The 288,358-nt window shown below is 45.7% G+C and overlaps 3 protein-coding genes across 3 annotated transcripts; 2 read left to right on the top strand and 1 right to left on the bottom strand.

Moving 5' to 3' along the window:
• The first annotated feature begins 87,890 nt into the window (after positions 1 to 87,890).
• MAT2A (methionine adenosyltransferase 2A) lies at positions 87,891 to 98,533 on the top strand. Its single transcript, XM_068274876.1, has 9 exons — positions 87,891 to 88,072; positions 93,955 to 94,032; positions 94,123 to 94,245; positions 94,331 to 94,443; positions 95,592 to 95,735; positions 95,822 to 96,040; positions 96,122 to 96,304; positions 96,625 to 96,758; positions 97,223 to 98,533. The coding sequence occupies exons 1-9, from the start codon at positions 87,979 to 87,981 to the stop codon at positions 97,323 to 97,325; spliced, it is 1,191 nt and encodes a 396-aa protein (XP_068130977.1). The 5' UTR covers positions 87,891 to 87,978; the 3' UTR covers positions 97,326 to 98,533.
• Positions 98,534 to 121,775: 23,242 nt separating this feature from the next.
• On the bottom strand, positions 121,776 to 197,161 carry GGCX (gamma-glutamyl carboxylase). Its single transcript, XM_068274874.1, has 15 exons — positions 197,056 to 197,161; positions 189,076 to 189,294; positions 175,179 to 175,337; positions 171,363 to 171,528; positions 162,999 to 163,077; positions 160,527 to 160,633; positions 156,912 to 157,075; positions 155,302 to 155,567; positions 145,160 to 145,291; positions 141,052 to 141,203; positions 134,869 to 135,038; positions 134,411 to 134,541; positions 128,680 to 128,827; positions 124,858 to 125,053; positions 121,776 to 122,055 (listed from the first exon to the last, which is right to left on the bottom strand). The coding sequence occupies exons 1-15, from the start codon at positions 197,075 to 197,077 to the stop codon at positions 121,887 to 121,889; spliced, it is 2,280 nt and encodes a 759-aa protein (XP_068130975.1). The 5' UTR covers positions 197,078 to 197,161; the 3' UTR covers positions 121,776 to 121,886.
• An 18,863-nt stretch (positions 197,162 to 216,024) lies between these two features.
• Positions 216,025 to 269,897, top strand: VAMP8 (vesicle associated membrane protein 8). The gene is made up of 3 exons (XM_068274873.1): positions 216,025 to 216,238; positions 258,291 to 258,455; positions 268,082 to 269,897. The coding sequence occupies exons 1-3, from the start codon at positions 216,224 to 216,226 to the stop codon at positions 268,223 to 268,225; spliced, it is 324 nt and encodes a 107-aa protein (XP_068130974.1). The 5' UTR covers positions 216,025 to 216,223; the 3' UTR covers positions 268,226 to 269,897.
• The last annotated feature ends 18,461 nt before the right edge of the window (positions 269,898 to 288,358 follow it).

Raw genomic sequence — 288,358 nt, 5'->3', positions numbered from 1 at the left:
CTATACATATACAGATCTCTCTATAACAGGCAGCAAAGCTGGCTATAAATATGTTCAGGCATCCTGTGTGGCAAAAGTTTAACAAAGAGAAACGCTCAGAACCTAAAGAGATAGGATGAGGGGAATCCAGAAAACTGTAACGGCACCAGAGATATACTGTAGGACCTTGCTCACTCACTTTGCGCTGGTATCTGTCCACCTTGCTTAACTACTTGCTGACCGCATCACGCCGATGGGCGTGGACGTGGCGGCAGCCCCAGGATCGCCTAACATCAATTTTCGTAAGGTCCTGCGCGACTGTTTTGAAGGAGATCGCACGCGATGATGCACGCGCATCTCCACTTGGTAGGCGGAGCTTCGCCCCGCCTTCAGTCTCCCAGCGGTGATCACCGCTCGGAGACTGTTAGACGGCGAAAAAAAATTGTATGTAAATTTAAAGCAATGAATGCAGCTAGCCACTAGTATACTTACGTTCAATTTGTACAGCAGGAGACATGGCAGCGCCCTCAAACAGAAGCTATACCTGAATGATCTATCTGCATGGATGTGCAGAGCTCCAGGAACTGGACCGTACTACACACCTAGCACTCAAAACTAGAGATGGCCCGAACCTCCGATTTGGTTCGCGAACTTCCGCAAAAGTTCGGTTCGCGCAAACTTTCGCAAACCGCATTATACTTCAATGGGGAGGCGAACTTGGAAAACTAGAAACACTTATGCTGGCCAGAAAAGTGATGGAAAAGATGTTTCAAGGGGTCTAATATCTGAGTTTTTGCATGGAGGAGTGGGATACATGCCAAAAGTCCTGGGGAAAAATCTGGATTTGACGCAAATCAGCGTTTTAAGGGCAGAAATCACATTGAATGCTAAATTGCAGGCCTAAAGTGCTTTCAAACATCTTGCATGTGTATACATCAATCAGGGAGTGTAAATAGAGTACTGGTTCACACTGACACACCAAACTCACTGTGTAACGCACCGCAAACAGCTGTTTGTGTAGTGATGGCCGTGCTGGACTGGTGCGCACCATGGCTAGAGTGCAGGCAACAGCCGTTTTCAAGCCCATATGGTCGCCAGGGTGAGGTAGCTCAATGACAGAACAACAGTGACTGTCCAGCTGAGCGAATTCGGTCTGTCCACAATGAAGCAACGACCTTATTATCTTTGGTGTGCCACCCCCCGAGACACTCATATAGCCTTCGGTCATTGCTTCATTGTTATACGCAAGCCCTTTCACCCCGGCAAGGTAACCATCATGAAGGGGAATTGACACATGTACATGCCTTTTGTTTTATTGTTGCAGCTGCAGTGCAGCCAGAAAAATTAGGCAGGCATGTACACGCACCAGAAAAATTATTATAGCGGCCGCTGCTAGCAGCGGCCTTAAAAATTCAGGAATCCGCCTGGAGTCCTGGACCCTGTTGGTGGTGGCGGAGAAGGCAGTCAAGCGGCCTGTGGGCAGTGGTGCTGTGTGGGGAGCGACTTAGTCTTGGGGCAGGCAGTCACACGGCGTGCAGTTAACAGGTATGCACGGAGTGGTATATCACACTGCGTGCACTCACGTAGGTAGGTGGGTGCACTGAACACAACAGGTAGGTATATGCAGTGATAGGTATTACAAATGTGCGCCTGTCGTACCGTGAACAGGTACAGTGACTGGTGGTATTAAATATCATACTGCGTGCGCTCACGTAGGTAGGTGGGTGCACTGAAGTGAACAACAGGTAGTAGGTATATGCAGTGATGAGTATTACAATGTGCACCTGTCACACACAGACAGGTACCGGACAGGCACAGTGACACTGCGTGCGCTCACGTAGGTAGGTGGGTGGGTGCACTGTGAACAATAGGTAGGTATATGCAGTGATGGGTATTACAATGTGCACCTGTCACACACACAGGTAGTCACTGAATGTGCTGGGCCTGGCACTGGCACACACAGTAGGAATTACCAAGGCTGTCTATGCAACACAAGTGTCTGTGGGACACACACACACACACACACACACACACAAAAAATAGATCACAAGAACAAGATTAGCTCCAAAAGAGCTGTTGAGGGGTGCTTTTTTAGCAATAAGAATCAGCAAGGAGCAAGCTAAGCAGCCTACAAGAGCCTAACTAAGGTTTCCCTATGAGAGTCTGCAGCAGCTTTCCCTTCTCTAATTATTGCAGGCACACGAGTGAGTGAAATGGGTGACGCTGCCTGTCATTTATAAGGGGGTTAGGGCTCCAGGAGGGAGTGTAGCCTGATTGGCTACAATGTGCCTGCTGACTGTGATGTAGAGGGTCAAAGATGACCCTAATGATGCACTATGGGGGCAAATCGAACTTCCGGAAAAGTTCCCGGTTCTTTGCGATTGCGAACCACTGAAGTTCGCTGGTTCCCATTCGCCAGCGAACAGGTTCGGGCCATCTCTACTCAAAACTAGCTGCATTCATTGCTTCAAATCTACATTCAAAATTTTAAATTAGAATTAATACATAATTTGCATCTGTTTTGAATTCAAGGCATGTATTTAGCCCCAGTGGGGCTCTGCATTGCCTCTGTTGGTTTACATAACAGGAGCAGCCTTGAGTGCTGTCATTTGTCTGTCTGCCTGCTTGATGAAATGTGTATACCCTTTATGATTAGCAGCACAAGGAATATTATGTTTTTATTGCTAGACTAGTGTTAGGCCTTCCCCGAGAGGGTCTGTCATCGCCGTGGGGAAGTCTATTAGGTAATAATCTGTGCACACATTGGCTTCAATTCATCAAAGGGTGTTCGATAACAAAACCCCAGTCCTTAAAATACCGCATTCGGTATTTTACACTTCACTGTGCTAATTCATCAATATTTTCCCATGTGTGGTAGAGGTTCGTTAAGTTACCGAACTACTAGGCTTCAATTCATCAAAGGCTGTTCGATAACAGCAGAGTGGTGCAGAGCAGCTTGGAATGTCCGTGTGTTGTTACAAGCTGATAACAATAGAAGGCATCCAGACATCCCTTTAGATGTAAAGGTGTTATAGTTACTGTTATTTATACTGCCTCTGCTGCTCTGAATCTGTCGATCAGTCTTTCTTAACATTTTATTTATTTGCCACAACGTAGATGAACTTCCTGGAGACATTACAAATGCCATGCTTGGTGATTTCACCACCAGCATCTTTGCATTATCAAACAGGGCCTGAAAGGGTTACACCACCGAAGGGAATCTGGGGATATATTTTGACCCGTTCTCTCTGCTCACTGCTTGGGGGGTCTGAAAGCTTGTGTGGAGAAGCCTGTGTGACCTATCAGCGGCACTTGCAGGAGAACAGGGGCTGTTTCTATTGGCTGCCTGCTCCTGCTAATCATGAAAACATTCACACAGAAGGCTTTCGAAGCCTGTAACGACAGGGGAGAGCTTGAGATAAACACCGAATGTGTTATCGAATGTGGGAACCTTGATGAATTAACATTTGTTGAGCACATGTCGGTAATTTATCTCATTGCTGTGTCATTTCAGCTTCTCATTCGGTAACAGCTTTGATGAATTAACATTTTCTAAAGTGCTTCGTTAAGTCAGCTGTTTTCAGCATTACCGAATGCGGTAATGCTTGATGAATTGAAGCCATTGTTTACTGAGGCTAACGCCCTCCTTTGCCTGTTTTGAGTGCTAGGTGTGTAGTATAGTCCAGTTCCTGCAGCACATCCATGCAGATAGATCATTCAGGTATAGTTTCTGTTTGAGGGCGCTGCCATGTCTCCCACTGTACAAAACATATTAATAACCAGGCTGTTTTACGTGTTTTATTTTGCTGCCTGAAAGAGTTAATTTCTAGGAATGAAAGTGACGGCTTTTATCTTGTCAGTACCTTGTCGGGAATATAGTAAACATCACTGATAAGTAAATTACAACCATAAAGATTTTCCTGGCAGAATACAACTTCTAAGGGCAGGAAAAGATAAAATACATGAACTACTGGCCTTTTTCTAGCTCTGGGATGCCACTGAGCAGAGACAACAAAACAATCAATCTACTTTGTAAATGTTTCAATATAAAATAAAACCATGGGATATGTAAAAAAAGGTCATATTTTGGAATAGGAGGATAAATACAAATGTTTATCTTATCAGTTTATATTCACCTCGGTTTACTTTAAAGAAAACCTGAACTGAAAATAAATAGTCAAAATAAACATACACAAGTCATACTTACCTCCCGTGTAGTCTACTCCTCAATCTCTTTCTCCTTCCCCGTGTCCTGTTTGTCCACTGTGATCAAGAAAATTCACCATCCTCCATTTTGAAAATGGCCATTACCCCATAACAGTTTCCAAGTCAGCACACTGTTAAACTGTAATATCGCCCACTTGAGCCATAGGGAAACATGGACATTACCTGGCACATCAGTTGTCCTCTCAGCTATAACTGACAGCAACTGATATATAACTGACAGCAACTGATATATTTCCGTTCTGACAAAATGTTGTCAGAACTGGAAGGGATCATTGTCAGAAGAAAATGGTAAGCTTCTGAGAGGAACTGATGGCAAGGTAACTATGTAATGTTCATTGGAAGTTACCTCATGTGTTTATTTTAAATAATTTTACTCAGTTCAGGTTCCCTTTAAAGAGAGTCTGAAGCGAGAATAAATCTCGCTTCAGACCTCATAGATAGCAGGGGCACGTGTGCCCCTGCTAAACCGCCGCTATCGCGCCGCTAAACGGGGGTCCCTTCACCCCCAAATCCCCCTCCGTGCAGCGCATCCCCTCTTCCTGGTTGGGGCAGGGCTAACCGCCGCAGCCCTGCCCCACGCGCGTCTGTCAGCGCGTATCTCCGCCTCTCCCCCGCCCCTCTCAGTCTTCCTTCACTGAGAGGGGCGGGGGAGAGGCGGCGATGCACCGCTGATAGACGCGACTGGAGGCAGGGCTGCAGCCGTTAGCCCTGCCTCCAGGAGCGACCAAGTCTGCGACCAAGTGTCGCAGTGGGGGGTTTGGGGGTGAAGGGACCCCAGTTTAGCGGCGGTTTAGCAGGGGCACACGTGCCCCTGCTAACTATGAGCTCTGAAGCGAGATTTATTCTCGCTTCAGAGTCTCTTTAAGTTTCCCCATTATACAATAAGAACAATGACTGGACCAGTTTAGCAATATTATTTGTCCATCCTAAATAATATATAATTTTCTGCTAAATGTACTACTAGGAAATAATTTGGCATAAATAAAATGGTATTGGGATCACATAGGTGACAGTGTTCCCAGCCCATAGTACGGCGTGTGTTACAGATGTATAGTGTGCTTCTTGTTTCTGCTGCAGTACTGGTAAGGAGTCGTGCATGAAATTGAATTCCTGTTTAATCCTGGGTTTTGGGGTTACTAGGCCTCTTTTGGCTCAGCAGTCAAGCTTCAGGATACAGGAATGAGAGAGGGAGGGCCTGTACACCACAGGAGAAGCCCCACATTTCCCGCTCTTCTGTGTCATTGGATCCCCTCTCCTCAGCAAGCTTGTAGCAAAGAACAGATTGCAACATAATCTCCCTTTCTGTGTCTAGGTGCTTTTCGATATGGTAGTGATAATGTGCAGCTCACCCTGTATGAACCTGTATAATGAACAGAGCTGTGTCCTCCACACTCTGTAGGCAGCACACTGCTGGGCACCCAGTCAAAGGGGTCTTATTTTGAGCATAATGCTTTGCAGGGCCAGGTCTATGTACTGTATAGAATTGAATGCTTTGTGCTAGCTTTCTTGTTCTCCATCTCCCCTCTTTCATATGCAGTAGCTCCTCGCCATCTCTCTCCTTCTTATATATATATAAAAAAAAATTCCCATGCCATGGCAGTTCTGCTTAAAGTGGTTTGAAACTCAGTATTTCCTCTTTGCTCTAGAAGATTATTTATAGCATAAAATCGACTACCACCAAAAATTGTAGCAGAGCAGCATTCAAACAGTTAAACATAGCACTTTGTACTTTAGTGGAAAGCTCCTTGCTTCAGTGGGCAGCTTCCGGCCGCATCCAAAGAGGTGATAACATTATCTTTTGTTTGCAATACTTTGTCAGATACATTTAGTAAACATTAGCAAACTGCCGAAACTGACCTGTACTGAGCTGAGAAGCAGAAAGAGCTGAGCAGTGATCACTAGATCGATTTTACTATATAAATGCAGCAGCTATGCAATAAAAAACAATAGCAGCTTTCAGAACTGATAAACTGTACTTTGGGAATTTGTAAACAGACACTATTACTTGCACATAAAAGCAAATATGATAACAGTATGGGTAATAAAATGTAGGAAAATAATATATTGAATGTTATGTCAGAGTTTTATCCCACTTTAATGAGATATTTTAGCATAAAGAATGCTTTTTAATAAGATCTGCTTCAGTGTGACCAATTTCTGAGGGGAGGGTACTTTTGCTGCCAGTATTTTGTTGCTGCAGCTCAAGCGTTTTGAGTCAATCAGGAGAAAAGTGCAACATAAATGTTATTTGACTTGTCTTTGACTTTTTGGCTTTTTTCCTATGTGCATGAGTGCATTGTTCTAATGAGCATGCGCAGATTTTACTCATGCATGCCCAGAACTGAGGAACTCCTACTCAGACAAGTCCCGGGCAGCAGTGGTGGGCTCAAGGAAGATCTGGGAAGCCTCTGGGCCATCCAGAAGCATCCTACTACTTAGGTAAGTATCTGTCTTTTAAACCTTTCTTCCTAACAGGTTCACTTTAAGAAATGCCAGCTCCGAATGCCAGAGTGAAAATAGGCCTTAAAATCGATCGATCGGACGCTAATCGGCTGAGTGTTTGGGCCCCTTAACTGCACAAGATTTATTTGCAAGCTTTTGGAACTTTAAGGTTCTTCTTCGGGCATGTTACAGAACTGGATCAGACCCAAATAGAAAGAGAATTCTGGATTCTTTAACATCAAGCGACACACGATCAAAGGAACATTAGGGGCCTTGCATTGTTTAAAAGGAAATAAATATGGCAGTCTCAATATACCTCTCACCTTGGGTATGTTATATAGATTTTTGAATGGAAATAGATTAACCCTTTCATTGTTCCTCATTGGATTAAATGATGATGTGTTAATGTTTATAATTGCCTGGAGATTTGCTTTAAGGCTGAACAAGGGTCCTTATCCAATCAATTATTTTCACCTAAGTTTTCACCTAGGGGATATTTTCACACCTTATCAATAAAATGCCTTTTAAGCAACCAGCAAGTGAGAAAATACACAACAGCTGCTCTGTTGACATTTCTTAATTTTGTATGCCCAGCCGTATATGGCCAATCACAATGAAAACAGATGAACGACTATAAAATATAATGAAAAAGTGATAGTGTCCCTTTTAGATCAGTTCCCGGCAGGTCATATTAAATCTGCTGTTATTTCTGATAGGGACTGACACATGGTGTCCTGTATACGGAACATTCCAGGTTTTCCTTCTGGCTCATGTCAGTCTGGCTTTCATCACTGTGTCCACTTTTCCATGGCATATAGATTTATGCCCCTTCGGCACTTCCATTTACTTAACAAAGAGTATCAAGGTACCCTGATCCTTATCTCCACAATGTTCTCGGTAAAGTGAATAATCCGCCTGCCTCCAGCATAAACAGAACCTCTTACTCACTCGTGATCATTTCTGCAGTCAGATCATGCGTTCATCTACAGATAAATGGCAGAGGAGCTGGGGGCACAGGATGGGAGGTACCATGCTGGGGTGGGTAGCACAGCATACCGCCTGATCCATGGATGGTCCATTCATCTTAAAGTGGACCTGAACTCTTGCACAGGACAAAAGGAAAACAGAGAAATGCACCATGTATGTATTTAGAGAATTTAGCCTGTCTAATTACCCCTCATTTGTGTCTAATCACAAGTTGTAAATTGATCTCTCCACTGTGTCAGAGATGGCAGATAAGCTCATTTGAAAGCACAGGATGTTAACAATATATCTGCTTCCATGAAAACAGGAAGTAGAAACACTGCAGATTTATTTTAGAATATGTATCAGCTGTAAAAAAAGAAATGTTTTTTGTTTAAAGGTTATTATGCTGTTGCATATCTTTTAGAGCAGAGAGGAAGTTCTGAGTTCAGGTCCGTTTTAAAGTTCTAAAACTCATTTTCTCCCAGCATCATATTCTTGGCCACATAAATGCAAGTAATGCTATCCTATCTATAAAATAAAGTCTATACGCTGGCAAACCTTCCAACCTTCTGAGATCAGAAAGGGGGGCATGTCTTAGGCAAGAACATTTTGGCAAAAGATATCCCCTAAAATCATCTTCCAAATGACAATGGTCATTTGATTCATCACTATTTCCCTTTATATCAGTTTTCATTAGGAACTAACTAATGTACAGCACTGCGTAATATGTTGGCGCTTTATAAATACAATAAAAAAAATAAGAATGCAATAATATAACATTTGGGCATAACATTTAGCTTAGTGTGGGGGTTGAAAAAAAAAATGTATGTGCCCAACAAGCAAAGACAGTAAAAATAAGGGGAGAAAGATAATACTGGGGATAAGTTACTTGGAAGCCATTTATTTTGAGGAATCATTCCATATAAGTAATGTAATTTGCTTGACAGATACATCTAGTTCAGTTAAATGTGATGGCTGCCGAGAAAACAGGAGTTGCTATAGCATCCAACCCTCAATCCATTTAAAAATCACATATCATGCAAAAAAGAAAGAGTTAATGGGCTTAATTGATTCTATTCCTTATCTAAGGAGCACTGAAAGCCTGCTCCAAATCAACCCATAGATTTTTTTGATGATATTCAAGTCAGGAGACTGTGACGGCCATTCCAGAACTTTGTACTTCTCTTTCAGCCAGACCGCCTTTGTAGATTTCAGTGAGTGTTTCGGGTCATTGTCTTGTTGGAATATCCAACCCCTGCATAACTTCAACTTTGTGACTGATGCTTGAATATTATCCTGCAGAATTTGTTGATATTGAGATGAGTCCATCAGACCCTTGACTTTAACAAGGGCCCCAGTCCTCAAGGGCTCATTTACATATGCGCACTTTCAGGCGCATTTATGGAAACGCGATCGCCGGGGACTTCAGAGAGTGCATAGACTGCACTCTCTGATGTTTCCAAATGTGCTGCGATTCACAGCTGAATCGCAGTGCATGGTTGCCTGCATCTATGGGGGCGATTGCAGTATAATGAATGGGTTTGCAAGGCCCGTCCCTCAGGGAGTCACGTGCAACACAGAGTCACGCTCATACCTCCCAACATTTTAAAGCTGGGAATCGGGACACTTAGGCCACACCCCTAACCACTCCCCCCCCAATCACACCTACCATAAAAAAAATTAGATTTTTTTTTCAATTAATAATATCCCCTAATATTTTTTAATACACATTTCCCCCATATATGATGGGGAGGGGGGTGTCTGTGGGTGGGTGGGTGAGGAGGAGGGTGTCGGTGGGTGGGTGGAGAGGAGGGTGAGGATGGCCATGAGAGTGGGGAGGAGGGTGCCAATGCAAGAACAAAATGATCAAGGCGCCAGCCGCGGGTAAGTGGGATGCGGGACGCGTGCATCCTATTACTACCTCCCTCCCTCCCTTGGAATCTGGCCTCCCCTGTGTCTCCCCCCTGCTTGCAGAGTGCGCAGCTAAGCGGAGCAGGCTGTGAGCTTACCGGTATCCATGGACGCGTACCACCATCTGGCTTCCTGCTTCCTGTGACGTCACAGGAAGCAGATTGAAGCCGGACATCGGTACGTGTCCATGGATACCGGTAAGCTCACAGCCCGCTCCGCTTAGCTGCGCACTCTGCAAGCAGGGGGGAGACACAGGGGGGGCCAGATTCCAAGGGAGGGAGGGAGGCAGTAATGGGATGCATGCGTCCCGCATCCCACTTACCCGCGGCTGGCGCCTCGATCATTTTTTTTTCCACCCTCACTGCCCACTGCTGCCCGGGACTTGGGGGGCTCATACCGTGACAGCGGGAGAGCCCCCAAAAATCGTGACAGTCCCGACGAAAACAGGATGGTTGGGCCCTATGGCCACGCTGAGCGCACGGCTCAGCATTGCATAAGTGGAAACGAGCCCTAAATTGTCCCACGGCATGATAGAACCTCCACCAAATTTGTCCGTATGTAGAATTTGTTTTTCTTGGAATGCAGGGTTCTTCTTCCGCCATGCAAATTGCTTTTTGCTATGATCAAATTTTTGTCTCCTGTTGTTCCAAAATAAATCTAGCTTGTCTAAATGAGCTTTTGCACATACAAAGTGACCATATTTGTGGCATGAGTGCAAAAGTGCTTCTATCTCATCATCACCCAGCCATGCAGATGAGCTTTTTGCAAATTGCGCTGAATTGTAGAACGATGTACAGATACAGCATTTGCAGCAAGATGTTCTTGCAGGTCATTGGAGGTAATCTCTGGGTTGTCTGTAACCATTCTCACAATCCTGTATTTTTCTTGGCCTGCCAGACCTGAGTTTAACAGCAACTGTGCTTGTGGCCTTCCATTTCCTGATTACATTCCTTACCCTTGACACTGACAGTTTAAACCTCTGAGACAGCTTTTTGTAGCCTAAACCGTGATAACGAACAATCTTTGTTTTCAGATCTTTGGAGAGTTGCTTTGAGGATCCCATGCTGTCACTCTTCAGAGGAGAGTCAAAGAGAAGAATAACTTGCAATTGGCCACCTTACACACCATGATACAGATTACACAGTTTAACCCGCACACCCTTTGTCTATGCCAATGGTCGGCATGCTCAAGCTAAATCTTCAGGGTGATTGACACCACACCCTTTGAGTAATCCACAAGATAATAGAAAGGCTGGTGCCTCCAAAAATTGCTACCCATGCAGACACAGAGCCAACATTTAGGTCCATTTTCCACTGAGCCATCGTGTGTCTGAATCCCTGTAGCCAGGCCATTCACGGCTATAGGCATTCAAATGTGTGCTACAGTAAACTGCAGCATGCCACCTGACTTACACCGGCATGCAATTCGGACTGCAAGCCTATTGATGGAATAGGCACCATTTCCCTGCTCAAATTGCATGGGGAATGCTGGAGATTCCGCACAAGTTAAAATAGGCTCTCACGGACAAGCAGGTCCTTTCATCAGAGCAAAACAAGTCTGTCAATTAACATCAGTGGGACTTCAGTCTGGGCAGCAAGCCTATACACTCGCTAGCAAGCCATGTGTCTGCTCCAGTGGCTACTGCATAGTCTTAACAAGCTAACCCAAACAACTAAGTGGCAAGTAATCAGTATTGAGCAGTTAGGCCTGGCATCCAACTTGCATTTGCAAATCATTTTCAAAAGGCTGAGAGCGATTTTGCAACATGATTTTACCGTGATTTCCAGAGGAATTTAGAGGAAAGCAATTTTGAGCCCTTTTTTCCCCTATAACATTGCTACGAAATGCTGCAGAACCTGCGATTGCAATTTAGGCAAGTTGCAATTGCTCCTGTGGGCTCATCTCTATTGACTTTCAATAGCTTAGCATTTCAGAATTGCCAGCGGTTCCAATTGCAGCTAAAAGTGCTTTAGTGCAGCGTTTTTCAACCGCTGTTCCGCGGCACACATCCCGCGACACACTAGTGTGCCGCGGAACAGCGGCACGCAGGACTGTCCTCTTTCCCCCCCCCCCCCTGTCCCCGCGGCCGCCGCTGTTATAACCTTAGCAGCGGCCGCTCTCCCCTCTCCGGCGCGTGTACTTTCCAGCAGCGTATCTCCCGGCTGCTGTGTGTGATGCGACAGGAAGCAGGGCTCGGTTCCCATAGTAACAGTGATACACATCGCCTCTACAGGAAGCCGATGCACTGCTTCCTGTCGCATCACACACAGAGCAGCCGGGAGATACGCTGCTTGAATAAATACACGCGCCGGAGAGGGGAGAGCGGCCACTGTTAAGGTAATAACAGCGGCGGGGACGGGCGGGGGGCACCACCTACCCATACTGGCTATCCTGGGACACTATACTAGCTATCCTGGGGCACTATACTGGGGCGCTATCCTGGGGCACTATTCTGGCTATACTGGGGCACTATACTGGCTATACTGGGGCACTATACTGGCTATACTGGGGCACTATACTGGGGAACTATACTGGCTATACTGGGGCACTTTACTGGCTATACTGGGGCACTATACTGGGGCACTATACTAGCTATACTGGGGCACTATACTGGCTATACTGGGGCACTATACTGGGGCACTATACTGGCTATACTGGGGCACTATACTGGCTATACTGGGGCACTATACTGGCTATACTGGGGCACTATTCTAGCTATACTGGGCACTATACTAGCTATACTGAGCACTATTCTAGCCATACTGGGCACTATTCTAGCCATATTGGGCAGTATACTAGCTACACTGGGCACTATACTGGCTATACTGGGGCACTATACTAGCTATACTGGGGCACTATACTGGGGTAACTATACTAGCCATACTGGGGCAACTAAACTCCCTATACTGGGGCAACTATGCTAGCTATGCAGCCGCACCCCAGCCCCCCCCCCCCCCCCCCCCATAGCCTGCTGCGCACGGCACTGTCCACTAGGTCGCGCAAGCGCCCGTGCCGCTCTATTCCCCCCCCCCCCCCCCCCTCCCCGCCGTTCCCCAGAGAAAATTTTGGTCAGCAAGTGTTCACCGGGCCGGAAAAGGTTGGGAACCACTGCTCTAGTGGGCCATAGCCGTTACATTTAAATCAGCAAAATTACAAGGGTAGCCAAATATTTGCACAGCCACTTTTTCACGTTTGATTCAATGCCATACAACTAAATAATGCTTCACTGAACATTTTTGGTCAGAAAACACCCCAGCAGACAGTTCCTAGGAAAAGAAAGACATACCACTGTTATCTTTTTTGTTGACAGTAGAGTGAATTATTATGCAGGCACAGAGGGGTTCCCATACCTTTTCACTGTATAGGGACGGTTATAAAATAGCTTTTGCAAGTTCTCTGGTATACAGTTGCACAACTGCTGTCGGAAAGCTGTCTTGCCTGTAGCAGCCGGAGGGTGTGAAGAATTGAATAATGAACACATATCATTTGATCTGATGATTTGATTTGCCCATTCGAGCTGACATAAAAGCTGGGATAAAGCACAGCAGTGACACCCTGATCAGGTCACATTTTAATTAAAAAATCTGGAAGGATTATCTTTTCTGGCAGGTTTGTTCTGTTCGTTGCTTCACCCTGACGGGCATTCCTTCCTTCTTGCTACTGGTGACATAACAGGAAACAAGTTCATTTCACTGATGGCATCACAGACAGCACTAAAAACCTTTTAGAAGCATGGAATAGACATTGCAGCCTTATCAGGTTTTAATTGCTGTCTGTGGACAGTAACATTCATATAAATAAAATGGGGAAGCAAAATGAAAGTAGCACAATAACGTGGCACTATAATGGACGAACAAAGAAAAAGAGGCAATGGGATAGTACAAAAAAAAGGATCTGCTATAATTGGGGGGAAAATACGGGACACTACAATGAGGTACAGTCAAAAATGACATTATATTGCCAGACATGGGGGCTTTGATAAAACAGTGGCTTAGGCAAAATAATACTAGAGAATGGAAGTGCCCAAGAATAATAAAACAATTAAAAACAGTTTAAAAAAAGGAGAAACAGTGGTTGGCATACTTTTCCTGTAGATAAAGGATCCAATAGCCAATATTCAATAGAGCACAGGTGCACAGGCTCAGGCTACAAGCTCACCGGAGTGCTCCAACCAAAATACTCACAGTCTGGATGTGCCCAACGCGATTTCTATTTATGGATGGACTGTGAGTATTTTGGTTGGAGCACTCCGGTGAATTTGTAGCCTGAGCCTGTGCAGCTGTGCTCTATTGAATATTGGCTATTGGATCCTGATATCTGTTCTCTTTGTGTCTTTTTGGTCCTTGGAATCTCCTCCTCCAAGTCCAGAAAAATAATCAACATACTGTATATCACTAGTCTTCTGACTTAAAGTGGATCCGAGATAAACTTTTACTCTTTGCATAATTGTGTTCCTTACATATAGTTTATATGGCATTCCTCAAGCCAAATACTTTTTTTTTAATACTCGAATTCCCTATAAACTAAACAAGCCTCGCCCACAGCTTTTCAGAGTGCCTTGGCATTTTCAGACAGTAGCAAGGGCTTATGGGAGCTCAGTCTGGGCAGGAGGAGGGGGAGGTGTTACTAGCCAGAGATTTCAAAGGCAGAGGGGAGGAGGGAGGAGGGGGGATTAGGTTTTCACAGGCTGAGGGCTGGAGATGCAGATCAGCTTGCCTGTGTGTAAAGTTTACAAACAGAACATGGCTGCTGTCATTGTATCACAGGAAGAAATAATCATATTCTGTTGAAGCTGTTCACAGCTAGATTTGCTGTGTAAACCATCTATACTTTAGATAAGATTTATAGACAAGTTGCTTGTTATAGTAAGTTTTTCATCTCGGGATTTCAAAGAAATGGGAAACATTTTCTAGGTTATACTCAGTGGGTTTGAGCATGTAGAATCTTCTTCAAATATTGAAAAGAAGATTGTCAGCATTGTGTTTTTTTGTGTTTGAAAGCTGTTGTAAGGATTTTGCTAAAGGTATTAGGATTGGCAGGCATTGAGAAGCCACAAGACAGCCTCCTGAGAGATGTTAAAGAAAACAGTTTGTCAGCTGCAGATGGTTTGCATTTGCAATTGAAGTTGTGTATGTTGGCATTTTCTTAGTTTGTTATGGGGCCCTTAAAATAGGAGAGGTGGTTAGTGAAAGCAAGCATTTAGGAGGTGGGGGTGAAATTAGGTAATAGGCATGTCATCAATGTCAACATTCAGGTTTTCAAAAACTGATCAGTTAGATTTGAGATTCCATTATTATTGTTATCTGTCTTTTTGCATCTTCTTTGATAATTTTTTTTGGAAAAGGGAAGGGTCATGGTGGCTGCACACTAATGAGAGGGGATCCTGTTGGACACCATTGTTATATGACTCCCAGCAGGTGGTCCTCAAGGCTGTGGGGGCCACAGAGGGAAGACGTTTAAATGTTAGGGAGCCCAATCAAAGTTGCCATGTCCCATGATTTGTAGTTCAGCACCTGAGTTGGACACTAAGATTGACTGGCTCCAGATAAAAGTAGGCCCCGCCACACCTACGTCAAGAAACTCAAGGCTTTAAAGTGGGATTGTCAGCATAAAAATCAAATTTCAACAGCAACTGGTCTGAATGTGTTAAGTGATAAAGATGCTAATCCTGCATTCAAAACTTTCAAAACCTTTTCTGCTGTTATGGTTTGGAGTTATCACATACCTTAGGAGCACTGGCCCTTTAACCTCTTGAGGACCACAGTGCTAAACCCCTCTAAAGACCATGCCATTTTTCCTAAAATGGACCACTGCAGCTTTAAGGCCAAGCTGCAGGGCCGCACAGCACAGCACACTAATGATTCCCCCCCACACCTTTTCTCCCCACCAACAGAGCTCTCTGTTGGTGGGGTCTGATCGCCCCCCAGTTGTTTATTTTTTTTAAATAAATAAATATTTATTTCTTTATTTTTTTATTTTTTACCATTTCTTTGTTTTTTTCTGGTTTTTTTTTTTACAAACCCCTCCCTCCCCCCAGCCGTCCAATCCTGGCGATCGGCGGTCATAGGCTTCTGCCTATGAGAGCCGATAGCTCTCTAGTGCCCCAGGGGGACAGCCGTGTCACACAGCTGTCCCCAGTACAGTGCTGCCGTGGATCGCATCGCTATACTTAGTTAACAGATGGCCGCTCGCAGACTGAAGGCGGGGCGGAGCTCCGCCCCTCAAGCAGGAGATGCGCGCACTGCCTGCGCGCGATCTCCTGCAGTAGCTGGCCCCAGGAATTGACGCCAATTGGCATTAGGCGGTCCTGGGGCTGCCGCTGCGGTCATGCCCATTAGCGTGACGCAGTCATTAGGTAGTTAAGTGCCATTGCCAAACAGATGCATGCTGGGGTTCTTTTTATCTATAATATATTCCTTCTCCTCCCTTTAGTTCCCCCAAGTTCTAATGACATAAGACAGTGCACTTCCTAGTATAGACTTCAGTGGGAGTATCTGAAGACTCTGGGAGGAGGGAGGGTAACGAATACACAATTAGCAAGATGGGGAAAAAAGAGTGAGGGAGGAAATGATGTCAGGAGGTCAAAGGTAACAAAGATGGAAACTGTCTAGAATAGGATTCTCTGCTTTTCCTTTATAATATTCACAGGAATTATAATGTGGACAGTGAAATACACCTGTTATGTAAGTAGAACTAGTATTTATCTACTTATATATGTGTTTTTTATTTCAAGGTTAACATGGGTGTCACTTGTTCTTTAACCTCCTTAGCGGTAACCCCGTGCTGGACACAGGGTAAGCCGCTGCGGAGGATTCCTCAGGCCCTGCTGGGCCGATTTGCATAATTTTTTTTTCAAACACGCAGCTAGCACTTTGCCGCCTCCTGCCGCTGATGCGCCGCTACCCACCACGATACAGGCCCCTCCCCGCGTACCCCTTGCGCAGCCTGGCCAATCGGCGCCAGGCTGCTCTATGGGGTGGATCGGGACTCCCTGTAATGTCACGGCGTCGGCTACGTCGATGACATCACTCCGTTCGTCGCCATGGCGACGGAGGAAGCCCTCAAGGAAATCCCGTTCAGAACGGGATTTCCTTATGGGCAAGCGGCGCCGGCGGTGATTGGTCAGTACGGGGGGACGCCGCAGGGAGGGGGGAAGCATGTAGCTAGCGCTAGGCTAGCTACATGCTAAAAAAAAAAAAAAGTGAAAAAAACCCTCCCGCGGCCGCGCAGCCGCACAAATCATACCGCCAGGGAGGTTAAGACATGTCCAACTGGAGTGAAAAATAGAAAATGTACTTGCAGCATGATGGGGTGCATTCGACCAATATTAGTGAGGATATGTTAAATATTTTTGCTAGAAGAAGGTACTAAGCTGACCATGGTGTTGGTAAAGAGAGGTCAGAAACAAGGAGTCACCTCATACCTGTTTGGTGGGATTCCTCTACTCAGTGAGGTTTCAGGCATCTGATAGAGGGGCTCAGTTTTTCATCTACAGAGGAAGAAAAATTTGGAGATCTTGGTTTTGTTTACGGTTGTAAAGAATTGTTGGCTTGAGTCAGGCAGCATGAAATCCTAGGAGTGCACCCGCGAATTTCCTGACTTTATGTAAGATCCAAGTTATGAAACCCCCAGTATTAAATGTTCCAACAAGAAGGGTGTACTGTGCTGAAAGTCTCACTGTTTAAGGCACTTACAATAATTGTTGTAGTAGAAGGTTGGCCACTAGCCAAGTCATTTTCTGTATAGAACATAAGAAGTGAGAAGACGTGTCCGCGCCTGCAACAAGAGGTTTTACCTCATACCTCAGCTGGCTGAGGCAATCTGCATTTATTCAAAAATGTACTTACAGCACATGCAGGTTAATTCACTCACTTTTCAGCCAGCCCCACCATGTCTGAATGTGTTGAAAAGGTTTGTCACATAATATGAGACCATGGCCCATATGGAATTAACTTTTTTTCCTTAGTTTTCTCCTAGGAGATACATTTTCATCTTCTCTTCAAAATAATTTTTAGTGGTTTTCAGTTCAAAAAAAAATTAGGTGAAAAAGTAAGATTATAATTATTTTGGGTATTTTCTTACTTGCTAGTGGTTTAAAGAGCATTTAAAGGGACCCTGAGCAGTGGGTAAAATTTAAAATTGGTACTTATCTGGGGCTTCCTCCAGCCCACTGTAGGCTGTAAGGTCCCCCGGCATCCTCCTGGCTTGGTTCCGTTATCGGCAACATTCCGGCTGAGTGTCGGCCCTACGCCTCCTGAACCGTAACGCTCTGCATCATCACGCCGGCCGCTACGCGTCATCATGGCAGCCGGTGTGACAGTCCTGCGCATGCGTGTTTTTCTAACTATGAACCGCGCATGCGCAGGGCTGTCACGCCAGCACTTTACAACGGAAAAAGTACCAAAAAGTAGGTGAGAAAAAATTATTTTAAGTATTTTCTTAATTGCATATTGGCCCTTATCTTCTAAGTTCTCTAAATCAAAAGAAGTTTAGTAAATCATCCATTGACGGTGAAGTAGTGGTTGTCTCTCCTTGCAGTGCTGGGTCCCTGGTTTAAATCCCAGCCAGGGCACTATCTACATGTAATTAGAAACCAAAACGCTTGATACCTAGCACAGGTCTATATTGTTTTAATGCATGTACTTTCTGCCCACAATAAGATAATTGAGCATAACACAGCCTCAATCAATTAATCCTATATACAAACATCAAGCAATAGGCTATAGAGTTAACAAAGAATGCATGCCTTTAATATTCCAACAACAGACCAATCCCATGTGAGAAATACACAATAATTATACCTAATTACGCACCAGAAATACAAACATTAAAATCAATTCAATGCAGATAGCTTCATATGTCAGCCTATGCTAATGATAAATTTGGCAAAACATATACATGAAAATTTGGGCAATTTTCCTCTTTCCTCTGGCCCGAGATGTTATCTAAAAGCACACATCATTCATCCGCGCATACATGCACTAAAGTGTACTGTGCAAAATACTGAAGTTGGGGGCCCCCCTTAAAGCAAACCATAGATGATTGCAACATTTTCGTCCCTCCGACTGAATAATCAGATCCCACAGGTATGCTGACAAAATTCAAACAGTTCCGCAATTGGCCGTGATAATGGGGCAATCTCACCCAACTTCACTACAGTCCTGGCCAAAAGTTTTGAGAAAAGTTGGTGCTTACATCTTCATAATAGCAATTTGCATATACTCCAGAATGTTATGAAGAGTGTTCAGATGAGTTGCATAGTCCTTCTTTGCCATGAAAATTAACTGAATCCCCAAAAATCCTTTCCACTGCATTTCTATTTCATTGCTGTCATTAAAGGACCTGCTGAGATCATTTCAGTAATCGTCTTGTTAACTCAGGTGAGAATGTTGATCAGCACAAGGCTGGAGATCATTATGTCAGGCTGATTGGGTTAGAATGGCAGACTTGACATGTTAAAAGGAGGGTGATGCTTGAAATCATTGATCTTCCATTGTTAACTATGGTGACCGGCAAAGAAACGCATGCAGATGCAGCCATCATTGCGTTGCATAAAAATGGCTTCACAGTCAAGAATATTGTGGCTACTAAGCTTGCACCTAAATCAACAATGTATAGGATCATCAAGAACTTCAAGGAAAGAGGTTAAATTCCTGTTAAGAAGGCTTCAGGGCATCAAAGAAAGTCCAGCAAGCGCCAGGATCCTAAAGAGGATTCAGCTGCGGGATCGGAGTGCAAACAGTGCAGAAGTTGTGCAGGAATGGCAGCAGGTAGGTGTGAGTGCATCTGCACGCACAATGAGGCGAAGACTTTTGGAAGATGGCCTGGTCTCCAGAAGGGCAGCAAAGTAGCCACTTCTCTCCCAAAAAAACATCAGGGACAGATTGATCTTCTGCAGAAAGTATGGTGAATGGACTGCTGAGGACTGGGGCAAAGTCATATTCTCCGATGAAGCCCCTTTCCGATTGTTTGGGGCATCTGGAAAAAGGCTTGTCAGGAGAAGAAAGGGAGAGCGCTACCATCAGTCCTGTGTCATGCCAACAGTAAAGCATCCTGAGACCATTCATGTGTGGGGTTGCTTCTCATCCAAGGGAGGGGGCTCACTCACAATTTTGCCAAAAACACAGCCATGAATAAAGAATGGTACCAAAACACCCTCCAACGGCAACTTCTTCCAACAATCCAACAACAGTTTGGTGAAGAACAATGCATTTCCCAGCATGATGGAGCACCGTGTCATAAGGCAAAAGTGATAACTAAGTGGCTCGGGGACCAAAATGTTCACATTTTGTGTCCAATGGCCTGGAAACTCCCCAGATCTTAATTCCATTAAGAACTTGTGGTAATTCCTCAAGAGGTGGGTGGACAAACAAAAACCAACTAATTCTGAGAAACTCAAAGAAGTGATTATGAAAGAATGGGTTGCTATCAGTAAGGATTTGGCCCAGAAGTTGATTGAGAGCATGCCCAGTCGAATTGCAGAGGTCCTGAAAAAGAAGGGCCAACACTGCAAATACTGACTCTTTGCATAAATCTCATGTAATTGTCAATAAAAGCCATTGAAACATAAGAAGTGCTTATAATTATATTTCAGTACATCACATAAACAACTAAAATATCTAAAAGCAGTGTGGCAGCAAACTTTGTGAAAACTAATATTTTTGACAGTCTCAAAACTTTTGGCCAGGACTGTATGCAGTCTTCCTGTAATGATCTGCTCAGCTGTCTGCACAGACAGACAGCTGTTTGACCATTCCTTAAAGAGACACTGAAGCGAAAAAAAAAATGATGATATTATGATTTGTATGTGTAGCACAGCTAAGAAATAAAACATTAAGATCAGATACATCAGTCTAATTGTTTCCAGTACAGGAAGAGTTGAGAAACTCCAGTTGTTATCTCTATGCAAACAAGCCATTAAGCTCTCCGACTAAGTTAGTCCTGGAGAGGGCTGTTATCTGACTTTTATTATCTCAACTGTTCCTGGACTATTTACTTTTCCTCTGCTAGAGGAGAGGTCATTACTTCACAGACTGCTCTGAAAGACTAATTTTGAATGCTGAGTGTTGTGTAATCTGCACATATTATAGAATGATGCAATGTTAGAAAAAACACTATATACCTGAAAATAAAAGTATGAGAATATTTTCTTTGCTGCTAATCTTCTAGTAATTATTCATAGTACACAACCAATTCACTATATCATATTTTTTTTTCCGCTTCAGTGTCTCTTTAAGTCTGAGGGCTGCAGGTCTCTGGAAAAGAGGCCTGTCTTTGCTTTGCAAGTTTCAGATCTGCTCTGCTGCTGAGGAATTTGCATATATTTGTTATGCAGATTGCCTAGCTGCCTCCTTTGAAGGCTGGCAGTATAAATACCATGTTCTCCCAGAATCCTTTGCTGGTCATCTTCATGGTTTGTTACTGATGAACTCTCCTAGAGTATCAGCTCTGTTTGTTTGTTAAAGTTTATCTTAGAGTAATTCCTTGGGACTGCACTAGGCAGCTCCTCTAGTGCAGTCAGGTTGCATTATCTGTTTTGCCTGTGTTGTCTCTCTGCTGCGATTGTCCTGCCACCGCCAGCGGCGGTCGACAGGAAATCGCTCTGTCTGTCTGGGGGTGCTTACCAGAGCAGCGGTTGCTACTGGTAGCCCCTTCTGTTCATCTGTCTGGATTGCATTAGCCCTAATGGTAGTGGCAGTGCTTCCTTCTGTGTCTCGATTGCCTTGTCGCCAGCGGCGGTCGACAGGGAATCGTTCTGTCTGTCTGGGAGTGTAGGCCAGAGCTGCGTTTGCTGCTCGCTGCTCCACCTGTCTGGATCGCATTTGCCCTAGTGGTAGTGGCAGTGCCTCCTTCTGTATCTCAGCCTTTGGGGTGTTAACCAGAGCAGCGGTTGCTACTGGTGGCCCCTTCTGTTTATCTGTCTAGATCCCACTTGCCCTAGTGGTAGTGGCAGTGCCTCCTTCTGTATCTCTGCCTTAGGGGTGCTAGCCAGAGCAGCGGTTGCTACTGGCAGCCCCACCTGTCTTGTCTGATACGAACGCTTGCTGTAGGCTCGGTGAGGTAACCGTTTAGCAAGCGTTCGCGTTCTCTATGTCGTGTTTGTCTGTCATTGGTCAGTTAGGGTGGCACGCTTATCACTGGGCGCCTAACGTGCGGTGATCGTGCAGAAACGCGTTCGCTGTTGTGAATGAGTGCAGTGTTCGTGTTTAGCTAGCGTTTGTTATTTTCCTTATCTTCTGATTGTTGTTTGCTGTGCCTTTGCTACTCTCATGCTCTGTCCTTCTCAGTCTGGTGTCTGTTGGCAATCACCATTCTTGCGATTGCATTCGCGCTTTCTTTCCGTTGATGTGTGTTCATCGTCGCTGGGGGGCGACTAGATTGGTGAACACACATTCTGTCTGTCCCTGTGCTATTTCTCTTGAGGGCTATTCAGCCCTGCTTGATCCTGCTCGTACAATTCCCAACTGGCACCTGTGGCCGTGCAGAGGCTGTGCTCGTCTGCACTCCACAGCTCCATCTGCTAGTGGGAATTACCCTCTACTGGTGCATAGCACCTAACCTGGGTTCTCCCAATTACACGTTTGTGGAGGATTTGCGCCGCGTCAGCACACGTCTGGTGCGCTGACCACGGAAACGATTCCGCAAACGTTACACTTCCGCTCTAGTCTTCCGCGGTGTAGCTCTTTCATAATGCTGCAACGGACATCATACAATCCAGTTGATCTCTCAGCGTGAGAGCTCCACCAACGCGTTTCGAACCACCCACTGGTTCTTTGTCAGGGTGTGTCACACTACACTATATATACATTGACATTTGACTATGGTAGGGATTAGATTGTGAGCCCCTCTGAGGGACAGTTAAGTGATAAGAAAATACACAATATACAGCGCTGCAGAAGATGTTGGCTCTGTATAAATACTAAATAATAATATGTTGTGTGACTGTCCTAGCAGCACTAACACCAGTAACCACTGATCACAAAATTAGTATAGCAACAGTCAGGATCCATCTCTGAGCTTGAACTAGGCTAGAAATGGATCTTCAGGTCACAAGGTTATATATTTAGAGTCTCATCCCAGGACAGCCCTTCTCATGTGTCACAAGTGAGCCTTTCTCTATCTACTGACAAGTAATATTTTGTAACGTTACGGATTACTGCTGCATCTGATTATGTAATATAAAGGCCATCAAGGACTAAGGTTTGGTTGTGGTATACAGGGAACTCGGTTCACAAAGAAAGTGAGGTATCTGTGAAGCATCTGGGCAGCACAATAGCATAGTGGTTAGCAATCTGGGTCCTTGGTTTGAATTTCAGCCAGGCCACTTTCTGCACGGAGTTTGTATGTTCTCTCCATGTCTGGGTGTGTTTCCTCTGGGCACTCCAGTTTCTTTCCACATCCCAAAAACATACAGATAAATTAATTGGCTTTCCTCTAAAATTGAAAGTTCAAACAAATTGAGAAAACACCCCTACACTTACTCTTTCCGTCTCAATGTGCTGGAATTAGGTAGCTAGTAGGTACTAGAAGGAGAAGGAACATCTGCACTCACTGACAGGTGGCATCCAAACGATTTTTATTGAGCAACCACAAGACAGAGATAAAAGGCTGACATGTTTCGGACTACGAAGTCTTGTGGTTGCTCAATAAAAATCGTTTGGATGCCACTTGTCAGTGAGTGTGGCTGTTCCTTCTCTTTCCCCTAAAACTGGCCCCAGATTACAATACATACACTACACGATACATACATAGACTTATGACTATGGTAGGGATTAGATTGTGAGCTCCTCTGAGGGACAGTTAAGTAACAAGACAATCTATACTCTGTGTATTGCTGTGGAAGATGTTGGTGCAATATAAATATGAAATAATAATAATATTAATCTGATATTATAACACCTTTCCTCCTTCTTCTGTATTTTAACTGCTTTATGCTTTAAACCCCAAGTCCACAAATCTGGTTTTCAAGCTAATCTCTACCACCAATGTCCCAGCTCACTGGGTGCTATGCTTGTCATCTCCCCAAAGATTGGATCATTAGTGGGCACCATAACCCTAGCCTAGTCTTACCCCCAACCTTATGGCTCAACCTGAACTGAAAATAAAAAGTCAAAATCACCATATACATGTCATACTTACCTCGTGTAGTCTAACCTCAACCTCTCTCTCCTCTCCTACGTCCCATTTGTCCACTGTGATCAATGGATTTCTCGATCCTCCATTTTAAAAATGGCCATTACCCCCTAACAGCTTCCTGGTCAGCACACTATTAAACTGCAATCATAGCCGGCCTTTGACCTGAGCGACTGGAGAGGTCGCTCAGGGCGCCGGCTTTCAAGGGGGCACCTATAGCTGGCTACCTATACTGAGGGCACCTACACCTGAACTCCTATACTGGGTGCACCTATAGCTGGCTACCTATACTGAGGGAGGGCACCTACTCCTGGCTTCCTATACTGAAAGCACCAACGCCTGGCTACCTATACTGGAGGCACCTACGCCTGGCTACCTATGGGAGGAGACCTACATCTGACTTCCCATACTGGGGGCACCTATGCTTGGCTACCTATACTGAGGGAGTGCACCTACTCCTGGCTACTTATACTGAAGGCACCAACACCTGGCTACCTATACTGGAGGCACCTGTAGTTGGCTACCTTTACTGAGGGCTCCAACACCTGGCTTCCTATACTGGAGGCACCTACGCCTGGCTACCTATGGGGGAGACCTACATCTGACTTCCAATACTGGGGGTACCTATGCTTGGCTACCTATATTAAGGGCACCTACACATGAGATCCTATACTGGGGGCAGCTATACCTGGCTACCTTCCTATACTGAGTCTGAGAGGAGGCGCACTGCGGCTATAACGCGTGGTGCAAATTGTCGGAGCTGTGCTATCATTCCAAATTGGGGGGGCGCTAACTGTCCCACTGATTGTTTTTATTACTATTCCTGAAAGGTTCTAGCCTTCATTTTTAAGTTTATTCAGGATAATGCACACTTTCCATCCATTTCGTGGTTATTAATAGTATATTTTCTATTATACATATGTGACGTGTCACGGAGATCTGAGCATTTGGCGTGATGTATCACGGAGATCTGAGCATTTGGCGTGATGCATCACAGAGATCTGAGCATTTGGCGTGATGTATCACGGAGATCTGAGCATTTGGCGTGATGTATCACGGAGACCTGAGCATTTGGCGTGATGTATCACGGAGATCTGAGCATTTGGCGTGATGTATCATGGAGATCTGAGCATTTGGCGTGATGTATCACGGAGATCTAAACATTTGGCGTGATGTATCACGGAGATCTGAGCATTTGGCGTGATGTATCACGGAGATCTGAGCATTTGGCGTGATGTATCACGGAGATCTGAGCATTTGGCGTGATGTATCACGGAGATCTGAGCATTTGGCGTGATGTATCACGGAGATCTGAGCATTTGGCGTGATGTATCACGGAGATCTGAGCATTTGGCGTGATGTATCACGGAGACCTGAGCATTTGGCGTGATGTATCACGGAGATCTGAGCATTTGGCGTGATGTATCACGGAGACCTGAGCATTTGGCGTGATGTATCATGGAGATCTGAGCATTTGGCGTGATGTATCACGGAGATCTGAGCATTTGGCGTGATGTATCACGGAGACCTGAGCATTTGGCGTGATGTATCACGGAGATCTGAGCATTTGGCGTGATGTATCACGGAGATCTGAGCATTTGACGTGATGTATCACGGAGATCTGAGCATTTGGCGTGATGTATCACGGAGATCTGAGCATTTGGCGTGATGTATCACGGAGATCTGAGCATTTGGCGTGATGTATCACGGAGATCTGAGCATTTGGCGTGATGTATCACGGAGATCTGAGCATTTGGCGTGATGTATCACGGAGATCTGAGCATTTGGCGTGATTTATCACGGAGATCTGAGCATTTGGCGTGATGTATCACGGAGATCTGAGCATTTGGCGTGATGTATCATGGAGATCTGAGCATTTGGCGTGATGTATCACGGAGATCTGAGCATTTGGCGTGATGTATCACGGAGATCTGAGCATTTGGCGTGATGTATCACGGAGACCTGAGCATTTGGCGTGATGTGTCACGGAGATCTGAGCATTTGGCGTGATGTATCACGGAGATCTGAGCATTTGGCGTGATGTATCACGGAGATCTGAGCATTTGGCGTGATGTATCATGGAGATCTGAGCATTTGGCGTGATGTATCATGGAGATCTGAGCATTTGGCGTGATGTATCACGGAGATCTGAGCATTTGGCGTGATGTATCACGGAGACCTGAGCATTTGGCGTGATGTGTCACGGAGATCTGAGCATTTGGCGTGATGTATCACGGAGATCTGAGCATTTGGCGTGATGTATCATGGAGATCTGAGCATTTGGCGTGATGTATCATGGAGATCTGAGCATTTGGCGTGATGTATCACGGAGATCTGAGCATTTGGTGTGATGCGTCATGACTTCAAAAAGGCTGGGAACCACTGTCCTAAGAGGTAACTCAGGAGAAAAGGTGAATTGCATATGGGCCTGTATGTGTGTGTGTGCGTGTGTGTGTGCATGTGCACGTGCAAAGAGGATGAAAGGGGGGGGGGGGAGGCAAAAAAAATCAAGTTTCGCTCAGGGCGCTGTGAAACCTAAGGCCGGCCCTGACTGCAATATCACCCACTTGAGCCATAGGGAAACATGGACATTACCTTGCACATTTAGTTGTAACTGACAGCTGCTGATATATAACTGACAGCAACTGGTATATTTCAGTTCTGACAAAATATTGTCAGAACTGGAAGGGGTCACTGTAAGAAGAAAATGGTGGGCTTCTGAGAGGAACTGACAGTGATGTTAGTATATAATATTTATTTACAGCTACGTCATGTGTTTAATTTAAATAATTTTCCTCGCTTCAGGTTCCCTTTAAGTCTGACCTCTTCCCGCCCCCATGCCCAACATTAACCCATTTGTAACTGCTACCCCATTTTACAGCAACACTAATCTTAACCTTGCTCCTTACCTTAAAGCATCCCTGTTGCTAAGTAAAAATACTTAGCCAAGTGGCATGGCTGGAATACAGCAAAATAAATTGCTTCATCTTTTTTTCCACTGCAATCAATATATGGACTGGATGGCTTGAGTTTTTTTAGTTCAGTGTTTCTGTTAATTCAGTTAACTGCTCCATTGAAGTCGATGGAACATGTTATACTAAGTGGCAGAGACACTGTCCTAATGCTTCTGTACAAAGTACAGTGTTTTAGAACATGCGTCAGCGGCCGGCAAAGGTGCTCTCCTTTCATGGCGTTCAGCCCTTTCCTAGGATAGGTATTAAGCCTGGTGAAATTTTCACTCAAATGCCTGAAAATAACTAAAGATATCAGTTAAAGAGACACTAAAGCAAGAAAAAATTATGATATAATGAATTGGTTGTGTAGTACGGATAATTACTAGAACATTAGTAGCAAAGAAAATATTCTTATATTTTTATTTTCAGTTATATAGTGTTTTTTGTAACATTGCATCATTCTCTAATATGTGCAGTTTACACACTACTCAGCATTCTGAATGATTTTACAGAGCAGGCCAGTGAATTATTGACCTGTCCTCTGCAGAGAAAAAGAAGATACAATGACTGACAGTTGCGATAACAAGCTTCAGAAGACAGATCTCTTTTCGACTTTGAAAGTCATCGAGCTCAATGGCTCTTTTGCATAGATAACAACTGGAGTTTCTTAAAGAGACTCTGAAGCCAAGAAAAAAACAGATTTTTACCTGTTTAACATAATTTCCCCACCTAAAACGCCACATCCCCGCAGCTGAAAACTCAATTAATCACCCCTAACTCCCTGGGCAAAATCAGTGTAGATTTTGCTGCCCTAAAAAGGCAGAGCTTTGGGTTGCAGCTCTGCCTCCATGCGCGTCAAATCAGCGCTGATCGCCGCCTCTCCCCGCCCCTCTCAGTGAAAGAAGACTGAGAGGGGCGGGGAGAGGCGACGATCCGCGCTGATGGACATGTGTAGAGGCAGAGCTGCAGCCAAAAGCTCTGCCTCTATGCGGAAGGAGCGATGCGATGTCCCCCAGTGTGTTTGGGGTGATTTATGAAGTTTTCAACCGCAGGGATGCGGCAATTATGTTAATTTTTTCTTGAGTTAAGACTGTCTTTAAAGATAGCAGGGGCACGTGTGCCCCTGCTAAACCGCCGCTATCCCGCGGCTTAACAGGGGTCCCTGATCCCCCAAATCCCCTTGTTTCAGCGGGGGAGCGCTTCCCGGTTGGGGCAGGGCTAACCGCCGCAGCCCTGCCCCATGCACGTCTGTCAGCGCGTATCTCCGCCTCTCCCCCGCCCCTCTCAGTCTTCCTTCACTGAGAGGGGCGGGGGAGAGGCGGCGATGCGCTGCTGATAGACGCGACTGGAGGCAGGGCTGCAGCCGTTAGCCCTGCCTCCAGGAGCGACCAAGTCTGCGACCAAGTGTCGCAGTGGGGGGTTTGGGGGTGAAGGGACCCCCGTTCAGCGGCGCTATAGCGGCGGTTTAGCAGGGGCACACGTGCCCCTGCTAACTATGAGCTCTGAAGCGAGATTTATTCTCGCTTCAGAGTCTCTTTAACTCTTCCTGTACTAGAAAAAATATTAGACTTATGTCTTTGCTCCTAATGTTTTATTTCTTAGCTGTACTACACATACAAATCATCATATTTTTTTTTCACTTCAATGCCTCTTTAAATGCTACTTTTTCAGGATTGATGCAAATATATTTACAGATTGCACACAGTTTGGAAATGGGCAAATCCAAGGCAATTGCCAGTGGCGTAGCAATAGGGGCTGCAGAGGTAGCGACCGCATCGGGGCCCTTGGGCTAGAGGGGCCCACCCCTCAAACACAGTATTAGCTTTTTATTGGTCCGGTGCTAATAATATTCACTTCTATAGTTGATTTGAATAGTAGTGATCATTAACACACAGTTTCCCATCCCCTTCTTGCACCTCTGACACTGTGGTTGTTCTTGATTGGTTTTGGTGTATTGTATCATTTGTTATGTATAGCATGCTTGGGGGGCCCCAATGCTAAACTTGCACCGGGGCCCACGACTTCTTAACTATGCCACTGGCAATTGCTGTGGACTTAGGTTGGTGAGAATCCAAGGAGCCTACAATCTGCATCAGCTTGCTAAGTTAGCATATTGCTGATCATGGTAAACCATAACCTAACCTATCCTTCCCCAAAAACATCAACATAACCTACTGTACATCCTTTACACAGCTCCTAACGCAAATCTCATTTCTAAATGAACCATTGAGTCTATAATGTACCAATACAGTTGCTTATTATTAAAGTTTTGTACACGCCCCATCACCATTTGCTTAAAAAAAAAATTGATCCTCGACAGGTGGCGATGAATGAACGATGTCAGAGCATGGCTGGATTAAACGACGGTATAACGACGGTCCGCCGATCAAGTAATTAGAAGAAGCATGAAAACAAGCACTTGGAAGTGCGTAATTAGCCAATCGCAAATAGTGTGAATGGAGTGATTAGTATCATTCTATGGGGTTGATTCACTATAACAAATACTGTGCCTTATCAGAGTTAACATGCCGTACCAGTGTTAACCGTTTTAAACAGTGTTAACTGTTTTAAAGGGGGCTTAGATGCTTTCCTTGCGTTGAAAGACATCCATGGCTACAATTACTAGGTTATGCCTAATAATGTTGATCCAGGGATTTTATCTGATTGCCATCTGGAGTCAGGAAGGAATTTTTCCCATTTGGGGCTAATTGGACCATGCCTGGTGGGGTTTTTTTCGCCTTCCTCTGGATCAACAGGGGTATGTGGGGGACGGGCTGGAGTTGTACTTTGTACTGGTTGAACTCGATGGACGTATGTCTTTTTTCAGCCAAAATAACTATGTAACTATGTAACTATGTAACTTGCTTTATCAGAGTTAATCTGCCTTATCAGAGTTAACGTGCCTTATCAGAGTAGCACAGCGAGCGCTACGAACTTATGTCTGCTAATTGGCAATGACGAGAGCTCCACTCGTCCTGCCCTGAGCCCCTGCGGGTCCAATCACTTTAAAGGACATTATCCCCACACTTTGATTGGCCCAATAGGCTGCCTGTCACTTGACAGGAAACTTGTCAGGCAGCCTATTGTGCCAATTAGCAAGAATAAGGTTGTAGCGCTCGCTATGCTACTCTGATAAGGCATGCTAACTCTGATCAGGCGTGTTAACTCTGATAAGGCACAATTTTTGTTATAGTGAATCAACCCCTATATAAATGACTACCACTGATTACCATCCAAACCAATCCACCAGGACGAATTGGTCTACATGGACGATAATCACCATCTTTAACCATCAGTGAAACTCTTTCTGCAGAATGATTCTTGGCCGACCCCGCATTCCTTGTTCTTTTAAGATGATGGTGGTCAAGCATGTGTATGGAGCTTAACCCCGTCCTAACCCATCCTCAAAATCAATTTTCAGAATCAGAATCAATTTATTTGGCCAAGTAAGTTTGCACTTACAAGGAATTTGGCTTGGCAGTTGCTTAACAGACTCAAACAGAACAATACAAGTGTAAGAATCCCTGCAGTGGAGCTGCAAACGGACAGTTCTGGCTTATCTGCTTGCATTCGGTTGTGCATTCGCAATAAAGCAGGCCATACACTGGCTCGATTCACGGCCGTTTCGACAGCAGATCCGATCCTGGGATCGGATCTGCTGCCAATCGGTTGCGCTAAACGCACCCGCCGATCCGATTCCCTCCCGAAATCGGATCGGACCGTCGATCGCGCCGTGCGGGAAATTACCCTCGATCGCCCGGCGGTAGGAGCGCGTCGCTTGCGGCGTACGATTCGGGCCCGATCCGAACATGTATACATTACCTGAAGCTGGCTCCGGGGTCCTCTTCTCCTCGCTGCACCGCATTTCCGCATGTCCCAGTGTACGCTTATACTTCCTGTGTCACTCCGGTGACCAGGAAGTTGAAATAGAGGGCGCTCTATTTGAACTTCCTGGTCACGGAGTAACACAGGAAGCGCCGGGATGGAGCAAGAACAGCGGTGCGGTGCAGTGCGGAGAAGACGCCCGGGAGCCAGCCTCAGGTAATGTATACGGGGGGGGGGACAGGCGGCAGGAGCAGCTGAACAGATTGTGATCGGTTTCAGGCTGAAATCGATTCACAATCTGTTTGCAGTAAAGGCAGCCATACGATCCCTATCTGATCAGATTCGATCAGATAGGGATCTGTCAGCTGGTCGATCTAATGGCACATCGACCAGTGTATGGCCACCTTTAGTCTCATTGTCATTTGCAATCGCTCTGCAGTTCTGGGCAGCTCAGGATGCTGTCATCATTCCACCAATTCCTTGTTGCAGCTGAGCTGCGGCCAGATAGCCCTGGATTTCCTGCATGCATGTGGTTACATAATACTGCATGTATTTCTTATGGGAGTCCTTTGCATTCACAGCCAGCTAGCAAATGGTAATCAAGCCAGCTCAGGATTGAGTGAGTACCATTCAGCTGTGTGGAAATTTGCATGCTTGCATTCATTGGCTGATGCCAGCATAAAAGTCTGCTTCCCATTTCTGACCCCGCCCGACATAGCGTTCAGCTCTCTGAGTTGTCGTTGGGTCTATGCTGTGAAAGTTGTTATTGTAAATGTATAATGCCTTGCTCTGTATTGTCATGTCTGCTGGACGTTTGCTGACCTGCGGGGGTCAGTGAAGTCCTTCTGATCCTGATAGTTAGATTCTGCCAGCACCACGTTGGTGACTGGTAGTATTCATTCTAGCCTTGTTCTTGAGGACGAAGTATAGCAGCGGTTGCCAGTAGTTTGCTCCTACCTGTTAGTCTTGTCTATCTCAGTGTGAATGTTGACGTCGCTGAAACAGAAACACATACAGGCAGGAGCAACCAAGTAGTGCTCCGTACTGGCACCACGCCAGTACGGACCACTACTTGGTTGCTCCTGCCTGTATGTGTTTTGCCTGAGGAAGCGGGCTTGTGTCCCGTGAAACGCGTTGAAAACTAATTGTTTATTTGGAGTACTAAATTGATTAAATTTATATTGTTAACCATACAAAGTGGTATTTTGCTTATTGTAGGGTAGGCAAGTCCACCATTGCCACCCACTATTTAATTGGTTTTAATTGGAATCATTTCTATTCTATTGGCGCCTCTGTTTTCTTCCATTATCTAGCTACTTAGACTTGTTGCGCTGGGTGGTCAGAAAGTATGACCCCCAGCATTACAACAAGGACAGACAATAGATATATATTACAAGTCAAGTACAGTATGTAAGTTCTAGTGGCAGTGAACAGGGTGAGAAGTGTTCATTTACAGTTCTGTGCTGAATGCTTTCCAGTCCTAGCAGCTCTAGCATGGTTCTGCATTAAGCATGGGGGGAAAAGCACTTTCTGTGCCTAGACGTTTTAGTTGCGATTGACCGGAATCTCACAACTGAAAGCATGAGCTAGAAGATGGAGAGAGCTGGGTGAGAGGGGTTAGAGGTAATCTTGGTCGCTCTCTTTCTGCACTTGCTAGTGTAAAGATCCTTCAGGGAAGGTAAGCTACAGCCAATTGTCCTTTCCGCTGTTCGGATGATGCGCTGTAGTCTCACCTTTTCTAGTACCGAGCAGGAGCCGAACCAAACAGTCATAGACGATGTCATGATTAATTCAATGATCGCAGTGTAGAACTGCACCATTCATTTTTGAGGTAGGCCAACTACTTACACTACAACTGATAAGGTTAAAAACTAGCAATAAGGATGGGTAATGCTAAGTATTACTGTGTGTGTGTGTGTGTTTGGGGGGGGGGGGGAGGGGGCACAAAACTCTTTTACCCAGATACATTTTGACAATTCTAAATGTTTTGAGTAAAACAGGACAATTTGCTTAAAAGAAAACAAACTCATGTTAAGATACAGAGCAATCAGAGGAGGAAAAATAACTATCTGAGACATTATTCTGGTGGTTGAACAGGTATAGTAGGTGAGGGCGGATATTGTATCGCCTGGAGGCAGGCTGGAGACTGAAAGGTTACTGCACAGATTATCTGTCAAACAGATTTCACTTTGATCAACAAAGAAATATGAAAACTATAAACTGCTCGGAAGCTTTGGAGAAATCGAGTTGCACAACGTTCAGTGTATCGTGGGTGATAATAATTTGATGATTTAAAGAAAACCTGAACTGAAAATTAAAAGTCAAAATAAGCATACACAAGTCATACTTACCTTCCATGTAGTCTACTCCTCAGTGTCATTCTCCTGTCCCACGTCCTGTTTGTTCACTGTGATCAGGAGAATCTTCCGTCCTCCATTTTGAAAATGGCCATTACCCATAACAGCTTTCTGGTCAGCACACTGTTAAACTGAAACATCGCCCACTTGAGCCATAGGGAAACATGGACATTACCTGGCACATCAGTTTTCCTCTCAGCTGTAACTGACAGCAACTGATATTTTACTGACAGCAACTGATATATTTCAGATCTGACAAAATATTGTCAGAACTGGAAGGGATTATTATCAGAAGAAAATGGTGAGCTTCTGAGAGGAACTGATGGCAAGATAACTATGCAATGTTCATTTGAAGTTACCTCATGTGTTTATTTTAAATATTTTTACTCAGTACAGGTTCTCTTTAAATAAAAAGGAGAGAAAAGAAACATGGGAATTTAGAACACGAAAAAAAACAACCTGAGATGCATAAGAATTGAAATAGGAAAGGGTTTGGCTGGAGGAATACCTGAATGAGGAAGGGAAGGGTGGGTGACACATACCAGAACAAGGGAGATACAGATCATCCATTCCACCCTCCTGCTGATCAACCAGCTACAAATGTCCACCTTCAATTTCTTCTAACACTATGCAGTAGAGATGCTGATGAGTATCTTTTTTTAATAAAGAACCAAAATACAGCATTGTGCAGATCCATACAATAAATTAATAAGTGGCACATATTTGCATATTCAGTAGTGGTGCATTGTGGGTAACCACAAATGTTCACTTATAGCTGAATTATTGCAAGTTTCCTTCTGTTTTAAGAAGGCAAATTTCACCAAGCATTGCTTATTAGTAGGAGGGCTTTTCGGTCTCTTTTATCCCCCTACAGCAGGGGTCTCCAAACTTTTTCGGTCAAGGGCTGGGTCAATTTACTTCAGACTGCTGGGGGGCCGGAGCATACATAAAATTATGTTGAAAAACATTACATTGAATCTACGTATTGATTCCCCCCAATCATGCCTGGAGGAGAACTCCCAGCAGCAGCCATTCAGTCACGCGGCACCTGAAGAACGTCTTTGTGCACCAGACAGTGAAGCATACTCAGGTGACAACCTGCCGACCAGTTGGACAGCAGTGTCACCTGATGCAGAATTGGATTGGAAGCCAGCAAATGACTGCTCGCTGGCTTCTACAGCATGTGGATGGGTGGTGCCAGCACTGCTATTTTATATGTGGGCCACCTGTATTTAAAGGTGCAGTGGGTCACATCTATAAGTTATACATTTTGTGTTTGGGGTCCAGTGAAAAAGCCTTGGTGGGGGCCGCATTTGGCCCGCGGGCCTTAGTTTGAGGACCACTGCCCTATACATTCCTAGTGGTTTGGGTCACCCCAAGCTGCTTGGTTACTCTGTTATATTACAAAGCAACAACCATGAAAACATGGTGCAAGAGGTGAAGGGGGCCTTATTCCATCAGGCTTACAATATAAAAGACATTTGGCCTCAATTCACGATCATGCTAGAGATAATAAAGCAAGAGAAAACTTACCTCTGCACGTGAGAGAGTTATCTTACCTCTTCATTCCTTAAGTTACCTCTCCTGTAGTTAATTTACCTCCTCTGTAGTTAATTTACCTCCTCTGTAGTTATTTTCACACGCAGTTAATTAACAGCCTGTCTTTAACTCTGGAGTTATTTTAAGGATTGGAGAGTTAATTTAAAGACAGAAGAGTTAACTTTAGGCTTGCCTGAGGTAAAATGTTTCCTGAATACTACATGCCTTATCACCATGGTGACCACTCTAGAAGAGTTATTAAAGACAAGGGATAAGCTTAGTGAATTGAGGCCTATGGGCCTTATCAGGGCTTGTCCTAGACTTTTTGCTGCCTGAGGCAAACTTGTGAGGATGCGCCCCTCCCCCCTCCCCCCCTGCCCCACTCCCAATTTAGAATGATTGCAGAGCACCCAACAATTTACTTAATTTAATGTTCAAAGAGAGCTTTATTGGCATGACCAAGATTCATTACAGGTATTGCCAAAGCATGGGGAAAAAGGGGGACATGGGAGGGGGAGGGGTAGGGTGGCAGTGGCTAAGCAGTCTGTGGACATTTTTTTTAGGTTTACAGTTCCGTTATGCTCCTCTCAGTCTGTGGCATGCTGTGACATAGTGTGCAGCGATCGTCACTGTGGATTCCTCTTCTCCCAGTAGGATATATGTTTTTCTCTCGTCTTCTAGTGTGAGAAAGTCTGGGAATAGTTCCAACAATTTCTTAAAGTAAGTGTTCTCATTCAGCAAGGGATCATTTGCAACAACTTGAGACGTGACATGCTGCATCTCAACATAATAACTGGCTGCGAGTCTGCGACAAACAAACTGCTCACCCTCAGCCAGTTGTCCGTCCTCCATTCCTCCTCAGTTACAAAACAGTGCCACCTCCTCCATTCTGCTGTTCAAGTCAAATGAAAGATTGCTTCTCTCCTGCCTCCCCTCTTCTCACTCACTGTCAGAGTCCTCACATAGCACAACAAGCTGCTTTTCCCCAATGATGACCTCTTTACCTCGCTCTCCTCTCGCTTCTCCTCCTACTCTGACTGCATGCTGTAAGAGTAAACGTACAGTAAAAACATGCTGCCTCTGTAATCTCTGCGCCTGATGCAAGTGTTTCACTTTGCTCCATGGAAGAACCCGGCCCTGGGCCTGATACATTAAACTCCGGGAAAAAGTTGCAGTGGGCTCGTGTCCCTAATGGTTTAATGCCTGGTACTCCCCCTGCAAGGTGGCGTAGTGGTTAGAACTCCTGCCTTACAGTACGGGTCCCCAGTTCTAATCCCAGCCAGAGCACTATCTGTCTGGAGTTTGTATATTCTCCTTGTGTCTGAACATACAGATAAGTGAATTGGCTCTCCCTAAATTGGCCCTAGACTACGAGCTGCATAAGATGTTGGTGCTATATAAAAACTAAATAATAATAGAATACCCAAGCAGCTCAGGGTGACCCAAAACTACTAGGAAAGAATAGGAACTAAAAGAAACCGGAAAGCCCTCCTACTAACTACACTAAATAATATTAATGAAAGTAACAGTAAAATTGCCGTGCACCCCCTGCACATTGCAACTTTACTGGAGTTTAGTGCATCAGGAACAAGGGGGTATAGTCACTAAATCATGGTAACTTTTACGTGTGCAAGCAGCACGTGTGCAGTTTACTAGACTCTGTGCAAAGTATGTAACACTTTACGTAATTTGCATAACTCATGTTGCAAGTTAAACACAAGTTACGCAAATTATGTAAATTGTTGCGTAATTTGCAAGTGCTGCCTTGACAAGTTGAGTTTAGTGAATATGATACTCTTGTGGCAACTTCCTAACATTGCAGGGTGGCCTCTTGAGTGCGTCCCAGTGGCTGCAGCTCTTGAGCGCTTTGAGTCTAACAGGAGAAAAGCTATATACAAATGTTTGGATTATTAACTATCTAAACTGTGCTTAGGCAAATGGAATACATTTTAATCCACACCACCAAAAGAGCGTATATTGTATAATCATATTTTTGTAACCACAAGAATTCTACTGGCAGAAAATTGGAAAACTAAGCATGTACCCGATATAGGAGAAATCATTAAGAGAGTGAATTTTAACCTATCTGCAGAAAAGAAGTGGGCAATGAATACAGGAGTTCTTGAATCCTTTATGAGAAAAATAGAATTTTGGCCTTTACTTTTCCCAGAGACTGAAATTTTTGATTTTTAATAATACAATGTGTGTTTATGTGAATATAATTGGTTGCATAGTTTCTATTTCCTTCCTCTCATGTTTTTGGAGGTAATAAGAAATAAATAAAAACTCTATTCTGGTTCTGGTTAACCCTTATAAAAAAATTAGTAATGATAATCTAGATTTAAGTTTTTCTTTCTGTTTGGATTATGCAGAAAACTAAAAAGAGAGAATTAAGATAATTTAATGTTTATGTTTATCCTCATTAACAAACTATAATAAGAACAAGTACCTAGATTTCGGTTAGACCGTTATTTTTTTTTGTGTGGCCTGGTTCACCTGTCTTACTGCTCATATCATTAAAACCTAGCTTGAAATCCCATCAGGATGATTGCTGGTCAATCATCCAGTTAGGGAAACGAGATTGACAGTAGGACATGTTGTTTACAGAAAAAGGGTTCGGTTCCCTGGGATCTCTGTAGGGTGGTTTCAATCCCCCATTTCCCATGTTGAGCTGAACCCATATGAACAACGTATCTACTGCCAACTTCTTGGTGTTCTGGACTGCATACAAATAGTGTTATAGATACATAGCCAAAACAGACATCTGTATTTCTACTGATTTGTATATATCAATGACAAGAAATGCTGTTGTTATATATGTAAGTATGTATGTAATGTATATAATTGTGTTCAAGAGATATAAGACTTATTTTATTAAGTCTGTTGTTGTAAAAATTTCAAAAACTGTTCAATAAAAAAACATTGAAACATAAATTTTAATCCACTTGCAGCATTTCAGTAAACTAACAATAGTTTACTGAAAGACTTATTGAAGGACTAGCTGGTGGCACGTGCTACGCTGTGCAGGGTGAACAGACACACATACACACAACGGGCGGCTTGGAAATAATTATTATAGATTAGCTTTAGGAAGTGATTCATTTCATTAGATCCTGATACGACTTAAACTTCAAAACCTTCGCATGATGTAAGAATGCATTCTGAATGTAGTAATAAAAATAGGTGGAACCAGAGATGGTTTAAGATGTAATTCAGCCTTTGGCAAGGTAGTAGATTTGGGCCCCCCTTGTGGTCTGTGTGGTAAACTGAAGTGGAGAGAGGTCAGAGAAGGTGGCTGGTGGGCCCCTTGAAACCCACTAGACCCCAGGCACCTGCCTAGGTTGCCTTGTAGATGATTCTGCTCTGGGTGGAACCCCTTCACATCCTTACCTTAGAGAGCATAAATATGGGCACTGTATTGATGATAACAATTACTATCCTCACATAGAGAATTTGGTAAATGAAGTTGAGGAGCTTCTGTAGGCGACATTTGGCATACCTAAGCCACTTTCTGACAGATTTCTATAATTTATTGTGTAATTTCCTGGCCTGCAATTTTCTTTGTGTCACAGAACAGTTATTTTGCTCTTTGTCACATATTCCCAGGCCTTCATCAGATAAGGAACAGACTTATCACTCGGGGTCATAATCTGAGCACACGTGGACTCTGTCTTCAAACACACTATCAATACCGCCCGGACAGATCAGCAGCTGCATGTCACCATGAGTGACATTTGTTCCCAGAAACGTGCTTCACATCACAGAGCCAGGGCGCATTCGCTGGAAGTGGAGAGGCCGCCTAAAGAAAACATTTCAAAGTTTTTTCTTTGGCACTGCCACTTGCCAATAATGCTGAAGCTGCCCCTAAAGCTTGCTGTGGTCATTGGTCAGATGTCCTCATATAAGGAGAACACACTACTGCTGAAAGTGCTGGGATATGTATGCTTATACAGTGAGGCCGGGTTCCCACTTGCATTCGCAAACTGATCTCATAAGGCGACTTTGCAACACGACTTTGTAGTGATTTCCTGGAGCAATTTGGAGAAAAGCGATTTTGAGCTCTGCTTTTCCGCATTAAATCGCCAATGATTCTGAAATGCGGCTAAAAACGATCTAGTTGGCTATAGCTCATAGCGTAATCATGGATATGTATTCAGTACACACTTTCAATAAATCCAACCGTCAATCAGCTTTTTACTGTAGAGAAGAAACTTAGAGCCCAAAATAGTGTGATATGTCAATTCAGTCAGGCCTAGACAGTGTAGTGGTATATGTAATTATACTCACAAAATTGGGTTATCACTGGAAACCACTAAGATGGCAGATGGGAAGATTAGACCCGACCCCACTCAGGTTAAAATTGTCGCTCTCCTTAAAAAAAGGGGTAGTACTCCTCCACCAGGGGTGGACCTGTAAACAGCATACAGAACAGAGGTGTCAGTTCATGCAATGCGTTTTGCAGGTGTCATCCCGCTTCCTCCGGCAACAATAGGAGCTTATATTGGTCAAAGTAAGCCAAAGTGCCTCCTTGATTCTGAAAATCTGATTCTGATTCAGTCCTGCCAAATTATTTGGGATCAGTTAACTATTGTTGAATATATGCAAATGGATTGGAGAAGATACGATTTGACAGGTGCTACCAGTGATGGTTGAATAATCAATGCAAAGCTTCTACTGTGTTTCTATAAAACATATAAATTTTTTTATTATAAACAAGCCCAATATAAACAATATAAACAATAAAAAACCCATGAGATGGCCATCTCCTCACATAGGCCCCCCAATCATACCACTAACACACACTGGCCAGGACTAACTATGAGCTCATGCGTGAGGCAGGAACTATCCAGAATGGAAACAGCAGATGACAGACCAGAGCAATGAACTGCCCGGAATGCAAACATAAGTGATGGAAAGATTCCACTGTAGACAGCAAAGATCAGGGTGTCCAGCCAAAGCAGTAGACTAACAAGCCAGCAGTGATGAGCACAGCAGCAGCAAAGCATGTGCCTATGGACGCAACAAAGCAGCCTTGATTGGCATATAAGCATCAAACCAGTGTCAATCTGACGGTATCTCACCCTCCTGTAGCTCAGCGGCAATGGGGAATGCGAAGAGTTCGTCTATGGTGATGTTAACCGGCTGTGTTGCGTGCTCTTGTCCACTGTATATGGGCTGCTACTGTCCGGTCCAACCTGTGGATGGAGATGTCAGCCGAGTGGCCACTGCGACCACATGGACAGAAGAGATGTGCGTGTCCCAATGGATGCAAAGTCCTGGTCTGGTGGTATCAGATGTCCCCCATGAGGGTGGGTGGCTGGTAGATGAGAAGGGAGCCCGCGGGAGGAGACGGCGTCTCATGCAGGCACGGCCCTTACATGTTTCGCCGTTCTCACGGCGTCATCAGAAGGCGTGCCAGAGTCTTCATCATGCGGATGTATATCCGCTCATGGGGCCAATCAGAGCTGGGCGGAAGTGCGTGTGCGGGCCGGAAGTGACGAGTGCGGGTCAACAGAGCTGGCAGATGGAAAGCAAGCTCTGGCCTCCGCGTCACAGGGCCCACGCAGCTCCGCCTCCAAGCTCAGGTACCCCTATTGCAGTGAATCTACGCTATATCATTCATTCATCTCAGACATACAGACAAGTCAACTTGTCCTTCCTATATATATCTCAGTGTCTAAATATAAACCTAATCTATTACATATATATAGAGAGAGATGGAGGGACAACTAGAAAAATGTAACTCAATGCATCTGAGTCACCCAGACGCTGTAGAGCAGTGCATGGCATAATTCACATACAGCCATGCACCAAAAAACGATAAGCCATAGAAATAGTCCCCTACAAGTTCAAAACATCGTGTCAGAGGCGGAGCAACCGCGGGCTGTGATACCACAAGAGAAGGGGGGGGGGGAAAGGGGGGGGGGAAGGGAGGAAAGGGGGAGGGAAGGGAGGGGAAGGGAAAACGGGGAAGGGAAAGGGAGGGAGGGGAGGGAAAAGAGAAGGAAGGGAAAAGGGGGAAGAGGGCAGGATGGAGAAAAAGGGGGGAGGAAAGGGAAGAGGGAAGGGACAGGAGGGTAGGGAAGAGGGGCAGGGAAAAGGGGCGGGGAAAAGGAAAGGGGAAAGTGCAGAGATGCCAAAAAATCACATAATGATTACTACAAGGGTAAGAACGAGGCATAACTAAATGCCTCGTTTAAGCCTGGGGGCTGGCATGCCTTCAGTTCAAAAATCCACCTGGTTTCCCTCTGGAGGAGGAGACGGTCAAAGTTGCCCCCCCGTATACTACTATGGATTCTATCAAGTCCTACAAAGCGCAATTTCTTGCCAGTACATGTGGGACACTCTCTCACATGTCTGGCAATGGGAGTACAGGATTCTTTATTACTAATATTTTGCATGTGTTCGGAAACCCGTCTCCATAAATTTCTCTTTGTCTTACCTATATAAAATGAGCCACAAGGGCAAAGTAATAGATAGACAACTAGTTCTGTCTGACAATTCACATAGTGTTTCAGGGTATAGGATTTCCCATTAGGCAACATGACCGTCCTCCCCACTTTTATAAATTGGCAATAAGGGCACCCCCCACATGTGTAGGTTCCTAACACAATACAGTGGCGTCTCGGGTTGACCCCCCCAAAATGACTTTGTACAAGTGTGTCACGGAGGGATGTAGCCCTCCTAAATGTGACAATAGGACGCTCGGGGAACACATGACCTATGACTGGGTCGTTCTGTAACAGGTACCAATGTTTTTGCAGAATTTGTCTTAATTTGATGTGCTGAACACAGTATTTGGTTACAAAACGTAACTCCGATTTGGATTGTTGGGTTTTAACATTGGGACGTTGAGCCAAAAGACCAGAACGATCCTTCCTCTTGACCTTATTAAATGCCCGTCGTAATAACACATCTGGATAGCCCCTACTGCGGAACCTGTCTCGCAAAAGGTTGGCCTGAGAATGGAATGCTTCATCAGAGGAACAATTCCGTCTCACTCTCATATATTGGCCAGTGGGAATCCCCCTGATCGTATGCGATGGGTGAAAACTAGAGGCGCGTAACAAAGCATTAGTCGCCGTTTCTTTTCTATAGAGGTCGGTTGTAATATGACCCCTTTCATCCTTTGATATACGTATGTCAAGAAAGGGGATCGTTCTGTGATCATTTGTCATAGTAAATGCCAGGTTGCGAGTGTTAACGTTCAATCTGGCGACAAAGTGGTTTAAATCAGAAACGGTCCCGGTCCAAAAGACGAGGATATCGTCGATGTACCTGTGCCAAGATAATATGTGGCACAGGTACATCTCCAAGTCCTCATCTGCAAAGATGGTACGTTCCCACTCCCCCAGGTACAGATTGGCGTAGGACGGGGCACATGTCGTGCCCATCGCTGCGCCTTGTACCTGGAGGTAGTGGGTCCCATCAAATACAAAAACATTGTTGGTAAGAAGCAATCTCAACAGACCCAGTAAGAAGTCATTGTGTCCCCTTTCGGTGCAAGCGCGTTCGCTAAGAAATGTAGCTACTGCCTCAACCCCTCGATCGTGCGGAATGCTTGTATAGAGGGCCTCCACATCCAGAGACACGAGAAGGGTCGCTGGTGGTACCACAAGTCCATCTAACACGCGCAAGAGCTGCGTAGTATCTTTGATATATGAAGGGAGACCCTGTACGTGAGACTGGAGATGCCTGTCGACATAGATGCTGACCTTCTCAGTAAACGCACCCCTACTCGACACAATGGGTCTTCCGGGGGGATTAATGAGGCGCTTATGCACCTTGGGTAAAGCATAGAAGGTGGGGGCAATGGGGTCCACCACCTTCAGAAAATCAGCAGTTCTGTCGTCTATGATGCCATCTCGTACAGCCATGTCGACAAGCACCCCCAACTCATCTATAGCTCGCGTCAATCTGGACGGGGAGACCCTCCGATAACACCCCGGGCGACCGAGGAGATCAAGGCACATCTTACGGTAATCGAAGGTGGTCATAAGGACCACATTCCCTCCCTTGTCCGATGGTTTTAGGGTCCAATCGGTGTGTCCCTGTAGCCAAATAAGGGCATCCCTTTCTTGTTGTGTCAAATTTGGGGTGGCCAACCCTGAGACATCCAAGCGTGTGACATCCCGTTCCACTGCTCTAATGAATGATCTAAGGCCTGCGTTCGTAGTCAGAGGTGGAAACCTCCTAGACCTGTTCCGAAATTGAGAGTTTAATTGAACATAAGAGGGGCCGATATTCACAGTGTTCTCTGGTCCTCTCCCACCCACTGTTTCTCGCGGTGTGTCCTCCGCCTCGACATCACCCTCAGGAAGATTAGACCCGACCCCACTCAGGTTAAAATTGTCGCTCTCCTTAAAAAAAGGGGTAGTACTCCTCCACCAGGGGTGGACCTGTAAACAGCATACAGAACAGAGGTGTCAGTTCATGCAATGCGTTTTGCAGGTGTCATCCCGCTTCCTCCGGCAACAATAGGAGCTTATATTGGTCAAAGTAAGCCAAAGTGCCTCCTTGATTCTGAAAATCTGATTCTGATTCAGTCCTGCCAAATTATTTGGGATCAGTTAACTATTGTTGAATGTCTATAGCCACTTAGGTCAGAAATCTGAAACAAAGTAATGATGAATATCCGAAACAATTACTTTTTACTAAGTACAGTGTGTGAAACACAGGAGGTCTTGTACGGTTACGTGTATATAGAAGCAAAAGCATAGTGTCTGTTTTATAAACAGTCAGTGTGCACATTAAATGTCAAAAATTGCAAGCATTCTATTTACAAACAAGCAGTGAGACACATTGCTTGCACTACATTGCATCATTTCACAAGAATAGCTATGCGTGTTTATGTGGTCCCAAAGTCGTTTCCCACAGCCATTGGATGGATGTCTCTCCTATTCACTTTCGGACAACACCTAGCCACCACAGTTGCAGACACTACTAATGGAAGTGTGGGATACTATCATCCGCTCCTATTGGTTGAATAAGCTACATGATGTTTCCAATGTCATCATCTGGATCCTGAAAAGCCAATGGTGATATGGAGGCTGTCATATTTATTTCCTTTTAAAGTGTACCAGAGCTGGAATAAAGTAAACGTTTTATACATATACGTTTTATACATCGCTCCCACGCCGCCATCCTCAGTCTTCTCCGTCTTCTGTACCGGGTCCCGTTACTTCCTCCAGTTCCTCCTGAGGGCGGCAGCATGGGAGTGATCCCCGTACATGGGGCTGGAGGAAGCCCCAGGTATGTATAAAACGTTTACTTTATTCCAGCTCTGGTACACTTTAAAAGGAAATAAATATGGCAGCCTCCATATCACTCTCACCTCAGGTTCACTTTAATCTGGGGATGCAGGCATTTGACTGACACATACTTGGTTCTCAGAATCAGAAATTATTCTCAGAATTTGTGGACTTCTGTCTGGTCTCCTCCTTCACTTGGAGCGGGGAAGAGGCAAACATGCTCTTACTACTGACAACCGATAATGCATTGATAAACAAAAATCTGCATGCAGAGTTCAGGCCTGTTTCAAACTCTATGTAGATGTCGTCATTGATAATCTATATGCAGCAGAGATCCCGGTTTCCAACACAGACGAGGCTGAAAAACCACTAACCTCCCACCTGTCCTACATAACAAATTCACCGAGTGTCCAGCAAGGGTCCAGCGCTGTCTTCTAACCTTCCTGTCACTTGTAGAGGCTTTCCAAGGTCCTCTGTGTATGGCTCCCGGCTTGTCATCTGACCCATTGGGAGCCGTGCATGGATGCCGGAAAGCCGCTAGGAGCGACAGGAAGGTTAGAAGACAGCGCTGGACACTAGGCAGATAGGTAAATGCACAGTTGAAATACAGGATATGTGACATATTTTACCCGTCAAAAGTCTAATATGCACACTGTTCTGATGGGGTGACAATGGTAAAAGCACTTCAGAGTCACAAACTCAGAATCCTATCATGCCAAAACTGGAGGTGCGTGCAACACTATGGCCCTTATCCCTTTATTCCCTTTTACTCGAGTTTTCTCCAAAGAGATCATTTTTCATCTTATATACAAAGTTACTTTTCAGCACTTAATTGTAAAAATACTAGAAAGTAGCTAAACTTTGTCTGCAGTAGTATCTGCATCACATTGGATTGGAAAATATACGATGGTTTCACATGGAACTGGATAATAATATATTGGGTTCAGTGCTATCTATACTAAATCATTGCTTGGACTAAAAATTGATATCTTAGCTAAGAAATAATCCTTGACTCCAAGCTATGATATTTATATGATGGAATTTAATAATCTATGTATAGGCTTTGGGATAATATTTGATGTCACCAGATAGGCTAATCTAATTAATGGACAGCAGGATATGTATTGGGTACAGTCATTGGCAACTCCACCTACATTGTTAGGTGTATTACTATTAATGATCACATTGGTTGTTTTTTTTACTTTTAACCTCTATGAGCGTAATATATCCAGGCATAAACACTTTAATTTAAAAAACAAAAACTTTTTTTGGTGCTAACATACTTGTTGCTATGTCAATTTCTGTAACTGGATTACCTCATATGTTGTTAATGGGGTTTGTGATAGACCAATGTCATTGTTATTTATGATTATGTAGACACTTACCTAGATAGATAGTGCTTTTTGTAAAAGGGGAATTCTTGGTGGTGAAATCTCGCAGTGAATCACTATTCAACTTAGGTTTGAATTTGTATGGTAATTTTGTAGCCCTTGTGTATTATGGGCCTATATACACATGATATGGTATCAAAATAGTCATGTGACCTGCTATGTATGAATACTTATGATCCGTAATTGATTGGTAAAAACTGCTTTACTAAATAACTACAGTTTGTGCAGCATATACTGGTTGGTGCTTGTTGGTTTTGTTTGGTTCAGCATCTGAATCACACACCTGACACAAGCATGAGGGCTCAAACCCACTAGCAGCCTTTTCTAAGTGCTAGTGATTTGAAAAAGCTCTTGCTAACGCAATGCTATGTGGGATTTTTATAAAATCGCATCGCTCAACTGGGATCACACCCATAGCATTACATTAGCAAGACCTTTTCAAATCACAAAGCACTCAGAAAAGCGCTCCTAGTGGGTTCTAGGCCTGAGGCTAATCCAGCAAGACTTCAGTCAGAGCACCTGATCTGCCTGCTTGTTCAGGGTCTATGGCTAAACATATTAGAGGCAGATGATCAGCAGGACAGCCAGGCAATCTGCATTGTTTAAAAGTAAATAAATATGACAGCCTTCATATCCCTCTCAGTTCAGATGTGCTTTAATCTTCATCAGTTTATTAGTTTTTATTTTTAGGCGTATTATTTTGCCTTTTTTTGCCTTGTTTTCCTGCGACGATGGTGTGTTAGTGGGCACTGCAGTCAGTGGTGGATGCCACAAGGATCAATGACAAGTGGAGGTTCGTGGGAATTTAACTGCAACCAAATTATTCTGACGACAAACAGTGTAGGTCATTTTTCTGTGATTGCAGACAGCCAAATATAAACACACTAATCCATCCGGCTACCTGCTGGTGGGCATCAAGCAATGATTTTATATATTTTTTTATGAGTGGCGTATAGTTATTTAAGTTGTATTGCTAGTGTTTTCTGCCATTTATTATCATCCTTTATACAGCTAACATACTTCCCGGTGTTGAAGTGCTGAGAGGTTGGAGGACACAGTGACACTGTCACACAGTGTCCTAAATCACTGTACAGAGTAGTAGGAATATGTCAGCGAGGATATCGATTATACAGACTATTATTAGCTATATCAGTGGAGCATATAGGGCAGCCTGACACGGTGGAAGGTAACGTTCTCATTGAGACCACACAGTGAATACAAAGTTCACAGCAGCACCTCTGGACAGAATTGATGGGTCTCAGGCTGCTGTGCAGGTTTCACAGGCTGATCATGGGTTTGGTGCAAAGGTTAGTTAGCACAAGGCGCCTCTGGTCTTTATTGCTGAGTATTCACCTTCCAATCAGCTCACCTCCCCTGCTCTGGGAAGTGAACTTTAGTGCCCCCTGTGTACTGCTCAAGTTACACTCGCATACCAGTCTATTTGCATTGGTCGCACTCATAAATTAGCTCAGTAGTGCTCTCTGTGATCTCAGGATAAGGCTGGTGTCATGTGCTGCCCAAGAAGTGTGTGGAAGGGTATCACAATTGTTATTTTTTACATTTATATTGCACTGACTGACTGTTTTCCAGAGAATATCACACTTCACGTCACTAAAGCAGGCTCTACACCATGCCATACTAACCCTACATCCTAAATGCGATCGATAAATCTGATCAAATCAGATGAGCAAAAAGAGAGGTATCAAAGGTTTCTAGTCAACGCTGCCCTCTCTAAACTTTGCAGGAAGGGAGGGGGAGGGGGGGCCGCGTACAATTTTCCCAGGCCTGCCCTATGCTATACTGATTTTCCCTGGGGATGGGGGGGTGACATCAGGGGGACCCCATGGATTGGACAATGGCTTAGGGTGAGAGCGGGAGGCTTGAGAGGCTTTGGGTAAGAGGGGGTGGCCTCCCCTTTTCTCTTGAGTCCCCCCATATTATGGCCCATGAGGGCTGGTATAGTCCAGGGTGCGTAGCACCATGCGGTCCTTCCACTGCATGCTATGCTACCACAGCCTGCTAGCAGACCAGGGGTCAAATGGGACATTTGTGTCCCCTTGGAACAGGAGGTGGTGTGACCCAAACCACGAGAGGTGGGGAAGATCCCCTTGTCCAGTGATTGGGCAATGGCTCAGAGGTGGGGGGGGGGCTGGACCATGCAGGCTGGTACAGCTCCGGATGCTCTTGCCCACAAGTCCGGAGTGTCATCATCTGGCTATCGCATCCTACTTGGGGAGAAGAGGTTAAAAAGCAATGGGAAGGTGAACCTCTTTGTTTATTTCCACACTTGGAGGAAGAACAGATAATGTTTCAAATTTTTCTGGGCATCAGGACATCTCCGCAGGCATAATTATGGTACCAAACAAACAAATTCATAATTTTTTTTACACGTGTAAACATTTTGTGTCTTTTTTGTGGGTTTGGAAGACTGCTGTTCATTATTATAAAAAAAGTAGCCGGGTTTTGGCACTATTGTTAACCTTTTAGGTAAAGGAACTGCGGCTATAACGATTCCCTGTCCTTTTAATTATAAGTTATAGCCTTTTAAGACCTCTTTTGTATGAGCAGCTGAAGGAGGTGAAGCCACCGCCTGTCAGCTGCTCTCATGCACTGGCTGGGTGCTTGTAAGGGTTCAGTACTAGTCCTAGACAGGCGGCCCCCAATGGAGTCACATCTTAGTGTGGCCACAGCCATGCTCAGATGCAACATGTCACGGTTCCCCACCACCTAGCAACACTGCTGCGTGTCAATCACTGACACTTGTGCTGTTACAACTGCTGCCATTCAGCTGTATTATAATTGCAACTGAATGGCGCCTGTGGACAACATCCAGGAAGCTGAACAATCAGATTCAGAATCGTTTATTCACCAAGTGCGACAGGTGTCACACCCGGAATTATTTGTGGACACATGGCAATTGGCATAGTGCAAATACAACGACATAAGCATAGTTTAGCAACATAACCATAGTAACAATAACAACAGTGAGAAGCAAAAGCACAAAAATTGTGCAAAAATTGTAGATCGCAGTAACCGTAACCGTCCCTCGGAGGGGCTGACAGTCTGATGTCACAGTCTGATTGGTCTAAGGCCAATTTTGAAAAGAAGACATCCTATCATTGTCAATGAAATAATGTTCTTTTATGCTCTCTGTGTTTATATTATTTGTAAATAAGCTGTAAAGGGGGCTAGCTCATTTTATGTATAAGCTACTAAACACATAGTTACATAGTTATTTGGGTTGAAAAAAGACATACGGCCATCGAGTTCAACCAGAGAACAAAGTACACCAGCCTGCTCCCTCACATATCCCTGTTGATCCAGAGGAAGGCGAAAAACCCTTACAAGGCATGGTCCAATTAGCCCCAAAAGGGAAAAAATTCCTTCCCAACTCCAGATGGCAATCAGATAAAATCCCTGGATCAACATCATTGGGCATTACCTAGTAATTGTAGCCATGGATGTCTTTCAACACAAGGAAAGCATCTAAGCTCCCTTTAAATGCAAGCACACATTAAAGTATTTTACAGAAATAATAAGATCAGTAATAGAAATAAAGGGGAATTACGCAAATATTAACAGAACAGTAGTTAAAGAGACACTGAAGCAAAAAAAAAAAATATGGTATAATGATTTGTACAGCTAAGAAATAAAACATTAGGAGCAGAGACATAAGTCTAATATTGTTTCCAGTACAGGAAGAGTTAAGAAACTCCAGTTGTTATCTATGCAAAAGAGCCATTGAGCTCCACGACTTTCAAGGTCGCAGAGAGATCTGTCTTCTGAAGCTTATTATCTCAATTGTCAGTCATTGTATTTTCTTTTTCTCTGCAGAGAAGGGTTCAAAAGTTCACTGGCCTGCTCTGTAAAATCATTTAGAATGCTGAGAAGTGTGTAAACTGCAAATATTAGAGAATGATGCAATGTTATAAAAAGAGTATATAACTGAAAATAAAAATATGAGAATATTTTCTTTGCTACTAATGTTCTAGTAATTATCCATACTACACAACCAATTCATTATATCATTTTTTTTTCCGCTTCGGTGTCTCTTTAACCAGATGATTGGTACACAATTTCTTCTTATTACATTTAGATTTTAGTGTGCAGTGGGAGGATGGTCTCCTGCCAAACTAACGCTATGGTATGTACATACTGGCTATTCCTTCTCTGATTGACGACTGGAATGATTGTTCATGGAAAAATCTTTCGGAAACCTAGAGTGACTGCTGGTGAAAACAATGCCAAAGATGACATCAGTTTTGCGTCATATTTTATAGCTAACAAGTGACTTATGTTTCTCTTCTATTCTAGTCCCAACAGGGGTGCCTCTCCCACTCATCCTGACCCCTCTCCATAGAACAGAACAGGCTGCCGAGCTGCATCTATCCAACAATCGTGCAGCATGGTGGCATAGTGGATAGCACTCTGGCCTTGCAAAACTGGTCCCTCGGTTTGAATCCGAGCTCAGAATCCCAGCCACGGAGTTTGTATGTTCTCCCTGTGTCTGTATGGGTTTCCTCCACATCCCAAAAACATTCAGATACGTCAGGCCCAGATCTAACTTACAGGAGCCTATAGGCACAGATGTCTTTGCACCTTAGATGTCGCCCTCAACTAACCTATAAACCTCCACCACACTGCACCGCAAGTGTGCTGGCTGGCCCAGCTGTCACTTCTCCCTTACTTCCCTTGAGCATCATAGGTAGGTACTACTTAATATTAAGTAGCTAGAGGTGCCCCCTAGTATTACGTAGCTAGAAGAACCTCAGTATAAAGAAGATAGATGTACCCCTGACTGAAGGGAGATTTAATCAGTGGAATGCAGAGAGCAAGATGAGTAATCTCTCATTAACACTCTCATCAGAACTCTGCATAGAGAAGGAGGGAGGGCGGCACTTGGGGAGGGGAGTGAGCCACCTTTCCATCATCAGGCGCCTGTAGGCACATGCCTACAGTGCCTTATGGTAAATATGGCCCTGAGATAAGTTAATTGGCTTTTCTAAATTAGCCCTAGACTATGACAGGCATGTAACTATGGTAGGAAATAAACTGAGCCCCTCTGGGACAGTTAGTTACAAGACTATACACTCTGTGCAGTGCTGTGGAAGATGTCGGTGCTGTATAAATACCAAATAATAATAATCATACCTCCCAACTTTTTGAGATGAGAAAAAGGAACAATTAAGCCACACCCCTGGCCACGCCCTCACCACGCCTCTAGTCACGCATACCATAAAGATTTCATAAGAAAAATATGTTGTTTTATAATTCAAACCACATTGGTCCTTTCTATCCTGGTTCACTTTCCCTCATAGTAACATTTTAAAATTAGTAAGATATCAATTTAAAGGTTAGCAATAAAGTTTAAAGTCAATCAAACACATTTTTAGTATAGAAATATATATATATTTACATAGAAAGAGGGACAAAGTCCTGAAAGAGGGACAAAGTCCTGAAAGAGGGACAAATGAAGGTGGAAGAGGGACAGAGGGACAGGGCTCCCAAAAAGGGACTGTCCCTCTGAAAAAGGGACAGTTGGGAGCTATGATAATAATAATAATCGTTCTCAGAACGTTCCACAAAAAAATTATAAATGACCTTTCTGTGTGGAAATGATATATGAGAAAACTGCTGTAATCCATTCATGTAGACGTCCAGAATAAAGAGATGATGAAATAAAGCTGTTCTGTATGGGAAGGTGACCGTTGCCTGACTTCACACAACTCACTCAACAGCATGTAAACAATATATCACTATGCACGGGTGTTTCAATAAAAAGACTCTATATAAAAACATGTCAAATTCTGATGACAGCAATGAAGCCAAACACAGAGAAGATAAAGGCTATTCAGCACAGAACTACAAGAGGGAGCCGTATCCTTATGTCCCAGGAATGGAGTGTGAAATTCACGTTTTGCTTAATATAAACCATGTACTGTTCACACAGAAAATAATGGAGATTGCTATAGCTCTTGTTTCACATGCAAACTCTTTATCCTGTTTTACACTATGCAGAGCCAAATGAAAGAACCTGAATACAGTGAATAATTTCAGCATGCGTATTATGACGAAGGATAGAGATAATATGCCAATAAAGGATTCACCTGCAGGTCAGGTGCTGAATGTTGTACAGTAGTTCATGCTTTAATGCACTGTAATACAATACAGACTGTGTATTAGCCTGTCGGCACACTCATTGTGCCTCTGCTTCAGTGTTGTCCAATATGAGTCTATGCGGTTGTGGCACAATGCCGAGGAACGGTGTCCCTTTACAGAGTGTGGTAACTGCTCTGTCGCTCAAGAACTCTTAAGGGGAGGAGGGACAAAGGGCTGTAAACAGTGTGTGGTAACTGCTCTGCCTCTCAAGAACACAGGTCTTGCCTTTACTGGGTCACCTTGAATCCATGTACCCCCAACCAAACCCGCAACACCTCATTGGGCTCTCACTGCCATGTACAACACCAATAGATGCTGGCAAATTGTGATAAAAATAACCAGCTGGGCAGGCTACCAGTTCTGGATGTAAGCCATTTAGACAAAATAAGACAAATAACACCTATATTGCATTTTTCTCCTGGAGGACTCAAAGCGTTAGAGCCGATCAGAGGAGGACTGGCCAAGAGGGAAGGGGGGAGATTTCCCCCCAGGGTGCCTCTCATTTAATGATTTAGGGCTGGTACAGTGCCTGGTGCATTCATGTTTTTATATAAGGCAATTTGAACCACTAGGCTGGCTGAGGGAAATAAACGCCCAATTACAGAGCAATTAGAGGGCGGGCAAGCTGGTATATATACACAGCATGATGCAGAGCAGAGGCTTGCCTGCAGGGTCCATTGGAAAGAATCTGTCTGGTCTCTCACCATTGATAAAATGACTGCATGTGCACAGCTCTATAAGGTATTGTCTAGGTTGAAAAGTTTTCGACAGTCCCTAGACTCCAGAAGGACTGCTTGCAGAAAGTCCCTAAACTCCAGGAGGGCTGCTGGCAGACAGTCCCTAGACTCCAGAAGGGCAGCTTGAAGGACTTGTATGAGAGATTGGCAGGGACAGGAGTCCTATTACAGGCAAGTAGCCTCTGTGTGATGTGGCTGCAATACAGATAAGCTCTCTGCTCCATTTTAGGCTATTCTTAGGCTTTCTCCCTCCTTCACCTTTGTTTTCCCCCCTTCCCCTAGTGCTGGCTGGCTGTGTCTTCTTGTTGTCATACAGGAAAGCTAAATAAGTGCAATCCAAGTGAGGCAAATATCTTATTTCCTCTTTTTCCTAGCTTTTCTCCCCTCTCTGCCTCTCCCCTTCTCTCTCCTCTGTCAGTCTCTACTTTGTCCCTGCATCTTACCCTCACAATTTATTCACCCCAATCTTGTTATTAGTAACCCTAATCTAAAGCTGTCCATACTTGCATCGATTTTTACTGACAGATTATTTCACTATGATCGAATCATATTGGCTTTTCCACCTGTCGGTACTGAGAATGTATGTGGCCTAAATAGTGTGTCATACTATAGTGAAGTGGGTAGACAGTGATGCCACTGACCACCGATAAAAAGCAGGTAAGCAGGTCATGGATGTTGGAAGGGAGGGGGGGGTACAGTTGATAACAGTGATGGGAGGAGGGGTGCTGAAACTTCAGGAATTAGCAGAGCAGAGTTCATGGTGCTAGGAGGGAGGTTAGTAAAGATGTGTTGCATGACTGAGGGAGATAGTGGTCTGATAAAGGAGGAGAAGGGTATCAAAGATGGAAGAGGAACATATTTGAGGGATTAGTAGAGATGGTGGTGAAGGGGAGGACATAAATGTGTGTGTGGGGAGGGGGGGAGCCTTGGGGAATAAAAGTGGCCATACATCTCTCAACTTGACGACCGATCCACCAACTGTTTTGATAATTATTATCGAATCGGATGAAAATCTATGCCACCACAAGTATGCCCAATCGAAGATTTTACTGATTTTGGGTGGAAATTGGATGAAGGTATAGATCTGAGATCCTGGGAAATCTCGGGCCGATGTGGTTGATCAAGTGCGATAATCACGAACGATGAACATGATGGAATCCCCGGCCGTTGTAACTCAAAATGTATTATGTGCCCCCCGGGGCCAGTGCATTTATACTTTACCTGTCACACTGTCCCTCGAGTGTCCTTGCTATATTTCCCACATGACTACTGGCATATAGCACATGGGGCACGTGTGTGATGTCATTTGGGCTTGGGCTGCTGTGAAAACGGGCCTCTAGTTTGGGTTTTCCCTCCAGGCCAAAAGGTCCCAGTCCTCCACTGGAGCTGATGCCACTAGGGCTCAATCTATAAGCAATATCAGTGTTAGGGAGTCTTGCCCAAGGACCCCTCACTGAATAGGTGCTGGCTTACTGAACAGGAAAAGCCAGAAGAATCGAACCTAGGTCTCCTGCGTCAGAGGCAGAGCTCTTATCCATCACACTATTCAACCACAAAGGTAAAGGAAATAACTATAAACTTTTCTATGCCATTGATAGCCCAAATCAAAGCAGCCCATGCAGATGTAGTGAATTCCTGCAGCACAGAAGCCTCAGTTTAGACTGAGAAGAAAGCTTGACTTCCACTGTTAGGCTGTGTAACAGCATGAACAGCAGTGAAATAATAGCAAGACACAACTGGGGTAATTATAAAGATATTGTATACTTGAATAAAGTCTGAGATTTGTTAAGCCAAAAATGGCCTCATATCTACAATGGGTTTAAATTCATAGGGAGGTTAGGGTTAGTCATACTCCACTAGGTAGGTTAGGGTTAGTGATAGTAGATAAGGCAGTTACGGTTAGTCACAGTGCATGGTAAGGTTAGGTTTATCCACAATCCACAGTAAAGGTTAAAGTTAATTAAAATGATACAGCGCTCACCACCCTGAAGGGTTTAACAAGTTCAAGTTCAGATTCGCTGCGTGCTGCTGAGGGATAAAAGTCACTGTAAAGTCCTTTTTCCAAAAACGTTCACACAATGCAGCTGCGCGATTCTTATGGATCCTTCTTAGTAATAGACCCTAAGAGGAAAACATACAAGACCATAGCGGGTAACTTCTGGGCACAGTACACCCTTGTGCAAACTAAAAACACACTGTGCTCAAATTTGCTACCACTGCATGCAGGACGGAGACAAATCCCCCCTTTGATTCCCTGCTCACCAAATAGTCTCTTGTACCAAAGCGTATCACTCCGCGGAGCCAAGACACGCACGCTACCAGGCAAACTATACACACGGACGGAACACAGGCGTGGAGGCGGAAAGGTCAGATCGCCGCTCATGGATAAGTGAGATATGCTGTTATTAATCATTTTATGGTACGCTGATTTTAACTGGGGCCGCTGAGCCATATTAAAAAACAGTTTTACGCTATGAGGAGGTCCTATTTTCTCTGTTTTTAGACTCTGGATGGTTACTGAGTCATAGGCTTTGGTACAAGAGACTATTTGGTGAGCAGGGAATCAAAGGGGGGAGTTGTCCCCGTCCTGCATGCAGTGGTAGCAAATTTGAGCACAGTGTGTTTTTAGTTTGCACAAGGGTGTACTGTGCCCAGAAGTTACCCGCTATGGTCTTGTATGTTTTCCTCCTAGGGTCTATTACTAAGAAGGATCCATAAGAATCGCGCAGCTGCATTGTGTGAAAGGTTAAAGTTAGTGACAGCGATAGCCCGGAACAGCAGCCTCGGCCTGGGTCCATCTCGACTGTGAACAAGGCTTTACATCCGATCAGGGCAGTTTTTAACCACAGACATTCCAGGCAGTCGTCTGGCGTGTCACTGATTGTAAGGGGCACCACTGAAGTGCTTGTCGATCATGATCAGGTGATTTCTGACTTATTCTGATTATCTGCATCATGCAGCTTTAAAGGGACTCAGAGCTCTTAAATTAAAAAGATTTTATACATACCTGGTGCTTCCTGCCCACGAAGTTACCAAACAATCCTCCGGTCCCCCGCCACAGCTCACTTTTGCTTCTGGCAGTCGCTGTCCACTGCACCTGCAAGGCCCTGGCCGCACACGTCCTCATTCGTGCTCCGGTCACTGGGAGCGCACTGCGCAGGCGCAGTAGAGATGTTCTCATACTGTGCCTGCGCAGGATGCTCCTGGCCACGGGTACGAGGATGCACTTGGCCAGGGCCACGCAAGCACAGTGGAGGTTGAACTAGAAGTCGCCCTGAACAAAAATGAGCTGTGGCGGGGGAACGGAGAATCATTTGGAAACTGCGTGGGCACAGGACTACTGCAGGGGGCTGGCCGAAGTCCCAGGTAAGTGAAACTTTTTTTTTTTCAATTATACTTTCAGGTCCACTTTAAGCAAAAGTAGCAGAACATTTACTACGTAAGGATAAGGCCATATTATACAGCATTGAGGTAGACCACTAAGAATTGAATCCATTACATGGGATACCTTACGGAATACAAAAAATACCAAACCAATCAAAGCAAATATTACCAAGCCAGTAAGGATTGATTTATCCTTGCATACAGGTAGCCTATCTGTATATTATGAATACATTGTACAACTCCAGGGATTTATTGCAGCGTCCACTGTACCTGGAAGTGCAACTGCTGTCCCAAAAAACCCATATGTGTCAGGTTTGTCCGCTGTAGTAAAGCATGGGCCATTTCAACATGTCTGCTAGTCTTTTAACTACTCAAAAACGCTAGTGTGATCCCAAGTCTAACACTAGCTGTTAGGTCTGTTTAGTTTTAAAATCTCATAATGTGAAAAAAGGAGTTGGCTAGAATCCTGGGTTTCTATTTGACAGGCTCTAACAGGCGATATGGTGCAAAAGAGAACAAGGAGATATGGACAGACCAGTCCAGATAATATCCAGTTGATGAGTAATGCCATATCTGAAAGATATCCTTTCAAGAACTTTGTTCTAGTCTTTAGGTAAGTCTGCCTGTAGTGCAGAAGAACACATTGAAAATGGAACCAATATTTGTTCTTGAGCACACAGAATATCCATCAGTCAGCAAGTCAAAAAGAGTTTTAGCAAACATTATTCCAAGCACATGTATGAATATATAAAATATGAATATATATAAAAAACTGATTTCAGCGCCTTTCCAAAAGGAAATGCTAAATGGAAGCTGGAAGATTCTGGAAGAAATGCAATGACTGGTCACTGGTGGAAATTATGGGTTGTATTTAGTTTTCACACATGGCTTCTCCATTTTGATTTTCCTCAGTCTTCTCCTGCGTCGGTACCGAGTGCCGTAACTTCCTCCAGTCGTGGTCAGCAGCTGCTGGAGAGACACATAAAGAGCGCACTTCTCTTGCGCAGACTAGCCACGACTGGAGGTTACGGGACCCGGCATTGGAGCAGGAGAAGGCTGAAGATGGTGGCGTGGGAGCGATCGGATGGGGCTGGAGGAAGCCCCAGGTATGTATAAAGATAAAACTTTTATTTTTACTCAGCTCTGGTTTCCTTTACATACACAGTGACTCAGTGGAAGTTGTTGTGTATGATTATACACCAGAAGATAGATTTAAAGCACACCTAACCTGAAGCAAAGCTATCTAAGGTAAGCAGAGAGGTGTATTCATGGTGGATCCACATACCTCTGTGCGTTGTCTGTTCTGTTCTGCCCCCCCCCCCTGATCATCCCTCCTCGAGAAATTTGACTTTTGGCCAAAGTCAAATATTCAGACAAGAAGAGGTGGGCTTGCTGCAATGTTCCCTACTATCACCCTCTAATTAACTCCTCTAACCTGCCATTTTGCACACCTGACCTGATATGAGAGAGATATGGTGGTTGCCATATTTATTTCCTTTAAAACAATACCATTTGCTTGGCATCCTGCTAATCTATTATGCATTAGTAGTGCAACAAACATGCTGCAAATCCAGTCAAACATCTACTCTGCATTCTTTGTTGGAGGCTATGGTCTGGGAGGCTGGGAAGTTGCGTTACGCAGGGGTGCCTTTCCTGCTAAGGATGCCCCTTACCCGTTACTCTACCAACAATTCGGGGGGCTAGCGCGGCACAGGGGGCACAGAGAGCGGCGCAGAGGGGACACAGAGGCATGTCCTTCAGATGGGAGTCCAATTTGTCATGTGCAGATCTGCTTCGCGTACACTTTAAAGTAAACCAGAGATGAAAAACTATAAAGAAAAGATACTTGCCCGCAGCATCCTCCAGCCCCATAAGCACGTGTGAGTCCCTCACCGTCCTCCCGCGGTCTGCCGTTAAGCCGCGATCAGCCCTGGTAACTGGCTGAGTCGCGTCAGTCCAGGTCTACTGCACATGCACGGGAGGTCGGCGCATGCGCAGAAGACCCAGACTGGACCCCGACTGAGCAAGTTACCGGTGCTAATCGCGGCTGAACGGGAGACCACGGGAGGATGGCGTGGGACTTACATGTGCTTATGGGGCTGGAGGAAGCCCTGGCTAAGTATTGAATCTTTATAGCGTTTGATCTCTAGTACACTTTAACCCTGTGGGCGATAATCCCGAGCTGAGCTCGGGGTAAGCCGCCGCGGAGGATTTCTTAGGCCCTGGTGGGCCGATTTGCATAATCTTTTTTTGTTACACGCAGCTAGCACTTTGCTAGCTGTGTGTATATACCGATCGCCGCCGCTCCGCGCCGATTCGCCGCTACCCGCCGTGCCGCCCCCTCCCCCAGACCCCGTGCGCAGCCTAGCCAATCAGTGCCAGGCAGTGCTGAGGGGTGGATCGGGACTCATCCCGATCGTCGACATAGCGACAGGGGAAGCCAAATAGGAAATCCCATTCTGAACGGGATTTCCTGTTTGCTCTGATCGCCGGAGGCGATCGGAAGGGGTGGGGGGATGCCTCTGCACAGCGGCTATCATGTAGCTAGCGCTAGGCTAGCTACATGATTAAAAAAAAAAAAAGGTTAAGAAGGAAAAGGGAGGGCGATAAGAAGGAACATCACAGCAAGCCTGCCTGTCTCAAAATTTGACTTAACGGACCACTCCAGCGAAAAAAAAGTGGGCAATCAAAATCTGAGAGAACTGATAGGTTTTGGATTAGTCCATCTCCTCATGGGGATTCTCATGGTTTTCTTTGTTTTTAAAAGCATTTCCTGAACAGCAGTTTAACTGCCAAAATAGTAAGATACCAGCCAGCCTCCCTACTCACATGTACGCTATTTTGTCAGCTAGACTTAGCAACTGCGGTTCAGGAAATGCATTTGACAGCAAAGAAAACTCTAAGAATCCCCCATGAGGACATGGACTAGTCCAAAACCTGTTGGTTCTTTCAATAAATGACTACAAAAACAGGAGAATGAGGAGAGGAACTGACAACACACAGAGATACTGTATGTAGATCCAATATAAATTACCTCTGTGCTGAACTTATTTGGCTTTGCCTCAGGCCGGGTGTGCTTTAAATGAATTCAGAATCTGCTAAGGACCAGCAGATTTCTTTTTTTGAATTGTGTCCCAATACTAAAATTCTTATAATTGACAGTGGATGTACTTTCTTTGTCTCATGACTGTATGCAATATTGTTGTGAACTCAAGTTAACCCTATTTTTTAATCCCAGGTTGTTTAAATAGGGAACAACATATAAAATAATCGTTTATCTGCCATCACTGATGTTCAGCTTTAACTAAAATGCAGAAGATCCAAGGAAATTAAATACATTTCTTTTATGTTTCTGTATCCTATAAGACTTTTCACCACTAAACTAAGTGGCTTCCCCAGTTTAAGAAAAAGAAGCTTGGAGAATGGGGTTTCTCTTGTCCGAATAACTTCACGCTTTCATTTATTGTGAGCATTTCCATACACTGTACATAAACATGGGCTACAATTATAATTTTGTTTTCTTCCAGCTTGTTTATCGCCCCACTGTATGCTTTGGTAGAGGAAGCAGGCATGAGTGACAATAGGTGCGGAGCATTCTGGCTGCAGTGTCACATGAACACAGTTAACATATTGCTGTGTAGCAGCCAGTGTGTGCGGTGCGTATTCAGTATGTACACAATCCTCTCTGTTTATGGGAAACAGTCTATGCATGTGCTGACCAGGCCTGACTGCAACAATTCTTTTGCTAGGGGGAGTCATTGGAAATGTAATGTTTATCTATCCCTGATTTATAGAGCTTCTCCAGGCGAGGAGAATGCTGTAACAGCCTCAAGAGAACCTGTTGTGACATTCAGGTCAAAAGTGAAATACTTACCTAAGGAAAGGGAAGTTTCTGCATCCCCCAGAGGCTTCCCATGTCATCCACTGGTGCTCCACCACTGCCCATGTCCCTCCTGCACCCCACGACTGCACTCCTCTTCACACATGTGCACTGCACACTGCGCCCACAGGAATACGGCCACGCCTGCACAGTAGTACAAGTGGCTCTGGCTTACTGCAGCACGGCCGCACTCTTGCTTGAAGAGGAGCACAGTCAAGATTGTGAAATCCCACAGCGCTCACGACTTAATTTGCTGGATTAAATCTGTCAGAGAGAAGAAGTATATTATGTGTCAGAGAGGAGATGTAAATCTGTGTCAGGCTTCTTTTACACAGGAGGCAATGAATTCACTGCCTGTCGCCTGCTCTCTTGCAGTAGCATACCTCCCAACTTTTAGAAATGAGAAAGAGGGATACTTAAGCCATGCCCATGCCACACCCCTGACCACGCCCCTGGCACACCCCTAATCACGCATACCATAAAGATTTCATAAGAAAAAAATGCTGTTTTATAATTCAAACCACACTGGTCCTCTCTATCCTGGTTCATTTTCCTTCATATTAACATTTAAAAATTAGTAATATATCAATTTAAAGGATGGGAATAAAGTTTAGAGTCACTCAAATACATTTTTTTGTAGACAAATATATATATTTAGTAGAGAAATATATATATTTACATAGAAAGAGGGACAAAGTCCTGAAAGAGGGACAAATAAGGAGGAAAGTGGGACAGGGCTCCCAAAGAGGGACTGTCCCTCCGAAAGAGGGACAGTTGGGAGCTATGCAGCAGCCAGGCACTTGCTAGCTCTCTGCATGGGTGCTGAAGAGGCATGGAGTCACATCTCAGACATCATTTTTAATTGTACTTGTAGTCTGCAGCCTGAACGGCTGAACTGCCCGACAAGCACGCAGTTCAGCCTACCATATGAAAGAGGCCTTAGTAAGCAGATTGTACGGCAGTGAAAAACATACATCACAGTGCAAACACGCTGGTCAGGTGACAGGCTGCAAGGGAAATGAATAAATCTACCTCAGTGACACAAGCATGTATATAGGTGGGTGACAATCTGCCAGCCTCCAGCAGAGCAAATCAACTTTTAAACATAATGATAAATGTGTGCGTCATTTAACCACTGGCGAGTCTGATAATCAGGCAACGATAACATCACCTGATCCAATTAGGCCCAGCATCACTTTACGGCAGCATGAAATTGGAAGAAGATAGGGTGAAGAGAACTGGCTGGGGGATAAAATCACTCAAGCGAGTTCTCTTCACTCTATCCCTTCCACTTTTCATGCTGCTGCAAAGTGATGCTTCCTGTCAGACATGAGCGTTAGCTTAGACCTGCAAATAGCAGGTCTAAAGACCCTAACACTCTTCTTCCACAGCTGCATCTGGAAATCTCCTTTACTTAATGATGGAGACCCCCATGGCTCCCACCCCCACTGCGCCAAACCCCCGCACAGTTCAGCCGTGTACCCCCTGGCCCCTTAAAACTCATTCGCCACCTACGATCCTCCGCACCTTCCTGGGGCATCCGTCCCTGTAAAATAATCTGAGCCTAAGTGGGAGCTTCAAAGATGATTTGCTGTATTTTACAGCGACAGTTGTCCTGGCAAGGAGTAACAGATCATAGGCAGTGCTGTGGTGCGATTAGCACAGGGCTAGGGGTGCCCAGCTGAGATGCAGGGGGGTTCGGTGCTGTGGGGGGTGAGGACCGATGGAGTATGGGGATTGGCAGCCGAGGACCATTCAATCAAAAATTAAAGAAGAAGAAAGAAGTAAAAAAAAATGTTATTCTATTTTAATAACGTAAATAGGTGTTTGGGTCAAAAGTGACTCCCTATACCTATTTACCTAGAAGGAGCAGGACATCTGGGGGTTCCAGATTGCACCCCACACCAGAGTTTGGGAAGAGCCCCTTGTTCAGGATGGTTCTCATTTGTCCACCTAGTGGACAAATGGGGAGCCCCAGCGGGACATTTGAAGATGTCTTTGCTGGGGCTCCGATGAAGAAAGAAGAGAATGGCAGCGGCAGAGTTCATGGCAGATCCTACGGGCAGCGCACATCGACCAGGAAGTGACGATGCCAGCAGTGTTTAAAGATAGCACCATAGCATAAAACCGCGCTCCCCATCACTCGGGATATGGAAACAGGATTTCACCTGAGTAATGCTCCCTGACGCTCGGTCATCAAGTGAAACCGGCAATTGGATTTGTCTGTAATCCTTATGCGGTGTCCATGTGCAAGCTACTTATCACCTGGAATAGGATCAGGCCCATTATCTTTACAAAAAACAAACAAACAGTAAACCATAAATTGCATTGCTCTATCATACAGCATGAACTATCTGCCTCAGCTGCCTGGCCAGTTGTATATTCCAGGCTGTCTAAAGGCGCGTACACACGCCGTATTTTTACAAACGAAGGCGGATCAGTCAACTACAGTCTTATCAGTCTGCCGACAGCTTGTAGACACATGCTACTGTCTGCAGAACGACTGCCCCACGGGAGGGTCTGACGGACCCGTCGCTTGTAAAAATATGCCGTGTGTATGCGCCTTATTGCTAAGAAACCTATTGCCATGCTAATTGGTAACTTCAAAGGAATTAGCAGGATATATTCAGGGCATTTACCACCTGGGGTGGGCTACCAGGAAGCCTTGCAAAAAGGGAGGCAATCTGTAGAATTCAGCAGTAAATATCCAGTAACTATGAAACTAATTAACTTTGGACTCTACCTAGAAAGGAATGGAGACGCCTGGTCTGGGTTTCGTAGGAAGACTATAGAGGGAATCCCATTTTAAGGGCATTATTTACCAAAAGGTAGCCCCTTAGAAGTTTTGCATATTAATAGTCTGTTCCATAGAGGCTTGTCTTCCAGTAACTCTGAGGCTAGGTTGCATTGAATTGCCTTCCAGTAACGCTGAGGCTAGTTTGCATTGGATTGTCTTCCAGTAACTCTGAGGCTAGTTTGCAATGGATTGTCTTCCAGCAACTCTTAAGCCCCATCTACACCATGGGACATTGAAACGATCCGGCGGCTCGATTAGCCGCTGGATCGCCTCTTCCGCGTGCCCGCCGCGTCCCCGCTCGCCGCGCGTGCGCCGCATTCGATTCTCCGCTCGTGCCCGCTCGTCCCCGCCGGCGCCGCTTATCTCCCGCACGATTCCCTGCCATTGTCCCCTCGCGGGGATTGAGCAGGGAATCGGCGGTGCGAAGATCCGTCCTGCCGGATCTTATCAATCGAGCCGCATCAGCGGCTCGATTGATAAGGAGCATCGCGGCCGCATCTACGCGTCTAGATGCGGCTTTATGGTGGAATTACACGATACTTTTTTTTGTAAGAATCGTTCCGATAGATGCCTTCAATGATAACATTCCGACATGTCCGATGTTCCGCTCGATTCGTTTCCGCTCCATTTCTTATAGAAGTCAATAAAAAAGATAAGAAAAATGAGTGGAAGATAAGAAAATCCAGCAGAAAATCGAATGGTTAATAGATTGCGCGCCGAATCGAACGCAAACAACGTATCGTGTAATCTCAAGATGAGGCTGGTTTGCATTGAATTGTCTTCCAGTAAATCTGAGGCTAGTTTGCATTGAATTGTCTTCCAGTAACTCTGAGGCTGGTTAGCATTGGATTGTCTTCCAGTAACTCTGAGGCTGGTTAGCATTGGATTGCTAATTGTTTTTCTACAATGCATGTGTCCTGTATGTATGTGAGTACAGAGGCTTATGCCAGGTACACACAAAGCAATTTCCTGTCAGAATGATGGGTCAAATTGATCATTTATGACATGCCTGATCTGCAGCTGATTGATAATGGGATCCATTTTCAGATCAGTACTTCACAAAATTGATCCTGTTCTCGATTGGACATGTCAGAAATTATAAATTTGACCCATCAATCTGACGGGAAATTGCTTTGTGTGTACCAGGCATTGAACACTGCCATTCCAGCGCAGGAGACTTGGGCGCAGCAGTGAGTAACTTCAGCGCTGTCAGAAGACGGAGCTGATGTTACTTATAAAACACAATAATTCAGCCTCCAGCAACTGCTGGAAGCCGAATTATTTCATTCCCCACCATCCATGGCGGTCCGGAGGGGGAATAGTATTTAAAATCAATGGGAATTTGTGCAGGAGCAGGATAAGCCATACAGGCTGCCCAAGTCTCCTGCGCCGATTCCTCTCGTACGCACCAGGCATTGCTAGAGATTTCCCACTCTCAATCATTAAAGAAAGATTTTCTGCATCTCAATCAGATTACGACCAACATAAATGGGACGGTGGTGACAGCCATACTCGCTCATCACTAGCTGTTAGTAGCACTGGGAGCAATATTTTGGCAATGAGAAGTGGTGAAGAATGTTGGGTCAGTTGTGTCATGGGAAAAAGCTCATAGTAGGTTACATTTTCTATATATTTGCATGGAGTTCTGTTTAACCAGACACCATGTGACCGTATACAACAAAGTAATGCTGTCATAGAATTATTGTAAAATATAAAAAGGGTGATGTTAGAAACACTAGATAGACAGAACATTTAGAGTGCACTTTTCTCCTGGCGGTCTCAAAGCACCAGATCTGCAGCCACTAGGGCGCGCTCTATAAGCGGTAGCAGTGTTAGGGAGTCTTGCCCAAAGTCTCCTTACTGAATAGGTGCTGGCTTACTGAACAGGTACACTATCCAGCCACTGCTAGATATACTAAATTTTTAAACAGAAATGTATCATCAAAATTGCATATATTGCCAAAATATCTATAGCAATACTATGATTCCTACTTTAAGTTCCCTTCACCAGGGTAAAATCTTTTAAATAAAGCCCATGGTGGGCTGGATTGTCTCAGAGCAAGTGTCCAGTTGCTGCTCATTGCTGTCGCATTGCATGGTCAGGCATGGCACAGGCGCAAGTTCCTAACCTCACGAGCACAGAGAAAGCAAGCAGTCGTTCACAAGCGCTTGCTTTCACTGCACAGGTGCAACTGGAAACACATGCCTCCGCACTTCACAGTAGCTCTGCGCCACTTGCAGCATCACCAGGTTTGATGGGATAAATAAGGAGGACCAGGGAATGGGGGGGGGACCCCAATGGCAACAAGCAGAACCAGAAACTCCTAAAGAGTTACTCTAGCCCGCCATGGGCTATATGCCATACACCTTACCACGGTTCAGGGGTACTTAAATGAAAGCATAAAAAAGTAAATTTCTGTTTTGCTTCATTTGTTTTGCTTTCTAAAAATGAACCAATGTGTCCTTCTTAGATACAGGCTGTAAATAGAGCGATCCCTGTGCATGTGTGAACAACCCCCGCACATCGATTTTTCCAGGAGGTCTTGTGATAACTGTAAATAGTTTCCAACTCTACTATCGAAAGAACAAGGACAGAAATGAAGGTCACAGCTTTCAAAATACTGCTGTACCTCTACTGCTCATAACAATAATAGTAGTAACAAGAATAATAATTCTGACATGGCTGCCCACCTACAGAAGGCCGCAGCGATTTGACTGTAGGAAGGCAAGTAATTGGGGGGGGGGGGGGGGGGGGCAAGATTAGAAAAATACTGTCCTTGCAACATAAATTCCCAATAATAACAGATCAGTGAAAGTGGGTTTGGTGTTTGTAATGCTGGGAATATGCAATGATTTTTTTTCGGCAGATAGATGGCTCGATAGATAATTTCTGACAGGTCCAATCTGAATTTCAATCGTATTTCTGATAGATTTGTATAGAAGTACTCAGAAAATCGATCAGAAAAACGATCAAAATCAGATCGGACCTGTTGGAAATTATCTTTTGAGCCATCTATCTGCCGAAAAAAAACCTCATCATGTATTCCCAGCATAAGGGTGACGTGTGATGTTGTGATGGATCGGACAACTATTAAATGAAGGTATGCTCTTTTCAGTTTGTAGCTGACCCTGAGGTAAAACAGAGCAGTAAATGATCACCACCTGGTACGCAATTAGGCTGGGTTCACAGTGGGACATTGCATTGCGTTCCCTGTGACAGCAAGAATGCATCTCAGCGGATTGGGACCGCAGCGCCGCACGTTATTCGCGCATTGTGTTGGGTACGGTAAAGCATACAGTCAATGAAAAGCAAGCTTCACTTGTACTGTAAATGTGCCTGTTTAGAGTGCCTTACCGCAACCTGTTACACCGCAATGCACCCACCGCAATGTGAGCATCACATAGATGGTGCATTACAAAGCGGCCGTCCCACCGCACCATAACACACCAATGTGAATGGGGCCTAACAGGTTTCAATCAGTGAAACCTGCACTAAAAAAAGTATATATATTTTTTTTTATTCACAAAGTTACATCCAGATGAATAATGTGTAAATTACTGCTGTTTCTAATAGTGTCAGGAGGAAGTCCCTCCATCCTCCTTGATGTTGCAAAACAATTTCCAGTTAACATGATCACTGTCCAACAGGGAAGCTGAGGGTCATCTGCCAGTTCCACTTTGCCTTACTACATTCATAGGCTATTATGTTGCTAATCTTTTATAGCAAAGAGGAAGTTCTGAGTTCAGGTCTGCTTTAACTAATACAAATATTGTGCTGTTTATCTGTCTCTTAAATGGAGACTGAATTGAGTTTTAAAATAAAAAACAGATACTTACCTAAGGAGGGAGAAGGCTCTGGGTCCTATAAAGCCTTCCTCCTGGTGTCCTCATTTCCCCGCAGGCGACCAATTGGTTGTGGACTGCTCTCTTCTGGGTTGGGGAGACTTTGGCAGTTTTCAGAAGCACTCGGGCTTCTGAAGACGGGCTGCTCAGTCAGTACTGTGCACTTGCGAGCGTTCTCTCATGTGCACTCGTGCGCGTGTAGTACAGAGCCGCTGGTCTTCAGAAGCCCGAATGCTTCTGAAGACTGCCGAAGTCTCCTGCGGAGGACGAGTCAAACAGAGGAACCTGTGAGGGAACGTGGAGACCGGCAGAACGAGAAGGCCCTTTAGGACCCAGAACCTTCCCTCTCCTTAGGTAAAGTATCTGTTATTTTTAACTCCCTCCCGACCTCCTAACGCCAATCGGCGTCAAGTCCTGGGGGCGGAGATTAGTGGGGAACGCGAGTGCATCCCCGCTGAGTAACGAAGTGGAGCTCCGAGATCAGCCTGCTAGCCCACGATCGTGGCTGGCAGGCTGTTAGAAATGAAAAAAAGTTTACTTTGGCTGTACAGCGCTGCGATCTAACTCAGCGCTGTACAGAGGACAGCTTTTAGGCTGATGCCTATGAGAGGGGACCAGTGATTGGATCTCGGCAGGGGGGTAAAATTAAAAAAAAAATAAGACATTTATTTAAAAAAAAAAAGAATAAAATTAATAATAATAATATAAAAAATAATCGCAGCAGCAATCAGATACCACCAACAGAAAGCTCTGTTGGTGGTAAGAAAAGGAGGCAAGACTCATTTGTAATTTGGGTTGTAAGTTTTATGGCTGTGCAGCACACTGTTAATGCTGCAGTGTGCTGAATTGTAAAAAAATGACCTGATCACTAGGGGGGTATAAGCCTGTGGTCCTTAAGTGGTTAAACTCACTTCAGATTCACTTTAAGTCTGTATTCAAAGTAGCCTTACCCGTTTGTTCCAGTGAACTTGTTCCCTCTAGAAAAACACAATAACAAGCCTGTTCTGCTATTAGCTCCAGTTACAAGAGAGATAAGATGAAATGGCCTGCGTGTTGTGCTGAACTGACATCTGACCCTCTTTAAATCTAATAAAACCACAGGACATTGATGATTACTAAGAAAGTGCAAGCCAATCAGTTATGTCGGTGTCAACTCTGTCCTAGAATGAGGTAGAATGTGATTTTCCTATCCAGGTAGTTAAAAAGGTCATGATTCAGCAAAGATATGGGACATACATTATACTACGTGGGAATAGCATACAATGATTAAAGACAACCAAGGCTGTAAAATACAAAACATTTAATGTATACCTGGAGGGGATTGGGAGGACTCCGTGGGACCTGATAGACAGCGGGAGGCTGGAAGAAGCCCCAGGTAAGTATAACTCCACTTTTCTCCCCCGCCTCAGGCTTTCTTAAAAAATAGACCTAATACAGTGCTATAAGCACATAACATACCCACACCATAAACCCTGTGTTATTGTTGAAATGCACAGTAATCAAAAACAAATTAAGACAGATAAAGACACACTTAAAGGGAATGTTAAAGGAATACTTAAGTCTAGAAAAAAAAATGACATTTACTCACCTGGGGCATCCCTCAGCCCCCCGAAGCTGGATGGTGCCCTCGCAGCCCCGCTCCGATCGTCCTGTCCCCGCCGGCGGCTACTTCCGGTTCGGTGACAGCCGCCGACAGGCTGGGAACGTGGCTGATTTTCCGCGTTCCCAGCCGCTGCTATCACTCTATACGCTGGCGGGGACAGGACGATCGGAGCGGGGCTGCGAGGGCACCATCCAGCTTCGGGGGGCTGAGGGATGCCCCAGGTGAGTAAATGTCATTTTTTTTTCTAGACTTAAGTATTCCTTTAAGTAAAAGTCGAAGTCACCAATTACTTACCTGGGGTTTCTGCCGGCCCCCTTTAGTCCTCCTGACCCCTCGCTGTCATTCCACGCTGCTCCGTTCCTCTGGTGTCTCCTTCTGTAAGCTGGACGAATCAGTAAGTCGCTGGCCATTGCGCATGCGTGGCGCTGGCCACGTGTCTTCTCAGTCATGCTCCCGTGGCTGTGAGTGTTCTGTGCATGCACAGTAGCAATGTTTACTTACTGCACAAGCGCAGAACTACAGGAGGCGCAGCATGGGGCCATGCAGGCAGCGTTCGGAGAGGGGCAGCGGAGGAACGGAGCAGTGCTGAATGATGATGAGGGACCAGGAGGACTTCAGGGGGCTGGAAGAAGCTGGAAGAAGAATTTTGATGGGGCCATCAGATCTAGGCACTCAAGAGCAATGCCACCTGCTCCTATCCTATAAGATATATAAGATATACATAGCAGTAGGTTATTGTACCGTGTTAGCCATCAGTAAAAGCAAGAAGTTTTAAATCAGGATGATACCATTTATTGGCTAACTAAAAAGAATAAGAATAAGCAAGCTTTCGGCCTTGCAGCCTTCGTCGGGCTTACAATCCTGTATGCTTGCAGGCTGATGGTACAGACAGCTTTATACATGCAACATAAAAAGGGAAAACATAGATTTTTTTCAAGCGTAAATACATGTCATTAAGATGCCTTAAAGAGAATCTGTATTGTTAAAATCGCACAAAAGTAAACATACCAGTGCATTAGGGGACATCTCCTATTACCCTCTGTCACAATTTTGCCACTCCTCGCCGCATTAAAAGTGGTTAAAAACAGTTTTAAAAAGTTTGTTTGTAAACAAACAAAATGGCCACCAAAACAGGAAGTAGGTTGATGTACAGTATGTCCACACATAGAAAAATACATCCATACACAAGCAGGCTGTATACAGCATTCCTTTTGAATCTCAAGAGATCATTTGTGTGTTTCTTTCCCCCTGTTCTCATGCACTGAAGTTTCAGGCTGCTCTTTTCTTCCTGCAAACAGCTTTGCCCTTGTCTGTAATTCTTCAGTATGTGAAAGCCCAGCCAGCTCAGAGGACGATGTATCCAGCTTGTAAAAGATAAGAGAGAAGAGAGAAGCTGCTCTAATCCTAAATAACACACAGGCAGTGTGCATAGAGGGGCCAGGAGGGGGAGTTCATAGCAGAACCACAACACTGAAGAACTTGGCAGCCTTCCAGACACAGGCCGACAAGTCTGACAGGGGAAAGATACATTGATTTATTACAGAGACTGTGATAGTAGAAAGTGCTGCAGTTAGCCAGAACACATTAGAATAGCTTTTGGAACTTGTAGGATGATAAAAAACAGGATGCAATTTTTGTTACGGAGTCTCTTTAAGTGAAACAGAACATCTAAATTGAGTGGAAAGTTGTTAGCTAAGATAAGACTCTTGTTTACACCATACTCACAGACCTGGGAGTTTGACTGACACAGAGGTATCGTAAATTCTGAGTTCACAAGTTTAGCTATATAGGCTGAGAAAGAGTTTAAATATCATCAGCCTCATACCAGTATAAAAAGTTTTTGTCCTTATTCAAGCCCTTGTCCACTGCTTTGAACCAATTTATAATTTTTTTTCTGCTATTAATCGATCATTTGATGTTTTGAAGCCACCCTTCAGGGCAGTGACACGAAGATCATAAATGCTGTGTCAGTTGGAACGAAAGTGTGTAGCAACTGGGAGTTCAGATTTGGTATCGTTAATAGTGTGCCTGTGTCCATTCATATGCTTGCGCAGAGTTTGTCCAGTTTCTCCCACGTACATAACATTGGGGCATTTAGCACACATGATCAGATATACCAAATTGGTGGAACCACAGGAAAATGTGCCTTGTACTCTGTACTCCTGTTGTGAACCTGGTATCGTTACCCTGTCAGTGGAGTAAATGTGTCTGCAGGTCCCACACCTTTTTTTTGGCAGGGTGATGTTCCGTTTTGTTGAGGCCTATTCAAAGAACTCCTGACAATCATCTGTTTAGATTGTGTGGTTGCCGATATGACAAGAGTGGAGGTTTAGGGAATATCGTTCTCAGTCTGTGATCCTTGTGTAAAATGGGATGAAGTTCCTTAGCAATCCTCCTTAAGATTTCCAGGTGTGGGTTGTAGGTGACAACCAAAGGGAAACGGTCCTCTTTCTGGTTTTGCTTATATTTCAGGAGTTCAGTCCTGGGGATGATGCTGGCTTTCCTGATTTGGGCCTCAGCCATAGGAGGACTGTAACCTTGTTTAATGAAAGTGTTCTTAAGGTGATCCAGGTGCTTGTCTCTGTCCATCCTTTCAGAACAAATCTGGTTGTACCTTATAGCTTGGCTGTAAATTATAGCGTTCTTAATGTGCTTGGGATGAAAACTGTCATATCTTAGGTATATGGTACGGTCTGTAGGTTTGCGATACACAGAGGTTTGTAGGTTGTTACCCCTGATGTATATGGTGGTGTCCAAGAAGTTAATCTACGTGTGAGAGTAGGTAAGTTTCAATTTGATTGTAGGATGGAAGGCATTGAAGTTCCTGTGGAACTGGAGAAGATCATCCTCACTAGCGGACCAGATGATTAAAATATCATCAATGAAGCGGAAGTAGGCCATGGGTTTTATGCGACCTGCATTGAGGTATTCCTCTTCGATTTTGGCCATTAGGGGTTTGCATACTGTGGTGCCAATTGTGAACCCATTGCCACGCCCATCTGCTGTAGATAGAGGTCCTGTCCAAAAGTGAAATATTTATGAGTGAGAATGAATTTGATCAGTCCAGCAATAGGCTTTACAGGTATGCCCTCACCCTGAAGATATTTACGGCAGGCCGCAATACCATCATCATGGGGAATGTTCGTGTACAGGGACTCCACGTCCATTGTGGCCAGCATGGTTCTCTCAGGTACTGGGCCAATGGCTGTCAGTGTGTTCAGGAGGTGGGTGGTATCCTGTATGTAGCTGGGTCTTTTACAGACAAGAGGTTTCAAGATGTTTTCCAGCCACCCTGAGATGTTCTCTGTAAGAGTTCCGCTCCCTTAGATTATGGGCCGGCCTGGGTTTTCCTCTTTGTGGATCTTGGGAAGCATGTAATAGCAGGCTGTTCTAGGCTCTTCAGGGATAAGGGTCCTTACATGTTGTCTGGTGTTTGCAGGCAATCTGTTAACCATCCTATTAAGTGCCATCCTGTAGCCTTTTGTGGGGTCCCCCTGTAGTTTGGCATAGTGAGTGGTGTTGGATAACTGTCTTTGTGCCTCCTGGATGTAGTCACTGGTGTTCATTATGACTATGGCACCACCTTTATCCGCTGGTTTAATAATAATGTCCTTATTCTCCTTAACCACTTAAGGACTGCAGTCATAAAACCCCTCAAGGACCAGAGCCTTTTTTTCCATTCGGACCACTGCAGCTTTCACGGTTTATTGCTCAGTCATACAACCTACCACCTAAATGAATTTTACCTCCTTTTCTTGTCACTAATACAGCTTTCTTTTGGTGCTATTTGATTGCTGCTGCGAGTTTTACTTTTTATTATATTCATCAAAAAAGACATGAATTTTGTCAAAAAAATGACTTTTTTAACTTTCTGTGCTGACATTTTTCAAATAAAGTAAAATTTCCTATACATTTGAGCGCGAAAGTTATTCTGCTACATGTCTTTGATAAAAAAAAAAACCATTCAGTGTATATTTATTGGATTGGGTAAAAGTTATAGCGTTTACAAACTATGGTGCAAAAAGTGAATTTTCCCATTTTCAAGCATCTCTGACTTTTCTGCGCACCTGTCAGGTTTCATGAGGGGCTAAAATTCCAGGATAGTACAAATACCCCCCAAATGACCCCATTTTGGAAAGAAGACATCCCAAAGTATTCAGTGAGAGGCATGGTGAGTTCATTGAAGATTTTATTTTTTGTCACAAGTTAGCGGAAAATGACAGTTTGTGACAGAAAAAAAAAAAAAAGTTTCCATTTCTTCTAACTTGCGACAAAAAAAAATGAAATCTGCCACGGACTCACTATGCTCCTCTCTGAATACCTTGAAGTGTCTACTTTCCAAAATGGGGTCATTTGTGGGGTGTGTTCACTGTCCTGGCATTTTGGGGGGTGCCTAATTGTAAGCACCCCTGTAAAGCCTAAAGATGCTCATTGGACTTTGGGCCCCTTAGCGCAGTGAGGCTGCAAAAAAGTGCCACACATGTGGTATTGCCGTACTCAGGAGAAGTAGTATAATGTGTTTTGGGGTGTATTTTTACACATACCCATGCTGGGTGGGAGAAATATCTCCGTAAATGACAATTGTTTTATTTTTTTTACACACAATTGTCAATTTATAGAGATATTTCTCCCACTCAGCATGGGTATGTGGAAAAATACACCCCAAAACACATTATACTACTTCTCCTGAGTACGGCGATACCACATGTGTGGCACTTTTTTGCACCCTAACTGCGCTAAGGGGCCCAAAGTCCAATGAGTACCTTTAGGATTTCACAGGTCATTTTGAGAAATTTCGTTTCAAGACTGCTCCTCACGGTTTAGGGCCCCTAAAATGCCAGGACAGTATAGGAACCCCACAAATGACCCCATTTTAGAAAGAAGACACCCCAAGGTATTCCATTAGGAGTATGGTGAGTTCATAGAAGATTTTTTTTTTGGTCACAAGTTATCGGAAATTGATTTTAATTGTTTTTTTTTCACAAAGTGTCATTTTCCGCTAACTTGTGACAAAAATAAAATCTTCTATGAACTCACCATACTCCTAACGGAATACCTTGGGGTATCTTCTTTCTAAAATGGGGTCATTTGTGGGGTTCCTATACTGCCCTGGCATTTTAGGGGCCCTAAACCGTGAGGAGTAGTCTTGAAACCAAATGTCGCAAAATGACCTGTGAAATCCTAAAGGTACTCATTGGACTTTGGGCCCCTTAGCGCACTTAGGGTGCAAAAAAGTGCCACACATGTGGTACCGCCGTACTCAGGAGAAGTAATATAATGTGTTTTGGGGTGTATTTTTACACATACAGATGCTAGGTGGGAGAAATATCTCTGTAAATGACAATTATTTGATTTTTTTTACACACAATTGTCCATTTACAGAGAGATTTCTCCCACCCAGCATGGGTATGTATAAAAATACACCCCAAAACACATTATACTATTTCTTCTGAGTACGGCGATACCACATGTGTGACACTTTTTTGCAACCTAGGTGCGCTAAGGGGCCTAACGTCTTATTCACAGGTCATTTTGAGGCATTTGGATTCTAGACTACTCCTCACGGTTTAGGGCCCCTAAAATGCCAGGGCAGTATAGGAACCCCACAAGTGACCCCATTTTAGAAAGAAGACACCCCAAGGTATTCCGTTAGGGGTATGGTGAGTTCATAGAAGATTTTATTTTTTGTCACAAGTTAGTGAAAAATGACACTTTGTGAAAAAAACAATAAAAATCCAATTTCTGCTAACTTTTGACAAAAAATAAAATCTTCTATGAACTCATCATACACCTAACAGAATACCTTGGGGTGTCTTCTTTCTAAAATGGGGTCACTTGTGGGGTTCCTATACTGCCCTGGCATTTTACGGGCCCAAAACTGTGAGTAGTCTGGAAACCAAATTTCTCAAAATGACTGTTCAGGGGTATAAGCATCTGCAAATTTTGATGACAGGTGGTCTATGAGGGGGCAAATTTTGTGGAAACGGTCATAAGCAGGGTGGCCTCTTAGATGACAGGATGTATTGGGCCTGATCTGATGGATAGGAGTGCTAGGGGGGGTGACAGGAGGTGATTGATGGGTGTCTCAGGGGGCGGTTAGAGGGGAAAATAGATGCAATCAATGCACTGGGGAGGTGATCGGAAGGGGGTCTGAGGGGGATCTGAGGGTTTGGCCGAGTGATCAGGAGCCCACACGGGGCAAATTAGGGCCTGATCTGATGGGTAGGTGTGCTAGGGGGTGACAGGAGGTGATTTATGGGTGTCTCAAGGTGTGATTAGAGGGGGGAAATAGATGCAAGCAATGCACTAGCGAGGTGATCAGGGCTGGGGTCTGAGGGCGTTCTGAGGTGTGGGCGGGTGATTGGGTGCCCGCAAGGGGCAGATTAGGGTCTAATCTGATGGGTAACAGTGACAGGTGGTGATAGGGGGTGATTGATGGGTAATTAGTGGGTGTTTAGAGGAGAGAAGAGATGTAAACACTGCACTTGGGAGGTGATCTGATGTCGGATCTGCGGGCGATCTATTGGTGTGGGTGGGTGATCAGATTGCCCGCAAGGGGCAGGTTAGGGGCTGATTGATGGGTGGCAGTGACAGGGGGTGATTGATGGGTGGCAGTGACAGGGGGTGATTGATGGGTGATTGACAGGTGATCAGTGGGTTATTACAGGGAATAACAGATGTAAATATTGCACTGGCGAATTGATAAGGCGGGGGTCTGAGGGCAATCTGAGCGTGTGGGCGGGTGATTGGGTGCCCGCAAGGGTCTAATCTGATGGGTAACAGTGACAGGTGGTGATAGGGGGTGATTGATGGGTGATTGATGGGTAATTAGTGGGTGTTTAGAGGAGAGAATAGATGTAAACAATGGATTTGGGAGGTGATCTGATGTCGGATCTGCGGGCGATCTATTGGTGTGGGTGGGTGATCAGATTGCCCGCAAGGGGCAGGTTAGGGGCTGATTGATGGGTGGCAGTGACAGGGGGTGATTGATGGGTGGCAGTGACAGGGGGTGATTGACAGGTGATCAGTGGGTTATTACAGGGAAGAAAGGATGTAAATAATGCACTGGCGAATCGATAAGGGGGGGTTTGAGGGCAATCGGAGCGTGTGGGCGGGTGATTGGGTGCCCGCAAGGGTCTAATCTGATGGGTAAAAGTGACAGGTGGTGATAGGGGGTGATTGATGGGTGATTGATGGGTAATTAGTGGGTGTTTAGAGGAGAGAATAGATGTAAACAATGGATTTGGGAGGTGATCTGATGTCGGATCTGCGGGCGATCTATTGGTGTGGGTGGGTGATCAGATTGCCCGCAAGGGGCAGGTTAGGGGCTGATTGATGGGTGGCAGTGACAGGGGGTGATTGATGGGTGGCAGTGACAGGGGGTGATTGACAGGTGATCAGTGGGTTATTACAGGGAAGAACGGATGTAAATAATGCACTGGCGAATCGATAAGGGGGGGTTTGAGGGCAATCTGAACGTGTGGGCGGGTGATTGGGTGCCCGCAAGGGTCTAATCTGATGGGTAAAAGTGACAGGTGGTGATAGGGGGTGATTGATGGGTGATTGATGGGTAATTAGTGGGTGTTTAGAGGAGAGAATAGATGTAAACAATGGATTTGGGAGGTGATCTGATGTCGGATCTGCGGGCGATCTATTGGTGTGGGTGGGTGATCAGATTGCCCGCAAGGGGCAGGTTAGGGGCTGATTGATGGGTGGCAGTGACAGGGGGTGATTGACGGGTGATTGACAGGTGATTGACATGTGATTGACAGGTGATCAGGGGGGATAGATGCATACAGTACACAGGGGGGGGGGAGGGTCTGGGGGGGTCTGGGGAGAATCTGAGGGGTGGGGGGGTGATCAGGAGGGAGCAGGGGGCAGTTTAGGGACTAAAAAAAAAATAGCGTTGACAGATAGTGACAGGGAGTGATTGATGGGTGATTAGGGGGGTGATTGTGTGCAAACGGTGGTCTGGGGGGTGGCCAGGGGGGGGGGTCTGAGGGGTACTGTGGGCGATCAGGGGGCAGGGGGGGGCAGATCAGTGTGTTTGGGTGCAGACTAGGGTGGCTGCAGCCTGCCCTGGTGGTCCCTCGGACACTGGGACCACCAGGGCAGGAGGCAGCCTGTATAATACACTTTGTAAACATTACAAAGCGTATTATACGCTTCCTATCCGGCGATCGTCGGGTTAACAACCCGCCGGCGCTTCCGATTGGCCGGCGGGTTGACGTCGCGGGTGGGCGGAGCCTAATGCCGGCGGATGCGCGCGCATCCCAGCACGCGATCCCCGGCCAGAGAGTGCCCCAGGACCTGACGCCAATCTGCGTTACGTGGTCCTGGGGCTGCCACTTTGCCGCCGCCAATATGAAGTAGGCGGTCGGCAAGTGGTTAAGGGATCTGATGGCCTGTCGCTCCTGTGGTGTTACGTTCTGGGCCAGTGCCTTTCTTTTATTCGGGATCCTGTCGGAGATTCTGCATCTGAATTTGTTGATGTATTTGTCCAGGGCCAGGTTTTTTCCTTCTTTGGGGGTCCATCTTTTTTTCTTCTTTTTAGATCTGATAAGATATAAGTTGACTGGCCAATGTACATTCCTATGAAATGTGCACTGCAAAGTCTATGGGCACTGAGATAAAGTCGGAGCGTGGAGAAAAACAGGAAAATAAATAGTGAAGGAAAATAAATAGTGAACACATTACCGATGGACCCCTTTGCTCCAGGGCCCCATAGAAGGTGCTATGGCTATTGCTATGCCCTGACTCACAGCATAAAAATGTATCTCAAAACAAGTGACGGAGGATGGTTTGTGCAGCAATTGCTCCGTGAGTATTCAGCGTGTGACAAAGACTGTCTGCAGACAAGTCCTAGCACAAGAGTTCAAACTGTCCAATCACTCACAACTTATGTTGTGCAAGCTGTCTCGCAATTTAAGGCCCATACACACGGCGTAAAAATGTCTGTACAGACACGTGTTGAGTGACGGTATGTTCGTGTGGGCACGGCAAGCGACAAAGACTGTCAGCAGACACAGCCATGTTTGAGAGATTCAACTGGTGAATCTCTCGTGACTTTTGTTTCACTAACCGTCGCTTAGTCTGTTGGTGTCCTGTCGTGTGTACGAAAGCCTTCTACAGACAGCAGAGTCCCTACCATAGTACTACTACTATACGTAGTCTGTGGCAGACAGCTTCCGTCTTGTCTTCATTCTTTCTGTTATCACGTGTGTACAACTGTCACAAACTCGAGTTGTCGCTGCCATAAATATGCTGTTGTCTCTTGTCTGTTTGTCACTGCCTCACAACTACAGACAAATGTATGCCGTGTGTAGGGGCCTTTAGAGTTGTTGTGCTGTGTGTACGAATTGTCGTAAAGATAGAGAGCTTGTGGACAGCTTGAAAGCAGACTACAATGATCACTTTACAAGTCGGTGGCAGACTGCTTTCGTTGTGAGATCACTCAGTATTTTGTTGTATGTGTACAATTGTTGCTGGTGCGAATTGTCGCTCAAAACCGCACGCTGCAATCGTCTGTCTTTAGTTAATGCCTCGCAGCTAAAGACATTTGGATGCCGTGTGTATGTACCCATACTCTATAAAACGTGCTATAGATATTGATGCAGAACTCTGTGTTGCGGTATGAATCCTGTGGTTTTCTTAGATACAGATATTACATTGCGCATATATGCTGTGATGGATATTGTGGTGGCACATCATGCTACACAGTATATGCCGTGTCACGGCTCGGTGCTCAGTCTGCAGCTCAGGTCCCACGTGCCAGCTCTTTGTTTCATCAGCACAGATTCTGCAGAAGGAAAGATCTGCAGAGGAAGGGGGAGGAGCAGTCACACACCTTTCATGAGGCAGCCCCATTCAGAGCGCTGCAGAGCATGGTGTAGCCCCCTCAGGGAAAGCTGAGCACAGCTATCCTCCTCTAGATTCTGCAGCCCATTAGTAGGAGCTCCTCTGGGACTTGTTCTGCATTGTGCTAGCCAATGTACACTCTATACAGACATCTATGAGAAGGGAAGCATGCTAATTCAACAACACAGTGTTCCATCAAAGCCATGCAGAATGACACAGCAGAACACAATGTCATGATGATTTTAGCATAATCCATGGTAATCCCAACAGTTAGAGTGTGTTCCTAGAATCCGGTACGCTGGGAAACCAGATAATACCACACGCCACAAGCAAAGAGAAAAAAATACATTACTGGAAGCAGAAACTATGTAAATATTTACCTTACCTCTGGCTGAGCTTGGAACCAACATGACCCACCTGTTTATTTTTTTTATTTTTTTTGGACCTATTGTCAGGTCTGGACATTTGGCTTATCCCTATTAAAATGCTTATATTTCAAGCCATGCTCAAAATTCCAGCTAGGGCTTATTATCAGGGTAGGTCTTATGTTCAGGGACAGAGGGTAGTATAGTGTTATCAGATACTAAGTGACAGCTGCTGCTGACATAGTGGTTGCTCCTGTTGGCACAGTGGCTACTGCTAGCATAAGTGGCTACCCTTCACTCATCAAGTCCAGGCCCATGTCTCTGTTCTTCCTCCCTCCCCACCAGGACTTCTGCAGCCATTTTCCAGTGATCACTATGGGACTACAAAAATAATGGCTGACATTTTCCAATGTATACTGGGTATACACTCCAGTGTCCATTTCTTTGTGGTTCTTTACTAACTCATATGGGACTTCAGAAGAGGGGAGGCGGAAAAAGAGCGATGACACAGGTTGGCCCTAAACACTAATGCACGTGGTGCCACAGCAATGGCCTGTGGGCCGTATGCAAATAAAATTACACAAGAGCTTTGAGCGACTCTGGAAAATGCTCAGTGGGCTGCGTTTGGCCCTTGGACCAGACTTTGGCCACCCCTGCATTAGGTCGATTACACAGGAATTGGCTACTATTCACCTATCATTCGACTGACTCTGAATCACTTATTTGCATTCAGAGCATGGAGGCACAACATCAGTCAGATCGATTGGTGATAAGATAGGATATTGCTTGTAGTGTGTATGTCAATAGTCAATTGACTTTCGATCAACCACTGAAGTTGATCGCCCAATAAACTTGATCATTTTGTTGATTGAATCAAAATTGCTAGATGTATGGATACTGTAAGTTACCACATCCCAACCAGTTGTCTGGAGACCGCAGTCAGTTTGGAGTTTTCTCACTGCAACTTCATACTTACTGAGAGAAAAGGATCAAGGTGGATATCATAAGGGCAATCTGTAGGTCTGGGTTCTACAGCTTCTGGCTCAACATGAATCCAACTCAAATGTGCCCGCTTTACTTGTGGCACTTGCAGAACTCTATGATGGTCAAGGCGGGATCGACTCATCCAAATTGCCTTTTTGTTCACTTCAAAAGGGAGAGCACCTATTGGAAGAGTATGAACTTAGTAAACCATTGCATTTTCAATCAGATGTTTCAGATTTTGTTGAATAAAGACAGGGGAACTGGTGGCCATAATTGATCCTAAATGATTGCAGCGGTTTCCTTAAAGAGAATCTGTATTGTTAAAATCGCTCAAAAGTAAACATACCAGTGCGTTAGGGGACATCTCCTATTACCCTCTGACACAATTTCGCCGCTCCTCGCCGCATTAAAAGTGGTTAAAAACAGTTTTAAAAAGTTTGTTTGTAAACAAACAAAATGGCCACCAAAACAGGAAGTAGGTTGATGTACAGTATGTCCACACATAGAAAAATACATCCATACACAAGAAGGCTGTATACAGCATTCCTTTTGAATCTCAAGAGATCATTTGTGTGTTTCTTTCCCCCATGCACTGAAGTTTCAGGCTGCTCTTTTCTTCCTGCAAACAGCTTTTCCCTTGTTTGTAATTCCTCAGTATGTGAAAGCCCAGCCAGCTCAGAGGACGATTTATCCAGCTTGTAAAAGATAAGAGAGAAGAGAGAAGCTGCTCTAATCTAAATAACACACAGGCAGTGTGCAGAGAGGGGCCTGGAAAGGTGAGTTCATAGCAGAACCACAACACTGAAGAACTTGGCAGCCTTCCAGACACAGGCCGACAAGTCTGACAGGGGAAAGATACATTGATTTATTACAGAGACAGTGATAGTATAAAGTGCTGCAGTTAGCCAGAACACATTAGAATAGCTTTTGGAACATGTAGGATGATAAAAAACAGGATGCAATTTTTGTTACGGAGTCTCTTTAAAAAATGACTGATTGGCATGGTCCATTTTTTCATAGATACAATCCCAAGTTGGAGTCTTTAATGCTTATGAACATGATCTTTTCTTTTGATCTGAATGATTGTACTGAATTAATGATAGTTTGCTAAATATCACACCAATAATGGGCACCTTAAGAAATTAGCTCTCGTATCTACCTAAACATCTTCAACAAAAAGGTGTTAGATAGATGTCCAACACACCATATCTAGACTTAAATAAATTGACCATCGAGAATGACTACCTTCTACCACCGATTCCTGATCTGTTTCCACAACTCATGGTAGCCAAGATTGTTACTATACTTGATTTAAAGTGTACCCAAGGCGACATGTGACATGATGGGATAAACAGGTATATGTAAAGGGCAAAACATTTTAATAACCAGGCTGTCTTACTTATTTTATTTTGTTGCCTGAATGAGTTTATTTTCTGGCATGGAAGTGACAGTTTGTATCTTGTTGGTACCTTGTCAGGAATATAGTAAACCTCACTGGTAAGCAAATTACAATCATTAAAGTTTTCCTTGTAGAATAAAAGTTCTGAGTGCAGGGAAAGATAGAAACAGGTCAATAGTTCATGTATTTTCACTCAGAAACACTTAATAGGCTGCCACTGAGCAGAGACAACAAAACATTCAATCTAATTTGTAAATCTTTAAATATAAAATAAAACCATGGGATAGCTAAAAAAAGTCATTTTTCAAGTAGGAGGATAAATACAATTGTTTATCTCATCAGTTTATTTTCACCTTGGGTTCACTTTAAGAGGCACCATACTATATCAGGGAGAGTGATGATTGGAGGAATGGTTTCTATTTTACCTTCAGATGCTTTCAGCTCACCATTATGATGATTGGTCTCTACAATGCTACTCTACAATATCTGGCGAACATTATTTTTAGAGACTTTATCAATGTGTTTATGACTGTCCATCTTGGCAAGCTCCGGAATTTCCCCAGTTTTTAGAGCACAGAATTCCCATCAGGAATTGTTTAGGGCATCAAGATCCCATGGGCCCTGTGCAAAGCCAAAGAAGTGCGAGTTAGGAAGCATCAGATTCCTGGGTCTTTAAATCTTAAATGAAGGAATCACCATGGATCGTCAATAAATCACTTGCATCCTGATAGGTCAACTCCATATAAAGAAAAAGGTTTAGAGAGTTATACAGTATGGTGCAAACATCTAGTGCAATTTCAACAAACAGTCCACTCCTATTATGCAGCTAACAACGTCAGTCTTTTCAGTGCATCCCAGAAGCCCAAGTGGCATAAAATGAAGACTTTATTTACTACAGTGCTTATCCACAAGCATTCTGACCCAGCACCCCTTTCATATGAGGTGCTTTACATACAGCAACTGGGAACATCATTTCTAAAAAATGTAGCTCTGTCGAAATAGATCATTATGTTGATGATAGAAAGCAACTTGCAATTAAAGCGGACCTGAACTCTTGCACAGGACAGATTGAAAATATAGAAAAATGCACCCTGTATGTATTTCAAGTTTAACCTAACTAGTTCCCCTCATCTGTGACTAAGCCCAAGTTGTAATTTGATCCCTCAGATGTGTCAGCTGATTGTGACGGCAGAGAGGTAATAGGTGAACACAGGATGTTAACACTATGGCCTCTATTCATAAAACATTTGGGGGGAAAAAATTTGTGGAGGGAAAATACCGCATTGGTATTTTAGACTTCTGGGTGGTCATTCATAAAAATGTTTCCAGCTGCGATAGCAGTGCGGAGATTTCCAGCTGTAGGCTGGCGGTAGGCTTGCGGAAACACAGAAGCTGGCCGAGTCCCTCCGTGCGCTGCTTTCTCTGCTGCTGCTTGGGAGGTCTGTCCCATTCACTTGCATGTATTCCGCACGCTTCTCGCTATATCCGAGGAAGCGGTATTTCCCGTCCGCATACCGCTTCCTCTAATCTTTATGAATGGACATTTTGTTACTTTTTCTAGATAAATCTAGAAAGTCAGCTGTTTTGAGCGGTAAACTTGCGGTAAAGTTTTATGAATAGAGGCCAATGACTATAACAATTTGGGATACTTGAGTACAGCAGAGCAAATACTCCCTTGTCAGACCAGGTGAGAAATGGTGTTCCTTTAAGCCCAATGCTCTATCCCTTGTGCACCCTACAGAATCCTTCATTGCTTCTTATGATACCATTCTGCCTAACCTTAAAGGACATCCAAGGCGAAAATAAACTAATGAAATAAACGATTGTATCAATCTTCCTTCTCCTAAAAATGACTTTTTAAGATATTCCACAGTATTATTTTATGTTTAAATCTACTTTTTAAGTTGTTACAGTTTTATTGTTTTTGCTCAATGACACATTCATTGAAGTATGCCAGAGCTAAAATCTATGAACTATTAATCCTTTATATCTCTCCTGCTCTCAGAAGCCATTTTCTGCTAGGAAAGTGTTTTATAGTTGGAATTTCTTATCAGTGAGGGTCACACTGTAGTCACTTTCTGTCTGAGTCAGGACTGAGTCAGCCACTTACATACCTGATATTCAACTCTTTCAGGCAGAGAAAGCAAAAAAGGAACACAGCATAATAATTTGTGTGCTTGGCACTATACATACCCATGTCTATCTTATCATGTACATGTCACATCGGGTATCCTTTAACTTCTTGTTCCCACAGCCTGACCTGTTAAACAACATCAAGCAAGCATCCGCTCCTTTTCACTTGCAATCTGTTCTTAGAATTATTCAATAAAGAAACCTGCATGAAAATAAGTCTGCAAAACCTTTAAAGAGACTCCGTAACAAAAATTGCATCCTGTTTTTTATCATCCTACAAGTTCCAAAAGCTATTCTAATGTGTTCTGGCTAACTGCAGCACTTTATACTATCCCTGTCTCTGTAATAAATCAATGTATCTTTCCCCTGTCAGACTTGTCGGCCTGTGTCTGGAAGGCTGCCAAGTTCTTCAGTGTTGTGGTTCTGCTATGAACTCCCCCTTCCAGGCCCCTCTCTGCACACAGCCTGTGTGTTATTTAGATTAGAGCAGCTTCTCTCTTCTCTCTTATCTTTTACAAGCTGGATAAATCGTCCTCTGAGCTGGCTGGGCTTTCACATACTGAGGAATTACAAACAAGGGCAAAGCTGTTTGCAGGAAGAAAAGAGCAGCCTGAAACTTCAGTGCATGGGGGAAAGAAACACACAAATGATCTCTTGAGATTCAAAAGGAAAGCTGTATACAGCCTGCTTGTGTATGGATGTATTTTCTATGTGTGGACATACTGTACATCAACCTACTTCCTGTTTTGGTGGCCATTTTGTTTGATTACAAACAAACTTTTTAAAACTGTTTTTAACCACTTTTAATGCGGCGAGGAGCGGCGAAATTGTGACAGAGGGTAATAGGAGATGTCCCCTAACGCACTGGTATGTTTACTTTTGTGCGATTTTAACAATACAGATTCTCTTTAAATGAATCTGCATTTGCAGCTTACAAAAAGACTTACGATAATTACCGTCTGTGCCAAAGCAGGATAATTCACTGGGCAGCACGGTGGCGTAGTGGTTAGCTCTCTCGCCTTGAAGCGCTGGGTCACTGGTTCAAATCCTAGCCAGGGCACTATCTGCAAAGAGTTTGTATGTTCTCTCTGTGTCTGTGTGGGTTTCCTCCGGGCACTCTGGTTTCCTCCCACATTCCAAAAACATACGGATAAGTTAATTGGCTCCCCCTAAAAAATTGGCCCTAGACTACAGTACTTACACTACATAATATAGACATATGGCAATGGTAGGGATTAGATTGTGAGCTCCTTTGAGGGACAGTTAGTGACAAGATATGTACAGTATGCACTGTACAGCGCTGCGTAATATGTCGGCGCTATATAAATACTAAATAATAATAATTCACAAGGCAACCTAGGCAGGTGCCTGGGGCCTAAGGTTACCAGAAATTCTATAATGGGGAGTCAAAGCTACCACCTTGCCTTGGGCCCCATTGTGTCTCAATCCTTCTTTGGCCTGTGGCGAGAAACTATCCTGTGCACAGCAGCCCCTGATGCTTTGCCCAGGGATCCGCCCGCAGGATCGTCTTGGGCAAAAGCATTGTTGTCCATACTCCAATTTGCGCGCAGCCTACCACCTCCAAACACCCCACCCACCAGGAGGCCAGCAATGCATCTACAGCCTAGGACCTGCAATGTCGCCAGAGGGATCGAGTTCCCATCTCTGGCAGACAACATGCCATAACAGGGCTTAAAGAGGAACTCCAGTGAAAATAATGTAATAAAAAAGTGCAATCATTATGTATAAATGATTTAGTCAGTGTTTACCCATTGTAAAATCTTTTACATCCCTGATTTACATTCTGACATTTATTACACGGTGACATTTTTACTGCTGGCAGGTGATGTAGCTGCTCCTTGCTTTTTTGCCAGTTGGAAACAGCTGTAAACAGCTATTTCCCACAATGCAACAAGGTTCACAGACAGGAAACTGCCAGAAGTACCACGGTACTCAGAGCTTCTAGTGGGAGGGGTTTCACCACAATATCAGTCATACGCCGCCCCCTGATGGTCGGTTTGTGTAAAGGAATAGATTTCTCATGTAAAAGGGGGTATCAGCTACTGATTGGGATAAAGTTCAATTCTTGGTCGGAGTTTCTCTTTAAAGGACAACTGAAGCGAGAGTAATATGGAGGCTGCCATATTTATTTGCTTTTACGCAATACCAGTTGCCTGCCTATCCTGATGATCCTCTACTTTTAATACTTTTATCCATAGACCCTGAACAAGCAAATGCAGATCAGGTGTTTTTGACATTATTGTCAGATCTGACAAGATTGGCTGCATGCTCGTTTCAGGTATTATTCAGACTAGACTGCACTGCACTGCCTGGTTAGTGTACTGGTTATGGGCTCTGCCTCTGACACAGGAGACCTGTGTTGGAATCTTGGCTCTTCCTGTTCAGTAAGCCAGCACCTATTCAGTAGGAGCCCTTGAGCAAGACTCCATAACATTGCTACTGCCTATAGAGCGCGCCCTAGTGGCTGCAGCTCTGGTGCTTTGAGTCCGCCAAAAGAGCGCAATATAAATGTTATTTGTCTTGTCTTGCTGCTGACAAATAGACCAGCAGGGCTGCCAGGAAATTGGTATTGTTTAAAGGGAATAAATATGGCAGCCTTCATATGCCTCTAACTTCAGTTGTCCTTTAATACACACACAGAAGTCTAGAAATAAAGGCTAAAGCAGCCCATACACTCAGCCGATTTTCTGGCCGACCGATCGATCCCGATCGATCGATCGATTGCAAATCGGTTGGCCAATCGACCGATCGATGGCCGATTTCGATCGATTTCGATGGATTTCCATCGAACTTGCAGGGTGGAAAATTTAGGTCGATCTGAAGAGATTGCTTATCAGTTTGCATTGGCCTTAATGGAAATCTGATGGCAAAAAAATGCCATCAGATCGAATTTCAATAGATTTCAAACTGAAATCTGTTGGAATTCTATCCTGGTAAAAAATGTTCTAAAAACGCATCAGATAGACCATCAGATGCATTTCTTATCTATCTGCTGCCAATCTGACGAGTGTATGGGCACCTTTAGGGTTAAGCTACACATGAAATATTACCTTCAGTGCCTCTGTCTATAGAACAATGGCACTGTAGAAGATCAGGAGCAGCACACCAGGTCAGCACTACATGACCAGAGACAATTACTCTTGGCTCATACCAGTATGATTAAAGGAGCTTTCACTAGTCACTCTACTGTAAGCCTAAGCTTGCATATCTATGGCAGTACATGATCAACTTCCATTTGTCGTTGTGTGTCAACATTACAATGAACATAGTAATACTGTGAACAATAAAACATTCCAAATGAGGTATTGAAGTTTTTGAGGAAATAAGATAAATTAAAAATATGAAACAGAGTGTAGTTTTACCATCTTCCTTAGCCAGAATTTCTCTGCACTCCCTCCCATCTTTTTCTTAGAGTCTGTTATTAACAAAGTTATTTAGTTATTTAGTAGCAACAAAGTTATTTATACGTAGCATTTAAAGTTATTTATAGGTAGCATTTAATTGACAAAACTGGAAAATGTAAAGCTGGAAACACACACAAGATAAGCAAGCATGATAAATAAACAAACTGGTTTGGCCTATTTCCACTATGCCTGAATCTGGGATGAATCTGCATACAAGTGGGGTGGGGACATGCTGCCTGTGACTTGCCATACAAATTGCACTGCGGAGCGTATCTGGATGGCCTGCAGCAGTTTTATGCAGCATGCAGCCTAGCTGTACATGGCAGACCATAGCAATTTGGGCTGCAGCTTCGCAGCAGATCGGCAGCTGTGAACAAATCAGAAAACATTTGCGGCTTCTAAGGAGTGTTTGGGCAAGGCTCGCTAATGCCCCTGGTCGTAAGTGGATGCAGCTCTAAAGAACTGAGTCTGCCAGGAGAAAAGCGCGGTATAAATGTTATGTGTCTTGTCACAACAATTTGGATGCGTCCATAATAAAATAACTTGTCTTTTGCGGACATTGGCTATCATTCATAAAAGTGTTGTCGGTAACTAAAATCTGTGCGGGAAAATACCGCTGTCGGTATTTCAGCCTTCTGGGTGGTCATTCATAAAAATGTTGCCTGTTGCGATAGGAGTGCAGAGATATCCCGCTGTAGGCTGTCGGTAGGCTGTCAGTAGGCATGCGGAAACAGGAGAAGCTGGCCGAGTCCCTCCATGCGGTGTTCTCTCTGCTGCTGCTTGGGAGGTCTGTCCCATTCACTTACATGTACTCCGCATGCCTATCGCTACATCCAGGGGAGCGGTAATCCCCGTCCGCATACCGCATGCGTTAGTTTTTATGAATTGACATTTTGTTACATTTCCGCATAGAATCACTGCACAATGCGGTAATTTATCGCTCTCCTCGGAAAAGTCAGCTTCGCATGCGGAAACAGCCTTTATGAATACACACTTTGCTCAGTGCTCGGTAAAGTTGGCTGTTTTTAGCATTTCCGCATGCGGGAATGCTTTATGAATGATAGCCATTGTGCGGACCTTTCCTTGTTGACAGTTTACTCTTGGATTGGCTATCCTGGTCCCGACACTGGGCTCTATTCATAAAACATTTGTGTCGGAATAAATCGTGGAGGTAAAATACCGCAGCGGTATTTTAGACTTCTGGGTGGTCATTCATAAAAATCTTGCCAGCTGCTATACAAGTGCGGAGATCTCCCGTTGAAGGCTGGCGGTAAGCTGTCGGAAGGCATGCGGAAACACTGAAGCCGGCAGAGTCCCTCCGTGCGCTACTCTCTCTGGGAGGTCTGTCCCATTCACTTGTATGTAATCCGCAGGCTTCTCGCTAAATCAGAGGAAGCGGTATTTCCGTCCACATACCGCTTCCTCTAATCTTTATGAATGGCCATTTTGTTACTTTTTTCTAGATAAATCTAGAAAAACACTGCAGAAGGCAGAAATTTCTCGCTCTGCTGGGGGATTGTAGATTTTCATGCGGGAACAGCTTTTATGAATGCCCAATTTGCTAAATGGTCAGGAAAGTCCGCTGTTTTGAGCGGAAAACTTGCGGTAACGTTTTATGAATAGAGCCCACTGTCCTGGAACAGAGTGAGCGATTTCCACCCACCTTTTTGTTTCACAACAAAGGGCTTGTCACAACAAAGGGCTCTATTGATAAAACGTAAGTACCATTTTTTTTTATTGGAGGGGCAAAAAAATTTAGACGGCAGCTTATTTCTCACACCATCCACAAATAAAGGACGGTCCGTACGTGTATATTACACATATATATCCCGTTTGTTTAGTAACCATTTCTTAGGTGTAAATATTTATATACACTCTAGGTTTTATTGCACAATCCGATACACGCATTTGTGGCCTGTCAGCATGGCTGTGACAGATACGACAGCTGCACGTCTCTTCCCGCATGTCTACCTTCCTCTCTCTCATGCGTTTCCCATCCCCATGAAAGAGGAATGATTTAGCTCCGCCTACTGCCGTCTACTCCTGCCCAAGTCGGGCTGTACCAAATCACACAAGTTGATTACATTCCACGCCTCTGTCTATTGTCGCTGGTGTGTGGCGTTCGATACAATTATAATTAATCTAGCCTTGCGTTATCTTCAGCCTTCACACGGCGAGCTCGTATCTCGCTGCCAACGCCCCACGACGGGAATGGTGGTACAGTCTTTTTTTCTTTGCTCCGCCCACTCTCCCCAGCGCTGACATCACGGTCGGCGGGTACTGAGGAATGGCCGAGCGGGGTCGCGCGGGACCCGTGACGTCAGCACAGACAGGGAATATAAGCAAGGCGACTGGCGCCATTTCTGCATTCCACCCGGTGAGAACTCAGGAGTACTAGCTGCCCTGTACTACTACAGCTAATTAACAAGCGTCGCCATGAACGGACAGATCCTGAACGGTTTCCATGACGCTCTCATCGATGAGGGCAGCTTTCTTTTTACCTCCGAGTCCGTTGGGGAGGGGCACCCTGGTGAGTACGTGAAATGGAGCATTGGGTGGTGAAGCTGGATGGCTCGTATAGAGCCATGTGGCGGGTGTATACGGCACGGGTAGAAGCCTGATGCTTTGTGGCTGCACTTCTGATCGCGTGACCGCGTTCTGTGCGCGTTGCCGCCGCAATGCAGGTCAGTAGCAGCACGTGGTATGGCGCGGCCCCGCCTGTCTGCTCGCCCCGTCTTCTCACCCGGTATGCTCGGTGACTAAGTTAACCTAGATGTGACCACAACTATATGATCCAATCTTACCATTTCTATGTAATATAAGGGATTGCTTTAGGCATCCAGTTAATATAATCGGTGAACTCCTCTACCACTATAATGTGTTCAGTTAGGCAGTGGCACCAATTAAATGGTAATTCCATTCCCGAGGGCTTTATATTTAAAGCTGTGGCTGCTGGTGATCTGTCGAGGTGCCCATACATGAGACTGATCTGATGGGAGAGAGATCTGTTGTCTGCCCTGACACTGCAGACTGATTCCTGGTTGAATTCAGCATATGAAATCTCTTGGTGATCGGTGTAATAAAACATCGGTCTTGTGATGCTGCATCCTCTGCCACCTGTGCTATGCACTGTAATGTAAAATGTAGTATATCTTACCTGTCTGTCATGTTGGATTGATACGTGGGATTAATTTTGGCCTGAAATTGGTTGCCTCATGGATTGGGCATGCTCTTGGCAGCACAGATTTCCATCTGATTATACTTGGATGGTTGGCTGCCGAGTTGTCTGTATGGACACCTTTACATTGATTAGCTTGGTGTCTGTTCTAATGAGCCTTTTTTCTGGTTAATAATGCAGATATGTATTGCAGGTTTAGTTATCTGAGCTGGAAGCCATCTGAGGTTATATACTTGCCTGGGGATTCTTTAAGACCTCTTTAGGCTGTTCAGTCCCTTGCTGTCTCCCTGGGTTGTTCCTATCACCTGCAATCTAGCTTGAAAGCCTGGCATAGGCAGCGAGGGACTGAGTGGCCTCATGGGGGCTTAAAGGAGTACTGTAGGGGTGAAAAGAGTTGAACTTACATGGGGCTTCTAATGGTCCCCCGTGGATGTCCTGTGCATGCACAGCCACTCACGATGCTCTGGACCCTGCCGGAGGTTCACTTCTGGAATTTCCAACTTAAACTTTGGAAAACCACTGCACGGCTGTGCCCTTGCTCCCACTGATGTCACCAGGAGTGTATTGCACAGGCCCAGTGCGGTCTGCGCAGTATGCTCTTGGTGACGCGAGGGAGCAGTAGTTTTCCGACTTTAAAGTCGGGCATTCCAGAATTGAAGCGGAGGCAGGGACTCAAGCATTGGTGAGTGGCTGTGTGGGCGCAGGATGTCTGTGTGGGGGGGGGGGACCATTAGAAGCCCTGGGTAAGTTCAGGTTTTTTTTTTTTTTTCCTACAGTAGTCCTTTAAGGAAGCCCCAGGTAGATATGGTACCTGAGAGGGCTTTAATCTCGACCACTTTAAATAGCAACACCTTTCTCTTGAGGACCAGCCTGTCTGTATCAATAGGCTTCTAAAGAATTTAAAAAGTGATGAGACTGAACAGTTATAGCTACTGCTGTAAGCCAGTGTTCTTTGATGGCAAGTGGGGGTGTCTGAGTTAGTAGCTCTTGTATTGAAATTTGAAGGTAACAGTGCTTTACAGAAAACCTAAATGCAGTGGGCAGGGATTGGTGTGGCACAGCATAATTCTGAGCAAGGTTGCTGTCTTTGTAAAGCAGTATTTTTCTATCTTACAAAGCGTGATGATTCTGATTCCTGTGTGCAATATGACTGGCAGCACAACGCTGTGTCATGTGTGTGTGTGTGTGTGTGTGTGTGTGTGAGGCCTTGGAGTCAGTCCTGTGACTTCTGTCCCCTCCTCTTTGGTGGGTGTAGGGGGGGATGGCCCAATGAGCGGGCTTGCTTGCTGAGGTGGTTCAGGTTTCATGTGGGATATGTGCTTTGGACAGCTGTACTGGAGTAACTGCATATTCCTGTATGTGCTGTGTTTAGCTATAGCTTTGGATTGGTGCCAGACTGAGCTTGTCATTTGTAATGGGAGGAGAGTCTTACATGGGTTGTAGCTAGTGAGGCCCTAATGTATCTTGGATCTATTCCCAGCATTGCCAGTGCTTTCCTTTCTAAATTTATTTCGGAGACTACTACTAGTACAAGAGCGGCATATGACGCATGTCCTAAAGATGCATTATGGCTTTGCTGCTGTGGATATTGGCTATCCAGCAGTGTTATCCGTGGTTACTAGGAGAGCTTGGTAACAAAGTAATGATTTGAAGATATCACATTAATTATGTCAGCGTTTCATGGTGTCACTATAGAATAGTAACCTGACTCTATGTGCCAGAAGAGGAACAGCTGTGGACCCATGTCTCCTTTTTATAGTGTTCTCTCAGCTTCCCAATTTAAGGGAAGCATCAGCCGAAATGTACTTCCCTCGCTCTACTTACTTGGGGCTTTCTCCAGCCCCTTGTGACCAATACATCTGTAGATCAGCGGTGCTGGACGTATCGGTGGCAAGGGTCTGGTGGAGGCCCCATGTAAGTAGATGGGGGGGGGGGGGGGGGGGGGGGGGAGAGAGCATGTTTTGGTTGGTTCTTCCTTGAAGTGTAGTCCTGTGCCCTCGGAGCCGCTCTGGAATCCTCCAGTCCCCCGCTGTCACTTAGTTTCGTTTTTGGCGACTCGCCGGCCGCCATGCTTATTATTGGACGCATTCTCTACTGCAATTAGCGCTGGCTGACCGCAATGCATACAAAAATACATGTTGCCGCATATCTACGCAAATGCAGCAACGCGTATTTTTGTACGCGTTGCGGTCCGCAACAGCGTTAATTGCATTAGGGAATGCGTCCAATAATACGCATGCTGGCCGACTGGAGACGTCAAAAGCGAAACTAAGTGACAGCGGGGGACCAGAGGATTCCAGAGCGGCTCCAAGGGCACAGGACTGCTGCAGGGGGCTGGTAATAGCCCCAGGTAAGTGAAACTCTTTACACCCCCCCCCCCCTGTTCAGTTAAGGTTCCCTTTAAGCGGTCTGTGGGTTTCATGTGGAATTTTCTTGGTGAGCTGCATGGTTGTTAGTATTGCTTTGTCTATGCATGCCTGGGAATGATTTGCTCGTATATGAAAGTGCAATTGTTAAATGATACCCGAGCTGAAAGATGTATCAAATTGGGGAGCAGGCATGTATTAGGTGCTGTCCTCTTGCCCTCATTTATACTGTAAATCCTCTGCCACAGCTCAGTCCAGGGTGTCTGAGTTGGGTGGCAGTGAACAGGTGCGCACGGCTAGGAGTACTCTGCTCATAACAGTAGAACATTGTGCGCAGGGCACTCATGCCTCTGCGCAGCTGTGGAGTATTTATGGTATAAAAAAATGGGGGACCGGTGGACATGAGGACTGCACTTAACACATGCCTGCTCCTGTTTTTGGTATCCATGAAAAAGGTAGTTTGTTAAAATAATGCATCATAGAAAAGTCTGATACTTTAGGCACTTATAGAAGTCTTTTTGTGTTAGGTCTGCTGATCCAGACCTGGAACTGAAAATTAGTCGTACGCTTTGCCTGTGATTTAACTGGTATTTGCTAATCTTGTACTTCATGTACCTGGAGTAAATGCTACAGTTGGCTACCTCAGTAGTGAGAAGCCTCCTGAATGCACCAGAGGCTTCCTAGATCCTCCTTACTGCCCACCAGTCCAGCCTAGGGTACCTCTCTACCTAGTCATTTTGGCATGATAAATTGGTGTCTTCTGGCCACAACCATGGCTATGGACAAGACACTTGACTGTAATTACTCGAGTAAGGTCCGAGTGCTTGTGTGCAGACAGCTAAAATTTCCACGGCATGCGCGGATCCTACTTGCTTATGCCCTGTTCAGTTATGCATGGCCAGAAGATTGGGGCCTGTGCAGGAATAGTGTCTCTACAAGGATCTGGGAAGCCTCTAGACCAGTGATGGCTAACCTTGGCACTCCAGCTGTGGTGGAACTACAAGTCCCAAGAGGCCTTGCAATGCTCTAAGCATAACTTGAGGAGGCAGAGGCATGATGGGATTGTAGTTTTGTCACAGCTGGAGTGCCAAGGTTGGTAATCACTGCTCTAGACCATCCAGAGGTTTTCGGCTACTGAGGCAAGGATCTAACATTTACACTCTCACCATTGCAGATTTTCTGTAACATACATTAAAGGGAACCAGAGATGAACGATTCACACAAAATAAACATATCAGTTGATAGCTTGTAAAGAATAAATGCTCTACCCGATAATTTCGCCACTCTGGTGTGCCTTTTTGAGTGCTTTTTATCCATTATTGCTCCAGGAAATATCCAATATGGCCGCCGGCTCATATTCCTTCTGTTTCCAGGTTATGAGGTGTTCTGGATGTGCTGTCTAGGCTATATGAGACTATAGACAAGCAGGGCTGCTGTAGGCTTTCATCTGTGTGCTTTCAACTTCATATTCTGGTATGCTGTGTGGCTGCCTGTAGGAAGTGTCTCTCATAGTAATGAAACTGCATACAGTAGATAATAATAATGACTGGCTGCACAGACAGAGCACACAGATCACACAGCCACACTTGTCTGTTATGGCCCGTACTCACGGGCTGCAAATGTTGCCTGTCGCCAGCACACGTGAGCGTGTGGGCGACAGGCCGGCGACAGCTCCTCGCCAGGTCCCTCCGCGTACACACGCGGAAGAGGGACCAGCGGCGAGACGGAAGCTGTCGCCGACGTTCCTCCTCCCCCCGCCGGAAGCTCCATTTACCACAATGGAGGTTGCTGTCGCTAGTCCGCGTACTCACGCGGACTAGCGACAGTTGCGGGGAGGTGCGGCGGCGACTGTCGCCATGCGATTGAAACTTTCAATCGCATGGCGACATGAGCGACGGGCGACAGTTCGGGGTGCGCGTGCGGCGGCCCATACTCACAGGCGACCTGTCGCCGCAACACGCGCGCCGCGTGTTGCGGCGACATTTGTCCCTCGTGAGTATGGGCCATTAGACAGATTTTTCCTGCAGCAAGCAGCCCCTGCCATGTCATCACAGCTCTCAGTATGTAAAGCATGAAATTTGAGCCAGGAGGGGGAAGGCTTGGGCTTGAAAAAACTCCACAGAAGAGTGACTCAGCTATGATTCCAGGTCAAACCTCGACTGAATAGTCGGTGGATTCTTATCACAGTTGATAACAGATAGATTAGACTGAGAACAATAAAACTAAAAGCAGGGTAGGTGTTTACTGTCATGTTCCCACTGATAAATGTAATAAAATACATGAGGGTGCTTCCTCTCTGGTTCTCTTTAAGAGAACTGTAAAACGTGTTGCAGTTTTACTTGCTTTCATTGGGTCTTTTTTTTTTTTTTTTTTTTTTTTTTTAAACTGCCCTGTAGCAGTAGTGTCAAAGGGTTAAACAGTCCTGTCCCTCTTAACTATTAGTGTCCATTTCTACAGCAACCGTTTTCCTTTCTTCTGGGGTTGATGGACAAGCATGTTGTAAGAAGTAAGAATGTATTCACATTGTGGGTGTGGATGGTATGTCAGACTAACTTGGAAGGAAAGTGAAGAATATTAGTATAGCTAAGGCAGTAAGTTTTGCCACCCTCTTGGCCCTTTGTGGGTTCAATGACAAGTAGGGCTGTTAATTTTGTTTTCAGTCATTACACTCACTGGAACAATTGGCTGTGGTTTCCTCTATTTGCATCCTTGGACTGTGGTTTCATTGTATGCTGCCTTGAGTCTTGTGTTAAGATGGTTCCATTCACTCCCTTAGTTTAGTTACTAGAACATGAACACTAATAGCATGCAGCATGTTTTTTGTATATATTGCAATATGGTGGTCAGTGTCTTATTTCTTCTCCTCAGATAAAATCTGTGACCAAATCAGTGATGCAGTCCTTGACGCCCACCTCAAGCAGGACCCAGATGCAAAGGTTGCATGTGGTAAGTGGTGGCTTTAGTTTTAACAAAGACTTGAAGCAAAAATCTGCTTTTTATAACGGTCACTAAACATGGTTTGTTTTTCCTCTCCAGAGACTGTGGCAAAGACTGGCATGATCCTCCTGGCTGGTGAGATCACTTCTCGGGCTGCAGTGGATTACCAAAAGATTGTGAGGGAAACCATTAAACACATTGGTTATGATGATTCATCCAAAGGTGGGTGATGCCCTAGATACTACACATGTGATCATGCATGGCCAGGTTTATATGCTGGGTAAATTAAACTAGATCTGTTCCTTAGGCTTTGACTACAAGACCTGCAATGTGTTGGTAGCCCTTGAACAGCAGTCTCCTGATATTGCCCAGGGTGTGCACTTGGACAGGAATGAGGAAGATGTGGGTGCTGGGGACCAGGTGAGAATGTTTGCACAATAATGGAATTAAAATGAGCCTTAAGGTGGCCATACATGGTACAATTTTTCAATTAGATAATTTAGTTCGATTATTCCATTAGATCGAATATAAAGATTTTTTCCAGCATGTCCGATCATTTTTCCCGAAAAAACGGGATAATTGTTCGAATTTCTTGATCGAAAATTTTTTTTTTTCAACTTTCATTCAATTCGATCATTTAGATCAAATGGGAGAATCGAACTTTTTATTGTACAGTGTATGGCCACCATAAGAATCACATGATGTATTTATGTAGTGCTGACCCCTTTGCCTTCCTCAGTGCTTTAGAGCAGGGCTTCCCAATCCTGTCCCCTAGTGCAGGGATGTCAAACTGGTCCTTTGAGGGCCAAGGTCCTAACACATTTTTGACACAGCTCAAATTAATTGATGGGTCTGAATCAGGAAAGGTGTGGTCCATCAGGTAGAACACATTCCCCCTTTCTCAGTCCACCCAAAACACTGGCATGGATTTAGGCCTGGAGTTCAACACCTGTGCTCGTACCACCAAAAGATTTAGCAGAAAACCACAAACATTCACAAGTGGGGCAATTCTCCTCCAACTGGCATGCAAGCAGAATTTTTAGCATCTAATAGATCTCATCACACAGAAGGCAACAAAAAGCTGATAGGGTTTGGGCTATCATATCTTACGGACCATAAGATACTTCCTGCATAATATACTTAGGTTTGGGGGGGGGGGGGGGAAGGAATATACTAAACCTGGGGTCTCGTGCAGAGCTGCTCGCCCTCAAACCCTCCCTAAGCTACCCTAACCTCATTAAAATATCCTTCCCTTCCCCCCCCCCCCCCCCCAAAAAAAAGGGTCAGTGCTGTTCTCTCCTATACATGGAGCAGAAGCCCCATCTGCACTGATTGGGCACACTCTACTCCATGAGTGCATTGAGCCCAATAGGGTTCAAGTTAGTTGCCTGCCTGGGACAGTGTCTGTTGCCATGGCAACCCATGTACACTACTGCCAAAGCACAGCCCACAGGTCTACATAATTTGGGTAACTAACACTGAGCTACATGCTCGGTTAAAACTTCAAGGCAATTATGCATTTTGCCCCATAAGACTTGCTGATTGCTCACATGAATTTACTTTTTCAGGGCTTGATGTTTGGTTATGCATCTGACGAAACTGAGGAATGTATGCCCCTGACAATAGTCCTGGCCCACAAGCTGAATGCAAAGATGGCCGAACTTCGCCGCAATGGGACACTGCCATGGCTCCGCCCTGACTCCAAGACTCAGGTGAGAAAATTAATGCTGCTTACAGTACTCTTAATTCTTTACATTTCAGTATAAGCAGTGTTTAATGGGTATTCTGGTATCTGCAGGTGACAGTCCAGTATATGCAGGACCGGGGTGCTGTGATCCCAATTAGAGTGCATACAGTTGTGGTTTCTGTTCAGCATGATGATGGCATATGCCTGGATGAAATGCGTGATGCACTGAAGGACAAGGTGGTTAAGGCTGTCATTCCTTCTAAGTACCTGGATGATGATACGATCTACCATCTGCAGCCAAGTGGGCGGTTTGTGATTGGTGGCCCCCAGGTAAGATCTTGTTAAAACTGTTTGTTTGTAACAGATGTTTATACTTGCTTAGTGGACCAATGCCATGCTGCTGTTTCTTAGGGTGACGCTGGTCTGACTGGACGTAAAATTATTGTGGATACCTATGGTGGATGGGGCGCACATGGTGGTGGAGCATTTTCTGGCAAGGACTACACCAAAGTGGATCGATCTGCTGCATATGCTGCCCGATGGGTTGCCAAATCTCTGGTTAAAGCTGGCTTGTGCCGCAGAGTGCTTGTCCAGGTACGTGTCTCTGCATGGGTAACCTTGGCTTAAGTCAGTGTAAAGTAGTGCTTCTCAAACCTGTCCTCATGACTCCCTTACTGCATGTTTTGCTGGCAACCTTACCTATGCACAGATGAGGTAATTGGTCTCTCAGCTACATGGAATTCTCCTAGCCAAGTCGCTAACTTCCCACCTGTACAGAAGTGAGGTTGCCTGTAAAACATGCACAGTTGGGAAGTCATGAGGAACAGTTTGAGAAACACTGGTGTAGAGGGCTAAATGTTAAAATGTGCCATTCATTGTTGCATTCACACTGGAGATGTCAATCTTTCATTCAGGTTGCTTATGCAATTGGTGTTGCACATCCCCTGTCTATCTCCATCTTCCACTATGGAACATCCCAGAAGAGTGAGAGGGAACTTCTGGCCATTGTGAAGAAGAACTTTGACCTCCGTCCTGGTGTCATTGTCAGGTAAAGTTGGTGACAATTGCTGTAACATAAAAAGTGGGAGGGGGAGGAGTCATGACACATCCAGGTAGCTTTCCTTATATTCAGAAGGGACTTATTGTGTGGTAAGCACAGTTGGCCCTGGTGAGACCATTAAATGGTTCAGGCTACTGGTGAACGTTGGGTACTGGGCCATCGGAAGTGGTGAGTCTGTCCTGGTTGTCCCAGGGTAAGTGTCCTGCATAGAACCATTTGTCTTGGGTGCTTCCCATAGTTGAGTCTTGATAAAAACACAATATAGCTGACTTATCAAAACCAGTTCTAGGAAAATAACAGCAAAAGTAGAGCAGAGGCTTAGTGACCTATTAGAACCATTCATCTGAGCATCTATTCCACTTTTGCTTTTCCATGTGCAGGTTGTGATATTTCTACCCCAAAAGTTCTGCTGCTAATACTTTATAATTAACCAATCAACTTGTATATTCCAGGGATCTGGAGCTGAAGAAGTCAATTTATCAGAGGACTGCAGCCTATGGTCATTTTGGTAGGGATGGCTTCCCATGGGAAGTTCCCAAAAAGCTGGAGTATTGATTGTTAGGCTTTTCCCCCTTTCTCTTGCTGGCGTTATATACAGAGAAGCCTGCAAGTTTTTAAGGGTGGACAAAGCCCCCTCTTAACCTTTCCTGTCAATCTATTGGTTCACTGTGTAGTCTCCAGTGCCATGCTGTACTTGTGGACAGAGGACCATTTTTATCACCTGCATACTCTTCCTTGCTTTTCTATTGGTGCTTCTAGCAGGCAAGGCTCTTTCTGGTAGCCTTAAATGTATCTTTGATGACCAAGTATTTATTTCTGGCCTAGATCCAGATTTGCCACTGTCTATTCTCTCCCTGTGAAATTATTTCTACAGGACATGAGTGGTGGGTCTTCAATCACTTCCCTTTAACATGCAGCTTCTAGGTGCCCATCCTCCGAGTGTCCTTTTTTTGTGCATTTAAATCTCCCCTATGCAGAATAGTCAGCACTTTGCCAAAACCATACACTCAGAATTCCTATTAACGGTCAAGGATTTAAAGGCAAGTGACCGCTTAGAGCTGTTACAGCTATCTCCTGGTGCCTGTAGACTCACTCCCCTTTTATTTTTATTTTTTTTAAGAGTACTCCCAGCACCCTTTATTTTCCCCTTTTATTCAGCCACACTGCACACACCTCTCCCTACCCAGTGCTTAAATAGCTACAAGCCAGTGCCATGTCTGCTATATTTATTCCACTCTGTCTGTCTGGTGTGGCTACAGAGAAACCAGTGCAGCACAGAGTTGAGGCACAACTGGCTGATGGGACAGGGGGGAGTTTATGGATCTTACTTGAAAACAGATGTGTAACTGCTTTTTATTTATTGTGTTGCCAGACATGGGCGTAAATACAGAGTAGCCCATGTCACGGGTAACTTTTTTTTTTTTTCTTACACTTAAATGCTGTTTTATTTTTGTTCTGGTATCCACACATCCAGTAACCTCTGGCATGCTGAGGAGTAGTACAGAAAATCCTTGGCTGCACTTTGCAGAGGTCCTGGTATGTATACATCATGTGTTAGCTGCTGCTAGTTGCAGGGCCCACTACAGGATCAATCCATGCCAGTGTGGTACAGAGAAACTGGCTGTTTACAGCTGTCTTGTAGTGGGTTCTGACTGGGTGAGCTGCACTAAACCACATCACTTTTTTTATTTTAAAATTCCATGTGTCTGGTTCTGGTAAAAATTCAAAGATTTCATGAATAAAAGTATTAGGGTATCCCTTAACATCTGTGTCTGTCATTCCTTTCATATGTCGTCAGTATTATTGGACTGTTACAGATTGTATAATTGGGCTTTTTCACCCATTGTGCCCATAAGTAAAGCTGCATTGGTGAACATCTTCCATATATAAAACCAACATAATTCTGCTAAAACCACACACTATGGAAATTCCCACTAGCTATCTCAGTAAACTTTGATCTCATCGCTTCACTGACTGAATAGCCTATTCTGTATAAAAATGTGACAGCAGATGGGTGTTACTGGCTTCATCACATCTGGTTTGTCTACACTGCCTAGTCTAAAATGGACCTGAACTCATGCACAGAAGGAAAACAGATTAATCCACCCTGTTTGTGTTTAGAGTGAAGAGCCTGTCATTTCCTCCATGAAGGCAGGAAGTGGACACACTGATTTATTGCAGGAGTTCTGTGGGCTGCAACACATCTTCAAAAGTTATGATCTCTTAGAATAGTGGAAGTTCTGAGTTTAGGTCTGCGTTAAAGTGAACCTTAACTGTGTGTAAGTTTGTTACCTGGGGCTTCTACCAGCCCCTGCAGCAGTCCCATGCCCTTGCAGACACTCACTGGTTGTCCTGTCCCTTGCTGCTAGTTCAAATTGCAGAATGGCCTGGCAACGCATAATCTCTGCGCTATATTAAACCTGGTGTCATAGCAGCTGCTATGGGGCCCAGCTGGTACTTAATGTATTCACCATTAACTTTGTGTTCCTCCACCCTGAAACCCTCAGTTCCCATGGACTATGTGCAGTGTTGACTGCATGAGACTAAATGGCTCAAACTTAATATCCATGTGAGTACAGGCAGGTCTCATTGCTTAAGAGTGCCTACATCTGAGGGCCTCCTGAAAGTTTTACTATGGGGCCCCATGATCTCTAGCTACACCACTGACAGCAAGACTCACTAATGCGACAGGGTGGCCTCTTTAGCAGCACATGGCTGCAGCTCTTGAGCACTTTAAGTCCAACATGAGACATACTATACAAACTTTTGGCTTTTTACTGTGGTGTTGGGTTATGAGGGTTTTTCTCTGAAGGAGAAATTGACAGATCACTGGTATAGGTGCAGTCTAGAGACCATCTCCCAGCTCCTGTAATAAAGTAAAAATTCAGCAGGGTTTGAGTAAATGGGAGATGACCTCATTGTTCAGGGAACTCAATAAGGGCATAGTGCACATTAGAGGCAGATTTGCTTAGTTTACTCTTATCAATAGCCAAAAGTGCTTGATTTCTTAAGGTCCGTACACACGCCGGACTTTAGGCAATGACGGGTCCGTCGTTGCCTCCCGCTGGGTGGACGTGCCAGCGACAGTCCGGCGTGTGTACGCTCTGTCGTCAGACTGATACGGCTGTTTCTGAGCGATCTGCCCGGCGGATCGCTCAGAAACAGCCGTATCAGTCTGACGACAGAGCGTACACACGCCGGACTGTCGCTGGCACGCCCACCCAGCGGGAGGCAACGACGGACCCGTCGTTGTCTAAAGTCCGGCGTGTGTACGGACCTTTAGCATTAGTTTCACAGGTCTGCAGAATAGTCACAGCAAGTAAAAGTGGGAGCAATGTTTTGATAGTAAAGTCTGAGTTGGTAACACTGTTTAGGTCCATTTAAAGAGACTGGAGTGGTTTTAACCTACTTTTCTTATATAATCCACTTCAGCATGATTGCCCTAGTAGAATCACTGCATCCCTGCAGCAGATGGGTTTTTATAGAGCCCTGCAAAGTTCCCAGGCATGCAGGGCTTTACTTCCTTGAGGCAGAGCTTTAGGCTGTAGCTCTGCCTCCTCAGCGATCTCTGCCTCAGTCTTCTTTCACTGAGGGGTAGGGAGGAGGTGGAAGATTGATAGCAGAGGCAGAGCTCAAAGCTCTGCCTCTCCAGGGCAGCAAGATTTGTGACCTGCAAAGGCATGAAACTTTGCAGGTCGCTTTCTCTGTAAATCTGTCATCTGCTGCAGGGATGTGGCAATTCTACTTGGGCGATCATGCTGAAGGGGATTAAAAGAGTAGGTAATGACATCAGAGTTCTGTTGGGTTAGACTGACTAATGCTGGGAACACATTACTTTTTTTTCATTAGATGCATTTGATAAATTCCACCATGTCCAATATTCCTCTTGATTGATTTACTGCAAGTTCTCATAGGAGTGAATAGAAAAATGGGTGGAAGATAAGAGAATTGAGTGGGGAAAAAATTGTGTTCCAGCATTACATTAGAAAAGCAAGGACCTGAATATATGAGAATAGCTTATCAATTGTGGATACTAAATATAAATAAACAAAAATCAAATTGGTCTAAAAATGCAATTAATGGAATGTAGTAAACTCTGAAAAGTCTAAGAACCTGCTCTTTGACTACCATATAAACTGAATTTTTCAGCATAAAATGTGTACTGAAGTCAGGTCCCCCCCCCTTCAGCTTATATGCAAGGCAGCAGTCAGTGCCTCCCTCCCCATTTCTCTGTGCCCCGAGTGCGGTAGTGAGCTGATTACGCTGTCCCGATCTGTGCAGCATTGCAGGCACAGCCACTCTGATGATTTCACTCCCGGCCGGAAACTTTCAATTGTTTAATTGCTGCATCCCCACAGCCGTGCTGTCTGGACCTGTGTGACAGGCAGCTGAACACTGATTATGCTTGGATCTGTATACGGCTATGCTTGCACTTGCAGCTCACTACAATGTCAGAAGCACTCAGTGAGCTGCAAGCACAGCCGTATACATCTCTGAGCATAATCAGTGTTCAGCCACCTCTTACACAACACAAGTCCCAACATAACAGCACAGCCTCGCTGCGAGGAATGTAGCAATAAAGAAACAAGCTTCCTGGCTGCAGGGGGAGAGGTGAGTGAAGTATAGGAGCACATACCAAAAGGATCGCGTACCATACATCTCCCTGCCATGCTTTGCTGTGTTCTGCACATGTGTGGTAGGACACGAGTTCTGGATGGAAGAAAGTGAAGTGCAGATATAATGTAAAGCGGAGATAAAGGATGGATGGAAGTGATTTATGGGAGAAGTTACATTCTTTGAAGTTCCAGGGGAGGAAATTAGTGCCCTGGTGAGTCCAGTTTAACAGATTCTTTGTTTTTTCTTGTTTGTCTAATTAGTCATCCAGGAGACTCGCAATTAAATGTACTAAGCTTACTGGTGTCAGCAGAACATCCATTTACATTGCTGAATATTTCTAAAGCAAAGTTCTGAGGAGCACTGACAATTAGCAGACATCTGGCTATGGGGAGGGGGGCTGCTTCACGCTGAGGGTCAGCTGCATGACAAGGCTCATACATGTGTTAAATGTTGTTCTTATTAATTCATGATTGTTTTGGCCAGTAGTTTAAGAACTGATATACAGACATTCTATTCACCTCCATGTTTGGAAGGCAGTGCGGTTTGTGTGCATCTGGCCATTTATACTGGATATTGGGAGGCCTCATACTGGAATCATGACTTACTATTTATACTGAGGGGAGCTTATTTGTGAGTCGATCACTTTTTTTTTACAATGCAAGTCACCATTCCCATTTGCAATTTTGTACTGGATGCTGGCAACAAACAGTATGCAGTGTTTGCAATTGTAAAAAGCACTCTTAACTCAGTCTTGCTAAGCCTTTTTCTGGTGGTTCTTAAGCCATGCAGGCTGCATACAGGGGTCACTTTATGTTACTGCTCTGCTTCCCCTTTGCTCACCTGTAAGTTAGCAGCCAAAACAGATTAGCAGCTGCCACTGTGACTGCACATGGTATATGGGTTATTTCTCATGGAAATATTAAAAGCATATTATACCATTCGGCAAAAATAGTGTAATATTGCTAGTTCAGCCCCCTAGAACTGAAGAATGGTGATGCGGCTCTTGACCCAAAGTTTTTGACTTTTTTTTTTAGAAAGTGATGTTTGATTTACCATAGAGCCATATCCAGTCCACACAGCTTTGATAAAGGCTGAACAGATGCAAACGGCCATTTGCAAGATAGGATGTATGGATCAAAATTGTATAAACATAGGTGAGCTATAAACCAGTGGTTCTGTATGTGCCTAGGTAGGACACGCATGGAGAGGGTGTGGCAAGCCTTGATGTGAGTCATAACTAGTAAGAATGATTTACAAAATAGCCAGCAGCATACCCCCAAATATAAGCTTAAAATAACAATTGGGTAGGAATTTGTATTAATCAATCCCCTATAAAAAAACCTATAATACACTACAATCATGTTATAAATGTGGCTATTGTAAAATACCTCTCCAGGTACTGGCCAATGTAAATTATAAGACTGTGAGCAACACCTAGTAAACTGATAATAAACATGGCCCCTACATGTTTCCTCTGGATATAGTATAAAGTGGTTGGTGCATGTGTCATGTCAGTGTAAAATCCATGGGCTGCTGCTGCAAGTCCTGCCCATGAAGGTATTGGAGCCACTCACAGGAAACAAGTGGCTGCATCTTCAGTAGGGATGACCAATGAACTGCAAATTTTTCTGAAATTATGCAAATGTATGTAGTTTAAAAATGGGCCAATCAATTTAAACCTGGGTTTAAATTGATCCATTTTTCAATCAGTTTAGACCCAGGTTTAAATTGGTCCATTTTCAAGCTGCATATATTTGCATAAAAATTTGCATCAACTCAGAAGAATTTGCATACCATTGAACATCTCTACTCTTCGGTGACAGTTGAAATTTTTAATGAGCCCTGGATATTGTACCAGCAATATGTCCAGCCTAGCTATGCAGCCCTAACATTGTAGTCCAGTTATGCAAGTGGTACCTCCAATGGAGGACAGAGTTGAACCTTTGCAGCAGAGAATGTACCAGGGCATGCTGGACCATCTAGGACAGGGGTCCCCAACCACCGGGCCGTGGCCCACTGCCGGTCTGTTGGCAGTGTCCAGCTGGGCCGTGGCGGGTCTGTCATCTTGAGGGAAGGAGGCGGGGCAGCGGTTCCCATGGTAGTGGCGATGCATATTGCCGCTATAGGAAGCTGCCCCGCCTCCTTCCCTCCTTACAGCAGACGCGAGACGCGCTGCTGTTATAGGAGGAGATAGTACTTCATGAAGGATAGCGGCGCCTGGGGGAATCCGAAAGTGGCCGCCCGCTCATAAGGTAACAGAAGCGGCGGCCGCGGGGGCACCACCTACGCCTGCTGGGGCACTTTACTAGCTATACTGGGGCACTACCTACCCATACTGGACACTATATTAGCTATACTGGGCGCTATACTAGGGCACTACCGACCCATACTGGGACTATACTAGCTATACTGGTCACAATACTAGCTATACTGGGGCACTATACTAGCCATACTGAGGCAACTAAACTCCCTATACTGAGGCAACTATGCTAGCTATGCCGCTGCACCCCAGGATCCTCCTGTAGCAGCATTCAACCAATTTGGTCAAATACTGCCACTTCCGCTGCTGAAGGGAGGTGTCTGAAGTCTTCGGAAGCACTCGGGCCACTCCATACTGTGCATGCGTGAGCGCCCTCTATATCGTAATCGCGTGTGCGCAGTATGGAGCCCTCTGTCTTCGGGAGGACTCGGCTCCCGAAGACTTCCAAAGTCCCCTACGGTGGGGTAATTGAATGGAGTATCCTGAGCTACACGGAGGGCACTGGGAGAGGAGAGGGAAGGCTCATTAGGACACTGAGCCTTCCCTCTCCTGAGGTGAGTATCTGCCTTTTTTTTTTAGGATGGGTAACAATGGCTTTAAAAGTAAACCTCCATAACTCTCTGTTAAGGTTCCCTTTAACTGCCCTCCAATGCCTAACCCACACATCCTCAGTGATAGGACAATGGTGTGGTTGGTTGGAAGGAGACAGTCCGTGAATGCTGGCTGGGCTGATTTATCAGCCTGTCACAGCTTGCCCCCTCCATAGCAACCCATAATAGGTTATGCCTGTGTGATTGTGGGTGACTGCTGGAAAGGAGGAAGGCCACAAAAATAAATGTGGCAGCTATCTTATCTAGGAGTTTTCTAGTCTGATTCCGCTGCTGCCTTATCACTGAATGAAAGCAGCACTATAGGGAAGGATCCCAGTAGAATAAGCTGTGCAGATGGATGATGCACACACCGCCTGAGATACGGAATTGGAACAAAGGATGTGTGTTTTAGTGGCCATCTACACCTGCTTGCAGTCCTCCCCAGCCAGCATTCCTGATACCAGGAAGAACGGGCAGCACCTACAGGTGCACACCTCCCAGTGGTGACTGGCATCTGTAGTACCCCTAGTGTCTGCCAGCACCTACAGGTGCACACCTCCCAGTGGTGACTGGCATCTGTAGTACCCCTAGTGTCTGCCAGCACCTACAGGCGCACACCTCCTGGCAGTGACAGGCATCTGTGGTCCCCCTAGTGTCTGCCAGCACCTACAGGCATCTGTAGTCCCCCTAGTGTCTGCCAGCACCTACAGGCACACACCTCCCAGCAGTGACAGGCATCTGTGGTCCCCCTAGTGTCAGCCAGCACCTACAGGCGCACACCTGGCAGTGACAGGCATCTGTGGTCCCCCTAGTGTCTGCCAGCACCTACAGGTGCACACCTCCCAGCAGTGACAGGCATCTGTGGTCCCCCTAGTGTCTGCCAGCACCTACAGGCATCTGTAGTCCCCCTAGTGTCTGCCAGCACCTACAGGCACACACCTCCCAGCAGTGACAGGCATCTGTGGTCCCCCTAGTGTCTGCCAGCACCTACAGGTGCACACCTCCCAGCAGTGACAGGCATCTGTGGTCCCCCAGTGTCTGCCAGCACCTACAGGCGCACATCTCCTAGCAGTGACAGGCATCTGTGGTCCCCCTAGTGTCTGCCAGCACCTACAGGCGCACATCTCCCAGCAGTGACAGGCATCTGTGGTCCCCCTAGTGTCTGCCAGCACCTACAGGCGCACACCTCCCGGCAGTGACAGGCATCTGTGGTCCCCCTAGTGTCTGCCAGCACCTACAGGCGCACATCTCCTAGCAGTCGTCATGTAATTGTAGAAAAAGGAGATCCGGGCACCTTCCGTCCAGTGTAATTTATTGTTGCGAATATAGTGACAGACATCCAACTGGATACCACAGACAACACTACCTCATCCTGGTGGTGTTCAAAGGTGATGGTCCGGTGGGGGTGAGGGAGCCAGGGCACAGGGTGGGACAAGCGACGGCCGTTTCGCGTCTATACAGACGCTTTGTCACGCAGCGTACCACTTCATTAGATGCTCTGCGAACTTCCGGGATATCACGGGGATAAGCCCCGCCTCTTCCGGAAGCCGCGTGCATCAACTGTGATTGGAGGGAGGGAGTGGGTGAGGCCAGGGGGCGTGTGCGTAGTTGGCTAAGACTGCTATTCCCAAAATGCTCAGCGCTTACCCCCGCCCCTAGGAGCTGGGTATGCGGTAAGGCTACGTCGAGCCGACTGGGTAATAAGGACACGCACAGCTGCGTGTTAAAAACACGCCCATTGTGTCCATACTCAGCCTCAGCGTCGATGGTGGCCATGGTAACACATACCACGACCTCCAGGCCTATCTGGCATACAAAGGAGACTACCATACACATCTCCCCTATCTGTGGGCAATGAGCAGCAGCATTGGGGGGGGCATCATTACAGCCCACCCCCAAATCGCCAACAGCACAGTATCTCCTGCCTACAGCCATCCCTCTAAGTGTTTTAGTGAGAAATGTGACTAAAAACCTAACAAGGATGGAATATATATACAGCGAACAGACCTATTTAACCAAAACATTATGGAAACTGCACATATAAGAGACATCGTTACATAAAAGAGGAAGGCGCACGGGTAATATATAAACCTGAAAGGGCAAGGCAAATAGAGTTATGAAGAACAGGGACCTACTATTGCCATTATCAAAACTTCAGACCATCACCATTGAAACAGCATCAGTATACAATTGGAAAATAATACCGAAAACCCCCCACCCTCAGGTGCTATGGATCTACATAGAATCCACATGTGGACAGGGAGCTGCTCCCTTATCGATAGAATCAAAGGTCTCAGGGATCTAACATACAAGCCAGTTCAATTTTGTCGTTCAGACCCATTGGGCCCAGGGCATCAGTCCGCAATATAATACGTGTCTCCCTTCTGAGAAGTAGTTTATCCCTATCACCTCCCCTCGTTGGGATTTCCACCTTCTCAAGTACCGCAAAGGTTAGGCCCCGACTAGACCCCCCATGTTCTTCATGCATGTGCGTTACCAGTTTTGTGCTTATCTTCCCTGCCTTAATAGTACTTGTGTGTTCTCCTATCCGGACCTTCACTGGTCTGGTAGTCTGCCCTATATAAAATTTCTTACAGGGACAGAACAACACATACACTACGTACGCAGTCTGGCAAGTGAAGAAACCTTTGATCTTAAAGTCCACACCCCCCACCTGGATACGTCTAGATGTGATCATTCCAGAACAATACTTGCAATGGCCACACCTAAAGTTCCCCGTAGGGGTACATCTATCCAACCATGTCAGCGATTTAGATGCTGTAAATTCACTCCTGGTAAGCATGTTAGCCAGGGTGGGTGCTCTTCTAAACACGACTCTGGGGGGTCCCTCAAGTTTATGGGACAGTTCTGGGTCACCCTGGACAATGTCCCAATGTTTGAAGATACTCTCTCGAATCCTGGAGGCCATGGGAGTATAGTCGAAGGTAAAAACCAAATTTCCCCTCCCATCCTGTTCTTTTTTATTCTTACTCTTTCCCCTCAGAAGAGAACTCCTATCCTGTTCTTGAGCTCTACACTTGGCTCTGATCAACATCTGCATGTCATACCCTCTTTTACGGAATCTATTGGTCAAGTCACTCGCCTGATCTTCGAAAGTCCGCTGCGAGCAATTGTTCCTCCTCAGGCGTAAATATTGGCCGTAAGGAATTGCCTCCACCACATGCTTCGGATGGAAGCTTCCAGCGTGGAGGACTGAATTGGTCGCAGTCGGCTTTCGATACCCCTCACTGATCAACTCGTTGTTCACCACTTTTAGTCTGAGGTCCAGAAATACCACCTCCTCACCGACCATTTCTGAAGTGAATTGCATGTTAATGCTGTTGCAATTTAGATAGTTCACAAATTCCAGGAACTGGGCATCCGAGCCGGACCACACCACCAGGACGTCGTCCACGTACCTGGACCATTGCCTGATGTGCATCCGGAACGGGTTGGTATCCGAATGCACGGAAGACTCCTCCCACGCCCCCAAAAACAGATTGGCAAAGGAGCATGCCACTGGGGTCCCCATAGCTGTCCCCGCCACCTGCTGGTACCAACGACCATCAAACGTAAATGCGTTATGTGCCAGCACAAATTGTAAACACTGACAAATATACTCGATGTATTCATCTTCTTTCGCTGTGCGTTGTAAATAACGCTTGACGGCCTGCACCCCCAGGTCTTGGGGAATCCTGCTATACAGGCTGACCACATCGATAGTGGCCAGCCTGTCACCTGGGACCCAAGTGGCACGCTCCACCATCTGCAACACCTCCAGAGTGTCCCTCAGGTAAGAGGGCACACCCCTTAGGAGGGGGCGCAGGAGATGGTCCAAGTACCTGGACAGTCTCTCAGTGAGAGACCCACAGCCCGAGACTATGGGACGTCCTGGTGGTGCGTCCATCGATTTGTGCAATTTTGGGATGTGATACCATACCGGTTTTTTAGGAAAGGCCGGGAGGAGATCCCCCGCCAATCTCTTGGGGAGAAAGCCCCTCTCGACCCCCCTACGTAGGAGGGTCTGTAAACCCGACTGGTATCGGGGGGTCGGGTCACAAGGAAGCAAGCGGTATGTCTGCGCGTCATTCAACTGCCTAAGGGCTTCTGTCTTATATTGGTGACTCGACAAAATCACCAAGTTCCCGCCCTTGTCGGCATTCCTTATGACCAGACCCTCCTGTGCTTTTAACCAGTCCAAGGCTTTCCTCTCCTGTGCACTTAAGTTCGGCAAGGCCCGCTCATGGATCAGGGATTTCAAATCCTGCAACACCTGGTTGAAAAAGTGGTCAATACTGGACCCCGGACTCACAGGGAAGGGCTGTGTTGACCTACATGCTCTGTAGGACCCTGTATCCCCTAGCGATAATTGGTCTGGTTCACACAGACTTGGCCAATCCAAACGGCCTCCCTCCTCCCACAACTCAGTAAGTATGCTAAGTATTTCCTCATCCGTTGGGTCCCACCGTACCTCAGGACAAAAGCCCAGATTGTTGGCACGGTGTCCCTGTGTCATCTGAGGGGGAAGCCAGCTTCCACGAAAGCTAACAGAGAGGTGGGAGCCAGGGTTTTGGAGAACAAGTTTGGAAGACTCAGCGAACAGGAAACCAAATTATTTTGGACAGTTACTACACTAAAGAGATACAAAAAGGAAGGCATAGTTGCACGGGGTTTCAGACGTTATTGGGAGCCCTCAGAATACAGGGAGGACAGGCAATTCGTTGAGAATTGGACAGAGGCCCATTTGGATCACGCAAAACGACTGCAAAGTATCGTTTTAGCGCGTACCACTTTAGAGTATAATAAAGTAACAGCTGAGTTAACAGATGTTAGACAGAAGTTTGAAACTTCTGTTACAAAAGAAAAATTCACAGCAGTAACTACAAAAGTGGAAGATAGAGTTATAAGAATACAAGACGAAGTCAAAACCAGGAAATTAAAAAAGTTTTTCAGAGATAAGGAAGACTTCGATAAAGGCAAAGTATTCAATTGGAACCCCGCCCAGTACCCCAGAAACCCAAGAGGTCGGGGGTATTGGACCACAGACTCAGGGTCTGACAGTGACCAAGAACAAGATAAGAAACCAAAGAAGGTGATTAAGAAAAAGTCCAAAAAGCTCCCTAAAACACCAAGGAAGCAGGGTAGACGGGACCCCCCGGAGACAACATGTGCAGAAGATCAGGTCCCTTTAGACCAAGAGTCAGGCGAGGAAGAGGACGAAAATATGGAGGGAACGTCCAGGACTGTACATTGGGAAGGAATGAGGGACACCAAACAGGCCAAGAAGAAGAGGAAAGCAACAGTGCAGTAATTTCACCACAAGAAGAGACCCCTCAAGTAGTGAACTTATCGGGAGTGGAGATCCCACAGGCGTGCATTACCCTATTGAGTCGGGGTCTCAATTTCAGCCCTACACGGGATTTTGACATTGTGACTTTCACGATTGATTTATATAAATCTGTACGGAAGTTAGTCATTTGCCAGAGATTCCATCAAACAACTGTGGCACAACAGACTGAGAAGAATCCACTTCCATCAGCCCCACAGCCATGCCCAATGACTACGGACACTAGTATTGATATGCTGGGGAACATCCCAGAGGCAATCAATCTGTCCAAGGAGGGCAGATATGGCTTTCCCCCTCAGATGACACAGGGACACCGTGCCAACAATCTGGGCTTTTGTCCTGAGGTACGGTGGGACCCAACGGATGAGGAAATACTTAGCATACTTACTGAGTTGTGGGAGGAGGGAGGCCGTTTGGATTGGCCAAGTCTGTGTGAACCAGACCAATTATCGCTAGGGGATACAGGGTCCTACAGAGCATGTAGGTCAACACAGCCCTTCCCTGTGAGTCCGGGGTCCAGTATTGACCACTTTTTCAACCAGGTGTTGCAGGATTTGAAATCCCTGATCCATGAGCGGGCCTTGCCGAACTTAAGTGCACAGGAGAGGAAAGCCTTGGACTGGTTAAAAGCACAGGAGGGTCTGGTCATAAGGAATGCCGACAAGGGCGGGAACTTGGTGATTTTGTCGAGTCACCAATATAAGACAGAAGCCCTTAGGCAGTTGAATGACGCGCAGACATACCGCTTGCTTCCTTGTGACCCGACCCCCCGATACCAGTCGGGTTTACAGACCCTCCTACGTAGGGGGGTCGAGAGGGGCTTTCTCCCCAAGAGATTGGCGGGGGATCTCCTCCCGGCCTTTCCTAAAAAACCGGTATGGTATCACATCCCAAAATTGCACAAATCGATGGACGCACCACCGGGACGTCCCATAGTCTCGGGCTGTGGGTCTCTCACTGAGAGACTGTCCAGGTACTTGGACCATCTCCTGCGCCCCCTCCTAAGGGGTGTGCCCTCTTACCTGAGGGACACTCTGGAGGTGTTGCAGATGGTGGAGCGTGCCACTTGGGTCCCAGGTGACAGGCTGGCCACTATCGATGTGGTCAGCCTGTATAGCAGGATTCCCCAAGACCTGGGGGTGCAGGCCGTCAAGCGTTATTTACAACGCACAGCGAAAGAAGATGAATACATCGAGTATATTTGTCAGTGTTTACAATTTGTGCTGGCACATAACGCATTTACGTTTGATGGTCGTTGGTACCAGCAGGTGGCGGGGACAGCTATGGGGACCCCAGTGGCATGCTCCTTTGCCAATCTGCTTTTGGGGGCGTGGGAGGAGTCTTCCTTGCATTCGGATACCAACCCGTTCCGGATGCACATCAGGCAATGGTCCAGGTACGTGGACGACGTCCTGGTGGTGTGGTCCGGCTCGGATGCCCAGTTCCTGGAATTTGTGAACTATCTAAATTGCAACAGCATTAACATGCAATTCACTTCAGAAATGGTCGGTGAGGAGGTGGTATTTCTGGACCTCAGACTAAAAGTGGTGAACAACGAGTTGATCAGTGAGGGGTATCGAAAGCCGACTGCGACCAATTCAGTCCTCCACGCTGGAAGTTTCCATCCGAAGCATGTGGTGGAGGCAATTCCTTACGGCCAATATTTACGCCTGAGGAGGAACAATTGCTCGCAGCGGACTTTCGAAGATCAGGCGAGTGACTTGACCAATAGATTCCGTAAAAGAGGGTATGACATGCAGATGTTGATCAGAGCCAAGTGTAGAGCTCAAGAACAGGATAGGAGTTCTCTTCTGAGGGGAAAGAGTAAGAATAAAAAAGAACAGGATGGGAGGGGAAATTTGGTTTTTACCTTCGACTATACTCCCATGGCCTCCAGGATTCGAGAGAGTATCTTCAAACATTGGGACATTGTCCAGGGTGACCCAGAACTGTCCCATAAACTTGAGGGACCCCCCAGAGTCGTGTTTAGAAGAGCACCCACCCTGGCTAACATGCTTACCAGGAGTGAATTTACAGCATCTAAATCGCTGACATGGTTGGATAGATGTACCCCTACGGGGAACTTTAGGTGTGGCCATTGCAAGTATTGTTCTGGAATGATCACATCTAGACGTATCCAGGTGGGGGGTGTGGACTTTAAGATCAAAGGTTTCTTCACTTGCCAGACTGCGTACGTAGTGTATGTGTTGTTCTGTCCCTGTAAGAAATTTTATATAGGGCAGACTACCAGACCAGTGAAGGTCCGGATAGGAGAACACACAAGTACTATTAAGGCAGGGAAGATAAGCACAAAACTGGTAACGCACATGCATGAAGAACATGGGGGGTCTAGTCGGGGCCTAACCTTTGCGGTACTTGAGAAGGTGGAAATCCCAACGAGGGGAGGTGATAGGGATAAACTACTTCTCAGAAGGGAGACACGTATTATATTGCGGACTGATGCCCTGGGCCCAATGGGTCTGAACGACAAAATTGAACTGGCTTGTATGTTAGATCCCTGAGACCTTTGATTCTATCGATAAGGGAGCAGCTCCCTGTCCACATGTGGATTCTATGTAGATCCATAGCACCTGAGGGTGGGGGGTTTTCGGTATTATTTTCCAATTGTATACTGATGCTGTTTCAATGGTGATGGTCTGAAGTTTTGATAATGGCAATAGTAGGTCCCTGTTCTTCATAACTCTATTTGCCTTGCCCTTTCAGGTTTATATATTACCCGTGCGCCTTCCTCTTTTATGTAACGATGTCTCTTATATGTGCAGTTTCCATAATGTTTTGGTTAAATAGGTCTGTTCGCTGTATATATATTCCATCCTTGTTAGGTTTTTAGTCACATTTCTCACTAAAACACTTAGAGGGATGGCTGTAGGCAGGAGATACTGTGCTGTTGGCGATTTGGGGGTGGGCTGTAATGATGCCCCCCCCAATGCTGCTGCTCATTGCCCACAGATAGGGGAGATGTGTATGGTAGTCTCCTTTGTATGCCAGATAGGCCTGGAGGTCGTGGTATGTGTTACCATGGCCACCATCGACGCTGAGGCTGAGTATGGACACAATGGGCGTGTTTTTAACACGCAGCTGTGCGTGTCCTTATTACCCAGTCGGCTCGACGTAGCCTTACCGCATACCCAGCTCCTAGGGGCGGGGGTAAGCGCTGAGCATTTTGGGAATAGCAGTCTTAGCCAACTACGCACACGCCCCCTGGCCTCACCCACTCCCTCCCTCCAATCACAGTTGATGCACGCGGCTTCCGGAAGGGGCGGGGCTTATCCCCGTGATATCCCGGAAGTTCGCAGAGCATCTAATGAAGTGGTACGCTGCGTGACAAAGCGTCTGTATAGACGCGAAACGGCCGTCGCTTGTCCCACCCTGTGCCCTGGCTCCCTCACCCCCACCGGACCATCACCTTTGAACACCACCAGGATGAGGTAGTGTTGTCTGTGGTATCCAGTTGGATGTCTGACACTATATTCGCAACAATAAATTACACTGGACGGAAGGTGCCCGGATCTCCTTTTTCTACAATTACATGACGATTGCTGCTTTTTTCCCTACATCACCGTAGAGCACACGTCCTAAGCAACTGACAGAGGCGACCACTGATGGTATGGTGAGATTCCATTGTTTTTTGTTCTTTACTCGCACGAGCTCATGTGAATAGGGAGTGCCACTCTAGGGTCTCCCCCCCCCCCTTTTGCTCTTGTACACCAGCACATCTCCTAGCAGTGACAGGCATCTGTGGTCCCCCTAGTGTCTGCCAGCACCTACAGGTGCACACCTCCCAGCAGTGACAGGCATGTGTGGTCCCCTAGTGTCTGCCAGCACCTACAGGTGCACATCTCCCAGCAGTGACAGGCATCTGTAGTCCTCCTAGTGTCCGCCAGCACGTACAGGCACACACCTCCCAGCAGTGACAGGCATCTGTGGTCCCCTAGTGTCTGCCAGCACCTACAGGTGCACACCTCCCAGCAGTGACAGGCAACTGTAGTCCGCCTAGTGTCTGCCAGCACCTACAGGCACACACCTCCCAGCAGTGACAGGTATTTGTGGTTCCCCTAGTGTCTGCCAGCGCCTACAGGCGCACACCTCCCGGCAGTGACAGGCATCTGTAGTCCCCCTAGTGTCTGCTAGCACCTACAGGTGCACATCTCCCAGCAGTGACAGGTATTTGTGGTTCCCCTAGTGTCTGCCAGCGCCTACAGGCACACACCTCCCGGCAGTGACAGGCATCTGTAGTCCCCCCAGTGTCTGCCAGCGCCTACAGGTGCACACCTCCCAGCAGTGACAGGCATCTGTAGTCCCCCTAGTGTCTGCCAGCACCTACAGGCGCACATCTCCCAGCAGTGACAGGCATCTGTAGTCCCCCTAGTGTCTGCTAGCACCTACAGGTGCACATCTCCCAGCAGTGACAGGTATTTGTGGTTCCCCTAGTGTCTGCCAGCGCCTACAGGCACACACCTCCCGGCAGTGACAGGCATCTGTAGTCCCCCCAGTGTCTGCCAGCGCCTACAGGTGCACACCTCCCAGCAGTGACAGGCATCTGTGGTCCCCCTAGTGTCTGCCAGCACCTACAGGCGCACATCTCCTAGCAGTGACAGGCATCTGTAGTCCCCCTAGTGTCTGCTAGCACCTACAGGTGCACATCTCCCAGCAGTGACAGGTATTTGTGGTTCCCCTAGTGTCTGCCAGCGCCTACAGGCACACACCTCCCAGCAGTGACAGGCATCTGTAGTCCCCCTAGTGTCTGCTAGCACCTACAGGTGCACATCTCCCAGCAGTGACAGGTATTTGTGGTTCCCCTAGTGTCTGCCAGCGCCTACAGGCACACACCTCCCGGCAGTGACAGGCATCTGTAGTCCCCCCAGTGTCTGCCAGCGCCTACAGGTGCACACCTCCCAGCAGTGACAGGCATCTGTGGTCCCCCTAGTGTCTGCCAGCACCTACAGGCGCACATCTCCTAGCAGTGACAGGCATCTGTGGTCCCCTAGTGTCTGCCAGCACCTACAGGCGCACATCTCCCAGCAGTGACAGGCATCTGTAGTCCTCCTAGTGTCTGCCAGCACCTACAGGCACACACCTCCCAGCAGTGACAGGCATCTGTGGTCCCCTAAGTGTCTGCCAGCACCTACAGGTGCACACCTACCAGCAGTGACAGGCAACTGTAGTCCCCCTAGTGTCTGCCAGCACCTACAGGCGCACACCTCCCAGCAGTAATGGGCATCTGTGGTCCCCCTGGTGTCTGCCAGCACCTACAGGCGCACACCTCCTGGCAGTGACAGGCATCTGTGGTCCCCCTAGTGTCTGCCAGCACCTACAGGTGCACACCTTCCAGCAGTGACAGGCATCTGTAGTCCCCCTAGTGTCTGCCAGCACCTACAGGCACACACCTCCCAGCAGTGACAGGTATTTGTGGTCCCCCTAGTGTCTGCCAGCACCTACAGGTGCACACCTCCCAGCAGTGACAGGCATCTGTGGTCCCCCTAGTGTCTGCCAGCACCTACAGGCACACACCTCCCAGCAGTGACAGGCATCTGTAGTCCCCCTAGTGTCTGCCAGCACCTACAGGTGCACATCTCCCAGCAGTGACAGGCATCTGTGGTCCCCCTAGTGTCTGCCAGCACCTACAGGTGCACATCTCCCAGCAGTGACAGGTATTTGTGGTTCCCCTAGTGTCTGCCAGCGCCTACAGGCGCACACCTCCCGGCAGTGACAGGCATCTGTAGTCCCCCTAGTGTCTGCCAGCACCTACAGGTGCACATCTCCCAGCAGTGACAGGTATTTGTGGTTCCCCTAGTGTCTGCCAGCACCTACTGGCGCACACCTCCCGGCAGTGACAGGCATCTGTGGTCCCCCTAGTGTCTGCCAGCACCTACAGGTGCACACCTCCCAGCAGTGACAGGCATCTGTGGTCCCCCAGTGTCTGCCAGCACCTACAGGTGCACATCTCCCAGCAGTGACAGGTATTTGTGGTCCCCCTAGTGTCTGCCAGTACCTACTGGCGCACACCTCCCGGCAGTGACAGGTATTTGTGGTCCCCCTAGTGTCTGCCAGCACCTACAGGTGCACACCTCCCAGCAGTGACAGGCATCTGTGGTCCCCCAGTGTCTGCCAGCACCTACAGGTGCACATCTCCCAGCAGTGACAGGTATTTGTGGTCCCCCTAGTGTCTGCCAGTACCTACTGGCGCACACCTCCCGGCAGTGACAGGTATTTGTGGTCCCCCTAGTGTCTGCCAGCACCTACAGGCACACACCTCCCAGCAGTGACAGGCATCTGTGGTCCCCCTAGTGTCTGCCAGCACCTACAGGTGCACATCTCCCAGCAGTGACAGGTATTTGTGGTTCCCCTAGTGTCTGCCAGCACCTACAGGCGCACACCTCCCGGCAGTGACAGGTATTTGTGGTTCCCCTAGTGTCTGCCAGCGCCTACAGGCGCACACCTCCCGGCAGTGACAGGCATCTGTAGTCCCCCTAGTGTCTGCCAGCACCTACAGGTGCACATCTCCCAGCAGTGACAGGTATTTGTGGTTCCCCTAGTGTCTGCCAGCACCTACTGGCGCACACCTCCCGGCAGTGACAGGCATCTGTGGTCCCCCTAGTGTCTGCCAGCACCTACAGGTGCACACCTCCCAGCAGTGACAGGCATCTGTGGTCCCCCAGTGTCTGCCAGCACCTACAGGTGCACATCTCCCAGCAGTGACAGGTATTTGTGGTCCCCCTAGTGTCTGCCAGTACCTACTGGCGCACACCTCCCGGCAGTGACAGGTATTTGTGGTTCCCCTAGTGTCTGCCAGCACCTACTGGCGCACACCTCCCGGCAGTGACAGGCATCTGTGGTCCCCCTAGTGTCTGCCAGCACCTACAGGTGCACACCTCCCAGCAGTGACAGGCATCTGTGGTCCCCCAGTGTCTGCCAGCACCTACAGGTGCACATCTCCCAGCAGTGACAGGTATTTGTGGTCCCCCTAGTGTCTGCCAGTACCTACTGGCGCACACCTCCCGGCAGTGACAGGTATTTGTGGTCCCCCTAGTGTCTGCCAGCACCTACAGGCACACACCTCCCAGCAGTGACAGGCATCTGTGGTCCCCCTAGTGTCTGCCAGCACCTACAGGTGCACATCTCCCAGCAGTGACAGGTATTTGTGGTCCCCCTAGTGTCTGCCAGTACCTACTGGCGCACACCTCCCGGCAGTGACAGGTATTTGTGGTTCCCCTAGTGTCTGCCAGCACCTACTGGCGCACACCTCCCGGCAGTGACAGGCATCTGTGGTCCCCCTAGTGTCTGCCAGCACCTACAGGTGCACACCTCCCAGCAGTGACAGGCATCTGTGGTCCCCCAGTGTCTGCCAGCACCTACAGGTGCACATCTCCCAGCAGTGACAGGTATTTGTGGTCCCCCTAGTGTCTGCCAGTACCTACTGGCGCACACCTCCCGGCAGTGACAGGTATTTGTGGTCCCCCTAGTGTCTGCCAGCACCTACAGGTGCACACCTCCCAGCAGTGACAGGCATCTGTGGTCCCCCAGTGTCTGCCAGCACCTACAGGTGCACATCTCCCAGCAGTGACAGGTATTTGTGGTCCCCCTAGTGTCTGCCAGTACCTACTGGCGCACACCTCCCGGCAGTGACAGGTATTTGTGGTCCCCCTAGTGTCTGCCAGCACCTACAGGCACACACCTCCCAGCAGTGACAGGCATCTGTGGTCCCCCTAGTGTCTGCCAGCACCTACAGGTGCACATCTCCCAGCAGTGACAGGTATTTGTGGTTCCCCTAGTGCCTGCCAGCACCTACAGGCGCACACCTCCCGGCAGTGACAGGTATTTGTGGTTCCCCTAGTGTCTGCCAGCGCCTACAGGCGCACACCTCCCGGCAGTGACAGGCATCTGTAGTCCCCCTAGTGTCTGCCAGCACCTACAGGTGCACACCTTCCAGCAGTGACAGGCATCTGTAGTCCCCCTAGTGTCTGCCAGCACCTACAGGCACACACCTCCCAGCAGTGACAGGTATTTGTGGTCCCCCTAGTGTCTGCCAGCACCTACAGGTGCACACCTCCCAGCAGTGACAGGCATCTGTGGTCCCCCTAGTGTCTGCCAGCACCTACAGGCACACACCTCCCAGCAGTGACAGGCATCTGTAGTCCCCCTAGTGTCTGCCAGCACCTACAGGTGCACATCTCCCAGCAGTGACAGGCATCTGTGGTCCCCCTAGTGTCTGCCAGCACCTACAGGTGCACATCTCCCAGCAGTGACAGGTATTTGTGGTTCCCCTAGTGTCTGCCAGCGCCTACAGGCGCACACCTCCCGGCAGTGACAGGCATCTGTAGTCCCCCTAGTGTCTGCCAGCACCTACAGGTGCACATCTCCCAGCAGTGACAGGTATTTGTGGTTCCCCTAGTGTCTGCCAGCACCTACTGGCGCACACCTCCCGGCAGTGACAGGCATCTGTGGTCCCCCTAGTGTCTGCCAGCACCTACAGGTGCACACCTCCCAGCAGTGACAGGCATCTGTGGTCCCCCAGTGTCTGCCAGCACCTACAGGTGCACATCTCCCAGCAGTGACAGGTATTTGTGGTCCCCCTAGTGTCTGCCAGTACCTACTGGCGCACACCTCCCGGCAGTGACAGGTATTTGTGGTCCCCCTAGTGTCTGCCAGCACCTACAGGTGCACACCTCCCAGCAGTGACAGGCATCTGTGGTCCCCCAGTGTCTGCCAGCACCTACAGGTGCACATCTCCCAGCAGTGACAGGTATTTGTGGTCCCCCTAGTGTCTGCCAGTACCTACTGGCGCACACCTCCCGGCAGTGACAGGTATTTGTGGTCCCCCTAGTGTCTGCCAGCACCTACAGGCACACACCTCCCAGCAGTGACAGGCATCTGTGGTCCCCCTAGTGTCTGCCAGCACCTACAGGTGCACATCTCCCAGCAGTGACAGGTATTTGTGGTTCCCCTAGTGTCTGCCAGCACCTACAGGCGCACACCTCCCGGCAGTGACAGGTATTTGTGGTTCCCCTAGTGTCTGCCAGCGCCTACAGGCGCACACCTCCCGGCAGTGACAGGCATCTGTAGTCCCCCTAGTGTCTGCCAGCACCTACAGGTGCACATCTCCCAGCAGTGACAGGTATTTGTGGTTCCCCTAGTGTCTGCCAGCACCTACTGGCGCACACCTCCCGGCAGTGACAGGCATCTGTGGTCCCCCTAGTGTCTGCCAGCACCTACAGGTGCACACCTCCCAGCAGTGACAGGCATCTGTGGTCCCCCAGTGTCTGCCAGCACCTACAGGTGCACATCTCCCAGCAGTGACAGGTATTTGTGGTCCCCCTAGTGTCTGCCAGTACCTACTGGCGCACACCTCCCGGCAGTGACAGGTATTTGTGGTTCCCCTAGTGTCTGCCAGCACCTACTGGCGCACACCTCCCGGCAGTGACAGGCATCTGTGGTCCCCCTAGTGTCTGCCAGCACCTACAGGTGCACACCTCCCAGCAGTGACAGGCATCTGTGGTCCCCCAGTGTCTGCCAGCACCTACAGGTGCACATCTCCCAGCAGTGACAGGTATTTGTGGTCCCCCTAGTGTCTGCCAGTACCTACTGGCGCACACCTCCCGGCAGTGACAGGTATTTGTGGTCCCCCTAGTGTCTGCCAGCACCTACAGGCACACACCTCCCAGCAGTGACAGGCATCTGTGGTCCCCCTAGTGTCTGCCAGCACCTACAGGTGCACATCTCCCAGCAGTGACAGGTATTTGTGGTCCCCCTAGTGTCTGCCAGTACCTACTGGCGCACACCTCCCGGCAGTGACAGGTATTTGTGGTTCCCCTAGTGTCTGCCAGCACCTACTGGCGCACACCTCCCGGCAGTGACAGGCATCTGTGGTCCCCCTAGTGTCTGCCAGCACCTACAGGTGCACACCTCCCAGCAGTGACAGGCATCTGTGGTCCCCCAGTGTCTGCCAGCACCTACAGGTGCACATCTCCCAGCAGTGACAGGTATTTGTGGTCCCCCTAGTGTCTGCCAGTACCTACTGGCGCACACCTCCCGGCAGTGACAGGTATTTGTGGTCCCCCTAGTGTCTGCCAGCACCTACAGGTGCACACCTCCCAGCAGTGACAGGCATCTGTGGTCCCCCAGTGTCTGCCAGCACCTACAGGTGCACATCTCCCAGCAGTGACAGGTATTTGTGGTCCCCCTAGTGTCTGCCAGTACCTACTGGCGCACACCTCCCGGCAGTGACAGGTATTTGTGGTCCCCCTAGTGTCTGCCAGCACCTACAGGCACACACCTCCCAGCAGTGACAGGCATCTGTGGTCCCCCTAGTGTCTGCCAGCACCTACAGGTGCACATCTCCCAGCAGTGACAGGTATTTGTGGTTCCCCTAGTGCCTGCCAGCACCTACAGGCGCACACCTCCCGGCAGTGACAGGTATTTGTGGTTCCCCTAGTGTCTGCCAGCGCCTACAGGCGCACACCTCCCGGCAGTGACAGGCATCTGTAGTCCCCCTAGTGTCTGCCAGCACCTACAGGTGCACATCTCCCAGCAGTGACAGGTATTTGTGGTTCCCCTAGTGTCTGCCAGCACCTACTGGCGCACACCTCCCGGCAGTGACAGGCATCTGTGGTCCCCCTAGTGTCTGCCAGCACCTACAGGTGCACACCTCCCAGCAGTGACAGGCATCTGTGGTCCCCCAGTGTCTGCCAGCACCTACAGGTGCACATCTCCCAGCAGTGACAGGTATTTGTGGTCCCCCTAGTGTCTGCCAGTACCTACTGGCGCACACCTCCCGGCAGTGACAGGTATTTGTGGTTCCCCTAGTGTCTGCCAGCACCTACTGGCGCACACCTCCCGGCAGTGACAGGCATCTGTGGTCCCCCTAGTGTCTGCCAGCACCTACAGGTGCACACCTCCCAGCAGTGACAGGCATCTGTGGTCCCCCAGTGTCTGCCAGCACCTACAGGTGCACATCTCCCAGCAGTGACAGGTATTTGTGGTCCCCCTAGTGTCTGCCAGTACCTACTGGCGCACACCTCCCGGCAGTGACAGGTATTTGTGGTCCCCCTAGTGTCTGCCAGCACCTACAGGCACACACCTCCCAGCAGTGACAGGCATCTGTGGTCCCCCTAGTGTCTGCCAGCACCTACAGGTGCACATCTCCCAGCAGTGACAGGTATTTGTGGTTCCCCTAGTGTCTGCCAGCACCTACAGGCGCACACCTCCCGGCAGTGACAGGTATCTGTGGTCTCCCAGTGTCTGCCAGCACATGCAGGCGCACACCTCCCAGTGGCGACTGGCATCTGTGGTCCCCCTAGTGTCTGCAGTGCCATAAGGTGCTCTACCCTCATCTGCTAGTAGACTTCCTTGGCCTCTAATCTACCAGCAGTCACATGTTCTCTCTTGTCCCCCCCACTCAGTCTCTCAAGTCAATGAGATGCTTATAATTGTGGCTTGCATGCAGCTTGAAGCTGGCTCAATCAAAATAATCTTTTTTTTTTTTTTTCCATTTCATGGGAGTGGAAACTGGAAATAGCAGTTAATTGACCATTCCCAGAAAGTAGTCACAAGAGGTCCAGTTATTTGTCAGTGGTTGGTCATCAATGCTCTAGTGCAAGGAACTACAAGTCCCACAATGCATTTGCCTTTATGAGTCATGACTGTGGCTGTCAGACTCCTGCAATGCATTGTGGGACTTGTAGTTCCTTAACAGCAGGAGAGCCAGGTTTGCAGATCACTGCTCTAGTGTCCCACTACTTTAGAACCCTATGAATTCCTGGAGTAATGGAACGCTGGGATTTGGCTTGACTGGGCATACCTTGAGGAGCATCAGAAAGCTGGCACACTATGTGGGCAGTGGGAAACGGGCAGAACTTGTTGCTGTACAAAATTAGAGAAACTGTTGCCCCACCAAACTATCATCTTTCCCCAGCCCCCCACACCCCAAGGGCCATGTGGTATTCTTTGCGATATGGGGACAGCTTCCCCTGCTCATACAACCGAGGAAAGGTATAAAATATTCTTGCAGGAGTCTTGGATCATACATGCCCCAGACATTGTGTGTTGTCATAATACCAGATATCTTTTCTCACACACAGTTTAGCTAATAGCATTTGTTGTTGTGGATCTAGCTAAGCAAGCTCAACACCCCCAGTTTCTTTTGATTTCCGGTAGAATGATTACTCTGTAGCTTAGTGTTTAGCGTCATTTATAAAAATTGCTTCTGGTTTGTATAAAAAGTGACAATAGAAAAGCTCTGAGTCTGTGATACTTTGGTCCTAAGCATACTGCAGTGTTTGAAGTCACAAGTCCATGTGTTCCAGCTCCCTTGTGGAGGGCTCTGGCTTCTTGTCTTCCTGGTGTTTAACATCATCATATTTAATGCTGGCAAAGGCCACTTCTTCTGCCAACTGCTCGAGTGATGGGCGGCCCACAATCAGATTTCGCAGAGATATGGTTGTCATCAGGAAACTGAATGAGACGATAAAAACAGGAATGAACCAATTCGTATAATACAACAAAATCATCAACATCTACTAGTAACATCCACTGCCCTGCAAAGGGCTTCAACCCCTCACTCTTGTCTTGGAATGACTCCATAGTTCACTGTATTACCTTCTGAAATGTAAATATTGGTATCAGCAGTGGCGTGGGGACAAGAGGAACAGACACTAGTCAGAAGTATGAGGATCCAGCATTAGCATACCTTAGGTAGCTTTACCTTGGGCCAGGTATCCTTTAACCACTTAAGTACCAGCGGTCTCTGCCCCCTTAAGGACCAGAGACCGCTGGTACAATACCGACGGAATCCCAACGAATTGCCGCACTTACACACCGTCACCGCCGCATGCTGGGATCCTCCTGACATGGAATCTGCCGTTTGTATGATGGCAGATTCATGTGAGCCGGTCAGGAGCCGCTTTCATTGGCTCCTGACCATGTCTATCAATGTAAGCCAATGGGAGCAGCTTACATTGATTAGACACTGCTAGGAGCCAATGAAATCGGCTCCTGACCGGCTCACATGACTGCCGTCATAGAGACGTCGGGTTAGAGCGGCAGGGAATGACGGAAACGGCGGATGCGCACTGTGGGGGGTGATTGAAATCTACGCCCTGCCAGCCAGGAGCCCACCAAAACAGGGCGTACATTTCAATCACCTCGGTCCTAAAATAGTTAAAGAGACCCTGTAACAAAAAAAAAAAAGTCCCCTTGGGGGTACTCACCTCGGTAGGGGGAAGCCTCAGGGTCCCAATGAGGCTTCCCCCTCCCCTGTAGCTGCAGGCAAGTCCAGCGCTGGCTCCCCCGAAGTGTCCCGGAATCCTTCCTCGACAAGCCTGACAAGCGCTGATTTATTTACCTTTCCTGGCTCCAGCGGGGGCGCTGTTGCGGCTTTCTGCACGGAGATAGGCAAAAATAGCCGTTCTCCGTCTGGTCCGCTCTACTGCGCAGGAGACTTGTGCCTGCGCAGTAGAGCGGCCAGACAGCGATCAGCTATTTCCATCTATCTCAGAGGTGGAGAGCCGATACTGCGCCTGCGCTGGAGCCCGGTTGGTAAATATTTACATCCCCACCGTTCCGGGAGGATTTTCGCAGCCGCCGTGGGACCGAGGAGGACGAGGGAAGCCTCAATAGGATACGGAGGCTTCCCCCACCCGAGGTGAGTACCCCCCAGGGGAGGTTTTTCTCATTATATTATTCACAAACACCTGATAACTTAAACTAACAACACAATTGTTGCCTCTTTAGTAGGATATAAAAGTAAATTTTAATAAATAAAGATATAAAATACACCCTGAGCTAGCTGTCTTAAATTCAAACTCATAACTTATGAACTAGGGGTCTATAATAAGCGACACTGGAAAGATTACTTCCCCCCCCCCCCCCCCCCCCTTACAGTTCATATCGTCAATAATAAATTACACAAAACCCCCACCAAAATAACCCAAAATGTTTCACTTCCTAGCGGAAGCTTTTTCAAGGGAACAAAGTGAAGTGCAAAAAGTGCATTGGTGCTAAGGTGCAATATTATTAAAACAAAGAAAATAACAATGAGTCAAACAGCGTGTCCGCTCATGACAGCAGCCGGCTGCTGTCATGAGCGGACACGCTGTTTGACTCATTGTTATTTTCTTTGTTTTAATAATATTGCACCTTAGCACCAATGCACTTTTTGCACTTCACTTTGTTCCCTTGAAAAAGCTTCCGCTAGGAAGTGAAACATGTTGGGTTATTTTGGTGGGGGTTTTGTGTAATTTATTATTGACGATATGAACTGTAAGGGGGGGGGGGGGGGAAGTAATCTTTCCAGTGTCGCTTATTATAGACCCCTAGTTCATAAGTTATAAGTTTGTAATTAAGACAGCTAGCTCAGGGTGTATTTTATATCTTTATTTATTAAAAGTTACGTTTTATATGCTACTAAAGAGGCAACAATTGTGTTGAGGTTTTTCTCATTACAGGTTTTCTTTAAAGAGAATCTGTAAAAAAAAAAAAAAAAAAAAAAAAAAAGTGCCCCTCTTCGCTCAGGAAGGTTAAGCCTCTGGATGCTAATGAGGCTTCCCATCCTCCGTCCCAGTGCTGTCAGCCTGGGCTCCAGGATCATAATCCTGTGTGAGCCTCGGGCAGGCGCAGTAGCAACTTTCCTTTGGCCTCAGGCGGAAATAGCAGAGTCCGATCGCATCTACTGCGCAAGCATGCAGTGTTCTCTCTCTCATTTTATGATGCATGGAAGTTGTGCTTTGGCAGTTCCATGCTGTATGTGAAGCCATAGAAATGTGTTTTTTGCCCTGGTCATTTTCTATATGCTGAAGTGCTGTTCATTCCTTTCTACGCTGAAATAAATGCAGTGTTTGAGCAGTAGAGCGGATCTGAGTGGGTTTGGATACTTCCGCCCAAGCCCAAAGGAAAGCTGCTACTGCGCCTGTGCGAGGCTCACACCGCCTGCGTGGTGGTGGCTGACGGCGCTGGAATGGAGGAGGATGGGGAAGCCTCATTAGGATCCAGAGGCACCCCCCAACAACACACACACACACGCACGCACGCACGCACACACACACACTTTTTTTCTTAGAGATTCTCTTTAAATGTGGCTAAAAAGTTCTGCTTAAATTTTGTCTCCTTTCCAATGGTGCAGAATAGTAGAAAATATAGATACTGATAATTTACCCAATCTACCACAAATTGAACAGCGTTTGGCCACCTTTATTATCAAATTTGCTGCACGGATTTAATTTTAATATACAAAGTAAACAGTAAATTGTAGGCACCCACCTCCGACGCAGAAGATAATACTTCTTATTGAAGAACCTCTCAAACCTCTGAATGACAGTAGCATTGCGTCTGCGTTCTGCCTCCTCCATCCGCCTCTGTCTACGCAAGTATGTCACCACTAGAGGGTCTGTGAGGTTGACATCGTCCAGCGTTCCTGAGAGAAGAGGCTGTAGCTCTGGAGGCAGTGGTACAGTCTCTGAACGGAGAAGAAAAACATGACTATAAGCATAAAATAAAAAGGTGATATACTGTACACACTAACTTATCATGGCTTCTTTCACTTTTTACCATGCAGAAGAGCAGGCTAGCTGCAATCATCACAATGCCACTCCCACTTGCTTCAGTTTTGTAGGCCAGCCTTTTAACATTAGTGGAAAGTGTGCCGGGTAAAAGTAAAATGTCTTATTGGTGTAATTAAAAAACCTATTCTATTATTATTTTTGTCAAATTGGGCCAGGGATAGACAAAAGGGATGGGAGGACACGGTTGATGTATAAAGTAATATACTCATAAAACTGAGTTGCACATGGGGCATCCACTCCAAACGTGGGGAAGTGCCGTCCCCACTTGGCAGCATGGTTGCAGCTCCTAGAAAACAGCCACCTTGCTTGGTGGTGACCCCTGATTAGGGGAAGTATGCACAAGAAGAGAGGTAGGATGCACCCTTGAGGTACTCAGGCAATGTATTAATGTATTGCGTGCCAACAACGTGTATCAAAAAGAGCGAGAAGCTCTATAAGGTCTTATCCTAAAAAATACATATATAGTTAGATATAAAAAGAGATGGCTTATCTTATATAGTAGTCACTCAATTTAGCGTAAAAAAAGATAATTTTATTGGGCACTTTAAAATGACAACGCGTTTCGCGGTGTGAACCATTTCACCCGGTCGAGTACTGTACCTAATGCAGAGTATGTCCAGTCTCGGGTGCCTGTATGACGCCTTGTCATTTTAAAGTGCCCAATCAAATTATCTTTTTTTTTACAAAAACTACATAAGGTAGGCCCTCTTTTTATATCTAACTATATATACAGTATATTTTAGGATAAGGTCTTTTAGAGCTTCTCGCACTTTTTGATACACATTATTGGCACGCAATACATTGCCTGAGTACCTCAAGGGCGCCTCCAACCTCTCTTCTTTTGCATATTCAAGAATGTAGACTTGAGTACCATGATAGATGGTACACATTACCTGGAAGATGGAATGCACACTCCACTTGTTCAAGTATTTACTGACCACTAGGAGAAGCAGTTTCCATAAGTGTTCTCAGACTAAAGGCCTGCACACATTCTAGATTAAAGTACAGCAGTCCGATTGCTCAGTGAACTATTGGCCCTCTGCCCTGCGCTATTACAACAGAACATGTCATTAGACTGCAGACTACCTTAAAGCGAACCTCTGGACTAAAAATCTACTCAGCAGAACAGTTTCACAGCATCAGAACACTGTTTTTCTTACCAAAACATCATTTTAGCTAAGCTCTACCCATCAAAGGAAACTGCCCGGGCTTTTTACCCTGATGCTGTGCAAAGCACGATGAAATTTCCGATGTTGTTATTCACGTTGCCTAGCAACTGGGAGGGGTAATCGGCACACAGGACAGTTGGAACTGTGTCTCATGCTCCCTGTCACCTTCTTTCAACCAAAAAGATGGCTGCCCTCATGAAATTAAACATTTGCCTGTTCTTTTAAAACAGGGTGGGTAAGAGATTATATTACCTATCTATTTTAATTAACATAACTAATGTAACTTAAAGGGATACTGTAAGGGGTCGGGGGAAAATGAGTTGAACTTACCTGGGGCTTCTAACGGTCCCCCGCAGACATCCTGTGTTGGTGCAGCCACTCACCGATGCTCCGGCCCCGCCTCCGGTTCACTTCTGAAATTTCAGACTTTAAAGTCTGAAAACCACTGCGCCTGCGTTGCCGTGTCTTCGATCCCGCTGATGTCACCAAAAGCGCACAGCGCAGGCCCAGTATGGTCTGCGTCTGCGCAGTACACTCCTGGTGACATCAGCGGGAGCGAGGACACGGGCGTGCAGGCGCAGTGGTTTTCTGACTTTAAAGTCAGAAATTCCAGAAGTGAACTGGAGGCGGGACCGGAGCATCGGTGAGTGGCTGCGCCAACACAGGATGTCTGCGGGGGGACCATTAGAAGCCCCGGGTAAGTTCAACTAATTTTCCCCCGACCCCCCTACAGTATCCCTTTAATTACAGTATGTTTGTTTGGGCTAAAGTTCCACTTTAACATCTGGTAAAGCCCCGGCCTAGCGAAAGTTTGCCCGAGGGATCGAGCCCTGGTCCCTGTCAAGTGACATCCATCTAGCGTGACTACTGGCCTTAACCCTCGGATTTTCTCCAAGGTGCACACCCCACTGGGTCTTGGAGAACCACTAAAGGAATTATTTTAGAATTACTGTAACTTTATTTTGTGGTCAGTCACATGCAAACACACCACCAGAAAAGCTCTCTGCCCAAATCTTAAAGAGACTCTATAGTCTCTAAAAAAAGTATTTTTTTTAAATTAATCTCTTTAATACATTAGTCCTAACTAAACCGCCGCATTCCCGCGGCTGTAAACTATCTTAATCCCCCCAAACTCTCCTGGGCACACTGCGGGGAGCGCTTCCGTGTGAGGCAGGGCGATGAGCTGCAGCCCTGCCTCACACACGTCTGTCAGCGGCGGATCGCCGCCCCTCCCCCACCTCTCTCAGTCTTCCTTCGCTGAGAGGGGCGGGGGAGAGGTGGAGATCCGCCGCTGATAGACGCGTGTGAGGCAGGGCTGCAGCTCATAGCCCTGCCTCACATGGAGGAGCTTAGGGCAGCAAAATCCACGACCAAGAAAGTCGTGGATTTTGCAGGGGAAGAGGGAGGGGGTAGTTTGGGGGGATTAAGACAGTTTAGAGCGGCGGGAATGCAGCAGTTTAGTTAGGACTAATGTATTAAAGAGAGATTAATGAAAAAAAAATAAGTTTTTTTTTTCAAGAGACTTCAGAGTCTCTGTTTTGAGTGAAATAAACCGTCAGTAGATAAAAGCCTTGATTTCTGTCCGGCACTATCCTTCTGCACACAGTTTATATTCACTTATCACCCTGATTACTATCAGAATTTGCCCTTTTTAAAGTGAACCTAAAGTCAGGAAGAAAAAAATGAGTTTAACTTACCTGGGGCTTCCCTCAGCCCCCTGAAGCTGTTCGGTGCCCACGCTGACTCCATCAGATGTCCCTGGACCGGCCGGCGGTGACTTCCGGTTTCGACGTCACTGGCCGACAGGCTGGGAACGCGAGTGATTCTTCGCGTTCCCAGCCAGAATATCGCCCCCTATGCTGCTATTGTAGCATAGGGAGACCGCAATAGCAGCATAGGGGGTGATATTCTGGCTGGGAATGCGAAGAATCACTCGCGTTCCCAGCCTGTCGGCCGGTGACGGCGAAACCGGAAGTCACCGCCGGCCGGTCCAGGGACATCTGATGGAGTCAGCGTGGGCACCGATCAGCTTCAGGGGGCTGAGGGAAGCCCCAGGTGAGTTAAACTCATTTTTTCTTCCTGACTTTAGGTTCACTTTAAATTCTTGGGCCATAAATGCTTTGAGCTAGTGATAATCATGTCTAGGAGAACTCATGGAGAAGCTTGTCTAGGAGAACTCAGGGAGAAGGATAGATATGCAAGTTTCTGATTTGCTAGTCATGATCATGTGCTAAAGCAGGATGTGATTGCCCATCTATCAGCTGATCAATCGGATCACATGCTTCTCATGAGTTCTCCTACAAATGACCATTACTACTCTCAGCCTCTCACTGTACAGCCGTCTAACTCACCGCTTCCATTCTGCACCTTCTCCTTCAGTTCATGCAGGCGGGTGAGGTTGTGCTCTAGGGTCACCGCAGTGGTGTTCACATAAAGGTACATATAACACGAGGGACCTTGGGATACAGTGAATACTTTGTGGTACTCCCCTGCTGGTAGCTGAAAAATAAAAAGTACTACTTATCACTTGGATCCATTGATAACTCAGTGCCAAAAATTAAAGAGACTCTGAAGCCAAATTAAAATTCTGTTTTTACCTTCCTTGTATGTTAAGAAGTATCAGTAGACTGAAAACGCCGCATTTCCACGGCAGAACGAGGGGTTTAGACCCCCCAAATCCTCCTGGCAAATTTCAGGCAGCGCTTCCCTGCTGAGGCAGAGCTTTGCGCTGAAGCTCTGCCTCAACTGTAGTCAATCTGCGCCGATCGCCGCCTCTCCTCGCTTCTCTCAGTCTTCCTTCATAGAGAGGGGCGGGGAGAGGCGGAGATCCGTGGGCAGATTAACTTCAGTGAGGCAGAGCTATAGCTCAAAGCTCTGCCTCACCGGGCAGCAAAATCCAAGACCAAGAAAGTCGTGGATGTTTGCCCCAGGATTTGGGGGGTCTAAACCCCTCGTTCTGCCGCAGAAATCCGGCATTTTAGGTCTACTGATACTTCTTAACATACATGGAAGGTAAAAACGAGATTTTAAATTGGCTTCAGAGTTTTTTTAAATAAATCCTCAAATGCAGTATCAAACTTATAGACATCTGTAAAATTCTAACAGTTACCAGCATGCACTAAAATGAACCGAGCAGCACTGAAATGGCATCAGAATAGCAAATGCATGCTAACAATGTGGCTCATTACTAAAAAAAAAATTGATTCCATTCTACCTCTTCTTTTTACATTTAAGATGTTTGTTAGCGGCTTTTATTACCCTACTTCCACGGCCTGCCCTCCGCTGAAAGAGCAGGCAGATAAGGACTGCTGTAATTAGTAGCAATGAGCAAACAGAAGTGTTCATGGTAATTGGGGGGGGGGGCATAAGACACTGTGCTTCAAATAGTTTAGAGAAGTCACACTTTATTACTTTCATACCTTCCCTTGGATAAACAACAGCAGAGGGAAAGAGAGGGGGGGAAAATGTACGGTAAAGGTACAGTAACTATTACACGGCTCCGCTATGTGGGGAGAGGGTGTCGGGGGAAAGGTGTGTCGGTGTGTTTGTGTTTTTCCAACCTCACCAGAGGTGGGGGGGGGGGGGTTGTATTCAAGGAGGGGGCCCCAATGGATTTTTGCTGCACCCAGACTCAAACAGACGATGCTGAAATCAGAAACATGGCCATCCTCTGGATAGGGAATGCAGTATCATTTTGTTATTTTACTGCTTACAGTGATGCACATTTGCAGCTTTTGAGGGCCACATAAAATGGCAAGGAGGGGCCACATTCGGCCCGCGGGTCTTGAGTTTGACACCTGTGCTGTAGATCATAACTAGGAGCTAACACTCCTCTTTTACGATCTAAGACATCGGAAGGGTGGTGACGTGTATACTCATTATGGGGCCCATTGACTCTGTGGCCCGGGATTACCAGACACACTGTCTTTGCTCATCCAATGCCTAGCCATCGCCTGTCATTTAATTTACCTTTATTCTATTGTCAGATTAGGTTTAAGCAGTGTGCAGAAAGTCTTTGTTTTGATTTTACTCTAAGGTGGCCATTAACAATACAATCTCCTGGACGATCAATCGTCCGATTCGATTGTCATGATCGTTTGGAAAAGTTCGTTTGGACTAATGAAAGAAAAACTGCTAACCAATCCGATCAGATTAATGTAATGGATCTGTTTTTTCGGACCCTCGTTTCTGTACCCCACCCCAGAGGGAAACTTAAAACACACAGGTTGGCTAAGTTCACTCTATGGGCTTGATTCACTAAACCGTGATTTTTTCGCGAGTTTTCATGTGCATTACGCAATTGCGCACGATAATAACGATCGTGCGCAAACGGACATGATATGAGTTATCACGGTTTAGTGGATCAAGCCCTATGTACGTATTACACATGCGTCATTAGCGTGCATGACGCAGTGCACACTTATATATTACCACGGAAAAATGTGAGACCCAGCACTCAAAATGGAGACCAGCGTGCTATAGCTGATTAGAGCTCGTTGCCCACCGAGCTCAAAAATAGCAAAAACAAGTATCAGCAGCACCGCTTAAGTGAAAAGTAGCTCTTTTGTTCAACATGCAATAGAAATTACGTCAGGAATAGGCTGAAGGCAACTACAGCCCGCTGTTTCCAAGGGACATGCTTCTTGTTCAAGTTGCAAGCTCATTCTGACAAACAGTGCTTACATGGCTACATATTCAGGTCTGTTTCTCCTGTTGGGCGTGGTTTTGGAGCAGTTTTTGCTGTGGGAGTGTTTTGACAGTGATGTCATTTTTTGGGATGTACTTCCTGTGTACTGAAGTTCCCCATCAGGTCCTCCAGCTATTCTTCTGCTCTTATTGGTTGCTCCTCTTGCATTTGCATGATGATTGGTTGATATTTGCATCTGTAGCCATATAAAAGGATGTGTGTAAGCACTGTTTGTCCGAATGAGCTTGCAACTTGAAAAAGAAGCATGTCCCTTCGAAACAGTGGTCTGTAGTTGCCTTCAGCCTATTCCTGACGTGATTTCTATTGCATGTTGAATAAAAGAGCTACTTTTCACTTAAGCAGTGCTGCTGATACTTGTTTTTTATATATTAACACGTGTACATTATTTACACAGAATGAACAAGTAGTATGTAACATACAAGCTATGGCACAGATTATCCAGAAATAAACTGATAAAAGTGCACTGAGATAACATGGTCCATTACACCCCAGAGATGTGGACGATTGTCCTCACATTGCGTTCAAATATGGCAATACAGTGCGTTGCAACATGCATAGTGTGAACGCACCCTAAATTTATGGTGATTTTGTTGGTGGTTAGAGAAAGGGGATCTTAGAAGAAAAGGAAGTTTCTTTGTTTTGTTGAGGTCTCCAAAGGGACATTTCCATACTATACAGTTTCATTTTACTGTTTCACAACTAACGTCACTCACAAAGGGAAAGGTGGGGAGATTTTATGTAACGCTCCCAGTAAAATGTATGCAGACTATATACACCCACATCACGTCACACGTTTACCACAGGCACCAGCTCAGACATGCCGAGATAGGAATGGCCTCTGTGCCCATATCTGCAGTGTTCCAGAAATGCTGCCTTCAACACACAATGGGTGTGATATTTATCTTGTAGCATATTTACAGTGACATAAACTAGTTGGTTAGTTATAATTCATCAATGTCACTAATATTTCAGTACTAAAGCATACATGCTTTTCTCCTTCCCCGCTAATACATTGAACTCATCCTCTATGTCAAGCTTTAGGCAAACTGACTGCCAAAACGGAAGCTGGAGCTTCATATGAATACAGTGCCATCCTGTGCCCCCTCCATAAAGTGATGTCAGCACCCCCTCCACCCATAGATAGTGTGATGTCAGTGCCCCCCCTCCACCCACCACAGTGTGATGTCAGCGTTTAACACCCATGTTAACCATCCTTACCATTTCCATGTAGTATAAGTTTTAACCTACATAATTTGCTTACAGTATTAAAAATGATTGAGGTGGTAAAATTGGCTACTATTGGCCAATCAAAATTAGTTGAGTGTGCGCACCCTTCTCATCTTGTGAGGCATCATTGGAGAGGAGGAGAGCATCTGTGGACACAGATCCTGGAGGCACAGCTGTTCTCACAGTTACAGCAATTAGCCAGCTTTACTAAGACACCTTAACCACTTCACAACTGAGGGGTTTTACCCCTTCAGCATCCAAGCAATTTTCACCTTTCAGCTCCTTCCATTCATTTGCCAATAACTTTATCTCTACTTATCAGAATGAAATGTGTTAAAGGTGTTTTTTTTATTATCACTAATTAGGCTTACTTTGGGTGGTACATTATGCCAAGAATTTTTTTATTCTAAATGTTTTTTAATGGAAAAATATGAAAAAAATTGGAAAAAAATCCTTATTTTTCAGTTTTCGGCCATTATAATTTTTAAATAATGCATGCTACCGTAATTAAAATCCACGTAATTAATGTGCCCATTTGTACCGGTTATTACACCATTTAAATGATGTCCCTATCACAATGTCTGGTGCCAATATTTTATTAGGAAATAAAGATGCATTTTTTTTCAGTTTTGCATCCATCATTAATAAAAAGCCCATAATTTATAAAGTAACAGTATTATACCGTCTTGACATACATATTGTAAAAGTTCAGTCCCTAAGAAAACTATTAATGCATTTTTTATAATTGTAAATTTATTTCATTGTATTTTTTTTACAAAAAAAATAAATGTTGGTAACTATTGGGGAGTGTGGGAGGTAAGGGGTTAATTTAAAATGTAAAAACAGGTCTTTGCATTTAAAAAAAGTACTTTTAGATGTAGTATTTCTATTTGGCCACAAGATGGCCTCAGTCTTTTTTTTGTTATATGTCCTGTAAGCGAAATATGTATGCTTACAGGAAGTGTACTGAAGATGGGAAACTTTTATTTATTAGAATGATCGTGCAGCTTCTCATAAAAGGCGCCGATAATTGCTACGGGGACTTAGATCAATGATTAGGAATTGCTTTCTCATTCATTGATCTCCTGGCGGGCAGATGGCAACATGAACGAGCGCACAAATAAGCGGGAGCGCTTTCAGCAGTGGTAGCAGCGGGAGTACGTATATTTACTCCCCTGGGCAGTTAGATGAAGTCTGCAGGGGAGTAGATATACTGTACTGGAGCTGTGAAGTGGTTAAAGGAATCGTCAGGCAAAAAAAAAAAAAAATGAGTTTCACTTACCTGGGGCTTCTACCAGCCCCATGCAGCCATCCTGTGCCCTCGTAGTCACTCACTGCTGCTCCAGTCCCCCGCCGCCGGCTAGTTTCGTTTTTGCCCACTTAGGGGTCGGTGGGCCGCATTGCGTACATTTTTATGCATTCCCGCTGGTGCAGGAACATTAACACATACATTTTTACGCGTTAGTGGTGCATCGCGTAAAAATGTATGCATTGCACCATTAACGCATAAAAATGTATGTGTTAATGTTCCTGCACCAGCGGGAATGCCTAAAAATGTACGCAATGCAGCCCACCGACCCAGAGGTCGGCAAAAACGAAACTAGCCGGCGGCGGGGGACTGGAGCAGCAGTGAGTGACTACGAGGGCACAGGATGGCTGCATGGGGCTGGTAGAAGCCCCAGGTAAGTGAAACTCATTTTTTTTCCTGACGATTCCTTTAAAGGACACATCCGAGGCACATGAAAAAAAACAAAGTTCTACTTACTCGGGGCTTCCTCCAGCCCCTGGCAACCGATACGGCCCTTGCCGCAGCTCCGGTGTCCTCTCCAGTGGCTGCGAGTGTTCTGCGCAGGCTCCAGGACACGTGAGCGAGATCGTAAGCGGCGCGGCCATGCGCAGGCGTAGAAGATGCCAACCTAGCGAGGATGGCATCTGCAACGGAGGGGACCCCGGGACACCAGAGCTCTGGCGAGCGACATTGGCTGCCAGGGGCTGGAGGAAGCCCCGGGTAAGTAGAGCTTGTTTTTGTTCTCCGACATTCCCTTTAAGTAAATCTCACAATTTTAGAAATGTCACAATTTATCTAGTCTCCATGATTGCTGTTTCCTGTACAGTGAGGAACCATCATGAATATGACACACAGTTACCTGCATTCTGTCTCCTTCCCTCAGGCTGAAGTTTTTGGCATCCTTTACAATCTCTACATTGACTTCCCCTTGCAAAACATGTACGCTGGTATTTCCCAAATCCTCGCTTACAAAATTCTCCAAGTAAAGGCCTGAAATACACACCACAAAAAGGGTAAAAAGAAAAAACTGGTAGTGGGAAATAGTAGTAGTGAGAGTCATGCTGGATCCACACCATACAATTTTTCGTCCGATTTACATGCCCGATCGATTATTTCCAGCATGTCCGATCTGAGGATCGATTTTATGAGCGGAAATCGCTGGAAATCTGCCATAAAATCGGTCATAAAATATCGAACGATCCTCAGAATGCTGACATGCTGGAAATAATCGATCGAGCATGTAAATCGGCCGAAAAATTGTATGGTATGGATCCAGCATCAGACGCATATCTCTGAAGAAAGCGCTTATCTTATCACCTGGGAAGTCTGCGATGAAGACTACATCAGTCTGATTGTCCAGAGACTTCTCAACTTCCTGGAATTTAGGTCGCCACGGTGATAGGTCAACCAGTAAGGGCTTCACCCAGGGAGTTTTACGGAAGGGCGACCATTCAGCTTTCACAATGTCCACCGTGGGGTCATAGAGCCTGTGACAGTAGCAGTTAGTCAGGGTAAATACAGTTAATTTATAAATTGCATTTTTTGCAACAAAAAGTAGAACTGAGCTCTCCGTGCCCTAGATCATAAATGTCAAACTCCGGCCCGTGGGCTAAATCTGGCCCTTGGAGCCATCAGATTTGGCCCTCAGGTGGTTTCCCCACTTTGCATTATGTTTGGCCCTCTTAGAACCACCAGAGAAGCTATATGGTGGGGGAAAGCACTAGGTACCAGGGAACTATATAGGGGCGGGAGAAAGAACCACTAAAAACCAGGGAACTTTATAGATGAGGGAGGAGGGCAACTAGACACCAGGGAACTGTATAGGGGAGGGAGGAGGACCACTAGACACCAGGAAACTGTATAGGGGAAGGAGGAGGACCACTAGACACCAGGAAACTGTATAGGGGAGGGAGGGGGGCCACTAGACACCAGGAAACTGTATAGGGGAGGGAGGGGGGCCACTAGACACCAGGGAACTGTATACCAGGAAACTATATAGGGGAGGGAGAGAGAACCACTAAACACCAGGGAACTGTATAGATGAGGGCCACTAGACACCAGGGAAGCGTATAGGGGAAGGAGGGGGGCACCAGACACTAGGGAACTGTATAGGGGATGGAGGGGCCTATTAGACACCAGGGAACTTTATAAGGGAGAGAGGTGGCCACTAGTCATTGAGGTTGGCCCACGACTTCGTCCCAGAGCTAAATTTCGGTCCACTTTTTATTTGAGTTTGACACCCCTGCCCTATATCCACTGCTGTCCCCTGTGAAAGTTATTCTACCAACTGGTCGAAAATGCCTTTGGGAATCGTCATGAAGGCTTCGGAGGTACGTGCATCCCTGAGTACTTCTGGAGACAAGTGGGTCTGTACTGCACATGCAGAGTACGGAGCAGCTCCGAGGACTCCCAAAGGAATGGACTGTCACAGGGGCACAGCAGAGGGTGGACTGAGGGCAAGGAGAAAGCTAAAAAAAATCCTCTTGGCACAGCACAGTTCTGCACAGTTCAGCAAAGGCACACATACCAGGTAAAACAAAAAGTATATATATTAGGCATTAAGCCAGCCCGTCTAAAATGGGCTCATTAATTTTGAATGTTACAACCCTCTTTAAAGTGCTCCGCTGTAAACTTCAAAGGGAAAAGAGACAGAATGACATTCACTATGACTGATCCTTCTCTCTTTTTATGAAATGCAGCAACAGCTGATTTTTTTTCCTTAAAGGGATACTTAAAGGGATACTGTAGGGGGGTCGGGGGAAAATGAGTTGAACTTACCCGTGGCTTCTAATGGTCCCCCATAGACATCCTGTGCCTGTGCAGCCGCTCACCGATGCTCCAGCCCCGCCTCCGGTTCACTTCTGGAATTTCAGACTTTAAAGTCTGAAAACCACTGCGCCTGCGTTGCCGTGTCCTTGCTCCCGCTGATGTCACCAGAAGCATACTGCACAGGCCCAGTATGGTCTGTGACTGCGCAGTATGCTCCTGGTGACATCAGCGGGAGTGAGGACACGGCCACGCAGGCGCAGTGGTTTTCAGACTTTAAAGTCTGAAATTCCAGAAATGAACCGGAGGCGGGGCTGGAGCATCGGTGAGCGGCTGAGCGGGCACAGGATGTCTGCGGGAGACCATTAGAAGCCCCGGGTAAGTTTAACTCATTTTCCCCCGACCCCCCTACAGTATCCCTTTAAGGAAACTCTGAAGCCAGTTTAAAAATTGCTTTTTCCCTTTCATTTATTTGAGGCATGTTTGCCACTGTTAAAACGCCGATATCCTGCGGCAGAACGAGGGGTCTTTTCCCCCCAAATCCGCACTGCAAAATCCACAACTTTCTTGGTCGTGGATTTTGCTGCTCATGGAGGCAAAGCTTTGAGCTGCAGCTCTGCCTCCATGCGCGTCTATCAGCCGGAGGATCTCCGCCTCTCCCCGCCCCTCTCAGTAAAGAAAGACTGAGAGGGGCAGGGGAGAGGCGGAGATACACACTGATAGATGCGTGTAGAGGCAGAGCTCCTGCTGAAAGCTCTGCCTCTACAGGAAGCTCTCCCCAAGTGTGCCCCAGGGGATTTGGGGGGTAAAGACCCCTCGTTCGGCCGCAGGATCGCTGCGTTTTAACAGGGGCAAACATGCCTCAGATAAATGTAAGGTAAAAAGCCATTTTTAATCTGGCTTCAGAGTCTCTTTAAGTCAGTTTAAAAAAAATTGCAATTTTACTTACCTGGGGCTTCTACCGGGTCCCTGCAGTTGGCCTGTGCCCACACCAGTACTCTAGGATGCTCCGGTCCCCCGCCACAGCTCAGTTTCGATTTCAGCCATTGAGCCTGTCACTGGCCACTGTGCCTGCATGGCCCTGGTCGCACGTCCTCATTCGCTTCCTGCACTGGCGCAGTACGAGAAAATCTCTACCGCGCCTGTGCAGGACGCTCCAGGCGAATAAGAACATGCGCAGTGGCCTGTCGTCGCCGAAAGCAAAACTGATGGTGGGGACAGAAGCATCCTAGCGTACCGGTGTGGGCACAGGCCAACTGCAGGGGCCAGTAGAAGCCCAAGGTAAGTAAAACTTAATTTTTTTAGACTAAAAAGTTTCCCTTTAAAGGATACATCTGAGCTCACAAAAAAAATTAGATCTACTTACCACGGGCTTCCTCTAGCCCTGTCCCTCACCGCAGCTCCGGTGTTCCAGGATCCCCTCTGTTAAAGATGCCAACTTCGGATCCCGGTACACCAGCGCTGCGGCGAGGTGCCAGGGGCCGGACATATCGGGTGCCAGGGGCCGGAGGAGGCCCTGGGTTTTTTTGTGAGCTTGGATGTATCCTTTAAGCATAAAAGGCAGTATAAAAAAGGGACATACTGTAAACAGTCATTCACTATAGTGGACAGTCCACTAAATTCACAGTTCACTAATTGCAAAGTTCTTCATACCTAGATACAGCAAGGAGTGCCTAAAACCTGTAGGTATCCCCTTTATCAAGCTGTGTGCTGATAAGAAGCTGCATTGTTGTCAAGGACACATCAGACTATGGACTCAGACTTGTTATCGGTTATGTAACTGCTTGCACTGGCAGTCGCTATTTCATATTCACTTTGGACTTCAATTTATTAAATGACCACACTAGAATATAGGTGCAGCTCAATCAATCAGATGCCACATTTTCACCAATGAGCTAACCTACCAGAAAAGTAAATTCCACCTAAGTGAGGTTCAGGTGAGCCGGGTGGTTGTAGTGTGGTCACTGCATGCTTGTAAAGCTGAGCAGCCCACATAACTTTCTGCACAGTATGTGTAACCAGATGACAGCAGCCACCCAGGCAGATGTGTTTACTGGATGTATTGACCGCATTAGCCACACAATTGAAAACAGTCACATGTAATGACACATCAAGACAAAGACAAATAACATTTATATTGTGCTTTTCTCCTGGCGGACTCAAAGCGCCAGAGCTGCAGCCACTAGGGCACGCTCTACAGGCAGTAGCAATGTTAGGGAGACTTGCCCAACGTCTCCTACTGAATAGGTCCTACTGAATAGGTGCTGGCTTAGTGAACAGGCAGAGCTAAGATTCGAACCCTGGTCGCCTGTGTCAGAGGCAGAGCCAATAACCAGTACACTATACAGCCACCATATCATCAGACTAGAGGTGAAAAGGCTCAATGCCACAATAGACTTCAGTGACAAGACAAGACAAATAACATTTATATTGCGCTCTTCTGACGGACTCAAAGCACCAGAGCTGCAGCCACTAGGCCGCACTCTATAGGCAGTAGTAGTGTTAGGGAGACACACCCTCTGAATGCTTTGCACATCCTTGTATTGTGGTTTCAATGCAGCTCCCAGGTGTGTCAGAGGTATGATTTTACAGCAAATGGCCCAGAATTCTTTGTGGTGTAATAAGGAAGTTATGACCTAAGCCTGACACAAACACTAAACACTCAATATGACCAGCAGTAACCTTTATCTCTAGTGTATTCCTAACTTTAGCCTTTCCAACACTTTCTACTTGACTTTACTCTCACATCACCCCTTCTAATCCTAACGCTGACTGCAAACTCATACTGGACACTCACAAAACACAAAGACCACAAAGTTATTGTGGCACAACTGACAGCTTTTTAAAGAACACCGGGAATGAGAGGGATACGCTGGCTGACATTTATTTCCTTTTAAACAATGCCAGTTGCCTGGTGTCCTGCTGATCTTCCATGCATCAGTAGTATCAGAATCACACACATGAAACAACTGCAGTCGTTTCCCACATTTCTGCTTTGGAAAGTCAAAGTATAAATTAACTTATGAATACATTTAATTTTACGCCTCTTGTTTGAATCTGTTGGATGGCACTTTATTTGGCCTGAAGAAGTAAGCTTAAACTCACGAAACGCGTTGCCAGTGCTCATTTGTTATATGAAGTTGTCATTTGTGAGGTAAGCCACCTCCTCTTTTCTTATTTTAGTTCTTGGTGGGTCCCAGGCCTTACAGTGAGAATCCCAGATGTATGTGTAGCATGGGGCAGGACACTGAGGCACTCACCTCTGTTGTGTAGCATGGAAAAGGACACTGTGGGGCTCACCTCTGTTGTGTAGCATGGGACATGATACTATGGGGCTCACCTCTGTTGTGTAGCATGGGACAAGACGCTGAGGTGCTCACCTCTGTTGTGTAACATGGGAAGGGACACTGAGACGCTCACCTCAGTTGTGTAGCATGGGACAGGACACTGTGGGGCTCACCCTGTTGTGTAGCATGGGGCTGGACACTGTGTGGCTCACCTCTGTTGTGTAGCATGGGAGAGGACACTGAGGCACTCACCTCTGTTGTGTAGCATGGGACAGGACACTGAGGCGCTCATCTCTGTTGTGTAGAGTGGGACAGGACACTGTGACACTCACCTCTGTTGTGTAGCATGGGACAGGACACTGAGGCGCTCACCTCAGTTGTGTAGCATGGGACAGGACACTGTGGGGCTCACCCTGTTGTGTAGCATGGGACTGGACACTGTGTGGCTCACCTCTGTTGTGTAGCATGGGAGAGGACACTGAGGCACTCACCTCTGTTGTGTAGCATGGGACAGGACACTGAGGCGCTCATCTCTGTTGTGTAGAGTAGGACAGGACACTGTGGCACTCACCTCTGTTGTGTAGCATGGGACAGGACACTGAGGCGCTCACCTCTGTTGTGTAGCATGGGACAGGACACTGAGGCGCTCACCTCTGTTGTGTAGCATGGGACAGGACACTGAGGCGCTCACCTCTGTTGTGTAGCATGGGACAGGACACTGTGTGTTCACCTCTGTTGTGTAGCATGGGACAGGACACTGTGGTGTTCACTTCTGTTGTGTAGCATGGGACAGGACACTGAGGCGCTCACCTCTGTTGTGTAGCATGGGACAGGACACTGTAGGGCTCACCTCTGTTGTGTAGCATGGGAAAGGACACTGTGCGGCTCACCTCTGTTGTGTAGCATGGGACAAGACACTGAGGCGCTCACCTCTGTTGTGTAGCATGGGACAGGACACTGTGGTGTTCACTTCTGTTGTGTAGCATGGGACAGGACACTGAGGCGCTCACCTCTGTTGTGTAGCATGGGACAAGACACTGAGGCGCTCACCTCTGTTGTGTAGCATGGGACAGGACACTGTAGGGCTCACCTCTGTTGTGTAGCATGGGAAAGGACACTGTGCGGCTCACCTCTGTTGTGTAGCATGGGACAAGACACTGAGGCGCTCACCTCTGTTGTGTAGCATGGGAAAGGACACTGTGCGGCTCACCTCTGTTGTGTAGCATGGGACAGGACACTGAGGCGCTCACCTCTGTTGTGTAGCATGGGAAAGGACACTGTGCGGCTCACCTCTGTTGTGTAGCATGGGACAAGACATTGAGGCGCTCACCTCTGTTGTGTAGCATGGGACTGGACACTGTGGTGCTCACCTCTGTTGTGTAGCATGAAACAGGACACTAAGGCAACCTCTGTTGTGTAGCATGGGACAGGATACTATGGGGCTCACCTCTGTTGGAAGCGATCATTGATGGACACCCATACATCAAAGTATATCTCTGGCTCAGAGATGTTATATGCCCCTAGGAGACCCTGGAGGCAGGTGGCATACTGCTTCAGCATGTCAGCATGATCCTTCCACCGCCGTGTCTGTGTAAACACCTGGAAAAGATAAACACAGCTGTGTAAGCACAGGAAGGCCTAACCTTTAATACTCTTGAGTTTTACTAAATAAAAAAGGAACAAAGGACAAATAAAACAAGTTACAGAGCACAGAGCTGTATGTGGCGTGTAAATTCAGGCTCTCTTAAGGTGCCCATACTGATTGGAGAGATAGCTATTGCCTGTCCATACACTGCTGGCCGATTCCCATGAAATCTCTTGGGAATCGGCTACGCCGCCTCATCGCTCCCGACACTGTTCGCCATAGTGTAAAATGTACCCCCACACACGCGACCACATATACGCCAGCAACCACGAGAGGTGTGTGTATAGGACAGAGCCCGGAGCCAGTGGGGTACACCGACAGGTAAAGTTTTCATGAACAAGGCTCCGGCGGGGCAGGGGGTTGACCACATTTTACACTTGGGGAAGGGGGGACAGTGCTGGGGGTTCGGTCATGCATGTCAGCTCACTGCCCATACAATTCTATGGGCCTCTTCTCAGTACTACGTTGTAACAAATGGCATTATTCTGACCCACTTCATGCAGGATTTGTAAAAAATCTATGTCCAGTCTCCATTGCAGGTCACACTCATTATAATGCATAACTGACCACTGTGAATCTAGCCTAAATGTAAAAATTGTCACATAGGGCTTGATTCACTAAGACAAATAACATGCCTTATCAGAGATAACGCCTTATCAAAGTTGATACGCCTTATCAGAGTAGCATAGCGAGCGCTACGGACCCGCAGGGGTTCAGGGCAGGACAAGTGGAGCTCTCGTCATTGCCAATTAGCTGGCATAAGTTCGTAGCGCTTGCTATGATACTCTGATAAGGCGTGTTCATTTGGATAAGGCGTGCTATTTGTCTTAGTGAATCAAGCCCATAAAGTGGTAAAATTGTGATGTTACTGCTGTGAAATCTCCAATCCTGTTCTAATCTCCATTCCCAGCAGTTCAATAACCCAATGCTAGAGACTCAGAGACCAACAGAGTGCTTTGCACTGGGCTGGGAAGGATTTACCCAAAAGGAGAGAAAGTCAAGCTTGCATAAAGTGTATCCGGGCAGCAGGAGCTCCACAGCTTCAACACAAAATGGTGAGAGGATTGTTTCTGTCCTTGCTTACATTATGTGGCGTGACAGTAACTTCTAAAAGATCAACTTAAAGAGGAACTCCAGTGAAAATATTGTAATAAAAAAGTGCTTCAATATTACAATAATGATGTATAAATGATTTAGTCAGTGTTTGCCCATTGTAAAATCTTTCTACTTCATGGTGACATTTTTACTGCTGGCAGGTGATGTCAGTGGAAGGAGATGCTGCTTGCTTTTTTTGGCAGTTGGAAACAGCTGTTATTTCCCACAATGCAACAAGGATTCCACAGTGTGATGTCAGAACCATGGTCCTGACATCACACTATGGGAGGGGTTTCACCACAATATGAGCCATACAGAGCCCCCTGATGATCCGTTTGTGAAAAGGAAAAAGATTTCTCATGGGAAAGGGGGTGTCAGCTACGGATTGGGATGAAGTTCAATTCTTGGTTACGGTTTCTCTTTAAAGTGTAACTGTCGGGCATAAAATCAAAAATCAATTCTTTATTTTTATCTGGTAAACAAGTAATACGCATGCTAACCAGGCAATCCAAAAGTTAAAATCACTATTACTTTTCTTGTTTATAAATGATCATTCCCCAGTTTACCGGACTTTTATTTGGTACTTTGCCGCAAAAAGAAAGTTGCAGGGCATGCTGGGTTGTCTTTATTTGCTTCTTTATTTCCCCTCAGGCTAAACTAATGTACAGAAGCACAAAAGGACAACCCAGCATGCCCTGCAACTTCCTTTGTGCGGCAACGTACCAAATAAGATTCAGGTAAACTGCGGAATGATCATTTATCAGCAAGAAAAGTAATAGTGATTTTAACTTTTGAATTGCCTGATTAGCATCCTTATTATTTGTTTACCAGATAAAAATAAAGAATTGAATTTTGATTTTATGCCCGACAGTTACACTTTAACGGAAAACTTTTTTTAAATAGTGACCCTGAACAGACCTAAAAAATGGAATAATACTGATCTTACTTGGGGGCTTCCTCCAGCCCTCCATAGCTCATGAGGTCCCTCGGCGTCCTCTCCATCCTCCCGTTGGCGGCTGCATTAGCTGTGCGATTTGGCCGTGCAAAACCTTTTTTTTTTGAGAATTAAGTTACAGTCACATACTCACTAGGGCTACGTTCGCAGTGGGCGTGGCATTCCCTGTAAAAGCAGGAACACAGCTTAATGGAATGGGAAAATCGCGCCACACATTGTATGAGCAGCAAGCAGTGCGTTGGGATGCAGCACATCATTAGACGGCACTATGAAAGTCACGCACTGGAATGAGATGTTCCGTGTTACAATGTGGCTGTTTCATTGCACCGCAACACCCCACTGTGAATGTAGCCATAGTGTATTACAGCTACAAAACTGACATTGAGTTTCCACTGAAGACATCCTCAGATAATGGGCCTGATTCACAAAGCGGTGATAACCCAGTTATCACGCCTAAAAGACTTTAGACATGATAACCTTTGTACTAGCTGAGTTATCACCGCTTTGTGCTGCTGATCGCGCAAAGGGTTTAATGGGTGCTGCACGCTAACTGCACGCTGCGCGATTGCGCGTGCAAAGTTATGCACGCGGGAATTTCGCGCGAGTTTCTTTTTATCACGGCTTTTCACCAGCGTGCAAACACTTTGCACCGCTTTGTGAATCAAGCCCAATGTATTATTTCATCATATATCTAGCTTCTACTGGCCGGCTTTGCTTTGTTCAGGGGCGATATGGCAAAGCAAAGGGCCGATATCGCAAAGCAAAGGGCCAATATGGCAAAGCAAAGTGCTGTCTTTGTTGTCAGGTAAATAAGAATGACACAAATTCAAATACAGGAATCACATTACATTCTTGGAGCAATTCTTGATGCAGAAGCTGAAAATGAATTAGTGTTTGTAAACTTCTCAAAACTTCCCTCGAATGGTTATTTGTTTCCATAAAGTAAGTCCATAAAACCAGGGGCACCGCCAGAGGAAAAGCAAGGCAAGCCCCTGCTTGGGGACTCACTTTAGAGGGGCACCTCTCACATGGCTCCGCTCCAGCGCTGAATCTCACCACTCTGCTTCCGGCCGCTTAGTATCTTGTCACCATGGTTACTTCCGGCTGGAATGTCTTATTGCATTAGTGGCACCGGCCAGAAGTAGCCATGGTGACCAGAGCTACGCAGCGTGTGTGTGTGTGTTACCCATTTTTTTGCTGCAGTGTGCTTTGCATGCCGCCACCTTTGGTGGGGCCACAAAAATGTACAAAGAACCAGAGACGAAGCACCCTCATGTATTTTACCATATATATCAGTGGGAACATTAGAGAAAACACCTACACTGCTCTCTGTTTCATTCTTCACTGTTCAGCTTGCTTGTTTCAGCCCTGATAAAATCCCTGACTGAGCATTTAGTCTGGCTTTGCTCAAGAATCATTATAGCTGAGTCTGTGTTCTCTGGTGTCTTTTCAAGCCCAAGCCTGCCCCCCTCTGGCTCTGATTTCCTGCTATGTATCCTTGTAGCAGGAGAGCAGAGCCACAAGGGGGCAGGCTTGGGCTTGAAAAGACATCACAGAAGACTGACTCAGCTATAATCATTCCAGGGCAAAGATAGGCTGAATGCTCAGTCAGGGATTTTATCAGAGCTGATAACAAGAAGACTGAGCAATGAAAAATTAAACAAAGAGCAGAGTAGGCGTTTACTGTCATGATCCTATTGATATATATGGTAAAATACAGGAGGGTGCTTCGTCTCTGGTTCTCTTTAAGCATAAAACCTAATGTAGCCTGACATCCAATGCTTACATGGAGGACAACAAAATAATATCCAACATCAGCATCGCTTCCCCCCCGACACAGGTGGCCACTCACTCACTCACCCCCGGGTTCAGATATCCAATCTCTCCAGTGACTCCATCCTTGTAAGTGATCTTCACATGCTGGTGAGAGCGGGAATGCACCATCATGTCCCAGGAATACCCGTACAGGCCGTTTGTCCAGTTATTGTAACCCTAGGGAGAGAGACACAGTGATTGTAATCTACTGTATGCAATACATGTTACAGCACAGATCAGGGGTGTAACTACAGGGGAGCCGCCCCTGCGAAACCAGGGGGGGGGGATGGGCTAGAGCTGTAATGGAGCACCAACTACTATTTCACTCCTGATTAAGGGGTCAATTCTTAAAGGATACATGAGTAGTAGTAAAGTATTGCAGCTATACTTACCTGGGGCTTCTCCGAGTCCCTAGAAATCTCTGGGTCCCTCACCGCCATTCCACAGTCACCCAGTCGTCAGCTGTCCCCTCTGCAGTGGCTAACTGCTTCTGCACATGTGCGCGCACGTGGCAGTCACGCTCCCAAAGCTGGGAACGTTCTGCACAGAATGCTTCCGGCCACGAGAGCAGAACTGCGCTCCGGCATGTCTGTGCACGTGCAGAAGCAGCCAAAGTCACCGGCCACTATGAACAGGTCAGCTGGCAACTGGATGACAGTGGAACTGCACCAATTGATACAGAGACTTCTAGGGGCTGGAAGAAGCCTCCATCATTGCACATTGCTTATGAAAAAGTCTCTCTGTTTTGTGGTGACTGTCATAACTTTTTGCAAATTCTGAAAAGGACCTCATCTGCAGAGTAACATTTGACAGTTGCTTGGGGCACTATAGTATTATCTCTGCCTCTAAGCTCCCCTGAGAAGAGAGTGTTTACACTAGATAGCCACAAGAAACTGTTAGTGCTGTTGCTCTCACAGCTCATTAGTATAGACACAATAAAGGAGGGAAAAAACTAGAAACAGACTGATTAAATTTCATGCTGACATGCAGCAGTTGTTATTAGCAGTGCTGCTGTGCAGATGGTTCAGCCAACCAAAGTATAATGTCTATGAATGTCTTTAATGATCACACATTATAGTTCCATTAGAGGTCACAGAAGTCTGATAGGAAAAGTACACTTATTTCAGGCGATCACTCACATGTCACAGGAGGCTGTTATTTACGGTTATTTAGTCTTGCATAACACAGCAAAGTCATACGTGACTGACCACACATTACGGGGACAGATAAGGGACTGTTTATAATTTGCAAGGCCGTTCACATCTCATAGGAAACAGTTAACACACGGCTCTCATAACAAGTGTGCAAGGGAAAGTCCATGTGTTATAGTCAAGAAGATGCTGAGAATTCTCAGTAAATGCAAGTATTATGGTAATTTCATTCAAGCTTATGCAGTTTGAAAATGGACCAATCATATGCAGCTGTAACCGCATTCAATTGGTCCATTTTCAAGTTGAACAAATTCACACAAAGTTACCAGAAAATCTGTATTACCTCGGTTCCTATAGGGATGGTCCATAAGATGTAAATAATTTCATTAAAAAATCTTACATGTTTTAAAGAGACTCTGTAACAAAAATTGCATCCTGTTTTTTATCATCCTACAAGTTCAAAAAGCTATTCTAATGTGTTCTGGCTTACTGCAGCACTTTGTACTATCACAGTCTCTGTAATAAATCAATGTATCTTTCCCCTGTCAGACTTGTCGGCCTGTGTCTGCAAGGCTGCCAAGTTCTTCAGTGTTGTGGTTCTGCTATGAACGCCCCCTTCCAGGCCACTCTATGCACACTGCCTGTGTGTTATTTAGGATTAGAGCAGCTTCTCTCTTATCTTTTACAAGCTGGATAAATCGTCCTCTGAGCTGGCTGGGCTTTCACATACTGAAGAATTACAGACAAGGGAAAAGCTGTTTGCAGGAAGAAAAGAGCAGCCTGAAACTTCAGTGCATGAGAGATGCAGGGGGAAAGAAACACACAAATGATCTCTTGAGATTCAAAAGGAAGGCTGTATACAGCCTGCTTGTGTATGAATGTATTTTCTATGTGTGGACATACTGTACATCAACCTACTTCCTGTTTTGGTGGCCATTTTGTTTGTTTATAAACAAACTTTTTAAAACTGTTTTTAACCACTTTTAATGCGGCGAGGAGCGGCGAAATTGTGTCACAGGGTAATAGGAGATGTCCCCTAACGCACTGGTATGTTTACTTTTGTGCGATTTTAACAATACAGATTCTCTTTAAGAGGCCTTTGGAATTGCAAGAGACTGGTAAGACGCACTCACCTGTTTTCCAAGTCTAACAAGCTCTAATTATGAAATACTGGTAAAGCTCCTCAGATTGTATTTTACACCTTTACTGACAAAATACTGCCAGTAGTTACTTATAGGGCCCACCCCATTTCCTCAATACGAACACACAGCATTTCCCCACATGCAAGCCGGATGGGGTAACGCTACCTATTCAGACACCAGCATGCTGTCTAAATTGCTTGCCGATACAAGACAAATAACATTTATATTGCGCTTTTCTCCTGTCAGACTCAAAGCGCCAGAGCTGCAGCCACGGGTGCGCGCTCAGTAGCCAGTAGCAGTGTTAGGGAGTCTTGCCTAAGGTCTCCTACTGAATAGGTGCTGGCTTACTGAACAGGAAGAGCCGAGATTTAAACCCAGTTTTCCTGTGTCAGAGGAAGAGCCCTTAACAAGTACACTATCCAACCACCAGATTCTGAAAGGCATGCAGCAGTGTTTCATAGCATGCATCAGAATCCCTATAATTGTGCAGGGCTATAGCGATCTGACTGAAGCTTTGCAACAGCACAAGTGCTGCGTCTGATCTGGAAATGGATGTGGGATCCAGTGGCACATTAGAAAAGCCATTTCATAATGTTCCATCGGCAGGGCTGGTCCAAGACTTTTTGCTGCCTGAGGCAAACTTGTGAGGATGTGACCTCCTTTTCCCGATTTGGAATGATCACACAGCACCCGACCATTTACTCTGATTTATTTAATTCAAATGAAACACTGCTGATCTCCTGCCTCCCCCCTCCTCACTCACTGTCAGACTCCTCACACAGCACAAGAAGCTGCTTTTCCCCAACGATTACCTCTTCACTTCGCTCACTCTCCTCCTACTCTAAATGCTGTAAGTGAATGTAAACAGACAGTACAAGAATGCTGCCCCTTTAATCTCTACGCCTGATGCAAGTGTTTCACATTGCTTCATGATAGAACCGGCCCTGTCCATTAAAACAAATACACCACCTTCAAGGCAGAAAACTCTTCCTATTACAATTAGTAGCAGAGTGCAGGCTCCTCCCACCCAAGTGACTGATTTTCATATACCCTCTCATTGACCAGCCAGCATCATGTGATGTTTACAAAGTTTTCCATTGGAGCATTACCAGTCCATTTTCACCCAATTTTCTTCTAAAGTATGTTACATTCTGCATCATTCAACCAAAACTTTCCAATCTGTAAAATTCATCTGTTGCTAGTGTCACTAGATTTTCCATGAAGAAAGCTTAAATAGGTGGCCTAACTCAAAAATTCACATTCAATATACCATAGATTTTGTTCCTTAAAGGACACATGGACTGAGAGGGATGTGGAGGCTGCCATATTTATTTCCTCTAAACGATACCAGTTTCTTGGCAGTCCTGCTAATCATCTGCCTCTAAAGGTGGCCACTAACTGTCCAATCTCTAGCAAAAATTGGTTGAGGGATCAGAAAGTCTGATCGGATTGGTTGTAAATAACCTCAGTTGATGGACACAATCGATTATGAACGAGTGAAAAAAATGTCGTCCGAATGAATTTTCGTCGAACCAAAATTTGAATTTTCTTGTTGGTTGCGATAGATAGGAAACAAAGATTGGTTCGTTGATGGTGTAGTGAACGATGTATTACAATATTTCACTTCCAATCAGAATTTCTGATCGCTCTAACGATTTTTCGCTAGAAATTGGACCGTTAGTGGCCACCTTAATACTTTTAGCCATAGACCCTGAACAAGCATGCAGATCACATGCTCTGACTGAAGTATGCCAAAGATCAGCAGGACTGCCAGGCAACTGGTATTGGTTAGAAGAAAATAAATATGGCAGCCACCATACCCCTAACAGTTCCAATGACCTTTAAAAGGCAAAATATCACAAATCATCAGTAACCCCACTGTGCACCCTCCACCCTGCCCTGCAGCATTTGTTATCTCTTGGGTTACATAACACATTTGCTAAAGTTGTCACCCAACACGATCATTAGCGATAGCTTCCGGTGACAGTTTAGAAACAATTCTTAGCAACAAGTTCTGCTGCATGGAGACCAGTGTTGTGGCCAACCTGTCTAATAAGATTGGGTCTGTGAGTTAAGGTTCTCATACACTATGAGACATTCCTCAGCAGATTGACTTACTGTGATCCAATCTGATGAGGATTGTTGCCTCAACATGCAGCCCAATCGTAATTTTGATTAATTTCAGAAATCTACCAACATTACTGATCTCACAGGATGGATTTAAATGGTCTACTGGTGACATGTTCCCCTGCTAATGCTTCTCCCTAGGGCCCATGCAAAGTATTAGCCCAGCGAAGTGCTTTCACACGCACCTCTCCAGCCAGCGTGCTCCTTCCTCTGTGCTGCCGACATCTACCAGTGCCTGCAGTGACCCAGCGGCAGTGTACATAACCTCATACACTGCCAGGTCACAGGATATGGGCTGCACCAATACTCGGCATGAGGCCCCAGGGAGAAGCATAAGAGGGGGATAACCTGGGGGAGCTGCAGTTTTATTGATCTTTAATAGACTTGATGCTGAGTGTGCAGTGTGCGGCAATAATAGATCCCTCCCTGGTCATATGTGGATCAGACAGGGATATACAGGATCTTCTAAAAAAATTTGCATATTGTGATAAAGTTCATTATTTTCTGTAATGTACTGATAAACATTAGACTTTCATATATTTTAGATTCAAATACACACAACTGAAGTAGTTCAAGCCTTTTATTGTTTTAATATTGATGATTTTGGCTTACAGTTTATGAAAACCCAAATTTCCTATCTCAGAAAATTAGCATATTTCATCCGACCAATAAAAGAAAAGTGTTTTTAATACAAAAAAAGTCAACCTTCAAATAATTATGTTCAGTTATGCACTCAATATTTGGTTGGGAATCCTTTTGCAGAAATGACTGCTTCGATGCGGCGTGGCGTGGAGGCAATCAGCCTGTGGCACTGCTCAGGTGTTATGGAGGCCCAGGATGCTTCGATAGCGGCCTTAAGCTCATCTAGAGTGTTGGGTCTTGCTTCTCTCAACTTACTCTTCACAATATCCCACAGATTCTCTATGGGGTTCAGGTCAGGAGAGTTGGCAGGCCAATTGAGCACAGTAATACCATGGTCAGTAAACCATTTACCAGTGGTTTTGGCACTGTGAGCAGGTGCCAGGTCATGCTGAAAAATGAAATCTTCATCTCCATAAAGCTTTTCAGCAGATGGAAGCATGAAGTGCTCCAAAATCTCCTGGTAGCTAGCTGCATTGACCCTGCCCTTGATAAAACACAGTGGACCAACACCAGCAGCTGACATGGCACCCCAGACCATCACTGACTGTGGATACTTGACACTGGACTTCAGGCATTTTGGCATTTCCCAATCCCCAAGTCCCCAGTCTTCCTCCAGACCCTGGCACCTTGATTTCCGAATGACATGTAAAAGTTGCTTTCATTCACTTTGGACCACTGAGCAACAGTCCAGTGCTGCTTCTCTGTAGCCCAGGTCAGGCGCTTCTGCCGCTGTTTCTGGGTCAAAAGTGGGTTCATGCTTCCATCTGTTGAAAAGCTTTATGGAGATGAAGATTTCATTTTTCAGCATGACCTGGCATCTGCTCACAGTGCCAAAACCACTGGTAAATGGTTTACTGACCATGGTATTACTGTGCTCAATTGGCCTGCCAACTCTCCTGACCTGAACCCCATAGAGAATCTGTGGGATATTGTGAAGAGAAAGTTGAGAGACGCAAGACCCAACACTCTGGATGAGCTTAAGGCCGCTATCGAAGCATCCTGGGCCTCCATAACACCTGAGCAGTGCCACAGGCTGATTGCCTCCATGCCACGCCGCATTTAAGCAGTCATTTCTGCAAAAGGTTTCCCGACCAAGTATTGAGTGCATAACTGAACATAATTATTTTAAGGTTGACTTTTTTTGTTTTAAAAACACTTTCTTTTATTGGTCGGATGAAATATGCTAATTTTTTGAGATAGGAATTTTGAGTTTTCATGAGCTGTATGCCAAAATCATCAATATTAAAACAATAAAAGGCTTGAACTACTTCAGGTGTGTATATTTGAATCTAAAATATATGAAAGTCTAATGTTTATCAGTACATTACAGAAAATAATGAACTTTATCACAATATGCTAATTTTTTTTAGAAGATCCTGTATATGGAGAAAGTCTGCTAGTGTATGGCTGGATTTAGAACATTTCTTGCTCATGTGAAGCTGATTGTTTGCAAATACCTTCTGTTTAAAGCCTGGTACACACCATGCAATTTCCCATCCGATCAACAGGTTGAATCAATAATTTATGACAGGTCCGATCAGCTCCGATCAATAATGGGATCCATTGTGCAGTAGCGATAGGAAAATCGATCCCGTTATTGAATAGGAGCCGATTGGACCTGTCTTAAATGATCAATTTGACCCATTGATCTGAGGAGAAATTGTATGGTGTGTACAAGGCCTTAGGAAGTCAAAATTATACTTGCATTGCTTTCAGTGTGGTGAATTGTACTTACTAAGTCTGATTTAAGCTGGCCATACCATTATCACTCAATTTTGTTTTTGATCAATCCAACAATCGATTATAGCCTGACCAACTAAAGACCAGCATCAATCTTTCGATCGATGCCAGCCATTAATATTTACCATGATATCTACTGCAAATGTTTAAATCAACCTCAATTTACAATCAATTAGAAGTTTTGTCTAATAAGCAAAAACTTTGTAGTGTATTGCAGCCGTATAGTAAACCAGAAATGGGCTTACTAAAAGATGATACTTACCTGAAGCTTCCTGCAGCCCCATGAGCACCGATGTGTCCCTCGCTGTCCTGAGTGTCTCTGTTCAGCTGCAATAAGCTCTGGTAATCTGGCTCATTCGCGCCAGTCACTCTTCTGCACATGTGCAGCCCCTTTGTGCATGTGCAGAAGAGCCGACTGGTGCAGCTGAGCTAGACTACCGGAGCCTATTGCAGCCGAGGCACTCAGGAGGACGGCGAGGGACGCATCGGTGGTCATGGGGCTGGAGGAAGCTCCAGGTAAGTATCATCTTTTAGTAAGCCCATCTCAGGTACACTTTAACTCAAACATCTGCAGAGATCTCCAAGCATCTTCAGTGGGGGTATCAGAAGTGATCCAGCAAATCTGGCCCATGTTAAATTCCACACACTTTCTACTCTGCAGTGGTTAGGATTTGCTACTCTCACCACGGTCATATCAGATCACAGTCAGGGCTGATGAGAGTTAAGTGAAGTGGTGGTTATGTGATGGCAGTTGCATGCAGCATCCACGGCATGATGAGCATAAGACTCCATTCACACACTGGCTAATTGTACTAACCTTTCATTAACCTACACTAGGTTTCCATCACTGCAATATTTTACCACATAAAAGCAGACAATTACAAGGCCCGCAATTGCTGGAAAACAGATATTGCCACTGTAGACACTTCAGAAAAGTCTTGTACATTATTATTCAGGCCCATCTTCTATGGAGAATTGATGCATTTGTGATGTGAGGTGAAAGTGACCTCTAGTGGGCATCTATGATAAATACAAGTGTTAATTTTAAAGAGACTCTGTAACAAATTTTTCAGCCTTAGTTCTTCTATCCTATAAGTTCCTATGCCTGTTCTAATGTGCTCTGGCTTACTGCAGCCTTTCCTAATTGCACTGTCTCTGTAATAAATCTTATCTCCTTTCCTCTGTCGTGTCTGTTGGGCTAAGGCTTGAATGTGTGGAATGTGCAAGGCTGCTTGTGATTGGATAGAAGCGATACACACCCTCTGCAGGCCCCCTGCACACTCTGTATGACTCACACACTCTGTTTATGTGAGCCTATCACACGCTGGTTAGTTTGTTTGTAAACACTGCCTAAAACTGTTAATTATAAGCCAGGATTGCAGCAGAGAGTGGCAGAAACAGCACAGAGGGGCACAGGAGAAAATAAGGAATAGAATGGTATGCTTTTTAGTGTAAGAATATTAGAGTACAGATTCTCTTTAAGTCTTTCCCTCCTGTTTTCCCCTCCCACACCTCTGTTCCTCTCTGATTGGCCAAAATTTCTCAGGCTGAAACAATGCACTTTCTACAGTGAAGGGCGGGCAAATCAGGCAGAGGAGACTAAGGGCGGATATTACATCAGGACTGGCTTCAAAATAGCCACAGTAAATATGGAAACTGTCTAGAATAGGATTCTCTACTTTTCCTTTATAAAATTCACAGGAATCATAACGTGGACAGTGTAATACATATGTTATGTAAGTAGAGCAAGTATTTATCTACTTATATATTTGATTTTTTTCCCTGAGATAGTATGGCTGACAGCTCCTCTTTAAAGCTACTCCTAAAGTACACCTGTAACGAAAAACAACCCCTATGGGGGGAGCGCAGTGAAAGCAGCGCCGGAGACTTAGGCACAGCCGATGCCACAATAGGCCATAATAGGAATTACAGCTATAGCGGCCCTCGGTGAGTAATTTGGGTGCCGTCAGAAGATGGAGCACAAATTACGATAAAAACAATGTAATATGGCTGCCAGCAATAGCTGGAAGCCGAATTACATCTTTCCCCCACTATCCATGGCGGCCTAGAGGGGGAATAGTAATTAACGCCGCCGGGACTTGTGCAGGAGCACGGTAAGCCATATATAGGCTTTACCCTGCGCCCAAATCTCCCGGTGGCATGATTATACCGTATGTATGCCTATGGAGTACTTACCTCAGGAGGGGAAGCCTCAGGATCCTAATGAGGGTTCCCCGTCCTCTGTAGCCTCGGGGATCCAGCACTGGCTCCCCAGAAACTCCCCCCGACAAGCACTGTGCAGGCGCAGCAGCAATATTAACCTTTCAGGCTCCAGCGCTGGCATAGTAGCAGCTTTCTGATGGGCTCCGCTGGAAATAGCCAAGCTCGATTGGGTCCGCTCTACTGCACAGGTGGGAGTCGTCTGAGCCCATCGGAAAGCTTCTACTGCGCCTGCGCCGGAGCCAGAAAGGTTAATATTGCCGCACATGGGGTTCAGGGGCTTCCAGCACTGGATCACCAGGACAGAGAGTTCCTTTAAGGTGCCCATATATCTATCAACTTGGAGGCTGATCAACCATCCGATTCGATAATTACTATCGCATGACACTAATCAACCACCAACCGCCACACTATCAATTTGTACACAGCCTCTCTTTACCTGTTGTTTCTATCCCTTAAAGAAAACCTGTAACGAGAAAAAGTTCCCCTGGGGGGTACTCACCTCGGGTAGGGAAGCCTCCCGATCCTATCGAGGCTTCCCCCGTCCTCCTGTGTCCTATGGCGGTCTCGCTGTGCCCTTCCGAACAGCGGGTTGTAAATATTTACCTTCCCGGCTCCAGCGCAGGCGCAGTATCGGCTCTCCACTCGGAGATAGGAGGAGATAGCCGATCGCTGTCAGGCCGCTCTACTGCGCAGGTGCAAGTCTCCTTGAGCGGATCCGACAGAGATTGGCTATTTCTTTCTATTTCCCGGCTGAGAGCCGCAACAGCGGCACCCGCTGGAGCCAGGGAAGGTAAATATATCTAGCTGGTCGCTTTGGGGGAGCCAGTGCTGGACTGCCTGCAGCTACAGGGATGGGGGAAGCCTCATTGGGACCCTAAGGCTTCCCCCTCCCGAGGTAAGTACCCTCCAGAGGACTTTTTTTTCAGTACAGGGTCTCTTTAACGACTTAGATTGTAAGCTTGAGTAGACAGGGCTCTCTCTCCTAGTGTGTTTCATTACTGCTATTTTTCACCTCAACATGCAGTACGTTAGGTGACCTAGCTATCTCCCTGTAACCCATCATTATTCATGTAGTTGTACATAGTGGGTATTCTCTATTGTATAGTGCCATGGAAGATGCTGGCTTTATAGAAATCCAAAATAACAGTAAATGTAATCCCACCTGTGTAATGAAGTGTGAGTAAGGCAGGAACAGCTGCTCTAATATGTACACCACTGTGAAGAAGGCACCCAGTTTCTGTCGCAGCCCAAGCTGGGCGGCTCCCTTCCCCTTCTGTCCAGAGTAAACACACTCGGGGCTCCTCTGTGGGGGCTGAGTGTGGGGCAGAGCCCAGTGCAGGCAGCGGGGCATTCTGGACACAAGTCGTCGTGGCCAGTCAGGATAACAGAAGAGAGGGCTGGTGGCCAGCATGGTGTAGGAGAACATTCCTGCAAAGACGAGATGAGGGATTCACAGTTATTAACAAATACATTAACCTAGAAGGTGAACTAACAGCAAGAAAAAGATGACAAACAGGAAACATGAGGTTCCAACCGAAACCTTTTCTTAGGTTTAAAGCCCACCTGAGCTGAGAGAGATATGGTGGCTGACATATTGAATTCCTTTTAAACTTTGCAAATTGCCTGGCTATCCTGGTGATTCTCTGCCTCTAATACTTTTAGCTGTAGACCCTGAACAAGCATGCAGGAGATGTGCTCTGACTGAATTAGCCACATGTTTTAGGTGTGTGATTCAGACAGTACTACAGCCAAAGAGATCAGCAGTATCTAATGGCCCGTACTCACGGGCTGCAAAAGTGGCCTGTCGCCAGCACACGTGAGCGTGTGCGCGACAGGCCGGCGACAGCTCGTCGCCAGGTCCCTCCGCGTACACACGTGGAAGAGGGACCAGCTCTGCGACGGAAGCTGTCGCCGACGTTCCTCCCCCGCCGCCGGAAGCGCCGTATTGGAGTAAGAGGTTGCTATCGCTAGTCCGCATACTCACGCGGACTAGCAACAGCTGCGGCGGAGTTGACCACGCCAATCGCCCGGCGACAGCAGCGACAAGCGACGGTTCGGGGTGCGCGCGCGTGCAACGGCCCATACTCACAGGCGACCTGTCGCCGCAACACGCGCGCGCCGCGTGTTGCGGCGACAATTGTAGCCCGTGAGTATGGGCCATTAGGCAACTGGTATTGCTTAACAGGAAATAAACATGGCAGTACTATAAGAGTTCCCTAACGTTTTGTCACTAGTGAAAGTGCAGGAAGTGGGAGAAATGTATACGGGGCATCTCTTTGGCAGCAATAAAAAAAAAAAAAAACCTAACAGAGGGCTTAATTCTACCCAGCACTACAAAAAAAATGTATTGCTGTCTCTTTCCATTAGAGAGACTTCATCATTTCCTGTCATCAATTACAGTTCAATACAATAAAATGCCTAACAGTATGCCCTCCTCTCTAAAACACCACTCTGAATTGTTTAAACTTTGAAATATAATCCGGTACTGAGTACTGTGCCGATTGCCTCTACTGACCAGGAAGTCTGATATGATATCCAGACTAATTCTCATAGCAATCAGGATGATGAGTGAATGGAAAAAGTGGGGGGATTGGTTCGTGTTAGGCCTCAGTAACGGGAGGGCTCTGTGTGAGAATAGCGTTAGGTTTACCAATAGTACAATATCGGTAAAATGTACAGATCGGAATTATCCCCTTCCAATAGAAGGGTATTAGTAATTTTGCCGATATTCTACTAGTGGCAATTTCCGACACCCATACTATGTCCACTTACCAATACTAAATAACTGGGAGTTCATACAGTGGAAATAAGAAACAAAGAACAAAGCCAATGGGCGCGTGACATCGAAGAAGAGAAGGTATCCCGCAGTCAGGTCCAGGATCAGGCCACACCAATGTATCACCACAAGATTGGTCATCTCCTCAGACATAAACAGCCTACAGGAAAGAACACACAAGGCCTGATTCATCAAACATGAAAGTAAGAGATGTGTCTGTGATACCTCTAGCTATCAGCCAACTTTCAGCTTTTATTTGCTCTGTTGCTAGTCAGAGAACAAATGTGCTCACTGGTTGCTTTGAGCTTGCTACAAAGAAAGGAAACGTTAAAGTGGACCAGAACTTAAAGTCTGCTCTAAAAGATAAGCAACGGCATGATAACCTTTAAGGAAAAAACATTTCTTTGTTATAGCGGATACAAATCCTGCAATAGATCTGTAGAGTGCCTACTTGTGTGTATAGGGTTAACATCCTGTGTTTACAAATAAGCTTCTCTGCCGAGGCAGCCAGCTGACACAGCTGAGAGATCAAGTTACACTTGCAATTAGTCACAGATGAGGGGGAAATAGACAGGCTAGACTGTTTAAATACACACAGACCATTTCTCTATATGTTTTCCTTATGTCATGTGCAACAGTTCAGGCCCACTTTAAGATGCCCATTAACGGTACAATCTCACAAACGATCGACCGTTCAATCAATCGGATCAAGTACTGTTAATGGTGTTGATCAATGACAAACAAGTGTCCTATTGATCATTCCATCAATCTGAATTTCAGAACAATTCTTTTAGTCTGATCGGATTGGTGGGCCCTAACAATCGTTTCCGGTCGATTGCAATAACGGTAACGGTTCCCCTACACAGTGAACATGTAACACCTGGCAATAGTATTCAGTGAATAGGAAAGTTACTAGATTTTCAGATGAACCATTGTAAAGTTGGCCATTAACAGTCCAATTTTTAGCAAAGAATCGTTCGAAGCGATCAGATAAATGTGATTGGAAATAACATGTTGTAATATATCAAATATATCATCATCAATGAACCAATCGGTACTTCCTATCCATCACAATGATTTGCTGAAAATTGGACTATTAGTGGCCACCTTTAAAGAGACTGTAACAAAATTTTCAGCCTTATTTCTTCTATCCGAGAACATATACACACACACGCACGCACGCACGCACGCACGCACGCACGCACGCACGCATCACTTCCTCGTTAGCGGCCATGTTTTTTGTTTGTAAACCCTGCCTAAAACTGGCGATTAAAAGCCAGGATCGCGGCAGGGAGTGTCGGAAACGGCAAAGAGGGATCCAGGAGATCACAGTGACCCGATTGGTATGTTTTTTATTGTACAAATCGAACAGTACAGATTCTCTTTAAATTAAAATAGGTATTTTTACAAATCGATCAATACACTACTACTAATGGAAAACATGCAAGAAGTGATTTTAAGCTCGCAAACGTAGGGACCTTCACCAAGCCACCAAGTGTTTCTGATTCTGATCATATGAACATGGACCAGTATAGTTGATGTCTCAAATCCCACATCCACTATGTATGTATTTGTATTGCTAGATGTCCTAATTGTATATGTATCTATGCTCCCCACTATTTGTTTTGTACAGCGGTATGGAAGATGTAGGCACTAGATACATAAAAAATAATAATGTATCTGGAGGTGTGGTCCAAGACATTGGCTGAGTACATCAGATACAACACACGTGAACAAATGGTTCATGGTGATGTCAGAACTATGAGACAATGTTCTACAGCAGTCAGTACAGCTGTGCATCAGCAGTAATTAGATGTTACACACTTATCAACAGATAAATGACCGTGCTTTCTGGGAGATGCAGCTCAATGACTGTCCACTGTGTGTGGGAAGCAGAAGACTGTACCACAAATATCAGTCATACATGGCTTCTTGTATATTCAAACTTTATGCAAATGACCAGGTCTCTCCAAACACAACAATAACATGTATAAATGCACAGTGGAAACGAGTATAAATGCACAGCTTTGTATGTTCTTCTTTAGGAACAGATACACAGCACCACCTGCTGGCCATCTTATGCATTTCATATATCAAACAGGTTAAAATGAAAATGGTAAATAGTGTATTATACATTGTTGTTTATCATATTTTTCGGCATATAAGACACTCCAGACTATAAGACGCACCTAGGTTTAGAGGGCAAATACCAGGGGAAAAAATATATACTAAAAACTCCCCCAATTATGGAGTCCCCCTTGTACCTCAGCGTCCCCCATAGCTCATCTAATCCATCTGTTCCATCGACAATCAGAGACCTCTCCTATCTCTCACTGTTCCCCTAGTGCCGGCTTCTAGGAGACTGCCAGCCGGACCTAGGAGAAGACCAGAACTGTGGCAAGGGACACAAATGACTTCCAACCAGAGCCGGGACAAGGTCCTTCAGCACCCAAGGCTAATACACTAAAGTGCGCCCCTCCATCCCTCCCACCCCAGCCATCACACACTGATTGCTATTGGGCTAAGAGGTGCCCCAGGGCCCCCAACACCTTAATCTCTAGTTATCTGGCTTCCAGTCACTGCCATGTATCCCCTTTTCTTATTTCTTTCTGCTTCAAACACAATGGGGAATGACAGCTGAGTGAATTGTGCGCCCCCTTCTACACTGCGCCCTGAGGCTGGAGCCTCTCCTGCCTCTGCCTCGGCCCGGCACTGCTTCCAACTGGTGTATAGAGTAGACAGCAGGCTGGCACTACAGTGTCTCAAGGCTGAGCTAGTACAGCTGGTGGCACAGTCAGTGCTCCTTCCCTTCTTAGCCAAAACGAAGCGTGCTCTGGTACGCAATGATAGATAAATGAAGTAAATAAGCGAAAAGTAGAGAAACTGGCACTACTTCATAGGCTTTTTTTAGTCACTTAATTGAAAAAGTAGAAATATCTTGCAGACATGCATATTAGCATAAAAATTCTAAAAACATACCCTTGGAGGGAAGGTGGCGTAACTGGGTGATTGGTGAGCGGTGGTTGCACGGGTGCTGTTGTCTTGCCTTATGGCAGTTTCACGCTTACACGCTCGGAGGCTTTCTACAGAGGCTGCCTCTTTTAGTAGAAGCGCGTGTAAGCGTGAAACTGCCATAAGGCAAGACAACAGCACCCGTGCACCCACCGCTCACCAATCACCCAGTTACGCCACCTTCCTTCCAAGGGTATGTTTTTAGAATTTTTATGCTAATATGCATGTCTGCAAGATATTTCTACTTTTTCAATTGAGTGACTAAAAAAGCCTATGAAGTAGTGCCGGTTTCTCTACTTTTCGCTCATTTAAGTAAAGTGGGACACATAACATTTGGGGGGACAGCAGCCAGGAGAGGTGAGGCCGCGTCATATGGTCATTTCCCGAAATATTTTATGCTGAAATCGATTGGGAATCAACCTGTGGTATATAGAAAGCCAACAAATCCTTCTAATCAGGTTCAATCAGAGAGAGATCTGTCTATACATTGCTAGATATACTGTATGGGCACCATTAGAATATAATAAGCAATAACTTACTACTACAATATCCTAACTGCTCTGACTTCTGTTCAACATATATGATGTATCCACCCTTACTTGAATGGGTCAAACAGCCAATGGCGTGACAGCGTTCCCATGGAGTAGCCTTCCACCCAGTCTGCATCCAGCTTCTTAATGCCAGCAATGAAATACACAATAAAGATCTGCAAAGTGGAATAACACACAGATAAGGTTAGGTATGTGAAAAAACCACCTTGATATGCTGCCCTGTTTCTTTCATTGAAAAGAACTAAACTATAAATATTGCACAGCGTAAGAAAATAAAAATGCCAATAAAGGGGTGTTCTACTTGTCTACAAAATTGCTCATGAGCATTTCTAATCATCTGCGATAGTGAGTGAAGAAAGGTACACTACCATCCAAAAGTTTGCAGTCACTTAGAAATATCCTTGATTTCATCCATTAAAATAATATCACCCTATTATCGTCAGTGTGTAGGCATGGTTAAAGGAAAAATAAAGTGGGAGAGATATGGAGGCTGCCATCTTTATTTCCTTTTAAACAATACCAGTTGCCTGGCTATCCTGCTGATCCTCCACCTCTAATACTTTTAGCCATAGACCCTGAACAAGCATGCAGCAGATCAGGCGTTTCTGACAATATTGTCAGATCTGACAAGATTAGCTTGTTTCTGGTGTGATGCTAGGTACACGCTATGAGATTTTCTGGCCGATTTACTGTCAGATTGATTATTTACAACATGTCCGATCTGATTTCAGATCGATTTCCGATCGTTTTCCGTTCTCTTCAATAGGAAATTGATCGGAAAATGTTCGGAAATCGATCGGAAATCAGATCGGACATGTTGGAAATAATCAATCTGACAGTAAATCGGCAAGAAAATCTCATAGTGTGTACCCAGCATTATTCAGACACTACTGCAGCCAACTGAACAAGCAATGTGCAGATCAGGTGTTTCTGACATTATTGTCAGATCTGTCCTAATTAGCTGCATGCTTGTTGCTGGTCTTACTCAGCCACTACTGTAGCCAAATAGGGCTGCCAGGCAACTAGTATTGTTTAAAGGGAAACAAATATGGCATGCTCCATATTCTTTCACTACAGATGTCCATTAAAATGGTGTAGCTAACTACTTACTATAGCTGTTTTTTTTTTTTTTTGGGGGGGGGGGGGGGGGGGGGATACCTACATAGGTGGACATTACCAACAACAATCAGGGCTGTATTATATAGAGTGTCATGTTTACATATGCAACTTTGGTAGTATGAAGGTTTAGGCTACTTACACACCAGGACGTTGCGTTTAGGGGGCGTTATAGGGCACATAACGTGCTCCTAACGCAACGCCTGGTGGTGTTGGAGCAGGACGTTACCAAGAGCCGCGTTACAAGCAGCTCTTGGTGCGCCTGCTCTGTCGGAGGCGCTGCGGAGATCACGTGAGCGGAGCTCTCCGCATCACGTGGTCCCACCAGCCAATCAGCGGCCGCTCCAAAGAGTAAACACTGCAAGTGCAGTGAATGCCAAGTAGCCATGTGCCTGGCTACATAGCGGCCTCTCCCCGCCCCTAAAATTAAAAAAAAACACCCGTACTGAGCATGTGCAAACAGTCTAACGCGGCTTAGCCGCGTATGAAGTACTGCATGCAGTACGTTGTCTTGACGTGAAGCGTTACTGTGTAACGCAACGTGGGCACTGTGAAAAGCCCATTGATTCTGCACTCCTGTGCAGTGGGGGTGCGTTACAGGCTGCTCTAACGTGCGCCTGTAACGTCCCACTGTGAAAGCAGCCTAAGTGATCATTTCAAAACCTCTTTACTACTAAATAAGCAATAAGAAAACCTGTCCTTCTTTACGGTAGATGAGAATCCGCAATGGTGAGTTTAGTTAACTCTAAACAGAAACAAGGAACTTTCTTTGAAACTCATCAGTCTGGTTATGTTCTGAGAAATGAAGAATATTCCATGCAGGGTATTGCCAAGAAAATGAAGGCTGCATTACACAACTCTGCATACTACTCCCTTCACAGAGCAGCTATATAGCAGAGCGAGGTGCCTGTACAGCGCTCAGCTCCCGAATTATGGCCCTAGGGATCGAGTCCCATTTGTCTTCAATAAGGGCAGATAAAGCATGAGCTAAGCAGATAAGGAGATAACTCATAAGTTATGAGCTGAGAGGTATAGGGAGGCTGGCATGTTTATTTCCTTTTAAGCAATGCAAATTGCCTAACTAGCCTGCTGATCCTCTGACTCTAATACTTTTAGCCATAGCCCCTGAACAAGCATGCAGATCAGATATTTCTGACTGAAGTCTGACTGGATTAGCTGCATGCTTGTTTCAGTTGTGTGATCCAGATACTATTGCACCCAAAGGGATCATCTGGACAGCCAGGCAACTGGTATTTTTTAAAAGGAAATAAATATGGCAGCCTCCATATCCCTCTCACTTTAGATGTACTTTAACTAAAGCTGCCACCTAAACAACATACATAGGGTGATGTTCTGCATTCTCATAGAATCTTTGAGAAAAATATAGCTGTATTCTAAACTTACCTGGGCTCGAAGCACAGTGTAATTCCACAGGGGGACATGTGCATTACGCTTGCGAGGACTAAATAAGCCATCAATGGACCTAAGGGATGAAATAAATAACAGTTACAGCAGTCTAAAGTCTAAATACATTAGACGTGGATTCAATAACAACCAATGAATCTAACGAAAATGTTAAAAATAAAGACCCAGACTTCCTGTTCCGGCACCCACATGGTTGGAGGCTCCGCCATGCCGGCTAACATACACATTCAGATGCTGAACTGGGGACAGGGCTAGTGACACACACTCTCCACAACTCCATGAAGCTTGTGCATGGACCGCTACCTGCTGTGATCAGCTGGAAAGGAGCCTCAGGACCAGAATATAAGCGCTGGGAAATCCAAGATGGCGACGCCAAATAAGCGCAGAGTGAAGCTGTCACAACGTAGGGCTAAAAAGTCCAACATGGAACACTGACTCTGACAAGTTTGAAAGTTCCCCATTGAGAATGCACAATACAGACAACATGCAAATAGAAAAACCTAAAGCGGTCATGAGGGGCAAGATAATCTCACAAAGAATATAATGATCACGTAGCCAGAATGAGGGTAACATTCGCCAATTATAAAATGATCCTTCCACAGTGAACAGGCTAAACTGGCTAAATGAAAAAAGGAAGTGGATAAATAAAGGGGAACTGAAGAGAGAGGTATATGGAGGCTGTCATGTTTATTTCCTTTTAGACAATACCAGTTGCCTGGCAGCCCTGCTGATCCTCTGCCTCTAATACTATTAGCCATAGCCCCTGAACAAGCATGCAGCAGATCAGGTGTTTCAGTGGTTCAGACTTATAAGTCTGATCTGACAAGACTAGCTGCATGCTTGTTTCTGGTTTTAATCAGATACTACTGCAGAGAAATAGACCAGCAGGGCTGCCAGGCAACTGGTATTGATTAAAAGGAAATAAACATGACAGCCTCCATATACCTCTCTCTTCAGTTCCCCTATAAGACTTAAGCTAGAGAACTTTATGCAAAACCTTACAAGGAGCTACTGAGCAAAGTTTGGAGATACTGTAAATGTGGTACTATCACGCATAGCATGAGGCCCTTATCAAACTGCTCCATTGCGCAGCATAAAGAGGGGAGAGACAGGACCTTAGTGCATCCACCCAGGGACATAAATGAAGACTAAGGCTCAACACACACCATACAATCTTGGTTGTACAGATTTACCAAATCTATGTAGTATAAGGGCCAACAGATTTAAAATACCTTGAATGATTGATTGGAAAAGCTCTTCTACTACATAAAAGTGGTAAGATTGAACAATCAAGATTGTATGGTGTGTGTTGAGCTTAAGAAGAATTACGCTAATATTTATCAGAATCCATAAGGGGGCGCTCTGTCCACAGAAACCTCCCTCTTAGACAAAGCAGTAAACTATGGTAACTAACGCATCAGTTAGGGCCCTTTTCCACCAGCGCAAAAACGCAAACCGCTAGCGATTTTACAATCGCTACGGTTTGCTTTTTAACATAGGAATCGCGGTAGGTAATTTCCACTACCGCGATTCGTTTTTTACTTGATCGCAATCGCGCCGCGGAGCGACTTTTGTCGCGATTTTGCTATGCAGTGCATAGCATAGCAAAATCGCGGCCGCGAACGTCGGGGAATCGGCGGTAATTGCGATTCAGCAATCGCTAGCGTTCAGCGTGAACGCTAGTGATTGCTAGTGGAAAAGGGCCCTTACTGTTATAAAAGGCCTTCATAATCATAAAGCACCTGGCCCTGACGGACTTACTGCAGAATATTATAAGATACTGAAGTCTGAAATTGTGCCCACCTTCACCTACCTCTATAATTTCTTTCTTCGGGGGAAGGGTGTATTTGCAATCTGGAAATGAAGCCTATATAAAGTTCATGTACAAGCAGAAGAAAGATCCTTAGGCTCCAGCTTCGTACAGGCCAATCTCTCCTATGTATCAGGACCTGAAAATATTTACTAAGCTAAGAGGCAGAAAGATTGGCTGAGTTCATGCCAAGGTTAGTACAGCCCAACCAGGTGGGATTTGTAAGGGGAAGGGCAGCGGTGGCAAACTTTAGGAGACTACTGGCGGTATTAGAACAGGTCAAGGCATAAGTGGTAAGCCCCACAGCATTGTAACAACTACTGTCCAAAGTGCAATCTAACAGACGTGGTTTTAAAGCACTGTACCAGGGTCTTACTCCCCATAAGTGACTTCTGGGATGAGGTCTTCAAATTCCTAAATAAGATTTGCAGAAAAAAAGGTAGAGAGAGAGCCTGGGCTATATCTGTACCACTCGTACACTGCGTCTAGAGAAAAAGCCACCTTGGAACAGAACAACTCATCATCACCCCTTACGTCACCACTTCACCTTCTCCCCCTATTACAAATACACACCTACGTTTACAAGTGTTTAGCATATATTCTACAGCTCCCTGATATGGTTTATGTCTCTGTCATTTTATAGTGTGATACTCCTATTGTTTAATGCCTGAAGAAGCGGGCTTTGTACCCGTAATACGCGTGGCAGTGTTCCTTGGAGTATGTGAATAAATTTTCGTTGACTTTATTCGACAGCATCGTGTCTGATTTAGGTCGGTTGGTCCACCGCCACCACCTAGATGTTTTAAACCTTTTAGTATCTTTTATCCTACTGGCGCCTCTGTACATCGATTTATTCTGGGATGAGGTCTTCAAATTCCTAAATAAGATTTGCAGAAAAAAAAGGTAAAGAGAGAGCCTGGGCTATATCTGTACCACTCGTACACTGCGTCTAGAGAAAAAGCCACCTTGGCAATATCAGGTGATAAAGTACCTGACATAGGCCCCCTCTAGATTGTAAGCCTTTGGCAGGGCCCTCTCCCCTTGTGTATCTTACTTGATTGTGTGCACTTTACCCAGAATTTGGAACTGGTAATTTTTACCACTACCACTCCAGTTTATGATCTGGTATGTACTACTATCTGCATTGTGTGGTGTATCTTATTGCTATTACCTGTAGTCTGCTACCTGTATTGTTCTGTATTGTTCTGTCACCCCAGTTATCATTGTCTGTAATCCTATTTATTGTACAGTGCTGCATAATATGTTGGCGCTATATAAATCTAATAAATAATAATAATAATAATAATAGGCCACCTTATCCTGGCAGCTGCCAAACAAGCAATATACAACAAGTGGATTTTTCCGTCACCCACCTCACTGGATTTTAAAGGGGAACTGAAGAGAGAGGTATATGGAGGCTGTCATGTTTATTTCCTTTTAGACAATACCAGTTGCCTGGCAGCCCTGCTGATCCTCTGCCTCTAATACTATTAGCCATAGCCCCTGAACAAGCATGCAGCAGATCAGGTGTTTCAGTGGTTCAGACTTATAAGTCTGATCTGACAAGACTAGCTGCATGCTTGTTTCTGGTTTTAATCAGATACTACTGCAGAGAAATAGACCAGCAGGGCTGCCAGGCAACTGGTATTGATTAAAAGGAAATAAACATGACAGCCTCCATATACCTCTCTCTTCAGTTCCCCTTTAAGGATGAATTATGTTATATTATGCAACTCGAAAATGATCTAAAAAATGTCATGGACCCATACACATGTTTAAATATTGTAAAGTAGAGGCGCCCCAATGTCAGTAGATTATCCGCTGCTGTGTAAAGGATATATCCTCTCTCTCCTCAGGTAAACAGTATGCAGTAGAACACAGCGCTGATGATCATAATCTCCAGGCACAGAGTAGATCCATACCACCTATAGAGATCCCTCTAGTAGATCCAGAGACCTAGTGGTGTGCACTCAGTGCACCAAAGAAACAGAGGGATGCTCTCAGTGGATAAGATCAAACTTTATTCCATAAAGGCAGCCAGTTATACAGCACAGTCACTTACATCTAGAGCAGCTGTGCCCAACCTAAGGCCCGCAGGCCATTTGTGCCCCGCAAAGCCGACTTTTGTGCCCCGCGGATGTGTCCTGAGGAGGAGGATTGGGCTTTGTGTCATACTATGTCATAGGTTTACACCGCGTACTCGCGTCCACCGCAGTAGCGCTGTGATTGTTAGAGAACCTTGTCCATTGGAGGCTGTAGGAACCCCCCTCCAATAGGAATCAGCCTTATTTCTATTGGAGGAAGGTTCCTGCAGCAACCAATGGGCGAGAGTCTCTAACTATCACAGTGCTACTGCAGAGAACCAGAGTATGCTGTGTAAACCTATGACACAATACTCAATCCTCCTCCTCAGCACGGATTCTTGTCATGGCCGGTGTGGGGAGAGGTGATCTGCCATGGGGGCTGTATGGAAGTGAGGCTCCGCTAGCTTTGTACTGTAGCAAGCTTGATGCTGTGGCTAGGACAGCATATAGCTCACTGCTTCCCCCTGCCCTTTTCTGTAGTGTAGTTGATGTGTGGCCTTGCTTGACAGTAACTTTGTAGACAGGATGACATTCCTGCTTTGTGGGGATTCTAATTCAAACTTTGATTGTGCTTAAATCCACTTGTGGTACCCTCTGACTCCGGGCCCATCCAAAATGTGCAGCCACTACGAACCCCATAACAATTATGTTCTATCATACCTCTCCATAACAAGTGCAGCTGCCATAAGACCCATTCTACACACAATAAGTGTGGCTGCCATGTCCCTCTCCCAATTATAAGTAATACAGCCACCATGAATGCCATTCTTCTGCCACCCATAACAAGTGAAACCACCATGCAGTCCCTACCTTCTCTCTCAACAAGTGTGCCCGCCATGAAACCTATACCACATTTGGAAAGTGCAAGAATGGCTGTTGGCGGAGTAAGTATATTACCTCCTCCAGCGTTGGTCCGTCCTCTTTGATGCTGTCATCCGCTGTCTCTTACTTCCATCCTGGACTTTTTGTATGTCACATGATCTCACGTGACAGACAAGAAGGGCTCAGACAGACTATAAGCTCTCTCAGCGCTTTTTAAAATCGCTCCTAATCACTTTCATTAAAATCACAGTAAAATTGCATAAAAATTGCAGCGATAGCGTATGTTTTTATGCATACGTGATCACAGCGATTTTTACCGCGATTTTAATGAAAGTGAATGGGAGCGATTTTTACAAAGCACTTAGAAAGCGCTAATCAATCACAAGCACACAAAAGAGCGCTTATAGTGTGTCTGAGCCCGAAGACTGGGAAAGAGGAGATTGACAGCAGCTCACTGTTTTGTTGCTCTGCTTGGGAGTGGGGGTGGACGGGGCACTGAATCAGAAGGCAGGAGGGAATGAAGAAGTCCCCTGGTAGCTGTACCACTGACAGCTCCCGAGTGCTTCCTGTTTAAAAAGAACCCAAGGTGTCAGAAAGTAAAAAAAATAAATAAATGCATACTTACCTAAGGGGAGGGGAGGGAAGCCGCCCCCCTCCCCCCCATTCATTGGCACTGCGCTCCTCTTCTGGCACAAGCATGGCCGTGCTGCATCTGTGTGAGGACGGCTGCACCTGCGCAGTAGCTCGGAGCAGCTTGTGCACAAGCGGCTTTGCCTTACTGCATACTACATAGCTGTACTGACACATGAGCAGTATGGCAGCACTCGTACCTGAACAGGAGCGTGGTGCCGATTTGATTACAATCAAACCCTTGTCGGTAATCTTCTGGGGGTCCACAATCGGCAGCAAGAGAGCCGACGAAGGCGTAGGAAGCCTCTATAGGATCCAGAAGCTTCCCTCTTCTCAGGTAATTTACTTTTCTGACGCCTCGGATTTACTCCCAATCTCAGGATCTTAAAGGACACATCCAAGGAAAAAAAAATATCAAGATCTACTTACCCGGGGCTTCCTCCAGCCCCTGGCAGCCAATATGTCCCTTGCCGCAGCTCCGGTGTCCCGGGATCCCCTCCGTTGCAGATGCCGACCTCGCCAGGTCAGAATCTTCTGCACGGCTGTGACGCTGGCGGTCGCGATCCAGTGTCTAGGAGCGTTCTGCATAGGCACAGTAGTACTGCGCCTGCACAGGCCACGTGAGCACGAACCTGGGTAAGTAGATCTTGATTTTTTTTTCCTCGGACCTTCCCTTTAATTCCCTCTATGTAAGATCTGATGTTATGACACAAAATATTCCAGAATTAATTATTCAGCTTCCTTTAACAGAGGAGAATGTAACCCATTACTGTGAAATCATCAGATAATGTGAACTGTAGAAGGATTTACTCAACGAGTGCTAAGCAAATTGTGGGACGCATGCCAACCCCTCTCTACATACCAGCACTGAAGGAATGAGTATTTATTTTCCTCAGATGAAGTGGAAAATCCCTTTAAAAAAGCAGAATACATTCTTTAAAGTGATCTGGACATTCCCAGATGAAATAAAGTTGTTACGTAAAGAGTGATACACTTCAGTGATCAAGAGAAGATTGATTTGGCCGCTATTATGCAACATGACTATCACATTTCCTGGTTTGGCCTGTGTCTTTAATAGATCACTTTGCATGAATATTTGCCTGCAATCTTTATATAAACAAGGGACGGCCTACATCAGGCAAATTTCAAAGTTAATCTAGACCATATTCTGATCAGCACAAAAAGAAAGAGGAAGATTTAGCTTCTTTGTCCAGCATCAGTAAATGGTTAATGAAAAACTTCATTATCCTACCTAATAAAAGGCAAGTGTCCCTGCGTCCAATGTCCGTCTGCCAGTGCTTTTTGTGCACTGCGCATGTGCAAGGACGCAAAGACACTGCCGAGAGCCAGCGGAGGATGGGGCCAGAAGGGGCGGGGCGTGTGCGTCGGGCACGAAGGGTGCGCGGTGAACGCGCACATGCATTAGGGACAGACCTAGCCCGTTTTTAAACGGGCTAAGTCACTAGTATCTCATAATATTGTGCACTGAGTAGGAATATCAAGTAGTTTATAATGTTTAGGTCCATCAATACCTCCATAAAGAACCACCAAGTAGTGTGTGCAGCAATTCTGGCCACAAAGAGTTACCGTATATACTTGAATACAAGTCAACCTTGTGTATAAGTCGACACCAATATTCAACCCTTTTAATCTGGAATTTTGTACTGACTCAAGTATAAGTCTACCCAGCAAAGTTAATGGCTGCATTTGGGGCTCAGGAGGGGTTCACGACTGCACTGCATACAGTACTGCAGCCATTAACCCCTCCTGTCCCTTAAGTGCAGCCAATAACGCCTCCAGACCCCCAAGTGCAGCAATTATTCACTCCCCTTCCTGCAGCCCAGTATTTCTCCCCCTTCCCTTTCCTTGTTAATAATTGTGGTCAGGACTTGCAGACCTGTGTTTTCTTGGCATTTCCTTTCCTCTAAGTATCACTTACCGCAGGGTAAATTGCTGCAAATGGGAATGTCACTATTAGTACACGCATCACTCAATGTACTCAGTGTTGCCTGTGACTCATGTACAAGTCGACCCCTATACTTTTATGAAGTGAAACAGACCTACATTTCTAGACTTATACTCGAGTATATACAGTAAACTCTAAAAAGAAGGAGGAGCTGGGATGACTATCTCAGGTTAGTGATGATGGGATAGAGGAAGGATTTTAGGCAGCTGTCACTCCAACAAGATAGCATGGCCAGCTATGTGGGAAATGAAGCTACAGGCACGTGTTCTACTGTAAATAGATTAATTGCAAGAAGTACAGACGTGCACAAACTTTGTGCATTTCTAGCTGCTACATTTACTATCATATGTGTTAAAAATTGGGACACACAGCGATGCGCATTCCGTGTGTCTGAAACGCATGCACGGAATCACATTTGTGCATGTGTTTTGCAGTGTAAATGAGCTCTAAATCATCTCTGAGATAGCTCTGCTTACTCTAGAGGAAGGGGCACAGTGCAGGGAGCTGCCAGCTGTGAGCCACCCTCCACGGAGGAGTGATATGTTCCAGACACAAGGTAAAACTATGTACTGTGTATGATCCTAATTCAGAGCAGAATATACAAATACCTTTAATGACCCCACCCATCCAGTGCTGGGACTCTCTGAACACATCCAACAAGAGCTTGCTGGATACATTTGAGCCCGCCCTCCTCTCTGTGTATGAGCGTTGCTGCACTGCGCATGCGCAAGTACTGCTGTGCCTGTGCAACAGCATGAAGCCACTCGTACATATTTTATACTTAACATGGGATCTGTCAAAATGTCAGTTTGTGTCTTGTGGTACATTCCAGGTAATGGAACTTTCCTCCTGTAGTGTGGACCTAGCCAAAATCTGAATTACACCCTCTTCCTCCTTCCATGCAATCCAAGAAGATGGATGCATTCAGTATGGAACTATTAGTAATACTACCTCTAGGACTACAACTAAGGCTACACTTTCATGTCCCTCAGAAAACCATCAAGACAATGGGAATGTGGCTGATATATTACCAGTAGCGATTGGCATTCATCAGGGTGAACTGGAATCCAATCAGGCCATACAGGTAAGAATGGTTGTTCCATGTGGTCTTGTCCAGGAAGAAGACATACCAGTACGGCACTACAAACAGAAGGCAGCTGAGGCGGTAAAAACATCCAAGACATATACCCAGGGCTCCTGAAAAAGAAGACACCACAATCAATATGCATTAGAGAAACTACTTCATGAAGTTTTAGTAACAGGCCTAATGACTGTATCCGCCATTGGAAGCCCAGGGATCTTGTATGAACGTGGAGAACCTAGAACAGAGGTAGGCAGCCTCAAAGAGGCAGAGATCTACTTTAAACCGGACCTGAACTCAGGACTTCCTATCTGCTCTAAAAGATGTGCAATAGTATAATAACCTTTACAGAAACACATTACTTTGTTACAGCTGATACAAATCCTGAAATAAATCTGCAAAATCTGCAGTGTGTCTACTTCTTGCTTTTATGGAAGCAGACATATGGTTAAAGCGGATCCGAGATGAAAAACTAACTATAACAAGTAACTTGTCTATATATCTTATCTAAAGTTTAGATAGTTTACACAGCAAATCTAGCTGCAAACAGCTTTAATAGAATATGATTATTTATTCCTGTGATACAATGACAGCAGCCATGTTGTTTGTAAACATGACACAGAGGCAGGCTTATCTGTATCTTGAGCCATCAGCCTAATCCCCTCTCCTCCTCCCTCCTCCCCTCTGCCTCTGAAATCAATGGCTAGTAACACCTCCCCCTCCTCCTGCCCAGAATGAGCTCCCATGAGCCCTTGCTACTGCCAAGGCTCTCTGAATACCCGTGGGTGTGGCTTTTTTAGTTTATAGGGAATTAGAGTATTAAAGAGACTCTGAAGCGAGAATAAATCTCGCTTCAGAGCTCATAGTTAGCAGGGGCATGTGTGCCTCTGCTAAAACGCCGCTGTCCCGCGGCTAAACGGGGGTCCCTTTACCCCCAAATCCACCCCCGCAAAACTTGGTCGTCAACTTGGTCGTAAATTTTCTCTTCCTGGAGGCAGGGCTAACGGCTGCAGCCCTGCCTCTCAGCGCGTCTATCAGACGCGCATCGCCGCCTCTCCCCCGCCCCTCTCAGTGAAGGAAGACTGAGAGGGGCGGGGGAGAGGCGGAGGTACACGTCTGATAGACTCGTGTGAGGGCAGGGCTGCGGCGGTTAGCCCTGCCCCAATGCGGAAGCGCTCCCCGGCTGTACGGCTGCACGTGCCCCTGCTATCTATGAGGTCTGAAGCGAGATTTATTCTCGCTTCAGACTCTCTTTAAAACAAAAACAAAAAAGTATTTGGCTTGAGGAATGCCCTATAATCAATAGGAAAGGAACACAATTATGCAATGAGTAAAAGTTCACCTCGGATCCACTTTAACATCCTGTGTTTACAAATGAGATCTCTGCCGTGGCAGTCAGCTGTCACAGCTGAGGGATCACATTACAACTTGTGATTAGACACAGATGAGGGGGAATTAGACAGGCTAAACTCTCTAAATACACGCAGGGTGCATTTCTCTATGTTTTCCTTCTGTCCTGTGCAAGAGTTCAGGTCCGTTTTAAAACATGAAAGAAGGGGAAAAATTATAATTTTATAAGTATCGGTAGCTCACAAGCTGAAGAAGTGTGGGCACCTCTGCTATACATGTGAGAAGACATTCTGAATGCTGTATGACAAATAATGAGTTTCAGGTAACTGTGGCTAGCAAAGAGCAGGAAAGAGGGACATCATGTGCAGGTGATTATATATGTAAAAACCAGAAGCGTTGTGCAATATTTAGCAGGAAATAAATACAGCTTGCCGTCCATTCTCACACTTCAGCAAACAATCGCTGCTTTACAGAAGCCACTTTCAGTTTCCAGATGATTCAGAAGCAATATAGATCTCACATGAACCCATGTTGTAAAATGTGTGCTAAAAGGTGAGATTTGATATAAAAACTAGAAGAAATTGAAAGGTTGTCTGCAGAGGACAATCCATAGCCGATTTCATTTCATGAACTGGCCATTAAGGCAATGAGCATACATGCCTGTGCCAGGAGTCTCAATACAGAAAACTATAAAATAGATTAGCCTGTAAATTATACAAAAAAAAGATGCAGGTTAAAATGTATGTTTAGTTAAAGTGGACTTAAACTCTTGCACAGGTCAGAAGGAAAATGTAGAGAAATGCACCCTGTGTGTATTTAGAGAGTTTAGCCTGTCTAATTTCCCCTCATCTGTGCACAGCAGAAGTAGGAGGCGTAATGGACAATCACTGATATTAATATACAGAACTATAAAGGCAGGTGTCAGCCTACCGCTACCTTAATGGCGGCTAGTAAACCAAATATATAATAGAATATATACATTTTATTTCTACACAGTGGACTGCGTGTTTCACAGCTTGATGCTGCTCTATCAGGTCAGTGTTGTGCCCAAGAAGTGAAAATGTGAAGCCTGGAGCGCCAGCTTCACATCACTGACCTGATGAAGCGGCATCAAGCCGTGAAATGCATTGTCCACTGTGCATAAATAAAATTTGTGTATCCTATTATATATTTGGTTTACTAGCCATCAATAAAGTAGGCTGACACCTTCCTTTAGGCTACTTGCACACCAAGACGTTGCCTTAGGTGCTACGTTAAGGTCGCATAACGTGCATCTAATGCAACGTATGGTGGTGCGGGAGAGGACGGTAGAGTGAGCCGCGTTAGGCGGCTCTATCCGTATAAGGTCTCCCAGAGTGGCGCTGATTGGCCGGCGGGACCACGTGATGTGGAGCGAGACACTCCGCATCACGTGGTCCCGCCAGCCAATTAGCGGCCGCCAGTGCAGTGAATATTAAGTAGCCATGTGCGCGGCTACTGTAGCTGCATCTCCCCGCCTCCTCTCCGCCCCCCACTGAGCATGTGCAAACAGTCTAACGCGGCTATAGCCGGTCTAACGCCGTAGCATGCTGCACTTTCGGCAGAACGTGCAGCGTTACATGTAACGCAACGTGGGCTGTGTGAATAGCCCACTTGTGTTACATTGCTGTGCGTTGGAGGAGCGTTACAGGCGCACTAACGTGCGCCTGTAACGTCTTAGTGTGTAAGCAGCCTTATAGTTCTATATATTTATATCAGTGATTGTCCATTGGGCACCTCCTACTTCTGCTGTACATCCTTCCTCAACCCTTAACCTGGGGTCTAGTTTATGATTACATCATTAACCCATCATTGGGAGTCGCACCCTGTATAATCCTGAAAGACCGAGTGGAGATGGTACTTCTCCACATGCTGATGCGGTGGTTACCAGTAGAGCAACCCAGACTTGTGACTATTTTATATACTTATTTCTTCATTTCCGTATCTCCTGATACACTACATCGGGCTCCCGGTGTCCCCATGTTTTTTTGTCTCCATTACAAGATTCCACCCCTTATCTGTGACTAATCACAAGTGTAATTTGATCTCTCAGCTGTGTCAGCTGGCTGCTGTGGCAGAGCAGCTCATTTGTAAATATTGCATCGCGCCGCACGTCATCGTTATGAAAGGACTAACACTGGCCTGCGGTGGGGTTTGGTAAAAATGCCACACGGAGCCAGTGTGAAAGGCCCCTATGCCTGTTTCCATGAAAGCAGGAAGTAGACACACTGCAGATTTATTACAGGATTTGTATCAGCTGTAACAAATAATTTTTTTCTTTAAAATGTTATTATGCTGTTGCTTATCTTTTAGAGCAGAGAGGAAGTTTTGAGTTCTGGTCCATTTTAATATAACTACACCATTCTAATCAAGTGATGTGTATTTGATAAGCCCTCACCGAGTAGCATGATCACATAGACCAGGTACATCCAGTCCAGGGGCAAAGGTTGGAGGTTGTTAAATAGGGGAAATCGACAAACATCCAGCCCGTCTAGATACTTGTGGTCCAGATAGCTGAGACCTCGTTCCTGGGGGATGTCCAACACCATAAGCAGACCTGCAAGTAAGGAAGACATGTCCAGATTATAGAACAATCAATATTACTGTTATTATTTCACATTGTGCCTAACATCAATACAATCATATCACTAACTGTCCCAGGCAGGACCGCAATCTTCTGCTGCTACTGTAGACTGGGGGGAATTGTGGGAGGACCAATCATTCTGTTTTTTGGGACACAGGAAGAAACCCTTACAAATAGCAGAAGTACGCAAAACTCCAGGAAGATAGTGTCTGATAGCCAGGGCCAGCAATACTATAGGGGCAACTGCCCCAGGGCCCCAAGCCGGCTGCTAGACCCCCCCAACTTTATTGTGGCCCCATTCCTGCTGGTCGCGTAGCAACTGCCCCAGGGCCCCGAGCCGGCTGCCCGCCCCAACTTTATTGTGGTCCCCATCAAAGTTTTTGGCAGTTTAGCGACTCACCTGTTCCAGCTGGCTCCCTCATTGTGGCTCCATGCATTCCCATCTTCATCCCTGCTGGTCGCATATTCTCTGTGACCTGGTGACTTATTATGTAATAACCAGGGCCAGATTTACCATAAGGCACTGTAGGCATGTGTCTACAGGCGCCTGATGATGGAAAGGCGGCTCACTGCCCTCCCTAGTGCCTCCCTCCTGCCTTACCTATGTAGAGTCCTGACTAGAATGTAAATAAGAGGTTACTTGCCCTGCTCTCACCATTCCACTGACAAGATCTCCCTTCAGTCAGGTGCACCTCTAGCTACTTAAAGTGAACCTCCGGACTAAAAATCTACTCAGCAGAACTGAAAAGGCTTGGTGTTTCTTTAACAGTTTCATAGCATCAGAACTTTGTTTTTCTTACCAAAGCATCATTTTTAGCTGCATTTTTATCTAAGCTCCACCCATCAAATAAAAAAAGCCTGGGCTTTTTTTCCCTGATGCTGTGCAGAGCATGATGGGATTTCCTATGTTGTTATTCACGTTGCCTAGCAACTGGGAGAGGTGCTCAGGACACAGGACAGTTGGAACTGTGTCTCATGCTCCGTCACCTCCTTTCAACCAAAAAGATGGCTGCCATCATGAAATCAAACATTTGCCTGTTCTTTTAAAACAGAGTGGGTAAGAGATTATATTACCTATCTATTTTAATTAATATAACTAATGTAACTTAATGACAGTATGTTTGTTTAGGCTGGAGTTCCTCTTTAATACTGAGGATAGCTCTGGCTACCTAATGCTAAGGGATACCTGTAGCAAGGGAACAAAGGTAGAAGTGACAGCTGGGCCAGCCAACACACTTGCAGTGCGGTTCGGGGGGGGGGGGGGGGGTTAGTAGGTTAATTGAGGGTGAAGTCTAGGGTGCCAGGACATCTGTGGCTATAGTGATAAGGATAAGAACCAGAGGCGCCAAAAAGAGTAAAAACAATATTAAGATTAAAAATTGGGGGGGAGACGTACTCGACACCCATCAAAAAGACCAAAAACCAATAGAAGACACAATGTCTGGTCAAAAATTCAGCAATTTATTAGTACTCCCAGGTGCTACGCGTTTCACGGGATTATCCCGCTTCCTCAGGCAATCAAACAGGAGCACAAGCTACAAAAAATACAAAAAAATAACATACATAAATAACGGACCCCAAATGCTTGTGATAATTTAAAACAGAAGTCAGCGCTTCACAAATAAAGTGCAAACAACAGTGCAGGCATGAACCTTATGTGTATACCAACTTTAAAGAATCTATCACTAGGGGTAATTTGAGTATCTATATAAGTAGATGTTCCAGGGATACAACTTCTAAAGTGATAAACATATATAACCTGTATATCCTATATACCGCTATTTTTAGTATCATGATTAATCATAATGGCTGTCATCACCCAGTGTCTAGTAATTTGTACAGCCCTCAAATGGTTGTGATGGTCTGTTGCATGATAAAAGCAGACCAGGTCTAAAATGGCTTAACCTAAGATGACATGGTCGCCAGGTAAATTATACAGTGCAGTGCTCAATAAATCAATGATAAAAAGAATAAGCCTAGTGAAGACAAAGTAATGAAGGGACTTACCAGTTGGGGGTCTGGAACGAGCTTAGCGCCTCAGTGGGGAATGAGGCACACTGAGCACTACAAATAGCTTGGATGAGCGGAGAACGCCGTCTCCGCATTGTCCTGCGTCACTTCCGCTACGCTGAGCGGAAGTGGCATTTAGCGCGCATGCGCCGGAGGGTGTCGGCGCCATTTTGGATATGGTGTGCTAATGGCAAATGTGTCCCGCTCGTATGCGGCTTTACGTCAGTCTAAGCGTACTATGTGACGCATATGTATACAAAATACTGGCGCTACAGGCGTCTGAATGCCACAAAAACGCTATGGCGTCTTTGTGCATCCAATTGTGCGTAAATAGTGTTGATGTGCAGAATAATAAGGTGATGGGAGCTCGAACCAGGGGGGATCAAGGGGGGTACTTGAACATTCGAAAATTGAATATAAGATATATGAACCTAGGGGAATTCTTCTAGAGGGAATTCAGTACTCGTATCTTATTTCTCATAAGGCATAAACAAAAATACATAAATAAAAACAAAAAATACGCATCATATCTAAAACAACAAGCTGGAGTAAACATATAAATTGCCATAAAGATCAACATATTAATAAAATAATTTTTTAAAAAGATTTTTTTTAAAAATCCAACAGCAGAAAACATTATGTATCTCAGTGGATCGAATATAAGTAAAAGAGAGGACAAGTACAATAAAACCTTATATCACTATCAATCGTAGTGCAACTAATAGCACATATAGATTCAGTATCATTTGGGTATACAAATACCTTCTTCATTTTTTCTCTAAAATGCTTTCTCTAGGACCTCATTAAGACCGTTAGGGACCAGACTTTTTAGGATATTGATCCAATAGATCTAGTTCTGGCGCAAGGCTTCAAAGGTATTTGGGATGTGTGGGGGAACCGCCTCTATGAAAGTGATACGGAATAGAAGGGGATTTTGATCATGATGTGTGCCAAAATGTCTAGAGACGCTGTGGAGTGCTAGACAATTAATAATGTTTCTCTTGTGTTGGCCGACCCTACTGCGGGCCTCCTGGGTCGTGCGGCCACCGGCATATGGAGTGGTTGCCTAGGGGCAACCCATGTTTGTGAGTATAACTTTTTCCACCTATTTTGTCTCTATTGCTTTGAAATACCGCACCATTTGGGCTCTCGGTCTTTTGTTTTTGTTTCTGAAGTGCATCTGTGCCTATAGGTTCCTGTGACTTAAATCCTGGCCTGGTAATAACATGTGCCTGGTCACGGTGGAAAGGCACCCTTGCGAGAATGAAGAAAAGAATGCATGGAGCCACAGACCAAGGGAGGAGCGTGACAGCCAGGACAGTTGAGTTGCTACACTCTGTATGGACTCTGGGTCCACAATAAAGTTGTGAGAAAGGCCAGGGCACTGGGGGTTGGTGAGGGGATTTAGGATTTAGAAGCAAAAAAAAAGGCCCCCCATTGCCGGGGGGGGGGGGGGGGGGGCATAGATGCGTCAGGTCTGTTGGGGTAGGGTCTGTCAGGGAGGGCCCTAGTACTGCAGCTACTTGGCTCTGATTCATCATGCTGTTCAGACTGCTACCTGCTAGGGGCAGTGCACAGACTGAGCTCTCTGAGCTTGCAGCCTGACGGAGGTCTGTGCTACAGTAGTGACTGTTGAGGAGCTCCTGGCCGAAAACGGCTATTTAGCCGCAAGATGAAATGGACGCGCAGGTTCATCCCATTGTAGCTTGGTTACCGTTATGATTAACCTTCCAAATCGGCGCCGTCCCTGAATTTATCGGTTTTTATAACGGCTATGATTCGGCAAAGTCAGTTTTGTAAATTTCCAAGCCGAAAGATGAAATGAATGTTTTTTTAGGGGCAGGAGGGGTCGCCGCATAAGAGGAGAGCTGTGGCCGCAGATCGGTGGGGAGGGGGGAAATTCCCCCCCCCCTCCCTTACCTCGGGCTCTCCTCTTAGCACACCCCACCTGCAATCAATCATTGGTGGTGCTCGTGGCAGCCGCGGTGGCGGCAGGCAAGCTGAGCACATACCTCCTTCTGGCCTCCAATCACTAAGAGCTTCATAGAACTTCCTGTTTACACAGGAAGTTCCATAAAGCACTTAGTGATAGGAGACCTCCGGCTAGAAGGAGGTATGTGCTCAGCTTGCCTGCCGCCACCGCGGCTGCCACGAGCACCACTAATGATTGATTGCAGGAGGGGAGCGCTAAGAGGGGAGCCCGAGGTGAGGGAGGGGGGGGGGGGAATTTCCCCCTCCCCACCGATCTGCGGCCACAGCTCTCCTCTTATGCTGCGACCCCTCCTGCCCCCAAAAAGTCCCAGAGCGGGCATTGAACGTTGCCGTTAGACATGAGCTTTGCGGCAACACACACGTCCATTTATAACTGCGGACAGTATTCTCGTACCGGCTCCTGGCCAGATACATTATAGCTGATTTCTTTGACATTGCTAGTCGCCAATCTTAATTCTTATATTCAGACAGAAAACAAGCTCTGCCACCAAGTGCCTTATCAGGACAAGGAATTCATTTGTTACTTGAGTTTGACAGTATTTAGTGGATTTAACATAGTATGGCCTAATGCAGAAGGGGAATGTTTGTCCCATTTCACTGCATAATCCAGCAAACAAACGGCAAGCATCACACATGACTGAGATTTACACAACTAGATGTAATGGCCTGTACTCACGGGCTGCAAAAGTGGCCTGTCGCCAGCACACGTGAGCGTGTGGGCGACAGCTCCTCGCCAGGTCCCTCCGCGTACACACGCGGAAGAGGGACCAGTGGCGCGCCGGAAGCTGTCGCCGACGTTCCTCCTCCCCCCGCCGGAAGCTCCGTATTCCTTTATGTATGTTGCTGTCTAGCGACAGTTGCGGCGGCGACTGTCGCCAGGCGATTGACCGCGCCAATCGCCTGGCGACATCAGCGACGGGCGACAGTTCGGGGTGCGCGCCCGTGCGACGACGCATACTCACGGTCGACCTGTCGCCGCAACACGCGCGCGCCGCGTGTTGCAGCGACAATTGTAGCCCGTGAGTATGGGCCATTACTGTGTGCCTCAAACCATAGGGAGCTGGCTCTCCCATCCCGAGACTCACATACTCTTACTAACATAGCCTTATAAGCTTGAGTTAGTGGAGCTGCATCCAATAGTGGGGGTAAGGTGAGGAGCAATGCACTCAGTCATCCCTGTAAAGTGGACCAGAACTCTTGCACAGGACAAAAGGAAAACATAGAGAAATGCTCCCTGTATGTATTTAGAGACTTTAGCCTGTCTAATTACCCAGTCATTTGTGTCTAATCACAAGTTGTAATTTTATCTCTCCCCTATATCACCTGACTAAGGCAGATAAGCTCATTTGAAAGCACAGGATGTTAACAATATGTCTTCTTCCATGAAAGCAGGAAGTATAAATAGTGCAGATTTATTGCAGGATTTTAACTACCTGCGGACCGAGCGCAGTATAAATCTACGGCGGGCAGGGGGCGCTGCGGTCCTGACCGGACGTAAGCTCTACGTCCCATTAACCACGCGCCCCAGCCCGTCCCCGTTGCTCGGTCCGCTCTGCCCCCGCCGCAATGTGCTGCCCTGCCCCCTTTATGACGGCAGAGCACTGTGAGCCGGGCAGGAGCCGTTTTCATTGGCTCCTGGCCCTGTCATTCATGTAAGCCGTTCCCATTGGCTTACATGGAATGACAGGGTCAGGAGCCAATGAAAGTGGCTCCTGACCGGCGCACAGCGCTCTGCCGTCATAGCGACGGCAGAGAGAGCAGCCTGCGGCGGGGACAGAGCGGCGTGTACAGCGGGAGCGACGGTAACTTGCGGCGATTCGTCGGGAAGCGGCGGTTTGCTGGACCAGCACCCTCTGGTCCTTAAGGGGGCAGAGGGTGCTGGTCCAGAAAGGGTTAAACAGCTGTAACAAAGAAATGTGTTTTTTTTTTTAAGTTATTAAGCTGTAGTGTATCTTTTAGAGCAGAGAGGAAGTTCTGAGTTCAAGTCCACTTTAAAATTCCATTTGCCAGATCTTGCTCAGGGGACACTTGTACACGTGTTGATTTTTTGATGAGAAGGCCCTGAATGAGTTTCGTCTAGCGAGTGAGTCTATTTGAATCTTGTAGTTAGATAATAAGGCTCTGTTCCCACTGACATTTTTCGTCTGTTCTCCACTCATTGCTAAACTGACAGGAGCTGTTACCCCTTGTCACTCTGCAACTCTGTGCAGTCCTTGATAATCCCAGGCAGCCGGATGCATTCCCCATATATCCTATAGACCCACAGGATCCAGCTGGTCCATAGCGGACCATCAGAGCAGACACTACACTGTCCACTCCAGCACCTGATCCGGCACTAGTGGGAACACAGCCTAGTATTATCCTTATTTACTGCACCTACCCTATGGAATGCCTTGCCACACCCAATCAAGATAGCTCCAACCCTGGAGGCATTTGCCCTGGAGAGCGATCGATCGAATTCGTTCAGATCGAATTCAATTGGACCGATTAAATCCAACATGTCCGATCGGGACTCGATCGACAGTGTGGTTGATTTTGCATTGATAACGAACCAAAATCGATCACACTATTGATCGAGTCCGATTGCACATGTCGGATTTAATCGATCCAATCAAATTCGATTAACCGCACGTGGAATTGTATAATGTAGATGGGGCTTAAGATTATGACCGGAGAGGGATCTATCCTTTGGCCACATCAACCAGTGTATAGCTAACCTTAGTAAGTAGTGGATTTGAGATGATCAGCCTAGCCTTTTAAGCAAGATAAAATTGTGTAAGAAGACCATTCCACAATCAAATTCAGAGATGTTAAAAAGGAACTGTCGCGAAAATCGTAAAAGTTAAAAGGCATACAAATAAGAAGTAAATTCCTTCCAGAGTAAAATGAGCCATAAATTACTTTTCTCCTATGTTGCTGACACAGCAAGTATTAGAAATCTGACATTACCGACAGGTTTTGGGTTAGTCCATCTCTCCACAGCGGATTGTCAGCATGGCCTTTATTCTTTATAAAGACATTCCCTGAAAATGGATTTATACAAAGATGCTGGCCAGCCTCTGTACTTGCTGCACACTTTTTTGGCAGTTGGACGGAACAACTGCCATTCACTAAGTGCTTTTAAAAATAAAGAAAATCCTGAGAACCCCCCCCCCCCCCCCCGCCCATGAGAGGATGGGCTAGTCCAAAATCTGTTGGTAATGTCAGATTTCTATTACTTACTGTAAGGTGCCCATACACTCGTCAGATTGGCAGCAGATAGATAAGAAATGCATCTGATGATCTATCTGATGCGTTTTTAGAACATTTTTTACCAGGATAGAATTCCAATAGATTTCAGTTTGAAATCTATTGAAATTCGATCTGATGGCATTTTTTTGCCATCAGATTTCCATTAAGGCCAATGCAAACTGATAAGCAATCTCATCAGATCGACCTAAATTTTCCACCCTGCAAGTTCGATGGAAATCCATCGAAATCGGCCGTTGCAATCGATTGATCGATCGATCGATCGGGATCGATCGGTCGGCCAGAAAATCGGCTGAGTGTATGGGCTGCTTAAGTGACAGCGACATAGGATAAAAGTAATTTATGGCTCATTTTACTCTAGAAGAAACGTACTTCTTAGTACTTCTTATTTGTATATGTTTACATGTATTTAAAATTTTAAGATTTTCGCAACAGAGGTCCTTTAAGCAATGTAATGTAAACAACAGAAGAAGACTGCAACAGAAATGCCAAATGATTGTTAACCAAAAAGATTGTTAAACGATGTAGGGGAAAGTGCTGTAGACTTCGCGGACGCATCATTTAAAAATCCTTTGTAGTTCTGTACAAACGGCTGACCATGAATGATTGTCTAATGGTGGCCATACATGGTACAATTTTTCCATACAATCTTACCATTTCTATGTAATATAAGGGAACTGCATAAATTATCCTTTCAGTATATTCACTTAATTTACCCTTATACTACATAGAAATGATAAGATTGTATGAAAAAAAATTGTACCATGTATGGCCACCATAAGTCATCCATCCTGTCAATCGTTCAAAATGCCCGAGCACCATCATGAATTGTTCATTTGCGATTTGGGTTTTGAAAGATGAGTCATTCATCATTCTAGGAGGCTTTATTCTCAGTAGCTAAAGGTATTACTGGCTGCACAGCTGTGAGCCCACAGCAGATCAAGGGTCATTCTCTTTTGTTAGGTGGGGGAGTAGCAGCAGCCCCTGTAATGTGGGAGGGCTGATGTGGAGCAGTGATAATGTGACCTTTTATACAGTTTATCCTCTTGTGAGGACATCACCTATGTAAACACAGAAGTGTGGGGGTTATCTGACTGGATAAATGGGAAAGTTCTGCCTAATGTCTCCCTGCAGGAAAAACACGTCAGTCTGGCTGTAGGTTATTTAGGCATATTTTTATCGATAGAATCAAAAGAGGAAAAAAATGTAATAACACAAGGACAGTAGTTTACAACCCGCCAGTATAGTCTGTATAACAGTATTGCTCAGTGTTATCCATTTGATAAGACAGGACGTTTAAAATAATAACTCAACTTTGCTTTCTTAAAACAGAAAGAATTTGCGATAATTCAGGTTGGAGTGAGCTTGAGATGTCTCCCAGTGCAACACTGCTGAATATATGCAGCAGTGCTCTCCAGGGCAAATGCCTCCAGGGTTAAAGCTATCTTGATTGGGTGTGGCAAGGCATTCCATAGGGTAGGTGCAGTAAATAAGCATAATACTAGGCTGTGTTCCCACTAGTGCCGGATCAGGTGCTGGAGTGGACAGTGTAGTGTCTGCTTTGATGGTCCGCTACTGGGAGACATCTCAAGCTCACTCCAACCTGAATTATCGCAAATTCTGTTTTAAGAAAGCAAAGTTTTGTTTTTCTTAAATAATAACAACAGGAAAACATTTGTAATGTGCTTTTCTCCCTCAAGACCCAAAGAACATAAGCTTGTCTCAGATCAGTACATAGTGATGTGTTACAGTGGAAAAAGTTCTGATCATCAATGTCAGACTAAACGGGTGGCGTTTCAGTTTTGCCAAACTGACAGGAGCTGTTCACCTTTGTCACTCTGCAACTCTGTGCAACTCCCAGGCAGGTGGATGTGTTCACCATATACCCTATAGAGGCACAAGGTTCCAGCTGGTCCACAGCGGACCATCAGAGCAGACACTACACTGTCCACTCCAGCACCTGATCTGGCACTAGTGGGAACACAGCCTAGTATTATCCTTATTTACTGCCCCTATCCTTTGGAATGCCTTGCCCTGGAGGCATTTAAATCAAAACTGAAAAGCCACCAGTTTAGTCTGACATTTATGATCAGAACGTTTTCCTCTGTAACACATCACTATGTACTGATCACTATGACCTGAGACAAGCTTATGCTCTTTGGGTCTTGAGGGAGAAAAGCGCTTTACAAATGTTTTCCTGTTGTTGTTATTTAAAGGACAGTCGAGGTGAAAATAAGCTGATGAGAAAACAATTGTATCTATCCTCCTTCTCCTAAAAATGACATTTTTAGATATCCCATAGTTGACAGAGGTGCCTGGCTCTTCTACTGACCACATATGCTATTGCTCCGTTGTTATTGCCTGATGAAGCGGGATCAAACCTGCGAAACGCGTTGCATATTTGGAGTTATAAATAAATTATATTGACTGTCTTTACTACAGTCGTTGTGTGTCTACTTGGAGGAGGCAAGTCCACCAATACCTCCTCTATTTACCAAGAATTTGGATTTTAAAGAGAACCAGAGATGAAGCAACCTCATGTATTTTACCTTATAAATCAGTGGGAACATGACAGTAAACACCTAATCTGCTCTTTGTTACATTGTTCTCTGTTTAATTTGCCTGTTATCACCTCTAAGATAAGAATCCCGACTAAGCAGTCGGTCTGGCTTTGCTACAGAATAATTATAGCTGAGACTGTGTTCTTTGCTGTCTTCAAGTCCAAGCCTGCCCCCTGCTGGCTTTGCTCAGGAATCATTATAGCTGAGTCATTATAGCAAAGCCAGAATCAATGCTCAGTCAGGGATTCTTATCTCAGCTAGATAACAGACACTTTTAGCAGTGAGGATGGAACAGAGAGCATGGTAAATGTTTTCTCTAATGTTCCCACTGATTTCTATGGTAAAATACACAAGGGTGCTTCGTCTCTGGTTCACTTTAAGCTCATTTAGCTTCCTTTTATCCTCTTGGCGCCTCTGTTCTCCTGCATAATATTGAGTCCACCCTGGGTGGAGGGTTAAACCTGAGTGGGGAACCTGCCTTTACAGTGGTTGCCTAATGGTAACCCTGGTTTGTGAGTATTAATATTTACTCTATCTAGTAACCATTTACCAGTACATATTACACTATTGGGGCTCTTGGTGTTCCTTGTTTTTTATTGATGGTCAGCCGTGTGTACAGAGCTACAAGCGATTTTTAAATGATGCATCCGCGAAGTCTACAGCACTTTCTCCTACATCGTTTAACAATCTTTTTGGTTAACAATCATTTGGCATTTCTGTTGCAGTCTTCTTCTGTTGTTTACATTACATTGCTTACCATCTCTGAATCTGATTGTGGTATGGTCTTCTTACACGATTTTATGTTGCTTAAAAGGCTAGGCTGATCCTCTCAAATCCACTACTTACTAAGGTTAGCTATACACTGGTTAATGTGGTCAAAGGATAGACTCCTCTCAGGTCATAATCTTAGAGGGATCTATCTGATCGCATCCTTCCATGCATGGCATACACATTTTTAATAGATTTCAGCATGACATTTTTTTTCCATGAAGAGCAATTGATCCAACTTCTACCATGGGGACACGCGACAGCACATGCCGCGCGCAAACGATAGTTCAAACGATCGCTGAACTTTGCGTGGGAGTCATCAGTGTTCTAACTTTCCGATCCACTGTGACAGTCGTGATCACCGTGCACCGCGAAAGACGTTCGTTTGATCACGCAAACATACCCAGGGTTGCAAAATCTGGGAAACGATTGCTGTTAATGGAAAAAGTCACGTCATGGAAAAAAAAGATCACATTGTAAGTACAGACCTTAAAGAGAGCCCGAGGTGGGCTCAAAAAATGAAAAAAAAAAAAAAGTAGGCTACCTGATTTGCTGGGCTGAGCGGATCAGGTAGCTGCAAAAACCGCCGCTCCTGTGGGCCGCAAGGGCCCACTTTAGTGACCTCTTGGTCACGGCACTGCACTGAGAGTCTGTGTGTCTCTCATAGCGTGCAGGGAGGCGGGGGAGCAGCAGGGGGTGCAGCCAGGGGAGAGAGCTGCACAATGGCAGCTCAGGAAACCCTGCAGGAACGCCCCTGGCGGGTGTTTGGAACAGGGAATTCCTCTCCCCTTTACCTCCGAGTAAGCGACAAATCTCGTCCTTAGCTCGGGGGCTATAGTGCTGCGGTGGGGGGGGGGGGCAGAGAGCGGCGGTTGGAAGACACAGAGCCATGTCAGACGGAGGTCCCATCTGCCCCCCGAAGATCCACCTCAGGTTCTCTTTAAGGGTCCATTCACACTAGGATGTTATTTGCAAGTGAGTCACCCTTTGCTAACTGCCAGGGATCAGCATAGCGCCCCTGCACAAGCAATCTTACGGGATCACTGCAGTGATTGTGGCGCATTTGCGATTATTGCCTATTGCAAACACGCTGTATGCAGCATTTTCCCAATGACTGTGTCGCGATTCACTAGAATGAGAATCGTAAAACGCGATTGTCGTGATTTGTGTTTACAAGTGTGAACGGTGTCTTAGTGTATGGCCTTTACCTCTGTTAGCAGTAACACTGTACTATTCTCAGCACAATAATAGGAAGCTCAGTAGCATTAGTAGGTGGTTCTCTGAGAAAGGATTTCCTCTTGGATCTGTTTTCAGGAAAATATTCAGCTAGGCATGGAAATGTTCACTTTCAACCAGAAAGGAAACAAAATAATAGAAAACAAACACCCAAGCAAACTGCAGATTTATGCAGATGTGAAGAGGTCATCACATCATCTGACCATTCGCAATTGGAATATAAAATTATAGATCTCAGAAGGTAGTCATACACGTGTAAATTACTACCCACCTAACGTGGCAAACAGATCAAACTCTGTCTGATTTAAATTTGATCAGACGTGGATCGAATCTCCTCCCCCCACCTCCCCTTACACACACACACACACACACACACACACACACACAACACGCACGCACGCACGCACACACACACACACAGACTTTCAATAGTTTTAATCATTAAATATATTGAAAATCTATTGAACCTCAGCCTTGCGCTGTTTTACACAGTGCAATGCTATGAGTCGTCAATCGAAATTTTCTGTACCACAGCAATTTTTATCAATTTTTGACTTAAATGCAGCTTGCAGTGCTATAGATTTTGATCAGAATGATCAAATCTACAAGGGAAAATTGTTGTGTGTATAGCATGGTTAAGAGCTTCACCCTATGTCTGTGCTCCACCATGCTCAGTGATGTCTGTGGAGGAATTTTCCTGCCTATCTCTATTAGGGCCGGTTAAGATAGCCTGCTGGCGGCATCCGTCCACGTCATTTAGCGCCGGGATCCACCGCCTCCCGCACTGAGATGTATGGAAGCGTTTATCTCAATGAATTTAACATTGATTGCATGAGTACCACAGAAAATCGAATTTTCTGAGACGCAGCATCTAGCATTGTTTGCATTCATAATTCTGTATACAGGTAGTCCTTGGTTAACGAACGAGATAGGGACTGTCATCTAGTTCTTAACCTGAATCTGTCCTTAACAATAACAACAATAACAATAATATTTATATAGCGCTTTTCTCCCTGGGGACTCAAAGCGCTGTGACCCTGCATTATGCAGTCTCAAAGGCTAGGGAAAAGAGGTGAGTTTTTAGCCTTTTTTTAAAGCTGTCCAGAGAAGGAGCCTCTCGTACTGATTGTGGAAGTGAGTTCCATAGAGTAGGGGCTGCATAAGTCGAGACAGCGCCAGATTGTGGCATTTTAAATGTTTTTAAGTACTTTTACACTTATCTAAAGACGCCATGTGTGTGTGGGGAGGTGAGCAGATACATACTGCACACCTCCCGTACCCTGGCGTCACCCTCCGCCTCTGAAAAACACTTCCGTATCATTAAACAGATCCGCGCCCTCTGACCCAGATACTGTACTGCCCTGCGCATGCGCAGTATGCCAGGTCGCGTCCTGGCATGCATCAGAGGGCGCCGATCTGTTTAATAATACGGAGGTGTTTTTCAGAGGCAGAGGGTGACGCCAGGGCACGGGAGGTGTGCGGTATGTAGCTGCTCACCTGCCCACACACACATGGCGTCTTTAGATCTATGTAAAAGTACTTAAAAACATTTAAATCACCGCAATCCGGCGCTCGCGGTGACGTCATGGACGGGGCGGAGCTATTGGCGGGCCATTCGTATCGGTGGGGCGTTTGTAAAGCGGGCGCACATAACCTGAGGACTACCTGTACAACGCAACAACGGAACACATGTCAAACGCTTTCTGGTGACGAGGCGCCTGCATGTACACACAGAGATATTTTGTGTCAACAATCAATTGTAGAGAGATTGTGCTTTGTAGATCCATCCCGTGACTATCTGAAGGTCTGAATGTAGCATAGGAGACAGGCATTGTTATATGGTGATTTCTTGCTGGCAAACAGAGAGAACAACAAGTGTAGGACTTACAACTCACCAAACAGGAAGCGGAATACTCCAAGACCAGCGGGGTCAGTTGGCCGGTTCAGCAAACTGACAAATCGTTGCCAGCTGGACAGATCTGACCACTCAAAACCAAACACCCGCTTCATGAAGCTGCTCTGTGACTGGCGTGGCAGTGTTGCTGGTTTCTGTGGTGCGCCCGCATTCTGATTTTTGCGCCGCCTCACCTGGGAGGCCTCTGCTTTCAGGGCAGCTGAAAGAAAAGATGAAATATTTTGGTCATGAAATAATCTGCTGCCTGGAAGGAAAACGCAGCAGTGAGGATGCCCAGAAGCTGAATTTGCTGTACGATTCACAGCTCTCTAAAGGACAACTGAAGCGAGAGGGATATGAAGGCTGCCATATTTATTAATAAATATAGATAACAGCTGCCTGGCTATCCTGCAGATGCTCTGCCTCTGGTACTTTTAGCCATAGACCCTGAACAAGCATGCAGCAGATCAGGGGTTTCTGACATCATTGTCAGATCGGACAAGATTCTGGTGTAAATCAGACACCGCTGCAGCCAAATAGTTTAGCGGGGCTGCCAGGCAACTGGTATTGTTTAAAAGGAAATAAATATGGCAGCCTTCATATTGTTCTCACTTAATCTGAAGTATCCATACATTTTTGAGTTTGCATCAGCTAGCAAGTCAGTGATGTTCCAAACCTAATTAATAGACTAAAACCACTCGTGCTTAAAGGATACCCCAGGTGACATGTGACATGATGAGAAAGACATGGGTATGTACAGTGCCAAGCACACTAATAACTATGCTGTGTTCCTTTTTTTCTTTCTCTGTCTTAAAGAGTTAAATATCAGGTATGTAAGTGGCTGACAGAAAGTGACTACAGTGTGACCCTCACTGATGAGAAATTCCAACTATAAAACACTTTCCAAGCAGAAAAAGGGTCAATAGTTCGTCGATTTTAGCTCTGGCATACTTCAATGAATGTGTCATTGAGCAAAAACAATAAAACAGTTAAAACTTAAAAAGTAGATTTAAACATAAAATAAAACTATGGAATATCTTAAAAAGTCATTTTTAGGAGAAGGAAGATAGATACAATTGTTTATTTCATTAGTTTATTTTTGCTTCGGGTGTCTTTTAAGCTATAGGCATATGTTAGATAGTCTGGACATGAAAAACACTGGTTATTAAAGCACACCAGAAGTGAGAGGGATGTGAAGCTGACATATTTATTACCTTTTGAACAATGCAAGTTGCCTGGCTGTCCTGCTGATCCACTGCCTCTAATCCTTTTATCCATAGACCCTGAACAAGCATGCAGATCAGTTGCGCTGACTGAAGTCTGATTGGATTAGCCACATGCTTGTTACAGGCGTCCATGACTCTCACTTCAGTTGTCCTTTAAGAACTTTTGTCACTAAAAAAAAAAAAATCAGCTTACAGACAAGCAGCTGAACTTTCATGTTCTTTCCTTGAAAGAGGAAAGTGGGAGATATATTTTCCTGCAGCGTCATATTTCAGAGAAAAAAAAATGGTTTCTATATCATGGTCCACACTAACTATCCTGCAACTATCTATTAATTTCTCCAAAGCAAACACAATAGATTTGTACTGACCAAAACAATTATTTGTGATTGAAGTCTAGTGCAAGCAGAGGATTCGAGGATTCCTGTAATGTCGTTGGCCTCACATTCAGGATTCTGGTGATTTTGACACTATTTAGATTAGATCGTGAGCTGCTCTGAGGGACAGTTAAGGTAGCCATACACTGGTCGATTTGCCATCAGATTCAACCAACAGATAGATCCCTCTCTGATCGAATCTGATCAGAGAGGGATCGTATGGCTACCTTTACTGCAAACAGATTGTGAACCGATTTCAGCCTGAAACCGATCACAATCTGTGGTGGTGGTGCTGCCGCCGCTCCCCCCGCCCGCATACATTACCTGCTCCGCCGGCGCGACTGCCACCGGTCACCGCTGCTCCGTCTCCGCTCTGGTCTGGTCTCCGGGTCCGGCATGCTTCACTTCTTCCTGCCCGGCAGGAAGTTTAAACAGTAGAGCGCCCTCTACTGTTTAAACTTCCTGCCGGGCTAGAAGAAGTGAAGCATGCCGGACCCAGAGACCAGACCAGAGCGGAGACGGAGCAGCGGTGACCGGGGGTAGTCGCTCCGGCGGAGCAGGTAATGTATTGCCGCTCTATTGCGTCGGTCGTCGGGCACTCGAACGCCGCTAGCAATGCGCTCCCTACCCGCGGGTGATCGACGGTAATTTTCCGCACGGAGCGATCGATGGGATTGGACGAAATAGATCGAAATTCAGCGTGTAGCGGGAACGATGTGACAGCAGATTCGATCCCAGTGATCGAATCTGCTGTTGATCGGAGGGGAATCGGCCTAGTGTATGGCCAGCTTAAGGGCTTGTTCACACTAAAGGTGCATACACATGCTCAGCGCTCAGCGGATCGTTCAGAAACAGCCTTTTCAGTCCGCACTACTGTTTGGAGAACGCCCTCCCAGCGGGAGGGTCTGACGGACTCGTCGTTCTCTATAGTAGTGCGTGTGTAACGCACCTTAAGGGAGTTTTCGCCTTTTTTTTAAGCGCCGGTGATTTTGAAAATCGCCCTAAAAGCGCTTGTGCAATGATTCCTTATGGGAGTGTTTATATCTGTGCGTTTCGTCTGCTTAAGTTTCCACAGACCAAAGCGCTGCCTGCACCATTTTTCAGGCAATTTGATTATAATGGAAGGTATAGGAAAAGCGCAAAACGCTGACAAAACCGCTTTGTATAGCGATTTCCCCAGCGCTTTCATGAATAAATACATTGTATTTATTCATTTCCAGGTCAAAGAGTTCACTTCCTGAATTGAGTCAGGGAGAGAAATAACAAATAGATCTGCAAAAGAGCTTAGAAAAGCACTTTATAAAAAAAAAAAAAAAAGGTACCACGCAGGTAAGCGTTAAAAAACGTTGCGCAAAAAAATAAATAAATCGCAAAACGCTGGAGTCAGGGATTTCAATTTTAGATGTGAACAAGGCCTTAAAGTGCCGTATATGATGCCAGCGATATAATATAAATACTAAATAATAATACTCAACAAAGCGCTATTGTAGTTCCAGCTGCAGGCTGTAGGGGGACATATCTTGTTCATTCTCCTCCCTATCCTCTCCGTACAACACAACAGTCCACACAACAGAGAGCCGAGCAGTTTCATCTGTATGCTAAATATGGTCAGTGAGATGCTAACAATTCTAGCTTGCATGCTGACTTAAAGGACAACTGAACTGAGAAGAATATGGAGGCTGCCATATGTATTTCCTTTTAAGCAATACCAGTTGCCTGGCAGCCCTGCTGATTATTTGGCTGCAGTAGTGTCTAAATCACACCAGAAACAAGCATGCAGCTAATCTTGTCAGATCTGACAATAATGTCAGAAACACCTGATCTGCTGCATGCTTGTTCAGGGCCTATGGCTGAAAGTATTAGAGGCTGAAGATCAGCAGGATAACCAGGCAACTGGTATTAAATATGGCAGTCTCCATATCCCTCTTGCTTCAGTTGTCCCTTGCAGGTAAAGTAAAGTACACCATCCTATTTAATACCTTAATCCTACCTAAACCGCCGTATCCTCGCGCCTATAGACTATCTAAAACCCCCCTAACTTGCCCTCCCTCTCCCCTGCAAAATCCACGACTTTCTTGGTCGTGGATTTTGCTGCCCGTATTAGCTTCTGTGTGAGGCAAGGCTATGAGACGCAGCCCTGCCTCACACGCGTCTGTCAGCGGCGGAGCTCCGCCTCTCCCCCGCCCCTCAGCGTAGGAAGACTGAGAGGGGCGGGGGAGAGGCGGCGATGCGCCACTGACAGACGCGTGTGAGGCAGAGCTGCGGCTCATAGCCCTGCCTCACACGGAAGAGCTCCCCGGATCGTCCCCCAGGGAGTTAGGGGGGTTTTAGATAGCTTACAGCCGCGGGAATGCGGCGGTTTAGGTAGGATTAGGGTATTAAACAGGATGGTTTAATAAAAAAGGATGTTTAAGAGGCTTCAGAGTCTCTTTAATGCAAACCATATGTATGTTGGAACTGGGCCAATCCAAGTTGGCTCTGTTCTAAGCTTCGTAAAGGTTTGCAATAAATTTACATGCAAGCCAAATGACTAGAATTTTACTGACCATCTCTACTTTAGGCCAAGTTCATATTAGAAAATATGAGCCAAACGGATCCGATGAGCGGGTCCGGTCTCCGCTTCACCGGATCTGGATGGCTCTGTGCACATTGGCAAACAGATTGGGAAAATTGATCTGATCACCGATGGATTGGATTGTTTTTCACTCCAGCAAATACATACCTAATGGCAGCGGTAGAGGCTTCCTCTTCTTGCTCTGTGATTACACAGCGCGTCATGTAGTCACATGACACGGAAGAAGACGGAAACCTCTACTGCCGGCCTTTAGGTATGTATTTAAGGCCCGGTTACCCTCACTCACCCACCCGCCTGCTGCACCCCCCCGCCGCTCAGGTTCGCGTCCCATCCCCCATCACCCGTGGAAAGGTCAGTTTCTTCACTATTGTGAAGAAACGTTCCGTTTTCCATTGCCCCAATGCAAAAGCATTTTTTGTCCAGTTCCGTTCCACTGGGCAGAACGGTCCGGAAAATTAGGGCCTGCTGCATGTTTTTGGTCTGGGGAATGGAACGTACGGAACATATCCATACCAACGGACGCATGAGAACGGTCCAATAGGTGAACATTGGATCCTTTCACATCCGTTCCGTTTGTACAGTATACGTTCTGTAAAAAAACGCCGATGTGAACCGGACCTTAGAATACTTGGGGGGAAGGGGGGGGGGGATTGGGGGATGGATTGTCACAAGACATTGTTTCCTGTGACACGTTTCCCTTGTGTGTATGTGGCTTCAGAAGATGCAGTATTCTCCAGGCCTGTACATGAGGCCAAACTCATCCCATTTCACTCTGTGCAGTGTATAATTTACTAAGGCTCTCCACAGCCTCTACCTCACATTTCTGTGCTCCGGATTCTATGCTAAAGGGACAGTCATGTTAGAGAGAAATGTGTTAACTCATGATGGGGGACTTCTGTAACTCATTATCACATGCATGCTGCAAGAAATGTTAATAACACACACTGCTGCTAAGTATATTAGGAGACAAACAAGACTGTTACAGACCACTGCCAGGGCAAGACCCACACGTGTGTACTGATGTTAAAGAGAACCCGAGGTTGGGTTCTAAGAATGATATCCGCACACAGAGGCTGGGTCTGCCTATACAGCCCAGCCTCTGTTGCTATGTAGTGTCCCCCCAGGCCTCCCCTGCGCTCTGCTATGCCTCCATAAATCACAGCCGCGCTGTCGACACGCAGCGGGCTGTGTTTACCTATGTAGTGTCACTCTCGCCACTCCCCCTGCCTCCTGCATAGCTCCGGTCCTTGCCCGCGTCCCTTCCCTCCAATCAGCAGGGAGGGAAGGGACGAGGGCGGGGACCGGAGCTATGCAGGAAGTGGGGTGAGTGGCGAGAGTGATACTACATAGGTAAACACAGCCCGCTGCGACAAGCTTTGTGTCGACAGCGCGGCTGTGATTTATGGGGGCATAGCAGAGCACGGGGGGGGGGGGGGCCTGGGGGGACACTACATAGCAACAGAGGCTGGGCATTATAGCCAGACCCAGCCTTTGTGTGTGGATATCATTCTTAGACCCCACCTCGGGTTTTCTTTAAGGCTCAACACTACACTTAAAATAATACATGCTACTGTAATTAAAACCCATGTATTTTATTTTCCCATTTGTCCCGGTTATGACACCATTTAATTTATGCCCCTATCACAATGTATGGCGTCAATATGTTATTTGGAAATAAAGGTGCATTTTTTCAGTTTTGCGTCCATCACTTATTACAAGCCCATAGTTTAAAAAATAACAGTGATATACTTTACTATATACATATTAAAAAAGTCCAGTCCCTAAGGTAACTATTTATGTATCTAACGGGGGGGCGGCGGGAGCGAACACGATCGCGCGCACCAGGGCTGAGCAGCAGTGCAGGCTATCTGGACGGATATATCCGTCCAGATAGACTTAAGTGGTTAAAGTGGACCTGAACTCTTGCACATGACAGATGGAAAACAGACAACAGCACCCTGTATGTATTTAGAAAGTTTAGCTTAATTCCCCCTCATTTGTGTCTAATCACACGTTGTAATTTGATCCCTCCCTGTGTCACCTGACTGCCACAGCAGATAAGCTCATTTGAAAGCACAGGATGTTAACAATATGTCTGCTTCCATGAAAGCAGGAAGTAGAAACAGTGCAGATTTATTTCAGGATTTGTATCAACTTTAACAAAAAAAAAATTTCTTTAAAGGTTTTTATGCTGTTGCGTATTTTTTAGAGCTGAGAGGAAATTCTGAGTTCAGGCCTAGCGCTACGGAAGATGTTGGGGCTATATAAAGTATAATTATTATTATTGTGAGCCTCCTGATGGAATGAGATTTTTTTTTTTCTATGTAATTTGTAAAGCTTTTCAGAAAACATGTCAGCACTATATAGTTTACTGTTTCAACACATTACTCTCCATGCATCACACCGCACTACACATCCCAAGCTAGCACCATATTCCTGTATATGACCCTCCAATCTATACAACTCTTATGTCTGGTACACACTATGCAAATTTTTGTCGGATAGATAACTTGATTTTGTATAAAAGTGATCGGAAAATCGATCAGAAAACCGATCGGATATCAGATTGGACCTGTCAGAAATTATCTATTCAAATAGTCTATCTGACTGGAAATTCCATGGTGTGTACCAGGCAATACGCCGTCCATATATAAGTCTGTAGTGGCCCAATATGGTAAAAAAATGAATCAATCCCTGATTGAAAATTGATTGGGTAACACTGATCAATTCTACTATATTGTAGTCATCATACACAATTCAGCAGAAAGTCAACTGAGAATCAATCACACCACCAGAATTGTACTGCTTGATGCAGTACAAGACTATGGCCATCAACTTCTATTACCCGACCTGCTTAATCCCTGGTCCACACCATGCAATTTAAATTGATGGGAAATTTCCAGTCGTTTGATAATTTCCAGTATGCCCAGTCTCCTTCCAATCGAGAAAGGAATAGATTTTGAAATTAGAACTGCACAGAAATTAATCCCTTTCTAGATTGGGGCAGCCCGGTGGCGTAGTGGTTAGTGCTCTTGCATTGCAGCGCTGGGTCCCTGGTTCAAATCCCAGCCAGGTCAACATCGGCAAGGAATTTGTATGTTCTCCCCGTGTCCGCGTGGGTTTTCTCCATGCACTCTGGTTTCCTCCCACATTCCAAAAACATACAGATACATTAATTGGCTTCCCTCTAAATTGACCCTAGACTGCGTTACATGCACTACACAATATAGACATGTGACAATGGTGGGGACTAGATTGTGAGCTCCTCTGAGGGAAAGTTAGTGACAAGACAATGTGCTCTGTACAGCGCTGCAGAAGATGTTGGCGCTATATAAATACTAAATAATAATAGATTGGAAGCAGATTGGACATGCTGGAAATTATCGAATGGAAATTTCCTGTTGTTCTGATAGGAAAATTGCATGGTGTGTACCAGGCACAACAATGATTTCACCAGCTCATACTAGTAATCACTGTATGAAATAAATCAACAGCTGACTAATCAGGCATGTTGAGGCAAAAGATCACTGGCAGATTCGACCAAAGTGACTGAATGTGTATGTCCAGTAGATGATCATTTTTCTAATAATTGTGCTTCTATTATAAGCTAGGTTAGACAACGTGGCCAAGTACAGATCACAATTCACTCTCTGCTGTCCATTACCCCTTATTCTATCATGCTGCTTCTGAATCCCTCTCCCCTTATTTCATCCTCTGCATACGGCAGTATATGGTAATGTCCGTGCACACTGACTCTCCTGGTGGCATTATTCCAAACGCTGCCCGAGACCCCCCATTCATATTACCTGCACTCCGTTCTCTGTCCATTGCTACTATGAATGAACTTTTCTTCCCAAAAGTGCCACTAAGGCACAACCGTGTCCCCGTCTCGGCGCATGCGTACTCAGCTCACCGCTTCCGCCTGCGTTCCACACCTCGCTGGGAAACCAGGTTTTGCTGTAACATGATTGGTCCGTGTAGTTAAGGAGGTGCGGCTTAAATTGGGCACTGTCTGGTACCTAACACAAGTATGTGATTGTGTAACTTGTGTTTGCTTGGTAACTTTATATACCGTCCTGGCAGATGTGGAGACAGAGTACACAGTCATGTGATTGAGAGCAAGTTCTCATCGGCTTACAAGCTGGGGAGAAGTGACAGACATTAGGGGATGGGAGAGTGGGTGAGAAACTGTCAGCGTAAGGGAGTTAAGAAGTCAGGATGGGGGAGCAATAAATGCTGAAGAGAATCAGGGGCTGCAGCTAAAAGTACCTGACATCCGATCCTTCAGCTCCCTGCAGAGTGGTTTCCCTCTATCCTTCCTGTTCTGTGCACTAAGCCTGTTGCACAGGGAAAACACCATCGCGGGGGAGGTCAAATAATCCTGTTTGTGCCTGCTCTGAAAGTGTCAGTCACAAATAGTTCAGCGCTCACCCTACAAGAAGGGTGAGAAACTGGCTAGCTGCAGCTTTCTTCTTCCCCCAGTATGATTTGTGTGCCGTACATGCTGTGCCAGAAGCAGTGCAGTTCTGCTATTGGACTGGCTCACGGGCAGCAAGGCACTGGGGATCAGCGGTGACCGGATCGCTGATGCCTGTACGCTCCCTAGTCAAGCGAGAGAGAGGAACAGGCAACAACTTTAGAGGAGGGATGCCTGTCCAACAGTCCAAGTAGCAATGCAGGTGCCAGTGTGGGGACTGAGGGGAGTGAATCCGTGCACAAGCGGACAGGGGCGGTGTGGTGAAATTTTTTGCAACTTTATCAGATTTTGCAACCGGTTGCACTTATTTATAGGTATAGCTATCAGAAAGTGCAACCTAACCATTGACTTTAACCTATCTGTATCAGAAAATGCAACCCAACCAAACCCTATTCTCACACAGAACCCCCCCTCCCCCTGGAGGGAACAAAAAATTACAGGCGTGTCAACAGAGAGGAGCCACACCTACACAGTCATACATTGTCCTCTATGGCAAGTTGCAAAATATGATGGGTAGCAAAATTTTTCACTACAGCGGCTGTACAGGGCTCCGAGTGTCACCCCCACCATGATGACACGCGGGGGCGGGCCGCTCCTGCCGCTTGAACCCTCTATTCCGCTGCTGTCACCCTCCTCTATACCACCCTCCACGCTGTCCCCTATCTGCCACCATCCCCTCATGTCCCCTATCTGCCACCCTCCCTGCTGTCCCTTATCTGCCACCTTCCCCTTCTGTCACCTTCCCCGCCGGTCACCTCTATACCACCCTCCTCTGCTGACCCCTCTTTGCCACCCTCCTGTCACCTTTCTGCCACCTTCCTCTCCCCTCCTATCACCTCTCTGGCAGGCCCCTCCTATCACCTCTATACCACCCTTCCCGCTGTCCCCTATCTGACACCCTCCCAGCTGTCCCCTATCTGACACCTTCCCCTTCTGTCACCCTCCCCACCAGTCACCTCTATACCACCCTCCTCTGCTGACCCCTCTCTGCCACCCTCCCCTCCTGTCACCTTTCTGCCACCTTCCTATCACCTCTCTGGCAGGCCCCTCCTGTCACCTCTATGCCACCCTTTCCTCCTGTCCCCTCTCGGACACCCCCCCCCCCCCCTTGCTGTCCCATCTCTGCGATCCTCCCCTCCGGTCACCTCCTTGCCACCCTCCCCACCTATCACCTCTCTGCTACCTGCCCCTCCTATCACCTGTATACCATTTTCCCCTCCTGACCCCTCTTTGCCACCCTTCCCTTCTGTCACCTATTTGCCACCCTCTACTCTCCTGATGGATATATCCAGCTATTTGGGTATTATTATTATTATTTAGTAATTATAAAGTGCCAAAATCTTCCTCAGCACTGCACAGAGTATATTCTCTTGTCACTAACTGACTCTCAGAGGGGCTCACAATCTAATCCTTACCATAGTGATATATCTATATATGTATCAAAGTCTACGGCCAAATTTTAGGGGGAAGTCAATTCACTTATTTATATGTTTTTGTGAGGTGGGAGGAAACTGGTGGGCCCAGAGGAAACACACGCAGACACGGGGAGAACACACAAACTCCCTGCAGATGTTGATGTGGCTGGGATTCGAACCAGCACTGCAAGGCGAGAGTGCTAACCACTATACCACCGTGCTACACATCTGGGCATGATAGCTGTTTTATTTGTGCGAGCATGCTAATGTAAATGTTATTTGGGTGCACATGCTGTGTTACTAGGCTAGGCTAGCTCACAATTTAACCCTACCACATTCATAGTCTAATACCTTTTTACAATATTATTATGTATTTATATAGCACACTAACTTCTTCTGCAGCACTTTACAGAGGACATAGTCATGTCACATTCTGTCCTCAGAGGAGCTCACAATCTGATCCCTGCCATAGTCATAATGTAATGTCCTACCATATTTATTATTATGTATTTATAAAGCACTGACATCTTCTGCAGCACTTTACAGAGTACATAGTCATGTCACTGACTGTCCTCAAAGGAGCTCACAATCTAATCCTACCATAGTCATAGGCTAATAGCCTACCATATTATTATTGTTCTGTAATTACATAGCAGTAATATCTCTCTCCGCAATGCCTTATAGAGTACATAGACATTTCCCTCAGGAGCATGCAATCAAATCCTTACTACAGTCATATTGGACAGTGGTAGCTGTCACACCTTTTTTTTTAGGGGGGTGCTATCCGAATAATCAACACCGGGTGTCAAAAACCCTAGGTACGTCACTGAGTGCCTGCCCGTGTCTGCACGCGCATATAAGTATGCATGCAGTGGGAAGCGCACCTGCCGGGCAAGGGCATGCAAACTAAAGTACACATGCAGACACGGGCAGGCGTACTACTCTGGGACATTGCAACCCGGAAGTAGTACAGGGCCCGCTATTCACGGCGAGCAGCACGTGAGCTGTCCGCCGACATCTTAACCGCTGTCCCCTCTTTAAGATTGCTACCCACGGCTGGGTTGTGGTCTTCTGTCCATGTGCGCCTCTTGTGATAGCACTACAGTTGCTCCAACATTTTATCCTACATTGTCGAGATAACCTACACTAATGATAGAATGATGGTGTAAGCCATCGAGTTAAAGAGACACTGAAGCGAGAATAATTCTCGCTTCAAAGCTCATAGTTAGCCCCTGCTAAAACGCCGCTATCCCGCGGCTAAACGGGGGTCCCTTCACCCCCCCACAAACGGCTGCAGCCCTGCCTCCAGTCGCGTCTATCAGCGGCGCATCGCCGCCTCTCCCCCGCCCCTTTCAGTGAAGGAAGACTGAGAGGGGCGGGGGAGAGGCGGAGATACGCGCTGACAGACGCGTGGGGCAGGGCTGCGGCGGTTAGCCCTGCCTCAATCAGGAAAGAGATCCCCGGCTGCACGGAAAGGATTTCGGGGGGTAAGGGACCCCCGTTTAGCCACGGGATAGCAGCGTTTTAGCAGGGGCACACATGCCCCTGCTAACTATGAGCTCTGAAGCGAGATTTATTCTCGCTTCAGAGTCTCTTTAACCTACAAATCGATATAACCTACATTAGAATTAATGGGTATTTGTATGTTTTCCACACTTTAAATGCTAATAAATGATTTAAACATGACAATGTAGCAGATTTAGATGATTATTTCTTTTGAAATTACCTACAGGTCAGTTTCGTCTACACTGTAATAATTAAAAATCAGAAATTTTACAAAGTACTTCAATGAGGTATATATTTTGAGAGATGATAAACTTTCAATTTTAATGAGGCAGTTTATTTAATCCTACAGACAAATGTCCAGACTGGAGGTCAGAATGATGATGTAGGTTAGCTAGATGAACAAAACCATCGAAATAGCCTACACGTCAGAATATCCTACATTAAGCGAATTGCACCAAATCATAGTTAAAAGTGCTTAATCGCCTTACGTAAAGAGAAGGTAGTCTCTGGATCCTAATGAGGCTTTACCTGTGCAATTTCCCTTCAATTCCAGCCTACCAAATGAGATAATTGTCATTTATCCTGACTGTAGGATAAAATTATGATGTAGGTTAGCTAGATGAACTAAACCGTCAAAATAGCCTACACGTCAAATCATCCTACCTTTTATTCTTTGGACCAATTTCATACTTTTTAAAAGTGCTTCTTCGCCTTACGTATAGAGAATTCAGCCTCTGGATCCTAATGAGGCTTTACCTGTGCATATAACCTTCCATACCAGTCTACCAAAAGTGACAATTGTCATTTAATTGTATAGTAGGAAATATTGATAATGTAGAATAGCTAGACAAGTATTTCCATCGAAATTACCTACATGTCGGTGACACCTTCTCCCTATGTAACTGTGCAATATTTGACATTTAAAAAAAGTGCCTTAGTGTGGTACTTACTCATAATCCTAACGTAATCCTAAGGGCCCTTTTCCATTGCTGAAGTAATGTGAATGTGACTACCTCGCCAGGGCTGGGCCGAGGCATAGGCTGGAGAGGCTCCAGCCTCAGGGCGCAGTGTAGGAGGGGGCGCACAATTCATTCAGCTGTCATTCCTAATTGTGTTTGAAGCAGAAAGAAATAAGAAAAGAGGATACATGGCAGTGACTGCAAGCCAGATAACTAGATGTTAAGGTGTTGGGGAGGTTGTGGGCCCTGTGGCGCCTCTTAGTCTTATAGCAATCAGTGTGTGACAGCTGAGGTGGGGGGGATGGAGGGGCGCACTTTGGTGTCTCAGCCTTGGGTGCTGGTGGACCTTGTCCCAGCTCTGTACCTCGCCGCATCACATCACTTCCACTCCCGTTCGTGTCATGTGGTAGTGTATGGACAGGACTGCGGCTCTGCGCGAATGTACAGCATGCTGCAGATTCTCTAAACGCTCTGCACCGCTCCGCATGTAATGCTCGCAATTAAACTGTTTAATTGCTGTGTATTGGTTTCAGGACACCCACGGTGCGATACGGATATGTAGCCACATCGCACCGCATATAATGTAAATGTGCCTATAATTAGAAGGTAGCCTGTGGGTCTTAATGAGTCTTTCCACGTCCTCTTCACCCTCCAATCTAGCCCTATGAAGGGGACAATAGTAATTATTTAGTCACGGTGATCCGGTGCTGGCGCAGTAGCCACTCCCAGCTCATGCTCCAGCGGAAATAACAGTGCCCAATTGGGTCCGCTTACTGCCCAGGCAGTAATGCACCTGTGTACACAGCCAACAAGCTTGTTGGTTGTTTTCGCTGTTAGGTGCAAGAATGAAGGGGGAGCCTCATTAGGATCCTGAGTCTTCCTCCTCCCGATTTAAGTACCCCACTGGGGCAACTTTTTTTTCCTTCAAGGTACTCTTTGAAGCATTTCCTATTGGTTAAACAAGCATTGTACTCTAGCTATACTTAGTATAGCTAGAGCAGCAGCGGATATCAGTCGTGTGTGGTGGCATGTGCACGGAGATCTTTAATCAAGGTTTCTTGACCATATTGTCATGTGATTTTTTTTTATTATTATTTAAAGAAACCAGACCTGAGAAATAATGAAGATTTGATACTCGCCTGTGGCTTCCTCCAGCAGCATACTCTCGTCTGAGCATACGCTCCTCCCTGGTAACAGTGTCAGTCGCATCAGTCGTGATCTTCTGTGCAGAAGACCACAACTGAGCCTGTTACCGGGGCTGAACAGAAGGGGACTCAGAAGAGCATATGCTGCTGGAGGAAGCCACAGGCGAGTATCAAATCTTCATTTTTTGTCTGGTACACTTAAAAACAGGGGTAGACAACCTATGGCTTGGGAGCCAGATGTAACTCTTTTGATAGCTACCTGTACATCTGGCTCAAAAACAAATCAGTAGGGGTTGATTCACTAAGCTACACTGCTCAAGCAGCGCAGCTCAGTGCGGCAGAGCAAGTAACATTTTAAAAGTAGGCCCGCTACTGCTGTAGCATGCACTGCTTAGTCGTGCTACCCCAAAACTAACGGCCACTCCAATTGTCCCACTCTGGACCCTGTCAGGTCCAGTGACTTTGTAGGACGAGATCCCCACACTTTGATGACCCAATACGCTGCCTGTCACTTAACCACCCTGGCGTTCTATTAAGATCGCCAGGGCAGCTGCATGAGGGTTTTTTTTAAATAAAAAAAAAAATATTTCATGCAGCCAACTGAAAGTTGGCTGCATGAAAGCCCACTAGATGGCGCTCCGGAGGCGTTCTTCTGATCGCCTCCGGCGCCCGGAATAAACAAGGAAGGCCGCAATGAGCGGCCTTCCTTGTTTTGCTTAGATCGTCGCCATAGCGACGAGCGGAGTGACGTCATGGACGTCAGCCGACGTCCTGACGTCTGCCGCCTCCGATCCAGCCCTTAGCGCTGGCCGGAACTATTTGTTCCGGCTGCGCAGGGCTCAGGCGGCTGGGGGGACCCTCTTTCGCCGCTGCTCGCGGCGGATCGCCGCAGAGCGGCGGCGATCGGGCAGCACACGCGGCTGGCAAAGTGCCGGCTGCGTGTGCTGCTCTTTATTTCATGTAAATCGGCCCAGCAGGGCCTGAGCGGCACCCTCTGGCGGTAATGGACGAGCTGAGCTCGTCCATACCGCTAAGGTGGTTAACAGGCAGCCTATTGGGCCTAAGTGCAAGGATCTTACCCTACAAAGTGAATCAACCCCCAAATCAGCTAGCTAATTGTATAAGCCGTTAGTCGGTATTTCTCCTTTCTGGCTCTCGGGGAAATTGCTGAAACCCGAGACGCTGAAGACATGTCTGACACTTCCGCTGCCCGGCAGATCAACTGTATACACATCACCATAGCAACAGGGAAGTGAGCCCTCTGCTGCGCATGCGCACTTTGACAGTTTGAAACATATTGTATGGCTCTCAGGGAAATACATTTTAAAATATGTGGCGTTTATGGCTCTCAGCCAAAAAGGTCCCTGACCTCTGCTTTAAAAGGTAAGTATTCATAGTTAATTTAGAACATAAAATTTACTTCTCGCATTGTTGTTAGGTCTCTCTTTTTAACCCTTTGTGGAAATTGGTAATGCATATTATGCACTGCTATGCTCATTTCTCCTGGGAGGGGGCTGGTATCTGGTGGTCCCTTTCTTAAACGGGACTCACAGATACCACCAAGAACCCCCCCCCCCCCCCAGGCATCGGAGCCCTACCCCTTCTGGGACACTGGAGGTAGGGAAGAGCCCCTTGTCTGTGGGTTGGATTTGTCCACCCCTCCTCCTTCAGAGGCCCTCCCCATACCATGGACTATGTGGGCTGGTGTAGTTCAGGGTGCAAAGCCCCATGCATGCCCTAAGTTTTTGTTTCCTGTAAATTTAAAATCGATTTTCTCAAAAATTAAAACGTCTTTTTGAAAATTTATTTTTCCATCCTTCTTAAAGTGACACTTAAGCCTACCAAAAAAAATGAGTTTTACTCACCTGGAAGGCCGCAATAGCAGTATAGGGGGCGCAATTGTGGCTGGGAACGCGAAGAATCACTCGCGTTCCCAGCCTGTCGGCCGGTGACGGCGAAACCAGAAGTGGCCGCCGGCGGGTCCAGGCAGATCGGAGCGAGGCTGCGAAGCACCGAGCAGCTGCAGGGGGCTGAGGGAAGCCCCAGGTGAGTAAATCTCATTTTTTTTTTTTTGGTAGGCTTAAGGTTCACTTTAACATACCCTGCAAATGTTGGTGTTTCTAGCACTTATTGGGCTTTAGCTATTAACCGCTAAAGTATGTTTCAGTCAATTTCCCACACTCTGAACATTAATTTTAAAATACATTTTCCGAAAAAAAAATGATTTCTTAAAAAAAAATTGCCCATGTCCTCCTTAACTACTTGCCGACCGCCCACAGCCGACGGCTGCAGGAGGCGTGGTTAGCCGGCGATCGCGTCACTGGTGACGCGATCGCCTGGTGGCAATAGGCTCCGCCTACCCGCAACCTCAACCCGCCGGCCGTTCGGAAGCGCCGGCGGGTTGTTAACCCTCAGATCGCCACATGTAAACTGTATAATATGCTTTGTAATGTATGCAAAGCGTATTATACAGGCTGCCTCCTGCCCTGGTGGTCCCAGTGATCGAGGGACCACCAGGGCAGTTTGCAGCCTCCCAGTTAAGCACCCAAACACACTGATCCTGCCCCCTGATCGCCCACAGCACCCCTCAGACCCCCCCCCCCCACCCCTCTCAGACCCCTGTTTGTACCCAATCACCCCCCTAATCACCCATCAATCACTCCCTGTCACTATCTGTCAGCGCTATTTTTTTTTATTAGGTCCTAAACTGCCCCCTGGGGGCTGATGATCACCCCCTCACCCCTCCCCTGTGTACTGTATACATCTATTCTCCCCTGTAAACACCCACTGATCACCTGTCAATCACCCATCAATCACCCCCGTCACCGCCACAGATCAGATCAGACCCTAACCTGCCCCTTGCAGGGAACCTGATCACCCGCCTGCACCCTCAGATCGCCTGCACACCCACCCTCAGATTGCCTCCGAAGTGCATTGTTTACATCTGTTCTCCCCTCTAATCACCCTTCAATCCCCCCCTGTTACTGCTACCCATCAGATCAGACCCTAATCTGCCCCTTGCAGGCACCCAGTTACCCGCGCACACCCTCAGATCGCCCTCAGACCTCCCCTTATCACCTCCCCAGTGCATCATTTACATCTGTTCTCCCCTCTAATCACCCATCAATCACCACCCGTCACTGCTACCCATCATATCAGACCCTCATCTGCCCCTTGCAGGCACCTAATCACCCGCCCACACCCTCAGATCGCCCTCAGACCCCCCCCCTCCCCGATCACCTCCCCAGTGCATTGCTTGCATGTATTCCCCCCTCTAATCACAACCTGAGACACCCATCAATCACCTCCTGTCACCCCCTAGCACACCTACCCATCAGATCAGGCCCTAATCTGCCCCGTGTGGGCTCCTGATCACTCGGCCAAACCCTCAGATCCCCTTCCGATCACCTCCCCAGTGCATTGATTGCATCTATTCTCCCCTCTAATCACACCCTGAGACACCCATCAATCACCTCCTGTCACCCCTAGCACTCCTATCCATCAGATCAGGCCCTAATCTGCCCCCTGCGGGCTTCTGATCACCCGGCCAAACTCTCACCCGCCCCACCGCAGTGACATAATTTTTTTTTCCTGATCACTGCTGGCCTCTACGACTTAATTGTGGCTGAAACCAACCGTTATGCCACACAATACGCAACCACCAATCCAAGAAGCTACCGTGCCCAGCCTTTTTTGGTTGAAACCACTCCAAGTTTCCGAACATAACATTTTTGGGAGCCTTCTCCTTAACATGGGTCGAGTCAAAAAGAATGTATTGCGGTCTTATTGGTCTACGCACCCAATACATCACATGCCCATGTTCTCTGCTGCCATGTCCAGGTCACGATTTGAGAACATCCTGCGCTTCCTGCACTTCAGTGCCAATACAACCTGTCATCTAAGAGGCCACACTTTCCTTTGACCGGTTCCAAAAAATTCGGCCGCTCATAGACCACCTGTCATCAAAATTTGCAGATGCTTATACCCCTGAACAGTCATTTTGAGGCATTTGGTTTCCAGACTACTCCTCACGGTTTTGGGCCCCTAAAAAACCAGGGCAATATAGGAACCCCATAAGTGATCCCATTTTAGAAAGAAGACACCCCAAGGTATTTAATTAGGTTATAATGAGTTCATAGAAGATTTTATTTTTTTGTCACAAGTTAGTGGAAAATGACACTTTGTAAAAAAATAAAATAAAAATCAATTTCCGCTAACAAAAAAAAAAAATCTTCTATGAACTCACCATACACCTAACAGAATACCTTGGGGTGTCTTCTTTCTAAAATTGGGTCACTTGCGGGGTTCTTATACTGCTCTGGCATTTTAGGGGCCCTAAATCATGAGGAGTAGTCTAGAAATCAAATGCCTCAAAATGACCTGTAAAATCCTAAAGGTACTCATAGGACTTTGGGCCTCTTAGCGCAGTTAGGGTGCAAAAAAGTGCTACACATGTGGTATTGTCATACTCAGGAGAAGTAGTATAATGTGTTTTGGGGTATATTTTTACACATACCCATGCTGGTTGGGAGAAATCTCTCTGTAAATGGACAATTGTGTGTAAAAAAAAAAAAAAAATCAAAAAAATTGTTATTTACAGAGATATTTCTCCCACCCAGCATGGGTATGTGTAAAAATACACCCCAAAACACATTATACTACTTCTCCTGAGTATGACAATACCACATGTATGGCACTTTTTTGCAGCCTAACTGTGCTAAGGGGCACAAAGTCCAATGAGCACCTTTAGGCTTTACAGGGGTGCTTACCAATTAGCACCCCCCAAAATGCCAGGACAGTAAACACACCCCACAAATGACCCCAATTTGCGAAGTAGACACTTCAAGGTATTCAGAGAGGGGCATGGTGAGTCCGTGGCAGATTTCATTTTTTTTGTCACAAGTTTGCAGAAAGGGAAACTATTTTTTATTTTTGTCACAAAGTGTCACTTTCCGCTAACTTGTGACAAAAAAAAACAACTTCTATGAACTCACCATGCCTCTTCGTGAATACTTTGGAATGTCTTCTTTCCACAATGGGGTCATTTGGGGGGTATTTATACTATCCTGGAATTCTAGCACCTCATGAAACATGACAGGTGCTCAGAAAAGTCAGATATGCTTCAAAATGGGGAAATTCACTTTTTGCACCATAGTTTGTAAACGCTATAACTTTTACACAAAAAAAAAAAAAAAACAATAAGTGTCTATTGATCAAAGACATGTAGCAAAATAAATTTAGACAAAATGTATGTAGAAATTTTACTTTATTTGATTTCATTTTTTTGACAAAATTCCTGTCTTTTTTGATGAATATAATAATAAATAAAAATCACAGCAGCAATCAAATAGCACCAAAAGAAATCAGTATTAGGGACAAGAAAAGGAGGTAAAATTCATTAGGTGGTAGGTTGTATGACCGAGCAATAAAACGTTAAAGCTGCAGTGGTCTGAAAGTAAACAAAGTGTCTGGTCTTAAAGGGGTTTTAAGGCTACAGTCTTTAACCTCTTGAGGACTGCAGTGCTAAACCCCCCTAGTGACCAGGCCATTTTTAGTAAAATAGGCTACTGCAGCTTTAAGGCTAAGCTGCAGGGCCGCACAACACAGCACACAGGTGATTTCCCCCCCCCCTTTTCTCCCCACCAACAGAGCTCTCTGTTGGTGGGGTCACATCGCCCCCAGATTGTTTTTTGGTTTTTTTGACAAATATTTTTGTTACTGTTTTTTATTACAAAAAGTATGTTTCTTTAAATATATTCCCTCCCTCCCTTCCCACAGCCAACCAATTATGGCGATCGGCTGTCATAGGCTTCTGCCTATGAGAGCCGATCGCTTGCCAGTGTCCCAGGGGGACAGCCGTGTCACACGGCTGTCCCCAGCACAGCGCTGCTGCCGATCGCAGCGCTATACATGTAAATAGACGGCGACTACGCCGTCTAACAGTCTCCCGAGCGGCAATAGCCGCTCGGAGACTGAGGGTGGGGCGGAGCTCCGCCCCCCAAGCAAGAGATGCGCGCGCAATCTCCTGCATTAGCTGGCCCCAGGACTTTACACCAATCTGGGGCTGCAGCCGTGGCCACGCCCATCGGCGTGACGCGGTCGGCAAGAGGTTAAGTGGTTAAAAAAAAAAAAAAGATTTCTCACGTCCTCCTTATACCCTGCAAATGTGCACTATGGGGGCTTTGTCATTAACCGCTAAAGTATTTTTCAGTCAATTTCCCACACTCTGAACATAAACTTTAAAATAGATTTTTTTTTTCCAAAACTGTCTTTAAAAAAAAAAAAAAAAAATTAGTTTCCCATGTCCTCCTTAACTACCTAAAGACCTTTCCATGACCATGGGCGAGGCTGCGGCAGCCCCAGGCCTGCCTAACGCCAATTGATGTGAAGTCCTGGGGCTGCAGTGTGCAGGAGATGCGCGTGCATCTCCTGCTTAGGGGGCGGAGCTCCACCGAGCCTTCAGCGAAGCCGCCATCTAATGACATGTACAGCGCTGCGATCAGCAGCAGCGCTGTACTGGGGACAGCCGTGTGACACAGCTGTCCCCTCCATTGCCTCAGCAGTGATCAGCTGTCATAAGCTGAAGCCTATGACAGCCGAACACAGGGATTGGCGGGCGGGAATACTGCATTAATGAATAAATAAATAGAAAAAATATTAAACACACAGATAAATATTTATATATATATAAAAAATAAACATATGGGGGCGATCAGAACCCACCAACAGAGAGCTCTGTTGGTGTGGAGAAAAGGAGGGGGGAATCACTAGTGTGCTGAGTTGTGCGGCCCTGCAGCTTGGCCTTAAAGCTGCAGTGGCCTATTAAGCAAAAACTGCCCTTTAGGGTGGTTTAGCACTGTAGTCCTCATGTGGTTAAAGAGACTGTAATTAAAAAAAATTCCTCTGGGGGATACTTACATTGGGAGGAAGAAGCCTCTGGGTCCCAATGAGGCTTGCTCATCCTTTGTAGTTTGGGAAATCCAGCGCTGGCTCCCCCAAAAAAGTCCCTCGACAAGCCTGGCAAAGGTGCGCAGGCGTGGGCAATATTTACCTACCGCAATCCTGCGCAGGCGCACTAGCAGCTCTTCATTTGGGTAAAGGCACAAATAGCCGAACCCATTCATTTCCACTTTACTGCGCAGGCATAAGTCCTTTGCACCTGCGCAGTAGAGCGGATCGATCGGGTTCAGCTATTTCTGCCTTAGCCCGAATTGAAAGCGGCTAATGCGCCTGTGCAGGATCATGGTCACTAAATATTTACCTTGCAGCAGTTCGGGGAGTCGGCGCTGGATTGACGGGACACCGGAGGACAGGGGAAGCCTCGTTAGGATCCAGAAGCTTCCCTCTCCCGAGGCAGGTATCCCCCAGAGGTTTTTTTTTTCATTACAGATTTTCTTTAAAGCGGACCTCGACTCAGAACTTCCTGTCACCTCTAAAAGATACGCAACAGCATAATAATCTTAAACAAAAAACGTTTCTTTGTTACACCTGATGCAAATCTTAAAATAAATCTGCACTGTTTCTACTTCCTGAATTATGGAAGCAGACATATTGTTAACACATCCTATGCTTTCAAATGGCCTCATCTGCCATCTCTGCCGTGGCAGTCATGTGACACAGGGGAGAGATCAAATTACAACTTGTGATCGCACACAAATGAGGAAAAAAACCTGCTAAACTCTCTAAATACAGAGTGCATTTCTCTATGTTTTCCTTCTGTCCTGTGCAAGAGTTCAGGTCCACCGTAGCCTCCCTGGTGGTAAGGACGAAGCTGCCCATACACTACAGGCCCATTCCCGTCTAATTTCAGCATGAAATCTTCAGGGAACCGGCTGAGCCCGCTGTGTCCGCACCACCAATGTATGAATGTGCTCCCTAGTGTGTGCATTTATACATTACCTGTCCAGTAGCAGCCTCCGTGCGGTGATCGTCCATCTTGCCGGGTTCTAAGTTGTGTACATGATAGCACCGCGCGGAGGCCGACACCGGACAGGTAATGTATAAATGGACTCGCTGGGCACATTTATACATTGCAGTGGGGGTTTCATTGCTCGTTCTAAAATCGGCCATCGAACTGCTGCACAACCAACCAACTTGGGCCCGACATCTTTCAGCATGCACGATCGATAATGCGACCAATTTCCACCCTGAAGTCAGTCGCTTTATAGGTCGGGCATGCACCGATTTACATCCAATTCGATAATCGAATTTAAATCGCCAAGTTGTCTGAGGTATGGCCATCTGTAGTCTCCCACCCCCCTCCAACATTCAGGTACAGCCACACAGACACTGATAGTAACAGCAGTCCATAGATCACCTCCCCCCCCCAACATTCCGGTACAGCTACACGCACACACCAATAGTAACAGGAGTCCATAGATCAGCCCCCCCAACATTCAGGTGCAGCTACACGCACACAACAATAGTAACAGCAGTCCATAGATCACCTCCCCCCCCCCCCCTCTCCCCCAACATTCAGGTACAGCCACACAGACACTGATAGTAACAGCAGTCCATAGATCACCTCCCCCCCCCCCTCTCCCCCAACATTCAGGTACAGGAGCCACACAGACACTGATAGTAACAGCAGTCCATAGATCACCTCCCCCCCCCCCCCAACATTCAGGTACAGCTACACGCACACACCAATAGTAACAGGAGTCCATAGATCAGCCCCCCCAACATTCAGGTGCAGCTACACGCACACAACAATAGTAACAGCAGTCCATAGATCACCTCCCCCCCCCCTCTCCCCCAACATTCAGGTACAGCTACACGCACACCGATAGTAACAGCACTCCATATATCCCCCTCCTCCCAACATTCAGGTACAGCTACACACACACCGATAGTAACAGCAGTCCATAGATCACCCTCCCCCCCCCCCTCCCAACATTCAGGTACAGCTGCACACTTTACTGAAAGGAACAGCAGTCCGTAGATCACCTCCTCTCCTCCCCCCCCCCCCAACATTCAGGTACAGCTACACACACACAGATAGTAACAGCAGTCCATAGATCACCTGATCACCTCCTCTCCCTCCCCCCACCAACATTCAGGTACAGCTACACACACACCGATAGTAACAGCAGCCCATAGATCATCCCCCCAACATTCAGGTACAGCTACACGCACACACCAATAGTAACAGGAGTCCATGGATCAGCCCCCCCAACATTCATGTACAGCTACACGCACACACCAATAGTAACAGGAGTCCATAGATCAGCCCCCCCAACATTCAGGTGCAGCTACACGCACACAACAATAGTAACAGCAGTCCATAGATCACCTCCCCCCCCCCCTCTCCCCCAACATTCAGGTACAGCTACACACACACCGATAGTAACAGCACTCCATATATCCCCCTCCTCCCAATATTCAGGTACAGCTACACACACACCGATAGTAACAGCAGTCCATAGATCACCCTCCCCCCCCCTCCCAACATTCAGGTACAGCTGCACACTTTACTGAAAGGAACAGCAGTCCGTAGATCACCTCCTCTCCTCCCCCCCCCCCCAACATTCAGGTACAGCTACACACACACAGATAGTAACAGCAGTCCATAGATCACCTGATCACCTCCTCTCCCTCCCCCCACCAACATTCAGGTACAGCTACACACACACCGATAGTAACAGCAGCCCATAGATCATCCCCCCAACATTCAGGTACAGCTACACACACACACACACCGATAGTAGCAACAGTCCATAGATCACCCCCCCCCCCCTCCCAACGTTCAGGTACAGCTACACACACACCAATAGTAAAAGCAGTCCATAGATCACCTCCTCCCCCCCCCCCCAAACACACACACACACAGTGTACGCGTGCGCACACGCACACAGTGTACGCACACACACACACACAGTGTACGCACACACACACAGTGTACGCACGCACACACGCACACACACAGTGTACACACTGTACGTACACACACACACACACAGTGTACACACTGTGTACGCACACACACAGTGTACACACTGTGTACGCACACACACAGTGTACGTACACACACACAGTGTACGTACACACACAGTGTACGTACACACACAGTGTACGTACACACACACACAGTGTACGAACACACACACACACAGTGTACGTGTACACACACACACGCAGTGAACGTACACACACACACAGTGTACGTACACACACACACAGTGAACGTACACACACAGACACACACACACACAGTGTGCGTACACACACACACACACAGTGTGCGTACACACACACACAGTGTGCGTACACACACACACACAGTGTACGTACACACACACACACACACAGTGTACGTGTACACACACACACAGTGTACGTGTACACACACACACACACACAGTTTACGCACACACACACACACAGTGTACACACTGTGTACGCACACACACAGTGTACACACTGTGTACGCACACACACAGTGTACGTACACACACACAGTGTACGTACACACACAGTGTACGTACACACACACAGTGTATGTACACACACACAGTGTACGTACACACACACACACACACACACACACACAGTGTACGTACACACACAGTGTACGTACACACACACACACACACACACACAGTGTACGTACACACACACACAGTGTACGTGTACACACACGCAGTGAACGTACACACACACACAGTGTACGTACACACACACACAGTGAACGTACACACACACACACACACACACAGTGTATGTACACACACACACAGTGTGCGTACACACACACACACACACACAGTGTACGTACACACACACACACAATGTACGTACACACACACACACACACACAATGTACGTGTACACACACACACACACAGTTTACGCACACACACACACAGTGTACACACACAGTGTACGCACACACACACACACAGTGTACATACACACACACACTGTACATACACACACACACACACACACACACACACACACACACACACACAGTGTACGCACACGCACACACACACACAGTGTACATACACACACACACACACTGTACATACACACACACACAATGTACGTACACACACACACACAGTGTACGTACACACACACAGTGTACACACACACAGTGTACGTACACACACACACAGTGTATGTACACACACACACACAGTGTATGTACGTACACACACACACACACACAGTCTACGTAAACACACACAGTGTACGTACACACAAACAGTGTACACACACACACACACACACACACAGTGTATACACACACACACACAGTGTACACACGTCCATTGATCACACCCCCCCCCCCATCATTTAGGTGCACACTTTACTGAGAGGAGCAGCAGATCTCCTACCTATACCCCACCAACATTCAGGTACCCCCAGCCACACGTACACTACTGATATAAACAGCAAAAAGCTTCGTAGTCCGCAGATCCAGATCTCCTCACACCCCCCTGCGCGCGACACATTCAGGCACGCTAATCTCCCACACCCCACCAAACAGCTACGATGGTTACCTCGCTGTTATCACACATCTTTTTAAAGTTAGCCATCCTAATCAACCTCTCCGCATAAATGTAGGGAGAAACGAGTCGACAAGGGAGATGCAGGGCTTTCAATGCGCATGCGCAGAGTAGGCGTGGTTAGTAATGCACACGCGCAGTAGAAGATGTAGGCAGTGTTGCCAACTTAGCTACTTTGTCGCTATATTTAGCGACTTTTGACACCCCTCTAGCGACAGTTTTTTAAAAAAGCTACTAGCTACAAATCTGGTGACTTTTTGTCTCCTGTTATTGGAGACTTGGGAGACTCTGTTGACGTCATGACGTCATCTAGGGCGGGGTCGGAGCTGTTATGCAAATTACGTGATGACATCATCCAGCGACTTCTAGGACAGCCAATAGCTACTTTCCTTACTGAGGAGTTGGCAACACTGGATGTAGGGAGAATTGACGCGTAGGTCGTTTAGTTGGAGCACTGTGACCGCTATGTTCTTGCTCAGTTCAATGCCTTCTGCACTGAGCAAATGCAGAGTGCTACTGTTGGCCATGAGAGTTGGATTGCCACATCATCCCTTTAAATACCGGCACATATAAATTATACATGCCTTGTGGCTAGTTAGATGCAGTTTAGTACACTGACCAGACGTCCCATTTTACCTGGGACACGTCCCAGGTTCAGGGTCCCCTGTCCCAGGCTGCAATGTGTCCCAGGTTATGTCCCACTTTTGGCCGCTAGGTGTACCAGGCAAGAGACTCTGTGGCCGCATGAGGTAATGTTTGCCTCATGTACTGTTTGCGTAGACGGAGTAATCGTTTTCTGCTGCATTTCATGGGTCAGAGATAAAGCTAGTTGCATTTCATTTGTCAGAGGTTGCTACAGTTATTATTTGATGGCCATAGAGACTGCATTTGCTTTTGGGGTTATTGTTGCTGCATTTGGCTTTTGGGGGGCTCAAAATGATTAAATGGCATGCTAATACTGTAGCATTTACAGTTTCTGCAGATTTTGCAGATAATCCAATCCCACTATACTGTAGTCATATTCTAAAGTCCTACAATATTATTATGTATTTATATAGCACTGGCATCTAAGGCAGCACTTTAGAGAATGTAGTCATGTCCTTGGCAGAGCTAACAATTTAATCCCAGCCATAGCCAAAGTGTAATGTCCCGCCATATCATTATTATGTATTTATGTAGCACTTGCATCTTCTACAGAGTACATAGACATGTCATGGACTGACATCTAAGATGCAAATCTCCCATTTCACCACATCATTGTGGGAACACTGCTTTCTTATGTGTTTGGGGAACATTGCCTATCTGTGTTTTGGAAGGAAACTCTAGCCCACTGCCTCAGAGTTACATTACAGTTCGCTCCGTCCACACCATGTCATGGACACACCCATTTTTTTCACGCGGCATGCTTCACACGCCGCACTAGCACCCCCCTCCGTCCCAGGTTGAGCCAAGAAAAATCTGGTCACTATAAGTTTAGGCACTGATTATGTGCGAGTAGCCCCAGAACCTGTATAGTTCATATGTGCTAGTGCTTAAAGGGACTTGTATGGAAGCTTGATCACAAGATAAGCATGGCTGCGGCCACAGTTGTGACTCTATGAGGGGCGCCTGCTGACCACCGAGACCATGCACAAGAGCAGCTGACAGGCAGTGAATTCACTTCCTTCAGCTGCCTGTCTGAAAGAGTCCTTACAAAACAGAAACCCTGTAATGTAGCATGACTGCATTCCTCCAGGTCAGTCAGCTGCTTCTGTCTGGTGGGAGGAGAGCTGGAAGAGTTACCTGGAGGAAGGTGAGCTCCTCAGCCCTCCCCCTGCCCGTTCCAGACATGCTGAGAGGGCGGGGAGAAGAAGGCTGAGGAAAGCTGAGAACAGGAAGTTTCACAACTCCCTCACAACAGGAAGAGTTAGCAGAGAGCTCACAGACCGGAGGAGCTGCCGTGAATCTACAGAGACGAGCATGGACAGGAGGCCGGTGAGGACTATGGGGGGTGTGGGAGGGAGCTGGGGGAACTTTCCACTCCTTACTTGGAGGCTGTGAAAGTTAATCATGTGGGAAAAGTTTCCTCAGAAGTTTATGATAACGCCTGAGTCTCCCTGTCTGTATCTCTCGTTATGTGATGTACCATACGATGGATATTAATGTGTATTATCAGTGGCGTAGCTAAGGAGCTGTGGGCCCCGATGCAAGTTTTACAATGGGGCCCCCCAAGCACTCTATACATAGCAATTGATACGGTGCACCAAAACCTGCCAATTTCAACTACAGAGTCAGAGGTGCAAGGAAGGGAATGGGGAACAGTCTGATAATGATTACCACTATTCAAAGTATCTATAGAAGTGATTATTATGAGCACAGGAGCAATAGAGAGCTAATACTGTAGTTGAGGGAGGGCCCTTCGGGGCCCCTCTGGCCCAAGGGCCCCGATGCGGTTGCTACCGCTGCACCCCCTATTGCTACGCCCCTGTGTATTATATGTAATGTGTATCGCCCAGAACAGCAGCAGCACTTTACAAGGTGGCAATTTGCCGTTTATAGATGCAGGGAGGAGTGGAGCAGTTGCTATGGGCAACCAGTCAGGTCTTGGAATAAGGATTCCGTGTGATTGATGTGTTGAAAGGGGGTAACCATAAAATAAAGCCCCTGCTGGAGTGTGTTTATGCAGGAAGTACCCTCTGAATTAAGTATTAACTCCTTTCATTACTGTTTCTACACAATGCAAACTTGACTGATTTGTTTACTGTTTATAAGTCAAAAGCCATGTACACACGCCTGACTGATAACCACTGCCTCTGCCAAAGATCAGGTGTTGGTACGGTGTGGTGAAATTTTTTGCAACTTTATCAGATTTTGCAACCGGTTGCATTTATTTATACGTATAGCTATCAGAAAGTGCAACCTAACCATTGACTTTAACCTAACTGTATCAGAAAATGCAACCCAACCAAACCCTACTCTCACACAGAACCCTCCCCTCTTGCTCAACTAATAACCCCCCCTGGAGGGAACAATCCCCCCTCTTCCTCAACTAATACCCCCCCCCCCCCCCCAGGGAACAACCCTCCCCCCTCTTGCTTAACTAATAACCCCCCCTGGAGGGAACAATCCCTCTTCTAGCCCAATGGGATCTGTGGTTGCAAAAAATTACAGGCGTGTTAACAGAGAGGAGCCACGCCTACACAGTCATACACTGTCCTCTATGGCAAGTTGCAAAATATGATGGGTAGCAAAATTTTTCACTACACCGGCATCCAACGCCCAACCCACAAGCGATCCGCTGGACGGATCTACTCAATCCCAGCGACGCTGATCCCATTGTTAGCACGCTCCCCCACCCCGGGGTGTGACGGCATGCCACTCATCCCCCCCTGCAAAGCAGTGACATGTGTTGGAAGTGTGTTATGCTGGGAATACAAGGCTCGATTCTGAGCCATTTAGATGGCTAGATAGATCATTTCCGACATGTCCGATCTCCCGCCCGATCGTTTCTGTGATCGATTCTGCATTGAGGACAATGGAAAAAGATACGAAAACCGAGCAGAAGATGAGAATCGCCTGTGGAATCGAGCGATTAATCGGGCGGGAGAATCGATCGGAAAAATCAAGTCGTATATGCCCAGCATAAAGGTTTGTACACACGATGTGTCCACACACTAAACAATTGCCACCCGATTGACCATCAGATAGATCACTCTCCAATCAGATTTGAAGATAGAGGGATCTGTTGCCTAGTACACACCATACAATTTTTTTCTGTTAGATTTTTTTCTGTAAAATTTTCTGTAATTAGATTATTTTCTGCAAAGTACTGGTAGAGACTGGTCATTATCTCTGGTGCACTGTCTTCTGGTTATCTCCCGCTGAGTAGAACAATGCCTAATTGCTAGGCAGATAGATGGTTAGATAATTTCCAACATGTTGGAAAGTATCTGGCAGGTAAATCTTACAGAAAATTGAATGGTGTGTACTAGGCATTAAGGTTCCCATACAACACACTGAAGGAAGGTCAGATCGACCATGAGATAGATCCCTAACCCGATTTGGACAAAAAATAGATCAAAATGATCGGGTGGCCATGTTGCAGTCTCAGTCACTGCCAGATTCGATCATTATGATCAAAGCAGCCATATATCAATACCCAAAAATCAAGTAATGTACGGTCACCCTTAAAACTTGTAATTTCCAATTCATTTTAGCTGTAAACTTTGGGATTTATAGTAGATTAGGAAGAAAATATCTACTTTATGTTGCATGTTTACCACATTGCAGTACTCAATATTTAGTCAGATTTCCATTGAATTCAGATCATATATCAATTGCACAGGAAACACAAATACACTCTTGAAGTGATCAGTGGTTTTGCGCTCACTCTACACAAACTATATATAAATAGGCTGCAATAAGTATAATGGGGTTACTCACACCCCCACCGAAGTAGTCACAGGGAAAAAACTAAAAATTACTCATGCGCCTAATCTGTTTGACTCCCAGATCACTGATCGATTCTGCCACAAAGTAAATACTTCACCAACGTACGATAGATTTTTACGCCTAGTATTGATCAGACCGGATAGAAACTTTAGGTTGATTTGGGTGTGGTGGGCAATGAATGGGGCCATAACATTGCATTACATCAAACAATGCTGTGCTTCGATAAATGTTTCATTAATGACCTGTTTAAAATCAGTGTGCTGTGGGTAGGGGAAAAAAAAAGATCACAGTCCTATCAGATTGTGATTGGAGGGCGATCAATTGGTTTTCCACGTCAGGGGGAAATTGATGCATTTATGGGTACTTTTTTATACCAATATGAATATTAAAGGATACCTGAACTGAGAGGCATATGGAGTCTGCCATATTTATTTCCTATCAAAGACCTTTGTCTGTTGTCCTGCTCATCTTTTTGGGCATCAGTAGTTTTTGAATCGCACACCTGAAACAAGCATGTGGCTAATACAGTCGGGCTATGGCTGAAAGTATTAAGGTAGCCATACATCTTGCGATTCTGATTCAATCTACAAAGCGATCAAATTCAGTATGGTTGATCAACTAGTGACCCACACGCTACAATCGATTCCTATGCGTTTCACCTTCACTAATCGATCTGACTGATGTTGTCTCCTTGCTCTGAATGCAAAAATCGAGTCAATCGATTGATGCGTAAACAGCTGATTTCTGTACGATTGACCGATATCTTGCATCCTGCTCAATCAGCTAAGCTGGTCGATTCGACGTGAAATTGGCCACTTTTCAATGATTGGGAATTCTAGAACACACTCGATTCCCTCTCGATTCTCCTCGATTCGATAAAATGATCGAATCAAATGGTCGATCGTACAGCAAAATCGCTAGATGTATGGGCACCTTTAGGGCTCGTTTCCATTTGAGCCGCACGCGTCTGCACCTCTGGGTCTGCGGTGCCATGCACGGCTATGGGATGCGCAGCCTCCCGCACTATTTCGGATGGAGATACCGGCAGAATCGCTAGCGCAAGCAATTCGGACGGTGGTGCTATTGATCCCTATTGCAGAGTTTCCCCGCACGATTTACCTGCGGGGAAACTCCGCGGGAACCGTGCAAGTGGAAACGGGCCCTCAGTGGCAGAGGATCAGTAGGGCAGCCAGGCAATTTGCATTGTTTAAAAGTAAATGTCTGCCTCCCTATCCTACTCACTTAAAGGGATCCAAGCAGCTTCTGGCTTCAAGTAGCTGCAAGGGCTGCCATTGTTCAGAAGCTCATCCCCTGCTGTTTTACAACTAGCATTGTCCAGGCTAGGTGTGAAATTCTTCAACTGTAACTGATGTTTTCTGTTTGAAGTACAATGGGGGTTTGTTTGTGGTCAATTAAGTCTAATGAGATGATTTCTTATGTGTTCCACCATCTCCTGCTCCTTTATGGACTGACAAAGTGGCTATTTTAACCCTTAGATGTAAAAAAATGAGGTCAAAATTTTTTTATTTTTTTTATCCACATTTTTAGAATGCATTTTTAATTTGCTATAGAGCTGCCCTTGGTGTTAAAAATGATGCTCGGTTCACTTTAAGGTTTGCTTTAAAAATACTTTGATCGTACCCTAGTTTTAAGCCTCATATACATGCTAGGTTACACTGGCAGAGTCGGCAGAGAATCTACCATTTGTACATCAGCTGTGATGTCTCTGAAAGATCCAGAGTTATGGATCATCTTGAGTGAGTGTAGTGTTCCCCTACGCCCTGGAAGCTGCACCTCTGTCCATAGCAACAGCATGTGTTGCTAGGCTGTGGCCTTGCAACATGACTATACAGCACTCAGGCTCCCAAATTTACTTCCGACTAATCGAGTCCCTTCAAACGACAGTCATTGAGCGTGAGATTTTCATCCCATTTTGTCTTTATCAAATCTAATATTTAATTAAAAAAATAAATAAATAAATAAAAATCAGTGTATTAAATGTCAAAACACACTGCCTGTTACTTATCCATTTCGGTTACAACCATCGCATACAACACATGGGGCAGTGAATCCAATGACCTAAACTGTGAAGTCTTGGGGGAAACTTTTTATGAAGGTGGCCATACACTTATAGATTTGCATCAGATTCGACCATCAGATTTCTGTGAGATGCCTGTCAAGTCGGAATCTGACAGGAATCTATCTGATGTGTTCCACACACTAGGAACAGATTTCCAACAGATTTCAGAATGAAATTTTCCTTCCTGTCAAAACGATCGAAATCGTCCGCGACTCGATCGCTGATCGAATCGGTTGGTCGGTCGGCTGAAATCGACCAGAGTATGGGCCCCTTAACTTTGCCAACTGTATGTATGTACACTGTAGAGAGGAACAGTGACCATGCAAAAACGTAATCCGCAATTGCCATCTATGTGATTTCACGCTATAGTTACTGATACATGGGTCAATAGCAGCATGATCAGACAAGCCATTGATCACAAAGTGGCAAACCATCTGCTACCTTGCATCACTTAAGGTGGCCATACACTTAGGGCTCGTTTCCACTATTGTGAATCCGCATGCGTCCAACGCATGCGGATTCGCACATGTAATGCAAGTGGATGGGCCTGTTTCCACTGTAGCGTTGTTGAGGTGCGTTTTTTTTCAGCGGTGAAAAAAGGCACAAAAGAGCCGCAGAATTCGCCTGCGAGTGGAATGCATGCGAATCGCATGCAATGTATTTAATAGGGAAATCGCATGCGATTTCCCCATGCGTTTTTGCCATGAATTCGCATAGGTAACAATGTAAATTCACACAGGCAGTGACCTGGTTAAAATCGCATATACCCTCACCTATGTGAATTCGCGGCAAAAAACGCATGGGGAATCGCATCCGCATGCGATTTCATCAGCGGTGGAATCCAGGCGATTCCGCACCGCAATAGTGGAAATGAGCCCTTATAGATTTGCAGCAGATTCGACCATCAGATTTCTGTCAGATGCCTGTCAAGTCCAATCTGACAGGAATCCATCTGAGGTGTGCCACACACTAGGAACAAATTTCCAATAGATGCATTATTGGACCATTAAATCCAATGGAGGAGCAATGCAAGGACACAGAGGCTGGTCACTGTATACACAACTTGCCTCTGTGTCCTAACATGATTTGTCAAACCCACCTCGGGTTCTCTTTAAAGGGAACCTGAAATGAGAGGAATATGGAGGCTGACATTTATTTCCTTTTTAACAATACTAGTTGCCTGGCTGTCCAGCTGATCCTCTGCCTCCTAATACTTTTTATCTATAGACTCTGAACAAGCATGCAGCAGATCATGTGTGTTTCTGACTGAAGTCTGACTGGATTAGCTACATGCTTGTTTCAGGTGTGTGATTCATACATTACCGCAGCCAAATACATCGTCAGGACTGCCAGGCAACTGGTATGCTTTACAAGGAATTAATTATGGCAGCCACCATATGCCTCACACTTCAGGATCCCTTTAAATTCACGCTAGATATCCTAGCATGTGTACAGAACCCCCGAAGAGCCGACTAGAACTGCAGACTGCTGGATCATCTCCTTCAATCGCAGGCTGAGGCCATTGTTCTCCTCCATATCCCTCCCATACCAGCAGGCGCCACACCATAAACAGGCTTTCACACTCCCCAGCAAGCAAAAGAACACAATGCTAGTCTGCTGGCTAGAGATGCTTCTGTACACCAATTGGGCCTTGAACAGTAACTGGAGGGGGAGGGGTGGTTGTTGGACATACATTGAATCACTGACTCAGCCTTTAGATCCTTCATATTAACCTGTTTCAACATAGCCCTTTAGCCATGGATTACCTCTACCATTTAGATTTTTTGTTTTTCTCATTATTTCCCTGTATAGAGGTATTGGAGCAGCAGGTTTCATTGCGCCTTGGCAGCTAACATGTATTTCCATATAAATCTGTATATGTGCAGCTAGGTGAACCATCTTGTGCAAGGTACCGTGCCACACTGAGGAGGAAATGTCTGCTTGTTGGACTTTGGAGCAGGCAGATTACAGCAGACAGAGGGACATTGTGTGTACAGCAGGCTGCTGGGAGTGACAAGTGTTTTGTGTGTGTTGTTAGGTATGGGGATTATAGCTGCAGCACATCTACATACATAAGATCTTTGTCAGTGCTTTTCTGCTATGCATTGGACATTATCATTCCACAGTCTTGCCTGTTAGTGCCACATACTGAATTTCTGGCCTTTAGATCCTTTCTATGTGAAGGACACTTTATAGACACTATTCAGGCGTTTTATTGAAATGACAATGAGTGCTTGGATTCCAGCACTGTAGACTGATATACGAGAAGGGCTGGGTGATGTGTACAGGAAGTATCTCGGGTTATTACAGCTCAGAGGATTGTCACTAGTCCCTTTTGCTCTATTTTAAGATTCTGCGAGACTGGCAGTGCAGAGGTTAACTGCTGCTTGTGTGACAGTTAAAAGCATAGTTAACTTTCCAGGACATAGATTAGGTGTGTGCGTGCGGTGACGTCAGTGTGCTGCGTGACAGTGACACACACCACAAGCAGCGTCCTGACACCCTTTCACCTCCAGAAATGCATTCGCTATTATCAGTAGTGTATGTCAGGTATGTCATTGGCTGACATATCCATCCAGCTGTTTGGTGGTTATTCAGAAAATCAGAGTGCAGTACGCTACAACAGCCTATTACAATTCATGTTACACTGATAAGTTTATTAACAAACACAGAACATTTATATCGCGCTTTTCTCCTGGCGGACTCAAAACGCCAGAGCTGCAGCCACTAGGACGCGCTCTATAGGCAGTAGCAGTGTTCGGGAGACTTGCCAAAGGTCTCCTAGTACTGAATAGGTGCTGGCTTACTGAACAGGCAGAGCTGAGATTCGAACCCTGGTCTCCTGTGTCAGAGGCAGAGCCCTTAACCCTTAAACCATCCAGCCACCATTGTAATATTACAGGGAAGTCTGCTTGTTTTGGGTTATTACAAATGAGCGCTGCTTTGTACAGGATAAGCAGTATGGACTCTGGATGCTTGTGCAAATTATGGGCCAGTTACTTAAAGGACAACTGAAGTGATAGGTGTATGGAGGCTGCCATATGTATTTCCTTTTACACAATACCAGTTGCCTGGCAGGTCTCTTTGGTTGCAGTAGTGATTAAATAATGCCAGAAACAAGCATGCAGCTAATCTTGTCAGATCTGAAACAAATCTCAGAAACACCTGATATGCTGCATGCTTGTTCGGGGTCTGTGGCTAAAAGCGTTAGGCAGAGAATCTGCAGAATAGTCATGCAACTGGTATTGTTTAAAAGGAAATGAATATGGCAGCCTCCATAGACCTCTTGCTACAGATCCCCTGAAGTGTAACGTTGGTGCCCCATTTCAAGGGAACCTAAACCGAGGAGGATATGTATTTTTCCTTTTAAAATAATACCAGTTGCCTGAATCGCCTGCTGATCCTGTGTCTCTAATACTTTTAGCCACAGCCCCTCAACAAGCATGCAGATCAGGTGCTGTGACTGAAGTCAGACTGGATTAGCTGCATGCTTGTTTCAGGTGTGTGATTCAGCTACTACTGCAGCCAAAGAAAACAGCAGGACTGCCAAGCAACTGGTATTGTTTAAAAGGAAACGCCCATATCCCTCTCAGTTTCCCTTTAACTTGCCTAGGGCTTCTTCTAGCCACCCGAAGTCCTTCTGGTCCCTTGCTGTAGTTCTGGTCCTCTCCATTCAGCAACTCTCCCCTCTGAAAGCTGTAGGCGTGGCCGGGAGCTTTCTATGCTTGTGCAGAACACTCCCAGCTACATCACTGGCTCAGTTGGCCAGCTTTTGGACTGGCACAGCTACTGAACAGGAGGACAGTGAGGGCTTGAAGGGCTACCGAATGCTGGAAGAAGCCCCAGGGAAGTTATACTTGTAACCAGCTCTAATAGATCAGTCCACCTGAATCTAGATTTGCATCAGTCTGGGCACTGCAATGAATCCCCCACAATTTTCTGGTCTGGGTACCATTCCTTACCAGTGCATCCAAAGGCTTTTCCATCACATGATGTAAACATGAACATGTTTAATGGGAGTCCTGTAGTTGGCTGTATGTATCTACTGTTACCTCGTCATATCATATGCTGAAGATTTCTACATACTGAAGCTTGATGAATGTGTAGTGGTGGTTAGGGCAAGTAATGATTACGCAGGTAATGCAATTCATCACGCTCCACCCAAACTATTTTTAATCCCTAGAGAGCCTGGAGGGAAGGAGCTGTGTGATTACCACTGGTAGAATTCTAGCATAGTTAGTAATGCCTAAGCAGAAAGCTTGTATCTATAGTCAGTGTTGCTGAAGGAATAACTGGACCCAGTGGTCCCTGACAATGCTGTTAGACACTTGGGATCTGCCTGTTATACATGGTTCACCTCTCCAAGATTTTCATTGTGATTTGAAAATGTCAGTCACATGACCCAGAGATCTCTGTACATATACCTTTACCCAGAGAATACATTTCTGTAACTGGGGAAGGTCAGTGCTTTATAACACATGCAACAGGGAGGAACTGACAATTAAACTCTGTGCAACTGTAGCTGCAGTGCTGGCTGCAAAGAGGTAATCTGATCAGTAGCACATAGGTGGTGGACATGATCAGTTCTGTGCTCAGAGGGAAAGGCTGGCTGGTGCCCCCAGGGCTGTGGCGTCAGAGCCATTTTGGGTACCTGGAGTCGGTGGTTTCAAAAACGGAGGAGTCCGATGTTTTTTGTACTGACTCCATAGCCCTGGATGCCCCCATGAACACCTCTGACTACCTAATGTGGTTGATGATGGAGTAAGGAAAGGAGTTTGGAAGGAACTGATCAATCCAGCCAAGCAGCTTCTAACATTGGCAAAGGATTTCAGTATTGGAAACTCAGTTGGATAAAAAAAAAAAATAATAATAATAATAATAATAATGCCAAAATGGTTTATGTACAATGTAAAAATGTCAGGATTGCAATTCAGGTTATGCTATATTGCACACAATGGGCCTGATTCACTAAACCGTGATAACGCATATCACGGCCAATTTCGCATGCATTTTCGGGTCTGCGCGTGATTATTGCACATAACCACGAATTAAGCCCAATATGCGTAAAAAGCCTGAAGTGGGGGTTTAATTTTTCACTTATTTTCGTTAAGCTCCTGGTTTTGAGTGAAGCAACACTTGTCAGTCTATTGTATCATAGGATCATGCATCCTTAGTGACACTTGTCAATATGTTTTCACATGACCATGCATGCTTATTTCACAACTGTAGGACTAGCAGCATTCCTTCTGTAAACCATTGGCTAGCAACGCGTGTGTACAGAACTCTGCCCCTGAAGTGTCACCCGAGGAGGGATCCCTGTTGGTGACGGTAATTGTGCAGGTGTAGACAGATTCCCTTTGCAACGTTTACAGTGTAAATCGTGCAGCGCTGTTGTTGCTGGGAAGCCCAAAGTACCAATGTCAGATGATGACTATGCTTCACTTATGTGATGGAAGTCCTTTACTAACCTTTCACAAGACACCGCAAAAGATCAGTGGCTCTATAGCCTGTCTACCAGGCCTGGACAATCCTAGGAACTCAATAGCCAAAATCTGTCAATATGACAGCTGGTTCCTAACTTGTGTATCGGCTGTAGAGGACAGGAAATGTTTCTATAGTTTTCTGTATGTCACCTTTTTAACAAATGAACAGGCTTCCCGAGGTGAGAGACATATGGTTGTTGAAATTCATTTCCTTTTAAAGTGTAAATGTCGGGCATAAAATCAAAAATCCTTTATTTTTATCTGGTAAACAAGTAATAAGGATGCTAACCAGGCGATCCAAAAGTTAAAATTACTATTTTATTATGGCTCTGTACAAATTAACAAGATGACACATCATTGCATTCCAGCGGATCTGGAGGTGTGTTTAGCTTCTAAGGGCAACAATGGTTAATTTGCATATATTCAGCAGTGATGCACGGGGACATCTCAAGCTCACTCCAACCTGAATTATTGCAAATTCTTTCTGTTTTAAGACAGCAAACTTTTGTTTTCTTGTTTATAAATGATCATTCCCCAGTTTACCACGGATAGATTCTTCGTCTCGATTAGCCGCCGGATTGACTCCCGCCGCGTCGCTGCGCGCGCCTGGATCGTTTCCCGCTCGTCCCCACGGGCGCTTCCTTATCTTCCGCTCGTTTTCAGCTATTGTCAGCCTGCGGGTATCGACCGGGGAATCTATCTGGCGGGCAATCGGACCTGTCGGAGATTATCAATCGAGCCATCAGCGGCTCGGTTGATAAGAAGAATCTATTCGTGTATGCCCAGACTTACTCTTATTTGGTACATAAAAAGGAAGTTTCAGGGCATGCTGGGTCGTCCTTTTTTTGCTGCTCTACTTCCTCTCAGACTTGACTAATACAGCCTGACTGGCTGAAGCCTCTTTCCCTCCTGTTTTCCCCTCCCACACCACTGTTCCTCTCTGATTGGCCAATCTTTCTCATGCTGAGACAATGCGCTATAATGAAGGACGGGCAATGCATACACAATCAGGCAGAGGAGAGTAAAGGCTGGTTCACATGGGCGTCTGCCCAGCTTTCGGCGGCGTCGCGTTTGGCAGTGCTGCGGCGGTGACACGTTCAGGCTTTCGGTTGCGGTCTGCGGTTTTCTTCCCCATAGGTGGACATTACCCGCGCCGGTTAACCGCCCCAGGATGCTACATGTAGCATCCAGGGTTGCCTCGAACGCCAGGGAAAATCGGGATCCCATCGCGTAAACGCCAGTAGAAGCCTGGTACAAACGCTCCCATTCACTTGAATGGGAGCGTTTAATGCCAAGTCCCGAACGCCGGCGGTAACTGCGGGGAAGACGCCCATGTGAACCAGCCCTAAGGGAGGAAATGACATCAGGATTGGTTTCAAAATAGCCACAATAAAAATGGGAAATGCTAAGGATTTTCTTTTTTTTTTTTTTTTTTTTTTTTTTTTTTTTACTGTAGAAAAATCACTAAAAATCAAAACGTGGACAGTGCAATACTTATATTATGTGAGTAGAGCAAGTATTTGTCTACTTAAACGTGTTTTTTTCTGAGATAGTATGATTGACGGCTCCTCTTTTTAAAGGGAACCTAAACTGAGAGGGATATGGATGTTTCCTTTTTAAACAATACCAGTTGCTTGTCCGTCCTGCTGATCTTTGGCTGCAGTAGTGGCTGAATCTCACACCAGAAACAAACATGCAGCTAATCCAGTCTGACTTCAGTCAGAGCACCTGATCTGCATGCTTGTTGAGGGGCTGTGGCTAAAAGTATTAGAGGCACAGGATCAACAGGAGAGTCAGGCAACTGGTATAGGTATGAAAAATCCATATCCTTCTCAGTTTAGGTTCCATGCACATTTCCTGACTGTCCTGCATATCCTCTGCCTTTAATAATTGTAGCCATAGGCCATAAGCAAGCAAGCAAATCAGGTGCTCTGACTAAGTATGACTGGATTAGCTGTATGCTTGTTTCTGGTGTGTGATTCAGACATTACTGCTACCAAGAAGATCAGCAGGGCTGCCAGGAAACTGGTATTGATTTAAAGAGACTCTGTAACATTAAAAAGATCCCCTGGGGGGTACTCACCTCGGATGGGGGAAGCCTCCGGATCCTAATGAGGCTTCCCACGCCGTCCTCTGTCCCACGGGGGTCTCGCCGCAGCCCTCCGAACAGCCGGCGACTGTGCCGACTGTCAGTTCAATATTTACCTTTGCTGGCTCCAGCGGGGGCGCTGTGGCGGCTTTCCGTTCCGAACTACACGGAAATACCCGATCTCATTCGGGTCCACTCTACTGCGCAGGCGCAGGACACTTACGCCTGCGCAGTAGAGCGGACCCGACGGCGATCGGGTATTTCCGTGTAGTTCGGAGCCGACAGCCGTCAGAGCGCCTGCGCAGGAGCCAGGAAGGTAAATATTACGTTACGGCTGCACGGAGGGCTGCAGCGAGACCCCTGACGGATGGAGGACGGCGTGGGAAGCCTCATTAGGAACCGGAGGCTTCCCCCACCCGAGGTGAGTACCCCCCAGGGGATCTTTTCATGTTACAGTTCCTCTTTAAAAGGAAAAATCTGTCATTTGTTTCTTTGGGTGTCTTTTTAAGGCCTTGTACTTGTCTGTCGCTCTGAGCTGGTGGCGCGCGTTCTGTCGCTCTGAGCTGGTGGCGCGCGTTCTGTCGCTCTGAGCTGGTGGCGCGCGTTCTGTCGCTCTGGGCTGGTGGTGCGCAGAGTCCGGGGGGGGGGGGGGGGGGGAGGGGAACTGGAGGTGGCAATAGACTCAAAGACATGTCAATGTGCACAGAACGTGCCTCTGTGTCCTATTAAGATTTAAAAAAAGACACCTCGGGTTCTCTTTAAAATCCCTAGCGCTTAAAAATCTCTTGTAGTGTGAAGCGGCCCTTTGTGAATTGAAGCTATTCTCAATCACATAAGCAAACATCGGAGTTCCAAGCAGACTGCCAACTTTGTAGTGCTCAATGTGGTAGGAAGCTATGCAGTTATTCACCCCCTTCCACTTTCCCCATCTGCTCCTCAACAATTTGCCCTCTTACCGGATCACCGTTTTGAAGGCCTCTTTCACACAGGAGGATGAAGGCCTTGAATTCTCCGCCTGTCAGCTGCTCCTGTGGGGTGGCCGGGACCTGGCTGTAAGGAGGCGGCCTTCCTGTTTGAAAGAGGCCTGTCGGACACCTGTTGACTGACGATCAGGCTTGTAGGGATCAGTAAGTCACTGGCAAATTAGATGAGTTTTCATCACAATGGCCAGAAAATTGATGCCTTGTGTCACCCCCTCTTGGAGTCTGTGTATTCCCTGTACAGCTACACCAGTTGTACTACTATAGTGTCATTTCCAAAAAGAAATGCACTGGCTACTTGTACCAGTTGCTGGGTATACGGTGACCTTCACTTTATTGTGATGGCTTGCTTCACTTATGTATTTCCCCACTCAGTTCTGCAAAGCATGTAGATTGCCAAACGGATGTATTATGTTCAGGTGTGACACAACACCACCATCTAAGTCACAGAACTGCTATAATTGGCGGGGCTTATAGTCAGTAGTGTTAGAAGAAATAGTTTTACTGTATATGAGTTGTGTAACTAGGCTTGTCCCTGAAGGAACCCATATACTTCATCCATTAGCCACTGAACAGCAGATATCTGTTGCATGGCAGGTCTATTCCTTATAAGGAAAACATTTTTTTTTTTCTAAGCTAAAATCCTGATCCACTAGGGAGGAGTTGCTAAAGCTTTACAGAAATGTATTTTATTGCATAATGCAGAGATTGGATAACCTTGCCCAACAATTGTTTCTAGGTCATGCATACACGTTTAGTCTACATATAGGATGGTGGCTGTAGGCGCTTGCTGATCTACCATCTGCAGGCTGAATGTGGGCATTCAGGGGCTGTCTCTGCTGAGAATATAGTGTGTGCACAGAGTCCCTTAAAGTGTACCAGAGACCTGGAAAAGTAAAGACTTGATACTTACCCAGGGTTTCCTCCCACCCTATAAACACGTCTGAGTCCCACGCTCAGTCACGTCAGTCCGGGTCTACTGCGCATGCGTGGGAGGTCCATGCAAGCCCAGAAGACCCAGACTGGACCTGACTGAGCCGGTTACCGGGGCTGATTGTGGCTGAACGGCGTGGGACTCAGATGGGTTTTATACTGCTGGAGGAAGCGCCGGGTAAGTATCAAATCTGTAGTTTTCCAGGTCTCTGGTTTACTTTAAGGTGCGTCACATCAAACTTCTGATGCCGCCCATCAGAGATCAGAACCCAATCAGCTTTGGCGACATCGCTGGGCCTAGCTGTACAGACATGTGTGAGTGGTGTAGCCGATGACGCTCTGTATTATGTGGAGGGACGGTTGAGCGTGACGTCAAACTGGGGTGTAGAACAAACAATTAAGTTGACCGTCGCTGGAGGTAAGTTGATCTTGTGCATCACGGGTTGGGGATCGGACCAGGGCTGTGGAGTTGGAGTCGGTAGTTTCATAAACTGAGGTGTTGGAGTTGGAAGATTGTTGTACCGACTCCACAGCACTGGATCGGACGCCACTGTACACACACCTGATAATCTGCTGAGACAGCAGTTATCGGCTGCCGCAGCAGACTTGAGTCGGTCGTGCGAGCTTTAAAGGACAACTGAAGTGAGGGTGCTACAGAGGCTGCCATATGTATTTCTTTTTAAACAATGCACATAGGCTTGTTGTCCTGCTGATCCTCTGCCTCTTTTAGCCATAGACCCTGAACCAGCATGCAGCAGATCAGATGGCTCTGACAAGATTAGCTGCATGCTTGTTACAGGTGTGTGTTTTAGACACTACTAGAGAAGTCCAAAGAAAGAAATGACTGGGTCTCCACCTGGACTTTAGCAATAAATGCAAATTCTGTGGTACGTTAATACATTTGCATTTATTGCTAAAGGAGACCCAGTCATTTCTTTCTTTGGACTTCTGCAGCTTTGCACCTTTGGTCAATCTGGGGACTTGTTGACTCCAATTAAGCAGTGAGAGCAGTGGGACCACTCTTCCCTTTAGACACTACTACAGCCAAAGATATCAGCAGAGCTTCCAGGCAACTGGTATTGTTTAAAAGGAAATAAACATGGCTGCCTCCATATCTCTCTCACTTCAGTTTTCCTCTAATAATCCAGCATGCCAGAGGTTTAAGTGATGGCAACAGCCCAAGTGCATTGTTTTTTTTTTTGTTTTTTTTTTGTGTTTTTTTTTCCTGCCTTACCCCACCCGCTGGAAGATGTTCCATTGTGCCCAGCCCTGCTGCATGGAATTAACACCTGTAGAGAGCTTTGAAGGCAGCCAGAAATGGCTGTCGGCCAGACATCATGCAGCATTTTCCGATCGATACTTGTGACCATTTTTGTCCTGAAATTGGTTGCATCGTCGATCGAGCATGCCCTTGGCAGCACCGATTTTCATCCAATTTGATAATTGAACCTATTAGGTTCAGTGGAGAAGCAAGCAATCTGTCATGAGGGGCTTCTGGAGCACAGGGGAGTAGGGTATGAATTTCCACGGTATGATAACCGTAAAAAAACAAACCACGGTATACGCTATTACACAATTATTCGGTCCCAGGCCGCCCCCTTACATTAACCACTTCACAACTGAGGGGTTTTACCCCTTCAGCATCTGAGCAATTTTCACCTTTCAGTGCTCCTTCCATTCATTCGTCTATAACTTTATCATTACTTATCGCAATGGAATGAACTATATCTTGTTTTTTCCGCCACCAATTAGGCTTTCTTTAGGTGGGACATTATGCCAAGTATTATTTTATTCTAAATGTGTTTTAAAGCGAACCTTAAGTCACCTAAAAAAAATGAGATGAACTCACCTGGGGCTTCCCTCAGCCCCCAGCAGACGATCGGTGCCCTCGCAGCTCCGCTCCGATGTCCCAGGACCCGCCGGCGACGACTTCCGGTTTCGCCGTCACCGGCCGACAGGCATGGTTCTGAGCCTGTATATCGCCCCCTATGCTGCTATTGCGGCCAGGAGGCCAGGAGGCCGCAATAGCAGCATAGGGGGTGATATACAGGCTGGGAACGCGAACAATCACTCGCGTTCCCATGCCTGTCGGCCGGTGACGGCGAAACCGGAAGTCGTCGCCGGCGGGTCCTGGGACATCGAAGCGGAGCTGCGAGGGCACCGATCGTCTGCTGAGGGCTGAGGGAAGCCCCAGGTGAGTTCATCTCATTTTTTTTAGGTGACTTAAGGTTCGCTTTAAAGGGAAAATAGGAAAAATTAGGGGAAAAAAATCATTATTTTTCAGTTTTCGGTCATTATAGTTTTTAAATAATGCATGCTACTGTAATTAAAATCCATGAAATGTATTTGCCCATTTGTCCCGGTTATTACACCGTTTAAATTATGTCCCTATTACAATGTTTGGCGCCAATATTTTATTTGGAAATAATGGTGCATTTTTTTCAGTTTTGCGTCCATCCCTCATTACAAGCCCATAGTTTATAAAGTAGCCGTGTTATACCCTCTTGACATAAATATTTAAAGAGTTCAGTCCCTAAGGTAACTATTTATGTTTTTTTTAGTTTTTGCAATAATAATACAAAAAATTGGAGTATGGGAGGTAATGAGTTAATTTATAATGTAAAACTAGGTATTTATATATGGAAAATGTTTTTGGATGTAGTTTTACTATTTGGCCACAAGATGGGCACAGTAATTTTTTGTGAATGCGTCCTGTAAGCGTAGGCAGTACGCTTACAGGAAGTGTAATGAGGCTGGGAAACATTTTTTTTTTCACAATGATCGAGCAGCATTGTCACGGAAGCATGCTGATCATTGCTGCAGGGAGTTAGATCAACGAACGGGAACAGTTTTCCCGTTCATTGATCTCCTCCAGGCGAGCAGCCGGCAGCGTGTGAGAGCGCAAGAGCGAGCGGGAGCGCGGTCAGCGACGGGGGTGCATATATCTACTAGTTAAAAGTGGCGTAGATATACGCTACCGTGGTGGTGAAGTGGTTAAATGATGATCACACCCACCCCCCTCACCAGTATGGTAGCCAGATGTGCCCCACTCCCTCAGTATACATATGATTAAGCCTGGGAGATTCAGGCACAGGGTAAAGCGGTAAGACCCTGCTGGCACCCAAATTAGTGTTTTTATAGTAATTTGTACTCTGTCTTGACGGCGCCCTAATTACTCACTGAACGCCGATATAGCCGTAATTCCTATTACAGCGCCAGCTGCACCCAAATCTCTGGCGCTGTTTTTACAGAGCTCAACTCCCTCCCCTCCCCTGTATGGTAGCAAGTTATAGGGTCCTCCAGTATAGCTAGTTAGGTATAGGTGCCCCCAGTATGTGTAGCCAGCAATAGGTGGCTGCAGTATAGGTAGCCAGGAATAAGTGTAGCCAGCAATAGGTGGCTGCAGTATAGTTAGCCAGGATAGGTGCAGCCAGTAATAATTAGCCAGGATAGATTCAGTCAGTATTAGGAGGCCGCAGCATAGGTAGCCAGGGATAGGTGTAGGCAGTAATAGGCGGCCGCAGTCTAGGTAGCCAGGAATAGGTGTAGGCAGTATTAGGAGGCCGCAGCATAGGTAGCCAGGGATAGGTGTAGGCAGTAATAGGTGGCCGCAGTCTAGGTAGCCAGGAATAGGTGTAGGCAGTAATAGGTGGCCGCAGTCTAGGTAGCCAGGGATAGGTGTAGGCAGTAATAGGTGGCCGCAGTCTAGGTAGCCAGGAATAGGTGTAGGCAGTAATAGGTGGCCGCAGTCTAGGTAGCCAGGGATAGGTGTAGGCAGTAATAGGTGGCCGCAGTCTAGGTAGCCAGGAATAGGTGTAGGCAGTAATAGGTGGCCGCAGTCTAGGTAGCCAGGGATAGGTGTAGGCAGTAATAGGTGGCCGCAGTCTAGGTAGCCAGGGATAGGTGTAGGCAGTAATAGGTGGCCGCAGTCTAGGTAGCCAGGGATAGGTGTAGGCAGTAATAGGTGGCCGCAGTCTAGGTAGCCAGGAATAGGTGTAGGCAGTAATAGGTGGCCGCAATCTAGGTAGCCAGGAATAGGTGTAGGCAGTAATAGGTGACCCGCAGTCTAGGTAGCCAGGGATAGGTGTAGGCAGTAATAGGTGGCCGCAGTCTCTAGGTAGCCAGGGATAGGTGTAGGCAGTAATAGGTGGCCGCAGTCTAGGTAGCCAGGAATAGGTGTAGGCAGTAATAGGTGGCCGCAGTCTAGGTAGCCAGGAATAGGTGTAGGCAGTAATAGGTGACCCGCAGTCTAGGTAGCCAGGGATAGGTGTAGGCAGTAATAGGTGGCCGCAGTCTCTAGGTAGCCAGGAATAGGTGTAGGCAGTAATAGGTGGCCGCAGTCTAGGTAGCCAGGAATAGGTGTAGGCAGTAATAGGTGGCCGCAGTCTAAGTAGCCAGGGATAGGTGTAGGCAGTAATAGGTGGCAGCAGTCTAGGTAGCCAGGAATAGGTGTAGGCAGTAATAGGTGGCCGCAGTCTAGGTAGCCAGGAATAGGTGTAGGCAGTAATAGGTGACCCGCAGTCTAGGTAGCCAGGGATAGGTGTAGGCAGTAATAGGTGGCCGCAGTCTCTAGGTAGCCAGGAATAGGTGTAGGCAGTAATAGGTGGCCGCAGTCTAGGTAGCCAGGAATAGGTGTAGGCAGTAATGGGTGACCCGCAGTCTAGGTAGCCAGGGATAGGTGTAGGCAGTAATAGGTGGCCGCAGTCTCTAGGTAGCCAGGAATAGGTGTAGGCAGTAATAGGTGGCCGCAGTCTAGGTAGCCAGGAATAGGTGTAGGCAGTAATAGGTGGCCGCAGTCTAGGTAGCCAGGAATAGGTGTAGGCAGTAATAGGTGACCCGCAGTCTAGGTAGCCAGGAATAGGTGTAGGCAGTAATAGGTGGCCGCAGTCTAGGTAGCCAGGATAGGTGCCTGAAGTATAGAGCCAGGTAGGTGGTTGGGGGGGGGGGGGGGGGAGAGACAGAGCAGCACGCGGTAAACGGATACTTGCCTACTTGCCGGGGATCCTGCGCACGTGTATCACTTACTTCTTCCTCCTTCCTGTTCTTGAGTTCCAACTCCTTGTAACAGTGTCTAGGGGAGCTGTTTCAGGGAGCTGGAACGCAAGAACAGGAGGGAGGAAGAAGTGATACATTCGCAGGATCCCCGGCAAGTGAGTATCTGTTTCACCCTGCCACTGTTCATGCGCCCACTATTGCGTCACATCCCCGCCACTGCTTCGCCCCGACCCACAGTGGAAATTGATATAACGGGATTGTGCATGGTATGATTACACATGCACAATCAAACCGCGGTATACCGTCATACCGGCAACCCTACTGGGGAGAGATGTGGACCCTCCCAAACAGAAGCTCTGATGTCCTCAACAGTGATTTTTGGGCAGCCACAATTATGTCAGCGCCTGTCAAGGTGTCCATTAAAGATCTCATTTCCCAGAAGATCGACCATCCGCTTGTATCATTCTGAAATGATTGTTGGAGCCCACCAATGGAGGAGAAAATGAAAAGCAATCCAGTCAGATCTAAAGAATCATTCCAAAATGCTGAATGATCGATTTGATAGAGCAATCGCTCATAGTTGATTAGCACCATTAACTTTACCCGATTGATCAGACGAGCGAGCGTTCTGGATATTGTTCTGTTAATGGGCTCCTTTAATAAGAAGAGAATGATTTGTGTATGATGCATGCATTGTTTGTTCCCATTACCTCAGTGTGCAGTAACGTCACTCTGTTTCCTCTCGCCACCGTCTAGTTTCATCTGCTGGCTCACCTTTGTCACGTGGACAGAGCTGTTACTGCAGGATAACCTGTTTGTTATGAATGGATAGCAGGGGTGTGGACGTGGTGTTTACTTCAGTCTTAAAGGGAAACCTCTTTCAGGGCTGAAAACCCACTAGCAGCCTTTTCTAAGCACTAGTGATTTGAAAAAGCTCTTGCTAATGCAATGCTATGTGGGATTTTTATAAAATCACATCGCTCAAGTGGGATTACACCCATAGCTTTACATTAGCAAGAGTTTTCAAATCGCAAATCGCTCCTAGTGGGTTCCAGGCCTCAGTCTGGGTGTGAACAAGTGAATGCAAGTCATGCTGATGTAAATACAAATCATATTACTGTGTATAGGCTAGGCTGGGCTGATCTTAGGAGCCAGGTGGCCAGGGCAGTTTAAAAATAACTGGCTTCTAACATTTTAAGGTTTTCGGTAGTTGTCATTTGAACTTTTTTTTTTTTTTTTTTTTTTTCTTTAAAGGACCACTATTGCGAAAATACTTGTAAACACATTCAAATAAGAAGTATGTTTCTTCTAGAGTAAAAAGAGCCATAAATTACTTTTCTCCTATGTTGCTGTCACTTACAGTAGGTAGTTGAAATCTGAGAGAACTGACAGGTTTTGGAGTAACCTATCTTCTCATGGGGGGGGGGGGGGGGTTCTCAGGGTTTTCTTTATTTTCAAAAGAACTTAGCGAATGGCGTTTACTCTGTCCAACTGCCAACAAAATGTGAAGCGAGCATGAAGGCTGGCCATTTTCAGGGAGTGTCTTTATAAAGAATAAAGGCCATGCTGAGAATCCCCCCATGAAGAGATGGACTAGCCCAAAACCGGTCAGTTCTGTCAGATTTCTATTACCTACTGTAAGTGACCGCAACATAGGAGAAAAATAATTTATGGCTGATTTTTACTCTAAAAGAAATGTACTTCTTATTTGAATGTGTTTACATGTATTTAAAATTTTACATTTTTTTCGTGATCTTGTGAAATGTTGCTATTGGAAAATCGAATGTCAAGGACAACTGAAGTAAGAGGGATATGAAGACTGCCATATTTATTTCATGTAAAGCAATGCACATTGCCTGGCTGTCCTGCAGATCCTCTGCCTCTAATAAGTTTAGCCATAGACCCTGAACAAGCATACAGATCAGACATTTGACTTAAGTTTGATTGGATTTGCTGCATGCTTGTTTTAGGTGTGTGGATCAGACACTACTGATGCATGAAAGACCAGCAGGATGCCAGGTAACTGGTATTGTTTAAGGACAGTTGTACATGGTTCAGTGCAATTTTAATAATAATTCCATTGTTTTGTATAGTGCCTTTCTCCTGTTTGGTTCAAAGTGCTTGCGAGGCAGCCACTAGAATACACTCAGACTTGCCCAAGAAACTCCTTCCTGAACAGGCTACTGGGATGCTGTCACAGAAAACTAGACGTAACTAATCCTTTACCTCCACTGCTGTCCCAAAAGTACTTCAGAGCTTTTATATTAATGACAGGCTTACTTGAAGTGAATTAGAATCAACACCAAAAGATTACTATGGCTGCCTTGCCTATGTATGCTGCTTCATTAAGCTTTTTAATGATGCATTCCATTGAATGCAGGTGAACACCTGTCCTCCACTGATCATTTCTGCTTTGTATTATAGGCTTTCTTTCTCTGCCTTGCAGCAGATCTGAAATGAAACTCCTTTTCATTTTAGATGTACGCGTGAATGAGATTAACGTAATGTAATTAACCTCAGCAGTGTGGTATGCAGCTCATGGTCCTGTACACATGTACAGAGCAAAAATTATTTATAGGAAATTATTATGGACAACTGTATGTTACGGGTCGGTTCCCATTTGTTTTAAAAACGTACCATGGCTTCGTTTTTTTTTTTTTTTTTGGCCCGGACCAAAACTGGAGCCACGGATACCAATGTTTAAAAATAGCGGCCGTCTTTACACATTTCAAAAACTGATCAGTGGGGGATATGTTTGGAAAAACTGAACGGAGAGTCCAGATTTGTCGGGACCGCGGATACACGGAGGGGTAGTGAAAGGCAATACAAAAACGGATCTCTCTCTTCACAGGTTATTTTGTACACAAAAACGAAGGGAGATCCAGTTTGCATAATGCCTGCTCCTCCCCTTAAAGCCCATAGGTGCCCCCAGGTAGGCTTTAGGGGATGCAGCCAGGAAGGGAGGCCCACTGCCTCCCTTCCTGGCTGCATCCCCCTAAAGCCTACCTGGGGGCACAGCCCCCCCCCCCCCACCACCACCACCTGGGTGCCTCCTTCCACACTCCCCCTCCAGCCAGTTTTGTTAAAATTAAGCCAGCATGGAACTCTCGCTCCCTTGCATTCCACCTCTGTACTTCAGCGGGCGGCATTGTCACGCGGCTAGACCTGCAACAAGGAAGTGAGTGAGTTTCCCATTCACTGCTGGCTTGATTTTATGGAAACTAGCTGGACACCTCGCTCAGCATTTATTTCCAGTTTTTAATTTGAGCCCCTGAAATGAATAAATTTTGTTAAAAAATCCTTTAGCTGCCTCACATTGTTATGCAATGAAATAAAGCTGAGTTTGCACTTCAACTGTATCCGATTTAAGATTCGTTGTGGTAAGATACAGAACCAAAACTAGAAAAATGTTGTCTGTCCAAATATTTATGGACCTAACTGTATATGGAGGTGTTAGCGGCAACATAGCTTGTCTGACTGTACAAAGCTCATACCAAAACTGTTACCTGAAATGCTCAATAACAATTGTGTAAAGCAACAGCTACTTTAGAGATGTACAGTATGTAGCTTTCCACGGAACCTACACGGAAGCTTATTTAACTTGGTTGTGTGTGTATATATAGCATTTATTGGTTTACACATGCATTTATACAACATTTTATCAAGTATTTTCTGCCATTTTAAACTAAAGGTTCCAGGAAACACTATCAAATATGTAAATCAGGCCTGTGGAGTCCAACTCCGACTCCTCAGTTTATGAAACCGCCAACTCTAACTCCGACTTCAGGTACCCAAAATGGCTCCGACTCCTACTCCACAGCCGTGATGTAAATGACCCTGTGCACTGAAGTTTCAAGGCTTAAGCCTGCTACCCACATCCAATTTTAATTGGCCAATCGTTGGATAGTTTTACCACTTGCATATAAAAAGGGCACCGGGAAATTTGGGCGCAGGGTGAAACCAAAAAAAATTGCTATAGCAAATTTCCTGGTGGTGTAACTTACTATTCCCCCTCCAGACCGCCATGGACTCAGGTATAAGATGCAATCTGTCTGCCAACTATTGCTGGCGGACAAAATGTATTTATTTATTGTATTTATAAAGCGCCAACATATTGCGCAGCGCTGGACATTAGTTTAGGTTACAGACAATATTTAGGGGTGACATACAGCAATATGACAATACAGGAATACAAGAAAGACCAGATCATGCAGCACAGTATGAGTACAAGGTAATGCTTAGTTAGTCACTGGAGGGGAGCATGGAGATTAGACAATTTAGGTTCACAAATGCATAGCATGGGTGCACAGTAATGGAGGTGCATGATCAGGTAGGACACAAAAGGAGGACCCTGTCCAAAGGCTTACAATCTAGAGAATTGTGATGTATCGTTCTTATTTTGTGTTCCGTTTTTTGCTGGCACCCAAATGACCTTCTGAGTGCCACTATAGCCGTAATTGACATTACAGTCCCAAATGTCTGGTGCCCTTTTTGCTTGATTCAAATTTTACCACCTCCATGTAGTAGGAATGGTAACCTGCACAACCTGTGCATAGTATAATGTCTGTTTACCCGCATAGTACATGGAGGTGGTAAAATTGGTCAATAATTGTCCAATCAAAATTGGAAGAGTGCACCAGGCTTTAACCACTGGTTTAACCACTGGTTAAAGTTCTGCGTCGCCGGCTGCAGGCTTCCTGTCAATTCACGGCGGGGGGCTCCGTGAATAGCCTGCAGGCCGCCGATCGCGGCTCGCAGGCTAAATGTAAACACAAGCGGAAATAATCCGCTTTGTTTACATTCGTACAACGCTGCTAACAGTTAGCAGCGTTGTACCAGATTAGCGATCCCCGGCCAATCAGCGGCCGGGGATCGCTGTCACATGACAGGCAGGAGCCTGTTAGAGGCTGCACAGGACAGATCCGTTCCTGTGCAGCCTCTGATCTCCGGGGGGGGGGGAAGGGAGGTAGGAGAGGGAGGGGGGAATGTCGCCGCGGAGGGGCGCTTTGAGGTGCCCCCCCCGCAAACCTCAGGCAGGCAGGATCGATCAGACCCCCCCTGCACATCATCCCCATGGGGAGGAAAAAGGGGGACAATCTGGTCGCTCTGCTTGCTACCTGATCTGTGCTGGGGGCTGCAGAGCCCACCCAGCACAGATCACAGAATACAGCGCTGGTCCTTAAGGGGGGGGGGGGGTAAAACGTGGGTCCTCAAGTGGTTAAAGACTGGTAAAAACTTTTAACTGGCCAATTTTTCCACTTCAATGTAGTATGAGGGCCAAGAGACTTTGAATACTTTGAACAGATAGTGTAGGTAAGCTCTCATTTTACTGCACACATACTACTACTGCTGCTACTACTCCTCCAGTTAGGACTGGATGTATGTATTTGGCTTCAAGTGGACCCAAATGAAAAACTGATCATTATAATATAATTAACATTAAAGCATACCAGATGTGAAATTAGTAACAGAAACTGGGAAATCAGGCATATACTCTTAGGGCTTGTTCACACTATGAGCGTTTGCGTATTTTCTTAAGCGCTGGCTATTTTAGAAATCGCCCAAAAAGCGCTTGTGCAATGGTTTCCTATGAGTGTTGACATATGAGCGGTCCGATTGTGATCCGCTTTCAAAAGCGCTGCTTGTACCATTTTCCTGAGTGCTTTGACTTAATGGAAGGTATAGGGAAATCGCAAAGCACTTGAAAAAGCGCTTTGTATATTGATTTTCCCGAGCACTTCTATGAATAAATACATTGTAATTTTCATTTCCGGGTGAAAGCGCTCGGCAAAAAGCACTTTTCTAAGTGTAAGGCGCAGGATAAAGCATTGACAAAACTCAATAAATCGCTCAGTGCTTGCGATTTATTATGTGAACATAGCCTTACCTGTCCTGATGCCTGTTGCTCTCTGTTCTCCTCTCTGCCTCCCGCAATATACCTAAAAGCCCCCCGGGACCCTCTTCCGAGTCACTGGAGTTGGGCTTTACTGTGCAGGTGCTGGCCAGGCTGCGTGCGTCCTACAGCGCATCTGTGCCCGGAAGCGCTCTGCGCATATGACTAATTTCACATCTGCTATCCTTTTTTAAATTTTAATAAAGAAATAACTTTTGTTTAACTAAGCATTCATTTAACGAATCGCAGGCTGCAGAATCGGGTTTCCTGCTTGGACTACTACTGCACAGTCTCCCAAAATGGTAGAAAACTGGCATGCGTTTGTCATTTTCATGCGTTTGCCTTTTTTAATGCTAGTGGTAGCCTGAGTTTGATGCAACAACCCGCGTATCAAAAATGTAAAAAAAAGTGGAGTAGCTAGGTAGCATTGCTGTACTGTTTGTTAATAATACTATTGGTGCAAAATGTTCTAAGCTCTTTTTATGGTAGTTCCGTTTCTCTTTAACCACTTTCCCCACCACTACAGTATATCTACGTCAGCTGTGGCACTCTCCAAGCCACAGCCACGTAGATATACTGACCTGCCTTAAGCCCTTTTGTGCAGGAACAGGTGCGCTTCAGAGCGCACCCCCCGGCACTGTCGGTTGCCTTACTAATTGGCAAAAGGGAACATGTTCCCTTGTAGCCAATTAGTGACACCACCCCCCCCCCCCCCCCCCCCCGCGGATGAACGATCACCGCTGTAGCAAACAGCGTGATCCTTCATCTCCCCCTCCTCCGTGCACAGATAGCTAAAAAAATGTAAATAAAGCCGCCTCTCTCACCTTACCTCGTTCCAGCGATGAGCCTGCAGCCCGAGCATCCGAACCCAGCTCTGAACTCAGCCGCGTATTGCCGGTGACCCGGGTCTCGGCTTGATGACGTATCTGGGTAACTAGGGGGGATGACATCTGACAATGGGGGATCATTTGATTGGGGGGGGGGGTAACCTAATACTGGGGGCACATCTGGCTATAATTGGTAGGGGAAGGGGGAAATTCTGGGGGCACATATGGCTATAATGGGGGAAATTTTATCCTGGGGACACAACTGCCTATAATGAGGGGTGCCAATCCTGGTGGCGTTACTGTCTCTCTATACTGGGGGGTGGTACATACAAGGGACACATCTGACTATACGGGGGTGCTGATATTGGGGTCACATCTGGCTAAACTGGGAAGGTTGGGCTGATACTCGGGGCACATCTGACTATATTAGGGGGGACATTAACTGGTGGAATGGTTTTCACTGTGACACTTTTTATTTTTAAACTGGAATTGTTAAAAACTGAGAAATAATGCATTTTTTTAATTTTTGTTCCCTTTTTTCAATTAAAATGCCTAGAAAACAAAATTGTTCTTGGGATTAAATACCCCCATTGAAAGCCTGGTTTGTCTTGAAAAAAACGATATATAGATCATTTAGGTGTAGTGAGTAGGGATAAAGTTATTGCTGATTGAATAGGGACACCGCTAAAGCGTCAAAACTGCTCTGGTCCATAAGGGGAAAACAAGGTCTGGATGCGGTTAAAGGGAACCGAAACTGAGAAGGATCTGGATCAGGATTTCTCAACCAGGGTTCCTTGAGTACTCTGCAGGGTTCCTTGGCATTTTCCCCCATCGTGGGCGAAGTATGAAAGAGCACACTATAATAGGGGGTACTGTAACAAGAAGCACTAAATTGGGGGCTCAGGAGACAGTATAATGAGTGACAGTGTGAGGGGAGGGGGGGGGGGTAGTGAAATATTCAGCCACACCTACTTTTAAAGACCATGCCTCCTGCAAAATAAATGCAGGGGTTTCTTGGGATCCAAAAGCTATTTGCAGGGTTCCTTCAGGGTACAAAGGTTGAGAAAGGCTGATCTGGATTGTTCCTTTTTAAAATAATACCAGTTGCCTGACTACTAGCGATTATGTGTCTCTAATACTTTTAGCCACAGCCCCTGAACAAGCGTGCAGATCAGGTGCTCTGTCTGAAGTCAGACTGGAATAGCTGCATACTTGTTTCAGGTGTGTGATTCAGCCACTACTGCAGCCAAAGAGATCAGCAGGCCTGCCAAGCAAATGGTATTGTTTAAAGAGAACCCGAGGTGGGATTTACTTATGCTAGTGGGGCACAGAGGCTGGTTGTGCACACTAACACCAGCCTCTGTTGCCCCATGGTGTGCCTCCAAGACCCCCCTGCGCGCCGCTATACCCCCCGCAGTGCTGGAAACACGCAGCGTGTCGCCAGCTCAATGTTTACCTACGCGGCGTAAGTCAGCGCCGCTCCCCCCGCCTCCTCCGTATCGGCGCTACCCCGCCCGCGTCCCTTCCCTCCCGCTGATTGGAGGGAAGTGATGCGGGCGGGTAGCGCCGATACGGAGGAGGCGGGGGAGTGGCGCTGACAGACAGCAGCAGCACACTAATGGCCCCTGTGATCGGCTTTGGGCAGAGTAAAGTTAATCTCTATTCAGAAACAAAAATCATAGAAAAGTATACTCACCTACTCCATATCAGTGTAAAGGTGCTTACAGCCTGCAGACTTTTGATATCCCCTCTCCCCCCCCCGCTAATGCGCTCTTTCAGTAGGTGCTGTTCAGAGCTGTCCTGTGAAAATGTTACATATTGCACTTATTAGGCTACAGCGGTTTTCCATAACATGAAGGCATCCATCTTGTGCACACTACACATGTTAATGGTTGTTAGAAACTGGTGATGTAATTAAAGCACATAATACCCCACTTCGTGTGCTGCTATAATTGTGCACTGACGTTATTGCAGGACAAAGGGCAGGAGTGTTTCTATTGATCTTGGTGTTGCTTTGTGCATTGGCCCAGCCAGGGAGGGGGAGAGCTTGTTCTTGGCTCACAATATGTGTAATTGTCACAATGCAGATTGGTAAAACAGAAGGTATTTGCGATTATTCAGGTTGGTCCTTTTTAGCCCTTACACGCCTAGGCGTTCTGGTTCACCATGAGCTTGCTGGGCAATCTGTAAAGGTGGCCACACGCCATACAATACAATTTTTACATATCTGTTCAATTCAAAAATTGCAATCAATTTTTCTGACTGGTCATATTTTTCAAATGTTACAATGTACCACACACATGTTAAATTTTCCCCAATTATGATAAAAAGGATTGGAAACTCTGAGAAAATTGCTAGGGTATGTGCTTATACAGTATTAATAAATTGACAATCTAACTCACACCAAACAATCTTTAGGAAAATTGAAGAAACCTTTCCAGCATTCCGGAACAATAAGAATCGTAAAAAGAAAAAAAAAAGGCAGTAAAATTGCTGTAAATTCGGATAATTTTATTGTATCGTGTGTGGCCAACTTTTAAGGCGATTACAGTTATGAAAAGTAGCCATGTATACCAACCTTTAAAGTACAAGTAGTCCTCAACTTGCAACACCTTATAGTTTTTGAGATAATCTATATATAAAAAAAAAAATAATTAAAAAAATGTAAACGGAAAAATTGTTTTTCGAACTGGTAAAATGACATTTTGCTCAATTGCACTGAGGACACAGGGGTCAATGGTGACACTGTGTGTGTGTGTATGGGGGGGTAAGGGGGGGGGGCAGAGGTGACACAGAGGAGGACACTGGGGGTACAGGGGACAGAAATGGCACAGTTTTTCGAACTCCAGTAAAAATAATGGAATAAAAAAGTGCTTCATTTTTACAATAATTATGTGTAACTGATTTAGTCAGCACTTGCCCATTGTAAAATGTTTCCTCTCCCTGATTTACATTCTGACATTTATCACATGGTAACATTTTACTGCTGGCAGGTGATGTCACTGGAAGGAGATGCTACTTTCTTTTTTGCAGTTTCCCACAATACTACAAGGCTCCCACAGTGTGATGTCAGGACCATGGTCCTGACATCACACTGTGGGAGGGGTTTCATCACAATATCGGCCATACAGAGCCCCCTGATGATCAGTTTGTGAAAAGCTGAAGCTTTCTCATGGGAAAGGTGGTATCAGCTACTGATTGGGATGAAGTTCAATTCTTGGTTATGGTTTCTCTTTAATGCCAAGTTCCTGCTTCTTTTTTATGCATGCATTCAGCAACAAAGTCGAAAATGCATAGTTCAATCTTCTGTACATGCATCATTCCTGCAGTAGTAAATATTTAGCGGGAGCTGCTAGAGCAAGTTCCTTTTGTAGGGAACCTGAAATGAGAGGTATATGGAGGCTGGCATGTTTATCTAATTTTACAATACACATTGCCTGGCTGTGCTCCCGATCCTTTGCCTCTAAAATTTGGCTGTCATCAGACTGTCATCAAAGGGAATCTTGCTGGTGTGGCCAGGCAGTATAGACACGTCACTAGCAATCTCTTGCTATGCAGGGGGAAGGAGAGCCGATGGAGCTGCACAGAACAAGCGGCTAGAGTGAGGAGAACCATGCTTTCAGTCAGTGCTTGGCTAAAATGATTCTCTGGGCTGATCGCTGACCAAGGACTTAAGGCTTCCCAAGTGCTCCTGGGGACCACCACTGGTGTCTGGGTCCCTACTTAAAGGGAATCTGAACTGAGTAAAATTATTTAAAATAAACACATGAGGTAACTTAAAATAAACATTTCATAGTTACCTTGCCATCAGTTCTTTTCCTTTCAAGCTCACCATTTTCTTCTGACAATATTTTCCAGTTCTGACAACATTTTGTCAGAACTGAAAAGTCAGTTGCTGTCAGGTATATATATCAGTTGCTGTCAGTTATAGCTGAGATGACAACTGATGTGCCAGGTAATGTCCATGTTACCCTATGGCTCAAGTGGGCGATGTTACAGTTTAGCAGTTTGCTGACCAGAAAGCGGTTATGGGGTAATGGCCATTTTTAAAATGGAGGACAGAGAATTCCATTGATCACAGTGGACAAACAGGACACAGGGGAGGAGAAAGAGATTGATGAGCAGACTACACAGGAGGTAAGTATGACCTGTGTATGTTTATTTTGACAATTTTCAGTTCAGGTTTTCTGTAAGATTGTGAACACGCTCCCTTTCATGCACGAGCATAGCTAATCTGCACCTGTGCAAGCAAGTACGTTCACACTGTGCAGTACCTCAGAGGCGCTTGTGTACAAGCAGCTTTGGCTTACTGCGTAGTCAGGGCCTTAGTAGTGCAGTATTATTATTATTATTATTATTATTATTATTATTATTATTATTATTATTAGAGACAAGCAGTGCTATTATCCTCATCATCATTATTATTTATTATGTATTTATATAGCGCCGTCATCTTCCACAGCGCTGTACAGAGTATAGTTATTGTATTGTAGTGTAGGGCCAATTAACTTATCTGTATGTTTTTGGAATGTGGGAGGAAACCTGAGTGAACCGAGGAAACGCCCGCAGCTGCAGGGTAAACATACACACTCTGTGCAGATGTTGACCTGGCTGGGTTTCGAACTGGGAACACAGCGCTGCAAGGCGAGAGCGCTAACCACTATGCCACCGGGCTTCCCAGCATGGTTGTGCTCTTGCACGGTGGGGAGCACAGGCACAATATCATAGCTGAGCGCTTGTCTAATGTGTTGTAGGGGTCCACGCACAGCAATGGTGGTCTTCTGGAGGACGTGGGAAACCTCTGGAGTTTCCATAGGCTTCTCCATTCTTAGGTTAGATTCCTGTCATGGTAACCAGAAACCGCTGATCGTAGTGACAAACGTGCAGAAATGCCTTGTGGGCCCCTCTTGGCATACTCTGTTCCCTCTGAGTACCTGCTCTAGAGCTGACTGCAGATACACAACCTGTTTCTGCATCTAATGAGCACTGTGCCTGGGTAGAGAGTCCTTGCAACGACCTAGCACTGTACAAAGAACTTGCGTATGCATTCAACAAGGATTTGGCTCTTCGTGAAGGTCCTGATTTAAAGGCACACTTTTCTCTGTTTAAGGCAGAATGCTAAACTCTAGTGTGTGATTTCCTTGTTTCCCAGTTACTTTTTTTTGCTGCTAGAGTTTCTCCATCACTTGTTGTAAAGTGGGGCCTTCACCTTATTCCCCCAGGTAGGCTTGTGGTGCAGGGGGTTCTTGGCAACTTCTTTTGAAGTATTCTTTGGTGTGTTCCTTCATTCAGAACAGAACAAGCTTCTTAGGCAGGGGTCTGATGACATGTTTACACTGATCTTTCCTAAACCGCTACCAGAATGATCTATGACTGTTTTGGGCAACAGCTGCAGACTCCTCTGGTCCCACAACATCCTCTAATGCCATTCCTTGATCTCTTCCGCAGCATTGGGCTCTATTTGGCCTTCTTCTGGAGGGTGTTATTTAAACCCTGGCCAAACTGAATCCACTGCTGTTTGATCTGGTTACAGCTGTGGTGTGTTGCCACACAGTTCTGCCACTGTCAGCCCTGGTTATCGGTCAGTTCTGCCAGCCCTTGCTAGTTCAGTTAGTTCTTCAGCTCTACCAGTACATCAGTCCTGTCAGTATGTCAGCCTTGTCCTTACACAGTCCTGTTAGTTTTCCACTCCTGTCTGACCTTCCTTCCCCGACACTGCAGGCTCACCCCTCCTGTTCTTTCCATCAACAGTGGGGTGACCTCAGGGGTTGCGAATTTCCCTGTAGTTGTTCTATGACTGAAATTGTGGTCTATATAGCCACCGTTTGTGAGGGGCTTTTAACATTTACGTCTAAAAAAAAAATATACTCAATCTTGCAAACATGGGCTGAATTTTTTTTTTTAAATGGATAGTGTTTGTTACCGCCCACCTGGGTTATATTAGTCTATAGTGACTAAAGGTGCCCATACACTCGTCAGATTGGCAGCAGATAGATAAGAAATGCATCTGATGATCTATCTGATGCGTTTTTAGATGATTTTTTACCAGGATAGAATTCCAATAGATTTCAGTTTGAAATTGAAATTCGATCTGATGGCATTTTTTTTGCCATCAGATTTCCATTAAGGCCAATGCAAACTGATAAGCAATCTCATCAGATCGACCTAAATTTTCCACCCTACCAGTTCGATGGAAATCGATCGAAATCGGCCATCGATCGGTCGATTGGCCAACCGATTTGCAATCGATCTATCGATCGGGATCGATCAGTCGGCCAGAAAATCGGCTGAGTGTATGGGCCCCTTAATGCTCAAACGTTTGATTAAAAGATTGTGTGACTACAGATGTGTACAACATTTTGAGGGATGGGGCAAGTGTTTTTTGTTGTTGTTGTTTTTTTTTTTTTTTTTTTTTCCCGCGCATGGCACCCAAACTAAATGTTAGCATCTGGTGCTATTCTACATGCGGGAAAACAATGTGATTACTCATGTGTGACCCCTGCCTAATGCCTGGTACACACCATGCAATTTATCAGGTTGACGGGTGGAATCCATTTTAGACAGGTCCGATCAGGTTCCCGATCATTTTCCTTGATCAGACCCATTGATCTGACGGAAAATTGCATGGTGTGTACCAGGCATTATGCTGGGAATACACGGTTAGTTTTTTAGCTGATTAGATGGTTCGATAATTTCCGACATGTCCGATCTCACTTTCGATACTCTTGCCGCTTGATTTCTGATAGAAGTGAATGGAAAAAGATAAGAAAAACGAGCGGAAGGTAAGAGAATCGACAGCAGAATCGAGTGGCAAAAACAATCGAGAGCAGAAACGTGCGGCAGAAACGAACCGTGTATTCCCAGCATTAGAGAATTCTCCACTAAAGCTATGTGCATACGAATGTAATGACATAAATACTAATTCACTAATCTCTCAGCAGTCTTCTCGATTGTCCAGTAGGATCCATTTAAGGCTAGCAAACAAACCTTAAAGTGAACCAGAGATGAGGCACCCTCCTGTATTTTACCATATATATCAGTGGGAACATTACAGAAAACACCTACCCTGCTCTCTGTTTCATTCTTCACTGTTCAGCCTGCCTGTTATCAGCCCTGATAAAATCCCTGACTGAGCATTCAGTCTGCCTTTGCTCAGGAATCATTATAGCTGAGTCTGTCCTCTCTGATGTCTTTTCAAGGCCAAGCCTGCCCCCTTCTGGCTCTGCTGTAATGACTCGGCTATAAAGATTCCTGAGCAAAGCAAGACTGAATGCTCATTCGGGGATTTTAACTGGGCTGATAAGAAGCAAGCTGAACAGTGAAGAATGAAACAGAGCAGGGTAGGTGTTTTCTCTGTTCCCACTGGTATACAGGATCTTCTCAAAAAATTAGCATATTGTGATAAAGTTCATTATTTTCTGTAATGTACTGATAAACATTACTTTCATATATTTTAGATTCAAATACACACAACTGAAGTAGTTCAAGCCTTTTATTGTTTTAATATTGATGATTTTGGCATACAGCTCATGAAAACCCCAAATTCTTTTCTGAAAAAATTAGCATATTTCATCCGACCAATAAAAGGAAAGTCTTTTTAAAACAAAAAAAAGTCAACCTTCAAATAATTATGTTCAGTTATGCACTCAATACTTGGTACTTGAACCCCCATAGAGAATCTGTGGGATATTGTGAAGAGACAGTTGAGAGACGCAAGACCCAACACTCTGGATGAGCTTAAGGCTGCTATCGAAGCATCCTGGGCCTCCATAACACCTGAGCAGTGCCACAGGCTGATTGCCTCCATGCCACGCCGCATTGAAGCAGTCACTTCTGCAAAAGGATTCCCGACCAAGTATTGAGTGCATAACTGAACATAATTATTTGAAGGTTGACTTTTTTTGTTTTAAAAACACTTTTCTTTTATTGGTCAGATGAAATATGCTAATTTTTTGAGATAGGAATTTGGGGTTTTCATGAGCTGTATGCCAAAATCATCAATATTAAAACAATAAAAGGCTTGAACTACTTCAGTTGTGTGTATTTGAATCTTAAATATATGAAAGTCTAATGTTTATCAGTACATTACAGAAAATAATGAACTTTATCACAATATGCTAATTTTTTGAGAAGATCCTGTATATGGTAAAATACATGAGGGTGCTTCGTCTCTGATTCACTTTAAGGCTAGCAAACAAAGTAACATACAAGTTTTACACACAGAACAGGTGTGAAAGATTTAATCCTTCCAGTAATATTCAGCAATCGAGCCCTTTGTATTTGGAAATTTACTTTATAAGTATATTGCATTTGTGGGGATAGTGCGGTGTGTCTTCTGCCAAGTTCATCTAGAATAATCTCATTTATGACAGAGAATGACCTTTGTGAAGGTTCTGGTTGCATAAGATGTTTGACACTGTGGGAGGGTTCACTAAGACATGTGAGGCAAGGCCGGGTTCATTACATACAGTATATCCAGTCATATACAGAAAGATGTATACGATTAGAACCTCTGTATGTTGTGATATGATAGAGACAAGACACATAACAGAGTCAGAGTACCTGATCTGCTGCATGCTTTTTCCGGGTCTGTGGCTAAAGGTATTAGAGATGAAGGATCTGGAGGACTGAGAGGCAACTGGTATTGTTGAAAAGGACATAAATATTGCAGCCTCCTTTTTCCTTCTCACCTCGGGTTCCCTTTAAAGGGGAGAGACCATGTCACTGAATTTATTGTATAAGTCAGGGGTAGCCAAAATGAGATTAACTTTACCTAATATAGGAGGCGATAGGCTCTGACGCGCAAGCAGATACATACAGGACATAAACATTACTCTGGCCCTGCCCTGCAGAATTTTACACTGCAGCCCCTCCCTTGGCACTCTGCCCCTCCCCCCCCTTTGTTTCCCCAAACTTGGAAGAACCGCAGCTATGAATGGTACCTGCGCATGGATTTCATGTGTTTCTTAAAGGACAACTGTAGTGAGCAGTATATGGAGGTAGCCATCGCAGCGCTGCCATAGATCGCATCGCTGTACTATGTAAATAGACGGACCGCCGGCTAACAGTCTCCTACTGGCGATTGCCACTGGGAGGCTGATGACACAGCGGAGCTCTGTCATTTAAGCGCGCACGATCTCCTGCTAAACACCCCCCCCCCCCCCCCCCCCCCCGGGACTGCACACGGATCGGCGTTAGACAGTCCTGGGGCTGCCGCCACGTCCATGCTAATTGGAGTGGAGTGGTCTTTAAGGATTACCACTACTTAAAGCACGCCTTGTAGTATTAATCATCATAACTGTAACTGGTATTGTATAAAAGGAAGTAAATATAGCAGCCTCCATATTCTTCTCACTACAGTTGGCCTTTAAGGATTAACAGTACTCAAAGCACACCTTGTAGTAGTAATCCTCATCATTATAACTATTATTAATTAGAACAGCAGTTGCAGAAGCAGGGCCCTCCTGTATGGACTCCTGTGTTCCTACTGTACACCACTGCTCTGATGGACGGTCTATGTGAACTGCCATCCCTTACAGAATGACTAGAATTCCAGATGAACATGAGCACACCAGCTGTGCATCTTCCCTAGTCAGGTTACCGAAAAGTTCATCTCGATGTACACACCCTGATATAAAAACCACACAATAAACAAACCGCATATGCCACAGTTATGCAGCAACACTTATCTCCAGTGCAGAGGCGGAGGTCTGAGGATACAATGCTAGAGATGTGGCAATGCCTGTTTTCCATTAAACCTTTTATTAGAGAGATGGGGAAGCTGCCATTACTTGTCCCTTTTTGAAATTGCTAGATGACTGGTTGAAATGCTGATCCTCTGGGTAAAATACTGTCATTAGAGTTGTAACAAATATGCAGAATAGGAAACTCACAGATGCAGCCAGGAAACACACCACCTTCAAAAGTATGTTTGGGCAAAAAAGGAGGAGCAACAAAGGGCAAAAAAGGTGCGCACCAAAGTGTAGGCAGATGCTATAAAGCGGGTACCAGGGGTGGCTACACTCACGTGGACTCCTTAACTAGGTTCTAGCACACACCTGAAACAAGCATGTGGCAAATCCATGCTTGTTCAGGGTCTGTGGCTAAAAGTATTAGAGTAAGAGGATCAGCAGGGCAAGCCAGGCAATATGCATTGTTTAAAGATACACTGAAGTCTCTTTTTTACCTTATTTTCTTATGCAGCCATCTTCAGCATTAAATTCTAAGCTGATTCGCTGCACCCTGCGGCAAAACGAGTTATTTATGGCCCAGAAATAGCCCAGCAAAGTTCCAGGGCTCGCATATTTTTGCTTCCTGGAAGAGGCTGAGCTGTGTGCAGTAGCTCTGCCTCTTTTCCAGTCAATTTCCACTGATCTCCGCCTCTTCCCGCCCCTCTGTCTTCTTTCACTGAGAGGAGCGAGAGAGGTGGAGATTGACTGGAGAATAGGCGGAGCTACAGCTCTGCCTCTCTCAGGTAGCAAAATCTGCAACTTGCAAAGTCGTGGACCTTTGCGCTATTTCTGGGCTATAAATAACTCTTTCTGCTGCAGGGATACAGTGATTCAGCTTGGAGTTTAAAGAGACTCCGTAACAAAAATTGCATCCTGTTTTTTATCATCCTACAAGTTCAAAAAGCTATTCTAATGTGTTCTGGCTTACTGCAGCACTTTATACTATCACTGTCTCTGTAATAAATCCAATGTATCTTTCCCCTGTCAGACTTGTCGGCCTGTGTCTAGAAGGCTGCCAAGCTCTTCAGTGTTGTGGTTCTGCTATGTACTCCCCCTTCCAGGCCCCGCTATGCACACTGCCTGTTTGTTATTTAGGATTAGAGCAGCTTCTCTCTTATCTTTTACAAGCTGGATAAATCGTCCTCTGAGCTGGCTGGGCTTCCACATACTGAGGAATTACAGACAAGGGCAAAGCTGTTTGCAGGAAGAAACAAGCAGCCTGAAACTTCAGTGCATGAGAACTGCAGGGGGAAAGAAACACACAAATGATCTGTTGAGATTCAAAAGGAAGGCTGTATACAGCCTGCTTGTGTATGGATGTATTTTCTATGTGTGGACATACTGTACATCAACCTACTTCCTGTTTTGGTGGCCATTTTGTTTGTTTATAAACAAACTTTTTAAAACTGTTTTTAACCACTTTTAATGCGGCGAGGAGCGGCGAAATTGTGTCAGAGGGTAATAGGAGATGTCCCCTAACGCACTGGTATGTTTACTTTTGTGTGATTTTAACAATACAGATTCTCTTTAAAGCTGAAGACGGCTGCCTAAAAAAAAAGGTAAAAAAAGAGACTTCAGTGTCTCTTTAAAAGGAAATAAGGCAGCCTCTATATCACTCTCACTGGGGGCTTTATTAGCTTATGAGACGAGGCTTGTCGCAGCCTGATGTGGCCACATCATTGGGTCAGGGCAAGCTCTAGTATAGGCAGCACGCACTAGGCAGGAAAGTAAGAAGACAGACGTACAGCCAAAGTGGCACGGGACTGTGGATCAGGTATGTCGTCCTCCTGGCCATCTGCACAGTCTCACTTGGGTCTGCCTGGCACTATGGAGGAGGCGGCAGACCAGCAGGGTGCAGTGGCTGAGTTTTGGGGCACTAGCCCTGAACTTTTTGGCTTGATGCCTCTGCTTCTCACTTTCCGGTGTCCTATGGTAAGCCAATGATATGCTTTGATTTGTACAGCTGCTCTTTAGAGCAATGCAGCACACCAGAGGGCAGATTGGGACTCGGCCTTTCTAAAGCCTCCAGTAGAATTTAGACCTTTTAGAAATCTGAATAACAGGACAGGTGATCCGCTGTCATTGAATGTTAGATGATGCTAGGTACACACAATCAATCTGACAGTAAATTTGTTAGAAAATTGCATTATTTCCATCAGGTCTGATCTGATTTCCGATCAATTTTCCGATCACTTCTATAGCAATCAGATCGAACCTGTTGGCAATAATCGATCTGGCAGTAAATCTATCAGAAAATTGCATTGTGTGTACCTAGCATTAAAGACAAAGACAAACACTTATATAGCGCTTTTCTCCTGGCGGACTCAAAGCGCCAGAGCTAGGACGCGCTCTATAGGCAGTAGCAGTGTTAGGGAGACTTGCCTAAGGTCCCCTACTGAATAGGTGCTGGCTTACTGAACAGGCAGAGCCGAGATTCGAACCCTGGTCTCCCATATCAGAGGCAGAGCCCTTAACCATTACACTATCCATGCCACCGTTAACCTGTTGCCGACCGCATAACTCCAATTGGTGTGAAGTCCTGGGACGGAGTTTTGCAGGAGATCGCGCACGGCGAGGTGCGTGCATCCTCCGCTTGAATGACTGAGCGCTCCGTCATCAGTCTCCCAACTACTAGGAGACTGTTAGATGGCAAAACCGCTGTCTATTTACTCTGTACAGCACTGTGATCTATGGCAGCGCTGTACTGGGGACAGCCGTGTGACACGGCTGTCCACCTGGGCAGCGAGAGCGATCCACTGTCATAGGCTGAAGCCCCATGACAGCCGATCGCGCTGATTGGCTGGCTGGGAAAGGGGGGGGGGGGGTTTAAAGAAGTAAAAAAATCGGGAAATGTAAGCCCCTGGTCCTTAAGTGGTTAAGATAGTGGTTGCCTTTTGGGAAGGCCCTTCAGTGTGTCTAGAGTGGGTAGAAGCTAGTTCTGCATGCTGGAATGAGTTAAGTGACAGGTATGTTGGCACCTGTGAGCAGCACTTGTGACTTTTGCTTTAACTCGTTTTACCTGCGTGACAGTCATGATGGAATTTTCACATTCATCTCTGCTGGTGCTTTTTTGCTATGTAATCAGATTTAGTACAATGATGGGTATGCAGCTCTCTAACAGGAGAGGAATGTCATCTTACATATTTATAGTATTTTGATGACATGGATTTTTTGTTTTTATTATAATTATTATTATTATTATTACTAGGCATAAGACTGCCTGTTTAAAACGGGCGCTAGGGCTCAGCCGTGACACTCCCCCCCCCCCCCCCCCCCCCCCCCATGTTGCTGTCACTTAGACACTTATTTAGGAAAGGGTTCTTTACAGTAAGTGATTAAGATGTGGAATGCATTGCCACAGGAGGTAGTTATGGCAAACTCTATACCTGCATTTAAAGGGGGCATAGATTCCTTCCTTGCGTTGAAAGACAGCCATGGCTACAATTAGTAGGTAATGCCCAATGATGTTGATCCAGGGATTTTATCTGATTGCTACCTGGAGTCGGGAAGGAATTTTTTCCCTTTTGGGGCCAACTAGACCATGCCTTGTAAGGGTTTTTCGCCTTCCTCTGGATCAACAGGGGTATATGAGGGGGCAGGCTGGTGTTGTACTTTGTTCTCTGGTTGAACTTGATGGACATGTGTCTTTTTTCAATCCAAATAACTATGTAACTTACAGTAGGTAGTAGAAATCTGACGAAACTGACAGTTGTTTGACTAGTCCATCTCTTCATGGGACACTCACTCACTCTCACATACTACTTTTGGCATTAGGACTGAGCAAATGACATTTACTAAGTAATTTGTACCACATTTTACTCTGGAATAAACACTCTTTTTATTTGTGTTCACCTTTAACCCTTTCAGCTTCCCTGCCTATCGCATGTGAAGTAGTTTAAAGAGTAACTGTCGGGCATAAAATCAAAACTCAATTCTTTATTTTTATCTGGTAAACAAGTAATAAGGATGCTAACCAGGCGATCCAAAAGTTAAAATCACTACTACTTTTCTTGTTGATAAATTATCATTCCCCAGTTTACATGACTCTTATTTGGTACACATTTTTTACTCTCATTTGGTACACAGAAAATTTGGTACACAAAACAGAAGTAGCAGGGCATGTTGGGTTGTCTTTTTTTTTTTTTTCTCTCTACTTCCCCTCAGACTTAACTAATGCAGCCTGATTGGCTGAAGCCTCTTTCCCTCCTGTTTTCCCCTCCCACACCTCTGTTCCTCTTTGATTGGCCAAAGTTTCTCATGCTGAGACGATGCACTTTCTATAGTGAAGGGCGGGCAAATCAGGCAGAGGAGACTAAGGGCAGATATTACATCAGGACTGGCTTCAAAATAGCCACAGTATATATGGAAACTGTCTAGAATGAATAGGATTCTCTACTTTACTTTTCCTTTATAACATTCACAGGAATCATAATGTGGACAGTACAATACATGTGTTATGTAAGTAGAGCAAGTATTTATCTACTTATATATTTGGTTTTTTTTTTTTTTTTTCCTGAGATAGTATGGCTGACAGCTCCTCTGTGTGTGTAAAAAAAAAAAAAAAAAAAAAAAAAAAAAAAAAAAAAAAAAAAAAACCTGCAGAAGGCCTGGTCTAAGCTATGGGAATGCTGCTTCGTAAGACGTCAGATGGTCTATTGGAAACCGTGCCTGTAGCTGGCTTTTTAACCTAAAAAGCTCATTGAATGCCACAAACGAGCTGAAATTTAAAAAAAAAAAAGTTACACAGAGTTGGCTGTAGAGGGCAGTAGCGAGTGGCCATGGCTGGCATAAACTCTGATCCTTCCATATTCCGTTCTTGTTTGGAAGCTTGGAGAAAGTTGCAGTGTAGTAGGCAGGACTTCAGACTAGCCGCACCGAAGGCGGAAGGATTTCATGTTCCACCAATTGTCACCATATGCACACTACACGCGATTCCGATTTATTTTTTTTAAAATAGTTTTGATGTCGAATTAAGAAAGGTACTGCATGCTGCTACGTTTTTAATCGGAATCCAAAAAAGCGAATCGTATATAAAAACAGAATCTCATGTAGTGTGCAAGAGGCCTCACTGATGTTTGCCAACAATGGTACATCCGTTCTGTTATGTTATCAGTTGAAAATAGTTTCCATTTTCAGACTTGGTTTCCGCATTCTTAACGGCCTTTTATACATATTCTGTTCCTTCCTCATTTCAGACTGCCCCCCTCTCTGTGCACAGTGGTGAACGCTATCAGCTGTAGCACAAAAATATGCAGAATATTTTTAGCCTGCAAAAATATTCCTTAAAAAAATAGTGCCATCTCTCATGTGATCTCTGTCTGTGCGTTGTGCACCACTGATGTTCATTTAGTGCTGTACTGTCATCAGTTCATTTTCTTCCTTCCTCTACTGGAGGAAGATAATTCATATAGATAGTAACCTCACAGGGCAAGGTTCTGTCTCATGTGTTTGTTATAATTGCAGTAATTCTATTTTGTTAAGCTTTGTTAGTCACTGTGACATGTTTACTGCCTCTGTGTTATGTGCCCTTGTTTGTGTCAGTCTGTCGTTCAGTATATGGAGGATAACCATACACACATTTATGATACTAAACAATCACAGATCTTCACTTCTCCCTCAAAGGCTGGGCATTAATTGTGAATGGAATCCGAATGCAAAGAACTGACCCTCTTGTATAGTGGTACATTAGTTCTGTAAAGTGCCATTTGTGGAACTTAATGTTACCAGATTCCTCCTCCTTGATCTCTAGAGCATAGGGTATGTCAGTTTGTTCAGTTAGTGATGGAGGCATCAGAGGGTTTTACATTTTAAAGTGTGCCGGCAATCAGCAAAGCGTCAATCGTGGGCTGAAAGCACCCGAGTATGAATGAGGCCAAAGATGAGAACTACAGTTGGAATTGTTTATCTTGGTTTACTTTTAGTACTGGGGGTGGAGACACCCAAAATAGGTAATGTAATGAACCAAAAAATAAGATGGATGGAGGTGTCTTTACCACTCCAGATGAAAGAACCCAAACCACAGGGTTATTGTAAAAAGATTAAATTATTAATTCAGCACGATTAAAAGGACAACGTGTTTCATGGGTCTCAGCCCGCTTCTTCAGGTCAATAAAAGTGCCTTTAAAATATAGTCACAAGCATGGACACCATGCAGAAATTAGTTTACTTTTAACGTCAGGTTTGCTTAAAGGAATCCAGAGAAGATAAAATAAACATTTTTATACATACCTGGGACTTCCTCCAGCCCCATCCGCACGGATCGCTCCAATGCCGCCATCCTCAGCCTTCTCCAGCTCCGGATCCCATAACTTCAGCCAGTCGTGGCCAGTCTGACGCAAGAGAAGTGCACTCTTTACGTATCTCTCCGGCGACTCCTGGAGAGATGCGTAAAGAGCGCACTTCTCTTGCGTCAGATTGGCCGCGACTGGCAGAAGTTATGGGACCCAGTACCGAATTAGGAAAGGGAGAAGCATAGGCACTATGTACTGGATAGCAAATGTTTCATAATGTTATTTTAATGTTGAAAACTGCCTTACCCTATGAAATTATCTTATGAATGTAATTTCCTATTTCTGTGTCAATAGGAGCCGTCAGGGGCAGCCGCCCCAGTGGGTTCTGACCATGTCAGAGATCTCCAAAGCGAGGTGGAGGGAGTAAAAAACATCATGTCCCAAAATGTGGAGCGGATCTTGGCTCGAGGAGAGAATCTGGACCAACTGAGGAATAAAACTGAGGACCTGGAAGCCAGTGTAAGTTCATAGACAGTCACCTCTGGCATTTCATGTGTACCCCCTGGTCATAGATGGGGGGGGGGGGGGAGAGAGGCTGAAGAGTTTAATTCTTTGGAAAATTAGTGAGCAGGCAGCTCGTTTTTTTTGTTTTGTTTTTTTGGTTCAGCAGGCAGTTTTTTTTTTTATTTTGATTTTTTTCTTTCCTTTTTTAAGTGTTCAGTGCAAAAAATGGTACTTATTCGTTAGCCGGGCGCATCCGGCAGGTGGCGCTGTTGTTGCTAATTTCAATCATACAAGCTTCACGATACAAAACTGTGATTGTAACCGCCGCAGGTGGTGCTAATTGTATTACTAGTTGACGTAACAATAGGTCTATTAAAAAAGTGATTTAATTAAATGACAAATAAGCCGGCGGCAATGTAACAGATCAAGCCGCCGGCTTCATGTCTCGCTCTCCTCCCCCCTTGCCCTCTCTCCTATAGAACACTGGGGGGGGGAAGACATGCGTTTCCCCTCAGTCGTTCGTTGCGGCAGGGAATCCTGCTTGTTTTATTGCGACGAACGACTCTGGGGGGACACGAGTATCCCCAGGGCTGCCAGTGTTCTATAGGAGAGAGGCCAAGGAGGGAGGAGAGCGAGACACGAAGCCGGCGGCTTGATCTGTTACATTGCCGCCGGCTTATTTGTCATTTAATTAACTCACTTTTTTTAATAGACATATTGTTGCGTCAACTAGTAATACAATTAGCACCACCTGCGGCGGTTACGATCACAGTTTTGTTACGTGAAGCTTGTATGATTGAAATTAGCAACAACAGCGCCACCTGCCGGATGCGCCCGGCTAACAGATAAGTACCCAAAAAACAATTGTAAGTTATTCAGATAAAAGCAATATAACACATGTATGTGTTTACTTATATTTAAAATGACCAGTTTGTCACGATAGTGGTATTTAAACAGCAATTATTGACAGGGATGAGCTGGCGAGTAGGAAATTCAGTTTTGCCTTCAGTGAAACTGGACCTGGTGGTGCGGGCCGCAGCAGAAAGTGATAACTTGCCTATGTCCCAGCCTCTTGCTGATGCATGGCTGCACTTTATCCTCATGACACTTCCGCCTTCACAGCTGCAGTGAGAGGCGGTCATGATAGGCTGTCAGTCAGTGTTGGGGGCGTGGCTTCAGCTAATGCAAGCACTCTCCCACTTCATGTCCTTGCTGCTAAAGGGGGAGTGTTTTCAGACTACTGGCTAGGTGTCGGCAATCAGCTGTCAGTCCATGAGAATTTCTAAACAGGTAAAGCAGATAGTTTGCTTTTTATAGTTTGCAAAAACTATATTTTTTTTACTAAAGTTTATTAATAATTTTATTTATTTTTTTAAGTGCATATAAGCTTGTGCCTGAACCAGGGCCTGCTGCTGAAGAGTTTCATAAGAGCTGTACCTGCCAATTTTAGAGTTTGGGAACATTATGACTGTTTGTTTTGAACATTTTAAGGCTGTGTCTCTTGGGAAGGCATGCCAAATGCTGAACATGTTGAAATGTTTACCCATTTCTGATGACTATCAAACTATCAACATCTGAATCTGATGAATGGCTGTTGGCATTCTTGTATAGATCCAATACACTATAGTCTTCTGGCAATCTCTCCTTGTTGTGCTGAATTCAGCCTCTGAGTTCACCCCAGGAGCCATCACAGCCTTCTGTGCCAGTCCCAGTGTTGACTTTCTCAAACTCTGTATTTACAAAGGCAAATGTCTTCCTTGTACACCATGTGACCATGCCCAGACCTGGCATCTTGTATGGGCAGACGTCTCCCCTGTGCACCATGTGACCATATCTAGACCTGGCATCCTGTATGGGCTGACGTCTCCCTTGTGCACTATGTGACCATGCATAGACCTGGCATCCAGTAGAGGCATCCAGAACCTGACAACTGTGTGGGCAGACCTCTGCTGCCTGCTCCCTCCTTCCAATAATGTTGGATTAGATATTTTCTTTAAATTATGCATAAAATGTTTAGGTATAATTTAAAGTGTACTATTAAATGCATATAGTAAAAATGTAGGACTGGTTAGGAACTTTAGTTACTGGTATAATTTTTATATGTATCTACTGTCATGAAAAACTATGGAAGTACCTCTAGGCCTGCATAATAACTTACTGTCATCAAAGAAAGATAACAGTGGTGTATCCTAGGAACATCTGTATACAGGGGTGCTTTATGAACAAGGATTTTAAGTGGATCAATATTTAGTTGTATAAAATGAAATCAAATGTGAAAAACTGTGCAAAAATGTGGCTACCCTTGTAATTTTGCTGATCTGAACGCATGTGACTTCTCAATACTGATTACCTGGCTTTCCAATTACAACTGAAGTGGCAGTGATACGGAGGATGCCATATTTATTTCCTTTTATACAATACCAATTGCCTGGCAGGCGTACCTATGAAATGCCCGCGGGCGCATTAATTACTATTCCTCCTCCAGGTCGACATGAATGGTAGGGAATGATGTAATTCGGCTTCCAGCTATTGCTGGCGGAAAAAATGACAGTGTTTTATAGTTAACTTCGACAACTGTAGGGGGAAAAAACGAGTTGAACTCCCGCAGACGTCCTGTGCCCGCGCAGCCACTCACCGAAGCTCCAGTCCCCGCCTCCGGTTCACTTCTAGAATTTCCGACTTTAAAGTCGGAAAACCACTGACCATACTGGGCCATACTTCTGACGGCGCTGAAGTTACTCACTGTGCAATGCTATAGCCGTAATTCCTATTAGGGTCTATGGTGGCGCCGGCTGCACCCAAATATCCTGCGCTCGCCTGGCAGCCCTGCTGATCTATTTGGCTGCAGTAGTGTCTGAATCGCACCAGAAACAAGCATGCAGCTAATCTTCTCAGATCTGACAGTAATGTCAGAAACACCTGATCTGCTGCATGCTTGTTCAGGGTCTATGGCTAAAAGTAATAGAAGCAGAGGATCAGCAGGATAGCCAGGTAACTGGTATTGCTTATAAGGAAATAATAATGGCAGCTTCCATATCCATCTTGCTTCAGTTGTTCTTTAACCACTTGCCGACCGTCCACAGCCGATGGGCGGCGGCAAAGTGGACGCCGAAAGGACCGCAATACGCCCATCGGTGTTGCGTCCTTTCGGCATGCACGGGGAGCGTTTGCGTCACTGGTGACACGCGCTTCCCCCGGCAACTGGCTCCGCCCACCCGCGACGACAACCCGCCGGCCGTTTGGAAGCGCTGGCGGGTTGTTAACCCAACGATCGCCGCATGCAAAGTGTATAATGCGCTTTGTAATGTATACAAAGCGTATTATACAGGCTGCCTCCTGCCCTGGTGGTCCCAGTGTCCGAGGGACCACCAGGGCAGGCTGCAGCCACCCTAGTCTGCACCCAAACACACTGATCTGCCCCCTGATAGCCCACAGCACCCCTCAGACCCCACCCCCCAGACCACTGTTTGCACCTAATCACCCATCAATCACTTCCTGTCACTATCTGTCAATGCTATTTTTTTTTATACCCTAAACTGCCCCCTGGGGGCTCCTGATCACCCCCCCCCCCCCTGTGTACTGTATGCATCTATCTCCCCCTGTAATAACCCACTGATCACCTGTCACTGCCACCCATCAATCACCCACTGTCACTGCCACCCATCAATCAGCCTCTAACCTGCCCCTTGCGGGCAATCTGATCACCCACCCACACCATCAGATCGCCTGCAGACCCGCTGTCAGATCACCTCCCAAGTGCATTGTTTACATCTGTTCTCTCCTCTAAACACCCATCAATCACCACCTGTCACTGCTACCCATCAGATCAGACCCCTATCTGCCCCTAGGGCACCCAATCACCCGCCCACACCCTCAGACCCAGCCCTGATCACCTCGCCAGTGCATTGCTTGCATCTATTCCCCCCACTAATCACACCTTGAGACACCCATCAATCACCTCCTGTCACCACCTGTCACCCCCTAGCACACCTACCCATCAGATTAGGCCCTAATTTGCCCCGTGCGGGCTCCTGATCACTCGGCCAAACCCTCAGGTCCCCCTCAGACCCCCTTCCGATCACCTCCCCAGTGCATTGATTGCATCTATTTTCCCCTCTAACCACCCCCTGAGACACCCATCAATCACCTCCTGTCACCCCCCCTAGCACTCCTATCCATCAGATCAGGCCCAATACAACCTGTCATCTAAGAGGCCACCCTGCTCTTGACCGGTTCCACAAAATTCGCCCCCTCATAGACCACCTGTCATCAAAATTTGCAGATGCTTATACCCCTGAACAGTCATTTTGAGACATTTGGTTTCCAGGCTACTCCTCACGGTTTTGGGCCCCTAAAATGCTAGGGCAGTATAGGAACCCCTCAAGTGAACCCATTTTAGAAAAAGACACCCCAAGGTATTCCGTTAGGTGTATGACTAGTTCATAGAAGATTTTATTTTTTGTCAAGTTAGCGGAAATTGATTTTTGTTTTTTTCACAGTGTCATTTTCTACTAACTTGTGACAAAAAAATAAAATCTTCTATGAACTCACCATACACCTAACGGAATACCTTGGGGTGTCTTCTTTCTAAAATGGGGTCACTTGTGGGGTTCCTATACTGCCCTGGCATTTAAGGGGCCCTAAACCGTGAGTAGTCTAGAAACCAAATGCCTCAAAATGACCTGTGAATAGGACGTTGGGCCCCTTAGCACACCTAGACTGCAAAAAAGTGCCACACATGTGGTATTGCCGTACTCAGGAGAAGTAGTATAATGTGTTTTGGGGTGTATTTTTACACATACCCATGCTGGGTGGGAGAAATATCTCTGTAAATGACAATTTTTTGATTTTTTTTTTTACACATAATTGTCCATTTACAGAGATATTTCTCCCCCCTAGCATGGGTATGTGTAAAAAATACACCCCAAAACACATTATACTACTTCTCCTGAGTACGGCAATACCACATGTGTGACACTTTTGATGCCTAGGTGCACTAAGGGGCCCAACGTTCTATGTACAGGTCATTTTGAGGCATTTGGTTTCTAGACTACTCCTCACGGTTTAGGGCCCCTAAAATGCCAGGGCAGTGTAGGAACCACACAAGTGACCCCATTTTAGAAAGAAGACACCCCAAGGCATTCCGTTAGGGGTATGGTGAGTTCATAGAATTTATTTTTTTTTGTCAAGTTAGTGGAAAATGACACTTTGTGAAAAAAATAAAATAAAAAAACAATTTCTGCTAACTTGTGACAAAAAATAAAATCTTCTATGAACTCGCCATACTACTAACGGAATACCTTGGGGTGTCTTCTTTCTAAAATGGGGTCACTTGTGGGGTTCCCATACTGCCCTGGCATTGAAGGGGCCCTAAACCGTGAGGAGTAGTCTAGAAACCAAATGCCGCAAAATGACCTGTGAAATCCTAAAGGTACTCATAGGACGTTGGGCCCCTTAGCGCAGTTAGTGTGCAAAAAAGTGCCACACGTGGTATCGCTGTACTCAGGAGAAGTAGTATAATGTGTTTTGGGGTGTATTTTTACACATACCCATGCTGGGTGGGAGAAATCTCTGTAAATGGACAATTGTGTGTAAAAAAAATAAAATCAAAACATTGTCATTTACAGAGATATTTCTCCCACCCAGCATGGGTATGTGTAAAAATACACCCCAAAACACATTATACTACTTCTCCTGAGTACGGCAATACCACATGTGTGGCACTTTTTTGCAGCCGAACTGCGCTAAGGGGCCCAAAGTCCAATGAGCACCTTTAGGCTTTACAGGGGTGCTTACAATTTAACACCCCCCAAAATGCCAGGACAGTAAACACACCCCACAAATGACCTCATTTTGGAAAGTAGACACTTCAAGGTATTCAGAGAGGAGCATAGTGAGTCCGTGGCAGATTTCATTTTTTTTTTTTTTTTTGTCACAAGTTAGCAGGAATGGAAACTTTTTGTGACAAAAAAAGTGTCATTTTCCGCTAACTTGTGACAAAAATAAAATCTTTTATGAACTCACCATGCCTCTCAGTGAGTACTTTGGGATGTCTTCTTTCCAAAATTGGGTCATTTGGGGGGTATTTATACTATCCTGGAATTTTAGCACCTCATGAACCATGACAGGTGATCAAAAATGCTTCAAAATGGGAAAATTCACTTTTGGCACCATAGTTTGTAAACGCTATAACTTTTACCCAAACCAATAAATATACACTGAATGTTTTTTTTTTTTTTTTTATCAGACATGTAGCACAATAAATTTGGACAAAAATGTATACAGAAATTTTACTTTATTTGAAAAATGTCAGCACAGAAAGTTAAAAAAAAAATCATTTTTTTGACAAAATTCATGTCTTTTTTTTTTTTTTTTTTTTTTTTGATGAATATAATAAAAACTAAAACACTCTGCAGCAATCAAATAGCACCAAAAGAAAGCTGTATTAGTGACAAGAAAAGGAGGTAAAATTCATTTAGGTGGTAGGTTGTATGACCGAGCAATAAACTGTTAAAGCTGCAGTGGTCTGAATGGAAAAAAAGGCTCTGGTCCTTAAGGGGTAGAAAGACTGTGGTCCTCAAGTGGTTAACCTCCTTAGCGGTATGCCCGACACTGTGTTGGACATAACGCTCTGTGGCCCCAGGAGTCGCCCATAAATAAAGAAATGTGCCAAATGGCTGTAAATCCTCTAGCTAGCACTAGGCTAGCTAGTAAGAGTGTCCGGCGCCCCTGGATACTTCCCCCCCCCCCCCCCTGAGCCCCCCCCCCCCCGTTTATACATTGACCCCCCTCTTCCGGATCCAGCGATCGCGCAGCCTCCGGGCTGTCTATGGGGAGAATTGGGTTTGCGCATGACGTCATGTGCGATCCTCCCCATAGTGAAGACTGGAGCTGTCCCGGGAGGCTGCGCCGATCGCTGGATCCAGGGGGAGGGGGGGGGGTAATGTATAAACGGGGGAGCGGCGGGGATCAGAGGGTGCCGGAGACTTCTTCTAGCTAGCCTAGTGCTAGCTAGAGGATTTACAGCCATTTAGCACACTTATTAAAAAATCGGCCAAAAAGTAACAAAACCTCCTGAGCGGCGTAACACTCAGGAGGTTTAAGCCAAGAACTTCATAGACCGGTGTGTCCAGTCAATTGCAAGTTGTACTTTTTGACTCTCTGTAAAGAGTGACAGCATGGGATCCTCAAAGCAACTCTCCAAAGATCTTAAAACAAAGATTGTTTGCAGATGTCTGTACGTCCTACAATTCAGGGTGCTTTGCACAAAACATCTGTATGGCAGGGTGATGAGATAGAAGCTTTTTCTTCACTCACACAACAGAGTTGCTTGTTGTATGCAAAAGCTAAGATTTGTGCCGTATGCTTGTATGCGGCTGATAGAACCTGGAGAGACGGACACCATGCGGAGGCTGACACCGGACAGGTAATGTACAAATGCACACATGAGGGGGGGGGGGAATTTATACACTAGGGGGGTAGCGGTGGGGGCTTTGTCGCCCGAAATCAGCCCCTGTACCGCCTAACATCTTGCACCAGACGCGATCGACAAACGTGACCAATTTTAGCCCGAAATTGGTGGCATCGTCTGTCGGCCCTGCACTTGGCTGTATTGATTTTCAACCAATTCAATAATCTAATTGGTGGGTCGATCGGCCGCCAAAGTCACCTGATGTATGGGCACCTTAACCTCCTGGCAGTGCATTTCTGTCAGGAATTAGAAGTCAAAAGCGGTACTTTTTTACAAAAAAAAATTAAATTTTTTTTTTCTTCAAGAATTTTAGGCCTCCATTTCTTAAGTCATAACTCACTAAAATATGTCAGAATAAAGCCTGGTAGACATTCTGCATATAAATAAAAGACAAACAAAACATTTGTTGAATTACATTTATGAATAGACTTAAAAAAATGGGAAACTGTACAAATAAAGCAGGCAGAGAGTAGTCAAAATCCAGGCAGAGGTCGGTGCAGGCGGCAGGCAAATCGATAACAGTAAGGCAGAAGCACTTAGCGCAATAGCATACTGGGTCCCCGGAAGAAGCGTGGGGATGTGGGGGGGTCCCAGCAGCTGAAAAAACACGCAGGTAGAGGCTGGAGTCCCACTACGCAGCGCTGATCATGTGTGGGAATCCAAAACAGCCAGGAGAGCAGGGAATTCCTTACCCCAAGCTGAGCTTGGTATTACCGCTCTGGCCTCATTTTCCACCAGGGAGGTAAAGTGCTTTGGACTGTTGAGACAAAAATTGAGTTATTTAGTCATAACAAAAATCCCTTTGCATGGCAGAACACATTCCAAGAAAAACCTACCTACTGTCAAGTTAATTTGAGGTTCAATCACGCTATGGGGCTGTGTTACTAGTTCAGAGACTTGGACCCTTGTTAAAGTCAAGGGTCTGATGAATTCAAATCAATATCAATATTTTTAACCCAATATCAACAAATTCTGAAAGCTAATAAGTTGAAATTATGCAAGGGTTTGATATTCCAACAAGACAATGGCCCAAAACACGGGTCGAAATCTACAAAAGCATCTCGGTTTTCAAGATCCTTGTAGAGCCCACCCTTCCATCGTAGGTCCCTCTTCATCTTCTGGCTGTGAATGACTCCATGTGGACTGTGCTTACGTGAGTAGATTCCTTACATGCCCAGTTAAACAACTGGCATTGGCATTTCTCCTCTGTGGATGAGTTCTTAATTGTACTGGGCATGCAGCCCTTACTCCTGCATGCCCAGTCCTAATGTGCTCATGGCCAGCGCTCCCATAGAGGCAAAGGGGGCATTTCCCCAGGGCCCTAGACCTCTGCATGGGCCCTGCGCCACCGACCCTGCTAAATGCTGCCTGCTCGCTCTGCTCCCCAGGGCCTTTGCTAACAAGCAGCAGCAATTACCTCTTCCAGCGGACGGCACAGTTCGGGCACTCTTGCCATGTTGTCCTCCACCTCCTATGACCCGGTGCTGGTTTACATATAACGTGCGACAGATCATAGAGGAGGTGGAGGACAACATGGCAAGAGTGCCCGGACCGTGCCGTCCGCCGGAAAAGGTAAGTAATTGCTGCTGCAGCTTGTTAGCAAGAGCCCCAGTGAGCAAAGGTAATCGCAAAGGTAATCGCCAGGAAGGGGGTGTTTGGGCAGGGGGACCCCCCATTCAATTTGCCCCCGGGCCCCGTATCCCCATAAGCCAGCGCTGAATGTGCTATATGGGCATAAAGGGACTCTGCGTTGAACTGGTTGGCTTTAGGAGTATCTAGGAAGCCCTAGTTAGGCAAGTATCCTAACTTTTTTTTTCCCCCTCCCACAATTGTCACGTTTTTATTAAATGGGCCCCATGTAGTTTGCAGATTGGTTTGGGTGCATAAGCGTGTTTATGACGTAACAGAAATTATATTGGTCTTCAGAAATCCTCTAGCATTTAGATAACTTGATATAATGGTGTCGTGGCCAGTAAGAAGCAAGCACAGCAGACTAAAAAGGTATGTATTCAGCCCTGGGCTGTTGGGAAGGGAACTCTTTGCAGTAGCCTCCTCCTCCTCCTATGGTAGCTAACAGAGGTCTATAGAGTCGGGAATCTGAGTTGTTTTCTTTTTACAGATTTGCTTATTCTCCAGTTTTTATAATCAGTATTTTCTCCTTCTCTTCCAGTCTGAACACTTTAAGACCACATCACAGAAAGTTGCCCGGAAATACTGGTGGAAGAACGCCAAGATGATCGCCATAATCTGTGTGATTGTTGGAATCATTGTCCTCCTCATTATCCTCCTGGCCACAGGAGTCATCCCCACATAGACTGCTTTCTGTTTCACCCACTTCCTCTTCATTCCCCTACTGAAAACTCAGGCAGACCTCATATGAATGAACCCCGACAACTGGCCAACCAACGTGCTCAGGAGTAAAAAGTTTCACCTCATGGGAGGCGCTCTAACTATACGTATATAACGGAGACTTGCTGTCTTATCCCTCTTTTAACAGTGTCAAGTTCTGTACCTCAGCTATGTGTGCGCCAATGTGTTATCTGTCTGAGTTCTTGTGTGTGTATTTAGATGAAGGTAGGACAAGCAGAGATCAATTTTTGTGTAAAACAAACAAACAAATCTCTAGTGCCTGGTATGCTGTTTGTGTGTTTTTGTTTTTATACAGTGCAATGTAAGAGACTAAGAGGAGGTATGTAGACAATCTGTGACTATCTGAACTAATACGGCATGTATATAGAAGTGTGAGTTGCGTGGGGGAGCAGTCTGTCCGCCATATCGTGGGGAAGAGGAAGCATGGGGGTGTATATGTAAGATAATTGTACCACTTAGATGAGAATGTAATTTAGAAAACTGTTTTAATGGAAAACTAATGAAATAACTCCAATATATTCTTTCCCGAGTAAACCTTGGACATAGTGTAAAGTTGTTTTTTTTTTTTTTTTAATCTTTGATGTATATTCTTCTAGCCATTTGGTGCTGCTTATTCATGACAGTTATACAGGAGTTCATGCAGGAGTATGGAAATTTTGCATGCAAATTTAGGCTGCTTAAAAATAGACTAATCGAAGTTCACTTTGGCGAGATTTGATTGGTCTATTTTTAAGCTGTATATATTTGCATAATCTTACATCAACTTGGACTTATTTGCATGCCAATGACCATCTCTATACTGGCATCATTTGAAAGACAAAGGCTTTAAATGTTAACATTAGCTGAGCTGTTCTCTCCACTTTGTTCTGCTTTCATGTGAAGCATGTAACTAGATCACTTAAAGGACAACCGAAGCGAGAATATGGAGGCTGCCATATTTATTTCCCTTTAAGCAATACCAGTTGGCTGGCAGTAATGTTGAAATAACATCAGAAACACGCATGCAGATAATCTTGTTAGATCAATGTCAGAAACACCTGATATGTTGCATGCTTGTTCAGGGTCAATGGCCAAAGGTATTAGAGGCAAAGGATCAGGAAAACTGCCAGGTAACTGGTATTGCCTAAAAGGAATTAAATATGGCAGCATCCATACACCTCTCACTAATGTTGCCCTTTAAGTACCCCTTTGCACCATTTTATATCACAGCATACATTTTCTAAAAGTATTAAATATTTTTTATCAGGGCTCTTCATATGGTAATATTAATTTGATCAAATTAGCCTTGTCAGCTCATGCTTGTGTACACAGAGCCATACTGTAACATGTAAATGACCATTTGTCTCTCAACAAGCTGAAGGAAAATATGCATGCAGTACTCATACCAAACACCAGAGGGCAGATGTGCAATAGTCAATTCACATTTAATCTAGAACTGTTAGTACTGGTGGTTTTATGTGAACAAGTGAAATAAATGATTGAGCAGTTATGTGGCTCTATTGGTACTACTAAGGCCCTCACTCTCAGCCGGTTATTGTGTGTATTTGTACACATGTACAGGTGAATCTCAAGCTGTTTGTTCTATAATTTATGACACATTAAAGAATGTAATTGGATCATTGAGTGACTTTTGTTTAGTTTTATACATTGTTTATGTCTTGTAGTAAGAAGAGACTACTTTGAATAGCCCATGAATAGCACTACACCTTAGTAATAGAAAAATATACACATTTTATTAATCCATTATAATAACCACTAGATAGCAAATTTAAAAACACTTAAAATGTCCCACACCATACTATGTCACAATAACATCACAGCCTATAACTTATGATAGATAGGCCCAGTGCACACCAAAACCGCTAGCAGATCCGCAATACGCTAGCGGTTTTGGGAGCTGATTTCAGAGCGATTCTAGGTATGTTTAGAGAGGTTTTCTAAACATACCTAGCGGTTTTGGGTGCGTTTTTGTGTAGCAGATTACACATATTGTTACAGTAAAAGCTGTTACTGAACAGCTACTGTAATAAAAATGCCTGGCAAACCGCTCTGAACTAGCGTTTTTCAGAGCGGTTTGCGTTTTTCCCTATACTTTACATTGAGGACGAAACGCTTCCGAAAACCGCAAACGCGCAGCAGGAGGCGCGTTTGCGGCTTGCCAAAAACAGCAAACCGCCGGTGTGCACCATCCCATTGCAATACATTAGACAAGCATTTTTAGAGGCGGATGCGGCCGGCGGATCGCTCCAAAAACCGCTCGGTGTGCACTGGGCCATAGATAGATAGATAGATAGATAGATTAGATTAAATTGTCAAAAAATGATGAAAAGTATCACCTGCGTTGGTCAGTCAAGACCAACTGCAGAAAAAGAAGCTGGGTTCATGAGTATACACCTATAGTGAAAAAACTTTTAAGGTCATAAGGACCAAAAATATACGTATATTGTGCATTGAAACCAAGGAATGAGGAGTACTTGTAAATATAAAACCTCAAATGCCAAACAAGATAAGTGACTGAGTAGGAGGCGACTATGACCCAGTGAACAGAAATCAGTAGGAGGCGAAACTGTTACCGAGACCCAGGCAGGATGGATGGGCTAGGAGAGGGAGCCCCCGGCAGACCGTTCTCCACCGGTATTGCGCCGTCCAAGCCGCTTTTTCAAGAGATGTGGCAGGGGAGAAGCTCCTGTATTGAATGGCGTATAACGCCAGACTAAGTAGCAGAGAGGGAGGTCACGTGAGCGGTAGTCACATCCGCCCGCATGATGCGCCCAAGAAGCCCAGCGGAACAGCTTCCTGTTCGCACGGAACCACGCTGGAGCGCAAGGAATTAAGTATAAACTTAGAAGAAATAGGAAAAAATGCAACAAACCATTATCATCAAGCGTTAACCTCAATTGGGGCATTAGTAGGGGCAAAAAAGGTGTATGGAGATGAAAATAATGCACCACTTTTGATCTTGTTGTTTGGACATTTAATATGTCACGCAAATCAGCAAACACTTAAAGGGGACAATCCATTTTACACCTATATGCTATATTATACAAATATACATATCTTACCCTACTGAGACAATACATAGCACTAATATTATGCATCACTTAGCGTGACAGTCCATAGGCATCAAAAAAGTCCCAGAACACAGTCCCAGACAGCAATTCACAGCACAGAGTACCAGTTACAATATTGTCCATATGGTCCAAGTAGATGCGACGAAAACGGCGCATAAAGGTCTCAAAATTGTCCCGAACGTCCAACCGCAGCACAAACAGGGGTGTCCATATGAGGCTCCACAGAGTCCAGAGATTGTCCATAGAGGGAAACCAGACAAGTAATGTCCAAACAGGCATAATATATGGATATATATTCTTATGTTTATTGTAAATGTCACAACCATTCATAATACATCATTCAGGACTGGTACATGGTCTAAAAAGAGGGAACAGTATTAGTCATCAATAACCATGGCCAATCATAGTACATCATTAAGGACTGATGCATAATCTAAAAAGAGAACTACAGTATAGATAATCAGTACCCAAGGATATATCTAGATCACAAAATACCAATAAAATCCAATTCCTCATTGAGGCCCCTGGGGAATTTGGTATCTAGATTATAGCTCCATCTAGCTTCTTTCTGGAGAAGTTTAACCACAATGTCCCTCCTACGTATTGAATATTTTATCTGTTCAAGCCCATATACTTGTAGATTGCTATAAGAACAACCATGAACATGCAAAAAATGGGCTGCCACCGATGTAAGGGTCTTCCCCTTGTAATCTCTTTCAGCTAGTCTGATAGATAAGTGTTGTTGGACACGTTTCTTAAGGGCGTTTTTGGCCTGGCCAACATACATTTTAGGGCATGTACATTTCAGAGCATAAATCACTCCAGTCGATCTACAGTTAATGTACTGTCTCACAGTATAGTTTTTGGAGCTAGATAAATTTGAAATAGTGGTTTGGCATCTCATAAGTGGACAGATGTTGCAGTTGCCACACGGGCCAACAACACTTATCTAAGATCAGACTAGCTGAAAGATTACAATGAAGGGAAGACCCTTACATCGGTGGCAGCCCATTTTTTCCATGTTCATGGTTGTTCTTATAGCAATCTACAAGTATAATATGGGCTTGAACAGATAAAATATTCAATACGTAGGAGGGACATTGTGCTTAAACTTCTCCAGAAAGAAGCAAGATGGAGCTATAAAATAGATACCAAATTCCCCAGGGGCCTCAATGAGGAATTGGATTTTATTGTTGTTTTGTGATCTAGATATATCCTTGGGTACTGATTATCTATACTGTAGTTCTCTTTTTAGATTATGCATCGGTCCTTAATGATGTACTATGATTGGCCATGGTTATTGATGACTAATACTGTTCCCTCTTTTTAGACCATGTACCAGTCCTGAATGATGTATTATGAATGGTTGTGACTTTTACAATAAACGTAAGAATATATATCCATATATGATGCCTGTTTGGACATTACTTGTCTGGTTTCCCTCTATGGACAATCTCTGGACTCTGTGGAGCCTCATATGGACACCCCTGTTTGTGCTGCGGTTGGACGTTCGGGACAATTTTGAGACCTTTATGCGCCGTTTTCGTCGCATCTACTTGGACCATATGGACAATATTATAACTGGAACTCTGTGCTGTGAATTGCTGTCTGGGACTGTGTTCTGGGACTTTTTTGATGCCTATGGACTGTCACTCTAAGTGATGCATAATATTAGTGCTATGTATTGTCTCAGTAGGGTAAGATATGTATATTTGTATAATATAGCATATAGGTGTAAAATGGATTCTCCCCTTTAAGTGTTTGCTGATTTGCGTGACATATTAAATGTCCAAACAACAAGATCAAAAGTGGTGCATTATTTTCATCTCCATATACCTTTTTTGCCCCTACTAATGCCCCAATTGAGGTTAACACTTGATGATAATTGTTTGTTACGTTTTTTTTTTTTTTCCTATATTTTTTCTAAGTTTATACTTACTTCCTTGCACTCCAGCGTGGTTCCGTGCGAACAGGAAGCTGTTCCGCTGGGCTTCTTGGGCGCATCATGCGGGCGGATGTGACTACCGCTCACGTGACCTCCCTCTCTGCTACTTAGTCTGGCGTTATAAGCCATTCAATACAGGAGCTTCTCCCCTGCCACATCTCTTGAAAAAGCGGCTTGGACAGCGCGATACCGGTGGAGAACGGTCTGCCGGGGGCTTCCTCTTCTCTCCTAGCCCATCCATCCTGCCTGGGTCTCGGTAACAGTTTCGCCTCCTACTGATTTCTGTTCACTGGGTCATAGTCGCCTCCTACTCGGTAACTTGTTTGTCATTTATTGAGGTTTTATATTTACAGGTACTACTCATTCCTTGGTTTCAATGCACAATGTTATTATATGTATATTTTTGGTCCTTATGACCTCATAAGTTTTTTGCACTATAGGTGTATACTCCTGAACCCGGCTTCTTTATCTGCATATAGTATGGAGCAGAACATTTTACGTGCTTTTAAATTTGCTATCTAGTGGTTATTATAATGGATTAATAACATTTTGTATACTTTTCTATCACTGTGTAGTGCTATTCAAAGTCATCTTTTCTTACTGCAGTGGTTTTCTAGGCCCTTGCACACACTCATTGCTGGGTGCTGGATTTATGCATTGCTTATGTCTTGGTGGCATTTTACTCAGGTTTTGTTACTCTATATCAGAGGTCCCCAAAAATTTTGGGTCGAGGGCCGTGTCAACATACTTCAGACTGCTGGGGGGCCGGAGTATACATGAAATGATGTAGAAGTCTTTGCGGGCCAGACAGTGAAGCAACCTGCCAGTTGACAACCTGCAGTCCAATTGGACTACAGTGTCACCTGATGTGGAATTTGATTGGAAACCAGCAAATTACTGCTTTCTACCTTCATTCTATATGTTGAACACCAATATTTCAAGATGTAGCTGACCGCATCTGTAGTACATTTTGTGTGTGGGGGCCGGTAAAAAGCCTCGGGGGCCACATTCGGCCTTAGTTTGAGGACCACTGCTCTATATACACCATGCAGCCAGCTACACAGCTTCTTCTCCATACATGAAGGCTCGTTTCTCCAGAGCATATTATAGCTGTAGGAGATTATATTCTGCAGAGCATCTCCACTGGGGCTCATTCACCACGAAGGCCCCGGTTTACAATGGACTAAAAAAAAAGTCCGTTTAGCAGAACAGAATGGACCCTAACAGAGGTGAACTGATGCTATCATAATTACATAATTATACTGTCATATTGCTCCATTCGGTCTGGACCACAAGATTGGCCCTGCAGTGGTTTTTTTTCGGGGGGATCGACAAAGGCTTTGTATTCAATGCATGCTAACTGAACAGAGAATCACGGATAGACAACTGATGCCTTTAAAAATGGATTAGTTCCACACAGAGCAGGATCATCCACCAGGCAAACTAGGCAGGTGGCTGGGGCCTAGTGGGGTGTCAAGGGGCCCACCAGCCACCTTCTCTGACCTCTCCATTGCAGTTTACCAAAAAGACCACAAGGGGGCTACAAATATGCTGCCTTGCCTAGGGCCCTCATTACTTCCTAATCTATCTCTGCTTACATGGATCAGTTTTCCATCTGTGCCCAGTGTGAACCCGGCTAATTCCAGGGGCTTTGGTAGTTCATGTGAGGTGAATGAAGCAATTGACTGAATTTTCCACACGAATATAGATCCTTCCACTATGAATACTGGAGATTTCAAAGACCAAACATTCTAGTCTTGTCTTTCTCAACTTTTTTTTTTTTACCCTGGAACCCTTCAAAGGTGTTTAACCTAAATGTCCGCTGTTTTTACACTATAGATACATAGACCTTAATAATTACTGATTCTCCCCAGTGTGATTATATTAGAGAGTGCCGAGCAGAAGGAAGTTCTGAAGACATACCTCCCAACTTTTTGAGATGAGAAAAAGGGACACTTAAGCCATGCCCCTGGCCATGCCCTTACCACGCCTCTAGTCACACATACCATGAAGATTTCATAAGAAACATATGTTGTTTTATAATTCAAATCACACTGGTCCTTTCTATCCTGGTTCATTTTCCTTCATATTAACATTTTAAAATTAGTAATATATCAATTTAAAGGTTGGGAATAAAGTTTAGAGTCAATCAAACACATTTTTAGTATAGAAATATATATATATTTACATTGAAAGAGGGACAAAAACCTGAAAGAGGGACAGATGAGTAGGAAAGAGGGACAAATGAGGGTGACAGAGGGACAAGGCTCCTAAAAAGGGACTGTCACTCCGAAAAAGGGACATTTGGGAGCCATGTGAAGACACCCGCCCGCTCCTCCTCATCTCTACCTTCCTAGTGATGCGTCGTTGTGTGTAATGCTTCACTCATAATTGGGCCCCAAATCAGGGCCGGTTTTAGCTACAATGGGGCCTGTGGCAAAAGTAAGTAAAGGGGGGGGGCTAGTAATCTGCCTGCAGCATCGAGTCGACTCCTCCCAGGACCTGTCCCACAACATTCCCAGCCACACAGTATTAGGTGTCCAAATGTTTCCAAAAGCAGAGCGTACACATTAGGGCCTTACCTAATCCAGGCAGCACTATGCTCCGGATTTCTCCCCTTGATGCCTTTCTTCCTCATTCCCTACAGGCATGTATGGGGTCACCCTACATGGAGGGGGCTACAGGCTCTGGGACCCTGAGGCAATTACCCCTTTGCCTCTATGGAAGCGCCTAGCCTGCCCACATGCATGGCTTTCGGATGGCTTGAACACACTGTTATCTGTGGTGTCAGTGTGTTCGGGCCAATGGAAAGCCATGCACTTCGGGTCCAGTTATAAGTGACATGTCAGCCAATACCACAGTGAAGAATCATTGAGAAGGAGTCTGGGATGGAGCGGGCGGGGGTGCGACTGCACCAGGGCCCCTGGACTGGAGGGGCTCACTTGGGACACTCCTCTAGTCACCACATTACCTCTGTGTTCTAGTGGTACTGATTATTTCTTTATATGCTTTAAATTAAGTGATAATCAAGTATTGCTTTTCCTCTTCTAACGGCACATACACGGGGCACAATTGTGGCCACAAACACGTGGCACGCGCATGTTGCGGCAACAGTTGCCTCGTGTGTATGACGCACGCGCCACGAACTGTCGCCAGGAAGTGAAGTTGCCGTGCGATTGAAAAGTTCAATCACCGGCAACTTCTGTCTCTGCAACAGTCGCTAGACCGCCACACGTACTGCGTGTGTATGCAGGCTAGCGACGGGAGACAAACGCAAGTGAATGGAGCATCCGGCTGGGGGATGATCCCTTCACAGACAGCTTCCACTGCGTCTCTGCCTGCGAGACGTGTGGATAGCGGTCGCCGCCAGGGAGTCTCTCCCTGGTCTCTTGTCTGATGGCAACAGCACCTCGTTTGTATTTAGCTTTACACCTCTCACATATGTCAGTTGCTTGGCTAAGTGAGAGGTATATGGAGGCTACCATATTTACTTCCCATTTAACAATACTAGTTGCCTGACAGACCAGGCCCAGGAACGAGCATGCAGCTAATCTCGTCAGATCTGACAATAATGTCAGAAACACTTGAGCTGCTGCATGCTTGTTCAGGGTCTATGGCTAAAAGTATTAGAGGCAGAGGATCAGCAGGACAGCCATGTAACTACTATTGCTTAACCTTCCTGGCGGTAACCCCGGGGTAAGCCGCGCAGGAGGTTTTCTCAGGCCCTACTGGGCCGATTTGCTTAATTTTTTTTTTTTTTTTTGCTGGACGCAGCTAGCAGTTTGCTAGCTGCGTCAGCACACCGATCACCGCCGCCCCGCGCTCGGTCGCCGCTATCCGTCGCTCCGCGCCACCCCCCCCCCCAGACCCCGTGCGCTGCCTGGCCAATAAGTGCCAGGCAGCGCTGAGGGGTGGATCGGATTCCCAATGACGTCACAACGCCGGTGACGTCATCCCGCCCCGTCGCCGATCGAAGCGGGCGGGGGGATGCCGCTGAGCAGCGGCTATCATGTAGCGAGCCCTGAGCCATGATTTAAAAAAAAAAAAAACTGCTGCGCTGCCTCCTGGCAGAAATTATTAGACCGCCAGGAGGGTTAGACCACCAGAGCGGGAGGCGTTTTGCAGAAACGCATACTCCCGGGCTGCTGCAGATTTTGGATTGCGGATGCGTTTCTGCCTCCAATGTAAAGTATAGGAAAACCGCAAACCGCTCTGAAAAACAGCAGTTCAGAGCGGTTTTGCAGACGGTTTTGTTACAGCTTTACTGTAACAATATCTGAAATCTACTACACCAAAAACGCTTCACAAAACCGCAAAATGCTAGCTGAAACGCTACAGAAAAATAAGAAAAAGCGTATCAAAATCTGCTAGCATTTTGCGGATCTGCTAGCGTTTTTTTGGTGTGCACCAGGCCTCTGCCAGAAACCCACTAGGAGCGGTTTTCTGAGCTCTTTGCAATTTGAAAACTTGCTAATGTAATGCTATGGGTGTGATCCCACTTGAGCCAAGTGATTTTATAAAAATCCCCTATAGCATTGCATTAGCAAGAGCTTTTTCAAATCACTAGCGCTTAGAAATTGCTACTAGCGGGTTTCTGGCCTTAAGGGGCCCATACACCTAACGATTTTCCTGCCGATATACAGCAGATTCTATCACTGTAATCGAATCTGCTGTGAAATCGTTGCGCAAACGCTGACAAAACAATCGATTTCCGTCCGAAATCAATCATTCCCGTCGATCCGTCCGTGCGGAAGATTTTTCTCGATCGCTGGCAGGTCGGGAGTGCGTCGATAGCGGCGTTCGAATGCCCGATGACCGACGCAATACAGCGGAGATACATTACCTTTTCCGGCCGGCGCGACTCCTGGTCTCCGCTGTCTTCTTCTCCGAGCTGGGCTCCAGGGCTGCAGCGTCACTGAACTTCCTGTCCCGGCAGGAAGTTTAAACAGTAGAGCGCCCTCTACTGTTTAAACTTCCCCTGGACAGGAAGTTCAGTGAAGCAAGCCAGCCGGACCGGAGACCAGCGCAGAGAAGAAGACAGCGGAGACTTGGGGAGTTGCACTGGCCAGATCAGGTAATGTATAGCTGGCGGGCAGGCGGCGGCGACAGCTCCACAGCTTGTGATCGGTTTCATGCTGAAATCGATTCACAATCTGTTTGCAGCAAAGGCAGCCATACGACCCCTCTCTGATCAGATTCGATCAGAGAGGGATCTATCTGTTGGTCGAATCTGATGGCAAATCGACCAGTGTATGGCCACCTTAAGAAGGGATTGTAAGATGTTTATCATAACTCTGCAGCTGGATTCATGAGCCTTGCATGCAGTCAGTGACACACACTTTTTATTTAAATAGATTCTAGTCTCCGGGCTGTCACAATGATTGATGATCCACTGCCTGTAAACTGTCACCCACCCAGAACAAGTATGCAGATCACATGTTCTGAATTAATTTGCTGTATGCCTGTTCAGCTTTATGATTTAGGAATTCTGAACAAGACAACTAAGTAACTAGCACCTTCTGGAGGGCTGTTATGGAAGCCTCCACCCAGCACTGGTCTGTATTAACCCTCCTGGCGGTTAGTTGTTTTTGCCAAAAAGGCAAAAATCCTTTTTTTTTTAAATTTTTTTTTTTTGTTTCATGTAAAGCTACCAGAGTGGTAGCTACATGAAACACCACTAGAGGGCGCATGTGTCCCTCTAGTGCGATCGTCGCCGGCATCAATAGCAAACAGGGGAACGCGTATATAACGCGTTCCCCTGTTTGGCTTCTCCTGTCGCCATGGCGACGATCGGAATGACGTCATGGACGTCAGCCGACGTCCTGACGTCAGACGCCTCCGATCCAGCCCATAGCGCTGCCCGGAACTCATTGGTCCGGGCAGCGCAGGGCTCTGGCGGGGGGGGGGGGGGCCCTGTTGCGCCGCTGCGTGCGGGCGATCAAGCGATACGCGCGGCTAGCAAAGTGCTAGCTGCGCGTACAGCATTTTAAATGAAGAAAATCGCCCCACCAGGGGCTGAGATATCTTCCTGCGCGGCATAGCCCGAGCTCAGCTCGGGCTTACCGCCAGGAAGGTTAAAACCCAGCTAGACTCAAAATTGCTCATGTTCAGTTCTAATGCTGCGTACACACTGGCGACTATGGTCGTTTGAAACAGCTAATTAACGATCGTTCCGCCGATAATCGGGGAAAAAACTTTACCCAACGATCATTAACACGAACGACAAAAGAACGACATCGGAAAGATAGAAATATCCGACCTGACGGATCGTATCTACCGACAATCGTTACAAAACTATAGTGTGTACAGACATCGGCCGAGAACGATCGTTACAAGGGCCAATGCGCCTGCGTGGAATTCTGCCCAGCTTCAGTACTTCCTTTGTAGCGCAGAGGTAAAGATTGTTACATTGCTTATTTCAATTAAACTTTGTTTTCAAGTTAACAATCATATATTTGTATCTATTGTAACTCCATGTTAGTGTGTTTTATTTAATTTTATAGAAATATGTACGCAACATTTCCTTATGATCATTCTTTTCTGCGAGAACGATCGTTAAAATGTGTATGATGATCGCTGCATCCCATCGTTGCATTCCTATCGTTGCCGTATCGTTTGTCTTTAAATTATCGTTCCTAGCGAACGATCGTTATCGCAAGTGTGTACGTAGCATAAGAGCAAACAGGTTAAGTAAGTGCAAACGTTGTATGAACAGGAAATGGTGAACAAAATGCCAATTTTGGTGGACACTGGCCAAGAGCTGTTTGGGGCAAACTGCACGTTTTCAAGCCAAGAAAATGTACACGGCCAAAACGGCATTAGGACAGTTACATAGTTATTTGGGTTGAAAAAAAGACATATGTCCATTGAGTTCAACCAGAAAATAAAGTACAACACCAGCCTGCTTCCTCATATCCCTGCTGTCTGTAGTAATCCCAAAGATCGCACACCAACGTCCAGCAGAGGTAGTGGGTGCAGGACCAAGTAGCCAAAGTCCGTACAAGTATCCAAAGAAGTCCGCACACCACTTTAACACGAACTCTTTATTGCTCCATCACCATACCCAGTACACACAATCCATCGTAAAACCGTCAATCGATTTGGGGCCAAAACCCGGGCCACACAGGGTCCCCTTTGTCAAGGCACAGTTACAAGCTATGGTTTGACAAAGGGGAGCCTGTGTGGCCCTGAAACGATCACCTTTTTTTTTTTTTTTTACGTGTGTGTGCGCGGTGTGTGTGTGTGTGTGTGTGTGTGTGTGTGTGTATGGTGATAGAGCAATAAAAAGTATAGTGGTATATTTGGATACTTCTAGGCCAGTGTCTGTCGCCAATATGTAAAAGACACAGATGTGTTTATTAAAGTGTTTATTAAAGCCTGGTACACACTTTTAATTATGATTGGCCAATCACTGACCAATTTTACCACCTCTATATAGTACGAGGTTTTACCTGCAATACCTGAGTATTCAATATCTGTGGACCCTCATATTACATGGAGCTGATAACATTGGTCAGTGATTGGCTAATTATAATTGAGAGTGTTTACCAGACTTTATGCTGGGTACACACGATACGTTTTTCTGCTCAATTTTCCACCCAATCGTTTTTTGCACTTGATTCTGCACTAGATTATCTTATCTTCTGCTCGTTTTTCTTATCTTTTTTCCATTCACTTCTATGAGAAATTGAGCGCAGAATCGATCAGAAGGAATCTCTGTCATGTCGGAAATTACCTATCGAATCCATCTACCGTAAGGAAAAACTTATGGTGTGTACTCTAAAGGTGCCCATAGACCTAACGATTATGGGCAGATTCGACAAAGAGACAAATTTATCTCTAATCAAATCTGATTAGAGATAAATTTGTCTGCACCGTCGCTGCCCCCAATGTATAATGTGCCCGGTGTGTGCATTATGCATTACCTGTCCTGTTGCAGCCTCCGCACAGTGTCTGTAACCTCAGGGCGGCTCTCCATACACCCTACTGGCGCATAGCGTCTGACAATATGCGGCAGAAGCGTATACGGAGAGCTGCCCGGAGGTTGTGGACACCACACGGAGGCTGCAACAGGACAGGTAATGTATAATGCACACACCGGGCACATTTATTCATAGTGTACAGGCAGTGGTTTCGTCGTCTCGCCGCTCGTTCTGAAATCGACCACCACACACCCGACCAGCCAACTTCGGCCTGACATCTTGCGGCATGCGCGATTGACCATGTGACAAATTTCCGTTCCGAAAATGGTCGCTTTGCCGATCGGGCATGCACTTAGCAGCACCAATTTTCATCCAATTCGAGTATAGTAATCGAATTTGATGGTCGATTGGCTGCAAAGTCACCTGATGTATGGCCACCTTAACCCTTTTACAGCCTATATGACCAGTATCAAGTAGGTAATTGGACGGACTGTGGGAGCTCTTGTCTGCTATCTATTGCCAGGAGCTTTTACTGGTTTTCACATGATACTAATTGCACTGTGTGACGAGATCTTTTGCAATAAAGGCAGGGAGATTTATTTACAATTTGAACAGAGTGTGCTGGTCTTTCTAGTTCTACAATCTGCTGTCCTGCCTGGTGCTCTGGTGGACTGACCGTTATGCACCTCAGGTGACAAGAGGGGAGGGAGTGCGGCTACCTGATTTACCCTTCTCTTCCTAGGCCGCAGAGGAGAAAGCTTCCTTGCACAGTATATGAGAGGACACATCATTCAAGACACCCTCTGAATCACTGAGTGGCTCTGGGTGAGTCAGATTTTCTTACAAATGGGTATGGCAAATGCATAACTATTTGAGAACAGCTCCGGCAGCTGCACAGGGGAACGGGGCTCTGGGGGATCCCAACTTGCCTTGCCTCTTTCCAATATTTGGCTTCTTCCAGAGCAGGTGTTGTGGAGGTACATATCATAGTGGCCACATTGTTATGGGATAAAGAGACTCATGGTGGCCACACTTGTAATACATTTCCTGATAGATGGGTCATTATTGGGGGGGGGGGGGGGGGGGGGTTCTATCACAATTATGTTGAAGAGACTCATGATTTGCAGGTCTTGGATTTCCTTTTCAAAACCACACTCCAAGCTCAACAGATTTGGATGTGTTCCACAAATAATCTTTTGCTGCATCCATATGTTATGCTTTACCATTGTTATCTCTACGTAATATAATGCTGGGTACACAACATACAATTTTCTGTTACATTTACCTGTCAGATCAATTTTTTTCCAACATGTCCAACCTGAATTGAATTTTTAGATTTTTCGATAGTTTTTTTTAATTAATTTTTATAGAACTGAATGAAAATCGATCTGAAAAAACGATCAAAAGGAGATTAAAAAACGATCTGAAAATCGATCGAAATTCAGATTGGTCATGTTAGAAATAATCTGGCAGGTACATCTAACAGAAAGTTGTATGGTGTGTACCTAGCATACCCCCCACAGCAACAGGTTGACCTCACACATGTGAACTCAATTACGGTAAGTGGGACCATTTCTATAATCCTAAAGAACATTGCAGAGTTGAGTCGGGGGGCGGGGAGTTTACAGAGGGTGAGAACTTGCTAGCTGTGTATTTCTTGTCTGCCGGTTGGCTGTCCCTTTTTTTTTTTTTTTTTTTTTTTTTTTTAATCATGGAGTATAAAATGAAAAAATTGCTATTAAAAAAAAAATTGGGTGGGCGATTCATTTTTGTGCTTAGCGGTTTTCTAAGCGTTTTTTCCCCGAGCGGTTTTAAATTCACTCCCTGACGCAAGGCAGCAAGTGAACTCTTTGACCCGGAAAAGAATAAATACAATGTATTTAATCTTAGAAACATGAACACAATCGCTACACAAAGCGATTTTGTGAGCATTTTGCGTTTCTCCTATGCTTTCCATTGAGGCGGAATCGCCTCAAAAATGGTCCACGCACCGCTTTACTGAACGGACAGCGCACAATCTGCGCTGATTTGAACCTTCTCATGGACATTCATTGTCCAAGCGGTTGGGGGAAGGGGGGGGAGGTGCGTTTTTAAAAGCCGCACGTGGGCGAAATAAAGCTGAAACCGCCTGCAGTGTGAACAAGCCCTCAGTCCCAGTTTCTCACCCACTAGTTCATGGACCAAGGCCAAGCAGGTTAATTTCACCATAATAAACATTGAGGAAGTAGCACCCAAGGGAATTATTAATCATGGCTTAGTTCTGTTTTCACTAGAAATGTATTCTGTTATGTCCTAACGATACTGTATTTTGTAAGCACACACCACTAAGAGGTTTTCCATTGGTCTGTAGACAGTGGTGAGCGGTGGCAATCCACCACCTCTGATCCAAACCGCACCAGCTGTGTTCACAAACCTGTTATGGAAAGATGCTTGACCCCCGAAAGTCCATCAGTCATTGCATATGTGACATCAGGAAACTTTCACAAACTAAAGGGGGCCAGATTTGATCGCTTTGGTTTAATCTGCCAGTGATGTATTGACCCAAATGTATTCAGCTGATCAATTTACAGTCAGGTAGATTATTGATCAAAAGGCTGATTGAGTGTGATGGTAAGTTTCCATGGAGCGGATGGGGGAGGAGCAGTGGTGGATCATCAGCTGCCTGGTGTTGTACTGCAACAAGCAGGGTCGGGACAAGGTCCACCACAAACAGAGGCTGAGCTGCCCAAGTGCGATTCACCCCCCCCCCCCCCGCCCCAAGGGCCACAACTATGTCACTGACGTGGATTAATGGCCAGTCCCTCCCTGTTATTGTTCCTCTTTACGGGATGGTGTATATAGAGCGCTGCGCCATAGGACTGCATTTGGCATGCATACAACAGTAGTAGAGATCACTTCGGAGCAGTGCTTTTCAGCGCTGCTAGATTTGGGCGCAGCCGGCGCCTCCATAGACTTCAATAGGAATCACTCCTATTGAAGCGCTCAGTGAGTACCGCCGGCTCCGTCTGAAGACGGAGCCGAAGTTGTTTAAAAACATAATAATTCGGCCTCCATCAATCGCTGAAAGACGAATTATTTCATTCCCCCCACTATCCATGGCGGCCTGGAGGGGGAATAGTAATTAAATCGGCCCGGACTTGTGCAGAAGCAGGATCAGCTATATACCGCTGTATCCTGCGCCCAAGTCTACCGGCGCCGGTTTCAAATGTACTCGATCTCTTGAAGTCTTTCTGTTGCTATGGGTTTTTAGGTAACCAGTTATAGGTGCCCCCAGTATAGGTAACCAGTTATAGGTGCCCCCTGTATAGGTAGCCAGTTACAGGTATAGGGGCCCCCAGTATAGGAAGCCAGGTATAAGTGCCCCCAGGTTTTATTCAGACACTACATATTCTCCTACATCTTCAAAACATACTAATAAGTTAAAGTCAACTGGTTTCCCCCTAAACAATCCTATAGTTAAAATATTAGTCTATAACTATGGTAGGGATTGTACTATGAGCTACTCTGGGGACAGTCAGTGACATGACTATGTACTCTGTAAAGTGCTGCAGAAGATGTCAGTGGCAGTGCTATATAAATACATAGTAATAATATGGTAGGGCATTAGACTATGACTATGGTAGGATTAGATTGTGAGCTCCTCTTAGGACAGTCAGTGACATGACTATGTACTTTGTAAAGTGGTGCGAGTGATGAACGCGACAAAACCACTGGCACTGTTTCCCCAAGTGTATAAATGTGCCCCCATGTGTGCATTTATATATTACCTGTTCTGTGTCGTTCACTGCGCAGTGCCCATACATCTTCAGCTTCTTCCTGTTTTATTTGTGGCTCACATGCCACCAGCATGTAATGTGTGACGCATGTGTGATGTCACGTGTGCTAAATGCCAGCAGCGTGTGAAGTGCAAATGGAGGAGCGGGAAGTGGAAGACGGATGGGCACTGCACAATGGGCAACACAGGACAGGTTATGTATAAATACACACATCAGAGGTTCATTTATACACTAGGGGGTGGTGGCGGATGCAGCAGACTCCCCCAATTCCGTATTCATTTTCCGGGAATTTGAAACACACACAGACACACAGACACACATAAACACATACACACATACATACACACACACACACCTACCTTGCCATTAGAATTCCATTCTCCATCAGCCAGCCACGCTTCACTGGGCTGGCTTTTATTACTCCATCCTGGGAGAGCAGCTGGATGACATCATTGACAGAAGTTAGTGAAAAAGAGAATCAGGAATTGGCCTGTGGTGTAAGGGGCAGGCAACAGATTTCTCTCTCCAATCAGAGAGCGATCTTGATCTCTTAGTCGATCAGCCCATACATTGCTAGATGTCTGGGCACCTTTAGTCGAATTTCTACTGAGACCTGAGTGGACAGAGTGGTACTTTTTGATCATTGCCACCCAATCCTATTTGCAGTGAGGAAGGGCTTAATTTTTTGATAGATTGGGCAAGTAACTATCAACCCATCTATGGTTACCTAAAGGCTAAATACACATGGGTAGATGAACCATCCAGTAGCTGGGGATCAACCACTGGATTGTGAACTTCACGTTATTGGATGTGGTCAGCAGTTATCAGGCAGTTGACAACCATATGGCCTAAACCTTTTGTATGCCAAGTCTGGCATGCGACTGCTGCCCATTCAGATGTGGTGAATAGGTTACAGACACTGTTCCAGTGCCATCACCAGCTTTCTCCAGCAATAACACCTGAACCTTCCCCGTCAGCTATTTGTGTTAACTTAGTGTGAAGGCTAGTGTACACCTAAAGCCTTGTACACATGTATGAGGACTGACGCAACTGTGCGCATATGCCCAAAAGCTGCAAGGCAAGATCACTATGCCACACAAAGGAAACCTATTGCGACCTTGCACTAAGGATAGGGAGTTCAAACCTAAACTGCTCAGACTTTGTGCGATGCTTTGGGGTACTGACTGATGGGGAATAAAGCCTGGTACAGACTTTCAGCAATGACTGACCAACTTTACCAACTCCATGTACTGTACATACTCGAGTATAAGCCGTACCGATAATAACGACAATAAGCCCCCCCCCCCCACACACACACACTTTTACCTGTGCAGACTGAGAGCCGCCATCCCGCCCCCCAATACGACAGACTCCATACCCTTGACTTTACAGTTGTCCTTTAAATAAGATTACATTCCCTGATAGTCTGCTAGTTAACCCAACACCAGTCCTGTTGGGATATATATGACTAAAAGGACATGGAAACAATCCAAACCTCCAGTCAGTCTGCTGAGTGACGCAGTACTTTGACTCCAGTAGTGACGCAACTAGAGGGCGTCATAGTGTTGCGACAGACAGAGGAGGACGTCTGGTAACTCGCAGTGTACCGATACCCGGGCAGCTGAGACAGGACATGGGAGAGCAGCGTGAGGGGGCAGACGAGGAAGGGAGACAGCTGAAGAGCAATTGAGTACAGGGGGAAGCCAGCGCAGCAGCCAATAGGTTAGAACAATGCCACGAGGCTTCACCTTCTACATGTTGCTGTCGAGACAAACGGTGTGCTCCATAAAAACTATGCACACATGCTAACACATGCCGCTCCGCTTGGGGGATGGGATGGCAGCCCACAGCTCGCACAGCTTCATCATAGCATGCAATCGCGGGCGGTGGTGCACTGGGGGGGTTGCCCTTTGGAGGTGACTCGTGTATAAGCCGAGGCCCATACTTTTGGGCCCAAAAACTCGGCTTATATACGAGTATATATGGTAGTATAAGGGTCAACAGATATTGAATACTATGAGCAGATTGTCTAGGTAAGCTTTTGTAAAATGTGAAGGTGGTAAAGTTGGTCAGTGATTGGTCAACCCTAATTGAAAGTGTGTACCAGGCTTTAAACTTTAGGAATCAAATGTCAGCTGTTTTGAAATACTCCTTCTTTCACCTAAGGGTGCATACGCACATCCAATTTTAATTGGCCAATCATACCACTTCCATGTGGTGTAAGAGCTTACACAATCTGTTCATAGTATTCAAAATCTGTTGGCCCTCATACTACATGGATCTTCTAACCCTAGTTTATGCCTTCACTGCATTATGGTTGGACTACTGCTGCCTAACCTTAAGACACCCCTCCCCCCATCATGCCTAACCTTAAAGGACTTACGATGCGAAATTCATAAAAAAAAGTTAATTAACTCATTGCAAAATCAGACCTCAGGGCAGACAAACAGCACCTTCCTTGTCATTATCAGGTGCTGTATAAACCTAATCCAGTCTTCAGTACAGGTCCCGACCCTCCCCAGGGTCGACTTATGAGAATCGCAGCTTTAAAAATGATCTCCTGCGCAGCTCTCATAGCCGTGGCTGCGCAGGATTACAGCCCCGCTCGTTTCCGCCTTCTCTCCGTGCGATCTATTATACGTCATTTGGGCGACTCCACATGACCACCCGCATGACTTACTACACAGTGCCAGCCAGCTGCGCCCCCTCAGCAGAGAATACAAGCGCTGAGCGAGTGAGGACTTGCTCGCTCAGCGCTTGTATTCTCTGCTGAGGGGGCGCGCCTGGCTGGCACTGTGTAGTAAGTCATGTGGGTGGTCATGTGGAGCCGCCCACATGACTTATAATAGAGCGCACGGAGAGAGGGCGGAAACGAGCGGGGCTGTAATCCTGCGCAGCCACGGCTATGAGAGCTGCGCAGGAGATCATTTTGAAAGCGGCGATTCTCATAAGGCGACCCTGGGGAGGGTCGGGACCTGTAATGAAGACTGGATTAGGCTCATAAAGCACCTGATAATGACAAGGAAGGTGCTGTTCGTCTGCCCTGAGGTCTGATTTTGCAATGAGGTAATTAACTTTTTTTTATGAATTTCGCCTCGTAAGTCCTTTAAACCTTACCCTATCATGCCCGCCAGCATCCTGTTAAGAAGGGCAGCCCCAGTGCCCAATATTTTAGTGAGTGCACTTTAAAACAGGATCCTTTTCAAATGTTACCCAGTCGGGACATCTCCATTCCTGGAAGCATTTGAGAGCAAACTGAAAAGCCAACTGTTTAGTCCGGCATTTATGAACACCTACAGTGCTGCCCATAATTATGCATACTCCTGGCAAATTTTGACTTAAAGTGAACCTCCGGACTAAAAA

This window comes from Hyperolius riggenbachi, chromosome 3, assembly GCF_040937935.1.
Source record: "Hyperolius riggenbachi isolate aHypRig1 chromosome 3, aHypRig1.pri, whole genome shotgun sequence".
NCBI classification, from domain to species: domain Eukaryota; kingdom Metazoa; phylum Chordata; class Amphibia; order Anura; family Hyperoliidae; genus Hyperolius; species Hyperolius riggenbachi.
This window is presented reverse-complemented; position numbering and strand designations above follow the sequence as displayed.

What these genes read in the sequence shown, in the direction of transcription:
- MAT2A (XM_068274876.1), top strand. Translation starts at nt 87,979, where the DNA reads ATGAACGGACAGATCCTGAACGGTTTCCATGACGCTCTCATCGATGAG. An exon ending in CGTTGGGGAGGGGCACCCTG is followed by an intron (nt 88,073 to 93,954) that starts GTGAGTACGTGA and finishes TCTTCTCCTCAG; the next exon opens with ATAAAATCTGTGACCAAATC. An exon ending in TTATGATGATTCATCCAAAG is followed by an intron (nt 94,246 to 94,330) that starts GTGGGTGATGCC and finishes TCTGTTCCTTAG; the next exon opens with GCTTTGACTACAAGACCTGC.
- GGCX (XM_068274874.1), bottom strand. Translation starts at nt 197,077, where the DNA reads ATGGACAGAGAACGGAGTGCAG. An exon ending in CTCCCAGTTATTTAGTATTG is followed by an intron (nt 155,568 to 156,911) that starts GTAAGTGGACAT and finishes TCGTCTTTGCAG; the next exon opens with GAATGTTCTCCTACACCATG. An exon ending in CTTCATCGCAGACTTCCCAG is followed by an intron (nt 134,542 to 134,868) that starts GTGATAAGATAA and finishes TGTGTATTTCAG; the next exon opens with GCCTTTACTTGGAGAATTTT.
- VAMP8 (XM_068274873.1), top strand. An exon ending in CTGAGGACCTGGAAGCCAGT is followed by an intron (nt 258,456 to 268,081) that starts GTAAGTTCATAG and finishes CTTCTCTTCCAG; the next exon opens with TCTGAACACTTTAAGACCAC.